Source organism: Acinonyx jubatus, chromosome B1 (assembly GCF_027475565.1).
Source record: "Acinonyx jubatus isolate Ajub_Pintada_27869175 chromosome B1, VMU_Ajub_asm_v1.0, whole genome shotgun sequence".
Lineage (NCBI taxonomy): Eukaryota > Metazoa > Chordata > Mammalia > Carnivora > Felidae > Acinonyx > Acinonyx jubatus.
This window is the reverse complement of record NC_069382.1, coordinates 168827048-169065011: the sequence shown is the minus strand read 5'-3', so window position 1 is coordinate 169065011 and position 237964 is coordinate 168827048. Positions and strand designations below refer to the sequence as shown.

The window sequence follows — 237964 nt, the reverse complement described above, 5'->3', positions numbered from 1 at the left end:
GGTTGTGAGTTCAAGCCTCAGGTTGGGCTCCATGCTGGGTATGAAACCTACTTAAAAATAAACACAAAAATGCATAAATAAATCAATTCCAGTAACATAGCTAATAAAGTCCTTTATGAATGGTTTCTGCTGATCTCTGCTAATTATTTCTTGCTGTTCCCCGCTATCTCTTAAAACCTGGATGTCCTGAACCACTTGCCACACTTTTTCATCTCTTGGCCTCCAATATGCTACTCCACCTACATGGGATAGCCTCCCTCCATCTTTCTCTCTTCCAGCTAACATCTCATCATTCTTCATTTTTTAGGACTTAACTCAGAGTTTTCAGGCACCTCTACTCCACCCTTTCACCTACACACATGAGTGCATGCACACGCACACATCACTCTGGATTATACCTCTCTCCTGTCTTCTATAAGATCTGTGAATATTGTAACATCTTCAATTTATTTGTTTTAAGTTTATTTATTTATTTTGAGAGAAAGAGAGCAGGGGAGGGGCAGGGGGGGGCGGGGGAGAGTCCCAAGCAGGCTCTGCACTGTCAGCACAGAGCTCGATGCAGGGCTTGATCTCACAAACAGTGAGACCGAAACCTGAGCTGAAATCAAGATTTGGCTGCCTAACTGACTGGGCCACCCAGGTGCCCCTATTTTTATTTTTTTAATTGAAGTAGAGCTGATATACAATGTTACTTTAGTTTCAGGTGTACAACATAGAGAATTGACAAGTTTATACATTATGCTATGCTCACCAGAAATGTAGCTACATGGGGCTGTTACACTGATTCTATTCCCTATGCTGTACTTTTATCCCTGTGACTTTTTCATACCGTAACTGAAAGCCCATATCTCCCATTCCTCTTCACTCATTTTCCTCTGACCCCAGCCCCTTTCCTCTGGCAGCCTCCAGTTTGTTCTCAGTATTTAAGGGACTATTTCTGCTTTTGGTTTGTTTATTCATTTATTTTGTGTTTTAGATTCCACTTAGAAGTGAAATAATATGGTATTCACCCTTCTCTGACTTCTTTCACTTAGCATAATACCCTCTACGTCCATCCATGTTTTCACAAATGGCAAGATCTCATCCTTTTTTATAGCTGAGTAATATGTTATTACATATATATATGCACATATTTGTGCATGTGTATGTATGTATATATATCACATCTTTGGCCATTCCCCTACTAATGGACACCTGGGATACATTCATATCTTGGCTCTTGTAAACAATGCTGCAGTAAACACAGGGGCACATGTATCTTTTTGAATTAGTGTTTTTGTTTTCTTTGGGTAAATATCCAGTAGCAGAATTACTGGATCATATGGTAGTTCTACTTGTAATTTTTTGAGGAATCTTCACACTGTTTTTCACAGTGGCTTTCACCAGGGTATATTCCCACCAACAGTGCATGAGGGTTCCTTTTTCTCCACTGTCTTGCCAACATCTTCGATTTTAAATACCAACCTCCAACAAAGTGATCCATAGGAGATACTCAATAAAGATTTGTGAAATGAATAAGTGAGTGATGAATTCTGGCCTCTACTATCTTAGTCTCAAAACACTTATCTGTAAAATAAAGGGCTGAACGAGATGATTTCTAAGGACACTCCCTGCTGTAGAATTCTGTCATTTGTATGAAGCATTATGAAGTAATGTTTTGAATACAGAATTCCTAGAGCACGTATGTCTGTCCCATTCACTTGGTACCTGGGAGATACTATTTTGTATTCTTACACATTTTATGGTTTTTATTGTTTCTTCTTGGCTAAACTGTAAACTCTTTTTGGAGGCAGGAACACATATATTCTCTCCCAGGACTTAATATGGGCCCTTTTATGAGTAAAATATTTTATAAATATTTGATAATTGTTCAGGAAAAATGAACCCCCTATTCTGATTCATTAAATCATGATAAATGTTTCATAAATTCATGACTTATTTTCATAAATATTTGAGAATTCTTTAAGCTTCAGTATTAAGTCATTGTCATTATAAAGGTTTCTTCATATTTTTCCTCATTCATTCTTTCAAAAAGGATGTTTTATTGTGGTAAAATATCCATACATAAAATTTGCCATTTAGCCATTTTTAGATTTATGCTTCAGTGGCATTAAGTGCATTTACATTGTTGTGCAACCAACACCATCCGTTTCCAGAACTCTCATCTTCCCAAACTGAAACTCTGTATTCATTAACTGATAGCTCCTCATTCATCCCCCTCCCCAGCCCTGGAAACTACCATTCTATTTTCTGTGTCTATATAAATTTGAATATTCCAGGTACTTGGTGGAAGTATAATTGTTATAATACTTGTCTTTTGTGTCTGGTTTATTTAATTCTGTCTTCAAAGTTCATCCGTGTTGTAGCACATGTTAGAATTTAATTCCTTTTTAAGGCTGAGTAATATATATATGTTTATTTATTTATATGTATATGTATATATATATTTATATGTATATGTATATGTACATATATACATATATGGCACATTTTGCTTATCCATTTATATGTTGATGGTTTGGATTGTTTCTACCTTGTGGATCCTATGAATAATGGTACCATGAATATGTGTGTACAAATACCTGTTAGAGTCCCTGCTTTCAATTCTTTGGAGTAAATACCCAGAAGTGGAATTGCTGGATCACCTGGGAATTGTATGTTTAATTTTTTGAGGAATTGCTATTCTGGCTTCCTCCACAGTATCTGCACCATTTTATACTCTGACCAACAATACTCAAAGGCTCCAATTTCTCTACATATTCTCCGATGCTTGTTATTTTCTGGTGTCTTTTTTTTTTTTTCCATAATACCCATCCTAATGGGTGCGGAGTTATATTCTTTTTATCTACATGTGTTCTGATTTAAGCAGCTTACTGCACTCACCCTGACAATTATCCAATTCCTTTGTTTTCTCATATGAAATCTGAAATAGTCTGGTGATAAATTGTTGGTCACTAGCAAACAAATACTCAGTATACATTTCAAAACTTAGGCTTTGTCAATAAATTCTTTTAATTAATAGACTCTTTCTTGAGAAATTATAGCTACAGAGTTCCTGTACACCCCTCCATTCCCTCTCCCAGCTCCAACTTCCCCTATTTTTAACATCTTGCATCAATGTGGTACACTTGCTACAATTGATAAGCCAATATCGATACATTATTAACTAAAGTTCATAGTGTATATTAGCATTTATTCTTTGTATTGTACATTCTATGGCTTTTGATAAATGGATCCACCATTACAGTATTCTACAGAATAATAGTTTCATTGCCCTAAAAACACCTTGTGGTTCACTTATTCATCTTCCCTCAACCCAGTCCCACTAATCTTCTTATAGCTTCCCTCTTACTGTCTCCAGATTGTCATATAGTTGGAATCATACAGCATGTAGCCATTTCAGATTGTCTTCTTTCGTTTAGTAATATGCATGTAAGCCTTCTCCATGTCTTTTCCTCACTTGATAGGTCACTTCTTTTTTATTGCTAAATAATATTTCATTGTATGGCTGTATCACATTTTTGTTTAGCTATTCACCTATTAAAGGACATGTTGGTTGCTTCCTAGTTCTGTCAATCATGAATAAAGGAGCTATAAACATTTATGTTCAGATTTTTGTAAGGACACAAGTTTTTAACTCATTTGGGGAAATACCACAGGTTGTAATTGCTAGACAGTGTGGTAAGAGTATGTTTTGTAAGAAACTTATAAGCAATTTTATAAGACACTTCCAACCTCTCTTCCAAAGTGTGTGTAACATTTTGCATTCCCACCAACAATAAATAAGAGTGCCTGTTGCTCACATCCTTACCAGCATTTGGTGTTGTCAGTGTTTTGGATTTTGACCGTTCTAATAGGTATGTAATAGTATATCATTGTTGTTTTAATTTGCAATTCCCTAATGATATATGATGTGGAGTATCTTTTCAAATGCTTCTATCCTCTTTGCTGAGGTGTTTGTTCAGATATGTTGCCTATTTTCTAATTGCTTTGTTGTTGTTGTTTTAATATTTTTTAATGTTTATTTATTTTTGAGAGAAAGGGAAACAGAGCATCAGTGGGGGAGAGGCTAAGAGAAAGGGAGACACAGAATACAAAACAGGCTCCAGGCCCTGAGTCCAACACTGGGCTCTAACTCACCAACTGCGAGATCATGACCTGAGCCAAAATTGGACGCTTAACTGACTGAGCCACCCAAACACCTCTGTTGTTGTTCTTGAGTTTTAAGAGTTCTTTGTACATTGTAGATACCAATCCTTTAGCTGATATGTATCTGTTTTGCAGATATTTTCTCCTAGTCTGTGGCTTGTTTTTTCATTCTCTTAATAGTCTTTTGCAAGGCACAATTTTTTTAATTAAGTCCAACTTACCATTTTTTTTTTCTTCTTTTTTTGGGTCGAGCTTTTGGTGTTGTATCTAAGACGTCATCCCCAAACCCAAGGTCTCCTAGATTTTCTTCTATGCTGTCTTCTGGAGTTTCATAGTTTTGCATTTTATGATCCACTATGAGCTTAGGTCTATGATTCACCTTAAGTTAATTTTTGTGTAGTGTATATAGTCTGTTCCATGTGAGTGTGAATTTTGAATGTGAATGTCCAATTGTTCCAGCACCATTTGTTGGAATGGCTATCTTTTCTCCATTGAATTGCCTTTGCTCCTTTGTCAAAGATCAATTGAGTATATTTATGCAGGTGCACTTCTGGGCTTTCTAGTCTGTTCTGTTGTTCTATGTGTCTGCTTTTTTGCCAATACCACACTGTCTTGACTATAGTAGCTTTAAAGTCTTGAGGTCAGGTAACTTCAGTCCTTAGATTATCAGTCCTTCAATACCATGTTGGCTTTTCTGGGTCTTTTGCCTTTCCATATAAAACTTAGAATCAAATTTCTCAATATCTAGAAAATAACTAGCTGAGATTTTTATTGGGATTACATTGAATCTATAGTCACATTACAGAGAACTCACATCCTGATAGTATTTAATTTTCCTGTCCATGTATATGGAATATTTCTCCATTTATTCAGATTTTCTTTGATGTCTTTCATCAGTTTTATAGTTTTCCTCATATAGATCTTGTACATATTTTGTTAGATTTATCTAAGTATGTAATTTTTTTGGTACTAATGTAAATAGTATTCTTTTTATTTTTGCATTTTCTTTTTTTAATTTTTTATGTGTATTTTTGAGAGGGAGAGAGACAGAGCGCAAGCAGGGGAGGGACAGAGAGAGAAGGAGATACAGAATCCGAAGCCGGCTCCAGGCTCTGAAATGTCAGCACAGAGCCCAATGCAGGGCTCAAACCCATGAACTGTGAGATTATGACCTGAGCCAAAGTCAGACATGTAACCAACTGAGCCTCCCGGGTGCCCCAGTAGTATTGTCTTTTTAATTTCAAATTCCAATTGTTCACTTCTGGTAAATAATAAAGCAATTGACTTTTAGATATTAACCTCTACTCAATTATAGAGAACAATCTGATGGTTACCAGAAGGGAGGTGAGTGAAGGGATGGGTTAAATAGGTGATAGGGATTAAGGAGTACACTTGTTGTGATGAACACAGAGTGATGTATGGAACTGTTGAATTACTACATTCTACACCTGAAACTAATATAACACTGTATGTTAACTAACTAGAATGAAAATAAAACTTCAAAAAACAAATAACATAAAGTTTAAATATATATATATTAAGTTTAAATATATATATATTAAGTTTAAATATACATATTAAGTTTAAATATATATTTATATATATTTATATATTTTATATTTATTTATATATTATATATAAATATATATTTATATATTTATTTTATATGTGTATATATATATATATATATATATATATATATATATAAACTTATATTCTGTGACCTTGCTATAGTTGCTTCCTATTTCCAGGATTGATTCTTTGGGATTTTCTATGTAGACAATAATCATCACTTATGAACAGAGACTTTTATTTTTTACTTCCTGATTTTTATACTTTTTCTCTCCACTTCTTGTCTTATTGCATTAGCTAGGACTCCTAGTATGATGTTGGATAGAAGTGTTGAGAGTAGACATCCTTGCCTTGTTCCTCATCTTTGCAGGAAAGTATAGTTTCTCATCAATAAACTTTTATATCTAATATTGACTAATTTTTCGTTTTATCCTTTTATGTTTTTTTAATTAAAAAGAAAAAATTAAGGGGCACCTGGTTGGCTCAGTTGGTAAAGCATGAGACTTTTTTTTTTTATGTTTTTATTTATTTTTGAGACAAAGAGAGACAGAGCATGAGCGGGGAAGGGGCAGAGAGAGATGGAGACACAGAATCTGAAGCAGGCTCCAGGCTCTGAGCTGTCAGCACAGAGCCTGACGTGGGGCTCGAACTCACAGACTGTGAGATCGTGACCTGAGCTGAAGTCGGACGCTGAACTGACTGAGCCACCCAGGCGCCCCAAGCATGAGACTTTTAATCTCAGAGTCATGAGTTCAAGCCCCACATTGGGCATAGAGCTTACTTTTTTTTTTAAATTTTTTAAATGTTTATTTATTTTTGAGAGAGAGAGAGCCAGAGCCAGAGCGTGAGCGGGGGTGGAGCAGAGAGAGAGGGACTCACAGGATTGGAAGCAGGTTCCAGGCTCTGAGCTGTCAGCACAGAGCCCAACATGGGGCTCAAACTCACAGACCACAAGATCATGACCTGAGCCAAAGTCTGACGCCCAACCGACTGAGCTACCCAGGCACCCCATCATAGAGCTTACTTTTAAAAAAACCATTGAATATACCTCAACATTTTAAAAGCCATATATGAAAAACCCACAACTAATATCATCCTCAGTAGGGAAAAGCTGAGAGCTTTTCCTCTATAGTCTGGAGCAAGACAGGGATGTCTACTCTCACCATTACTATTTAACATACTACTGGAAGTCTTAGCCTCAGAAATCAGACAACAAAAAGAAATAAAAGGTATCCAAATCAGCAAGAAAGAAGTCAAACGATTTGTAGCCAACATGATACTCTATGTAGAAAACCCAAAAGACTACACCAAAAAATTGGTAGAACTAATACATGAACTCATCAAAGTCACAGGATATAAAATCAACATACAGAAATTCTGTTGCATTTCTATACACCAATAATGAAGCAGCAGAAAAAGAAATCAAGGAATCGATCCCATTTGCAATTGCGCCAAAAACAATTAGATATCTAGGAACAAAACTAATCAAAGAGGTAAACAATCTGTACTCTGAAAACTATAGAACACTTATGGAAGAAATTGAAGAAGACACAAAGAAATGGAAAAGCATTCCATGCTCATGGATTGGAAGAACAAACATTGTTAAAATGTCTGTACTACCCAAAGCAATGTACATATTTAATGCAATCCCTATCAAAATACCAACAGCATTTTTCACAGAGTTAGAACAAACAATACTTAAATGTATACAGAACCACAAAAGACCCCAAATAGCCAAAGCAATCCTGAAAAATAAAAGCAAAACTGGAGACATCACAATTCCTGATGTCAAGCTATATTACAAAGCTGTAGTCATCAAGACAGTATGGTATAGGCACAAAAACAGACACATAGGTTAGTGGAACAGAATAGAAAACCCAGAAATGGGCCTGCAACTATATGGCCAACTAATCTTTGACAAAGTAGGAAAGAATATCCAGTGGAAAAAAGACAGTCTCTTTCACAAATGGTGCTGGGGAAACTGGACAGCAACATGCAGAAGAATTCACTGCACAGAGAAGGAAACAATCAACAAAACTAAAAGGCAGCCTATGGATGGGAGAAGATATTTGCAAATGACATATCTGTTAAAGGGTTAGTATCCAAAATCTATAAAGAATTCATCAAACTCAACACCCAAAATACAAATAATCTAGTTAAAAAATGGGAAGAATACATGAATAGACATTTTCCCAAAAAAGACATACAGATGGCTAACAGGCACACAAAAAAATGCTCAGGGAAATACAAATCAAAACCACAATGAAATACCACCTCACACCTGTCAGAATGGCTAAAATGAACAACACAGGAAGCAACAGATGTTGGCAAGGATGCAAAGGGGAACCCTCTTACACTGTTGGTGAGAATGCAAACTGGTGCAGCCACTCTGGAAAACACTATGGAGGGTCCTCAAAAAGTTAAAAATAGAATTACCCTATGACACAGCAATTTGCGTGACTAGGTATTTACCCAAAGAATACAAAAATACAGATTCAAAGGGGTACATGTACCCAGAAGTTTAAAGCAGCATTGTCAACAATAGCCAAACTATGGGAAAAGCCCAAATGTTCGTCAACTGATGAATGGATAAAGAAGATGTGGCATATATATACCATGAAATATTACTCAACCATCAAAAAGAATGAAACCCTGCTATTTGTGATGACATGGATGGAGCTAGAGTGTATTATGCTATGTGAAATAAGTCAGTCAGAGAAAGACAAATATCATATGACTTAAATACATATATGGAATTTAAGAAACAAAACAGATGAACATACAGGAAGGGTGGAAAAAGGAGAGAGAGAAGAGTGCAAACCATAAGAGACTCTTTTTTTTAAAGATTATTTATTTTGAGAGAGAATGCATGTGTGCACAAGCATAAATAATACTGCTATAAAATATTTGCATATACAGTATTTTATATATTTAGAATTAATTTATTATGATAAATTTCTGATGTTATTGAATTTAAAAGTATGAAAATATCTAAGGTTAATTATATATTAAAAAATTGTCTTGGGGTTGCCTGGGTGGCTCAGCGGGTTAAGCGTCCAACTTTTAGTTTTGGCTTAAGTCATTATCTCATGGTGTCTGGTAAGTTCGAACCCCATGTCAGGCTCCATGCTGACAGTGCAGAGCCTGTTTGGGATTCTCTCTCTCCCTCTCTCTGCCCCTCCCCCACTTGCGCTCTGTCTCTCTCAAAATAAATAAATAAACTTAAAAAAATTGTTTTCCATTAGTATTGTACAAATTCACATTCTAATCAGAAATCTTACAATCTGTAAGACAATGAGTCTTACAATCTCATTAACAGGGGGTTTCATCACTTAGTTTTATTTTTGCTAATTTAATAAGAGAAAATATTACGGAGTTCTGTTTTGTTTAAAGATTTTTTAGGGGCGCCTGGGTGGCTCAGTCGGTTAAGCGGCCGACTTCAGCTCGGGTCATGGTCTCGCGGTCCGTGAGTTCGAGCCCCACGTCAGGCTCTGTGCTCACAGCTCAGAGCTTGGAGCCTGTTTCAGATTCTGTGTCTCCCTCTCTCTGACCCTCCCCCATTCATGCTCTGTCTCTCTGTCTCAAAAATAAATAAACATTAAAAAAAGGTTTTTTTAAGATTTTTAAAAATTGTTTTTTAACTTAAAAAAACCCAACTTAACTGATTGAGCCATCCAGGCACCCTAAAGATTTTATTTTACTTTATTTTTTAATGTTTATTTATTTTTGAAGGAGGGGAGAGAGGGACCTTGGGGGAGGGACAGGGAGGGAGAGACAGGGGTTCCAAGCACTAACCTCGAGGTCATGACCTGAGCTGAAGTCAGATGCTTAACTGACTGAGCCACCCAGGTTCCCCTAAAGATTTTATTTTTAAGTAATCTCTACACCCAACAAGGGGGTTGAACCTATAATCCCGAGATCAAGAGTCTTATGCTCTTCCAACTGAGCCAGCCAGGCTCTCCTGGAGTTACTTTTATATGTGTTTTTAATTACTGGTTATTTAATTTGTTTTCATTAGCTACACAGTTGCATTTCCTCTTTTGCATATTTTTTATTCATGTTGTTTGGCCATTTATCTAATTTAGAGTGTTTTCCTTAATGATTTGCCTGAATTATTTATATAATAAAAAGTTGGCCATTTGCCTTCTAGATTTACTCTAATATTTCCAAGTTTGTTATTTGCCTTTCAATTTTTTTCATTTATTTTAATTATAGTTAAATTATTTCTATAAGTTCATATGTAAATATATAAATATCATTATATAAACTATATATTTATGTAATTTAACATTTACTTCCATTTTCTTCTAGATTTCTGTAGCTATATATTTTTTAATCAAATATATTTGTGAGGGTATAAATAACCACACTTAAAAATTTTATTTTTAGTAATTAGTTCACAATACCGACATAAATCATTATGCTGTACATATTAAACTAATACAATGTTCTATGTCAGTTGTATCTCAATAAATCTGGAAAAAATATTTTAGAAATAGTGAATTGATTCCATCAACTCCATTCATTCCATATACAATGATTAAGCATTTACTTAGATAAGTGATGATAAAAATTTAGATAAGAGATACTGTTACTGTCTGGGAGAGGAGACAAACCATCCCAGGATCATGTGATAAATGCAGTGATAGACATATGCATACTATACTACAGGCACGTTCATTCAAGTCTAGTGACTAATAGGCCCCAAATATTCTATTGGGACCAAACAGTTATGGTCCTTGTTTTTAAAAAAGAGAGACTGAGAGAGAAAGAGGTTATAGATAAATGTATTGTGTGATAAATGTCATAACAGAGAAAGTATGGGTCGCGATGGGAACACGGAACAAAGAGATACATCCATATCAAATCAAACTGTCTTATTTCCTCTCTGGCTGCCTGAGGATCAACCACCATCATGAGCAACATGGTAAATATCCAGACCAGGAAGTCCATGACCAACCGACTACTTTACCCTGAGAATGCAACAGTACCTAAGACAGAAATTCACGAAAAACCACCCAAAATGCACAAGACCAGATGACACCAGATACTATATTTGGATTTGGATCCAGAGCCTATTTTGGTGATGGCAAGACAACTGGCTTCAGCATGATTTATGATTTCTTGGATTACACTTCCAAAAATGAACCCAGGCAGACTTGCAAGACATGGCCTCAATGAGAAGAAACAGACGTCAAGGAAACAGTGAAAGGAACACAAGAATAGAATGAAGAAAGTCAGGCAGACTGCAAAGGCCAGTGTTGGTGCTGACAAAAGTGAGCTGGAGATCAGGCCCAGGAGTAAAGATTCTGCAGTGACTTTATCTGCAGTGATTGTGCAAGAGGACTTTTTTCACAAGAGGACTAATAAACTGTAAATTTTAAAAATTTAAATAAATAAATAAGTCAAAACAAACTGGGAAGCCAGAAAGACTTGCCAGAAAACGTGCTGCAGTTTTGAAGAACATGTCGACATCAGCTAGATGAAGGGGGAAACACATCCTATGCAGACAGCATGCGTACCAAGGCACAGGATATGAGGGCTTAACGTGTGTCCAACTTAGTAATATTATTTGTTATGGCTGAAGGGCAGGGTACTACATATAGTTAACTGAAGAGAAATGAAGTTTAAAATGTGGGCAGGAGCCAGAACATAGTGTCTATTATGCTAAATCTTAGCATCACTTTCTGAATAATCCTTCCTTTTCACAAAGAAATAAGAATAATGTTTATTGAGCACTTACTAAGTGTCAGTGTCTCTTCTAAGTGCTTTACATGTATTAACTCATTTAATTCTCACAATTATCCATGCAGTAGATACTAGTATTGTGCCTTTTTTTACATAACAAGAAACTGGGGTGCAGAAAGGTTACATAATTTGTTTCTAGTCACACAGCTATATTTAAACTCAGGCAGTCTGATTCCAGAGGCCAAACTGTTAACCACTCTTTCATTATTATGGGATATCTCAAATATTTAAAAGAATACATTTTTTAAAAAGTTTTATCTGGAGACTATAGATTCTGTACAGTATTTTCTTTCTATTTATTCCTATACCAGATTCATGTTATTTAAGTTATGCTTTTTTTTTAATGTTTTCATATGTAAAGGTAGTCTATGCCTTCACTATTTTCCTTTTCTTTTCTTTATTTGTAATTATTGCCTATTTATTCTTCAAGAAAACTTTCATATAATTTTGTTGAAGTAAAATTTGGGGTTTAGAGGATATTTGTCAAAAGTACATTTAAATTTATAAATTAGGTTGGAAAGTATTCAGTGTTTCCATCTAGAAAGAGCTATATATTTCTTCATTCGTTTTCTTTCAAATGTATTGATACATTTTTATAATTTTCTTAAAATAGGTAGCACTTGATAATGTTATTCTTCAATGTGTTATAATTTTGGTAGAAGTGTGATATTTTATTTTCTAGTTCCGCATTATAAGCTTATAGGAATGCTCCTTGTTTGTATTGCTTCCCCTGAAACGCGAAAAAATAAAATTACCACTCAAAAAATATAAAACTAGAAAAGGTATATATTTTTTTCAGTAATGTTCAAAACATTCAGAAAAGATTTGGGTCAATATGAAAGGCTACAAAGAGAATATGGCATTTTTATTCAGTGCTTATACATGTTTTCGTTACGCAAACTACGGTCAGTGATGTGTTTTCATATAATCTTTCCCATAGTAAGAGAGAATGAAATGTGTTGGGGAGCATAGGAGAGCCACCTCCCTCAAATTACGTTGCTCTCCGTGGCCTATCCTAAGTCTCACAGTTCAAGCTAATCATTGACAGAGGTTTACAATCACAAGCTTTTACTGAAGCGTTGATAAGACAGGCGAGCAGTTAGTGGCAAATGAAGTCCGGCTGTGCGGCTGGATCTCCAGGGAATGAATGGATTTTTCTTCAGCACCGATGAAAGAAACATACACTATCGGAAAACAATGTGCAACCGGGGACTGCAAAGATCTGCCATCCTGTCAGCATTTATTCTCCTGCGAGCTGTTACTGGATTCTCTGGAGACGGCAGAGCTGTGTGGTCTAAAAATCCTCATTTTAGCCCGGTAAATGAAAGTCAGCTGTTTCTCTATGACACTTTTCCTAAAAACTTTCTTTGGGGTGTTGGGACTGGAGCATTTCAAGTGGAAGGGAATTGGAAGACAGATGGAAAAGGACCCTCTATATGGGATCATTTCATCCAAACAAACCTTAAAAATGTCAACGGCACGGACAGCTCCAGTGACAGTTACATTTTTCTGGAAAAAGACTTATCAGCCCTGGATTTTATTGGAGTTTCTTTTTATCAATTTTCAATTTCCTGGCCAAGGCTTTTCCCCGATGGAATAGCAGCAGTTGCCAATGCGAAAGGTCTCCAGTATTACAATGCTCTTCTTGATGCTCTAGTACTTAGAAACATTCAACCGATAGTTACTTTGTATCATTGGGATTTGCCTTTGGCCCTACAAGAAAAATATGGGGGGTGGAAAAATGAAACGATAATAGATATTTTCAATGACTATGCCACCTACTGTTTCCAGACGTTTGGGGACCGTGTCAAATATTGGATTACAATTCATAATCCATATCTAGTTGCTTGGCATGGGTATGGGACAGGTCTGCATGCGCCTGGAGAGAAGGGAAACTTAGCAGCTGTCTACTCTGTGGGACACAACCTCATCAAGGTACTGTACGGCTGGCTTCATGTTATAGCTTCAGAATGTTAAGGAGCAAGAGTTAAAGAGAATCACTAAGAAATGTATCTCCTGTTTAAATAATTATTTTCATTAATATCAATTCAACTAATTTTAGCCTAACTCACAGTTCTATCCTCAAATTTCATATTTAAGGTCGTGTTTTATTTATTTAGGCTCTTAGTAATGGATTAAGCTGATTGTTTTCCCTAAATGTTGCCCTTTAAAAACGTTTTAACTCAAAATCTGCAAGTATACAGTGTGAGAATATGAGTTCACTTTCATTGTATGAAAAACCAGTACTTTAGAAATCTAAATGCTGAAACCTTTTCTGAAAATATGCAACCATTTCAGGATTCTTTTAAGGCATGACCATTTCCAATAAATATTTGTTGTTAGTATTGCTATTCTTAGTGATACCTAGCAATAATAAGCTAGATACAGGTTAGCTAACTGATACATATTAAATACAGGAATTGAGACAAATGTACTTCACAGTGGTTTTATCTGTGTTACAGAAAAGATGAGGTTAACTGTTCTAAGAGTTAAAATTAAACTAGTAATATAAAAACTGGGAAGACTATGCTCTACTCAGTATGTTTTAAAAGCTACAGTTAACATTGGGAAATCTGAAAATTACTAAAACAATGCTGAAAATGTAAGCAAAAAAATAGCAAATATTGGTTGGATGCTTACTCTGTACCACAGACCATATTAAGCATTCTGCATGCATTATCACATTTAATCCTTGTGATAACTTCATGAACAAGGTCCTATTAGTATTCCCATTTTAAAGATGAGGAAACTGAAGCTTAGTGGGATTAAATGAATTAATTTATAAATGACAACATAATTAAACATGAAATGTTTTCATTAAGAATGTTTTTAAAAGAGCAATCTTTCAGAGATTTTGAAGAGACTTCACCTCACATTGAGGCTAACATCTAGAATCAGGTTTAACTTTTTGAGTCAAATGGGTTCCTTGGGAAAAATAAATTACTCTGGACACCTACTACATTTAAAAATGAAAACAACTTTGTTAATAGTGTTTAATAATGTGCTAGGAGAAGTATTTTGATTTTTAACAATCAAATGTGAAATGTATAGAAGTAGAAAAATGTTTAGGAACATAAAATTACTCTGTGTCTAAATTTGCGCTTACAAAAATATCTGCCCACCCTTCTTATCTTTTTGAACTTTCTGCGCTATTATATATGTGTGTCATACTATAGTTCTGTTGCATCTGCCTTGGCAGTAAACTGATTGCATTATGATTTCAAGATCATTTACAAATCTTTGGTTAGGGTTGTATATAGAACATTACTGTGAGGCTATACTGTGATTTGGCAAATAAGACCTTAAAGGGGAGAAAACTTACAGCTATTAACTATGAAGATTATGCATATATAAGTTAGAAAAATATTCCTTTGATCTAGTTCTTTAAATTATTAAAATTTAAGCATTCATGTATACTATATGCTTGTGAAGATTAAGAAACATCAGATTGTACCAAAGTTTATAAAGTGGAAAAAGTTAAATTCGTCTCTCCCTCTCCACCTGGCAATCTAAACCTTGAGGAAGCTACTGTTGGTGGTTTCTTATATAGTCTTTTTAAAGTTTTCTACACAAATACATGCACACACATGATTATTTAACTTGTTTATAAAGAAAAATGTTCTCAGTTGTTGAAGTTTACGGTGTGCCTGGAAAATGTTAACAATTGGAATTTTCATGAAAAATCTGTTTTGGTGGTTAATTTAAGGCCTTAAAAACTGGCTATCTGATAAAAAATACACAGGAAAAGTTGTAACTAACAAACAGGCATTGCTTACCAACTTAGCATATAAAATGCTGTATTTTCAGATGTTTTTCATTTTCCCCTAATTTGAGACAAACTCTGCCTTAAACACAAAATCAGCACTCTCTGGTAGTGAAATAAATTTCATTGTTTTAAATTGAGGGATTACATTTTTTAATTATTGTGTTTTCCAAATAATTTCTTCTATCTCTTTAAAATTTCTAAATCACTGACTTAAATAAGGAGGGTAAAAGGTCCTTTGAAATCAGTCAGAAAGTGAAATATGCTTCATAACCCAGTGACATATAGCTCCAGAGAGAAATCTTGCAATGGTTTGGTAGCCTGAGGTGAACTCATTTTTTCCACTGTTCCTTCTCTGTTCTTCCTTTAACGTGAAAAAGATTAATTTGATATTTTATGTTGCAATGAAGTATTTCTTCCTTACTCTGAATACCCAGAAGTATTCCTGAGGATTAGTTTTTAGTCCAAGTTAACACATCTTACTGAGTTTTAAAAAAGCCTAATATGAAAGTAAATTCATGGGTGGTTATAGATCGTTTTATTTCCTACTCCTCAGACATTGAAAAGATTTCACTGTGGCTGTTGGGGTTTTCTAGTGCCAGAATAACCTTGGAAACTCCGTTTCAGTCTGCATTGTCCTGGTTTGGAGGGAACCTGAATGGCCTAGTCAGTCCTGAGACTGACCTGGAATTTAAATTCCAACTTCATTGCAGATTTGGTGATTACCTTAGAGTGAGCCTAAGCCTTGGGTAAAAATTTGTCGTTATCACACCTACTAATGGACGCTCCATTCTGAGTTTTGAACAATATTTGGAAAAGAAAGAGAGTACATCTTTTGACTGACCATCTCTAAGCATGGTAGTCATGGCTTTAAATATTATGTATAACTTCGGCAGCAACCTTGCCAGATACCTGTTATTATCCCTGTTTTACCACAGAGTGATTATTTCCAACATGCATCATGCTGCACCCCTGCATAAAATCTAGGAAGTGGCTCCCCAAAGCTTTTAGGATTAACGTCCTGATTTTCCACCAAGACATCCAACCCCTGGCCTGCATTCCCGCGTCCTTCCTGGCTACTCTCCCATCTCCATCACTAATGCCAACCCCTCCCACCCCATGCTCCACGATAATACACTAGGAGTGTTTTGATTGTACCTTACTAGTCCTCCCCATTCAGCCTTTACTAGCATTCTATCCAGTGAGAATGCCCTTTGTACTCTCTACTTTACCCATCTAATGTCCTTCAAGATTCAGTTTAGGCAGTCACCACCTCTAAGTTATTCTTGACCTGCTAAGGTTGTTGTCCCTTCTAAGGGCTCCCATAATAAGATGTGCTTGCTGCTACCGTAGCACTCATAGCATGTGGTGCTCTTCTGTCTCCCCAAGGAGCCTGAGAGCTCCTTGAAAGGAGAGGCTATTCTTTATTTGTCTTTGTGTTTCTAGCACCCAACACAGAATATTAGGATTAGGTACATGCGAGGTAGAAATGTTTTTTGAGTGAGTAGTTTAGGATTTCTTTCTTAAACCTTGTAATCAAAGAGCCAATGTCAAGTTCAAAACTCATATTTTGTTGCATTATTACTAATTCTTGAAATATTGCCTATGTTAATCCACTGGTATATCAGTCAAGACTTTTTGGTTGTGAGTGACAGAAACCTAATTCAAGTTGACTTAAGCAAAAATGAGCAATTTCCTGGCCCAGTAACCAAATCACAGGGATGAATGGATCCAGTAATGAGGACACTGTCAGAAGCCCTTTGTCTCGGATCTCTCACAACCTTCTCTTCTTGGGGTTCGGCATCATTCTCTCCTTTGTAGAGGAAAGATTTCTCTCTTTCAAGTTCAATTTTTAAAGTCCCAGAGACGGATCCCAGCCTGTGTGGCCTATTGCTCTCATCCCTCAGATCAGCAAAGCTTCAAGGTTTCACATTAGTAAAGATGGTTAAGGTGTCTGTTTTCTTCCTACTTTTAAGTCAATAAATATGCATAATAATTTAAATTTGTAGGTCCCTCTCCCCCTTAAAAGGGAACATCTAGAACTTCTGAGTAAACATGCCCAGAGGTTGGGGAAGATGACTTTGCTCATAAGATGGCAAGTCATTCAGTTTACCACTCCACAAAATAGCTTCCATGATAGTTTTGACTTCATTGCCTTAAATTTTTGTCTTTCATAGACATGTACTGTTTACGTAGTATCAGGATTTCTCAACCTCAGTGCTATTGACATTTGGGGCCAAATAATTCTTTTTGTGGTGGGCTTTCGTGTGCTTTGTAGAATGTTTAGCAGTATCCCTGGCCTCTACCCACTAGAGAGATGACAGTAGTACCCTTGTCCTCAGGGTTGTGACACCAAATTTGTCTCCAGACATTGTCAAATGTCCCCAACAAGTGGAAGGCAAAATTCTTCTCCTTTCCTTCTCCTGTAAACCTGTAATAGACAATTGGTTAAAAACATGAAGCAGAAAGAGCAAGGACATTGAAATATAATTAGTATGAGGGACATAAAATCGCTTCATGATTTTCACCAGAACTGTAAGTTGCACACATACACTCTATATTAATTTATGTCTAGTTTGGCTTTTCACACATTGAGAATAGAGACTCTCTCTACTAGCGTTGCATTACTTGCGAAATACTTGTAAAAACTGCCCCAGACCATTTCTCTTACATAGTTATTTACAAACAAAACATTAAATGTACTTTTTGAAAAGCAAAATTCAAGAATCCAAACAAACATTACGTAAACAACTTTTATCCACTTTTGATGCCACAACATCTTGTTTCACAAAGTTTGTTTTTTTGTGTATCACTTCATGTTGGCTTTTTTTTTTGCTTTTTTTTTGTTTGTTTGTTTGCATATCCAAGTGCCACATGTACTATTACTTACTAAAATGTTTTTCCTTAAAATGTTTATTTTGGAAGAAAAATTTATTCTTACTATACATGAGATAAGTATTTTCAAATGCCCTTCAAATAAATATGTAACATTGAAAACAAAAAACTTTCTTCTTTGTTACACCTAATGTCACCTCCCATACAAAAAGAGGTAGGTATACCAGACTTGGAAAATACCACTGTAATACATTTGGTCCTAAAACCAAACAGAGTGTGCCATTTAAAAATGTGACATAAAATGCTTTTTCTTGTGTAATTAAAATAATTTGAATAATGTATGATTATTAAATGGGAGAATGCCAAAATTTATGTTTATGTACATGAGCATCTTAAATATTCGTAATTTATTTTTGAATATTTTCAATTTATTTAAAATAAACTTTCTTTTTTTATGTTATTGCTTTAAGAAAAAGTTCCAATCAATACAGCTTTTATTGCATCTTTAAAATACTACAAATAAGTCTGAAAAATCATCTGACATCTTGCTATTTCTGTAGCTGGACAACTTAGATCTTATTCATCAGTCTGCTGAACTGTTCCTTTTTCAGAAACATAGATACTATCCCCAGATTTTCTGACATCCTTTTTTTTTAACTGTTGTGGCTTGCTGAATCAAAGCAGCTGAGTTTGATACAAGTTCAATGTAATTTCCTTCAAGAGTTAACTCAACTTTGGCCTTGAGATACAGAATTGAGATACTTTCCAACACAATTTTTAATAAAATAGGCTTATATAAAATAAAATGTATGTCAACACTTTTTTGTATATTACACAGAAATGATGAAATTATTTTTTAAATTCCTCAGGGGTTCAAGAGATTGCTTAATACTATGAAAGAGGCTTTCAGGACAAGAAATGTTGGGAAACTCTGCTCGAGGTCAAGGCCTCACCTACTTGTTTCTGAGCCTGGGATAAGATTTGATTTAGTCCCTATTTTTCTACCTCTTTGAGGAACATTGTCTTAGCATTTCTTGGCCATTGTTCCCTCAGAAAAGTTCATACAAGGCTGGGTATGCATTAGGTATCAATAAATAATTCAACTCATTATTTTCTATTTAAGGAAGATCTACCTTGTTCCAGAAAGGATTTTTTTTCCCCAGAAAGGATTTAAAATTGAAGTTGAATAAAAGTTGATTTCAGACACACAGACACACCACACACACACACACATACACGCACATGCATACACACACACCAATACGGATTCTGGCATAAACACATAGTCTTTTCAAAATATGCAAATCAATTATCTATGCTTGTTTCTATTAAAAATTTCACATCAAGGGAGCCTGGGTGGCTCAATTGGTTAAGTCTCCGACTCGGTTTGGGCTCAGGTCATGATCTCACAACTCGTGAGTTCGAGCCCCACATCAGGCTCTGTGCTGATAGTGTGGATACTACTTGGGATTCTCTGTCTCCATCTCTCTCCGCCCCTGCCCTGCTCTCTCTGTATCTCTCAAAAATAAATAAATGAACATCAAAAAAATTTTACATTAAAAACCCACCTTGAAACAAGCTGCAGAATATTGACAACACTTAAAGCTGAGTGATGTGCTCATGAGGGTTCACTATATTCTTCTATTTTTATATGTTATGAAAATTTCCACTATTAGTAAAGAGATTATTTTATATTTTAAAAGACAACAATTATCTTTATATAATACACTTCTTAACCAAAATTTAGTGTTAAAACTCAAAAAAACAGCTATGAAAGGCCACCATTCACACGATTAATAACTAAGCCTTCTTTCCAACAGAACACGGCAACTACTTTCTTGAACAAGAAAGCTGCAGTGTTTCACAGGCACATTTAAACAGATAAAAATGTCACTTTTTAAGCCTCTTCTGCCCAAATCCCCACCAATATCTTGAAGGCTAAGTGTGATATTTTGAAATGGAAATACTAGCAAGAGCCTTCTTTAGCTTATCTTGGTCAGATAGAAACAAAATCTCTAATGATCATCTGAAATGATTTTTTTCCATGAGAAAAATAAAGGAATGTTTAAAAACTCCCTTGTTAAAGTTGGGTTACAAGACAACAAAATACCAAAAGTAATTTTGGGGGCGCCTGGGTGGCTCAGTCCATTAAGCATCCAACTTCAGCTCAGGTCATGATCTCATAGCTCATGAGTTCGAGCCCCAACTCGGGCTCTGTGCTGACAGCTCGGAGCCTGGAGCCTGCTTCAGATTCTGTGTGTGTGTGTCTCTCTCTCTGCCCCTCCCCCACTCGCCCTCTATCTCTCTCTCTCTCTCTCAAAAGTAAATAAACATTAAAAAAAATTTTTTAATTAATTTTTGCTAAATCTATGGTTAAAAAACCAGCCCAAAGTTTTCTGTCAATGAAGGACAGAAAAAAAGGTTGAAAAGAAAAAAGCCTTGTTACTTGCTACCTTCCACCACTTTCCTGTCCCACACAAAATGAACAAAAAAAGGACACAGGAATGGGGGAAGAGGTTGGTCTTAATTCTTACAGTAAAGTGGAGAATTAAGACAATTATTGCAGATAAGTTTTTGACATTCTATCTTACTATTTTTTTTTAAGTTTATTTATTTATTTTGAGAGACAGGGAGAGAGAGAATCCCAAGCAGGCTTCACACTGTCAGCGCAGAGCCCAACATGGGGCTCAAATTCGCGAACCATGAGATCATGACCTGAGCTGAATTTGGATGTTTGACTGACTGAACCACCCAGGTGCCCCTCTATCATACTATTCTTTTTTTTTTTTTTAAGTTTGTTAATTTATTTTGAGAGAGAGTGAGGAGCAGAGTGACGGGGGGGGAGAGAGAGAGAGGGAGAGGGGGGGGGAGGGGGGGGGGAGAGAGAGAGAGAGAGAGAGGGAGAGAGAGAGAGAGAGAGAGAGAGAGAGAATCCCAAGCAGTCTCCACACTGTCAGCACAGAGTCCCATGTAGGGCTCAAACCCATGAACCATGAGATCATGACCTGAGCCAAAACCAAGAGTCAGATGTTTGACTGAGCCACCCAGGCACTGCTCTATCATACTATTCTTAATCATTATTATAAGAAGAATACCTCATACCTACCGTAGTGTCTGAAACTATACTAGGTACTTTTCATACATTGTCTCATTTGATTTGTACATCAACTCTGCCAGGTAGGTACTCTCATAGTCATTTTACAGTTGGTGACGCGGAAGCCCAGAGAAGTTTCTCTGAGGTTGTGTGTGATTTTTACTCCGTAATAATTGACAGAACCAAAATTCAAATCTTATCCATCTGAATCCAAGCTAACAAGGTTTAATGACATGAATCAGCTACCTGGCTTCAATGGAAAAGAACAATTTATAGTCTTAAAACCCATGGCAGTCACTTGCGTTGATGCTGACTCACAGATACTTAACTTCACTTTGCCTTTTTAAAGACCAGAACCATCCATCCACATATTTTATTTGTCCACAAAATCTATGAACAATTTATCCCTGACTCATACATTAACCATGAGGTTTTCCATGTGTTTCCATGATTTTAATGTTTTATTTGCTCAAAACTTTAGTGTCCCATTGAAGTAATGTTAAATCACATGTGTGTGCCCTTGGCAAAACCATTTGAAGTTTAATAAAAATTTTTTTTAATGTTTATTCATTTTTGAGAGAGACAGACAGAGAGACAGAGTACGAGCAGGGGAGGGGCAGAGAGGCAGACATACACAGAATCCCAAGCAGGCTCCAGGTTCTGAGCTGTCAGCACAGTCACGGGGCTCGAACTCATGAGCCGCGAGATCATGACCTGGGCCAAAGTTGGACACTTAACCGTTTGAGCCTCCCAGGCACCTCGTACAGTTTAATACATTTTAACACAATTATTCATTTAATTAGCTAATGCATAGTACCTATATGATAATCCCATTAGCGTCTAAGACACTTCTAACAAAATATAGGAAATAATGATCAAACAAGTTAAGATTGGCATTCTTACAGGCATTTCTAATCAAATTTGAATACAAAGATGAAAACTGCTTATACATAAGAATTGCCAAAGACAGCTTCTATACTCAAAATACCATTGTCAGGAGTCATGTAAAAAAACCTATTTGTAGAAGACAATTGGTATTCTAAAATCTTCAAGAGACTAATATTTACTTTTTCTTTTAAATGTTTATTTTTATTTTTGAGAGAAAAAGAGAGAGACAGAGTGTGAGCAGAGAGAGAGGGAGACACAGACTCCTAAGCAGGCTCCAGGCTGTCAACACAGAACCTGACGCGGGGCTCGAACTCACAGACCACAAGATCATGACCTGAGCCGAAGTTGGTCGCTTAACTGACTGAGCCACCCAGGCACCCCAATATTTACTTTCTCTAATCGTTCAGTAGAAAAAGTTATACTTCAGTGAATGATTAACAAGAGTTTAAGTAAATGTAATTATAAGTGTTCAGAGAATAACATTGTGATCATATTTAAACAGCTTGGTTTGATGTGAACACTCTCATACGTGGAAAAGGAAGCCAGAGATCAGAAAATACTGTAAGCGATCAAAAGGGTGCTGGATATGATGGAGAAAATGAACCGAGGAAAGCTTTGCATTAGTGTAAAAAATCTTACTGAGAAAACTGACAAGTCATTTAGTCTATGTTAAAAGAAAAGAGGGTCATTAAACAGACATTAGTGATTCTGTCGCTGAAAAGCAGTAGGAATGCTAAGAATAGATCAGAACTCCCAAACTTACTAACCAGTAAAGAGTGAATCACAGAAGTAATTAAAGTGGTTTCTGGGTGATCTGCCTGAAAATGTTTGGGGGAAGTCTTGAGGCTGGGGAAAACCAAATCTTTTAGTATTTTGGAGAGTATATTGATGGGTTCTTCATAGTGTCATATCTTGATTATGTGACTGAGTCTTAAAAAAAGGGGGGGCTGAGGTTTACTGCTCTCAGTTCTTCTTTCATATTAATCACATATATATTGTATGTCTTCTGCTCTTACCTTTGAATATCAACATTTATTATTATGGAGTAAAAAGGCATTATTTAATAGATAATAAAATCCAGAATAACTGAACTTTTTATAAGTTTCGGTTTTTCCCATGAGAGTTTTGGAACTTTGGAGAAACTAGAGTAATAGCTCAGAGCAATTAAATACACTGACAGAAACCATTTGTTTCAACCAGTTCTCTCGACTTTTTAAAATTAGAAATATTATGCATTTTTACTGCAAAACATTCAAACAATACAGAAAGACATAAGTCAAAGTCAAAAATGGAAAGTCTCCTCTTATACCCTAACCCCACACCCCAGAAGTAACAACTGCTAGCAGCTTGCTCATTACCCACATACTTTTCTAGGTGTATATAAACACATATGTAAAGTCACATTTTTTTCACAAAATTTGAATCATATTATTATGCTAAGTTTCAGTTATCATTTCTGATTAATTGAAATGCAAAAGTATACTGCTTTTTTTTTAATGTTTATATACTTTTGAGAGAGAGAGAGAGAGAGAGAGTACGAGTAGGGGAGGGATAGTGAGAGAGGGAGACACAGAACCTGAAGCAGGCTCTAGGCTCTGAGTCGTCAGCACAGAGCCAGATTCAGGGCTCAAACCCACTAACCGTGAGATCATGACCTGAGCCTAAGTTGGATGCCCAACCAACTATGCCACCCAGGCGCCCCAAAAGTATACTGCTTTTACCTACTTATTACAGTACTTCTCTTTCCTATTAGAAGTTATACTTCAGGGCACCTGGGTGGCTCAGTCCGTTGAACGTCTTAATTCTGCTCAGGTCATGATCTCACGGTTAGTGAGTTCAAGCCCCACATCAGGCTCACTGCTGTCAGCACAGAGCCCGCTTCAGATCCTCTGTCTTTCCCTCTCTGCCCCTCCCCTGCTTGCACTCTCTCAAAAATAAATAAAACATAAAAAAAAAAAAGAAGTTATACTTCATCTGAAGGCAGGAGTTATCTTGTTAATGTTTTTTCTAAATGCCCACCAAGGTGCCTTGTATTTGTTAAATAAGTATTTGTAGACTTGAATTTAAGCAATTAATCAATGTGAATGAATGGAGAGTGAAGAAAAAGATAAAATAGCCGTAGGTTAAAGGAAAAAGATAAAATGATTTATTGAAATTTGTTTTTGCTAACGTGTATGATTTCTCTAAGGGAAAAAAAATAAATAGAAGGTAATGCTAATGAATTCACTGTTTGATTAGGTACTGATATGGTGCCCCGGCTGGTGAGGCTGGATGAAGGTGTAATCAAAACCACGACTCCCAGTTTGCCTCTTTCCTTACAGTGTTACTGGCACCCAAAAACTGTCCCATGGGTTTCACAGTGTACTGGTCCTTGTTTTTGCGCCTTGTCTGTTACATACCCCTAGCATTGTCTCAGCCTGTTCAATCACCTTTGGGTCTAAGGCATAAAAGTATGCTTCAAAGGCATAGAATTTAATGCATGTAATGTCCTGGAAATGACAGTGACGGAGAAAGCTGAAAGACTCAGTTCCAATCCTAGCTTTGCCACTGAGACATTGGGCAAGTCACTTACATCTTGGGCTTCAGCATCTCATCTATATAGAAGATATTTGCAGATTGGATCAAGTGACCTATAAGGTCCATCCCCTACCTCTAGTTAGCAGGCAAGAGCCCAGAACTTGGAGAACCACAGTGTGGGCTTGACTTGGTTTCTGAAACTAGACAAGTCATTTAACCTCCCCATCCATTGGTCTCTTCGCCTCTAAAGTGGGAATGCTAATTGTACCTACCTTAATTCTCCTAAATAAAGATTAAATGAGATAGTACATGGGAAGCACTTAGAACAGTGCTCAGCATATCTGGCCCTGGATACATGTTGGTTCTTATTACTATTTACACTATTAATTTTCTATGGTTCTGTAATTTAATCACTGTTTGTTTGATCATGAAAATCACTAATCTTTAATGACCATTTAATTATGATTTGTTTGAAAATGGTGCTGCACTGAATGCTATACAACCACAGCATCCCTGCCCTCTTGGTCTAACATTCACAATGGTGTAAAGATCTCAATCCTCAATCAAGACGGTCAAGTGTAGAAGTGGTCCCTCAGGATTCATTTAGCTTCTGACACCAATGAGGACAATATCTAATGCCAACTTTGCTGGTTCTAGGAAAGGAGCCCAGGGAATTATACAGACGTGTTCTATGCTGGGCCAGGCACTTGGACAGCTACATGGTTTTCTGAAAACTCCAAATTTTTTCCATGACCTTTCTAGGTGATACTGAATTTCACATACATAGATATTTTCCTCTCTGCATGGAAGAGTGGGATACAATACCTTCATTCTATGACCGTTCAGTTCTTTTAATCAATTATAATCAAGTACAGCAGGAAGAAAATATAATTTTAAAACAGTATGTTGTGGTTCATGTCAGATAGTCCCCAAGTGCTTCTAAATTTAGAACTAGTCGGACATATAGAAAGCAGGATGGTTTAGTAAAGTGACCAGAAAGGCCTGGGTTCAAATCCTAGCTTCACCAATGTCCAGCCTCTGTGAACCTCAGTTTCTTCTCTAAAATGGCAAAAATTAAATCTGCCTTGTAGGGGCTGTACTATCGACAATGTGTGTCAGGTGACCAGCTGACTAGCTGACCCATACTGGGCATTCATTCAGCAAGTATTCTGTGTCAGGCTTTTCTCTGGGCATCTATAGGTACCACTGGAAACAAAATAGGTACAGTCTCTGCATTCAAGAGGCTTGGAGGCCAGGCATGGTTCTATATTATATGGGCCTGAAATGTACAATCTGGGGGACCCTCTGTAAGAAAAAAATTATGGACATGAAAGTTGGTACAAGAGTGAACATTTATTTGGAATGAGAAAAATATTACAACAGGTTACTGTGGGCTTGATTCAGATTCCTTTTTTTCCAAGGTCTCTTCAGGGAATTCATAAGGAATACTTACCTAGAAATGCTTCTAAATACAACCTGGCTTCCAACCCACCTAGCACATTCTATAGGGACCCATATAAGTGAGTGGCCCTAAAACTTCAGCTTCCTTTAGTTCATGGGAAATCTGCCTTTGTTGCAGGGCCCAAAAGGTCTTGTCTTATTTTTGTTATTGTAATAATTGTATTATTTGTAATTTCCAGAGTGTTTTCTATGTTGACTGTCTTTAAATCTTCATTCCTAAATCCTGAGGAAAGGCCTCAGGTCATCCACTCAGACCATTTTAGCTTCAATTATACTCTGAGATATGGTCCTTTTGCATGAAAAAATTACTAACAAGATCACGATTGTTAATGTAATAATAACAGGAAGCTTAAAATATCATTCCAACCTCTGCAGACTTGGCATGCAAATGTTCTCCTTGGGCAAGGAAATTGAACTTCAGTTAAGCATCAATTTACTAATATTGATTTCTTCTAAGGCCCCTTCTAATATCTGGGGAAACCCACAGATGCTTTGCTTAATTAATTATAAGGTTTATTCTAGACCTTTTTCCTTTTATGTTGCCAGGTTTAGATCCTGACTCAAACATTAGTTGAATTTAGTAATATTATCATTGAAATTAGAATTCTATAACAATATTAAAACCATTTTTTTGAAGGAACAAATATAGTAGAGTTTAGCTTTTACATGATTTCTACGGGGAAATCCTGAAACTATACAAACTGATAACGAACAAAGATTTGTCAGAATCATTTGAAAACATAACAATTGGAAAGAAAATAGGAAAATTCATTAAAACAAATTTTAATATTATCATTACTGAGCTATTCCAACTATAGAAAACATGAATTTGAACCATTAAAAATAGGATAGGTAAAAATTTTCTTTATGAAAGGTGGGAACTTTTGTTAATATTGAAATTCTCACCTAAGATTAATGAGGGATATCATTTCCCAGAGTTTCAAGATTCAAAAAAAAATTAAAGAAGTAGCAGTCACATAATAAACTTTAATGAAATAATAGTTACATATTTTTTTAGCAATGAACAGTAAAGTTTGCATATCTTAAACACCCAATAAATATTTGTGGAAAATGAATGAATGTTAAATAAGCTGGAAGGGCAGTAATTATAATTAGCAGAAAACCGGATGCTAACATAAAGAAGTGTTGAGTAGATGAAATAAATGAATCAATGAGTCAAACCGAAATTATTATCATTATTATTATTATTATTATTATTATTATTATTATTTTGATTTCAGGAATAGAATTTAGTGATTCATCACTTAACATACAACACCCAGTGCTCATCCCAACAAGTGCCCTCCTTAGTGCCCATCACCCATTTAGCCCAGTCCCCCCTCCCCTCCAGCAACCCTCAGTTTGTTCTCTACAGTTGAGAGTCTCTTCTGGTTTGCCTCCCCCTCTCTTTTTTTTTTTCTCCTTCCCCTATGTTCATCTGTTTTGTTTCTTAAATTCCACATATGAGTGAAATCGTATGGTATTTGTATTTCTCTGACTGACTTATTTTGCTGAGCATAATACCCTCTAGCTCCATCCAATCAAGCTGAAATTAATCCCAATCCAAATGGACAATGACTAAAACTCAATCAGCTGTAAAAAAATAAATGAGAACACACACGTCTAGCCATGAAACTCGAGAGGTAAGGGAGAGCTGGCTGCAGAACACTCTTCCTGCCCACGTAGACTTCCTACCATTGTTTTCCACAGCAAGTTAAAGTTATCTTCAGCTTCCTTTTTTAAAGTACAGTACTTCAAGGGCGCCTGGGTGGCTCAGTCGGTTGAGCGGCCGACTTCGCTCAGGTCACGATCTCACGGTCCGTGAGTTCGAGCCCCGCATCAGTCTCTGTGCTGACAGCTCAGAGCCTGGAGCCTGCTTCAGATTCTGTGTCTCCCTCTCTCTCTGGCCCTCCCCCCATTCATGCTCTGTCTCTCTCTCTCTCTCTCTCAAAAATAAATAAATGTTAAAAAAAAAATTTTTTTTAAATACTAAGTATTTAAAAATAAATAAATAAATAAAGTACAGTACTTCAAATTTACATTTGTGTAGTCTTCACAGAGTCTTCACATGTTTTACCTCATTCGGTCTTCACTACAATTGTCTAGCGTGTTTCATTTTAGCTTAGGATAACAGAGGGAGAGGGAAAACTGAGGCTATCGGAGGGAATGATTTACCCAATTGGCAGTAGGGCCAGTACTAGAGCCTAGGTCTCTTGCTTTCGGGACCTGGGTCCTTTCCCCTATGATACCATGTAGGTAAGTAGCAGTTTCCTGTCGCTCTTGATAACCATGTATCCCCAAATACAGCAATGTTTTGAAGGAGATGGTCAAAGAATACTCACACCAATGGACAAAATGTGTGAAGAGTAATTTGGAAATATGTAAAACAATTTTAAAAATAGGTAGCCCATTTGTGGGATTAATAGAAGGAAATAAATCAAGCACATTAAAAGCTATATGCCCAAAGTTAGTTATTGCAACGTTATTTATGACAGGAAAAAAAAATGAGAGGAAGGAAGGAAGGAAGGAAGGAAGGAAGGAAGGGAGGAATAAAGGAAGGGGGGGGAACCAAGCTAAATCCTATCAAAAGAGAGAGATGACTAAGTAAGCCATATTTCATCAAATTGGTGAATGGTTATGAAGATTAAAAAGATGGAAACTGTTCAAAGGGATATTAGCTGGGAAATATATTTGGGAAAGCTGGATGGGATCACAGAAATATGAAAACAGTTTGCTATGATTGTAGGGTTTTAAATAAATTTTAACAGTGTTTACTTAATACTTTATGAAATAGCTTTAACAATAAACAAGTTTATAGTTCACATGAAGATATTTCAACCAAAGTGTGACTAAAATCATGCACAGATTTGGAAATTTAGCTTTCGACAAATGATTGCGGGTTCCTGAAACACAGACACGGGTGATATGCTACGTTTGCTCATCTGTCTTCAGCCCGTACCCTCCACAGCCTTCCCTTCCACCAGCGTCCCGCCATGTCTTCCTGATCTCTGACCCCCGTCTTCATCTTGTTTCTGAAATTGTGTCGATATCTTATTTGCTTCCTATCGTTCATAGAACTTATCTGAATCTGCTCTTCTAGGGGCATCAAAGAAAGCTGTTATGTCAGACTAGAGGAGGGAACAGAAGAAGATATTTGGCCCCTGGCTGTCTCTCAGTGACATCAGGCCCTGATAGCTGGCTCAAAAGGAAAAAGCTGCTGACTTCCCCTTTAAGCCACTGAATCTGAAGAACAAAGGTTGAAGCTCCCTTAAATCAATCATTCCAAAGGTAGATGGCCTTGTACAAGATAGAGGGTAACCTTGGAAAATCGCACAAGGAGTGTTGTGCAAGGCTGCAGGGCCAGGCCGCACTCCTAAACCCCATTTCGGTTTTCCCAACAGACCTCCTTTATGAGGGCCAGACCAAAGGACATGCATGGATATCCCCATTTCATTAAGATTTATGTCAAACTCACTATGTTGGAGCAATACTTTTTACCTTGTTACTTGGCAAACAGGATCAAGTTATAACCATAAGTACCACACAAAGAACCTCCCCCACATTCTCCACATGAGAATGGAGAGGGTGTCTTCAGTCCTGAGCAAAGATAACCCTGGATACCTTGATAGCCTATGCAAATAGCAGCAAAGGTGAAAGAGACACTGGGGAATACGAAGGTCACCTTGGGGCATGACAACACGTGTGTGTGTGTGTGTGTGTGTGTGTGTATCTCCTGAAAACTTTCTTGGAAGGGAGTTGCCAATGTACATGTCTGTTGTCTTCTAAGCTGTTCTATTTCTCATTAAAATGCTGATACAACCAAGATTTTATCACAGCTTAGGTCATCTTTCATATAATCACTGAAATCTGCAACAGAACATCTCTATCTTAAAGAAATTCCCCTCTCCTTTTTTTGCTCCCATTAGGACTGTTTTAATGAATGTATACTGATTCCATCTCACTCTTCCTCTAGTGTCTGATAACATCATATTTGCAAGGCAGTTAGTTTATGACTTGGAATCTTACATGTTCAGGGCTTTACACTTTACACATCACAGGTGCACAACAGCCCTGAAGAGATGTACTGATGATCACTGTGGCTTTTGTGAATGAAACTACTGAGGATACCGAGGGATTAAGTGACAGATCAGAATAAAGCAAAGAATGCTTCCTTTCCACTCATGCATGATTGCTTTCATATCGAATCAGAAAAAAACAAAAAAAAGTCTTTTTCAAGTCTTTCTGTTGTGATTCCAGCCCCAGAAAATCCCAGAAAGAGTGAATAAGACCACTTTAGGTGAAGTCTGTCCCAGGCTCTCCTGTGATTCCTTCCAGGAACCTTCCAGGTTCCAGGTAGGGGAGAAGGCCACAGCCTGAATATTTCTTTAGGAGGAGAGCATTCTTAAGTATCCTTGGGAATGTCTGGGTGCTAAATGATTCCAGGATCTTCCAGTGAAAACTGACCAAGGACAGGTAGAATGGAGGTAATACTTCGAGGCAAATACTCCTTCAGAAAATCTTTTAAGGAATTATTTAAATTAGCTATTATTGCATAAAGCAAGGAGGCATCAGTTCTAGAATCCTTACCTCTTACGGTAACACCTATCTTTCCTCATCTTAACACAATTTATGGACCATTTTCAGTGTCCACAGGATCTATTAAGTTCGAACCATTGCTCATATTTGATTGTTTTTGGCTTATAAAAGGGCATTTCACATAATTCAACCCAATATAAAATACCTCTAATGAGTGAAAGAGAAGCTAAGGAATAAAATGGAAAGTAGATCTTGTGGGTTAAAAATAGTAAGGTTTTGTGCACTTGTTTTAGAAACACCCAAACAGAGGAGAAATTGAGACATCTGTGAAGAGACATCAGAAAGCAAGCAAATCAATTGCCCCGGGAAGAGGTGGCTGTCACACAGATAACAGACAATTCTAAGTCTAGCCAGGACATGAAGTGGCCTTGAGCATTAACTGGCCCGGAGTCCTTAATTGTAGTCCTTGACATTTGCTCCTGCTGATATAGCTCATGACTCTTTACCCAGCTTCTAATTACTTTTCCACTTAATGACCTATTTTATGCCATTTTACATGTTTTCTTTCATAAATTCAGTATTTTTAAAAAATTTATTTATTTATTTATTTATTTATTTATTTATTTATTTGTGTGTTTATGTATTTATTTATTTAATTTACAGCCAAGTTAGCATAGAGTGCAACAATGATTTCAGGGGTAGATTCCTTAATGCCCTTTACCCATTTAGCCCATCCCCCCTCCCACTACCCCCCCCCCCAGTAATCCTCTGTTTGTTCTCCATATTTAAGAGTCTCTTATGTTTTGTCCCCCTTCCTGTCTTTATATTATTTTTGCTTCCCTTCCCTTATAGTCATGTGTTCTGTGTCTTAAAGTCCTCATATGAGTGAAGTCATGTATTTGTCTTTCTCTGACTAATTTCACTTAGCATAACACACTCTAGTTCCATCCACGTTGTTGCAAATGGCAAGATTTCATTCTTTTTGATTGCCGAATAATAATCCATTGTATATATACCACATCTTCCTTATCCATTCATCCATCGATGGACATTTGGGCTCTTTCCATACTTTGGTTATTGTCGATAGTGCTGCTATAAACATCGGGGTGCATGTGTCCCTTCAAAACAGCACACCTGTATCCCTTGGATAAATACCTAGTAGTGCAATTGCTGGGTCATAGGGTAGTTCTATTTTTAATTTTCATAAATTCAATCTTATTTTCCCAATAATATTATTGGCTCCTGAGGGCACATTCCTGTGCCATACATTTCAGCCTTTCCAGGGGGGACAATCCAGGCATTAATTGCTAAGTAAGTACCTATTAAACAAGTGGAGGAGCACCTGGGTGGCTCAGTCAGTTGAGCATCTGACTCTTAATTTCTGATCAGGTCATGATCTCATGGTTTGTGAGTTCGAGCCCTGCGTTGGGCTCTCGGCTGACTGCGTGGAGCCTGCTTGGGATTCTCTCCCTCTCTCTCTCTGCCCCTCCACCAGCCCCCGACTCTCAAAATGAATAAATAAACTTAAAAAACAAAACAAAACCCAGCCTGGAAACCTATCATGAAGCTCTGTTATGAGAAAGCTCAACTGGAAATGTAAATTGGGGGAGAACCAATAGTAACAACATGCATCTCTGGGCTGTACCTCCCAGATGCTCTATTCAATGCTACATATTTAATATATACATCAGCACAACATCTAACAGCTTTACAAAGGGTATTATTAGTATTAGTATTGTTATTAACTTCATTTTACAGGTGAGGATACTAAGAGATTTCAGAAAGCTTAAGTGAATTACCTAAAGCCACACAGTAAGTACCTAAACTTCAAGCCCAAGATGGCTGAGCCCAAAGCCCACATTCTTTCCACTGGTTTCCTGTTTTGTATAGTACCTATCACTCTTTAACAGTAACAGTAATAATAATAACTGTTATGTTATATTAATAATATTTTATAAAAGAATAGTTATGAAATAAAACTGTTATATTAATAACGTTATAAAAATAATAGTAATAATAATAATGGCTTATGTAGATGTTACTCTGTGCCACGCACTCTTCTAAAGTCCTTTACATATATTATTTCATTCAATCCCAACAACAAACCTAGGAGATGGGCTCTATTATTATCCATTTACAGAATTTTGAGAGTGCATTATCTTGGACTTATAAGTTAGGGCTAAAAGCAGATTCTGTAGAACGATGAAAGATCACTTGTCTTTGTCTTTTTATGTAGAGGAAGAAACCCTACAATCCACATAATATCTCACCTGCACCCAGCCCCAAGAGGGCCCACGAAAGGAGTCAGGGAGAGGAGAAGAACGATGGAGCTTGGACCAGAGCTCTCTGCCTGCCCTTGGTAATCCTATAGGAGAGGCTGTAGGTTGGAAGCGCAGGAGAAGCAGACAGAGAATAGACTTTGAGATCATCAGGGTTCCCTGACAGCTTTCCCCTGCATCACCCTGTGCTGCACTAATTTGTCAATGAAAAGACCTTCTACCAGCCAAGTTACAATCCTTGTGAGTAAGGACAGTAAAAATTAATAATATTTTCTTCTTATTAGGCTCATTCTAAAGTTTGGCATAACTACAACGTAAATTTCCGCCCACATCAGAAAGGTTGGTTGTCAATCACATTGGGATCCCATTGGATTGAACCAAACAGATCAGAAGACATGATGGATATACTCAAGTGTCAACAATCCATGGTTTCAGTGCTCGGATGGTTTGCCAATCCTATCCATGGGGATGGAGACTACCCAGAGGTGATGAAAAAGAAGTTGCTCTCCATTCTACCCCTTTTCTCTGAAGCAGAGAAGAGTGAAGTGAGGGGCACAGCTGACTTCTTTGCCTTTTCCTTTGGACCCAACAATTTCAAGCCCCAGAACACCATGGCTAAAATGGGACAAAATGTGTCACTCAATTTAAGAGAAGTGCTGAACTGGATTAAACTGGAATATGGCAACCCCCGAATCTTGATTGCTGAGAATGGCTGGTTCACAGACAGTCATGTGAAAACAGAAGATACCACAGCCATCTACATGATGAAGAATTTCCTCAACCAGGTTCTTCAAGGTTGGTTGTACATTAGCTCAATTTTTAAAATTTTTGAATACTAATCCTTACAGGATACTTAAAGTCATCTTCCAACATATGATTATTGTTGTTGGGCTTCCCCATTGTCTAATGTTGATAGAATTTTTAAATGTTACTCTCATGTCCTTTTTGAATAAAATTTTGAGAACAAAATAGTTTTAGACTGTAGATACATCCTAAATTGGTAACAAGGTGCTGTATCATTCTTTGTAAAAGAAGGCATGCTATAAGAGATACATCCCAAAGTTTTTTGACAGTAGTAACTTGGTTTAAGATGTTGAAAGCTTTTCTTGAAACTGTGCTGTTTTTATTCTATTACATGACTAAATAGTAAAAAGGCCTGGAGACAAAGAATGAGCCATGAATGGCAAAGCTGAGTAATTTCTATGGCTCCTAGATAGTTCTCTGACCCCTAGTGACCCCTCATACCTTTTCCACTACTCAAGTAGTGACATCTACAGGTGACTATTGAAATAATGGAGCAGAAGATAAGCTCAAATTATGGTGGGTTTGTCCCCTTCAAAATTGGGCTCCATTTCACCCAAATACAAAGAAATTTTGGGGGCGCCTGGGTGGCTCAGTCAGTCAAGCATCTGACTTCAGCTCAGGTCATGATATCACAGCTCGTGGCTTCAAGCCCCACATCGGGCTCTGTATTGACAGTTCAGAGCCTGGAGCCTGCTTCAGATTCTGTGTCTCTGTCTCTCTGCCTCTCTCCCAGTCGCTCTCTGTTTTCTCTCTCAAAAATAAATAAACATTAAAAAAAAAAAAAAGAAATTCTTAGTGGATCTTTCTAAAAGTCTGTAGCTCTCTTTAGAAGTCATAAGCCTAAGGGTGCCTGGTTGGCTCAGTCAGTAGAGTGTGTGACTCTGGATCTCAGGGTCATAAGTTCCAGCGCCACGTTGGGGATAGAGTTAATAAACAAACAAACAAACAAGCAAGAAGTCACAAGCCCAGAGGAAAATCCCAGGTTCTGCAAGAGAGTCTTCAGGGAGGGTCCTCTGGGAGAGCAAGACCTCGTTTCCCCAACCTGTGGGAAGGAGCAGCATGGAACAGAGCCATGCCCAGTCACAGGAATGTGCATATGGGGACCACCAGAACAGAGGACTCTGCCTACAGGGCCTGAGCCAAATACCTACGGTCGAACAGAAGGGCTATACATTCCCTACATGTTAACATTCCATTTCCCCCGAGGACTGTATAACACCAAAGAGACTAGCACCAGGGCCTACCAAAATATATTTATCTCACTAGAATCTCTTGGCATGGATTTTCCACCTTTTAGGAAAAGAACGTCAGTGACAAAAACCCAACAATGCAGAAATGAAGGCTCTTAAGAAAAAAAAAGTTCATGATTGATTTGGGTATTTGTTGCTTTTATTGCTGCTGTTGATTTCCATATTTCATTTTTGCCCAATTCCTAGAAGTTATTGAATCAGTTTCTTTTAATTTTTTTTTTAATTTTTAAGGGTTTTATTTTTGAGTAATCTCTACACCCACCGTGGGGCTTGAACTCAACAACCCCAAGATCCAGCGTCGCACACTCCACTGACTGAGCCAGCCAGATGCTCCTGAATCAGAGTTTTTAAAGCTAGAAAGGTCCTGAGAGATCATCTTTTCCCATCTTTTTTTAACAAATGAGGAAACTGAGGTCAACAAACTTGCCCCAGAGCACCCTCACACCTCCTGCCCCTTGGCTGGTCAGTCCTTCTCTTACACCACTGTACTTGTTTTCTTCCTTAGATGCTCATTCACTTATGTTTATTCTCAAAGCTGATTTTTCAGTCCTTAAAGGGTAGCTACTTAGGAGATAGTTTCTCCACAAATGGGAACCAACCCAAGCTTGAAATGTGAAACTCTTGGTCACAAGCAGACATCTGCATTGGTCCCAAAGGGTTCTGGAAATTTCTATGCCTTCTGACACAGATTTGCATACTAAGTCTCAGGAATATTTTAAATTTGATTATTTCACTGTATCTTTCACTTGTTGTGGGTAGGGGGAGGACCATTCTGGATGAAAATAACTGCCACTTTTCCAGTATAAACATAAATTTTCTATTTTCTATAATGAGCCTTTAAATTAGGGGGAAAAGTTGGTTTCACAATATGCTCCTGGCAACATGTCCCCCAGCATACTGTTAGTGAATCATAACCGTGAACCAGAGTGAACATCTCTGCTTTTCTTTCCCTGTGCAGCAATAAGGTTTGATGAAATACGAGTGTTTGGCTACACTGCCTGGTCTCTCCTGGATGGCTTTGAATGGCAGGATGCTTACACCACTCGCCGAGGATTATTTTATGTGGATTTTAATAGTAAACAAAAAGAAAGAAGGCCCAAGTCTTCGGCACATTACTATAAACAGATCGTACAAGAAAATGGTTTTGCCTTAAAAGAGTCCACGCCAGATGTGCAGGGTCAGTTTCCCTGCGACTTTTCCTGGGGTGTCACTGAATCTGTCCTTAAGGTAAGCGGCTACTTACAAATTAACTATGAACTGGTGCAAACAGTACACAGTATTTTATTTCATTGACTCAGTGACAACTATCAGACAATATCAAATATGATTGCTTGGAGGTGACGGAGGGGAGTTGCGGAAAGAGGAAGGAAAATGAGGAGGATTGATGCTTACCGAGGGCCTCTCATGTGCCAGAACTTCTCCTTGGTGATGGAGATGAAAAGGCTGCCCTCAAGGAGTATACAGTCTAGAGGGAATTTACAGTTGCTTTTGAAGGAGGCATTGGTCAGTAGTGTCAAAGTTATAAGAAAAAGCTTTTTATAGATTTTGTTTGCCAAAAGCAAATTATTAGTGGCTCTTTATTCAAGTGGTTCCTGTTATCTGATAGATTTGAATAATTTGCCTTATGAGGTCTCTGTATCCCAGTGGAGCCTCTCATGTCTCATTCTTCACCTTCATCAGATTATTTGCTTAAATGCCACCTTCTCGGGGCGCCTGGGTGGCTCAGTCGGTTGAGCGGCCGACTTTGGCTCAGGTCATGATCTTGCGGTCCGTGAGTTCGAGCCCCGCGTCGGGCTCTGTGCTGACAGCTCAGAGCCTGGAACCTGTTTCAGATTCTGTGTCTCCCTCTCGCTGACCCTCCCTTGTTCATGCTCTGTCTCTCTCTGCCTCAAAAATAAAATAAAACGTAAAAAATAAAAAGATTAAAAAAAAATAAATAAATGCCACCTTCTCAATAAGGCTTTGCTCCACTCCAAAAAGTCACTATCTCCTCAATTCCCCTTCTTTTTCTTCTGTGAATCCTATTCATCACTAACATACCACTATGTACTTTACACATTTTTCTTTTTACCCCTAGCTTTATTGAGATACAATTGACATACAACATTGTGTAAGTGTAAGGTGTACAACATGTTGATTTGATACATTTATATATTGCAAAATGCTACCATAACAAAATTCCCATTTCTTTTTGTGGGGAGAACATTTAAGATCTATTCTCTTAGCAACTTTAAAGTATATATAATACAGTATCATTAGCTAAATCACTATGCTGTACATCAGATCCTCAGAACTTGTTAATATTATCACTGGAAGTTTGTATCCTTTGACCAGTATCTCTCCATTTATCCCACCCCCTAGCCCCTGGTAACTACTTTATGCATTTTTCTCATTTTTTAAATTTTTTTAGTTTATTTATTTATGTTTATTTTTGAGAGAGAAGGAGAGAGAGAGTGAACAAGGGAGGGAGGGCAGGAAGAGGGAAACAGAGAACCCGAATCAGGTTCTAGGCTCTGAGCTGTCAGCACAGAGCCAGATGCGGGGCTTGAACTCACAAACCGTGAGATCATGACCCAAGCTGAAGTCAGACACTTAACCGACTGAGCCACCAGGAGCCCCTAGTTTATTTATTTATTTTTTTTGAGAGAGAGTGTGCACAAGAGGCGGGAGGGCAGAGAGAGAGGATGAGAGAGAAAATCCCAAGCAAGCTCCAGGCTGTCAGCACAGAGCCTAATGAGGGGCTCGATCCCATGAACCATGAGATCATGACGTGATCGGAAATTGAGTCAGATGCTTAACTGACTGAGCCCCTATACATTTTTCTTATTTATCACGTCTTCCCCCTACTAGAATGCAAGCTTTCTCCACACAAGGGTGGAGATGTTTGAGGCTTTGCTGCCTGCTGTGTGCCTTACTAGGGCAGTGTCAGGTACACGGCCAGTGCTCAATGCAAGGTCAACTTTTAGAGCGAGATGAGACCTTAGAGACCGCCTATTCCAAATCCTTCATTTTACGGATTAAGAAAGTGAGACCCATCAGTTCATAACTGAGACCTAAGTGACTTGCCCAAGGTAACACAAATAGGCAGAACTATAACAGGCAACTCTCAAGCACCCATATTTGCAGTGCTCTTTTCAAAATAATAGCAACTATTTTTTAAACACTTATTATGTGCCAAGCATGTAGCTGTTGTATGTATGCACGTTCTCTCTATTAAATCTTAAAAACTCTAATTTTACAAGCAAGGAAACTGAGGCTTAGGGAGGTTAGTAACTCATTCAGGTTACAAAGATCTGTTTCATGACACCACGCTATAAGATTTCACAATACCACACTATGGCCTGTATTCTAGAAGCATATGGAAAGACAACAAGATGTACAAGGGATGGGACCAGACAAAATGGCTCAAACCATGAGTGAACAAAGTTCACAGGTCATGAATATCAACCCCTGTTGATACTTAAACATGACTTAGTAAATGCTCAGAGATACTAAAGGGGGGAAAGATATAGAGTAACTTAAATACAGGACTGACTCATCTTCCACTTGTGCCCCTATGGAGCCAACTACTTACCCAACTCCTATTTCCTACACACGGCAAAGGCACACCATCTTTTCCATACCATTTCAAATGGGTTTATATTTTCTATAATTCCATACCCGCAAAGAAAGATCCCAAGAGACAAGAGTTCCGGCCTGCGCGTGACCCAACCTGTAAGTTTCTGTTTCATCTGAAGACCCACCTATACCCCTGTGATTGACACTGTGAATGTCTACCCCACCTGGGGACCCTACTCCTACTCCTAGGAGCGAAAGTGAGTCACTTAGGTCAGGGGAAAGCAATTCTGGGATCAACTACGTCTGGGTTTCATGCTTACCCCTGGAGCCTGGTAGACATCGATCTTCCTTGAACTTGGACTAAGAATGAGGATAAATTGTTTGCCAAGGAAAATTAGGGTGCTTTTTGAAAAATCAGCCAGAGGATTATGAATATATGCCAAAAAAACCTAAATGTCCTCTATACGAAGACTGACAAAATGAAAGTAACATTTTAAAAATATTAGCATGCCTACCTACAAATATCCCTATCTTACTTTCCCCCTGCCTCTCAGCATTCTTTTCTCCTCCAACATATTTTTTTTAAGTTTCTTTATTTTGAGAGAGAGAGAGAAAGAGAGAGCACATATAGGCGTGGGGAGGGGCAGAGAGAGAATCCCAAGCAGGATCTGCACTGTCAGCCCAGAGCCCATGAACCATGAGACCATGACATGAGCTGAAACCGAGTTGGATGCTCAACTGACTGAGCTACCCAGGCACCTCCAATATTTTGTTCTGAAATATTTCAAACTAGTACAATAAACACCCATATTCCCTTCATCGAAATTGACCAATTGTTAACATTTTGCCACATTTGCTTTATGCTTTATAAAGTGTTTGTTTGATAAACAAAGTGAAAAGTTGCAGATGTCATTACAATTCACCCCAAAATATATCTATCCAAATGTGTCTCCTAAAAATAAGAACATTCTCCTATATTATTATATTATCATACCCATAAGATTTAATATTGATTCAATATCATCACATTCCATATTCAAATTATCTTAAATCTTCCAAAAATGTCCTTTTTGGTTTAAAAAATGTTTTTGGATCAAGAATACAAACAAGGATGTCATTCATCTTTAGCCTCCTTTAAATTCAGAATAATTCCCCCAAGTTCATGGTATTGACAGTTTTGAAGAGTCCAAACCAATTGATTGTAGAATGTCTCATGTTCTGGTTTTCTTTGTTTCTTTGTTGGATTCAATAAACTTCTGGAATGGTACTATGTAGATGAGGTTCAATATATATCACATCAGGAAGCACATGATGTCATTGTCTCATTATGAAAGATGTTAATGTGTGGAAGTAGTAGTTACCAGATTTCTTGATTAAGGTAGCATTTGCCAGATCTCTTAATTGAAAGGTAACTTTTCCATTTGTAATTAGAAAGTAATCCGCTGATGACACTTTGAGACTGTATACATATCCTGCTTCCTAACAATATGTCACTAATGGTCTTAATATTGATTCATAAACTTCACCTGAATTATTACCTTGTAGATTGCAAAATGGCAAATTTTTAATTATACTATTCCTTCAACATATATTGGGTAGTTCTCTTAACTTCAGTGCATTATAATTCATTACTGCCAATGTTTCATTAGTCATTTTGATGCTCAAATTATCTCATTCAAAGTAGCCAATAGGACTCCTTCAAACCGCTCCTGTGTCTTTTTGACATTTCCCTTTCAGTTTTTAAGCACATCCTTATTTTTCTGGCATTAGATGTACCAGCATCACCTCATTCTTTTCCTACCGCAGACTGGAAGAAGCCATTCTCCAAGGAGCCCAGGATCCTTTTAGTGGAGAACAGAATTTTAGAAACAAGCTCTTGGGAGCTAGGGTTGAAATCAGGGTTCACCATCTCAAATGAGATCCCTTAGCAGATTAATCACACCCACTTGCTAAAACTAATGCTTTTTGGAGATTTTTAAAAGACACATTTTCATTGGCTCTTGCCTTATTTCAGAGCAAGATTGCTCTTTGTAAACACCTTTTCAATATTGATGCTCTGAGGTTTCCAAACACTGAGACTGTCAATCTAAGCTAGAAGGATTGTACTCAAATAATTATATACACATTTAACTTCATGCTCACATGATCAATGTTCTCTCAGTTTAATGTTCTAGATAACTGGTTGACAGATGGTAAGTGGGCAGCGTTATGGTTTTGTAATTAGACTATGAAGGATGACACACAAGAAAACAATTAGAGGGAAAATATTTACCAAAGGTTAATTATCATTTTTTTTCTGGGTGCATTTAAACTCAGCTAAAGGAAGAAAAGGTATTTTAACACAAATACAGAACTTTCATTTTTTCCTATTAATTCTGAATTTGGAGATGTTTTTCTTAAGCCTTTTTATTTTTAATTTATACTCAAGGGCCTAGCAGGCAATTATTGCAACCATGGAAAACTAAACCCAAGTCATGACTACCTTAGGTTTATAGATTGCTTTAGAGTTGACAGAGTGCTCTGCCAGAGTCATTGGCTCATTACGGCACATCTGTGGGGTGGGTGACATTGCTCTGTCACTATCCAGAGTTGCCAAGCCCAAGTTTCAAAGAGGGAGAATGAGGACCGGCGTCCAGGACTATCTCCTTGGTGGAGGGGCAGGGTATGACACACAATCAGATCCAAGAGTCAATTTGGGAGTTTCTGGGGGATATTTTCCTGTTTTCCCCAGTCATAATCCAAGTATCTTGCATAAAGAGGGTATTCAGTATTCTCCTGTTGGATGAATAAATGCCGTGTTCTCACAGACACATGGGTAGGGACAACATAATGATGCATATGTGATATCACCTGGACTTTTCAAATATAAGGTGCTAGAAAATTGCATTCAGCAAATGCAAGGGCCATTCCCTATGCCATCCCACTAGCCTCTTGTAGGAACTATGGCTGGGTTAACCAGCCACCTTGACTCCAAGTGCCAAACTCAGTGAAATCCTCTACAACTGGAATTTTAACTTTGCCGTCAACTTATGGCAGAGTTTGGAAGGTCCATCTTTCATGATTCCTTTTAACTGAAGGTACCAACCCAAATTTCCCAATGCATTTGAACAGAATCATGAGAGACCCCTCTGTATAACTTGAGTTTTTAGGACAAGAAAGGAGTTTCTTAGTATTTTCTGAAAAACAACTTGTTATCCAAGCCAAGCCCTGGGTGTGTTTCTGTCCCTGTTTTCTGGTCTCCCTGGGAGATTTCAAGAGCTAGAAGAGAGGATGATCCATCCAGGCCTCTTCTATCACCAGGAGAACTAGAAGAACATTCAGATCGTTATGAAGAGGCTACATGCTTTGTTTATGTTCTTTGTTGTCAGTGAGAGGCAGAATAAGACCCCCCTTCTTCCTCTTAAACCATGTATGCTAAGAGCCTATCTGCCAGGGTGTGCCTTACTTCGATGTGCTTGTTTTCACAGCCCAAGGCAGTGGCTTCCTCCCCACAGTTCAGCGACCCTCACCTGTATGTGTGGAATGTGACAGGCAACAGACTGTTGCACCGTGTGGAAGGGGTGAGGCTGAAAACACGGCCAGCCCAATGCACAGATTTTGTCAGCATCAAAAGACAACTCGAGATGTTGGCAAGAATGAAGGTCACTCACTACAGGTTTGCTCTGGACTGGCCCTCAATCCTTCCCACCGGCAACCTGTCCGTGGTTAACCGACAAGCTCTGAGGTACTACAGGTGCGTGGTCAGTGAGGGGCTGAAGCTCAACATCTCCCCAATGGTCACGTTGTACTATCCGACTCACGCCCACCTGGGTCTCCCCACACCCCTGCTGCACAGCGGGGGATGGCTGAACCCATCCACAGTCCAGGCCTTCCAGGACTACGCCGGGCTGTGCTTCCAGGAGCTGGGGGACCTGGTGAGGCTCTGGATCACCATCAACGAGCCCAACAGGCTGAGTGACATCTACAGCCACACTAGTAACGACACCTACCGGGCAGCCCACAACCTGCTGATTGCCCACGCCCTGGTCTGGCACCTCTACGACCGGCGGTACAGGTCTGCGCAGCACGGGGCCGTGTCGCTGTCTCTGCACTCGGATTGGGCGGAACCCGCCAACCCCTACGCCGACTCGCACTGGCAGGCCGCCGAGCGCTTCCTGCAGTTCGAAATCGCCTGGTTCGCAGAACCCCTCTTCAAGACCGGGGACTACCCGTTGGCCATGAGGGAGTACATCGCCTTCAAGAACAGGCAGGGGCTCTCGCGCTCCGCGTTGCCTCGGTTCACGGAGGAGGAGAGGAGGCTGGTCAAGGGCGCCGCGGACTTCTACGCGCTGAACCACTTCACCACCTGGTTCGTGATGCACGCGCGCCAGAACGGCAGCCGCTACGACGCGGACAGGGACGTCCAGTTTCTGCAGGACATCACCTGCCTGAGCTCGCCCAGCCGCCTGGCTGTCCTGCCCTGGGGGGAGCGCAAGGTGCTGAGGTGGATCCAGAAGAACTATGGAGACGTGGATGTTTACATCACGGCCAATGGCATCGATGACCAGTCTCTGGAGAATGATGAACTCCGAAAATACTACTTAGAGAAGTACATTCAGGAGGCTTTGAAAGGTGAGGTGAGGGGCCATATCAGATACAGTGAAATAGGACATTACCAGCTAATGTGAACGAAACAATGAGGGGAGAAGGCGCATTAATGACAATGCCAGCTCATTAGGGAAAGTTTGGCAAGGATAGAAAAGCATTTTTTTAAAAATCAAAAACAATGACAACCCATAGGGGCGCCTGGGTGCCTCGGTTGGTTAAACGTCTGACTTTGGCTCAGGTCATGATCTCACTTTGGTGAGTTCGAGCCCCACATGCGGGACTCCCGAGGAACAGAGAGAGAATCTTAAGCAGACTCCATGCTCAAGCTTGCCACCACCCTGAGATCATGACCTCAGCAGAAATCCAGAGTCTGATGCTCTGGATCAGACAGCCACCCAGGCAGCCCTGTGGGCTTTTTTCTTTTCTTTTCTTTTTTTTTTAATACTAAAAAGTAGGTATCTTTGAATACAAATCTGTGTCTTCATTCCTAATTATCTCCCTAAGGACTGCCCACTATGGAATTATTGGGTCAAATGTTATAAAGGCATTTTCTATCTCCCCTCCCCTAGTAAGCTATTTTTTTAATTCTGTAAAAAATTTTCCTCAATTTTATCTATTTTGATAGGACCAAACAACAGTGTTTGAGAGTCTTTATCTCCTACTCTTTCCAGCATTTGCTACTATCATTTTTAAATATTAATTTTAAATATTCATAATAGATTTGTTGAAGCAGCAAAAAGATCCCAGAAATATGTTTACTGAGCACCGAATATGGGCAGAAACTGTTCTAGGCACCATATCAGCATTCACCAAAATAAAGACTACTGTCCTCATGAAGGCTGTATTTTTGTGGGATGAGAATCAGCAGATAAGATACAGAGTGTCAGAAGCAAATAGTTCTATGAGAAAACACAGCAGGGAAGAGGGAAGAGGGTGCCCAGGAGTGGGATTTAGGAGTGGTTACAATTCTAAAGCGTAGTTAGGGAAGTCTTCAAAGACCTGGAGGAACAAGGCAGCAAACCTGTGCAGTTATCTGTGAAGTGTTCCAGGTGAGAGAACAGCAAATGCAAAAATCCCAATGTGGGAGCATGCCTGGCCTGTTTGAGGTTCAGGAAGGTTGAAGAATGAGTAAGGGAGTAAAGCAATCAAAGATGAGGTCAAGGAAGTAGAAGAGGCATTAGTAAACCATCATTAAGAACTGCAGCTCTTACTGTGAGAGACAGGCTATTGAAGGTTTTAAATAGCAGGGGAACATGATCTAACTCACAGTCTTTAAAAAAACACTCTGGCTACTCTTTTTTACAGTGAATACACTATAAAGGAGCAACAACAGAATCAGGGAGGCTTGGAGTCTAAGTAAGAAATAATGGGGGGTTGGATTAGGTTATAGAGTAGAGATAGTGAGAAGTGGCTAGCTTCTGGACTGATTTTGAAGGTAAAGTCATCAGGCTTGGATGGAGAGTGTTAGAAGAGTGAAGAATGAAATCTGTTTTGGTTTGAGCAACTAAAGGGTGAGCGGCCATTTACCAGGTCAGGGAGACTGACAACAGGTTTTTGGAGAGTTGTTTGGTGTTGCACAGGTTAAAGTTTGAGACGTCTATTAATCAGTCAATTAGAGATGTCACATAGGCTAACTGGAGTCTCAGGTTCAGGTCTGGGGCTGAGATACAAACTTGTGAGTTAAGACCAAGAATGGGATTTAGAAACAGTAAGGCTGGATGGTATCACTAAGGGAGCAAGCGTAGAGGACTGAGCCCTGGGACACTTCAATATTCAGACGTCAGAGAGATGAGAAACCAATGAGTAGGGTGAGTAGGAGCCAGTGCTTTTCACTAGAGGGTGTGCAATCAAGGATATTTTTGCGTAAGATACTAAAAGTTACAGCATGTTTATATGGAAATGAACCAATAGTGAGGGGAAATGTGAGAGAAGAGGAGAACAGATGGAGAGATGTCCTTGAGTAAATCAGAGAATAAACTTAGTAGTGTATAAGAGTCAGCCTCTTCCAGGAGCATGGACAGACATCCACAGCAACAGAAGTATGGTAGTCGGTGGATAGATAGGATTGTGGGAGTTTGAAGAATTCTCCTGTATGTTTTTCAGTAAAATAGGAAGGAAGGTTATCCCTTCAAAGCCAGGACAGAGGTGCTATATGTTTGAGGAGGGAGAGGTGTTAAACAGCCAAGCAAGTGACTAGGGGAAACCAAGTATGGTTATTGGGCCGCACCAAGGACGTATTGGAGACCTGAAACCGGCCAAATAGGTAAGACTTTTGTGCTTATGATCAACTGAACAGTGTAAGTCCTTTTCCATCTTCATGGCTCCAATTCATAAATACACTTCTGTGCTCTGCTCCCAGTTCTTATATTATGGATCAAAGTTTTACTTTAAATGTTTAAAAACTTAATTACACATATTTTTAAAATTACACATATTTTCACTTTTACCAATCATGAAAGAATGTCAAAAAACCCTTTAAGGACAATCACTACTTTTTTATGGGTATGACTTTATTTCAATGGAAACTAAATTCTTACTTAGATACTTTATAGTCCATGTGATTAATGTTCATTTCTGATATTTTTCAGCACAACTGATTGATAAAGTCAAAATCAAAGGCTATTATGCATTCAAACTGACTGAAGAAAAATCTAAACCCAGATTTGGATTCTTCACATCTGAATTCAAAGCTAAATCCTCAGTTCAGCTTTACAACAAACTGATCAGCAACAGTGGCTTCCCTTCTGACATCACTAGTCCTAGATGCAGTCAGACTCCAAGAAACACAGAGTGCATTGTCTGCTTATTTCTTGTGCAAAAGAAACCACTGATATTCTTTGGTTGTTGCTTCTTCTCCACCCTGGTTCTACTTTTATCAATTACTATTTTTCATAAGCGGAAGAGAAAAAAAATTTGGAAAGCAAAGAACTTACAGCACATACCACTAAAGTAAGGACACAGAGAGGTCTTAGTGAAACTGATCCTATTTCTGTCTGTATGAAAAAAAGTTTAAAAAATTCACTCCAGTTCCGTATACTGGTAACTTACAGAATTACCTATATTGTAGAAAGACAATTTGAAATACTAGTGGTAACCAAGTGATGACAATCGAGGTCTCTGTTGTGTGGTTCAAATGAATTTTCCCTTAAGGTGTGGACATCAGTGAATTCAGTTCTTGGATCTGAAGGTAAAGGCTTTACCCAGACAGTAAGCTAGGATTATCTGATACACTGCTTCATGAAGTTTGATGAGCTGTTTTCTATCATTCTTCGTTAAATACCAATAGCTACATTTAACAAATTATATTGAAAAAAGTACAACTTTGGTTAGACTCCACAACAGAAAATTTAAAACTCTTAACACTGGATAATCAGTGATTATTCTGTCACTTCTAAGGAGGTGCTTTTCCCCTTTAGAAAACACGCAATAGGATTAGTGTTCATTTATCATCAGCTACAGCATAGACTGTTAAGCCCACTGATCCTAGTTTTCAATAGTAATAAAAGTTATCATTTATAAAATATAGGATTTTGTGGTCTCTCCTTGCACCAGATCCAAGTTTTAAAAAATAACTTCCATAATTCATCTCACGGAAAGGTCACAGGACTAAGATAAAGGACAGCTAGACTCACCTGCCTGCTCAACCTCACAACACTGCAAACTCCTTTAGACAAATTGACAGCATTTTCCTCGCTTGATTTTTGTGAAGCAACAAACGAGATCTTACATACTTGGGAAAGCTGAACATTCTAAAAAGATGTCAAGTTTTATTATCAAGTCATCAAAGGACCCTATTAGTCTGTAAGACTGGGTTCTCTCCTGAGCTCCACTGTTCTGATACCATGTGAATACAGGGACCTCTCAGAGATGTAGAATGCAGGTGTATTTTGACCTTGCACCTTGCAACTGTGCTTTTTGTGTACATGTTGATGGTCTGAAGGAGTTAAAACTTTTTTCATTGTACCTTTTGAAGCTGGGATTAAGTAACTTAAATCTGAACCAGGAGTTTGACTTTCTTAAAGTCCATGCTTAAGATTTGTTGTGTATGCTAAACTCGAAATGTAAACCCATTCATACCCATTCATTTCAATCACCACCCCATTACACATAGTAGCTAATCACTGTCCCCCGCTCTCCAGGAACCTGAGTCAAAGTGAAGTTTTTTTGTTCAAAAACCCTTGGTAGGAAAGCACCCTAAATTAAGGCAATTGTGATTGTTTTCCAGGTCCACCTATGTCAGAAGCCAAATTTTATATGTAACAGAGGTTCTAATTGAAAATAGCAGTGTTTCAAAGATAACTGTAATGAGAGAACACAATTGGTCAAATAAATGCACAAGTGATTGATGGGAAATAAATTTGCTTTTCGGCTGGCCAAATTCAAGCAGTAAATTTTTTTATTTTTCTTGATCCCTCTGCACCCACTCTTCCACCTTTGGCAATTTTTAGATTATGCTTTTTGTTTTCAAATAATTTTTTTAATTTCTTCTTTGAAAAGTAAGTGGACCTAAGGCTATCCACAATTACAACTGGTTGTTCTAATGTTCACTATGTGTAAAGAATGTCATTTAAAAGAATCACTTGGCTGGTTCCCCCTCCCCTTTGTGCCACATGGCTTCACTGACCCCACAGTTCCAGTGAATATTCTAATTATCAGTTGAACAACTTAGCAACTTTTAAACCTCTCTAAACATCCAACATCTTGAAAAAAGAACACACATTCAGTATTAGGAACAACAAAGATTTAAGAATTAAATTTAGGTTTTCCTTTCCTGGGGTCTACTTTGTGCTCTTTGATCCAAAAGTACCTTGAAGACTATTTGGCTCCATTGATCTTAGGGTTCATGAGTCAGGCTCTGTGCTCAGTGGGGAGCCTGCTTGGGATTCTCTCCTCTCCCATCTTGCTTGGGCCCTCTCTCTCTCAAAATAAACATTAAAAAGATACCTTGTATTTATAATCTTCACTACTTCAGGTCTTTACATTTACACCTTAAGTTAAAACTTGTGTCCTTTTGCATATTTGTTGCCTTGCCATACATAACCACCAACCCCTGCCCCCCCAGCCCCAGTCAAGTCCTTAAACCAATGCTTACAGCAGTCCTAACACCTAGGAATCATCTTACAAGTTTTTAAGCCACGATCATATAAGAATCCTTAGATAGGTATTTAATCTAAATCATGACCAATTATACTTTTCAGATTTATCCCAGACTCAAATATTTAAGAATTGTCAAGTTATCATTTGAAACTGCTGGTAGCTTTTGACAAGATCTTCAGAATTTAAGCCTGAGACTTGCTGGGGGGCAGGGGGAATCATCTTAAAATCTAATTAACTTGTGCTAAATTTTGTGCATGCTAGTAGTTTGTGTATTCAATGTGACAAACTGTCTCTGAAGTCTGGTTTATCTAGAAAATATTACAACATAACCATATTTAAAGATCCTCTGTAGATCTCTTTTGCTTTGTTGGTGGCAATGCAAGCTGGTGCAGCCACTCTGGAAAAGTATGGAGGTTCCTCAAAAAACTAAAAATAGAACTACCCTATGACCCAGCAATTGCACTACTAGGCATTTATCCACGGGATACAGATGTGCTGTTTCAAAGGGACACATGCACCCCCATGTTTATAGCAGCACTATCGACAATAGCCAAAGTATGGAAAGAGCCCAAATGTCCATCAATGGACGAATGGATAAAGATGTGGTGTATATATATACAATGGATTACTCAGCAATCAAAAAGAATGAAATCTTGCCATTTGCAACTACATGGATGGAACTGGAGGGTATCATGCTAAGTGAAATTAGAGAAACACAAAAATCATGACTTCACTCATATGAGGACTTTATGAGACAAAACAGATGAACATAAGGGAAGGGAAGCAAAAATAATATAAAAACAGGGAGGGGGAAAAAACAGAAGAGACTCATAAATATGGAAAACTGAGGGTTACTGGAAGGGTTGTGGGAAGGGGGATGGGCTAAATGGGTAAGGGGCATTAAGGAATCTACTCCTGAAATCATTGTTGCACTATATGCTAATTTGGATGTAAATTTTTAAAAATAAAAAAGATCCTCTGTAAAAAGGTGGTCAGTACATTTTGACTAATTGTTTAATTCTCAATGTAATTTATTTCAAATAAACAGTTTATGCTAACAGTCTGATCAATTTTAAGAACTACAGAATATGAATGGGTCTGGTGTATAATTGGGTTCTGCCTAACACTGCCCCTGCCCATCCTCCCAAACTGTGTGCATACTGGTGAACCTTCCTCAGAGTTTTGTTTTCTCATTATAAAATGTGGGCACCTAATCCTCAAAGTTGGGAAAGTAACACACAAGTCCTTTTATCTATTGTAGGCACAGAAGACATGGAAGCCCTCCTGGGGAGAGAACTAGACTTTCCTTTACCAACAAAACAACTTACTAAGTGAAAATCACTTCTTAGCTACAACCAGCCTCCAATTGTTCCCCTGGTCTCACCCCGATCTATCCACTTCACTTTGTGAGAAATCACACTTACTCCCATTGTGGCTACCACTGCCTATACAGACACTCTCAATATAAACACCTCCATCCCTCTAAAATACAGCCATTCGGAAACTTCTTCCTCAAACTTCAAAGTTTTAAGATCCTCAGTACCTTCCAAAACATTGCTTTCCAATCCCATTGGTATTACTGTGTCTGTAACTTTAATCTCCCTGGCAACCTAGATACCATGTACTTAGCAAATAGCAATCTGCCAGGCATTATTATTCCGGGTGCTTGGAATATCCCAGTGAGAAAAGATCCATCTTCACAAAGGTTACATTCTAACAGGAAAAAAAAGTGTACAATCCATAATAAATGCTATGAACAAAAACAAGTGAAGCAGAGGTATGTATGTTTAAGATGGAGATGAGGAGTGAGCACAACAGGGTCATCAAGGCAGGCTTCACTGAAAACACTGGATTATAAAAAAAATTTTTAATGTTTATTTTTTTAACGTTTATTTATTTTTGAGACAGAGAGAGACAAAGCATGAACCGGGGAGGGTCAGAGGGGGAGACACAGAATCTGGAACAGGTTCCAGGCTCTGAGCTGTCAGCACAGAGCCCAACGCGGGGCTTGAACTCACGGACCGCGAGATCATGACCTGAGCCGAAGTCGGCTGCTTAACCGACTAAGCCACCCAGGTGCCCCTAATGTTTATTTTTGAGAGAGAGACTGTGAGCTGGGGAAGGCAGAGAGAGAGAGAGAGACAGAGACAGAGAGGCAAAGAATCCAAAGAAGGCTCTAGGTTCTGAGCTGTCAGCACAGAACCCAATGTGGGGCTCTAAATCACAAACCATGAGATCATGACCTGAGCGAAGGTCGGACTCTTAACCAACTGAGCTACCCAGGTGCCCTGAAAACATTTTGACTATAGTCTTGAAGGCTAAGTTGTCACTCCAAAGGGAAAGAACTTCCAGGGGGGAAGACAACTTGAAAGTTTTAAGGCAGTGGTACTGAGAAACAGGAAGGTCAGTTCAGCCAGTGTATCAGGTTAAGAGGAAGTTGAATTTGAAAAAAGGATTCTGATTACTGCTGAAAAGATGAGAGGAGTAAAGCTCACCAGTTAAGACTATTATACTAACCTCCCCCAAAATGTACAGGGCTTTTTATTCTCTACATTATAAAAAATTTCAAACTTTATATAAGTAAACACAATGAATCCCCATTGTTCAGTTTTGACAAGTATCAATTTATAGGCATTCTGTTTCACTTCAAATCTCATCCAATGCCCTCCCCAACCCCACCTTAAGTATTTCAAAGCAAACTACAGTTTAACATTTCACTTACATTTCTTAACAACTTAGCACCGAACTAAAGATTAACTTAAAATAAAAAATCCAGTTGGCTCATTTAAAATCAAGATCTCGGGGCTCCTGGGTGGCTTAGTTGTTGGGCGGTCAACTTCAGCTCAGGTCAGGATTTCACAGCTCGAGTTGGAGCTCCGAATCGGGCTCTGTGCTGACAGCTCAGAGCCTGGAGCCTGCTTCGGATTCTGTGCCTCCCTCTCTCTGTCCCTCCCCCACTCCCATTCGGTCTCTCAAAAATAAAATAAAATCAAGATCTCAGTAGAGCGCCGAGATGGCTCAGTCGGTTGAGTGTCTGACTTCGGCTCAGGTCATGTCGTCACACTTTTGAATTCAAGCCGTGTCGGGCTGTATGGACAGCTCAGAGGCCATGGCCTGCTTAGAATTCTATGTCTCCCCTCTGCGCCTCCCCTGCTCGCGCTCTCAAAAATAAGCAAAACGTTGAATAAAATAAAGATCTCAGTATGACCCATACATTCCAAATGGTTGCTTTTTCTTAACGTCTCTTTAAACATTTTAAGTAATCTGTATACCCAGCATGAGGCTCAAAATCACAACCCCAAGATCAAGAGTTGCATGTTCTACCAACTCAGTCAGCCAGGTGCCCCTCTTAAAGTCCTTGAACATACCTTACTTTGAAGGCAGAGTCTACACTTTTCTGATGGATTTAATGTGTAGTTGGGAAGAGGAATCAAGGTTGAATGCTGTTATTTTGCCTGAGAAATCAGAAGGTTGGAGTTTCTATCAAATGAGATAGGGAAGACAACAGGAAGAGGCTGGGGGCAACCCTGCTAAATTAGTGTAATATGGTAACATATTTAAAGCATGACATAACATTAATTAGATTATGGAAGGGTTATCAGTTTCTAAAAACATCAAGGACTAGCATATGGGAGTAAATGGGTGAGGTAGGACAGAGAGTTAAGAGTGAGGATCTTGGACACAACCACCATATTTATCATGAACACAAAGTAACCTCACTAAGGTGTATCACTGTTCCATTCTTCAGCTGCTTTTTCACATGAAGTTACTGGTACAGATAAATGACTCAAGCACATTTACCTCACAATATTCAAATTTATGCCTCTGCAAAATTAGATACCTTCAGGACCCCTCCCCCCCGCCAAAAGTTCTACATCCAATGATGAACAAATGGTGTTGCCTGTTACTGGTACCGTTTTTCTTGCCTGAAATATCCTCACTAATCCTTCAAAAAACCAAATTCAAGCCAATTCTCCCATTAAATATTACTAGAAAAAACCCCCATCCTATTCCTTGTTACTGTTCTTAGCACACTACAATTACTTCTGAATGGTTTAATTGCCAAATAGTAGGAAAGGATTATCGGTTTAAGAAAAAGCCCAAATAGGGGTGGACAGGGTGGCTCAGTCGGTTAAGTGCCCGACTTTGGCTCAGGTCATGATCTCACAGCTCTGGAGTTCGAGCCCCATGTCAAGTTCTGTGCTGACAGCTCAGAGCCTGGAGCCTGCTTCAGATTCTGTGCCTCTGTCTGTCTGCCCCTCCCCCTGCTCACGCACTCTCTCAAAAATAAACATTAAAAAAAATTAAGAAGGAAAAAAAGAAAAAGCCCCAAATCAGTATAGTTTTATTGCATCCTTAAAGTATCACAAGTAAGTCTGAAAAATCATCCGGCCTCTTGCTGTCTCTGTAGCTGGACAACTGTAAAAAGAAATGAAAAAAATCTGTCGATTACCATCAATACCTTTGCCCAAACAAGTTCTACTCTAAATAATCTGAAACATTTAAAATTATGATTTACTAGTTCATAGTAAAAATGTATGTGAAAATTCTTATTCTGCCAAATTCACGGTGTTCCGGTAAACTTGTGTTGTCATTACAACTCCAGTTTCAGATTCTAGTAAATTAAGACCTCTAAACTAAAGCAGTAAGGAAACATAAACATAAGAACCTACCGTAGATTTTATTCATCAGCCTGCTGAACAGTTCCTTTTTCAGAAACATAGATACCATCCAAAAATTTCCTGATATCCTTGTTTTTAACTGTTGTGGCTTGCTGAATCAAAGCAGCTATTAACAGTAAGAAAGATAAAGACAATTACACCACCAGCCAGACCCATCGTAAACAAGTATTTTATCATATACTATACTTAAACCTATGTATCTTTGAGACAGCTTTTTATTCAACTTCTACAAATGAAAAAGCTCACCAACTGAACAGAATTATCATGTATTCAACTACAAGACTTAAACCAAATTCTGTAGGCATAATTAGGCATAGTAAAACATACAAACCTGAGTTTGATACAAGTTCAATGTCATTTCCTTCAAGAATTAACTCATCTTTCTGGGCTTGAGATACGGAACAAGCAACACCTGAAAGAGAAGGTGTTCACATATTGTCAACATGATATGAAATCTTTACAATATTTACTTTCAAAATATTTACAGTAGCAACTTATTCCATTTAAAATTCCAAACATCAAATCACACTTGAGATTCTGATTTATAGGACCTGACTTTTACCGAGGCAAAATCTGGTTTGTGTTCCTGCTTGAATGAACCTGTTCCAGAGTAGTTAGATTTTCAGTGATTTGGTCAAGGAGTAGAAGACGGTATGCACCTAGTGCAATTTAGCTGTGCAAAGCTGTGTTATCAAGTCTTAATTCTACTGTATATATTTTATCGCCAAGTTTATTTACTTAACAGTTCCCATTAAGTGTGTTGACCATGTAATGTTTTTGTAGACCCATTAAACTGGTATTTAGAATCCCTTCTTCCCACCCCAATGAAATCAAGAAGCATCAAGAAAGCACTAATTTTAAAATTTTCTAACATTGGGATGGCACTTGGCTGGCTCAGTCAGTAAAGTATGTTACTCTTGATCTCGGGGCTGCGGGTTCCAGCCCCATGTTTGGTGTAATTACTTCAAACTAAAATCTTTAATGTAAAAAAGAATTTTTTTAAACGCTTTTATGTTTACCATGTATCAAGCCAAAACTGTTCCACATGTATTTCAATTTTAACTCATTTAACCATGAGATGGTTCCAATTTTACAGATGAGTAAAATGAGCTGCATAGAGGCAGGTAATTTGCCCAAGGTTGACAAATTTAAACCTAGGCAGTGTATGCTATTAACCACTATTCAAACATTTTTTATTTTTAAATATTTCAGTTTGTAAAGACTGAACACAGCTACACATCCTGAAACTACTCTAATGCGTAAGCCTTTAGGAATCCCAATCAGTAGGAGTATGGTATCAAGCCTTAACTAACACCAAGAGTTATCACAAGCATAATCAAAATGGACAATTGAAATAAATCTGTATTTATAGCCAACCCCAAACACCAGTCTTCACAAGTAAAACAAAACATTTCTGAACCATATCTAAAAGTATGCACATACCTGGCCTCATCCGAACCCTGCGTATGTATTTCTCACCCAAGAAATTTCGGATTTCAACGAGAGAGCCATTCTCCTGAATAACAACGTTGATGGGGAAATGGGCATACACAGACCTCATCTTGTAACGGAAGCCCTGTTAGAACAAACTATTAGCAAAGCTGAGCAATTTGAAAGACAAGAAATCCAGTTTTTAAATTTTGTAGGATGCTTACATTACGCTAGAATTTAAAAATGCAACAATCCTCCCATAACACTCATTGTCATGATTTTGTAACAACAGTCACCTGTACCAAAGCCTTACAAACTGTATACATCAACATGTTTTCTCTCTTCAATGGACTGTAAAGCTCTTTAAGAAAGCATGTATTTACTGCTTCCTATACCCACAGTAAACAATGCCAGTTTTTTATTTTTTATTTACTTATTTTTTTAATGTTTTTATTTATTTTTGAAGGAGAGAAACAGAGCATGAGCGGGGGGAGGAGCAGAGAGAGGGAGACCCAGAATCCGAAGCAATCTGAGCTGTCAGCACAGAGCCCAACGCGGGGCTCGAACTCATGGAACCGCAACATCATGACCTGAGCCAAAGTTGGACGCTTAATCAACTGAGCCACCCAGACCCCCCAACAATGCCAGCTTTTTAAAATGAGAACCCCAAAGTCCTTCATCTTTGGCACTAGATTAATATTTACTGAGTTACTAAAGTATGCCAGATGACAACAAGGATTAAGACAGGCTCTCAAAGAACTTAGCCTGGTACCAAGAGGAAATACATGAAACATGACCCAATAAGGGGTGTGATGGAGTTGAAGGACAGGATGCCATTTAAAAGGGCTGAGTTTTAATGCAGAGAAAAGCATTTCAGCAAAGACATGAAATTTATCTTAAAGGCTGAGAGAGGGAGTTAGAAAGAGAATAGTGACATCAAATACACTTGTAGGAAGCTCAGAAATTAGATCCATCCACCTTTTTTCTATCCCTTCAAGGAATCCTGGTGGTTAAGAGGCATACCAAGAAAATCAAAGCCTACCTTACAGGATACATTTCCTACAAAACAACCACAATCTGAAGGTGTGACTTTTATTTGTGTGGGGAAAAAAAACACCATCAACCTACTTTAAGACCATCTGGTCTTCACCCACATTTATCACTTAATCCTAAAGACCTGCAGAAGCCTATTAAAAACTGCCAACATGGGGCACCTGGGTGGCTCAGGCATTGAGCCTCTTGACTCTTGATTCTGGCTCATGCCAGACCTCACACTTCGTGGGATCGAGCCTCTGTGCTGACTGCATGAAGCCTGCTTTGGATTCTTTCCCCTCCGTACTCACAGCACACTTGCTCTCTCAAAAGAAGTAATTTTTTTTTTCCAAAATCACCTTTCCCAAGTACCGCAATAAATTACATAGTAGATGCTCTGCAGCATTTATGCGGCATGCATAAAGTACAGCTGAGAAACTTCCCCTTCCAAAACAAAGCGGTCTGATCAATCTACTTACCAATGTAACACCCTTGATCATGTTCTGTACATGACTACAGATAGTACGGACAGTAGCCAGTTCTTTTCTATTTCCCCACCATTTGTCAACACGGAGCTGTAACAGAACAGAAACTTTAGAAGATTCTTTCCAGTAGTAAGTCGGCTTGAAGAAAAATCCATTTATTCACGAGATTCTAGTATTAGCCCTAATTAAAGCACCCACACAGAAAGCCCTCAATAATTTAACTTTTTTACCACTACGTATCGCAAAAATACGGATTTTCAATTTGCATCATACTTCATTCCTAGAAAGCTAAAATACCAGGCTCACAAGAGCTGCCTGGTTCCTAAAATTGCTACAAAATAATCACAAGGAAAATAAACCTAACTTGTAACAGTATTAAAACCTCGACGTTCATAATAACTATGAGAGTAGGTACTAGTATTGAGTTTTATAATCAGAATTTCCTTTCCCAACTTCACTAACGCAGTAACACTGCAACTAGCTACACTTGTGGACACCAAATCTTAAGCTAAAACATTGAACCTGCATTCCATAACTTACAGCAACCAAATTCGGTACTATTACACCACTACCTTCCAAACAAGCAATTGATGTGCAAAAAAAAAGCCTCACCCTCTTCTTTTTCTTTCCAAGAAGACTGAGTTCTACATTGATGTGATTGAAGTCCCTTCGCAGGGTTCCTCTGGGTCCCTTCACAATAACGGTACGTCCCTTGAGAGTGATGTCGACTAAGAAGAAAACAGGTTTGTGAGTCCCCCGAACAAGACACAAGGCAGGCAATAAAAGACGTTAAAAAAAATACAAACATCAGGTCTCATACCATTTTCCGGAATGTCGACAGTTTGATTGCTGAGAATGGTCTTCATTCTGAAACACAAACACCTGGGGTTATGAGGCCGGTTCAGGCCTGTTTGTGATCAAACTACCCAGCGCGGAGCTCCACTCCTACCTGAGACTGACAAGCTGAACCCCCGGAGAGGACACAGGAGGACCAACCAGGAGAGCAGCCCAATGCTGCGGCCTGGCCAGGAAAGAGCAGCTCCCAAACGGATATGACAAGCACAGGGGGCGAATTCCCGCTCAGAGCAACCCAAGGAGCCCTACTAAGGCGGCGCCATCCCGGCAAGGCTGAGGGGCGGGGGAAGGCCTCTGAGTCCAGTACAGGGCTCGAATCCCAGCGCCACCAGATCCATATGGCGCTCGTCGCGCGGGGAAACAACCAGCATAGAGGCTCCGAGCGCCAGATTCGCGCCCCTGGCTTTCCCAGAGCCGATGGCTTCAGATTCCCCAAACCCACAAAACTCGGATACATCCTCACCTCGCAGTAGATGCGGCAAAGAGAGAACGTCTTTCGTCATCACGTTCTTGTAGCCCGTAAGGGCTCTGCGTATGGCGTCATGAGAGCGCGACGCTACCAGGCTAAAGCAGCCAATCGCGGAGCAGGTCAAGTTCCCCCGGGTCAGTGGTAGCTCAGATTTTGTGTCATAAACCGAGCGACGGTTTGTCGATCTGTCTTTCCCGGGAATTAGTGATCCTTCGACTCTGCTAGAAAAAAAAAGAGGGATGTCTCTTCGCTGCTGGGGCGCCGCCTGCACCCTGGGGCCCCGGGTGAGCGGCAGGGCGAGCAGGATGCGACCCTGGGGTGGAGGGGCCCCCATCTCTTCAGAGCGCCCAATTATAAGGCCCGCACTTACTGAGCGTTTACTTTCAGCCGGGCGCTGTGCTAACATTTTTCCTGTAGTATTCCATTTAATTCTCCCGACACACCGTCAGGTTGAGTCTCTGGTACTGGTTTGTTTGTAGGTCTCTCTCGCAGGCGCTGAGGGCTTTCTTTCTGCTTAGCACAGTGATCTGTACCCTGTATTGGTTGGAGCATTATAGGAGCACTGCGATGAGCACCCCAAATTCCTACTTTGTGTTGGGCTCTTGTTAGTAAACACCAGGTCTGGGTGATGAGAACACAAGCCTATGCTCTAACTTTAGCGGGGGAGTGGTCGTGGAGTGAAGTAGCAATCTCACAGCACTCCAACAGCACTCATTTTAAATTGTTGAAGGTTGCATGTACTCGTGAATTTTAGTGTTTGGGCTATCTTGCACACGTTTGTGTTCAGATCTAGAAGTAAGTGTTTTGTTGTTGTTGTTGTTGTTGTTTTTTATGGTCAGCAAATGTATATTGAGTGACTACCGTGAATTAAAACGTTAGGTTCGGTTTCTCGCCTTTCAGTTCTCTGAAACCAACTAAACATTATCTCTACATTTTAACACCAATGCTTATCCAAAGCCCAAATAAGAGAGATTTCTTGCAAAGTTCCTTTTAAACGTCTTTAACGCAACTCAGGAGTAGAAAATTCAAAGCTGTGGCATCTCCAGTTATTGCAGTTTAAACTTTTGAAAGAGAATTTTAGCACTTAGGTGGGCTACTTGAAATAGTGACATATGTTAGCCAGTTCCAAAAGTTTCCAAATCTATTGTACATCTAGTAGTAAGCGGTTAGCTCTCATTGTCTTTCAGGTTTCATCTGTTCTCCTTGAGGCTTCTTTAATCCTAGATTTTAAGCTCCTACATAGCGCCTGTAAATTGTTTGACATAATTTCTGTATCAGTTGTCTGGCTTTACCCCTTCTTTTAGGTATTGAAATAGGTTAAAACTAAATTATTTCAAACCCCACTAAGTACATGTGATAATGAACTCTTTCTTTAGGTATTTGGAAGGTATTTATACAGTCCAATCAGAGCAGTAAGTTCCTTGCCAGAGGAAAAAAAGGAATTCTTACAGAATGGACCAAACCTTCAAGATTTTGTAACTGGTGATCTTGCAGACAAGAGCAAGTGGGATGAGTATAAAGGAAACTTAAAACGCCAGAAAGGAGAAAGGTAATTGAAATTCTGAGATAATTCCTTCATTGTGCATTATTTTCAGATATGACCAATCCTTAGATATAATTTTAATGACACTTGGTATATTTAACTAAAAATCATTAGAAAGAAGTGATAACAGACTGGAACAGGTAAATAAGTGAAATTGTTGGAATCCTTTTCTTTGTGTCCTTTGACAGTTTTTCTTCTGTCCTTCTAGGACTTAGCCATCTTAAACCACCATCTCCCATTTTGTATTCAGCATCAGATTTCTTCAGACAACAAACATTATCACCTTGCTACTAGTCGGTTTGACCTTGATAAATTTTTCATTGTTACTGGGTGTTGACCTAACTTGTTGCTTCTCCTATTCAACATACATATGACCTGTGAATACCTTGCTTTAATTTAAAATAATGGTAAGGGAATTTTGTACAGAGTGCAGATTGTTTTGGGACATACCTTACGCAACATCTTCTAGTTCACAAGTGGATATAAGTCTAAGGGAACCTCAGGATATGTAGTCTTCACTCCAAATTTTAGACTTTTTTCCATTTAATAACGATCATAAATTTGGAATGTAGAGCAGAAAGTACGCTTGTGGGATCTCTCCTTACTCTGAACAAATACTGAATTTTTTGTCAGTGTTATTCAGTGAGGAATGAGATGTTCAACAACTTCCTCATTTTTTATTAGGACGATTTGCCTTTGCAAAAGGTAGACATGAGCATAGTGCTCTGTTAGACAGTTATGAGTGTTTTCTGAAGCAGTTTGAGCAAGTCTAAATTTGATTCTATGTTCTTACTCTTCTGGCAGAAATTATAAGAATTAACCCAGGATTGTGGGGGCGGGGAACCTCTTCACCAAGAATTGTAATAAAGCAAAGTTAACTTCAAAGCTGTGTGATTATTTGGGAACATATTTGTTAACGGATAGTTATGTTTGGCTTTCCTCAGGTTAAGACTACCTCCATGGCTAAAGACTGAGATTCCCATGGGGAAAAATTACAATAAATTGAAAAATACATTGCGGAATTTGAATCTTCATACAGTAAGTTTCAGTGTTAAATGTCCCTCTTAAGTAAAAGTCATAATGTTTCTACATATGTGTAACTTAAAAATACGGAGCACCTGGGTGGTTCAGTCATTTAAGCATCCAACTTGGCTCAGGTCATGATCTCATGGTTTATGAGTTCGAGTCCTGCATCAGGCTCTGTGCTGACAGGTTGGAGCCTGGAGGTTGCCTTGAATTCTGTGTGTGTGTCTCTCTCTCTGCCCGTCCCTCACGCTGTGTCTCTCTCTCTCAAAAATAAATAGGGGCGCCTGGGTGGCTCAGTTGGCTAAGCGACCAACTTCGGCTCAGGTCATGATCTCACAATTTGTGAGTTGAAGCCCTGCATCAGGCTCTGGGCTGACTTCTTGGAGCCTGGAGCCTGCTTCAGATTCTTGTGTCTCCCTCTCTGACCATTCCCTGCTCTCTTTCTCTCTCTCTCTCTCTTTCTCGTTCTCTCTCTCTCAAAAATAAATAAAAACATTAAATACATACATACATACATACATAACAAAAACAGCAAAGAAAGTGAATAAAGATGTTTAGGGATGCATCATGATCGGTAATGGAAATACATATAAAAATCATTTTCCCTGCTTGGGGTGCCTGGGTGGCTCAGTTGGTTGAGCGTCTGACTTCAGCTCAGGTCATGATCTCACACTTCGTGGGTTTGAGCCCTACGTCGGGCTCTGTGCTGACAGATCACAGTCTGGAGCCTGCTTCAGATCCTGTGTCTCTCTTTCTGCCTCTCCCCTGGTCACACTCCTCCTTCTTTCAAGAATAAATAAACATTAAAAATTTTTCAAAAAACATAGCTCATAAAAATCATTTTCCCTGCAAAAGAGACAAAAAGTAATTGTATTTCTTAATTTCTCATTAATAGTACAAAAAAGATTTTTTTCCTTCAACCTAGGAAATTAGGTGTTTTTTTTTTGTTTTATACTACAAATTAAGTACATGCTTACTAGACAGAGTATAACATTAAATATGAGATGTCATATATGCAATTCCAAATGTTAACTATACCACTTTAATTTTTTAGCATATATCCAACCAGACCTTTTCTTTGCACATATAAAATGTATACATTTATATCATTTTTAATTTAAAAACGGGATCCTTATATATATATATATATATATATATACACACACACACATATATACACGTATATATGTATGTATACACGTACACATACAGTTTGTGAGTTTAACAGCATTTTTTAATAGTGAATTTCTTCATAAATACGTTGAAAAGAATAGACCGTTTAAAATGCTTGATCACTAATTTGTTCAATTGGTTAATATTTTCAGTTGATTGTATTCCATTCCCTTTTACTCACAGGTGTGTGAGGAAGCTCGCTGTCCCAACATTGGAGAGTGTTGGGGAGGTGGAGAATATGCCACAGCCACAGCCACAATCATGGTAAGAACACCTCAGACTATAAAGTTTTTGTCTGGAAACCGAAAGGAATATTTTATCTTTCTCCTAAAAATGTGCATGATGAATCTCTGACCAGATTTTGTGTTACGTGTGAATTTATGAAAAATATGAGGAAAAAAAACCTGACAGAATAATCTAGGCTGATATGCTCTCACCCTTCTCTGAATAAATCTATTATTGATTTTTCCGTGTATGTAATAACTAATCATATGGTGCTTTGAAATATCTCTTCTGTTAACTTTTGGAAATGTTATTCATGATTGCTTAACTTTTCCTCCCCTAAACAATAATAAGCATGTATTTTTGTCTCCCATGTCCCTTCAGTTGCCTGGGGGTACAACTGCTCTTGACTGGGCTAAATTGGACTGCAGGCAATACATTGAAGTCTCAGGGTTCAGGTCCGCTCCACAGAGCTTTATTCTCTTTAGACCAGCAGCTCTCCAAGACATATTCTTATCATGAAGCATGGAAGAGCACCAGAGGGCAAGCCAACCATCCATGCCCATTTGAGGCTTCTGCTTGGTCATGCCTGCTATTATTCTCTTGGCCAGAGTAAGTCACACATAGCCAAGCAGACAGCAATGGAGGCAGAGACATAAGCCCCGTGCCCAGTTGGAGGCCCTGCAGGTTACATCACAAAGGGTAAAATATATAATCTTAATATGGTAGAGTAAGAATTGGTATTAACTGTGTAACCTACCATATTTATCCAGAGGGGTTTGGAGGTTGAGATGCTAGGGTTAAATCTAAATTGTGTGCAACTGGAAGTTCATACTTACTGGGAATGTCTAAGTTGGACCGGCAGGAGGCTATTTATGTGAGGAACCAAGGCTTATGAAATAAAGTTGACCATGGAGCTTATTCAGGTTACAGTTTTTGAAGGAAGGAGTGATTTTGAACACTCCATTATGGAAATCTCTTGTTTCATCCCTTGCCTGGCTCCTTTCTCCGCTGACTCATGACTGGTTTCCGGAAAGAGGTCAGTGTTTCAATAAATCCGTTTGAGACGTTGGGACCACAGCTATGAGTCCCCTGTAAGAAAATTAAACCTAAAGAGAAGAGGATCTTTCTCTTCCAAATCTCAACCCATTACTGTGCAGCTTTGAAACTCCAGTGGCCCCAAAACATCCACAATGGCTGTATTTGGCATGTCAGAACATGGTAGTGACCTGTAGCAGCAGGAGCAGTGTCCTGAACAATAGCAGTACCCACAGGAAGCAGATTGTTAACTTTATGTGTTTTCTCTTTCATCTATTTAACAAGAAGGAGCTATGCCTTCCATTTAATTCCCACAGAGACCTGCATGTTGATATGTTAATTGAATGTTTTATTCCCTTTAAATAATTTTTATTAATATTAAATAAGTACAGGGGCATCTGGGTGGCTCAGTCATTTAACTGTCCTGACTTCAGCTCAGGTCATGATCTCACGGTTCGTGAGTTTGAGCCCCATGTCGAGCTCTCTACTGTTGCTGAGAGCTCAGAGCCTGCTTTGGATCCTCTGTCTCCCTCTCTCTCTGCCCCTCCCCCGCTCATGCTCTCTTGTGCCCTGTCTCTCAAAAAGTTTAAATAAGTACAAAAGAATCTTTATAGACTATATGTAAGTTACAAAGAATAACAATAGACAGCCTGATACCTCTAAAGAGTAGAGCATTAGCATTATGTTTGAACCCTACTGTACATCCTTTCCTGCTCCTGTCACCTTTTTAACTTTAATGCTATTTTTAATTCTGAGCTTATTCCCTTTTCTTTCCAGTTTTACTACATGTATTTGTATTCCTTAACTGTATTTTGTTTACATATTCCTTAACTGTATTTTGTTTACTTTGAATGTTTCAAGTTTCCTATAAGCAGTATTAAACTGTATTCATTTTTTGTAACTTGCTTTATTCTCTCAACATATGTTCTTCAGGGTCATCCTTCTATTTGATTTAAATTGTAACATCTCTGTTCTAGTTGATGGGTGATACGTGTACAAGAGGTTGCAGATTCTGTTCTGTTAAGACTGCAAGAAATCCAGGTCCGCTTGATGCCAATGAGCCCTACAATACTGCAAAGGCAATTGCAGAGTGGGGTCTGGATTATGTTGTCCTGACGTCTGTGGATCGAGATGGTTAGTGTGTCATCATTGGCTCTTCCAGAAATTGGCTCTTACTAAGTTGTGACATCATCTTGAGCAGTGGACTCTTTTGTTTCTAGATATGCCTGATGGAGGAGCTGAGCATTTTGCAAAGACTGTATCATACTTAAAGGAAAGGTACTTGTTTTTGCATTTGCTTTTGTAAACTTAATTTTTTTTAAGTTTATTAATTTGAGACAAAGAGAACGTGCATGTGTACATGCACAGGTGAGGGGCAGAGAGCAAGGGAGAGAGAGAATCCCAAGCAGGCTCCTCGCTGTCAGTGCAGAGTCTGATGCAGGGCTTGAACCCATGAATCGTGAGGTCATGACCTGAGCCAAAGTCAAGAGTCGGACGCTTAACTGACTGAGCTACCCAGCCACCCCAAACTTTGAGTAATTCTTTTTAACTTTCTTTCTTTTTTTTTTTTAAGTCTATTTATTTATTTATTTGGAGGGGGGCGGAGAGACAGAGAGAGAATGAGAATCGGTGGGGGAGGGGCAGAGAAAGAGGGGGACAGAGAATCCGAAATGGGCTTTGCACTGACAGCAGAGAGCCCAATGTGGGCTCAGGCTCACGAACCATGAGATCACGACCTGAGCTGAAGTCAGACACTTAACTGACCAAGCCACCCAGATGCTCCTTGAGTAATTTTTTTTTAATTTATTTTTATTTAAAAAAATTTTTTTGAAGTTTTTATTTATCTTTGAGAGACAGAGACAGAGCACAAGTGGGGGAGGGACAGAGAGAGAGAGGGAGACACAGAATCTGAAACAGGCTCCAGGGTCTGAGCTGACAGCACAGATCCCGACACGGGGCTTAAACCCATGAACCACGAGATCATGACCTGAGCTGAAGTCAGACACTTAACTGACTGAGCCACCCAGGTGCCCCGAGTAATTTTTTTAAAAAGCATAAAACTGCAGTCTTCCCAACACTAATTTTGAATAAATCATCATCTAGAAGTATATGGATGAGATAAACTCCAGCATTGTTAAAATGTGCAAGCATACAGATTTTATCCATGTTTATATGCCCTGGGAAATTTACCCATAATCTACATTTTTATTAATATTTTAATCCCATCTATTTAAAAAGATTTAAAAAAGGAGTTATGTTGGGGCACCTGGGTGTTTGTTTCATTTGGTCTGATGCTTGATTTTGGCTCAGGTCATGATCTCGTGGTTTGTAGGATCAAGCCCCACATCCATGCTGACAGCACCAAGCCTGCTTGGAATTCTCTCTCCCTCTCTCTCTGCCCCTCCCCGCTCATACTTCCTGTCTCTCTCCCAAAATAAATAAATAAATAAACATTAAAAAAAAAACCTTAAAAAAAAAAGGAGTTATGCTTACTTCCTACAGCTTAGTGCGAGTTGAGTACCTAGCATTTAGTAAATGTTTCTTCAGTGATTTCCCCTGTGTTTTCTGGTTTTTTTTAATAGTTTACTTTAAAAAATTCTGTTTGCAACCCACTAAATTGATTTCACAAACTACTAATGGGTCTCAACTTTACAATTAAAAATAAAAACAGTAAGTTATAGGCTGTGTTCTTTCAACATCACTTATATGCATGAGAGGGCCTTTCCACATCTGTTCTCTCAGGAAATAGCTCCAGAAACTGCCACTGGGTTTGTGAAAAAATTTATCAGCTGTCCTAGTCATTTCTACTGCTGTCAAAGGGAACAGCACTATGACCTAGTTCATATTTTAATGCTTGAATGCATAGATAGAGTCAGAATGTAAATAGATTAATGTTTAACTTGTATTTCATTTAAGCAAAGCTCATGCATGACTCAGCAATTCAGAAAATAGTTTTTAAAACTCACAGCACTTGTGAAATATTTGCCTAGAGGAAGAGAGGATGGCACTATCTGATGAATTTTTAAAGAAATCAAAATTAAAGCAATCAAATGATATTTGCATTCATGTAAGAAAGGTCCCAATTTACTTTCCAAAAAATAAAAAGATATTATATATTTAATGTTTTAATATTTATATTTTAATTCCTTTAAGCAACTTTATTTTCTTAATACCTGTTCAATAAAGTATGTCTGTTAATCTCAAAATTTATTCTGAACATTTTCCTGCAGTTGTGTTTTAACCACTATGTACATAATATTTGATGTTCAGGGTGTTTTTTCCTATAACAGTTTATTTATGAACATTTGTATGTTCATGCTTTCCTTGGCAAGATTCTAAAGATTACACTGTTGAACGAAACTGATCCTGAATGAGTACTGGTAATTTCTGTTTTAAGCAATAGATGTCAGTTTTTTCCCTCAGTTTGATACTTATTTTTTTTTTCCCTATAGGAATCCAAAAATTCTTGTGGAATGTCTCACCCCTGATTTCCGAGGAGATCTTAAAGCAATAGAAAAAGTTGCTTTGTCGGGATTAGATGTGTATGCTCATAACGTAGAGACAGTTCCAGAATTGCAGAGGTGATTACATGTACAGAGTAACGTTGGCAAACTTAGGGGCCAGAATCTGCTATATTTTCTCTTTTTTCAGGAGAGAACTTTGTATTGGACTTTTACGAAGTGAGCTGTCTTTCTTTTCTTAACAAAAGCAACATATATCTATCACAGGAAAATCAGAAAATATAGCCAACAAAAACAGCATAAACATCACCCATGTTATTTCTACCCAGTAATATTGATTACTATAACCTATACGTATGGGCATATATTTATATGCATGTATGTATGTTTTGGTGCACACATAATGGGCATCTTTTTGATTTAAAATAGTATCATATTGGGGTGCCTGGGTGGCTCAGTCGGTTAAGCTTCCGACTTCAGCTCAGGTCATGATCTCGCAGTTCATGGGGTCGAGCCCCGCATCAGGCTCTGTGCTGACAGCTCAGAGCCTGGAGCCTGCTTCGGATTCTGTGTCTCCCTCTCTCTGCCCCTTCCCTGCTCATGCTCTGTCTCCCTCCCTCTGTCTCTCAAAAATGAATAAATGTTAAAAAAAAAATTTTTTTTTAATAGTATCATATTGCCAGTGCTGATTTTTTTTCAAAAAATAGTTTTCAAAAAGAAAAAAATTATATAAAAGCAAATTACTTTGTAATTCTAAAAAAAAAAGACTTTAAAATACTTTTGGCACTAATATATGCAATAAAGGATACAAAAGAAATACTCAGATGTATTATCATTCAGAAGTAGTTTAAATCTCTTTTAAAAAGTGGGTACTATTCTTTCTACTAATGTTAGCAGATAGAAGTATTTACAGATTGTTATCCCACATTAATGACCATATTCATATTTCAGAATGATGAAAATTATTTTAACCTTCAGGCAAGATTAATATGTTTAATTTTAGTAAAGTATTTGGCAGTGATCTTATTAGCTTCTACACATCATATGTATCAAAGAACTTGAAAAAAGTATGGTGGACAACCAGCATTTCCACTACAGCATAAATAAATGTTAGGGAGCATAACTTAAATTCACTGGAGAAATGCTTTCAAAAGTAATTATGTTTGGTATTGTCAGTTTTGTGGTTATTTTTAAATCCACAAATTGGTTTCCTTTCTTCCCTGTGTATTGGTCCCTGATGAAAAATGACTACAGCAAGTCAGTTACACACAAAAAAAGTGCATTAGAATTCAAGTGAATGCTGGATTAATATCAGCAACTCTCTGTCCTTTTGGCCTTGTCGCCATTTAAAGCATGGTTTGGCTGCTGTTGAAGTCTAGCACACAGCCTGTTCCAACCCTGTCATTTCTCATGATACCACCACAAGTGGGTGCCAGTTTCCCTGGTTTCACTTAAGAAACATTATCCTTGCCAGTGAAAATTCCAGAATCATGCCTTTTTTTACCTAAGAGATGTCAATGTCGTGTACTCACCAGCAGAGGGCAGCTTGGGCTTTAGGAAAGAAACGAACTTAAAAGTTTTCAGACCTGAAATGTGGGTTCAGGTTAAATAGCTTTTCCTTTGTTCAGTTCAGAGATTTTCTTACTTTCACTCATTTCCCCTCTCTCTCGACTTACCCTCCCTTACAGTCACTCATTTTCAGCTTCAAATTCTGGTTTCTCAATGAGTAATTCCTAAACTGAATTACTTCCATTCTAGTTTTCTCTGCCACAGGTTTGAAAGGCCTTAAAAGTAGATAGAGCTAGGGGGCCTAATGAAACCTGATACTCATTACAAAAGTAACAGCTAGATATTTGTGCACAAATGGTAGTATGGAACCATATGATTTAACATAATGTTCAGAATGTACTTTTCTGGTCTTTTAGATAGCTTGCGTAACTATGTACTTAGTTGAGCTTGTGGTTATTCTTGCTAACAACAGCCCTGCTGTTTTCAAGGAAAGTTCGTGATCCCCGGGCCAATTTCAACCAGTCTCTGCGCGTACTGCAACATGCCAAGGAGGTTCGGCCTGATGTGATTTCTAAAACCTCCATAATGTTGGGTTTAGGCGAAAATGATGAGCAAGTATACGCAACAATGAAAGGTAAAGAAGTTGGAAAATGAAAACTCTTTTTCATTTAATTTGAGTAATAGCAGGAACCGTATTTTGAAGGCCCTCTTATGCCTCCTCCATAGTCTCAGTGAAAGTGCCAGTAAGAACAAAGTACAGGATATGATTATAAACAGCAGCATGAAAAGGAAAGGAAGTATGTTTCTTAGAACCTTATGGAATGATATGCAGAAAGCTCAGGATATGAAATTTATATCCCATTTTATTCCCTACTCTTTCATCAAGTGAAATATGATTTTATCCACTTTCTTGTTTAATCATTGAATAGTTCTTAAGAGCCAGACAGCTACTAGGAGCTCTGACAGGCAGTGACAATTCAAAGATGAATAAAATGAAGCCAGGTCTTTGAGGAAGAGCTTGTTGGTAACATTGTCACATAACATCATGTGCTTTGGACTCTGCTGATTCTTAGTTTTATTAGCCCATTTGCTTTGTGATTCTTGGGCTTCCAACTAGAATGGAAGTAATTCAGTTTAGGAATTACTCATTAACCAGAATTTGAAGCTGAAAATGAGTGACTGTAAGGGAGGGTAAATTGTAAGAAAAAAAAACCCTCTTATTTACATGAGGATCCTTTGCCTACTTGCAGTTATGTATCGATTCTAAAGGTAACAAATCCAAATAGTAATTAAAAGCTTCTCTTTGGGGCACCTGGGTGGTTCAGTTGGTTAAGCATCACTTCGGCTCAGGTCATGATCTCACGGTTCGTGGGTTCAAGCCCCGCCTCGGGCTCTGTGCTGACAGCAAGCTCAAAGCCTGGAGCCTGCTCCGGATTCTGTGTCTCCCTCTCTCTCTTCCCCTCCCTCCCTCTCTCAAAAATAAACATTAAAAAAAATTTTTTTAGAAAAAAATTTTTTAAAAACTTCTCTTTACTAGAGTAAAACTATAGTTTTACTAGAAAGATTTCAATATGTAAGTGGTTAAATCACATCCCCTAGAGCACATCTTGCATATTTGGTAAAACTTAATACAGTGCATCTGGTCTGTAATATGTGCCTTCAGGACTTTCATATACTGTTCCCTTCATCTCTTCTAACAGACTCCTGCTCAAAACACCCTTCACCCATATTTTAGCATTTATTCAGTGGTATTCGAGTTATTTGTCCTTTCTGTTAGCCCCTCATGATTGTCTTAATCATTTCTGTGTTTTCAGTCCTTTCATATTCCGTGGCACTTTTGAATGGATAGATCTAGTCTTACTCCCCAATATCAGGATTATAGGCCAGCATAAAGTTCACACTGTTCCAAAGTCAAATTATGCTCAGGGAAATTATGCTTACATCTACAGTTTTAGCACCATAAAAACATCTGCTAATGGGGCACCTGGCTGGCTCAGTCGATGGAGCATGGTTATGAGTTTGAGCCCTATGTGGGGCCCAAAAAAATCTTGGGGCACCTGGCTGGCTCAGTAGAGCATGTGACTCGATGTTGGGGTTGTAAGTTCGACTCCCATTTTGAGCATAGAAACTATTTAAAAATAAGATATATATATATTTTAATTTTTAAAAGGGCCTGGCTGGTTCAGGGTTGTGAGTTTGAGCTCGCATTGGGTGTAAAGGTTACTAGAAAAATAAACTAAATAAATAATAAAATTTTTTAGAAAAATAAGTCTTTTTAAAAAATCTGCTAATGTAACGTGTGCCCTTTTTCTGTAGCACTTCGTGAAGCAGATGTGGACTGTTTGACTTTAGGACAATATATGCAGCCAACAAAGCGCCACCTGAAGGTATCATTATCTTGAATTGCCAGATGTTCGCTGGTAATTTGAATTAAATCTTTGCTGTCCATAGGTACAGTTAAGAAGCTGCTAGCTTTTTAGTGTAATGTTCCATGTATATTTCCAAGTCCCAGTTTCCATGTTATTGTCTGCATAAAGCCAGCAGATACACTGGCACTTTTTTGCTGCCCTCAAATTGTACAACTTAAATGAATGTACAGAAAAAGAATTTAGTTGTTGGGATATTGCATTCATCCACACATGGGATTTGTTTTTAGAGTTACATGAGAGCCAGAGGAGAAATAAGAAAGAAAAGTCAGTCTTCCTCTTTCTGCATTGGACATTCATTCATTCAAGAAAGTTTTATCAGGTAGTGACTGTGTGCCAGACGCAGTGCTAAGCAGAAGATACAAGACAAGTAAGGCAGTCTGGTCCTCAAGAATCTTCTAGGGGTGATTAATTCTTGCTTATACCTGTTAGGGAAGGAGTAATACAGATACAGAATCTCTATAGATAATCTCATTTTTTTAGCCTCCGGAATAGTTAATGTAATACAGAGTTGATGTTTCCGCTCCTCTCTAATGAAGTCCTGATAGAATGGCCAAGGAACCAGTAGACAGGTAGTCTGTGAGGAAGGTGAGGAGGAAAGCCTCTGGGCAACTGGATACATTATGAAGTGAAAGCCATCCTGAATGCGTGGGCATAGATTTTCTATAGAATCAAAATGATTTAGGGAAATTCTAATCTATTAGAATTAATGCTTTCAATGTAGGTTGAAGAATACATTACTCCTGAAAAGTTCAAATACTGGGAAAAAGTAGGAAATGAACTTGGATTTCATTATACTGCAAGTGGCCCTCTGGTGCGTTCTTCATATAAAGCAGGTAAGTTACACCACAGGGGATGTTTTTATTTAGACCATAACTTTCATGTTAAAATTATAATAGCTGTGGTTATCTTTTGTAGGAAAAATCATTTTTTTCTGGAACATCCTTGGGAACTTTGCTCCATAGGGGTCCTATTAAGGAAAATTTTCTCTTAAGCTTGGTTTTTTCCTTAAGTAAAGAATCCCCTGCCCCTTTATGACTTGGCTACTGTGAATGAAAGCAGAAGTAATCGGCTTACTCTTTGTGTGGATTTCAATAGTAGATTATTCAGAAATGACAGATACCAGTCAAGTACATAACATGGTTTTCTGAAAAATGTATATTCATGTGACAGTGATGCCAGCTGCATCTCCAAACTCCTAATTTCAGATCAATTTAAATCCTAAAAAGTGTCTGTTTGACTGCATTGCTGCTCATCGCGTTATATCTTTGTGTTTTTCCTCCCAGAGGCAGCAGGAAAAAAATTTGTGAGATTATTTTCCATGTAGAAATCTTCAGTGTGTTTACTAGCTACAGTACAGTTCTTCATCTTTGTAATGCAGCTCTTATTTTGATCAGCAGCTTGAGCTGACTTACGAAAATAAATGCCATTTCTAAGAGATGAAAAGTCTATGAGAACGTATCTGAAGCCCGAATTTAATCCAAAAAATGTTTATAAAGTTTTCCCGTCAGTTGGACTTAACAATTACACTTTCTTGAAGAATAAACAGTTATTTTTTGGATAGGTCTAAACTACATTATTACTGTAAATGATCTTTTAGATGGTTGTGTTACATATTGGGTTTAAATCATAGATATATTTAAGTTAGGCATAAATTCTATTGGTAAAAACTAATGTTCAAGCATTAGTGATATTCAGTGTGTTCCTATAAAGAGATTCAAGACATTTAATGAACAACAGCTTATCCTACATATAAAACCCAAGAATTTGATTCAACACTGACTGACAAGATGTGGGGACTTTGGGAGCAAATAAACTAATTCTTCAAGAAGAATTCTGCTGACAGGCTGAAATATGTAAAGGATAGAACTAACATCAGCTTCTAGAGTAGTTAAAGTAAAATTATTTGAGAGAAGTTTTTATTTTATTTTGTAAGGAAAATTTCTGGCATTAGTGAATTGTGAACTTTTTAATGCTTTTAAAGTGATCAGTAAAAGTTTGAATTCTGCTGTGTAGAGCATCAGACTCAGATGATGGGCTTGGGTCTGATAATGTTGGTTCCCCTCCTGCCACATTTAGGTAAGGTATGGAGGAGCGTGGATAACTCTCCATTACATGGCTGGGTTATGAACCTTGGGATTCCTGGTAATTGTGTACAGATATGGTCACTGCAGTTGTATATTAAGATGACAAAGCGAAGTTCATCAGACTCCTCATAAAATCAGGCCTGCAGTGCTGGGCTCTGACAATAAGCACTGAGCTGCGCTATAACAGTCATAGACTAAATGGAACCCTAATGACCTGAAAAGGGAATGTGCCCCCTCTAAGCAGCTAACTTAATGCACAGGCACAACTGAGGGGGTGGAGAGAAAGCCTATTATAAATGAAGAGCTCTTGCTTCCCTGGAGGGAAATAAGCTAAAGGGATTCCATCAGATGAGTCTGCTCAACTGCATGGAGATCCATTTTAGAAACATCAGATCCAGGCTAATAATGTAGCAGAATTGCTCTCTGAAATGAATTGTGCCAACAGCAATACTTTGTCAGTGATGAGGAATAGATCGTGCACATAAAGTGGAATAGAGCTTCTAAAGCAGACCCATAGGTACAGTAGGGTCACCCTTTATAATAGTAGGGTACTAGAATAATAGAGACTGTAGTGCTAAAAAAATTTTTGTAAGCATTGGGGGTAGAGTTTACTTAAAAACTCTACAGAAAAAAAAAATGGTAAAGGTGATGGGACACCTGCCTGGCTCAGTTGATAGAGCATGTGACTCTTGATCTTGGGGTCGTGAGTTCAAGCCCCCACGTTGGGTATAGAGCTTACATTAATTAATTAATTAATTAATTAAAGAATAAAAGGAAAACACTGAAGTGTAATTTTGAAATTTAATATTAATGTATTTTCATTTTTCCCAAATAGGTGAATTTTTCCTGAAAAATCTAGTGGCTAAAAGAAAAAAGCCCTCTAAAACATAACAAGACTTTCAAGACCACAGGAATTTTTAATACCTGATTCCATTTGGTAATAGAAGTGGTACCAGAATGCCTGGACTTCAGTGGACATACCTCAGTCTCTTTGTCTTAAGAAACATGTCAATAGCTGTGCATATTTAATTAATTCACTTGTCTTTTTGCATGTCTTGTCCTATTAAACAATCGCTTGCTGTGATGTAATCATGAAACATCTTTTAAGGGTTACTATTACCAGTATAATTAAAAAATACATTAAAAACTTCTGGAAAAGGGGTGCCTGGGTAGTTCAGTCGGTTGAGCATCCAACTTCAGCTCAGGTGATGATCTTGCAGTTCATGAGTTTGAGCCCCACGTCAGGCTCTGTGCTGTCAGCCCAGAGCCTGCTTCAGATCCTGTCCCTCTCTCTCTCTCTGTCCCTCCACCATTCGTGCTTGCTCACTCTCTCACTCTCTTTCTAAAAAATAAATAAAACGTTAAAAAAAACTTTCAGAGAAGCTTTTAAGCCTGTTCCCTGTACATCGTGACTGCATTTCATTTCTGAAAAATGACATAGTGTGATGAAATGGTGAGTACAGGTTGAGACTACGATCTGTTTACAGTTGGCATGTGTCCTTTACAGAATTCTGCAGCATCACTGCAATAATTTAGAAAGGCTTAAGAGTTTGAATGTTGATTCTTTACATTGGTATGACTGCTTCAGACCTGCAAAATAGTTTTACGTTTAATTGCTTGTTTAGGACTTCTTTGTTTTTGTTTTTTTTTTTAATTTTTTTTAACATACATTTATTTTTGAGACAGAGAGCATGAACAGGGGAGGGTCAGAGAAAGAGGGAGACACAGAATCTGAAACAGGCTCCAGGCTCTGAGCTGTCAGCACAGAGCCTGATGCGGGGCTCGAACCCACGGACCGTGAGATCATGACCTGAGCTGAAGTCGGGCACTTAACCGACTGAGCCACCCAGGTGCCCCTGTTTAGGACTTCTTTGAAACCAAGATCATGGTGTTATCAAAGACAGGGAAATAGAACCTAAGAAAAAGAATATTAACCCTCATTTTGCAGTAGTTTGCTACATCTACATGCACTATCCCATTTGTTCCTTTTATTTTTCACACCACTCTGGTTGTATATGATGGTAATGACATGAAGGATTTTCTTTCCTGGGTACCAAAACTCAACCTCATCTTTTTTTGTTTTTAAAGTTTGTTTATTTAAGTAATCTCTACACCCAGTGTGGGGCTCGAACTCATGACCCAGAGATCAAGAGTCACATGCTCCACTGACTGAGCCAGCCAGGCACCCTCAACTTCATCTTTTGACCTTAAATCTTGTTTTTCTACTACATTCTTTTTTTTTTTAAGTATTTATTTATTTATTTATTTATTTATTTATTTATTTATTTATTTTCGAGAGAGAGAAAGAACAAGCAGGGGAGGAGCAGGGAGAGAGAGGGAGACACAGAATCCCAAGCAGTCTCCAGGCTCTGAGCTGTCAGCACAGAGCCTGATGCAGGGCTCGAACTCACAAATGGTGAGATCATGACCTGAGCTGAGGTTGGATGCTTAACTGACTGAGCCAACCAGGTGCCCCTACTACATTCTTGCAAAGGAGTTCTTAGATGGGTATATTGTGAAATATGTAAGGTAGAAGACTAATTCTGAGTTTTTAAATAGGTGAATTGTTTATAAAAGGAATGCATAACTTTGAAAATTAGTTACATTTTAATTTAACTCACGGAAGCCATATATACTTTGGCTTAGTTTCTTTATAGATCCTAATAAATTTTGCTGTGTAAAATTAACCCAACTTTAAGCATCTCAGGCAACCAGCATCCTTAAAATCTGCTATTTCACAGGAAACCTGGATTACTTTTAAGACCCTGATTCTATGATGTAATCCGGATGTTTCCTAATTTTGCACAATATAGGTGAATGATAGTAAAACATTCTAGCAGAAGAATAATTTTGTCAAATGAAATTATCATAGGATTCAATATAAAATAACTAAAATAGTGTTTTATTAGTACATATGTATGTTACAGTTCCAGATTTGGAACTATGTATAAAAACAGCAAATGATATAATGAAGCTATTTTGATACAAATGTGGGATTGGGGCTTATGGATGACATTTGCAGGTTTTTGGCAGCCTCAGCAGCACAGTAGTCAAGAAAAACCCGACAAACAGCAAAATAATAGTGAATTACAAAAAATTGTAAGGGGCACCTGGGTGGTTCAGTCAGTTAAGCATCCAACTCTTGGTTTCAGCTCAGTTCATGATCTCAAGGTTCATGGGTTTGAGCCCCACATTGAGCTCTGCACTGACAGTGTGGAGCCTGCTTGGAATTCTGTCTCTCTCCCTGTCTCACTCCCCTGCCTCTGCTCTTGTTCTCATTCTCTCTCTCTCTCTCTCTCTCTCTCTCTCTCTCTCAGAATAAAAAAAAAATTTTTTTTTTTAAGTTAAAACACCTACCCTTGGCAATCTCAGGATACCCTCCAGTTAAACTTAAACCCAAAACTTGAAAGAGTAGCAGGAAATGTTTGTTTCAAAGTGGAATCACAAATAGTAGCTTCTGGGGTTGTTGTTTCTTCACTCTTATTGCATAACCGACCATTCTACCATGACTAGAACATGTGACCTAATACCTGGATCTTGCTGGACATTTGAGTGTGGTTAATGTGTGTAGAGATATACTGCCTTGCACAACTGCACAAGAATGGACAGGCTTGAATCTTAAAAGGCCAGGGCAGAGCTTTGACCTTCCTAAACAATGATGCATTAATCGCATTTATATGCACAGACATGACAGGAGGTCTGTATAAAAATTTTCGATTGAGCAGCACAAAATGCATCAGTGGTCTCCAAATGTTAAAATTTAGTACATGCCCATTTCAGCATATCTGATCTTTTTCTTTGTGTAGCACAAATGGCATTTTTCAGAAAATGAAAGTGATAAATGCGCATGGTTTTTAAGATACCAACCAGTACAAGTGTCCTAGCCCCTTTTCCAGCCACTGAATCAGCCAACCCCCAAACCCACTTCCTGTTTGGTGAGGTAATAAATGCATTAAACCAGTTTGAATAGGAGTTTCTCTTACTTGAAAGCATCTAACCTCAGAGGTTTTATCAATATTATTACATTCAGAAACGTGAGCACCAGTGGCCTTAGGCAGAAAAATGGGAATAACATCACAAATGTTATATATAAGAATATATATAACTTCTATTCTTATATATATATAAGAATATAAGTTGAGCAAAATAGCAGGAGCAGCCGTGAGAGCGGTGTGAGCACATGCCCTTCATGTCCCTGAGGATCCAGCCCACACACTTTAACATACATTTGTGTTAATAAAAATACCATTTTAATCTATTTTACATTGGGCTTCAATGAAAATTTCCTTTGACAATGATTCTCTTGCTAAGATTTTGGCCACTGCGTTGTAACTTCCAAGAGTTCTCTGATGATTCCTTTCTTTTTCCTTTTTCAAAATAGCATCCTGTTCTTGTTTCCTAGCTGCAATTTCTTCTATTTTCCTCTCTGTGGATAGTCTTTTGACATTGTGGTTCACCACATTGAGCACTGTCTCTATTTCCTTTGTTTTAGTCTCTACTTTTTTTTTTTTTTAATGTTTATTATTTATGAGAGAAAGAGTGAGGGAGGGGCAGAGAGAGAGAGGAAAGAGAATCCCAAGCAGCCTCCACACTGTCAGCACAGAGCCCAAAGTAAGTCTCAAATCCACGAACCATGAGATCATGACCTGAGCCGAAATCAAGAGCTGGATGCTTAACCGACTGAGCCACCCAGGCATTCCTTTGCCCTTTGTCTTGAAGGCTGTCCTCAAATGTCTGCTGATCGTTGGCTGTACATGCATACTGAGTGATGAGCCAGTCTAAAGCTGATGGTGGGGCCACCTGGGTGGTTCAGTCGGTTAAGTGCCCAGACTCCTGGTCTTGGCTCAGGTCATGATCTCATGGATCCTGAGTTCGAGACCCACATCAAGATCTGCACTGATGGTGTGGGGCCTGCTTGGGATTCACTCTCTGCCCCTCCTTCACTCTCTCTCTCACTCTCTCTCAAAATAAATAAACTTAAAAAAAAATTAAAGCCGATGGGAAGCAGGAGTCGGGGGAGTCATCTAACTGATGGAGCTTCACTGTAGTGTTTGGGGGGTGAGCTGGATTTCTTAGTGACAGACTCCCAAATGTTAGGATTATTTCTCTAAAGCCATCTAAGCTTTAAAAAGATAGTAATAATCCTCAAATCTCCTCCTTGAGGGTTATAAACCTGACTGCTGACCTTCTCAGAACCAGGTGAGAAAAAGCAAGCAGGACAGGGGAGTGCAGGTTTTTATTTAGTTCCCTTGTTTCCAGTCTGGCATCTCACTGACACCCTCCCTAAGTCTGAAATTTTCTGATTCTATTCTTCCTAAAAATAAACTTCTACTATCCTGAGAGTGAGGGGTGGGGAAGGTAGTTTCTTCTCATGAGGTAAGACAGAGACTGGGTGCACCTAACTTCCTTATATGTACCATCTTCCATAGAAGTCCTCTGTTTTCAGCCCCACACTGCAACCCCAATTTTTGTGATATCCGGTGCTTCCAATTCTTGAGATCTAAGGAGATAATTACACCAAGAAACAGTCTTTTATATGGGCATTGAAGTTTCTGCTTGCTCTTTTTAAGTTACTTAGTGTCCCCTTGCTTTCTACCTTCTAAGAGTTGGTTCACGTCTCTTATCCATCCATGCCTCCTTTCCCACTCTCTTTGTCTTTGTCTATATCTTTCTCATTCCTTTACTGCCATTTTAGTAAGTAAGCTCAAGTAAGGGCTCATTCTCTCATTTCAGGAGAGAATGAAAATAGTACATATGTTTAATTCAATCCAGGTACCTGGAAGTCCAGTCTTTTTTTTTTTTTTTAGGCTTATTTTATTTTATTTTATTATTTTATTTTTTGAGAGAGGGTGCAAGTCAGCAAGAGGCAGAGAGAGAGAATCCCACAAGGGGCAGAGAGAGAGAGGGAGAAAGAGACAGAAAGAAAATCCCACGGAGCTCGAAGCAGGGCTGGAGCTCACAAACCTGGGCCGAAGTCAGATGCTTAACGACTGAGCCACCCAGATGCCCTGAGATAGTCTTTTGACTTGATGGCTTTACCTTACGGCAAAGGTGGTGTTGGACTTAAAACATAGAAGGAAGGCTTAGTTCTGGTGCAGGACGATACTCATTGCTCTAGTTCTCCCCAACACTTTAATCATTTTCTTTACAGAAGAATCCTGTCCCTAACCCCTCCTGGTTGTTTTAGGGGGCTTGTTTTTGACCCTGGGACTGAGAGATGTCATCACATGGGGATAAATGCCAGGCTGCCTTTCATTCTGCTTATAGAGGGAAGACTGGACGAGAAGGTTGACTGTTGAAGTTAAAGACCTTCAGTTAAGCCCCAGGTGTGTGTTCCTCTTTTTCTTATATCCTTTTGGGCAGAGCTTCTGCTGTTCTGCTGCATAGACCCACTCCTCTGCCAGTACTCCAGGAAGCAGCCCTTCTCTGTCAGTACACATCCATCTACTCAGTGCTTTCCAGAAATTTCTTTAAATCTCTTGACCACGGATGGCCCCTTCCTATTCCCTTTGTTGTATTGGATTATGCCTTTAACCCCTCTTGCTATAATAGGGTCCTAAGAAGGGAGAGGATGTGTGTGCTCAGTGTACCATGCTGACGGAGAGCTCTGCTTTTTGTCTTTTTAATAATGGTTTTGTTGGGGCACCTGGGTGGCTTAGTCGGTTAAACATCCGAGGATATTATCCTAAGTGAAATAGTCCAGTCATAAAAAGACAAATGTGGGGTGCCTGGGTGGCTCAGTTGGTTAAGAGACAGACTCTTTTTTTAAGTGTTATTTCTTTTTAAGAGAGAGAGTGCGAGCAGGGGCAGGGCAGAGACAGAGGGAGACACAGATTCTGAAGTAGGCTCCAGGTTCTGAGCTGTCAGCACAGAGCCCGACGTGGGGCTCAAACCCATCAACTGTGGGATCATAACCTGAGCTGAAGTCTGATGAATAAGCTCATTTTCACTTCAGGATCTTAAGAGTAAGGAATCATTTTATGTTCAATCACTCTGGTGTTTGTCTCTTTCTGGAGTTTTGGTTTTTTCACTCTTATCTGCAAACATTTTCTTAAAGAGCTGGATAGCAAATATTTTAGGCTATTCAGGCCAAGGGGCAAAATTGGGGACTTACATAACCATTTCAAATATAATCATATTGGGGCGCCCGGGTGATTCAGTTGGTTAAGTGTCTGACTTTGGCTCAGGTCACGATCTCTTAGTTTGTGAGTTTGAGCCTCACATCAGGCTGTCTGCTGTCAGCATGGACCCCACTTCAGATTTTCTGCCTCTCTTTCTTTCTGCCCCTTCCCTGCTTGTGTTCTCTCTCTCTCTCTCTCTCTCTCTCTCTCTCAAAACATTAAAAAAATCTTTTTAAATATAATCATGGAGGGGCACCTCGCTGGCTCAGTCAGAAGAGCAAGCAAGTCTTGAGCTCAGGGTTGTGAGTTTGAGCCCCGCATTAGGTGTAGAGATTACTTAAAAATAAAATCTTAAATAAAAAAAATATATATATAATCATATAAAATTATAAAAACCATTCTTAGCTTATTTATAGGTGGCTGGCCAGATTTGGCCCATGAGCTTTGATTTGCAGGCACCAGATCTATTTGCTAAATTCCCTCCCGTTCTTACATCATTTGAAAGAATGATGTAATGTCCTTTTCTCAAAAAATAAGGAGCAATATTTTTCTTTTTTTTTTTAACTTTTTAAATATTTATTTATTTTGAAGAGAGAGAGACAGAGGCAGAGCATGAGCAAGGGAGGGGCAGAGAGAGAGACACAGAATCCGAAACAGGCTCCAGGCTCCAAGCTGTCAGCACAGAGCCTGACGTGAGGCTCAAACTCACGAACCACGAGATCATAACCTGAGCGGAAGTCAGACAGCCAACTGACTGAGCCACCCAGGCGCCCCAGGAGTAATATTTTTATAATGTCAGACTGTCGTGACTCATTTGTTACTTGTACTATGACAGAAAATACACTCACACAATTGTTGATACAGAATATTTTATTTATATGTTTGCTATCTGTACAGATGTCTCTCATCTTTGTATTTGTTTCTGTATTCTAACTGAACCTCAAAATTCCTAAAGGATGAGGCTTGTATCTGTTTAACTTGATTTGTATACTCTCAGCAGAGCAGAGCATCAGATGGACATCTGGCATATTTCAATAATGATAAAGCATAAGACAAAATCAAAGTCAATAAGACACGTAATAAAAAAGCACATGGAAACATACAAAAATTCTTACTTTAGAATAATGCTATACGTAATTTGTAAAATCTACTTTTTTAAGTTCATACATGAGATTATATTGATTTTCTTATTTAAAGAAAAAGGGGAACTTCAATGAGTTATAGAACTAAAAATGCAAAATGAAGGTAACAAATATTTTTGGCTCTTGAACTAAAAAAATAATGATCAGTGAGAAAAAAAGAGACATGAAGAAGAATAAACTAGACCAATACTGATATTTTCTTCATGTTAAAAAAAAAATTGCCTTTTAGTCTTATTTGGATTGATTGGAAATGAGCAGTGATGACATTCTTGGGCTAAAAAACCAACAACGCAGCTCGTTCAAACAAAAGGAGCAAAGGAACATTACCCAAACCAAACTTATAGGGTCACTTGTAACATGGAAGCATAGGAAAAATGTTCTAAGCACATCCAAAAAAGAAACAAAAGGGAAGAAAGAAAGAAAGAAAGAAAGAAAGAAAGAAAGAAAGAAAGAAAGAAAAAGGAGAGGAAAGGAGAAAGGAAGAAAGGAAGGAAGAAAAGAAAAGAAAAAAGCACAAGGCCCCATTCTATCCACTGAATTTTCCCTGTCTGTTCAGAGAGACAAGAAATGGCTTGGGAAACACCTTACCCAATTAAGCTAGAAACCTCTAAGTCTCCAGGACACTTTCTGAAAGGTTAACAGGTTTAGCCCAGTGTTTAGGACAGCAATTTCATGGTTTAAAATATATATATTTAATAACAAGTAAATAAACCAATGATCAGAAAAACTGAAGAGTGTACATGTGATATTGAAGTGCTGCCTATGGACATTTTATAAAGTAAAAAGTGTTTTAGGTTTAATCTGTATTTTACAAAGATCGACACCATTAAAACCAACATGATTATTTACCACTCATCCAATCACTGAGGTAACAAAATTACAAAAATATGTAAAAAATATTCTAGATTCATAATACCAGATATGCTAATTCCCATATAGCTAGTATAAATTTGATTAAAAAAATAGTTTTGTTTCCTTAAAAACACTTGGTTCATTTACCATTTAATATCAGATAGATATCTGCTATCCTAAAGTACCAAAAAATTTACAAATAAAAATGGCAATGACTATACTCTGGGTTTCTTGTTCGGTGGATCCTGAAGGCTAAACTTTGGAATTTCCCCCGAAGGCGCATATGGAATTCTCTTTGAAGACACCTTTTTTCCAATTGTTTCAATCTAGGGGGGAAAAGAAAGATTTTAGAAAGAAAACCTATTTTTTCCTTTTAAAATCAAAAGAGGGTCTCAAGTTTTCTGGGTAGCTATGAAGGATTTTTGGTTCCTTCTGTATTTTTCATGTTTCTAGAGTCAATCTACACTCCACTCTCCAAATTTACAGCTAGACACTCTTACTCTTGCCATTCCCAACACCAGACCCCCTCAGACTGAGGACAGACTCACATGCCACCACTGTGTCAGCAACATGAATGAAAGCAACTAACAGACAAGATTCCAGTGCAATCAAATTCTCTCTCAAACTCTATTCTCACATCTGTTCCCTTATTCTAAAAAATTTACATCAGCTTGAGGGACCTGGGTGGTTCAGTCAGTTGAGCAGCTGACTTTGGCTCAGGTCATGATCTCACGGTTTGTGAGTTTGGGCCCCGCATTGGGCCCTGTTCGTGCCCTGTCTCTCTCTGTCTCTCAAAACTAAATAAACGTTAAAAAAGAATTGTTTTTTTTTTTTTTTTTAATTTACATCAGCTGTAATAGCATAGATTTCAGGAGTTCAGGCTTCAGAGTCTAAAAGGCCCCAGCTGGATTCCTGATTGCTAATTGTTGTGTCAACTAAGCTCTCTAGATCTTTCTTCCTCATTTGTAAACAGTGTTACTACCACTTACTTCAACAGGTTGTGTTATGGATTAAATTAGATAAAGTGCCCAGTGCAGTGGCCAGCATACAAGTCAGCCTTCAATAAATAAGTGGTAGTCTATTTTTATTTTGCATATTACATTTTAAACTTTTCCTCATATATCTAAAATCACTAATCTTATCTTTAAAGACACTGCTTCTTTAACAATCATAAATTTAGCTCTTCTCTATAGCAAAAATATACTATACAATTTTCACAAATGTCTTTTGAATTAAAAATTAAGAGCACCTGAGTGGCTCAGTCAGTTAAGCGTCCGACTCTTGATTTTGGCTCAGGTCAAGATCTCATGGTTTGTGAGTTCGAGCCCTCCGTTGGGCTCTGTGCTGACAGTGTAGAGCCTGCTTGGGATTCTCCTCTCCCTCTCTATCTGCCTCTCCTCTGCTCATGCTCTCTCTTTCTCAAAATAAAGTAAAAAAAACTTTTTAAAATTAACTATATAATTCTGACTCAAAGGGTTTTTGCTTTGTATTAATCATTTTAGTGACTTACAAATTCCCTTTATTTAGTGATTCCATTCCTCATTTTTTCCATACATTTTTTAAAAATCTGTACTCAGAAAAGTTAACTTTTATAAGAATCCAAGCTTATATTACCTATCTTCTCCCTTAAATGAGTAACACAAGAATGCAAGAAAATGTGTTTATGCCTTGGAAGTAATCTTTAAAAAATAACATTGCTTCAGTTTAAGTCATGACTGGGAAAAGCAGTCATGCTGTTACTCACTAAGGAGGGGTGCAGTAGAAGAATCCCCAAGGTCCCTGATGGAATGTTAACAGACAAGGACGTCATCTGATTCTTGCTGCAAGTGAATCTCTCACGAATGAGAAATGAGCACTGAATTCTCTAAGAAGGATCTTTAACAAGTCGGTGACAGGTTAAGAGAACCAGATCCAATATTCTGAACAGCAGATAAAGCCTTCTGGGTACCTTTCCAAGAATGCTGGTGCCGAGCAAATGCACAAGAGCCAGCTCTCAACACTCCCCCCTCCCTGCTCTGCCCAGGGACTATGAGACTATGCTGACTACAATCTCCTGGCGTAATTCTTCACCCTCCCAACCTCCCCTCAAGCCTCCCACCCCCACGTACACACTGCTCCGAGGAAATGGAAAGTACCTCCTTCTTATTAATACTCTTGGGACCCTTGGTAAAATTGAAATAGATGCAACATAAAGGTACTGTTCAGGTTTCTGTCAGCTCTCTAAACACTCCATTTAGGTAGCAAACTTTGAATTAAAAAAGGGCCAGTCCCACTAAAGCTCCCATACTTCTCGCTCAGACCTCTCAGGCGCTAGAACAGTGCTGAGCACTCAAAAGGTATAGGATCCTATGCAATATGTGACAACTACACTGCATTTTGCAGTTTTCAAAACATTCAGATAGGAATAAGTGGCCTGGCCCCTGAGGGTGTCAGTGTGGTGCAGATAGTTCATCAGAGCAGCGTGGGTGGCTCTGGGAAGAAAAAAAAATTCTTTTAAATTGTATATTTTCTTACTTGATCTTTATATGAAGTAAGACAAGGTACATTCTATCCCTATGTAATAGATAACTACTGACTCCTAGATACCATGTAAGGAAGACCAATACTGAATGATCTTGAGATTACAAATTAAGGAGGGAGTGGAGTAATTACACAAATCGCATAGAGATTTTCCAGAGAACTGACATGTTGCCCCCATGTTATGTTATTGCTAAAGAAGGGAATATTAAAATTCTAAAACTCAAACCCACTAAAAAGCAAATGACCAAACAAACAAAACAAAACTGGTACAGGATCATAATTAATTACCTGGAAGCCAATGGTTTGTAGTTCGTTGTGGAGCCCATCCAAGACACGTCGTCCATCAAAGATAAAGGCTGGCTTCAGCATTTTTTTATGAATGCGTTCATAATCCAATTCCTATAAAGACAGAAATGAAACAATTAGAACATATACATGAACACATACTCAACCCCTACTGATACCAGAATACTTCTAAAATTTTCTTTCATAGTACTTGTCACCTCACCTTAAACATGTCCCACTCAGTGCAAATAACCACAGCATGGGCACCATCACATGCTTCATATGGATCCTTGGAAATGGTCACGAGCCGGGACACTGTAACAACAGCAACAAAAAATTGGCAATAAGAAGGGAATTATTTGAAATTACGCATTTTGGGGCGCCTGGGTGGCGCAGTCGGTTAAGCATCCAACTTCAGCCAGGTCACGATCTCGCGGTCCGTGAGTTCGAGCCCCGCGTCGGGCTCTGGGCTGATGGCTCAGAGCCTGGAGCCTGTTTCGGATTCTGTGTCTCCCTCTCTCTCTGCGCCTCCCCCGTTCATGCTCTGTCCCCAAAATAAATAAATGTTGAAAAATAAAAAATAAAAAAATTTAAAAAAATGAAATTACGCATTTTAATACTAGGGTTACTAGGAAGGTCTGACAGAAGTGAAATAGTCTGGTTGAAGTGAGAATGAGAGTAATGGGGGGAGGGGGTGCCTGGAGCACCTGAACCTTACCCTAGAAGCATCTCCTTGGAACATCTGGGGCTTCTTAGGGTATGTTGGAAAAATCATCAGACCAACCCACAGCCAATAAAATCAAAGTTGATAGAACAATGTCTAAGAGTTTAATTTTAGAGAAATGAGGCAGAAAATAAGGCCTACCAATGATAAAAATAGAACAACCATGGAAGCAGCACAAATGTCCATCAACAGATGAATAGATAAGAAAGCTGTACCATACACACACACGCACACACACACACATATATATACACATACACACATACATATGCATACAACAGAATATTATTCAGCCATCAAAAAGAATGAAATCTTGCCATTTGCAATGACATGGATGGAGCTAGGGAGTACAATCCTAAGTCAGTCAGTCAGAGAAAGACAAATACCATATGACTTCACTCATATGTGTAATTTAAGAAACCAAACAAATAAACAAAGGAAAAAAAGGGAGAGAGAGAGAAAGACAAACTAAGAAACAGTCTTAACTATAGAGAACAAACCAGAGGGTCAGGTGGGGGGAATGGGTGAAATAGATAAAGGGGATTTAGACTGCACTTTATCACAAAGAGCACTGAGTAATGTATGGAATTGTTGAATCACTATATTGTACATATGAAACTAATATAACATTGTATGTTAACCATACTGGAATTTTTTTTAAGTTTATTTATTTATTTTGAGAGAGAGAGAGAGAGAGAGAGCGCCGGGGGGAGGGGCAAAGAAACAGGGAGAGAGAGAATCCCAAGCAGGCTCTGTACTGTCAGCACGGAGCCTGATGCAAGGCTTGATCCCATGAACTGTTGAGGCCATGACCTGAATCAAAATCAAGAGTTGGATGCCTAACTGAGCCACCCAGGCACCCCTAAAAAATTTTTTTTAATGCAGCATTTCATTAAGAAACAAAAACAGAACCACCAAAGGTTTCTAGAGAACAAACAAGTTTTAGGCCCATATTCAGTGATTCATAAGACTCAAAGCCTTACCTTGGTCATCCTCTGAAACTCCTGGGTGAGAAAGATCCACAACTATTTGTTCCCTTGGTACTTTTGGATCATATATATGGAGATGTGCACCTTCATCCATCAAATATTTGCTGATATATATGCTAGAAGATTCTCTAAAGGAAAAAACATCAGTATTGCTAGGGAGTATAATGAAACAAAATGGCATATATTCTAATACCTAAGGAGTTTGTAGAGGGAAAATTCTATTTCTTGTGAGGATACAGATGTTCACTTTACTTTTATTCTTTATACTATATATATGTACATATATTTCACACACACACATCCACTATCAAAAATCAAAATAAGATGAGCAGTTAGTACTCTCAAAGGGGTTGAAATATTTTTAAGAACTGGTACCTCGTATCACCGGTGTCCTTTTTGAATGCAAATCCCAAAATAGCTATCTTCTTATCAGTTACTGTATTAAACAGACTGTCTATAATCCGGGAAGCAAATCTCCTTCTCTGGTAGTCATTCATATCTATGACCTGAAATTACATGTACAATTATACAACGTATACATGTACAATTAGTGCAGTTAAAAGAGGTGAAGCCTATGCCACACATTGCTCACAGTTTTATAGTACTATTGTATGAATACCAGCCTCATAAAGTAACAGGAGGCAAAGATTAAACAACCTCTTCAGTATCTATTAAAAATTAAAAAAAAAAAAAAAAAAGAATTACCATCCCACACTTAAAGTCATCCTGAAAATTTTCACTTGGCTTCCATGCACCAACCTCAGATGGGATGGATGTAAAGATGAGGAACACAGTTAAGTTTCAACCCCACTTGAGATCCAGCTATAATAGCTGAAAAAAGGCACAGAGAAAACAGAGTTCTCCTTTGCCAACTTCTCCAAACCCTATGGAAGCAAGGCTGTAAGCAATCAAATCCCAAAGCCCCACCCCCACCCTTGCCATATACGCTTACCCCTCACCGAAACTGAGTGGAAGTAGAAAGTGAGCAGAAAACAGTTGAACAATGCAGAGTTATAGCTGCCTCTTGATAAAGCATAGCACTCCTAACCCTTGGCTAAGTTTTTAACTAAATATTGTAAGAATAAAAGTCTCTGCTCGCCTAACCCTTTACTCTCCTAAGAGTCTATAAACAGACTTCAGGAGCACCTGGGTGGCTCAGTGGGTTGAGTGTCTGACTTTGGTTCATGTCATGATCTCACGGTTCATGGGTTCGAGCCCCATACGGGCTCTCTGCATCAGCACAGAGCCCACTTTGGATTTTTGTCTCCCTCTCTCTCTGCCCCTCCCCCGCTCACACTCGCTCTCTCCATCTCTCAAAAAAAAAAAAATAATAATAAACATTTTAAAAAAAGTAAAAATAAATAAATAAACAAGACTTCCTATTGGTGGCCAGTATATAAGGAAAGAGACTAGTTTTTATGTGTGTTTTTTTTTTTTTAAGGCACTGAATTTTTAGGGGCTGTCTCAAAACCCGAGAGCTCGTGAAATGAGCCCAGAGTGTTGGAAAATCAAGACTTTATCTGCATTTTGCCATGATGGACAGGAAGCTAAAGTCATCATGCTGGACTGAATGAAACAAACTTTTACATTGTACATTTTCCTTAAAAATGTACATTTCCTTATACTGTCACCCACTGCTGAAATCTAAAAAACTACAAAGTTGCAGAAAAAATATTTGGGAAAGATATGTATACCGGCTGGTATCTTGGACATATTACTTAACGTCTCTAAGCCTCAGTTTCCTCACCTAGAAATGGGGAATATTAGTGATGAGGACGAAATGAAATATGCAAAGTACCTAAGAAAGTGCCTGGCACAGGGAAAGCACTCAATTAATGTGAACTCTATTTTCAGTTTGGGAAGGGTCTTTAATTTTAGCTCTGTGAATCTCAAAGGGACAAAACAAATATCAACACACACAAACCACCTTGAAAGCATTACAATACAGGTTCTTCCTTTGTTATGATTGTCTGCCTTTTAGGATAGAGAAGAGTTGTAATTAATAGTTCTTGCTTTACCCTGAGAGCAAATGTGTTATAAAACTAGAAGACAGATAGTTTATCAGAAATTTCCATCAGAGTTGATTAGCAAAAAAGACAAAAACAAAGAAGCCCAATAAGTAAACCTAAAATAAAGAAACTGAATATAATGTTTGAGTTCCTGGAATAAATAAATTCTGTCAAAAACATCTCACAAAGGGTGACATGTTTTAATCATGAGTTAAGCAAAAGTTGTGACTAGAAAGATTAATACCTGCTGCCAATACCGAGCTACTTCAGGCAAATTCAGAGCCTCACAGAGATAAACCAAATTCAGAACATCTTTCTGAAAGCAGCTTCCACCAAAACCTGAAGAAAAAAGTGACAGTATTTTTAAGAACCACAACTGAATCATGTGACAAATCTGTCACACTAAATCAGAGGGCCTAAGCTAGAATTTTTTTTTTCTTTAAGTAAACTCCACCCCACACATGGGGCTCAAACTCACAACCCCGAGATCAAGAGTTGCATGCTCTATTGTATTAGAGTTGCATGCTCTACTATGCCAGTCAGGTGACCCTATGCTAGGATTTCTAATAATAAAATTTAGATGTTGGAAAGTTATTGGGTTTAAATAATGTGTGAAATTTGCAAGCAACTAATCAACTCTAAAATGATTTCTAGATAATCTTCTAGTAAATGTTTTATTATGGCTACATTTTCTATTTTATTCCTTATTCATCTGGTATCACTGCCCCACCTCTCTTAGTTTAGCACTTAGTTTGGCACAGGGCTGGTAAAGTTTTATGGGACAAATTGTAAATATTTTAGCCTTTGTGGGCCACATAATTTCTGGCACAAATATTCAACTCTGCCTTTGTAGCTCAAAAGCAGTCATAGACAATATGTAATAAAATTGGCATGGCTGTGTTCCAACAAAACTTTATTTATAAAACAAGCTGGGGACCAATTTTAGCCTGAAGACAATAGTTTGCCCACCCTGTTCTAATACAATTCAATATACAGTAAGGATTGGCATGTGCTTTGGAGTCCAAAACACCTAGCCACTCACTAGTTGTGTGACTTACAGCAAGTTGTGAAAATTTCCCTGATCCCTAACCATCTCTATAAAGGACATACCAGCACCTTCTTAACAGGCTATAAGGATTAATAAATGAGATATATAAAGTACTAGTTCAGAACTTGTTGCATAATAGACCTTCAATAAATAGTAGCTATTTTTTTTTTAAATGGTAGCTTAAAGAAAATACTAAAAAGATAGAAAAGGGCAGGGAAACCAGAATTGAGAAATGGCATTAGGCCCCAGAAACACACGAAGGGCTGCCTATGGCCCAATCTATAAAACTCTATTTACCCTTAGATCAACCATGTTAACTTATATCCAAAAACACAACCAATTCTCATTATCTACTAGTTACATTCTACAAAATTGCCACAAATGTGGAATTAATGAATACTAAAGCATTGTTTCTAGGCGAAATAAAGAGTTAGGTTCCTGTGAGCTTATGGTCACATTTCACCAACAAATTGATACATAATCATTTTACTTTTATTAAAAATTTATTTTATTTTATTATACTTAGACTTTTTAGTGTTTTTATTTTTTTTATTTTCAATTTTAATTCCAGCATAGTATATATACAGTGTTATGTTAGTTTCAGGTCTACAATATAGTGATTCAACAATTCTACACATTACTCAGTGTTCATCATGATAAGTGTAGTCTTAATCCCCTTCATCTATTTCACCCCATCCACTTCCCCTCTGGCAGCCATAAGTATGTTCTCTATAGTTAAGAGTCTGTTTCTTGGTTTGTCTCTTTTCTCTTTTGTTTATTTCTTAAATTCCACATATGAGTGAAATCTTATGGTATTTATCTTTCCTTAACTGACTTATTTCACTTAGCATAATACTCTCTAGATTCATTCATGTTGTTGCAAATAGCAAGAGTTCATTCTTTTCTATGGCTGAGTAATATTCCACTGTGTATATGTATATATATGTGTGTGTGTGTGTATATATATATGTGTGTGTGTGTATGTGTGTGTGTGTGTATGTATATAATATACACACACACATACACACACACACATATATATATATATGTATATGTCCATTGATAGATGAATGGATAAGGAAGATGTGGTGTGTATATGTATATATACACATATATATATGGGTTGCCGCCATATCTTGCCTAGTGTAAATAATGCTGCAATAAACATAGGGGTCGATATATCTTTTTGAATTAGTGTTTTTGTATTCTTTGGGTAAATACCCAGTAGTGGAATTACTGGATTGCATGATAATTCTATTTTTAATTTTTGAGGAATCTCCATATATTGTTTTCCACACTGGCTGCAATAGTTTTTATTCCCCCCAACAGTGCACGAGTGTTCCTTTTCCTCTGTATCATTGCCAACATTTGTTGTTTCTTGTATTTTTTAGTTTAGCTAATCTGACAGGTGTGAGGTGATATGTCATTATGGTTTCGATTTGCATTTCTCTGATGATGAGTGATACGGGGCATCTTTTCATGTGTCTGTTTGCCATCTGTATGTCTTCTTTGGAGAAATGTCTGCTCATGTCTTCTGCCTCCCCCTTTTAAGTAAGTTCTATACCCAAAATGGGGCTCAAACTCATTACCCTGAGATCAAGAGTTGCATGCTCTACCAACTGAGCCAGCCCAGTGTCCCTGTTCTTGCCCTTATGAGTTTAAAGACACTTTATTTAATATATATTATTGATTCATTAACATTAAATTCATAGCCAACAGCACTATAACTCATGTCTGAATAAAGCTTATCTAACCACACGTATTTTCTCTGTGAGGTACATCAGAGTCTCTTGGCACTTCAAAACACTAGGCAGCACTTTGCAATATGCCTGAGGGCCATTTAGAAAAGTGAAACCACCAATAAAAAGCACAAAAATGTAAAAAATGTGACACTAAATAGACCACAAAAAAAGCACTTGTTTACAGAATGGGAGCTGAAACAAGAGCATTGCCTTATGCAACTTCAGCTGGAAATGTCTGTGTTGGGTGACTCAAATTTTTTGCTGCTGTGTTGTGTCTGCAAATGACCGTGAAAGCACTAGGGGCACTGATTTTGGGATTAAAAATAAATTTTAGCAAATAGGATAATTCAGAAATACAGAACTGGCAACTAATAAGGACCGACTTACTTCACCCAGGCCACATTTCCAAAAGTATATTAGTAGGCAAAGTAAATGATAGGAAATTTGTTTCCTGTTTGCTTCAGTAAGATATTGAGTTATTTCCTATGTGGTCTCTGGAACTTACTCTTCCTAAATGTTCGAACTGAATACCAATTAATGCTCCTAAAACAGTGAACTCTGTTTATCCTCCTAATCAATCAGTAATTATTAAACAAGTTAAATTATTGCTGCACTTGGGAAGTTCCAGATAGGTTGAAGATGTCACATGTATAACAGAATCATTATTTTGAGGGCATCAAGTTAAACGAAGATTTCTTTGGGGCGCCTGGGTGGCTCAGTTGGTTAAACGTCCAACTTCGGCTCAGATCACGATCTCACAGTTTGTGAGTCTGAGTCCCTCCTTGGGCTCTGTACTGTCAGCGCACAGCCTGCTTCTGATCCTCTGTCTCCCTCTCTCTCTACCCATCCCCACATTCTCTCTCTCTCTCTCTCTCAAAAATAAATAAATATTAAAAAAAAAAAAGACTTCCTTAAAGTTAGAGACCCAGCTAAATGAATCTATTTTATGTACAGAAAATTTTCAATTTACCAACACTGGCTTTCAGAAACTTATTTCCAATTCTCTGGTCCATTCCAATGGCTGTTGCCACCTCTTCTACATCAGCCCCTGTTGCTTCACAGAGGGCACTTATAGAGTTAATACTGCTGATCCTCTGGGCAAGAAAAGCATTTGCTGCCTTCGGGGGGGAAAAAAAGGAAAAGTACAACGAGTTAAAATGGCAATTTTAAATGTCTGGATTATATTTCACTGAGTTGATACAAATTACTGAGGGAGATATAAAAGTTACTGATGGCCTCAATTTGAGGAGGCTATGAATGGGTTGGTAAAGGAAAATGTTTTAAATTCGAGAAGAAAGATGATTAAGAACGGGAGTAAAAAAGGGAAAGAGTGATTTTTAAGACTACAGTTTTAATGAACCCTTCATTTTATGTTATATTTTATTAAAATTTAGCACTTTCCAAAATATTTTATACCCCAATATTTGATTTCCCTTGTGAAAATTATTTCATAATGGACAAGAATATTGTCTTCAAAAGCATACCTTTTATTTAATATTAAGAAAGTACCTGTGTGGCTTATTAGGCTTAAGAGAAATAAGTCCTTGGCTTTAAATTAAATGGAGAGTTGAATGCTCTATACCAACCAGTTTGGAAAGTTCTGAAGACCAAGTATTAGTGGTGAGGATCTTTTCTCTGGGAACCCAGTGCTCATACACAGCACACAGTGCCTGCACAGCTCTCTGGCCCTCTGGCGTTTCATCCCCTCCAATCAGTACTCTGTCTGGGTTCTTCAGGTCCTTGATGGCTGTTCCTTCCGCCAAGAACTCAGGGTTGGACAGTACCTAGAATCCCAATGCAAAACAAAGTTGTAAGCCTAGAATTAACCATGGGCAACTATAAGCAGCAATATTTACATAGTATCAGGTTCTAACGCTTCCTTTTTTTATACCTGTAAATTCAAGTTGGGTTTTGTGTTTGCATCAAATATTCGACGAATACTTTCTGCTGCCCTCACTGGAACTGTGCTTTTCTCAGTCACAATTTTGTACCCATGTGAGTTTTGCACAATGCGTCTGGCACAAGCCTCAATATACTTCAGATCTGCCGCACGGCCTTTCCCCATTCCATAGGTTTTGGTTGGAGTGTTCACCTGATGAAAGCATATGGGATTAAGAACAAAGTATCTGTGAGATATTCACTGATTTCAAGATAAACCCTGAATCATCAATCAACTAGTTAAATGCGAAGTTAACTATCATCATTAGCTTTAATTTAACCCTCTATTAATTCCATAGAAATAATACATTTTATAAACATAATCACCAGACAGAACAGCCTGAAGCATCAACTCATTCAATAAATTTTTGTTGAGAAGCTACTATATAGTGACAGATATCAGGGAAGGCAGGTTGCAAGCTAAGCTCTGGAGATATAAAGATGAATGAGACTGTTCTTGTCATAAAGGAGTTCCCAGTCTGAAATGAAATATAAGTTTTCTTTCCTCTCTTTATTGTATGTAATAAATTATTATCCTGGTCTTTATTTTATTTTATTTTATTTTATTTTATTTTATTTTATTTTATTTTTTAATGCTTTGTTTTAAATTTATTTTTGAGAGAGAGAGAGAGAGAAAGAGCACGCAAGTTGGGGAGGGGCAGAGACAGAGGGAGACAGAGGATCTCAAGCAGGCTCTGCGCTGCCCAGCAGAGAGCCTGATTGTGGGGCTTGAACTCACAAACTATGAGATCATGACCAGAGCTGAAGTCAGATGCCCAACCGACTGAGCCACTAGAAACCACTATTATCCTGGTCTTTGTTTTTTAATTTAAAAAATTTTATTATTTATTTTTATAATTTACATCCAAGTTAGTTAACATATAGTTTACTAATGATTTCAGGAATAGAATTTAGTGATTCATCATGTACATACAATACCCAGTTCTTATCCCAACAAATATCCTCCTCAATGTCCCTTGCCCGTTTAGCCCATCTCCCCCGCAACAACCTTCCAGCAACCCTCAGTTTGTTCTCTGTATTTAAGTCTCTTATGTTTTGTTCCCCTCCCTGTTTTTATATTATTTTTGCTTCCCTTCCCTTATGTTCATCTGTTTTGTATCTTAAATTCCACATATGAGTGAAGTCATATGATATTTGTCTTTCTCTGACTCCTTTCACATAGCATAATACACTCTAGTTCCATCCACATAGTTGCAAATGACAAGATTTCATTCTTTTTTATTGCTGAGTAATATTCCATTGTATATATATACCACATCTTCTTTATCCATTCATCCATCGATAGACATTTGGGCTCCTTCCATACTTTGGCTATTGTTGATAGTGCTGCTATAAACATTGGGGTGCATATGCCCCTTTGAAACAGCACTCCTGTATCCTTTGTATAAATACCGAATAGTGCAATTGCTGGGTCACAGGGTAGTTCTATTTTTAGTTTTTTGAGGAACCTCCATACTGTTTTCCAGAGTGGCTGTACCAGTTTGCATTCACACCAGCAGTGCAAAAGGGTTCCTCTCTCTCTGCATCCTTGCCAACATCTGTTGTTGCCTGTTAATTTTAGCCATTCTGACAGGTGTGAGGTGGTAGTATCTCACCGTGGTTTTAATATGTATTTCCCTGATGATGAGTAATTTTGAAAATTTTTTCATGTGCCTGTTAGCCGTCTGAATGTCTTCTTTGGAAAAGTGCCTATTCATGTCTTTTGCCCATTTCTTCACTGGATTATTTGTTTTTTGGGTGTTGAGTTTGATAAGTTCTTTATAGATTTTGGATACCATTTTCCTAGTCTTTTAAACCAAATTTTATTTTTAATTAAAAAAAATTTTTAAGTTTATTCATTCATTTTCACAGAGAGAGAGCACAAGCAGGGGAGTGGCAGAAGGAGAGAGAGATTCCCAAGCAGGCCCCACGTTGCCAGCATAGAGCCTGACTTGCGGCAGAAGCCACGAACTGCAAGATCATGATCTGAACTGAAATCAAGAATTGGTTGCTCAACCAACTAAGCCACCCAGGTGCCCCAAAACCAAATTTTAAGTTCCTTTTCTATCCTCCTTGTTTATAAACCTATATCCATAGCTTTTTACAAATATTTGCAATATCATTCACAAATGTTTTCTTGGCTCATTAAAGCTAGACATTATCTAGCATCTTTAGGATTTCCAATACTATGTAAATAAAGTCTATCAAATAGAAAGAAAAATAAACCATGTGACTGGAGTCTAGGCATTTACTTTTGACTTAGCTATACCATGTAACCTTAGAGACATGTGGCTGCCTTTGCTTCAATTACCTCATTGGAAAATGAAGATACTATGCTCTCTCTAAAATCTAGCAAGTGGGTTTTTATAATACTTTGGTAAAAATCAAAGCACTCTGAAAAGGCTAAAATTCTATATAGGCATAGTTTTTGAACCAGCAGTAAGTATACCAATTCTTTTCTCTTGACAAGCTTATAACCTAATGGGAGACTAAATAAAGGAAGCAAGCCAAAACAAATAAAAAGTTGAAAGTTGCGTGGAGGTGTGAAAAGCAGGAGAACGAAAGTTGTTTATATGCATGGAATGACTTAGGAAAAGCCTGAGACGTGGAAGTCAGGGTGCACCAGAGTACGGAAGAGCCAAGACAGCTAACAGGATAAGATGGAACATGCTAAAGATGAGAGAAGATCAAACAGCTTTCCCTGGCAAGGTGCTCTGGAGATGACAACTGAAAACTGATTCATATCAAACTATTCCTACCTGGACTCTGTCTAAAAATAACGTGGGGTAGGAGGCAAAGGAGAGAAGTAGCAAACAAAACAAGATCAGCCATGGTAACTGCTGACAATGGGCAAAGGGTAAATAGGGGTTCATAATATTATTGTCTTCATCTTTTGTATAAATTTGATATTTTCTACAATGAAAAGTATACAACAAATAAATTTTTAAAAGCTGATCCAGAGAATGATGGGAACTCAATGTGAGTTATACAGTAATAAATTACCATAACAGGTATATACAGTAACAGCTTGCAAAGATTCAGGACAGCTCAGGCTAGATCTGCAGAGGCAAGTATAAATTAGCTATCTGGCCAGACTACCCCCTGGATTCTATTGCTTGAGAATATTCTTTCTGAATATTTTTTACAGAAAATTCCCCTACTCTCACTCGAGGCTCTAGTTATCCTAAAGTTGGAATAACATAACTTCTTTTTTAAAAAGATTTTTTTAATGTTTATTTATTTGAGAGAGAGGGAGGGAGGGAGCAGGGGAGGGGAAGAGAGAGGGGGAGACACAGAATCTGAAGCAGGACCCAGGCTCTGAGCTGTCAGCACAGAGCCCAACACAGGGCTCAAACTCACTAACCATGAGATCATGACTTGAGCTGAAGTCGGATACTTAACTGACTAGCCACCCAGGTGCCCCAAGGATAACTTCTTAATTTTATCCAAGTACCTAGCTACTCCAAAATCTTTTCTCATTTTCTTTTTTTTTTTTTTTCAACGTTTATTTATTTTTGGGACAGAGAGACAGAGCATGAACGGGGGAGGGGCAGAGAGAGAGGGAGACACAGAATCTGAAACAGGCTCCAGGCTCTGAGCCATCAGCACAGAGCCCGACGCGGGGCTCGAACTCACGGACTGTGAGATCGTGACCTGGCTGAAGTCGGACGCTTAACCGACTGCGCCACCCAGGCGCTCCTCTTTTCTCATTTTCTATGTCTCTACCCTAACCTTCTGTAAGCTTAAGTAGTAGATAGGTAGGCAAGTCACAAAAGGTGACACCAATTTCTCTGAAGTAATTAATGCCAAAAGAGAGATTTAATTCATAACAGTTTTACCACAGGCTTCATTACTACTTTCTTCTGGAGTTAACATATATTAATAGTATTTCTTTTGTCTCATCAGTCAGAAAACTCTTAATTCAACAACTTATAATCATTAACAATATGCATAATCAATTCAACAACATCTACCCTCTATGGACCCCATGATATTTCTTTCCCTTAGTTCATGGAGCTCAGTCAAAGCTTACAACACTGTAAGCTTTCCCTTTTTTCTCTAAGGCCCTAAAGGTCTTGAGTCATATAACACCCTAGCTCAGCCACAAATTGGTGATTACTATACCATCAGCCACAGAATATTTGAGTAAAGGCTACCAGGACAGCAAGAAGTAAAATACTTGGTTCAAATATTACATTACCAGAGTTTACTCCTAAGCATTGATTCTATTTTTTTCATTACAAAGGTACAACAGGCTAGTCGTATCATGAGCTAAGATACCTGTGGACTAGCCTGTAACCTAACCAACCCAAGCCAAATTCCAAAAAGTTAATTAAAAATGACTTCTGGTAGGGTGCATGGCTGGCTCAATTGGTAGAGCATGCAACTCCTGATCTCAGGGTTGTTAAGTTTAAGCCCCACACTGGGTATAGAGATTACTTAAAAATAAAATCTTAGTGGGACCTGGGTGGCTCAGTCGGTTAAGCATCCAACTCTTGATTTTGGCTCATGTCAAGATCTTACTGTTCGTGAATCAAGCCCTGCACTAATTGGACTCTGCACTGATTAGCATGGAGCCTGACTGGGATTCTTTCTCCTCTCTCTGCCCCTCCCTAGCACACACTTGTGTGCTCTTTTTCGTTTTCAAAATAAATAAATATAAACTTAAATGCACACATTCTCTCTCTCTTTAAAATAAAAAAAGAATAATAAAATGACTTCTGGAACAATTATAAGTCATCTAGAAAGGAGAGTCCCATAAGTTTGCACACACACTTTACCTGGTTCTCTTTACCTCACCTCTACCAAGCAGTGGTTCAAACAAGAAATGATGACACACATACACTATTACCACATGGGCTCATACGTTACCAACACTTCCTAACTCTAGATCCCAGACTAGAACTTTCTCCAATTATTTGTTCAGTGATTGGAAGTGATGCATTTGACCAGATGATTATGGGGTATGGTGAAGTGTTGGACAAAATGACAACCTAAATTCAACTGGACTCTATACTAAGCAATGATGTGGATTAATACCAATGGATTACTATTAAAACACAATAAAACTTCTATGTAGACAATAATGCATTAAAACTCACATAGCAAGGGGCGTCTGGGTGGCTCAGTCGGTTCAGTGTCCCACTTTGGCTCAGGTTATGATCTCATGGCTTGTGGGGTTTCAGCCCACGTTGGGCTCTGTGCAGACAGCTCAGAGCCTGGAGCCTGCTTCAGATTCTGTGTGTGTCTCTCTCTCTGCCCCTTCCCCACTCACACTCTGTTTCTCTCTCTCTCTCTCCAAAATAAATAAACATTAAAAAGAAATTTTTAAAAAACCTCACACAGCAAAAGAAAATACTTACAGAAATAAATACAAGATCAGCTTCTTTAATGGCATCATCAATATCGGTAGAAAAAAATAGATTTTTTCCTCGGCAGGATTCTACCACTTCTTTTAGTCCTGGCTAAAAAGAAAAAAGAAGGAGTTGTACACACAGTTTACCAGTCATATGAGATAACCTAAGTGTATAGAATTACATTACAACACAGATTTGAACTGCACCGGTCTGCTTATATGTGAATTTTTTTTCAATGAATATAGTACCATATTGTCAATGTATTTCCTCTCATGATTTTTTAAAATATTTATTTATTTATTTTGAGAGAGAGAGTGAGCAGGGGAGGCACGGAGAGAAAGACAGAGAATCCCAAGCAGGCTCCACATTTGTCAGTGCAGAGCCCAACACAGGGACTGAACACAGGAACCATGAGATCATGACATGAAATCAGGTCATGCTGAGCCCAAGAGTCAGACATTTAACCGAATGAGCCACCCACGTGCCCCTTTTATGGTTTTCTTAATAACACTTTCTTTTCTGTAGTTTACTTTAAGAATGCAGTATACAAAATAGGGTCAACGCCCCACACCCCCACAGGGTCAACTGTACATCTTTATAGGGGCTTGCACTACTAAAACTCTTCTGATTTTGGTTCACCTTCGATGAACTACTCTTCATTGCTTCCCTATGGCATTTTCTTCTCCACCTACCATCAAACATTAGCATTTTCCTGGGTTCTGTCCTTGACTAATGCTCTGTTCTCTCTACAGACTCTTCTTGGGAGAGTTCAATTACTCTGATTTCAACTACTACCTGTACATTCCTAACTTTACACTTCCAGCCCTGAATCATTTGCCTAAACTTCGGATACATATCCAACTGCCTCCTGAACATCTCTACTTGGATTTCCCAAAGCCTCTATAACTAAGTAGGACAAAACAGAACTTGCCATTTTATCTCCCACTATCCTCCACAACATCCTGCATTCTTGAACTCAATTAGTAGCACAATCATGCACCTGTCATCCAAATTGGAAACCTGGATATTATTCTTGATTCCTTCCTCTCCTTCACCTTTCTTTAAGAAAGTATTTTTAAGGCTTATTTATTTGGGGGGGGGCAGAGAGAGAGAGAGAGAGAGAAGGAGAGAATCCCAAGCAGGCTCCATGCCAACCCCATAAACCGTGAGATCATGATCTGAGCTGAAATCAAGAGTCAGACCTTAACCAACTGAGCCACCCACGTGTCCCCTTCATCCTTCTTTTATGATCAACAATCAAGTCCTATCATTTTTCCTTCTAAATATTTCTCTAATTAGTTAGTCTCAGAGTAGATGGAGTGATGGCAGAACAACTCTCAAGGAGACTGGGTACTCAAAGGGACATATTAAATGCTATAATTACATATTGTAGTATTTCTCTATCAGTGACCATGAGTTAAACATTAGTCACAACTAGAGACTTCTGACCTGAAAACATAGTATTTACAATGAAAAATCAATGCCACAGATTTTTATAATTATCCTTGAAAACAAGTATTTATTTGGTCATTGGTTTTTAAATGCATTATAGGATACAGATTTACAACAGCAAGGTGATTACAAAGGTGTTCAAGGCTGCTCTGGACATAAAAGTATTCTTTTGCCTTGTCCAAGGCAGGTAAGTATAAAGTTACAACTAGTAACAACAAATATAAGCTACTCAATAAAGCAATTCAGAGAGCATTGTGAATTCCAGTTAAACCCGCCATTTGTTTTTTCTTCTTTTATAATTCTTCCTGTTTGACATTTCACGTAACATTTCACATCTCCAATATGGCCAAAAAAATGTATAGGAATACATAATTTTACAACATAAAATAAAGAAATAAAAACAGAACAAAGGCCTAATATATCTTTGAAAATGGAAAATTGGGTCACACAATTCATTCCCCAAGTTGTTGCTTTTTTTTAAACACAACTTCTAGAAATCACCTTTATTTTCTGATTTATAAATTCCTTAAGTGAGCATCTTTTAACTGATGTCTAAGAAAGCCTGAAGTCATTCACCTGCTAAGAGGAAAATCATTCTACTTGCTGAGACAATTCCTTCTAGAATTTTAAAGTAGTAGCAGTGTCATGTTTTTAACCTCCAAAACCAGTGGATTTCGGAAAAAGATTTCATTTCTTTTGTAGGCTACACTAAATAGCACAGAACTAAAATAGCTGCTTATGGTATCATCTAATTTTCTGGAATAGACATATTAAAATGACATAAAAAAAGGCACCTGGGTAGCTCAGTTGGTTAAGCGTCTGATTCTTGGTTTCAGCTCAGGTCATGATCTCACAGTTTGTGAGATCGAGCCCGGTGTGGGGCTCTGCACTGACAGCACGGAGCCTGCTTAGGAATCTCTCTCTCCCTCTCTGTCTATCCCTCCCCCACGCACATGCGTGCTCTCTTTCTCTCAAAATAAATAAATGGATTTTTTAGAAAATGACATAAAAATAAAACTTAAGCCAATACAATTATGAGATTTCAAGGTTTTGAGAACTCAGACATTGCCTCTAATGAGTTTCTAATGAGCACCTCTAGCTAGACTTTCAAATCCTTTATATTCTTTTTAAAGAGATTTAAAGAAGAAAAACTTTATCTACAAAATAAAAGCACAAAAATAATAAATGCTTGTTACTTTGTTTATAAAAGGTTATTGAGAAAAAACAAGTATGATATGGAAAAGAAATAATTTTAGATCTTAACTCTCTCAATCTAACTATATATCCCAACTGGATTCAGTGTCAATGTACAACATACTTTTTTTTTTTTTTTAAGAAGGCTTATGCTCAACATGGGGCTCGAACTCCTGACCTCAAGATGAGAAGTCAGATGCTCTACCAACTGAGCCAGTCAAGTGCCCCTATTTTAAATTTCAAGCACTGAAGTCTTAGGAAGAAGAGTTTCAGATTTCAATTAATATAAATAGTAACATCTACAATAAGAATCTGGCCATGAAATATGCCTGGCCAGCTGATTTTTTTGTTTTCTCCAAGAAAAATGTCAAATTCCAATACATTATAGATAGCTTATATTTTTTCTAATTCAGGATACCTTTTTTTTTTGTTTTTAAATAAAATTTGTATTGAAGTAAAACAAAATACATAAAAATGCATATATATTAGTATAGAAAAGTATATAGCTCAATTTTCACAACTGAACACACTTGTGTAACCATTATTTATAATGAGAATTATAACATTAACTGTAAATCAGAACCTGCAGTATGCCTGTGCCCTCTTCTAGTCACTACCACTGCTCAAATTATAATCATGCTGAATTCTATAATCAGAGATTAATTTGCTTATATTTAAATTTTGTGCAAATGAAATTATACAGTATGTACTACTCTGTGTCTGGCAACACAACACTTTGGGAGAAGTTAACCATATCCTTTCTTAAATTTTTAAAAGTTTATTTATTTTGAGAGAGAGGGAGAGAGCATGTGTGAGTGAGACAGGGTCAGAGAGAGATGGGAGAGAGAATCCCAAGCAGGCTCTGCACTGGCAGCACAGAGCCCAGTGCAGGGCTCGATCTCACAAACCGGGAGACAACGACCCAAGCCAAAACCAAGAGTCGGATGCTTAACTGACTGGGCCACCCAGGTACCTCAAACCATATTCCTGCATGTAGGAGTAGTTTCATTGATTTTCAGTGCAGTATAGTATTTTATTGCAGGATTATGCTATAATTTGTGTATCCATTCCAACACTGATTAACATTTAGGCTGCTTCCCATTTGGGGCTATTATGAATAGCACTGTTAATATCTGTCTTTTGGCCACACATATGTACGCATTTCTATTGGATATACACCAACAAGTGGATTTGCTGGGTCAGACTCTGCATATTTTCAGCTTTAGTAAATACTGCCAAGCAGTTTTGAAAGTGGCTATACCAGTCTACATTCTGACCAGCAATGTATAAACGTCCAATTGCTCTAAATCCTTGTTGACTCTTAGTATTGTCAGTAGTAGTAATTTTAGCCATTCTGACGGGCGCCCTTTGTTTCTGAAAACTAGAGTACGCTGCTGGCAGAACTGATTACTGAATGATTGGGTACAAATATGGGTTTCAAATGATTTGCGGCCCTTTTATGGTTATCAGAATTCTAAAACTCTTATGTTTCCAAAATGTTTTTTAAAATTCTCCAAAGCCAAATATAGTAGTAATGTCATAACAGGGAAAGAAATGCTACAGCACTAAAGTATTTATAGAACTATTATGGGTAGTTCATTTGGTAGAAAAAGAAAGGGTAAAGTACAAACAGAAGGCACAATTCAGAGGTTTGCTTTTTTGTTCTAAGTGTGATTCCGATAGGATTAAATCCATGATGTTGGGTAGCTACTATTCTGTGGGTGCTTTTTCATGGATTTCTATATTTCATATGCCTATAAACCTGGTTGAGACTTCCCTTCCAAAGGACTAATACATTTAAAGACTATGGTTGATTACAATCTTACAAATAACAAAGTTTTCCTGAAGGAAAAAAGGAGAATATATTAATGTTGGGAAGAAAATGCTACCATCAAATTCTCAAATGCTTCTCTGCTGGGTTTCAAAAGCATAATATTCATGAACTCATTTTACAGTGAAATTTTAAAAAATGGGATCCACATAGCTTAATAAAATAGAAGCATATTTTCCTAACTATACACTATCTAAATTCACAGAAGTTTTGAAATTTCAATTAAACAAATTTGTGATACTAGGTACTAGATATAAAAGACATCATTTATCCACCCACGGTTTACCTAAGTACAATAACGCCCAAATATAATAGACTTACATGAATTAATATTATAAACATCCACAGTTCTACCATTTTAATTTTATAGAATACCCTTTTAAAATTTTACTATTTACAATATGGTAACCATATTAACAGACAAAATGAGAAAAAAGACGAGAGAAAAAAATTACCCACATTCTCATTGCACTAATACAACCATTATTAATATTCTAATATATTTCCTCCCATTTTCCCTGGGCATACTTGACATAACTATAATTGTAATGTCCATAACACTGTGGACCTAGATTTCTCACTTAGTTTCTTATCAGCTGTAGTCATAGATTTCTACATTAATAGTAATTTATTTAACAAAAACAGTAAGAAAACAAAGAACATAAGAACAAAGAGTTGTTTAGTATGGTTTTACCTCATAAATAGGGAGAGTAGGAGAGTTCCATGCATTGATTCTTGATTCATTGACATCAACAACCGTTACTCTGATTTCAGGGCACATATGAGCAATGACACTACATGTAGGTCCTCCAACATAGCCCGCACCAATGCAACAAATCTTCTTAATTTCAAACATGATTGAACTAGAAGGAAAGCGGTAAGACTATTCTATTGAAAACAGAAAATTTAAAGAAATCACACTGCACATTTATCACACTTTATAAAAACTGTCAAGGTTACAAATATCTGGAAATATTTCCTGCATTCACACTCATTAAGCATTATTAAAACAGTGATAATACGTAACCTTCCAGTTGGATGACCTAGTTCATTCTCGGCTGCATTAGCACCAAACATGGAAAAAAACATAACTGATATTACTGAAGTGCCACAAAAGTTATAATGATCTAATAATTAGAAATTCAAGACGCAAAACAAAACCTTACTTAGACCTCTACTACACCAGGGGAACTTTGATTGCTGAGGGAAAATTCAAGGGTAAACACACCAATGCAATTCTCGCTTAAATAAATGCTGGTTTACAAAGGTCAGCCTTATGGCAGGTTTAGACTAACATGACAGATATTAAGAAACATGACAGATAATAAGATTAGTCTGAAAGTCCAGAATTGGTTTCTGTGGTCATATTCCCTATATATTTTGGCTTCAGCAGTTTATTTTTAGGTATTTGACAATGATCTTAAACTCCATTTCAACTTTAATCAGAAACTATGAGATGGTTAAAGGAAAGTAATTCTGTAGTTACCAAAGCTGTTACACAGACTTTGATGGGTTTTCAAAAGCCATTTAGGTGAATTGATTCACACTAATCAAAATGACAAAGGTACTGATTTACATATAAGAATGTCAGTTAATTCATTATAAAGAGAACAAGAACTGTCAAACTGATCAGATTCTTAGAATTTTAGTCCTTGCCAAGACCTCTGGCATCATCTAATCTAACCCATTCACCGATTCCAAGGAGAAGGAAAATGGTAATCAGAGAACTTAAGAATTTGTTAGTATACTCCTGCATGGATCAGAGAAGGTACTATGGAAGGCTGATCTCATTATAATGATGGGCAAGTACAACCCTATCGTGAAAAAAGACACAAACTACATAATTAAGATGATCCAATTTTCTTCAATCTAAATCTATAATCAAACAATGTTTTAATTGCTGGTTTTCTGGGTAGATTTCCTTACTGGAAGAGAATAAGCTGAACAACCAATACAAGTATCCTGAATGTTTATAGCAGCACTTTCAACAATAGCCAAATTATGGAAAAAGCCTAAATGTCCCTCAACTGATGAATGGATAAAGAAATTGTGGTTTATATATACAACGGAATACTACTTGGCAATGAGAATGAATGAAATATGGCCTTTTGTAGCAACATGAATGGAACTGGAGAGTGTTATGCTAAGTGAAATAAGGCATACAGAGAAAGACAAATACCATATGTTTTCACTCTTATGTGGATCCTGAGAAACTTAACAGAAGACCCTGGGGGAGGCTAAGGGAAGGAAAAAAAAAAAGGTGAGAGAGGGAGGGAGCCAAACCAGAAGAGACTCTTAAAAACTGAGAATAAACTGAGGGTTGATGGGAGGTGGGAGGGAGGGGAAAGTGGGTGATGGTCATTGAGGAGGGCACCTGTTGGGATGAGCACTGGGTGTTGTACGGAAACCAATTTGACCATAAATTTCATATATATATAAAAAAAAACACAAACAAAGCTGAGCTTTGCAAATTGCCAAAATATTAACATAAAAAAAGAAACAATCTCGTTTATAAATCAATCTTCAGGGGCCATGTTTAGAAGATATCAACTCAGAGTCTATCTCTAATGACCTTTAAAAAACTTTATTTTTTAAAAAATGTTTATTTTGAGAGACAGAGTGCATGAAGGCATGAGCAGAAGAGGGTCAGAGAGAGAGAATGCTAAGCAGGCTGCACACCTAGCCTGGAGCTGGACGTGGGGCTCAGTCTATGAGATCACGAACTGAGCCAAAATCAAGAGTCGGACTCTTAACCAACTGAGCCACTTAAGTGGCCCTAAAAAACTTTAAAAAGAACAGAAATTTGGTAAAACAGTAAATATGAGCAAAACTTGGAATCTATTGATTCTACAAAAGAAAGCAATATTCTTAGTGATACACATACAAAAAACATTTTTAATTTTTTTTGCTTTGAATAGGTAATAAATACATATGGTTCAAATTAAATCTGTATAACAAGGTATATAGTAAGAAGCCTCATATCTACCTCATTCCTATCTACTTTGCTACCCACTACTTTGCTTCTACCAGCAACCCTTTTATTAGTTATTTGTGTCTCCTTCCAGTATTTCTTATACAGTACAAGTGAATACAAATATATATTCTAATAATCCCTTCTTAGGGCACCTGGGTGGCTCAGTCAGTTGAGAGTCTGACTTCGGCTCAGGTCATGATCTCATGGTTCGGGACACAGAATCTGAAGTAGGCTCCAGGCTCTCAGCACAGAGCCTGATGCAGGGCTCAAACCTACGAACGGTGAGATAATGACACAAGCCAAAGGGATGCCCAACCGACTGAGCCACCCAGGTGCCCCACATTTATTCATTATTTTTTAAGTAGGATCCATGCCCAACGTGGGTCTTGAACTCATGACCCTGAGATCAAGAGTCACATACTCTCCCAACTGAGCGAGCCAGGTGCCCCTGGTAGATTCTCTCTTTTATAACCTAAATAAATGAGAGGGGGGTGGTACCTCGGTGGCTCAGTCGTTAAGTGTCTGACTCTTTATTTCAGCTCAGGTCATGACCTCATAGTTTGTGAGTTTGAGCCCTGATTTGGGCTCTGTGCTGACAGTGCAGAGGCTGCTTGGGATTCTCTCTCCCTCTCTCCCTGCCCCTCCCTCCCTCACTCACTCTGTCCCTCTTTCACAAATAAATAAACTGCTACCATACTATGTATACTGGTTTTTTAAAAAATAATCTAAATAAATGCGTTAAGAGTTCCCTACTATCACCTGTGAAGTCACACAAACATGATATTCCTATTAAACTTCCATGGTTCCAAAACTCACCCCAAGAAAAATACTAAGCCTGACAAAATTTACTTCTGGCAACCATCCATCTTTCATTTCTTCACCCTTCTACTCTTCAGTTCTGCCTTTTACTACTCTCCAGGCCTCAAGTGCCCTGTACACAAGGAGACAGAGAAATTGCTAGGAGGAAAAGACTACACTGGGACTGCCAAGTGGCTAAAGGTCAGGGGAATGTTCTGAAAAGCTCTCACCTGTGGGACAGCTGAGCCTGGAACAGGCTTACCAAAGATGTGTCTCTGGCATTCACTGCCACTGTCTGTACCCCTATAGTAGAAACAGCTTGGCATCCAGTTTCGGAAATATTGCTTCAACTTGCTTCAGGCCTAGTCCCTTGTTCTCCTTCATGAAAAATTCATATTCCCAATATAAGGGTCTACCGTGTGGGCACAGCAGAGAATCTGGCCACAGACACAGGTCCTGACATTCAAGAATTTAACAATTTATTTAGGGAAAAATTCAATTGAAAAACATTTATTAAACACCTTTCTATGTTACAGCCACTATTGTTCTATGTACTGTGGATACACTAATGAACAGGACAGGTACAGTTCCTACTCTTACATAGTTATATTCTATAAAACAAAACAATGGCAGTTGTGATAATTCCATATAAAGGCAATAAACAGGTAGGCGAGAGACAGAGACACTATCTATGGGGAAAGAACTACTTTAGATAGGGTAAGTTAAAGAAGGACTTGAGAAGATGACTTTTTTTTTAAGGTTTATTTGTTTTTGAGAGACAGCATGTGCAACTGGAGGAGGGGTGGGGTGGGGACAGAGGATCTGAAGTGGGCTTTGTGCCGACCCCTATATAGGCCTCAAACCCAGGAACGGTGAGATCATGACCTCAGCTGAAGTCAGATGCTCAACCAACTGAGCCACCCAACTGCCCTTTTTAAATTTTTTTTTATTAATTTTTTAATGTGAGAAGGTGACTCTTAAGCTGACTTAAAAGATGAAAAGGAGTTAATAGCACCCAAGTAACATATGAGGCAGTATAATCAATTAAATGACAAAATGAATGCTAAAGTCCAAAGCAGGGGGGGCGCGCGGGGGAGAATCAAAATAAGAAGGTATCTACATCAGGGAAATGTAGAATCTAAGCTTGGCCTAAAGAGTAAGTAGGATATAGTGGGCACCAGGATGGCTCAGTCATTAAGTATCTGACTCTTTATTTTGGCTCAGGTCATGATCTCACAGTTTGTGAGTTCAAGCCCTGATCTGGCCTCTGTGCTGACAGTGGAGTTAGTTGGCTTGGGTTTCTGTCTCCCTCTCTCTCTACGCCTACTCACACTCATGTGTGTGGGGGGGGTGGGGGAGGGTGTGTGTGTGTGTGTCTGTGTGTGTGCGCGTGTCCTCTCTCTCTCTCTCTCTCAAAAATGGATAAACATTTAAAAAACATTAAAAAAAAAAAAAGGGTACTCTCTCAAAAATGGATAAACATTTAAAAAACATTAAAAAAAAAAAAAAAAGAGAGGGGTACCTGGGTGGCTCAGTCAGTTGGGCATCTGGCTCTTGATTTCATGATCTCATGATCTTGATTTCATGATCTCATGGTTCATGAGTTCCAGCCCCACATCAGGCTCTGTGCTGATAGTGTGGAGCCTGCTTGGGATTCTCTCTCCCTCTCTCTGTCCCTCCCCTGCTTCCTCTCTCTCTCAACATAAATAAATAAAAACTTAAAAAAAAAAAAGAGTAAGTAGAATATAGAAAGAAATGGGACGTGGGGGAGGGCATTCCAGATAAAAAAAAAAAGGAATAAATAAAGACTCATATACAGAAAGGAGTCCAGAGAAGTGAGATCTGCCTAGCTGGATAAAAATATGGGTATTAAGAAGTGGTAAGAGGTAATAACTGTCTCTTTAATTTTATTTATTTTTTATTATTTATTTTAGAGAGAGAAGCACGCACTGAGCAGGGTAGGGGCAGATAGGGAGGGAGACAGAGGATCCCAAGTGGGCTCTGTGCTGACAGCAAAGAGCCAGATGGATGGCTCGAACTCATGAACCGTGAGATCACAACCTGAGCCAAAGTCAGATGCTTAACTGACTGAGCCATCCAGGCTCCCTAGTTTTTTTTATCTTTAAGTAATCTCTACATCCAACGTGGGGCTTGAATTTACAACCCTGAGATCAAGAGTTGCGTGCTCTACCAACTAAGACAGCCAGGTCCCCAGAGGTAATAACTGTCTCGTAGGGTAGAAATGAATTGAAAGTAGGTCTCGAGTGCCCCTTTCAGGGAAGCATGTCCATGACATTAAGGAGACTATAATTTAACAAGTTAAAGTAACATAGTTGAAAGTAGCCATGACAATCAATGGCATTAGTGCAGCTAAAATCTAATAAATTCCACTGAAGGAAAATAAAAAGGAGGATCAGCCTGTAGCCTGGAAAGAGGGAGTTAAGAACAAGAATGACGCGGTGTTTATTTCAACACTGTCTAGAGAAGAATGACACAGAATCTGGAAGTCATAAGTGTTCTGGTTGCACAGAGGTGGGGCAAGAATAGGCTTTCCCAATGCCTGGATGGAATGTTCTCCTTAGATTCTTTGCTCTGATTCCACTCTCTCTTATGAATTCAGATTCCCAGGATAACACTAGCAAGGGATGACCCAGATTTGGGACATAAGAATTCCAGGCACTGTAATAAAATTTCCCTACTCTAATACCAAAGTTTCATTCTGGTGTATCCATTAGTCTTTTATGAGTTTAATCATTGTAAGTTAACATCTAAAGCCTCATTAACTCTGGGTCCATGGAGGAAAAAATAAATCTACCTTCCAGATATGCAAGGCAGAAGATCAAGTTCTGAACTGTGATGAACCTAAAGAACTATCACACTGTAACTCCCTTACTGAACAGCTAGCCAGCCTCTCTAATCACAACCGGTATATCTAGAATACACAAAAAGAATTTCAAAGTATTTTTGGACCAGAGGATGTTATGGGGTTACCATTTAATCCCATAGCCAACAGGTTATTAGGGCATCCTATGCCCTCAATCTCAACCAGAACAGGCTCTGTTAACATTATTATATAAACATAGATTGAATGTCTACATGATGCAACTCTTGGGTTCAAGGAGCTCACAGTTTAATAACACGCTCCTAGGCTAACAGTTCCTATCTGCTGCTGTTACCTCAGCACTTAGAACAGTAGGCTCTCAATAAATACTAACTGAATGAATGAGTAGCTCTCCATGAGAGCCTGTTTGAGATGAAGACTGCTGGCTGAATAGCTTTAGCTCAGATGGCTAATCATTGTATCTTTGCTGAAATTGTCCAGAATTCTATCATCCTCTTTTTTATGTAGAATTTCATGCCTTTCCAGAGTTACTTCTTATCCACCTTGATTGCCAGGCTGTATTCACCATGCCTTACATACAGCAGCTGGGGTAAACTATTGATGGACCTATATTATAGAACTACATGTGTTTTGGGTTACCCTGCATTGCTATTTCATATGAAGCATGGCTTGTAGATGACAATGGGGAAATTACTAAAGAAGCTAGATGTAGAATCTGTGCAAGTCTCCATTAATGGTCACTTGAAAGTTTTAATAAAATCTTCAATAAACTTTATTATGGAGCTTGATACAGTGTTAGTGATATACTGTGGCTGACACGGATGTCTTCTGATTCCATATTCCATTTCTACTTTTGTGTACTTTCTGACCTTCTATTGTGCTGTCAGGGAAATGGGAATGTTTGCTTACTGAATGTATCAATTTGAAATGAGCTTTCACCTCTGTATTTTGGGAAAATCTCAACAAACTAGGCTGTTCCAAAACTACTCTTCACCTAAAATTTTATAAATTCAGATCAATACTTCAACCTAGAAGATGTGGCTAACAAATATCGAAGGTCCTATTACAATCTACGCTGAATATAATCGCTTCAGTATACCCTGCATAATTATCCAGTAGCTAAGGCAATGGACGTTATAGTTGGATACATCAACTTCACACACACACACACACACACACACACACACACACACACACACACAATCAACCTTAGTCATTTCCAAAAATTAAGTACTAACAGATGCCTGACCCAAGAAAAATATTTCTTCAGTGAGAAAGGCAATGTTAACATTGTATCTAAAGGGCATCATATAAAGCTATGAAAGTAATAAGAGGGAAGATAAAGTATGCTCATTAGTTACAGATTTTATGTCCCAGAAAGGAGTACAGCAATGGGAGAAGAAAGGCGATCCTTTCAATCAGGATTGTCTACCACTTACCTTAAACTAGATGCTGGGTACTAACAAGCACATCTCAGAACAGACAGTAAGCTCTTTCATTTCCAGAACCTCCCTGAAGAAACAGACCAGACTACTGTTCTCCATTTCTTAGGGGGTTTGAAGAAACTCAAAGACTCACTGTGTCTTTGAGGGCAGTCAATGGACAGCTACTCCTCTGTATATCCGTGAAAAGCTCCCTAGCAGTGAATCCCTCCTTTCTATATACCAGAATATTCAAGCCTAGTCAGCTATCTTCCTATATATAAGAAGTATGATTTTTCAAGGTCTCACACAAACATGATCTCCTGAAGCACCCAAGGAGGCCTTCCCCGACATGAAATAAAGCAACTATACGGTGTGGCTGCCAACAATGGATTCCAGGACAGCCCATGCAGATGTCACGATAGAATGTCTATCGTGGAATAGATAGGATTTCGCCCTCAAAAGGGCTTTCTAGCTTCGTTTTCATTGTAGTTTCTTAAGGCTAGTGACAGAAGGAAAGCAAGCAGCTCCCCAGGTGAACAGACTAAACACAAACAAAAGACTATGACTCTGAGATCAAAATGGGGTCCCTAACCAGAGGACGACTTCCTTAGGTGGACGTTTGGCTTTCTGGGGAAATCTCATTTGTTTCAAGCCAGAAAGTGAGAAAAAGCAGAAAGAGAAGCGGCTGGAAGACTCGCGAGTCTAGAATAAAAAGCTCAAGCTATTCCATCCTCAGGGCAGAGGACCAAAAGGCGATTCCCACCCTGAGCCCAAAGGAGACCAGGGTCGTTGAGACTGGGGAGCCCTGGACCGAGCGCACAGCGCGACCGAGAGCAGCGCGCACTCCCCCGCCCCGCTCCCTGCACATCCCGCCGGGACCCGGGACTTTCCCGACGGGGCGGCGGGGCGAGCCCGGGCAAGGCGCTTACCCACTTCCAGACACCAAGCGCAGCGGCCCCTCCTATCCCGACGGCTCGGACAGCTCCTCGCTACCCGCCGCGCTGCAGCAGCTTCTTCACTCTCGCTCTGCTCCGCCTGACCTCCCCTCACTGCACGCCCCTCCCTCAGGCTGCCAAGCACTGCACCCAGAGTCCCGGGCCGAACCCGTATTTAAAAGCTTCTGCCCGAGAAGGCGGAGGCTTCATTCCCCCGCAGTCAGGCCCTCCCGGACTCTGCACTCCACCGCATCCCTGCTCCTCCTCCCGCCACACTAGGCCCCGGGGCCCGCCCCTATTTCCTGCGGGCCCCAGGGGCGGGGAGACGGGGAGGAGCTAGCCATAGCTAGGAGGGGAGGCTCCGCCCCCAGCCGAACCTGGGCGAATCCGCTCGGGCCAGCTCAGCTGTCCCGCCCCTACCGCGAGCGGCACTGGGCGGAGCTGCGTGCGCGTCAAGGCCGCTGAGGCCCGTGGGCTGCGGCTCCAGGTATCGCCACGCCGGGCGCTAGTGTGCCAGGCCCCCCTTCGTTTTCTGTGTCCTCGTCCCCGCTGACGGCCGGCGCTGAGGTGGCGCCGCGTGGGCGCCACGTCGGACATAATCTAGGGTTGCGGGGGTACTGAGCCAGCCGGCTGCGGCGCGGGGGGACCGGAAGGTCCCGGCCCCTTTCCGGTCTCAGCAGCAGCCCGAACGGGTGGCCTAGTGTTTCGGCCCCCGAGATTTTGCGGGTCCCACTGAGCCGGGGCTTACTCCCCTCCCACGTACTCCGGGCCAGAGGCCCCAGGTTTAGTCAGATCTCTTGGGCTAGGATGCTGAGTCCTGTCATGACTGGACTAGTTAGTGCCTCCGCCTGATCCCTGGGAGGAAAAGCATAACACCCACGCCCTCCCAGCCATATTTTCCAGAGATACTCCTGCCAAATTCGGGATTTGGGATGTCTGTGCATGATACGTAGCAGATAATTTGCAACATGCAAGTTCCGTGCTATCAGGAAGACTAAAATTAATGTATGGAGACTTCCCGTTTTTAATGAGGTTAGTTCTGTTCTCTTTCTCCCTTACAGAATCATCTTAAACCTCAAATCTAAGAAGAAAAGAAGTCATGACTTTTCTTGTGTGTTCCTCACATAATTTTTGTACTCGAAGTCAAAGACGATTATTAAATACAGCGTCATAAGGAATGTGTTTAGAAGTTTATAAAGGGACATTAAAATACCTGATAGATGATGAGGGGTTTTTGTAAGTTTTTTAAAAGTTTTATTCTTTTTTTTTTTTTATGTTTATTTATTTTTGAGAGAGAGAGAAACACAGAGTGTGAGCTGGGGGGAGGGACTGAGAGAGAGGGAGACACAGAATCCAAGCAGGTTCCAGGCTCTGAGCTGTCAGCACAGAGCTCCATGCTGGGCTCAGACTCCTGAACCCAGAGATCATGACCTGAGCTGAAGTCCCACAGTTAACTGACTGAGCCACCCAGGTGCCCCTTTTAAGTTTTATTTCTAATCTCCATACTCAACATGGCGCTCCAACTCCTGACAGGCAGCAAGAGTCACATGCTCCTCCAACTGAGCCAGCTAGGAACCCTGGGATGATGGTTTTCTTGACAGGATCATGACAATCTTAAGCAAGCTTATGAAGGGGCTGAGTCTAGGTGGCTCAGTCGGTTAAGTATCTGACTTCATCTCACGGTTCGTGGGTTGAGCCCCAGGTTGGGCTCTGTATTGACAACTCAGAGCCTGGAGCCTGCTTCAGATTCTGTGTCTCCCTCTCTCTCTGCCTCTGCCCTGCTTGCACTATCTCTCTGTCTCTCAAAATGAATAAATGTTAGAGGCGCCTGGGTGGCTCAGTGGGTTGAGTGTCCGACCTCGGCTCAGGTCATGACCTTGCAGTTTGTAGGTTCCAGCCCTGCATTAGGCTCTGTGCTGACAGCTCGGAGCTTGGGGCCTGCTTCCATTCTGGGTCTCCCTCTCTCTCTGCCCCTCCCCCGTTTGTGCTCTGTCTCTGCCTCTCAAAAATAAAGACACATAATAAAAAAATCAGCGTTAAAAAATTGAAAAAAAAAAGAAAGCTCATGGATACTGCTTAAACAGTTTGCTATAGATTGTAGAAAGTATGATAAGATATGTAGGTGTTGTATATTCTATGCAATATTCTATATTGTATGGATTCATTTATCCAACAAATATCTAGTGCCTATTGTGTGTTAGACATTATCCTGGAGACCAAAGATGCAAAATGGATTAAGACCCAATTCCTTTTTCCAAAGCTCACAGGCTAGTAGAAGAGATAAGTGAATAAGTAATTGCAATATATGTGACAAATACTGTACTATAATAGAGTTATCTTTTTGAACTTGGCATATAAATAGATTTAAATTTCCTTTTAGAGGGGCATCTGGGTGGCTCAGTCAGTACCTGACTTGATTTCTGCTCAGGTCATGACCTCAACAGTTGATGAAATCCAGCCCACCTAGGGCTCTGAGCTGAGTGTAGACCCTGCTTGGGATTCTCTCTCTCCCTCTCTCTCTGCTCCTCCCCCACTTGCATGCTCCTTCTCTCTCTCTCAAAATAAATAAATATTTAAAAAATAAATAAAAATAAAGTTCCCACTGCAGTTAGTTTTGTGATAAAAACTACTTTTATATTATTTCTTCCCTTTGTTTTGAATTAATCATTTTTCTACCTAGTATTCACTTTACATTCTTTGTTAGTATTTTGATAATAATCATAATCTTTGAAACAGTACAATCTCAGAAATTAAATCAGAATATCAATACTAGCTGGGGCGGCCTGGGTGGCTCAGTCAGCTAAACATCCAACTTCAGCTCAGGTCATGATCTCACAGTTCGTGAGTTCCAACCCCATGTCAGGATCTGTGCTGACAGTTCACAGCCTGGAGCCTGCTTTGGATTCTGTGTTTCCCTCTCTGTGCCCCTCCCCAACTCGTGCTCTCTCTCTCTCTCTCTCTCAAAAATAAATAAGCATTTTTTTTAATTAAAAAAAAAAAGATTTAGAAATAGCATGTCCAGGGTAGTAGCCATGGACATTCAGAGAAATAAAGATACTCAAGAGATGATCAGGGAATAAAAACAACAAGACTTTGGTAATATTCTCCACCCCACCCCCTTCCCCCACACCAAAAGTGACACTATCCTGGTGTCTGACAATATATTTTAGTTCTGCCTTACACAGATACATTTAAGGGAATCAATTTCCAGCTCTTCAGCTTCCACAGGTACCCTTTCCCAAAATGAATATGCCTAAGAATAATAGTCCATTTTACAAAAGAAAGGCTTACCTTTACCCAAGTGAAACCTTGTTAGGATCCGTTACCCTGGGGTGAAATTCTCCTGAGTGCCAAAGGAATAAACTGGATTCTTGTTTTGGGGCAGCCCCCTAAAGTGATTAATCAAGACACCTCAAATCTGTCTTTCTTCATTTTATACTTATTTTTGCTGAGGCTGAAGTCCAGTTAGAAACAGGACATGTTGGCCTATGTTAGGGTCTTCTGAATTCCAAACAGAAGATACCATAAAATTAGTGACCTTGATTCTTTTGAAAGCAACTTGACTATTTTGCAGGACTACTAAAATTAAAAAAAAAATTTTTTTAACGTTTATTTATTATTGAGAGACAGACAGACACAGAGCATGAGCAGGGGAGGGGCCGAGACATAGACACAGAATCTGAAGCAGACTCCAGGCTCTGAGCTGTCAACACAGAGCCTGACGTGGGGCTGGAACTCAAAAACCACAAGATCATGACCTGAACCAAAGTCAGACTCTTAACCAACTGAGCCACCCAGGCACCCCAGGACTACTAAAATTTTTAAGAGGTATTGAATAAAATAGAAATGGAGAAACTTTACAGTATTTATTCAGTTAAATAAATATTTATTTAACTTAGTTATATCAAATCTTTTTTTTAATCTAATTTTTTAAAAAATTTACATCCAGGGGCGCCTGGGTGGCTCAGTCGGTTAAGCGTCCGACTTCGGCTCAGATCACGATCTCACAGTTCGTGAGTTCGAGCCCCACGTCAGGCTCTGTGCTGACAGCTCAGAGCCTGGAGCCTGCTTCACACTCTGTGTCTGCCTCTCTCTCTGCCCCTTCCCTGCTCATGCTGTGTCTCTCTCTGTCTCAAAAAATAAAATAAACATTTAAAAAAATAAAAAATTTATTTCCAAATTACTTAGCATATAGTGCAACAATGATTTCAGGAGTAGATTCCTTAGTGCCCCTTACCCATTTGGCCCATCCCCCCTCCCCCACCCCCTCCAGTAACCCTCTGTTTGTTCTCCATATTTATGAGTCTCTTCTGTTTTGTCTCCCTCCCTGTTTTTATATTATTTTTGTTTCCCTTCCCTTATGTTCATCTGTTTTGTCTCTTAAAGTCCTCATATGAGTGAAGTCATATGATTTTTGTCTTTCTCTGACTAATTTCACTTAGCATAATTCCCTCTAGTTCCATCCACATAGTTGTAAATGGCAAGATTTCATTCTTTTTGATTGCCGAGTAATACTCCATTGTATATATGTATACCACATGTTCTTTATCCATTCATCCATCGATGTACATTTGGGCTCTTTCCATACTTTGGCTATTGTTGATAGTGCTGCTATAAACATGGGGGTGCATGTGTCCTTTCAAAACAGCACACTTGTATCCCTTGGATAAATACCTAGTAGTGCAATTGCTGGGTCGTCGGGTAGTTCTGTTTTTAGTTGTTGTTGTTGTTGTTGTTGTTTTTTTGAGGACCCTCCATACTGTTTTCCAGAGTGGCTGCACCAGCTTGCATTCCCATAGTTATATCAAATCTTAAGATAGTTTTCCACTTATAGTCTTCATTTTGTATGATGTTTAATACTTTTTATTAACAAAATGGAACTCACACCTAGGAACATATTAAGTGTCAACTTAAAATGTGTGAGGCATTGACTGAAGTCAGAGCCATTCTCCAAAATTTCCAAGCTGTTTAATCACACAGATGCTGGCACTCTGGACAGCACCTAGGACTGTAGTTCTTTTAATGCTTTGGAGCTATCCAGTTTTATGTACAAGTCTTGCAAAACCTTTTGTAGTTTATGCATTGTGATCTTGCTGTCACTAGAGTCTTTACCCAAAAATTGAGTAAGACAAATGGAGGCAATTTTGAATGTGGAGTAGAGATTCCACTTGGTTTGGTCACTGACGGAGCCAAGTAAGTTCAGGTGAAAAGGTACAAGTCAAGGCTTAGATTCCCTATTTTAGCCAAATAGAGAAAAAGAATTAAATGACACCAACAATATGGTTAGTTGAGCAAGTGGATTGAAATGAGAGAGACATATATGAACCTTTGTTAAGGGAGAACATTAAGATTGCTTTGCATCACACTTTTTTTTTTCTGTTTGCATTGCACTTCTAAAAGAAAAATGTGCAAGACAATACATAGTTTTTCAAAATTCTTTTAGGAATATACAAGCAATAAAGTTTGAAATTACTAGGTCTAGGGGAGCCTGGGTAGCTCAGTCGGTTGAGTGTCCACCTCTTGATTTTGGCTCAGGTCATGATCCCAGGGTCGTGGGCTCAAGCCCTGTGTCAGGGCTCTGTGCTATGAGCATGGAGCCTGCTTAAGATTCTCTTTCTCCCTCTGCCCCACTCCCCTGCTCATACTCTCTCAAAAAAAAATTTTTTTTAATTAAAAAAAATTTAACAAATACCAAAAAATTACTGCTCTAAGATAAACCAATGGGAGTGGTTGGCTGCAGTTGTGTGGAAAACAAGATGGCTGGAGGAGGAGAGGTCAAAGGACTGAGTATTGGAAAGATTGTCTACTTGGATATTGACACCACTGAGAACGATGATAGGAGAAGTGCTGAAAAGTCAGGCAGAAAGTCCAGTGCTAAAATCATAGATCTAGGGATCTACGACTTTGGAAAACAGGGTATCCTATGGAATGCTCTGCCAGTATGAGCTTTTAAAGAGTTGAAGAGTTTTGGTGAGGAGAGAGGGATAGGCGGGCAGCCAAAATGGGAAACTGGGAAGAACCTCACTCTACCTCGACATACTTTGGTTAGAGGGTCTGGAAAAGACAACAGCTCCCATTAGAGAGGGCAATGGGAGAGTCAGTGCCCTTAAGTAGATGCCAAGTTTGGTGAAGGGAGTGTTCAGACAAAAGGGTGAAGGTATGGGGCTTTTGCCTATGATGGCCTCTCAGTTTAGGATGTTTGAGGCATATGTAAGGGTATAAGATTGAATCAGGTAAGGGGGATGGTGGAGTGATGACCTGGGAGTCTTGGACTTATAGTGGATGCTGATAGAAACAGGGGTATAGGATGTGTTTAGATTACTCATGATAGTCTGTAAGGCCAATTATCATAGTGAAGCCATGAGTGTAGGGAGAGTATAGGAATGCAGGATTAAGGAAGCCTTGGCAAAAACATGTAGATCTCAATGGGTTTTCCTTTCAGACATGATGATAGCACTGCTGAGGCCAAGAAAGAGGTGACATCACTGGGGAAGTGGAGAGGGCTCTGTGGGTATCTCTTCACAACTCTGCAGGTAATCATATTTTCCATCTGAATAAAACAATAAAAACATCTCCTTCTCATCCAACTCCTATCCCACTCAAATTACTGCCCGTTTCTCTGCTCCCATTCATTGTAAAACTCCTCCAAAGAGGAGTTGTACTTCTTCTCTCTTTCTGCACCCCAGTTCTTTCCTTAACTACTCCAGCTGGGCTTTCGTCCCCATCATTCCACCAAAACATCTTTATCAAGTTCACCAGTGAGTCCTTTCTGCTGAAATGTTGAATTATCCATCCCCATGATTTGACTAATCGGTAGAATTTGCTGTCACTGAGCCTCTCAAATGGTTTCCTTTCACTGGATGCTCCTTCTCAGTTTGTTGGTTCCTCTTTCTCAACCAGAGTTCTAAATATTGCAGTCCTGGGATTTCTTCTCTTCTGTCTTTACTGTTCTAAGTAATTTTATCCAGTGCCAAAGATTCAAATATTATCTATATTCTGTTGCCTTTTAATTTATATCTCTCTTTGTGATGGAACTTTACTTAGCTCTATAAATCTATCCAACTACGTACTCAAAAGCTCCATTTGACACCTTAAAATCATCATAGCCAACACATAAGTATTGTTTTTCCTCTGTGGCAATGACTGCCAGCTGACTCCAATAGCCACACTTATTTAGTAATAGAATCTCCAAATTTGCTGGGCAGATATGTTCCAGGATAAAGACTACACCTAGCCTCCTTTGGGTATGGTCATGTGACTAAGTTTTGGCCAAGGGAATGTGAATGGAAGGGATAATGTACAACTTCCAGGACAAACCTTAGAGTCAACAGGTAGGCCCCTCCTTGTTTCCTTCCCTTCTGGCTGAAGCACTGACCCAGTGGGGATTGTGGTGAACTATCTTCAACAATGCAGAGGACGACGTTGGGTGGACAACACAATTTGAGAAACACTGCTCTAGGGATCAGTGGAGCAACAAGATGAGAGTCTGAATTATGAATACCTAAAGCAAGCATTTCAGCCCTACACTGCTTATGTATTTTTTTGATGTTTATTTATTTATTTTTGACAGAGAGCACACATGGAGGAGGGGCAGAGAGAGAGAGAGAGAGAGACAGAATCCAAAGCAGGCTCCAGGCTCTGAGCTGTCAGCACAGAGCCTGACGCAGGGCTCAAACTCATGAACCGTGAGATCATGACCTGAGCCGAAGTCAGACACTTAACCGACTGAGCCACCCACGTGCCCCCCTTTATTTATTTATTTATTTATTTATTTAATTTTATTTTTAACATTTATTTATTTTTGTGAGAGAGAAGACAGAGACAAAGCACAAGTGGGGGAGGGAATATTTACCCTATTAACAGTGGTAATCTAAGTCCTTGCAAAGTAATAATCCCACTTTCTTTTCCTTCCTTCCTTCCTCCCTCCCCGCCCCTCTCTTTCTTTTTAAGAGCCTTCACATGGACTGAACAGGCTTCTGTTAGGGCCATCCATGAAGTATAACATCTCCCTTCCTCATCCCCACAAGAAATAATTGAGAAGATAAAGGCATTGTTTTTACGCATCGGGAAAAACTGTGAAATACCACTAGTAAAAATAAACTACTGCAGGAGAATTTAAGGTTTCAGTTAATTCCATGCCAATATGTAGAAATCAATTAGAAAGAAATGATTGTTTGCTTTTGTTTCTGTTTTGTTTTTCATCTCTAGAACTAAACATAAGGTAGCCTTTTTTTTTTTTTTTTTTTTTTTTTTTTTTTTTTTTTGAGAAGGAGACAGCATGAGCAGCAGGGGAAGGGTAGAGAGAATCTTAAGCAGTCTCCACAGCATGGAGCCAAATGGGGTGCTTGATCCCATGACTATGAGATCATAACCTAAGCCAAAATCAAGAGTGGGACACTTAACCAACTTAACCACCCACGAGCTTTAAAGTTTAGCATTCTTTACACCAGCAGTTCTTACCCTTAGCTGCTACTGGATTCACCTGTAGATGTTTAGGTCAAAGCCCTAACAGAATCTCTGAGGTATAGGGCCAAAGCATCAGGTTTTTGTTTTTGTTTTTTTTTTTTTAATGTTTATTTTTGAGAGAGAGAGAGAGAGAAACAGAATCCGAAGCAGGCTCCAAGGCTCTGAGCTGTCACCACAGAGCCCAACGCAGGGCTTGAACCCACAAACCGTGAGACCATGACCTGGGCCGAAGCCGGATGCTCAACAGACCAAGCCACTCAGGCACCCCCAAAGCATCAGGTTTTTAAAGATCTCAATGTGCAGGCAAAGTTGAGAACCACAGTCTAATAGTGTGCTCTTTAGCTTTCATTGCAATGGATTTATTAATCTATTAGTCAAAATGTATTTGCTTTCCAGTTTCCATCCAAGGATTTTAAAATCTTGATTGGAAACTGTGATATTCTATTTAATGTTTTAATCTTCAATGTTTTTCTTTTGCCATGTCTGACCTAAAGGTTCCATTGTCCATTCTTAGTAGAGTGAATTCTTTCCAATGGAAATTCAGTGTTAATGCCCCAAATTTCCAGTTTCCTTACAACTTAGGTTTTGAAAAGGGAGAGTGTGAATGTGTATGTGTGTGTGTGTACATGTATGTATGTATGTATATTGGGACGATGAGAGCCTTTATGTAACAATATTTATTTAGGACTTTACAAAGCATTTTCACAAACATTTCATTTGCTCTTCACTTCAGTTGTCTGTAAAGTGGTAGGTATCATATTTGATAAATAAATGAGGAAAGTGGTGCTCTGAATTAAGTGGGCTCCCCAAGGTTCACATAACTTGTTTCCTTAGTCAAGGTATATAGGCTGCTCAAAATACCAGTAGTCATTTAGTTATCAAAAACTAACATTCACACAGTTTCATGAGAAGGGAACATGTAACATATTGAATGTAGAAGTAGAAATAAAAAGCCAGCTCTCTTTTAAGCTAGCTATCAAAGAATTTTGCAAAAATGTAAAACAGTGCCACTCTTCTCACTAAATTTTCATTTTGGAAAATGGTTATTTTTTCATAAAAACCTTTTTATTAATATGTATTGGGTTTATTATTTTAAAATACTTAATACTTTTAAATGTTCTGTTATAATTTTGGACACAGTATATATATTGATAGATATAATGCATAATATAAACAAAAGTTCTTTGGGGCTCCCAAGCCAGAAAGTTTGGGAATCACTACTATAAGCTATATGCTATCTTTGAATTGTGAGAAGAACTGAATGAATTGTTTACCTTAGCATTAAGCCAAGCTCACACAAAGCTACTTGAGTACTTTTTCCCCAAGGCTAAAACACTATTGGCAATACTAAATATTTTTATTGCATGAGACAATCACTACAATTAAAATAGAAGTTTGAGAATTGGACAAAAATTACAGAATGATAAAAAACAGCTTTCTTCAACAAAAACACCCTTTTAATATCTTTGATACTTTCATAGATTAGCATCAGAATTTATTACAAGATTATTATGATTATTTTTATTACAAGGATATTACTACAATTATTCAACCTTAACTGTTGCTAGTTTATACCTATTTGACTCTGATTTCTTAAATATTGCAACACAATGAAAAGAATACTTTTGGTGTTGTAGAGAGAAAATTACTACCCCTTCAATGGAGAAAATATAATTTTCAATTATACTTTATTTAGCCCAATACTTCCTTAAGCCTTGTATTTTCTGACTGAACTTTGGCTAACAGAATCATGCTTGAAGCCTGAGAACATCAGCTTTCAGTAGGCTGTTGCTGGTGAAACTCTCTGGGAAATAGGATGTTGACAGAGGTATAATGTAAAACAAAATAGAGTAAAATGTAATTTTAAAGAAAAGGTTGTTAGATTAAAATTGAAGGCTAAGCAAATTTGCAAAGATATAAATCCTTTTTTAATATTTATTTCAGAGAGAGAAGGAGAGGGAGAGGAAGGGACAGAGAGAATCCCAAGCTGACTCCGCACTGTCAGTGCAGAGCCAGACATGGGGCTTGAACCCATGAACCATGAGATCATGACCTGAGCCAAAATCAAGAATTGGACACTTAACTGACACCCACAAGGACGTAAATCTTAATCCATGTGTTGGTAGTGTAGGCTCTGGTGTCAGATTTGTATTTGTTCTATATGTTGTAACCACAAAATTTTACTTGCTGTATTAATTGTTAAGGAATCACCTTTAAAACATCCAGACTTCCGAAGTTTAATGTTTCTATACTAATTAGTTGTCAGGGAGAGCTGCATTCAGGCCAGGGTCTGTAATGCCTTTTGAATGTACAGTGCCTCTTCCTTTGGCACTGAATTAATGAGTAACTATATAACAGATTCATTTAAAAACAACATAGGAGACTTATTCTATAATGCTGAACTTGCTATGTAGTATTTGTGCTCTTTAATTTTGCTCAGTTCTTCACAAACAATGCAATTCAAATTCATTAATCATCAAGACATAATATGTGTGTCTGAGTTATGAGAATATAGGAACCAGATTTTTAAGAGGTAAGACCTCTGGTATTGCAGGGATTGTAAATATTTTTTTCTCATTCCCAAATTTCCTAGAAACAAGAAGAGTTTTGTATAAGGGAATATTCCTTTTTGATATGAAAGTTGCCTTATTCTTAAAATTACACATATTATTCTTTACCCGTACATATTCCCTGCTTCCCAGACATCTTCCACCTCCCTTTCAATAGACGTCTTAATTTGGCATCTGATGATTTAAAATGGTTTCCGTAATCTAATTTTGAATAACACCCATTTTAAAGCAGAAACAGTTTAACAATTAACAAATATAAACGCTTGTTGAAATGTTTACTGAACCAACATAGTCCATTTGTTTGAGAAAAGACATGCAAAGTTAAGTTTCCCATGGGAAAAGATCACCTTGATAACTCCAGTTTTTAAAAATCTGAGCGTGATAGATAATCATAGTTGGTGTTTATGGAACTTTTTGGTGGGGAGAAAAACCAACTCTATAAACTGAGATTTGGAGCTGAGTAAACTATCAGATGAAATGGCAGGAAGAAAAAACTTATTAGAATTCCACTTTCTAAGAGGAAAACTAATACTGCAGAACCATTTAATGAAAACTTATCATTACAGGGGTTCAGATATCTACTGACATATGTATGACAAACTTGAGATTGAAATCATTAACTGCCTTCAGGAAATTATGTATTTCACAAATTTTGCTGTTTTAAAGAACACTTAAATATCACAAAGACACTGATACCATAACCATGCCCAGAGCAATTGTAAAATTGCTTAAAAAATTGTAAAATTGTCTAAAAAATTTTTTAACAATCTTTATTAACATGGGGGATTAACAATCTTTAGTTATCTGGATGCATTCCAGGTCACAGGACAAAAGCAAATTCTTACTTTGGCATGTGTTCAGTACAGTTACATGTCTAGCTCCTTTTAGGTAACATCTGTCTGCTCAAATAATTAATACTATTAGATATTATTCCCTCAAAGCAAATGTCTATTAACCCTGTATCCTAGAAGAAATTTAAAAAACAGTAACTAAAGAAATGTAATTGTAATCTAATTTCCTAAAGATTTCTCAGAATCCCTACTTCTGAATACTGGCCCTACTGCTATTATAGAAATGTTTTCCTTGAAAATTCCATTTCTCTATGGAATGTCTTTAGTTAGGAGTAAAAAGTCTTACAAAGAAATTGTTTAATAAAGAATGTTAACATTTTACTAAGCAAAAGATGTTTGCTTCAATTCCCACAAAAGCCAAACAGAAAACAATGCATTAGTAACGTTTTCTATTTATTCATTAATAAAAAGTGCATAGTACAAGCCCTTTATCCCAGTCCAAGTACTCAGTAAAAGATTCCAATAAACCCTGGATGGCACAGACATGATTTGTTTGGCATGATTTAAACATTTAAAAACAGCAATTAATATTTAGTACATCACATGACCACTTTTGCTTTTAACAAAGCAATCATCAGACATGGTAACAAATACATATGATTTTTCATTTAGAAATATTATGTTAAGACTAAACCTACTATTGCAACAACAAAAATTTAACCCATTATGTGTAAACGCTTCATTTCTCCTTCAAGTTGCTATTTTGTGTTGTAAGCTGATGCGCTGGTCCAATTTTAGCACATGTTTATTTAGAGTGACAGACTTTAATTCAGAGTGACAAATTTCCAAGGTTTCTTTGAAAATATAAAAATTCAGTAATTCTATAAATACTACCACATCACATACCACACAATGACACTAAAAGTAACCATGGAATAGCTGAACCTAACAGTTACTTTGGAAAATCTCTGCAAGTTTAAAATATGACTTGCTGGCTATGGGATAGTGCTTGGATAGATACATGATAAAATCTTTTACTATACACAGTTCCAATGTTAACTTTTTCCATATGGAAAGAAAACATTACTTTGCATAAGGTACATCAAATCACTCTTAAATAAAATTAACTTAATGTTAGTTGTGGAATATTTAAGAGCCAAAAATTAAAATGTGAAGCTTTAGCTTTCTTTTTTCCAGATTATTTAAAAATGATTGTAGCCACAGTTCAGGTGAATGTTTACAAGCCAAGTAATGACTAAGAGTGTGCTCAATAAGAAGGCCACATGTAGAAGTTTAAGAATTAAATAGAATAATATAAATTACTAGTTAGGTTAACAGGAATACTTTATATGCAGTAGTACATGGTCTTTCTCAGGAATACGGAGAAATTTTATAAGCAAAAAAACCAAAACTACTTCTCTAGGAGCTTTGTTGCTAATTAAATAGATGGTCCATATAGAAAAGGTTAATATTCTAGATGTACTATCAATTAAGTGTACATAACAGAAATGAAGAACCAGGAATAAGAATCTAGATTTGCAGGTCTCTAGCTATCACTACACATTCTGTTTCCAGGTCTAGGCCAGTTGGCTTCAACCAAAGCCAATTCTCAATTATTTGTGAGCCACAGATTCAGTAAATACATCAGTATCTCTGCCAAAGATTGGCTTTCTAGCAGCTTAGAGAAAAGACTGTTAGGATATATGTGTAAGCCTTCAAAGTCTAGGGGGCAAGGGCAGAAAAAGGAATGCTTACAGAGATTTAGCTCCATCCTATGCCATTCCTGCCCTTTCTGCATTAAATACTCTAACAGCTATAAAGCTGGGAAGGTTTCCAGGCCCAGCAAGAGGAAGAACTTTAAACCTCTGGTGCTCAATTATCTAAGATTTGACTTACCTGTGTTATGATACCCTTCGATTAGCATAAAGTAATTGAGTAGGTTATATTATGTCAAGAAATTAAGCACAAAGCCAAGATGCACAAAAGGAATGCAAGCAGTCAATATTGGATTATATAATGAATGAAGCCCTTAAAATGTTTATGGCCTAAAATGTAATCATAATAAAGGGGGGAAAATACCCTATGAGCATCACACAATTGTATCAGAGACTCTATTAAACAGTACAATGATATAGAGAAGTTTATTAATTCATACAAGTAATTTCTCAGATCAATACAGTGAAAAGCTAGACTCATCTGGGGGAAAAATCCTTACATTGATAGCAAAATATCTTCTAGCCCCCATAAACCATCTGTAATCACTTGCTAAGAAAAAATTCCATAACCACATGGGTCATGCAGACTTCGTTTTTATGCCATTTGTATTTTCTTTCAAACTGAGCAAAACAATGCAACCTTTTACTTTTCATACATTTCAAAATTTTACTTATATTAATACTCCTCCTCTCCCCAATCCATCCTATTACTAAACAAGAATGAGATAAGGGGTGAGAAAAAGATCCTTGATTGCTTTTTCATTTTCCTCCTTCTCCCTTGGAGTAAACTAAGAATTCATCAAATATATTTTAAAGTAAGAAGGATAATAAAAGATTCAATTTTTTCCTCACAGAAAAAAGACTAAATAAGTAAAGAGCATTCAAATATCAGTAACCAAATAGGTCCCCAATACAGCTTTAAGATAGTTCCATTTAACAGGGAAGTGTTAGAACAGAAAAGAAGGTTCCTGAGAGGCACCCATTTAACAAATAAATTATAGCTTAAATTATTACTGTATAGAATATACTTGGCAAAGGCAGAAAGAATTAACTTTTTTCCTCCTTTCACAAACCTTGTAAGGCTATAATGGACTGTAAATCATCCACCATATTTAAATCATGTTTAAAGTTCTCCTAATATTAGACATTTTTACGGGAATAAAAAACTTAGTAAACAACTATTTCATTTCTTCTCCCTTCCTTTTCTAGCCACATAAGCCAGTTGTAGTGGATGACACAGAACTGTAAAATATTCCAAAGGCTGCCACAGTCCCAAGAACTAGAGATAACTGCCACCCGCAAATCAAGGTAAATGTAAATACAGTGTGGTTCTTAATTTTTTTTCATACAATCTCAGACAACCCCAAGTAACTTTATAAATAACTAATGAAAAAAAAAGAAGCAATTTTAAAACCTATCAAAACTATTTAAAATATTTAAATGCAGAGATCTCAAATTTCCTTCAATCAGGCCAGAAATCATCACAAAAATTATGATCACAGTTACAAACAGAATGAGTGGAATGTTTAAGTGTAGGATAACCAAAAAAGCCCATGTAACTTTTTTTTAATATAATCATTTACTCAAATATGCTGTAAAAAGGAATGGTGATAACACAGGAAGCAAAAATAAGCTTGCAAGTGAAATTTCTAGAGGCTCATGAAAACAATACCATCCCATATTGCAGATGCAAAAGGAAAAACAGTTCTAATGGGGTTAAGAGTACTCTGGTCATCTTCGTTCATTTGGTCGTGCAAGGTGTTAACTATTTTCACTTCCCATATCACAAAGTTAGTCCACAGGAGGGGCTGGTGGATCTTGTCCCTGGCATTAGAAAGACAGAAATTATGGAATTTACTTCTTAAATCCCAGTGCAACTAATCTAACACATATAGTAAGTGTTGAGCAGCATGCCCACCACCCTCCAATCCCTAATCATATACTTATTTGAACTTTTTATATGTTTCTGCACAAGGGAACACTAGATTAACACTGTAATTCACCAATGTTTGTTTCATTCCTCCCTGTAGCACAGAAGAAAGGAAAATTGTGTAACAGTAGTATGATATGGAGGAAACTGCTCTCGCTGACAGCTCCAGAAGTGATATTTAAACCAATAAAGGTAGCATCATCCCTCTTGCTAAGATGACTGAGCTCAGTACAACCAAAGAGAAGCTAGAGATTTTTGTTTCTCACTACAGAATGTCAATGAGGAAGCATGTGACTCCAGATGCTGTTGGCAGGCATCCTATGACCACAAAGGGAGCTCACTTTGGAAGGAAGCTGATGGTCTGAGGAAAGAAAGTAGGGCTTCGATGATACTGTTAAACAACCTAAAACACTGATCCTACAACCTTTCTGGATTTTCTAATGTGTAAACCAATAAAGCCACTTGTTTAAACCAGGCCAAGCTGATTTTTGTTACTTGCAAGAGAAAGTATTTGAACTGTAAAGGAAAGATCAAAGCTTTAGAAACCTTCAAGAAGATTCCATTTATTTACTGTGACGTGCTATAGGAGGCCCCAGTTGAGGGTGGTCAATTTTTCAAATAAGGTCAAAATGTGAACTATAGCCTAAAATTAGTCAATATGTTTTCTTGCTTATTCTTAAGGCAGTGGGCCTACTCTTCTAAGAACTGCTGGCCTACAATGAAATAAGATTTAGTGACTATTATCTTAGATTTCTGTCAGTTTTGATGGCTTCTAAACCAGCTTATTAAGTTGAACTTCTTTAGCTCCAAAAGTTGAGGAAGTTGGTCTTTGATATGAAAGTAGTAAAACTATGCATAGAAAGTAAGAAAAAAGGCTGAGGAGAAAGCACCTTATCAAGACAACATACAAGCTGTTTTATGGATACCTTCCTCTCCATGAAAACCAAAAAATAAATTTAAGGCCCTTTATATCGTGCTAATGATGCTTTCTTTCTTAAAATCAGCATGGCTGGGGCACCTGGGTGGCTCAGTCGATTAGGCGTCCGACTTCGGCTCAGGTCATGATCTCGCGGTCTGTGAGTTCAAGCCCCGCGTCAGGCTCTGTGCTGACTGCTCAGAGCCTGGAGCCTGTTTCAGATTCTGTGTCTCCCTCTCTCTGACCCTCCCCCGTTCATGCTCTGTCTCTCTCTGTCTCAAAAATAAATAAACGTTAAAAAAAAAAATAAAAAAAAAAAAATCAGCATGACTACATAACTAAATGTTCTATTAAAAAAAAAAAAAGCACTGATTATCATTTGCTTTCTCCTATGTAAGAAATTAGTTTAACTAAACTTCTAATAATAACAACACAGATTGTGGAAAAGAAGAAATTATTTTAGCAATTCCATATGGTGAAGGTTGGAGAAGGGAATTAGTGGGATAATTTGGTGTTCAACAATGAATTCATCATGGAAATATTTTTCAAGAGATAACATCCAAGTCAAATAGAAAAGAAAAAATATAAATGCTGGTTCTCCAAACAATTAAAAGGAATCCTTCAGTGGAGTTTCTTCTATTCAAGATAGCACAAAACACTCCCTGTTGGGTCACTTTATTTATGCTATTTTTTACCTAGGTTCTATAAATGGTAGTAATCATGATTATCAAGATTTATCAACATGAATGATCCTATCTCTCCTTTGCCAGCATTTGATCTATTATGATGCAGAACTGGATGAGTTTTTAAGAGAAACTGGATGGGAAAACAAAAGGAAAACAGGATTTAGCCAGATAGGCTCAGGGTCTCTACTGAATTTAATAGCTAGGACAGAAGGGGAAAAAGTGAAGTAGAGGGAAAAATATGAACTATAGCTATTAAGAGAATTTACAGAGCGGGAACCATGAGAAGCAAGGGATCAACTGTGAGGAACTGGGGAGTGAAAAACTGAGATTTGAGAAGTACTGCTGTGGATTATTATGAACTGGATCATTTTCTATGTTGAGAAAGACTGGAATGTGAGTAAAGATTGGAATTCATTCTACAACTCTTTTTGGGCTACTGGTCTGTGTTTCTCTCTATATGTAACTCCATCAAGATTAAGCCTTTTGGGGTTGCAAGATTTACAAGAACTACATAGGAAGAACTTATTCCATGAGTTAAATCTTCCTTTTGCTAATTCAGATATTTCAGTCAAAACAAACTCCTCCCATTCCCAGGCCACACCCACCCCTACCCAAATGAATTTCTAATCCACAACACTTACATTATGAGGACTGGTTGGCTTTCCAGTAAGATTGGATCCTCTTAGATTAGGAGGTCTCAGTAGAAACAAAATCACTGCAATAACCATCCAGGCCATCAAGATCATGGTAATACTGATGCCATTATCACCAGAAGGTCCTGGCACTAAAGACAAACAACAAATATATTTGCAACAAAAAATGTAGCATGGTTATAATATTGTTAGATAATTTAAGAATAAATTCTAATGTTCAAGTGCCATTTTCAAAAATTGTATTACACATTTGAAAATATACAATGAAAAATTGTATACACATTTTAAGAAATACAATTATGAAATATTACATCTTGAATTTTCCTTTCTTCTTGTGAGAAAATCTAAATGGTAAATGGTACAAAATAGTCATAAGACAAAACCTATTAAATGAGGATTTTAATATATAGTGGTTCTTAATATTTTGGTGTGACAGAATCCTTTGAGAATTTTAGAAAAATTAAGGACTCTTTCCACTCTAAGAATCCATGTATACACACTCAATTTTGCATATGATTTGGGAAGGTTCATGAACCCACAAAGCCACCCATCCCCAGATATACTGAGATCTACAAAACCCAGGTTAAAACCACCTGATGTACAGTAAAGACACTCTACCTCAGGACAGGAAAATTCTGAATTTTAATTACAAAAGCAGCATGAAAAAATAACAGAGCTTAAGGAAAAGGAACCATGTGAATTGTATAATATATAAATTAAAGATCCCTTGAATGATATTCTCAAAGAGATAGTAATTTGGCCTTCTTTTTTAACAAAAAGAAGTTGGATTCAGATACAGATATTCTAAAATCTATCCATTTATCAGGAGAAAGAAGTCAGGGCTGTGTGTGTCAGTAATAGTTTCTCCCAGCTCCTCAGGCAGCCATGTCTTATTAATTCATTATTACAAGTACCTAACACAGTGCTGGCCCATGGTATGAGCCTAACAAATTTCTACTAAATAAAACAGACTTATAATTGACGTATATTAGAGAACTCAGTTGTCATAAATGAAAATTACAGAAGACAGATTTCTTTTTTTTAAGTTATTTATTTATTTATTTATTGAGAGAGAGAGAGAGAGAGAGAGAGAGAGAGCGAGCGCGCGAAGAAGGGGCAGAGAGAGGGGGAGAGGATCCACATTGTCAGCACAGAGTCTGATGTAGGGCTTGAATTCACGAACCGTGAGATCATGGCCTGACCTGAAATTGAATTAGACACGTAATCAACTGAGCCACCCAGGAGCCCCTATTTTAAGAGATAGAGAACGAGAGTGTAAGCAAGGAAGGGACAGAGAGAGAGGGAGAAAGAATACCAAGCAGGCTCCGCACTGTCAGCACAGAGCCCTACACGGGGCTCTATCTCATGAACCATGATATCATAACGAGCCGAAATCAAAACTCAGAGTGTGTTAAGGGACTGAAGCCACCCAGGCACCACATGAGAGGGTTGTTGTTGTTGTTGTTGTTGTTGTTAAAGCAAATACCATTGGGACACTTGGGTACTCAGTTAAGTGTCTGAGTCTTGGTTTCAGTTCAGGTCATGATCTCACAGTTCATGAGTTCAAGCCCTGCATCAGGATCTGTGCTGAAAGTATGGAGTCTGCTTGGGATTCTCCCTTTCTCTCTGCCTCTCTCTCTTAAAATAAATATTAAAGAAAAGCAAATACTATTATTTTTATTGCTAAATAATAGCTAAAATTTGAATCGTTACTTTGAATCAGGCATCTCTGTTAATCCTTTTAACAATCTTATTTTATGGTAAGTACTACCATATTTTCATTTTATTGATGAAGAAACTGGGGAAAAGGGGGGTTAAATCCTAATGTCATACAGTTGGTATGTGGCAAAGCTGGGATTTTAATACAGCTGGTGTCATTCCAGAGGCTGTACTCTTAACCAACCTCTTTGCCATGTCAGAATCTCTGACAATACCACAGAGTGAGACAGAACCTGAAAATTATTAGTCCTGTGAGTAGTAAAATTAGAAAACACAGATTTAAAAAGGATTTTTGATGAATAAGCTTGTAAGTAGAGGTTAGGTAAAATTAGATTATTTAAAGTTAAAGAAAGATAACTGTGACTTCTACACATTATCACTTCTTATGGTGCCCCTGTCTCAGAAATAAAATGCCAGATTAATGGTATAGACCAGAAGTGAAACCCCAATGTCAATTCTTATGTATTATTCAATTTGGAAAGTGGGTCTCTTCCTTTCATTTTATTTTATTTTATTTAAAATTTTTTTAACATTTATTTATTTTTGAGACAGAGAGAGACAGAGCATGAACGGGGGAGGGTCAGAGAGAGGGAGACATAGAGTCTGAAACAGGCTCCAGGCTCTGAGCTGTCAGCACAGAGCCCGACGCGGGGCTCGAACTCACGGACCACGAGATCATGACCCTAGCCGAAGTCGGCCGCTTAACCAACTGAGCCACACAGGCGCCCCTCTTCCTTTCATTTTATAAGTAATCTCTACATCCAGCGTGAGGCTCGAACTCACAACCCTGAGATCAAGAATTGAATGCTCCAACAACTAAGCCAGCCAGGCACCCCAGGTCTCTTATTTTTTGATACTCTTTGCACATAAAATATTCTTCACGGGGTTGAACCTTGGATCACTAATTTACTAATTCATGTCTTTGTAGACATGAAAATGCCTACTCTCACAGTCATGTTATGGTTCTCAGTTTCCTGTAACTGTCTCCTAGCTTGGTTCTTATTCCTGTCTTTCTTTTCTGCATATTGCTGCCAGAAAAGTCTGCTTAGAACACTGCTCGTAACAGATCTGCTGACCAACCCAGTGACTTACTCTCTGACTACTGCTTCAACTCTGAACTCTTTAGCCTGGCCTTTCCTCATAGGATTTGGCCCTACTCATCATATTAACTCTAAATATTTCTCACATAAAGCATCCTCTTGTTCTAGTCAACCACAGTATCTTCTTCCTTCTTTAGCCAGTGGTAGTCTGGTCTGTCTATGCTTAAGAATAGCCTGTGATGACAGCAATACCACAGATTCTACGGCTCTACCTCACACCATCTAATTCAGGAGCAGCTCAGGGATGGGGTCAGGAACCAACAATATTTTAAAAACTTCCCAAATGAATATGATGCAACAGTTCAATGCTAGTTTGGCTGAAAGAATTTGACAATTTTACAAACTCAGTCCTGGGGTACTCATGATTTTTTCCCTGTCTAGCATGTGCTTACAAATAACCACCATTTATTCACCTACATCACTCTCTTCTATAAAAATCTCCATTTTTGGGGTACCTGGGTGGCTCACTCAGTTGAGCGTCCAACTTCAGCTCAGGTCATGATCTCACGGTTTGTGGGTTCAAGACCCACATCTGGCTCGCTACTGTCAGTGCAAAGCCCGCTTTGGATCCTCTGTCCCCCTCTCTCTTTGCCCCACCTCTGCTTGCACTCTCTCAAAAGTGAATAAACATTTTGTTCTCACTTTTGAGAGAGAGAGCATGAGCAGGGGAGCGGTAGAGAGAGAGCTAGACACAGAATCCAAAGCAGGCTCCAAGCTCTGAGCTGTCAGCACAGAGCCTGATGTGGTGCTTGAACCCATGAACTGTGAGATCATGACCTGAGCCGAAGTGGAACATTTAACCAACTAAGCCACCAAGGCGTCCCAAAAATGAATAAACATTTTTTTAAAAATCTCCATTTTCTCAGTCCTCTCCTTCCTTTCTTCCCTGGACTAGTGTAGCATTCCTAGTTTGAAGGAATGGCTTCCTATTTGTTCTAATTAGGACATTAACTTTTCAAGAACTGAGACCATTTTATAGCTGTTTGACTGCATTACTTCTTAGCTATATAATCTCTGTGCCTCAATTTCTTCACCTGTGAAATGGAAATATTACTATCATCCCAGAGAGTAGTTGTGAGGATTGAAATGATCAGTACATAAGGAGCAGTTAGTACAGTGACTGGTACACAGAAGGTATTTAATACCAGTATCGAATACCCCAGGAGGTATTCATTACCAGTATTATGCACACAGAAAAGTCTGAGTGCAGATATATCCTGGCGTGAATAACTAGGCTGGATAAGATGCTGAAGTGGGAATGGAAAAGGGTCAAATACAAATAGTACTAGGATGGGAGAAGCAAAACACGTGGTGACTGACTGGACTGACAGTAGAAGGGGGAAGAAAAGAAGTTAAAGATGCCTCTAAAGTCTGTGAAGGGTAGTAATGTGCAGTAAAATTTCTCTACTTAAAAGGCTAAAAAAAAAAAAAAAGGTTAAATGGATATCATTTTCCTAACCTTCAAAGTTTGATAAGTTCATTTCTCTTATTCTCCAATAACTCAAGGCCTCTCTCAGAATAAAGAATAATAGCTAAATCAATTAAAGTTGAACCTCTTGGGGTGCCTGGGTAGCTCAGTTGGTTAAGCATCCAACTCCTGATTTTGGCTCAGGTTATGATTTCATGGTTCTTAAGACTGAGCCAGAGCCTGCTTAGGATTCTCTCTCTCTCTCTCTCTCTCTCTCTCTCAAAATAAATAGACTTTAAAAAAAAAGTTGAACTTCTTGACCATAGTCAGTGTTTTTCTATTTATACTAGCCCCATAAAATTAAGATGGCTCTAGAATGTATTTTCACATAGGTATACTGTGCAAGATTAGTTTTTTTTTAAAAACCTAGAAAAAAATAGAAACAAACCTAAATGCCTGCCAAGAGTGTCTGATTAGTAAATTAGGGGAACATCTGCACAATGTAATACCATGAAGCTGTAAAAAAAATGTTTAGGGAAGTTTCCATGAGATATGCTATTTTTTTTTTTTTTGACTGAAAAAAAAAAAAAAAGGTGAGAAACTGTGTACCAAGAAAGGAAGTAAATAATATACAGTTTGCTTGTACATGAATAGATTCTGGAAAGATACATAAAAAGCTAATAATACCTGAGACAGCACCTGAGTAGATGAGAAAATGTAAGGAGGAAGATAACTTTTCAGTGTTTATTAATTAAGTCCTTGATTTGTGAACTATATATAAAAAAATAAATTGAATTAAACAAAAAAAGTTCAGGATTGGAGAGCCTGGGTAGTATCTGGACTGAGTTGGACTTCTTGAAATATTCAGAAACAGACATGAATAGAATCACTGATGGCATTCTGTGATTATTTGTAGTCCCTTATGACAAGATTCGCTTTTTCATAAAGTCTCCAAACAGGTATGCTACTCAAACTCCCTCATACTACATGTAGCTGATACAAACAAATATAACAGGCAGCTATTTTTTTTAATTTATTTTTATTTTACTTTTTTAAGTTCGCTCCATGCCCAATGTGAGGCTTGAACTCACAGCCTTGAGATTAACAGTTGCAAGCTCTACTGACTGAGCCAGCTAGGTGCGCCTAATTTTAAGTTTTATTTTCATTTAAGTAACCTCTATACCCAACATGGGGCTTGAAATCACTACCTCAGGATCAAGAGTTGTATGCTCTTCCAACCGAGCCAGCCAGGCACCCCAAGGAACAGAGATTTTAAAGTCAGTATAGAGAAGTGAACAGGCACTGGTCCCCGGGGTTTTTACTGTGATAACTTTTTGACACATACAAATATTAAGGGGCACAATCACATGGGAGATATAAAATCTGTTTCCTCACTGCCTGGAAATGATTTGCCTTAAGAGAGTAAATACATTTTGCTGTATCGTCTGGAAAGATGTCAAATCAAAAAATGTAAAAGGACTCTGTGCATCAAAATACAGCATTCTGCTTTGCTTAACGTTTAAGTCTTTAGTTATAAGCAAATGTATTACAAATAGCTTGTCAAATGGAATATTCACAGTGAAGCTATTAACTTACCTGGACACCAGGAAGATGAAGGAGTAGAGAGGGATGCTCTAAGAGCTGGTAGATCCCAAGGGATTATTTCTACAAACTTACATAGGCTTCCAGTGGAAAAGCAGAAATAGAACAACAGTGAAAGTGGTGCATTAGCACCAGGAGGCTTTAACTCTGCAGTTTTGGGGCTGTATGGAGTAATTACATTATCCTCACAGTATAGCTACCTGTTTTCAAGTTGATTTACTCCAGAATTAAGTTAGTGATAGAGCTGGTTTCCACACAACACTTTATCTGAAAGGCAGTCTTTCAGAAGAGTGAGCAGACTTGCTCCCTACTGCTCTAGAGAGCAAAACTATGGGTGGACACCACAATGAAGTGGGAGTTTAGCTCAATATAAAGAATCATGCACTATTTGGTGATCCATACTTACTATTGTAATGTCCTCTTAATAAATTGATCCTTTTGTCATTTTGAAAAAAAAAAAAAAAAAAAGAATCATGTACCAACTGAATCTGCTAATACACTGCAGCTAAATTCTGCTCCCACACAAAGTAATGAGCTCAGATTCAATTAAATCACCTCAAATGCATGCAACAAACCATGGCAAGCACAATGAGTATTGTGATATAATAAGAAATATAGGGGCATCTGGGTGGCATCGTTGGCTAAGCGTCCTGACTCTTGATTTCGGCTCAGGCTGTGATCTAACGGTTGTGATACTGAGCCCTGCATCGGGCTCCATGCTGGGTGTGGAGCCTGCTTAAATTCTCTCTCCCCCTCTCCCTCTGCCATTCCCCCTCACCTGCATGTGTGCACACATACATGTGCGCGCGCTCTCTCTCAAAAAAGAAAAAAGCAAAACAAAACAAAAAAGGAAAAAAAAGGAAAAGAAAAAAATGTATATTTGGTCTTCATTCCAGTTCCTAGCACAGAAATCCTAAAACTCTTGGAATTTCCTGAGAGATAGGAAAGAAATGTCATTTTGTAATTAATAATAAACGTTTCAACCAAACTTGAGTTTATGCTAATGAAGTGACTTTGGGGGGCCTCTGTAGGCTTCAGGATGGGGTCTGGTTGCCAGAGTTTGACCATATAATTAGAGAGCTGGAACTTTCAGCTCCACTACCTAACCTCCAGGCAGGAAAGTGGCTGGAGATCAACTTACTCACCAATGGCCAATGATTTTATCATTCCTGCCCAGAGAATAGAATCTCCATAAAAACTCTAAACAAAGGGGTTCAGAGAGCTTCCTGATTGGTGAATACATCGAGGTGCTGGGAAAGTGGCACACTCAGAGAAAACAGGGAAACTCTGCACCCTTCCACCACATATCTTGCCCTGTGCACCCTTTCTATTTGGCTGTTCTTGAGTTGTACCCTTTATAATACACTGGTAATGTAAATAAACTGTTTTCCTGAGTTCTGTGAGCCATTCTAGCAAATTACTGAACCTGAGTAGGGGACAGTAGGAACTCCAGATTAAAATATATTTTATGAAAACAGCATAAATTCACTGGAGAAAATTTAGAATACAAAGAAAAGTAATTCTAACACCTACAGGAAACTGCACAAACCATTTAAAAACATGACTTTCAGAAAGGATTTCCACCAAACACTAAAAGAACCAGGGAAGAAAAACTGGCCAATATAACTAAATTAATATTTAAGCTCTAGAGTTTTGTCTTTATGTTTAGATTAAAGAAATGACATTTCATTCAAAGAAGTAAGAGTATATTTGGTTTACAGGTGGGGTGGGGCTCTAGGATCACAGATACCACAAATGTAATAAATACTTGTTTTTCCATAAGAAGTTCAATAAGATTATTTTCAACTAGAAGAACAGGTTTTAGCTTTACCTGCTGGAGGAAAATTTTGAGCTGCTTATCAGAAAGCACACTGCAGATTAATGAATGCTACTGAAAAAGCAACATAAAGAAATCTGGAGTGGGGGAAACACCACACATCACCCCAACAACCTAACACAACATCTACACATTACCATTACCTTCTTGTCCAGAAGCATATAATTACTACCCTGATGCACCAATGGAAAATGTTCTGACAAAATTTCTACTTTGGGCTAAGCACTGTAATAGCTCCTATTTCTCTAAGCTGTTATATTTACAGAATTTAATGGGACACCCAGTTCACATAATAGTAACAATAATTAATAATGTAATAACAAGTGCCTTTAAAATAGTACCTTACTATGTTTTTTAGCTTCATTACAAAATAAAGTGGAGCTCAGCTTCGGGATGGTATGTATAAGCACAGAGCCTATTAATAAATGCAATTTAGTAACATGTCAAAAATCTTAAAATGTACATAAAATGTAGCAAGGGAAGTTAGAATGTTGAGATTTAGAATGGGATCAAACTTGGGGCACCTGGGTGGCTCAGTCAGTTAAGTATCCGACTCTCGATTTTGGCTCAGGACATGATCTCACAGTTTGTGGGATTGAGTCCGGCTCCTTGCAGACTTAGGATTCTCTCTCCCTCTCTCTCTGCCCTTCCTCTGCTTGCACACTCCCTCTCTCTCCCAAAATAACTAAATAAACTTAAAAAAAAAGTTTAAAAAAAGAGAATGGAATCAAACTTAAGTTATTGACTTAAAACAGATGGCTATTAGTTGTTATATGTAAACCCCCAAACAAAAACTTACAGTAAACACACAAAAGATAAAAAAATATAAGCATAACACTAGAGAAAGTCATCAAACCAGAAAGGAAGACAGCAAGAAAAGAACAGAAAGGAACTACAAAAACAGCCAGAAAACAATGAACGCTATGGCAACAAGCATATGCCTATCATTAATTACTTAAACTGTATTTTTTTTTTCTTTTTTAAGAGGGAGGGCACACGTGAGAGGGCAGAGAGAGATGGAGAGAGAGAAGAGGGGCTTACCGAAAGCAGGGCTTGAGCTCACCCGAAGAGGGACTCAAACTCACGAACTGTGAGATCATGACCTGAGCTAAAGTCAGATGCTTAATGACTGAACCAGCCAGGAGTCCAGTACTTTAACTGTAAATGAACTAAATTCTAATCAAAAGACAGAGTGGTGGGGCACCTGGCTGGCTCAGTCGGTAGAGCATATGACTCTTGATCTCAGGGTTGTGAGTTCAAACACCACGTTGGGCATAGAGCTTATTTAAAAAAAAAAAAAAAAAAAAAAAAAGACATAGAGTGGCTGAATGGATTAAAAAAACAAGACCCAGGGTGCCTGGATGGCTCAGTTAAGTGTCCTACTTCGGCTCAGGTCATGATCCCGTGGCTGAGCCCTGTGTCTGGCTCTGTGCTGACAGCTCAGAGCTGGAGACTGCTTCAGATTCTGTCTCCCTCTGTCTCTACCCCTCTCCCCGCCCCCTCTCAAAATAAAAATAAAACACCAAGAACAAAACCAAACCAAAAAACAAGACCCATGTATATGCTGCCTATAAGAGACTCACTTTAGATGTAATGACATACAGAGACTGAAAGTAAAGGCATGGTAAAAGATATTCCATGCAATAGAAACCAAAAGAGGGTGCCTAGGTGGTTCAGTCAGTTAAGTGTCTGACTTAGGCTCAGGTCATGATCTTGTGGTGCATGGGTTCAAGCCCCGCATTAGAGGGGTCTGGAGCCTGCTTCAGGTTCTGTGTCCCCCTGCCACCCTGCCCCCGCTCTCTCTGCCCCTCCCCCACTTGTGCTCACTCTCTTTCTCAAAAATAAAGAAATAAATGTTTAAAAAAAAAAAAGAGGGGTGCCTGGCTGGCTCAGTCAGTTAAGCATCCAACTTTGGCTCAGGTCATGATCTCACGGTTCGTGGGTTTGAGCCCCATGTCAGGCTCTGTGCTGACACCTCACAGCCTGGAGCCTGCTTCAAGTTCCGTGTCTCCCTCTCTCTCTCTCTGCCCCTTACCTGCTCATGCTCTCTGTCTCTCTCTGAAAAATGAATAAACATTAAAAAAAAAAAGAAACCAAAAGAAAGCTGGGGTAGCTAATACATATATCCAACAAAATCAATTTTATTTATTTATTTTTGAATGTTTTTTATTTATTTAGAGAGAGAGAGAGCATGAGCAGGGAAGGGACAGAGAGATAGATGAGAGAGAGAATCCCAAGCAGGTTCCACACTGTCAGCACAGAGACTGATGAGGGGCTTGCTCCCATGAACTATGAGATCATGACCTGAGCCGAAATCAAGAGTTGGACACTGAACTGACTGAGCCACCCAGGTGCCCAGACAAAATCAATTTTAAAACAAAGACTACATAATAAGAGACAAATAAGGGCATTACATAATGATGAAGGGGTCAATCCAGTAAAAGGATACAATAGTTGTAAATATTTATAGGAGCACCAAAATATATAAAGCAAATATTAACAGACCTCAATGGAGAAATAGACAGCAATACAATAATAGCAGGGAACTTTAATACCTCACTTATGCCAATGGATAGATCATCCAGACAGAAAATCAATAGGGAAACATCAGCCTTAAATGACATGTCAGATCAGATGGACTTAACTGTATATATAGAACATTCCCTCCAAAAGCAACAGAATATACATTCTTCTCAAGTGCACAGAAAACATTCTCTAGAATAGATCATATGTTGACCACAAGTAAGTCTTAATAAATTTAAGAGGACTGAAATCATATCAAGCATCTTTTCCAACCACAGCAATATAAAACTAGGCTCCACACTGAACATGGGGCTTGAACTCAGAACCCTGTGATTAAGAGTTGCATGCTCTACCAACTGAACAAGCCAGGCACCCCAGAAAAATTTTATACAATCAAAAATATCCTGAAACAAACAAAAATTCAATTATAACACTAAAATTTTGGGGATGCAGCAAAAGCAGTTCATTTACTATTATTATTTTTATGTTTTATTTATTTTTTAGAGTGAGACAGTGTGAGTGGGGGAGGGGCAGAGAAAGAGAGGGACACAGAATCCAAAACAGGCTCCAGACTCTGAGCTGTTAGTACAGAGCCTAACATGGGGCTCAAGCTCACAGACCATGAGATCATGACCTGAGCCAAAGTTGGATGCTTAACTGACTGAGCAACCCAGGCACACCACAAGCAAAAGCAGTTCTAAGAGAGAAGTTCACAGTGATAAATGCCTACCTCAAGCAATAAGAAAAGTCTCAAACGATCTAACTTTATACCTCAAAAAGTAGAAAAAAAACAGAATAGAGCCCATAGTTAGTAGATGTAAGGGAATAACAAAGATTAGAGTAGAAATCAATGATAAAGAAATTAAAAAGATACTAGAGAAGACTGATAAAACTAAGAGCTAATTCTCTGAAAAGATAAACAAAATTGATAAACCTTTAGTCAGAGTAACCAAAAAAAGAGAGAAAGGACTCAACTAAAATCAGATATGAAAGAGATGTTACAACTGATACTATAAAAATATAAAGGATCATAACATTAGTATGAATAATCATACACCAACAAACTGGACAACCTAGAAGAAATGAATAACCTCCTAGAAACATACAGCCTACCAAGACTGCATCATGATAAAACAGAAAATCTGAGCAGACTGATTACTAGTAAGGAGACTGAATCAGTAATCAAAACCCTCCCAACAAACAAAAGTCCAGGACCAAACAGCTTCACTGGTGAATTCTACCAAACATTTAAAAAAGAATTAACACTAATCCTTTTCAAACTCATCCAAAAACAGAAGAGGAGGTAATTCTACTAAACTCATTTTATGAAGCCAACATTACCCTAGTACCAAAACCAACAAGGATACCACAAGAAAAAAAGGTACAGGCTAATGTCCCTTATTCACACAGATGTAAAAATCCTCAAAACATTAGCAAATAGAATTCAACAATACTTTAAAAAGATCATACATCATGATCAAGTGGGATTTACTCTAAGGATCACAAATCAGTCAATGTGATATATATTACATTAACAAAATTAAGGATAAAAGTCATATGATCATCTCAATAGATGCAGGAAATGCATTAGACAAAATTAAACATCCATTTATTACAAAAACTCTCAACAAGGTGAAAATGTACCTCAACATAATAAAGCCCAAAGCTAACACCATATTTAACTGTGAAACCGAAAAACTTTTCCTCTAAAACCAGGAACACAACAAGGATGTTCACTCTGGCCACTTTTATCCAACACAGTATTAGAAATCCTAGCCAGAGCAATTAGGCAAGAAAAAGAAATAAAAGGCAACCAAATTTAAAATGAAGTAAAAGTGTCACTATTAGCTGATGACATTATGTATAGAAAACCCTAAAGACTCCATCAAAAAGATGTTAGAATAAACAAATTCACTAATATTGCAACATATAAAATCAACACAAAAACCTGTTGTGTTTCTATACACTAATAACAAGCTAGCAAAAAGAGAAATTAAGAACACAGTCCCATTTATAATTGCATCAAAAAACACCTAGGAATAAATTTAACCAAGGAGGTGAAAGAGCTGTGTGTTGAAATGAAAGAAATCGAAGACACAAATAAAAAGATACTCCATGCCCACACACTGGAATAATTGTTAAAATGTCCATACTACTCAAAGCAATTACATATTCAATTCAATTCCTATCAAAATTCCAAAGGCATATTTCACAGAAATATAACAAACAATCCTAAACTTTGTATAGAACCACAAAAGACCCCAAAGCAATCTTGAGAAAAGAAAAAAGTTGAAGGCATCACAATCCCTGATTTCAAATTCTATTACAAAGCTAAAGTATTTGGGGTGACTTCAGCTCAGGTCATAATCTCATGGTTTGTGATTTGAGCCCCACGTTGGGGCTCTGACAGCTCAGAGCCTGGAGCCTGCTTCAGATTCTGTGTCTCCCTCCCTCTCTCTGCTTGCACTCTGTTTCCCTCTCTCTCAAAAATAAACATTAAAAAAAATTTTTTTTAAGTTATCAGAAGATCTGAATAGACATTTTCCCAAAGAAGACACAGATGGCAAACAGGTTAAAGTCACCTAACATCAGGACCCTGCAAACAAAACCACAATGAGATATCATCTCATACCTGTTAGAAAGCCTATTACCAAAAAGGTAAGAAATAACTAGTGTTGGTGAGGATGTAGAGAAAAAAGAACCCTGTGCACTGTTGATCAGAATGTAAATTGGTATAGCCACTATGGAAGACAGTATGTAGGTTCTTCAAAAAGTTTAAACAAGAACTACCATTATATGACCCAGCAACTCCACCTCTGGGTTTTCCCCAAAGAAAACAAAAACATTAATTCAAAAAGATATATGCACCCCCATGTTCAATGCAGCACTATTTACAATAGCCAAGGTATGGAAACAATCTAATTGTCCATCCACAATGAATGGTAAAGAACTTATGGTGTATATATATATATACACACACAATAGGATATTATTTAGCCATAAGAAACAATGAAATCTTGCCATTTGTGACAACATGGATGGAAGTGAAATAAGGGAAACAGAGAAAGATGAATACTGTATTATCTCACTTATATGTAAAATCTAACAAAACAAAATAAGCTCATAGACACAAAGATCCAATTGGTGGTTGTCAGAGGTGGGGGCTGACAAGTGGGAGAAATGGGTGAAGTAGAGGGAAAAGGTAAAAAACAGAGGCACATGGGTGGCTGATCCAGTTGAGGGTCTGACTCTTGATTTCAGCTCAGGTCAGGATCCCAGGGTCATGGGATCAAGCCCTCTGTTGGGCTCTGTGCTGACAGTGCGGAGCCTGCTTGAGATTCATTCCCTCCCTCCCTCCCTCCGTGTCTCTCTGTGTCTGTCTCTGTCTCTCTCTCTCTCTCTCCCCCCTTCAACCCCCTCCCAAACTTGCAAGCTCTCTCTGTAAAATGAAAAATAAAATTTTAAGGTAAAAAATAATTTAATTAAAAATATGCATATAAAGGATATCTGTTCAACTATTATTTATAATAGCAAAAAATACATCAGCAGGCTAAGATTCCAATAAAAGGAAATCACTTAAACACTGATGTATTCCCAAAATGTATTATTATTTAGTCAGTAACTATTTTTAAGATAAATATACACTAATATGTTTATAATACAGTGGTGAAAAACAATACACACAAAGTGATCCCATTTTCACAAATGTATCTGAAATTAATTGTGTCAGGTTTCACCTTCCTATTAATGTCATACTTCCATTCTTACAGTCAAATCATTATGGCTAAGACAGAACTGGCTTGAATGTTAGGTATTAGAACCCCTCAAGTTATTTGTGTCTGTAAAAAAGGTGCTTCACCTAATAGCCACCAAGTCTATCAGCTATATTCACAATGCAGGATCCATCTTTCTCTTCTGATTCTCACTTTACCATCACCACTGCCCATAAAGCCATATTGAGAAACTTCCCAACTGCCTTTGCTCCCTAGAGAATGCTAATGTCAGAGCCAAAGCCCCAAAGCCTCCACACCCTGGGAAAGAATGGGCTCCTCTCTCCATTCAAAAGTTCCCAAAGCTGCCAATGGATGCAAAAAAGACATGGTACAGAAAGGGTGAGGGGTTTGCACTAGCAGCCTTGCTGTTCCAGTGTGACCAGCCAGAAGTGCACGTTACACATATATTTGCCAAGAAAAAGGTCTGAAAGGTTTTATAGCAAGTTGTCAATAATGGTTATCTTTTAGTATTCTGCAAGTTTTTCCTTATCTATGATTTAAAAATTTTCTTCAATGAAAATTTGTTTTTGAGGAAGAAAAAAATGTTTAAGTCAAAAAATGAAATATTTAAGTAGGAAATACATTACTGAGAACCATTTCCTTGAACAACAAACCATAAATACAATTTCCAACATTCACAGTCATCTGTCCTCTAATTCTGCCCCAATGCAAGGCTCTTCCTGTGCCATCGTTACTTACATTCTTGAAGACATTCTGTGTCTGTGCAGTAGGACTGGGACTGCCTCAACTACAATGAATAAGAAGAAAGGAAAGTTAGCCATTGGATTTAACCAAAAGTGGTTAATCTTTATTAGAAAGATCTTTTTTTTTTTTTTATTTTTAAACAAATGCTACCGCAGTAGATATATTGTACCTTCAGAATCAGATACAAACATAGACTACACTAAGGAGCAGTCGAGCTTTGGGGGATTTTTTCTAGTCAAAATAATTTTCAAATACACTGTGATCTAGCACAATTCACCCATTTATATTAAGGAATTAAAAAAAAAAAAATCACCTGTGACCTACCTAAACTGCTTCACATTATTAAACTTCCCAAAGAAGAACGCTAAACTGTAGAGGAAGACTACTAGAAAGAGAGTAAACTTTGTTAATGAGATTTTTTTCTCATGGAAAATTCGAAGCAGAGAAAAAAAAAAGATTCTATTTGTAGAAAATGCATCTTTGAAAGGGAAGAACAAATACTTTCCCTTTTTTGCTTAGATCTGCATAAACCATGGCTATAAGGAACTAATAAAAATGGATACCACAGGGGTTGGGGGTGGAATGGAGGAGTAGACTCTGACAGAGATGAAAACTAAAGTTTTCAATATTTATCTTTTTACACAATTTTGGGACCATGTGATTATTATTTTTAAAAAGAAAATTTAAAAGAAAAAACTATCAATAAATATACATCATCCTTTTATGAATGTCCACCCTATGCTGAGAAATTTTATGATGTTTAGAAATGACATGATAAATCTTAAAATAGAGATGGCCATATAGTAAAAGAGAATGAGGAGCATGCAACTTTTTAATTCAGCCTTGTTACTTTATAATGACACCCTCTCTCCATTAAAGTAGTAACTCATGACTTGCAATTGCTTGGGAAAACAACAGAGCAGGTGTGCTTAGCTGGTTAAGTATGAGAGCTCTGCAGAAAAGACCTGGATTTAAAGTCTGGATCTGCAAACTTCTAGAGTTTCAAAGACCTTGGTCAAGGTCTTTAACACTTCTAAACTTTAGTTTCCTCACCTGGTAAAATGAGGATAATATTACCTATATTTGAGTACTAGTGAGGATTAAAATAGATAATGCAAATGAACTGTAGTAAGAAACCAAGGAACGTTAGCTATTATTACTACTGTGCCATACCAATTAGGACCTCATCTAAACAATTATTGGAATTAACAACTAAACAAATCGTTTTATAAACTGTTCTCTAAGACGATCAGGCGTGCTTTGGTATATACCTCTAAAAGTAGTCCTACTTGAATTAAAATGGGAAGACAGATCTTAACCCTAAATAAGAAAGGGATCTATCAAAAACCTCTTTAAAAATTATACATTCTATGGCTATTATCAAAAATACAAAAGCAACAAGTGTTGGTGAGGATGTTGACAAAAGGGAACTCTTGGGCATTATTGGTAGGAATGTAAATTGGTGCAGCCACTATGGAAAACAGTATGAAAGTTCCTCAAAAAATTAAAAATAGAATCACCATATGATTCAGCAATTACACTTCTGGGTATTTATCCATAGAAAATGAAAACACTTATTTGAAAATATATGCACCGCCCCCCCCCCCCATTTCACTGCAGCCTTATTTACAATAGCCAAGACATGGAAGCAATCTAGATGCCCAGGAATGGATGAATGGATAAGGACAATGTTGCAAATATATATACAATGAAATATTATTCAGCCACTAAAAAAATGAAATCTTGCCATTTGCAACAACAGGGATGGACCCAGAGGGAATTGTGCTAAGTGAAAGAAGTCACAAAGAAAAAGAGAAAGGGGCACCTGGGTGGCTCAGTTAGTTAAGCAGTTAAGTGTCTGACTCTTGATTTCGGCTCAGATAGTGATCTTATGGTTCACGAAATCGAGCCCCTGCTGACAGGGCTCTGTGCTGACAGTGTGGAGCCTGCTTGGGATTCTCTCTCTCCCTCTTTCTCTCTGCCCTCCTCACCCCCCACCACCTGCATGCACGCACGCGCACTCTCTCTCTCTCAAAATAAATAAACTTTAAAAAAAAAGAAAAAGAAAAATAGCGTATGATCTCACTTATATGCGGAATCTAAAAACAAAAAACAAGCAGAGCTCATAGATATAGAGAACACATTCAATTCACTTTGCCCAGATCCATCAGAAGAATCACTACCTGAGGCAGCTCTAGCCTGATGAAATGTATTTTTTAAGTAATAAGACTGGAACGTTAAAATGATTCCTTGATCCACAGGGCTGCAGAATAGATGTTGTAGCAGGCATGAAAACAACATTCATCACCATCACAGCTCTTGAGTGACCAGGTCCACCGTCAATGAGCAGTAATATTTTGAAAGGAATCTTCTTTCCTGAGCAATAGGTCCTAGTGGTGGGTTTAAAATATTCAGTAAACCATGTTGCAGACGTGATGTCATGGAAGCTTTGTTGTTCCAACAGACACCAGCAGAATAGATTTAGCATAATTCTTAAGAGTCCTAGGATTTGGGGAACAGTAAATGAGCATGAGCACTGGCTGCAACTTAAAGTCAGTCCCTGCATTAGCCTCGAATAAGACAGTCAACGTGTCCCTTGAAGCCAGGCATTGACTTCTCTGGCTAAGAAAGTCCTAAATGGTATCTTCTTCCAATAGAAGGCTGTTTCATCTACACTGAAAATCTACTGTTCAGTGTAGTTACCTTAATGAACTATCTCAGCTAGATCTTCTGGGTAACTTGCTGCAGCATCCAAATCAGCACTTGCCACTTCACCTTGCACTTTGTTATAGAAATAACCTCTTTCCTTAAAACTCATGAATCAACCTCTTGTTAGCTTCAAACCTTTCTTCTGTAGCTTCCTCACCTCTCTCAGCCTTCATGGAATTGAAGAGAGTTAGGATCTTCTTGCTCTGGATTAGGCTTTTGCTTAAGGGAAGGTGGTAGCTGGTTTGGTCTTCTATCCAGACCACTCAAACTTTTTCCATTATCAGCAGTAAGGCTGTTTTGCTTTCTTATCATTCATGTGTTCACTGGAGTAGAACTTTTAATTTTCTTTCAAGAATTTTTCCTTTGCATTCACAGCTTGCCTAACTGGCCCAAGAGACCTAGCTTTCAGTCTATCTTGGTTTTTGACATGCCTTTCTCACTGAGCTTAATCATTAATAGTTTTTGATTTAAAGTAAGAGATGTGGGACTCTTCCTTTCACTTGAACACTTAAGAGACCATCACAGGGCTATTATTGACCCAATTTTAATGCTTTTATGTCTCAGGGAATAAGGAGTACTGAGGACAGGGAGAGAGATGGGGGGGGGGGGGGGGGCGGGGCGGGATAGATAGCCAGCCAGTGGAACAGTCAGAACACATACAACATTTATGGATTAAGTTCGCCATACTATATGGATGAAGTTCATGGTACCCCCAAACCAATTACAACAGTAATATCAAAGACCACTCATCACAGATCACCATAATAAATAATAATGATAAAGCTTGAAATATTGCAAGAATTGCCAAAATGTGACACAGAGACATGAAGCAAGCAAATGCTGATAGAAAAATGGTACTGGTAAGACTTCGATCAATGCAGGGTTGCTACAAACCCTCAATTTGTAGAAAATGCAGTATGTATGAAGTGCAAGAAAGTGCAATAAAATGAGGTATGCTTGCAGTTTTACTGAAACACAGCCACACGCATTCATTTATATATTGTCTACGGCTGCTTTCACTACAACAGCTGAGGTTATAATTATAGAGTCATCGAGCCTAAAATATTTACTATTGTGCTCTTAAATCATTGAACTTACTAGGAAACACACATGGAATAAGAGAAAAAACAAATATTTCTCTGTAGCCATATAAGAATGTTCATTTAGAGGGCAGCTGGGTGGCTCAGTAGGTTAAGCATCCAACTTTTGATTTCAGTTCAGGTCAAGATCTCACGGTTTGTGAGACTGAGTCCCATGTCAGGCTCTGTGCTGACAGGACAGAGCCTGCTTAGGATTCTCTCTCTCTTCCTCTCTCTGTCTCTGCCCCTCCCCCACACTCTTTCTCAAAAATAAACAAACATGTTTTTAAAATGTTCATGTAGAAATGTGAGATGCTCATGAATTACATCTATATAATAATAATAATGCAACAATCATTTGTTCACTTATTCATTCAATATACTTATTAAATGCCTACTATGTGCCAAGTACAGATCTAGGTACTGAGGATATAGTATGAAAAAGACAAAGTTTCTACTTTTATGGATCATACAGTCTTGTGGGGGGAAATCAGACGATTAACAAATATATTATGGGGCGCCTGGGTGGCTCAGTCGGTTAAGCATCCGACTTCATCTCAGGTCATGATCTCACAGTTGGTGGCTTCGAGCCCCATGTCAGGCTCTGCACTGACAGCTCAGAGCCTGGAGCCTGCTTCAAATTCTGTGTCTCCCTCTCTCTCTGCCCCTCCCCCAATTGCACTCTGTCTCTCTCTCAAAAATAAATAAACGTTAAAAAAATTAAAAATATATATATTATAAAAAATTTCAGAGAGCCATGCAGAGAACAAAAACAGGATGGCATTATATCTAAATCAGGCAGAGAGAGGCAATAACACTTAAGGGGCTATCTACGGGACAGTAAAGATCAAGGGATTGAGCATTCCAGGCAGAATAAACAACTAGGAAAGGGCCTTAGGTGAACAGGCTCCTGTGAGATAGTGATGAAGAACCACAAAGTCACTTGCGGCTGGGGCATAAGAGCCATGTTACTTAGCTGTTGTATTTAACCCCAGGACCAAATGCTCTCTCTGTATGCTCAAATCATCACAGTATGCTACTGATGTCATTTGTCTGACTGCCTTCAATTCTGAGACATAGCAATATATAACAGATACCCATATGGTTTATCATTGTGGAATTGGGAGTACTTTCTCATTTTATAATATTTGGGACATATTTAAATAAAAATTATATTACTTTTAAAATTGTATTACTTTAAAAAGTGACTTATTATAACTTAAATAATTTATTATAATCACAAACACTGGAAACTTGTATGTGGTAGGTACTGTAGTAAGAACTTTAACTTGTTATTTAATTCTCAACCAAGAGCTGGGGACAGGTTCTATTATTGCTACTTTACTGATGGATGAAACTTGAGTTTGGGAGAGGTTAGCTAACTTGATTATCCAGTACTAACTCCAAAATCTAAATCCTTAACACAATTCCATTCTACTTTACAATGTACAAAATTTTGTATCATAATTTTATAGTTAACAACATATCATTACATTCTCTCAAGCACAATTCTGAATTGTTACAAAATACTCCCATGAGTTGATGTACTGTATAATTGAACTGAAGCAAAATCTCACTAAAGTGAAAATAACCATATGTGTAGTTATTAAGTAGCTCTAAGACCAACATAGCCAATGTTTTCCTTCTACACTGAAAGAGATCTCTCTTGGGATACCTGGCTGGCTTAATTGATGAGCATGTGTCTCTTGATCCTGAGTTAGAACCCCACCTTGGGCACAGAGATCACTTGAGAGAGAGAGAGAGAGAGAGAGAGAGAGAGAGAGAGAGAGAGGGAGGGAGGGAGGGAGGGAGGGAGGGGCACCAGGGTGGGTCAGTCAGTTAAGCATCCGACTTCAGCTCAGGTCATGATCTTATGGTTCATGGGTTCGAGCCCCACGTAGGGCTTTGTGCTGACATCTGGAGCCTGCTTCAGATTCTGTGCCTCCCTCTCTTCCTGCTCCTTTCCCACTCATGCTCTCTCTTTCTCTCTCTCAAAAATAAACAAACATTAAGAAGAGAGAGAGAGAGAGCTCTTCCTTTAAGTGCCAGGGGAAGAAAGAGTAGGCTTCCCTTTGGGACTATGATAAAAAATGGTAATGTACAATTTGTCCTGCTATATAAGTTTCTAGAAAATTAACTAATTCACATATAATTGGTAAAAAGAGAAATTATGTCAGTTTAATGTGGAAGCTGTGTTGGTTCATAATAAGTGTTTTTTTCTAGGTAAGGGCAGCCAGAAGAGTGGGAGTCAAATGATTTTCAACAGGAAATGATAAATCCTTTGGCTCATGCTAAGCAGAGAGGAGCTCTTTCAGCTTTAAGAAAATTAAAACTGAGTGCCTACGGGCATGTGCATGCACTGCCCCCCCCCCCGCCCCTCCCCTCCCCTCAACCAAGAATGAGAAGAATTTATTCATTGGAAGCCTGGCTGAGTGCAGCACTTCAACTCTAGTCCAAGCTGCAGTGAATATTTGGGACATTCCACCAAGAGCTGTGGTTGGACTCTGCTCTTCTGGCAGGTCTTCTTTGAGTTCCTGGCTACATTCTTCACGTTCACAAACAGGCAATGCTGCAGGCTCTGAATAATGAGGTGCCAAAGTATCATGATCAGGACTACGTGTTTTTTCCAAACCAGTGTTTTGGAATATATTTTCAGTATTCAGATTCAAACACTTATGATGAGTAAATTACAGTCTTTAAAGAATTAAGGGCACCTGGGTGGCCCCAGTTGGTTAAGCATCTGGCTCTTGGTTTCGGATCAAGTCATGATCTCACAGTGGTGAGATCAAGACCCAAGTCGGGCTCCATGCTGACAGCATGCAGCCTATTTGGGATTCTCTCTCTCCTCTCTTCTCTGCGCCTTCCGTGTTCATGTACAGGCACACACTTTCTTTCTCTTTCTTCCTCAAAATAAATAAATACACACTTTAAAAAAGCCATGCATTTAAATACAAGAGAATCTCACTGTTTTGATGGAACTGTTTAAACAAAGGCCTAATTTACATCTTAGTTTTCTCTTGACTTATTTGGAGGATACAGTGGTACTATTGATGCTAATTTTGGCTATTCCAATAGGAAACTATTTGTGAAAACAAATATAATTAGAAGAAAACCAAGGATAATATGTGAAGGAAACAAATGACAGGATCTACAGGATGGAGTCATAAACTTCAAATATTTTCTGTATTACGGTGGAGGCAAGGGGAAGAACCACATGTGGACTATCTATAGCCAACAATTGTTGTCCAGGTAAATTTCATGTTAACACTGTTCCTGGGATCCCAGAAAATAACTAAAAGTAGATTTAAATCTCTCCATCTAACCAGGATGGTCATGGAAAATTTTTTGAAGTTAGCCTGCTTCAAAATCACAGAGACAGCATAACATGAGTATAATCAATATGTTTACTCATTAGGGAAAAAGGCAGAAAACACAGATTTAAAAAGACTGAAAGAATAAAAGAGACCTGGCCAAGAGATTTCACATTAGGGAAATTGATGAATATAAAATAGTCTGTTATGATACCCAGGAAGCCTAACAGAAACCCTTGGCTGTCAGAGGTCTCTGGGAAAAATGTAGATCAAAGAGACAATTCTTTTTTTTTTTTTAATCCCCCTTTTTTAAAAATTTAAAAAAAATTTACATCCAAATTAGCAGACAGTGCAACAATGATTTCAGGAGTAGATTCCTTAGTGCCCCTTACCCATTTAGCCCGTCTGCCCTCCAGTAACCCTCAGTTTCTTCTCCATATTTATGAGTCTCTTCTGTTTTGTCCCCCTCCCTGTTTTTATATTATTTTTGTTTCCCTTCCCTTATGTTCATCTATTTTGTCTCTTAAAGTCCTCATATGAGTGAAGTCATATGATTTTTGTCTTTCTGACTAATTTTGCTTAGCATAATACCCTCCAGTTCCATCCACATAGTTGCAAATGGCAAGATTTCATTCTTTTTGATTGCCAAGTAATACTATACCACATCTTCTCAAAGAGACAATTCTAATGACAAAAGCAGATAAATGGATCTTTTTGAGAAAACTTACTTTGGAGAAATTCACTGAAAAGAATTATAAAGAAAAGAAAGTCTCTCTCTGGAGTTACCAAAATGTACCTACTATAGACTGAATGTGTCCCAACTTCACTTGTTGAAGCCCTAAATCCCCAATGTGATGGTTTTTGGAAGCGGGGCCTTTGGGAGGTAAATAGATTTAAACGAGGTCATAAGGGGAAAGCCCCCACGATGGGATTAGTGCCTTTATATTAAGAAGAGACTAGAGTCCTTATTCCCTCTGTACCATGTTGAAGATACAGCAAGAAGGCAGCTGTCCGCAAACCAAGTAGAAAACCATCACCAGACACCAAGTCTACCTGTACTTGATCTTGGACTTTCCAGACTCCAGAATTGGGAGAAATAAATGTTTGATGTTTAAGCCACCTATCCATGGTATTTTGCTTTAGCCACCCGAGTTAAGACAATACCTGAACTAGAACTTACTGCTATTTTTTTTATGTCTGCTCAAGAACCTCACATATATTGGAAGTCATGTTCTTTCCCATGGACAGTAGCTGCCTGTGTACTGGTAAACAGAACAGTGGTTAAAAAGAGAAGCTTTAAAATCAGAGGTATATGGGTTCAAATTCTTTATCTGTTACTTTCCATAAAGTTTCAAACTATAAAAGACATATATATGACCTATTAATGTTATTGGGTCATTCGGTTGACCAGATACCAAGGTGCATCTTGTCCCAGATGCACCCAGAGTTGGAGACCCAAGACCAGAATGGGGAGATAGAGTTTACTGAGTAGATAAGTATACTATATTTTCAAGAGAGAAAGTGGGCCACTGCCAGAGCAAGAGTGGCAATGGCCCCAAGACTTTCTAACTGCATCCTTTTAAGTTTGCTTTTTCTATATGTAATTTTGGCTTTGATTGACAGCTGATGGTTACATAACAGTTTGGCTTCTGTGCATGCACGCAGCCATGATGCATTCTGTTATTTATGCATTGTCTATTTATGAGTTTCTAATGAGTTTTTGCTGTGATCTTAAGGCAGCTTGCACCTTTTGTGTTCATCCTCAGCTCTTGGAAGTTCCCTTGTGGCTTTTGAGCCAGCTCTGTGGCTAGGCCTTTCTTGTTCTGTTAGCCCTGGAGTGGCTCTGAAGGTGTGGCTGTTAACCCTGGGTGGGGTGGCTCAGAGTGTATGGCCAGCATCTGCTTTATCCCACCTTGTTCATGCCTAACTAACTGCTTAACATTATGAACTTTAAGGCATTATGAGGATTAAATGATATAATTAAACATATAAAAAATTAAACATGTATATAAAAATCCCAGTTCATGGTCTACAGGATAACGTTTTTAGATCACAGCAATTTGCAGGAAAGTGGGAAAAAGTCATTTTAATATTAAACAGGGCTGACTGTGTAAATAAGCATGCTCAAATTTATCACTATTATTTTTTTTTAAATGAAATTCTAAAACCAACAACAAAAAGTACTTTCAAAGTAATGACTAAACGGTTGGGTCAATGTCCTCTAACACAGCTCATGGTCGTAAGGTTCACTTGAAAGTCTCTGAGCAGTGAGATTCCTGTGGCTTTCCTCAAAACAAAAATAGAGAAAAATATTCATTTCTTTGACAAATATTTAAGGAGTGATTTTTTGTTAAAGTTTATTTATTTTGAGAGAGATAGAGCATAAGGAAGGGGCAGAAAGAGAGGGAGAGAGAGAATCTCAAGCAGGCTCCCCACTGTCAGCAAAGAGCTGGATGTGGGGCTCGAACTCAAGAATCATGAGATCATGACCTGAGCCAAAACCAAGAGTCAGACACTTAACCGACTGAGCGACCAGGCATCCCAGGAGTAATTTTCATGTGCATTTTGTCAAACTAAGGTTTTCAGATTTTAAGAGACTATTTTTTTCCCTAAACTGCTCAGAGGAATTATATGTATATTATTTGCAACAACTAAACTCCTTGCCAGTTTGAGAGCAAGATATTGAAAAAAGAGGATGAAAAAAAAAAACAGGTGTTCCCATTTTAAAGTATTCTCACAAATCATCAGTGTTAGGTCAGGTGTTCCAATATGCAGCTTGGGAAATAAAGTCATAAAACAGCAAGTATATATTATGGATCCAAAGATGTAGTAGGGAGCCTAACACATAAAATAACAATATAAGGGTGCCTGGGTGGCTCAGCTGGTTGAGCATCAACTTCAGCTAAGGCCAGGATCTCATGGTTGGTATGTTTGAGCCCTCTGCCTTGGGCTCACCGATGTCAACACAGAGCCTGTGTCAGATCCTCTGTCCCGCTCTCTCTGCCCCTCCCCTGCTCACATTCTCTCTCTCAAAAATGAATAAACATTTATTAAGAAAGAAAAGAGAGGCACCTGGGTGGCTCAATCAGTTAAATGTCTGATTTCAGCTCAGGTCATGATCTCATGGGTTCGTGGGTTTGAGCCCTACATCTGACTTGGTGCTGACAGCTCAGAGCCTGGAGTCTGCTTCTGATTCTAGGTCTCCCTTTCTCTAACCCTGTCCCACTTGTGCACTCTCTCTTTCTCAAAAATAAATAAACATTAAAAAAAATTTTAATTAAAAAATAAAATAAGAAAGAAACATAAACATAAAGCCCTATTAAAAGAACAAACAAAAAATCCAAAACACAACATTTCCTACGTTCTAATGGAGCTCAGTAGCTCAGGAATGTTCTAGTAGTTCTTAGAGCAGTGACCAAAATCGACAACATCCCACCATATGATGATAACTATTTGTTAGCATTCTGGTTACTATATTCCAGACATTGATATTTGTAAAATAGTTGATCCCTGAACAACACAGTGGTAGGGACATTGACCCCCCTTGCATAGTCAAAAATCCATATATAAGTTTTGACTACAGGAGACTACTGTAGACCGAAAGCCTTATTGATAACATAAAGAGTTGATTAACACACTTTGTATATCTTTTCATGTAAGCAAATGTCTCAGTTTACTTTTCTAAAACAATACTACAGACAGGGTAGCTTATAAACAGCAGCACAAGACAAGAAATAACAAGCATTAGTGAAGATGTGGAGAAAAGGAAACCCTTGTGCACTATTGGTGGGAATGGAAATTGGTGCAGCCACTATGGAAAAAAGTATAAGGTTTCTCAAAAAAAAAAAAAAAAAAAAAAAAATTAAGACCAGAATTACCAGTACATGATCCAGCAATTCCACTTTTGGGTATTTATCTGAAGAAAATGAAAACACTAATTTGAAAAGATATATGCACACCCATGTGCACTGCAGCATTATTTTCAGTAGCCAAGATATGAAAACAACCTAAGTGTCCACTGATGGATGAATGGATAAAGATGATGGTGTGTGTGTGTGTGTGTGTGTGTGTGTGTGTGTGTGTGTATACAGAGACATAAAAAGAATGAAATCTTGCCATTTGTGGCAATCCAGATGGACCTTGAGGACATAAGCTAAGTGAAGTAAGTCAGAGAAAGACAATAATCTGCCTTATACATTTAATTTAAAACAACAAACCAAGCTAATGAATACAGAGAATAGATAGGTGGTTACCAAAGATGGGTGGTAGAGGGTGGGCAAAATGGGTGAAGGAGGTCAAAAGGTACAAAATTCTAGTTATAAAATAAGCCATGGGGATGTAATGTAAAACATGGTGACTATAGTTAACAACACTATATTGCAGATTTGAAAGTTGCTAAGAGGGTAGATCCTAAAATTCCTCATCACAAGATGAAAAATTTCTTTGTAACTATGTATGATGTTGGATGTTAACTAGACTTACTGTGGTGATCATTTAGTAATATGTAAGTATCAAATCATTTTGTTGTATACCTGAAATTAATATAATGTCAAATATACCTCAATTGAAAAAAAAAAGGATGGAATATATTTCCTCTCCTCTTGAACCTAAGCAGGCTTGTGATTGCTATAATCAAAGGGCTGTATGCAATTTCTTAGGCCAGGTCATAAAAAGTATCCAGCTGCTGGGGTGCCTGGCTGGCTCAGGCCGTAGAGCATGTGACTCTTGATCTTGGGGTTGTTGAGTTAGAGACCCATGTTGGGTGTAGAGATTACTTAAGGAAATTAAAAAAAAAAAAAAAGTATCCAGCTGCTGGCTGGTTCTTCCCCTTCCCTATCCTCCCTTGAGATGGATACTTAACCTTGGAAGCAAGCCACCACCACACTGTGAGGAAGCCAAGCATCCATATGAAAAGGTCATATGTAGGCTGGGAGTACTAGGTAGGGTTTCAGTCTACCAGTATCAGCTGCCAGACAATGAGTGAGTGAGCCTCCAGATGCTTCCTGCTCCCAGCCTCTGAGTCTTACAGCTAAGAACCCAGACATTGTGCAACACACATGTCACCTCCACTATGCTCTGTATGAACTCGAGACACAGAGTTTGTCATCTTAATAAAAGGTTTTATACCACTAAATTTTTGAGTAATTTGTTATGCGGTCATACAACTGGAATAATATAAAACAAATGTTAACAGCTTATATTCAGTAAAGAAGCAATGAAGCATTGGAAAATATAGGGAGATTTTTATTTTCTCTTTTGACAGTATACTGCTTGAATTGTGTGCCATAAGGACATGCAACCATTATTTTATCTTTTTTTATTATTATTTTCAATATTTATTCATTTTGAGAGACAGAATGCAAGCAGGGGAGGGGGGCAGAGAGAAAGGGAGAGGCAGGATCCAAAGCAGGCTCCAGGCTCCGAGCTGTCAGCACAGAACCCGACCTGGGACTTGAACCCACAGACCATGAGATCATGACCTGAGCTGAAGTCGGATGCTTAGCCAACTGAGTCACCCAGGCACTCCCATATAACCTCATTTCCTAATTGGTAAACTGAATTATACCTCTAACCACAGAAGGACTAACTAGTCTTCCAGTGCCTGGATGATATTGATAAAAAATATTAAGATTTGAAAGTAAGAAATTGACTAAAATTTCCTTTATTAACTAAAATAAAACCCAGAAGTTAATCAGATGATTAAAAAAGGCTTTGTACCACATGGAAGATGCTAAATACTATTATTAAATTGGGGAGATATACTTCCCTACTTTTACTTTTTTTTTAATGTCTGATTATTTTTTGAAAGAATATATTCATGTATTATTTCAATAAGTGTTTTACAAAAATTAAAATTAAAATTAAAATAAATAGAGGCGCCTGGGTGGCTCAGTTGGTTAAGCGTCATACTCTTGATTTTGGCTTGGGTCATTATCTCATGACTCATGAGATCAAGTCCCATGTTGAGCTGACAGTGCGGAGCCTACTTGGATTCTCTCTCCCGCTCTCTCTCTGCCCCTCTTTCACACTTATGCATGCTCTCTCAAAAATAAATAAATAAACATTAAAATTTTTAAGTAAATAGAAAAAGATACTAGCAGTAGATATATTTGCTAGGTAGACAGGTTTCTCAAGAAATTTTTCAGGCACACACATTTTTCTTCCAGGAAAAAAACCAATCAATCTTAATGTAACTTATTTAAGTACAGTGAACATTAGCCACAATTTACAGGGCCTTCAGGCCTATAATGAGGACTCTGACCAAAGATCTCCCAGATCACATGCTTACAATACTCTAATACAAATACAACTTTAAGTAAATTAAAATTTTAGAGGTTTCAGTTACACTGTTTAGATGTGAAATACAAAGCTCAACAAACCAAAAAAGGGATTATCTTATTTCAAATCTTAGGTTACAACAGAGAGCAGGAAAAACACAAAACATGATCCAAGTTCACATTACTAAATCTATCTGTTCTCTCTTTCTGGAACTCCTATCATTAATAGAAGAAATTTTATGCCAAGAGACAGCCAGTCAAGGAGAACAGAGAAAGAAGGAGGTATCAAGGGAGCAGAATAGGGTGAAACCAGAATAATTCTACAAATGGCTTCAATGGGAATGGAAAAAGCCCCCTGCAGGCTGTTTTTATTGTTGTAAGGAAATATTAGTCATTAAAAAAAAAAAAACAAACACAACTAAATACAGTTGTTGTAAGGAAATGCCCTTTTTTTTTTTTAAAGAATACTAACTCCACAAGGGCACACACAAAAAAATACCACACAACTTTAAAAAATGACCGATTTATAATGAGATTACAATTTTGTGCTGGCATCTTTCTACACATGTAGTAGTATTCTACCATATCAAGAAAAATCCATTACTTATCACTAAGCATGTTTCCATATTAAATCAAGTAATGCAACATAGCATAACTTGATGAAAAGAACTGATTTTAAATGAAAGAAACTCACTGTATATATATTTTTATCCACTTCTTTAAAAGAAGTCTTACCAACCAGTATTTAATGAGTAAAGCATTAATTATGAAAGAAATAGATTGTAATGTCAGAAAATGCCTCCTTTTATTAATGTTTCTGAACATTGTGGAGACAAATAGAGACATAAACACACTTAGCAAAGTACAACTGTGTTATGAACCTGTGTGTAACTCAATGATGTAATTAAGTCACCAGAAGTACACCTGCCAAGTGAATAAGCAAAGCTTTGTCATGAGCACCCCAAAATGGGCACTCTTTGTACTGCAGTCTTATCAACCTTAAACGTAAATGCAGCTTATAATGTATTATTTAAAACACTCCTATAATACAACCGGAGATATAATCATTTGCTTTTAAAGTCCACACTATAGACAGACAATAAAATGAATGAAAATCAGATTTATATTCTTTATACTGGTACAGCCTAAGAGTTAAACAATCAAAATTTACATAAGCACTGATGAGGCAACAGTAAAAAAAGCACTGAATTGTTGTTGTAGCCATTTTGCCTTAGGAGACATACAAGTTTTTTCTATTTTTATATATTTTTTATATGCTGATGAGAAAAAAATCTACCAATTTAGAAATCAAAGAATTAAGAACAAAAGAAAGTCTTATTAGGATTACTGAAGAGCTAGGGGCACCTGGGTGGCTCATTTGGTTCAGCGTCCCACTCTTGATTTTGGCTCAGGTCATGATCTCACAATTCATGAGATCAAGCCCCACGTGGGGCTCTGTGCTGACAGTACGAGCCTGCTTGGGATTCTCTCCCTCTCTGCCCCTTCTCCACCTGCTCGCGCGTGCTCTCTCTCTCTCTCAAAATAAATAAACATTTTTTGAAAAGAATTATGGGAAAGCTAAACATAATATCTTTTCTTTTCAAATCATATAATAGTATACTCAAAAATTTTCTTCTTCAGTGAAAAAAGTCTGTACTACATATTGTGTATAATTTTACTGCTTCTAACGCCTTTGAAGTAGCTTACAAAGTTTTATCTTTTTAAAGTTTTACTTAAGTAATCTCTGTACCCAACGAGGGGCTTGAACTCACAACCCCAAGATCAAGAGTTGTATGCAGAGGTTTTTTTCTTTAAATTTTTTTTAATGTTTATTTAATTTTGAGACAGAGAGAGGCAGAGCATGAGCGGGGGAGGGGCAGAGAGAGAGGGAGACACAGAATCCAAAGCAGGCTTCAGGTTCTGAGCTGTCAGCACAAAGCCCAATGAGGGGCTCGAACTCATGAACTGCAATATCATGAACTGAGCCGAAGTTGGATGCTTAACTAACTGAGCCAGCCAGGTGCTTTCCGAGTTTTATTTTTAAGGCTATTTGATTAGGTAGTACATTCACAGTTTTAAACTGTACAAATACAGTGAAGAGTCTCTCCTTCATTGCTTTCTTCTATCCTCCTAATGTTCCCTTGATCACAAATATAGTGTTTTTAAATTTTTTTTTTCAACGTTTATTTATTTTTGGGACAGAGAGAGACAGAGCATGAACGGGGGAGGAGCAGAGAGAGAGGGAGACACAGAATCGGAAACAGGCTCCAGGCTCTGAGGCATCAGCCCAGAGCCTGACGCGGGGCTCGAACTCCCAGACCGCGAGATCCTGACCTGGCTGAAGTCGGATGCTTAACCGACTGCGCCACCCAGGCGCCCCACAAATATAGTGTTTTTAAAGGTGCTTGAAGGAGACCAACTGGCAGCAGCAGAACAGAACAGGGCACTAAAGAAATAGTACAAGGCAAGGGCACCTGGGTGGCTCAGTTGGTCAAGTGACTGACTCTTGGTTTCCGCTCAGGTCATAATCTCACAGTTAGTGGGTTCAAGCCCCACATTGGGCTCCGCACTGGCAGTGCAAGACCTGCTTGGGAGTCTCTCTCTCTCTCTCTCTCTCTCTCTCCCTCTCTGCTCCTCCCCTGCTTGCGCCCTCTCTTTCTCAAAATAAATAAACTTAAAAATTTTATTAAAAAAAAAGAAAACAAAAGAAACAGCACAGGGCCTAGAGCTAAACTGCCAGAGTTGAATGTGCCTCTGCCACTCTCTGTTCAGCTCTGACACCTGGAAAGAGTGACTTAACTTCTCTGTACCTCAGTTTCCTCATTTGTAAAAGGAAAACTTACATCATGGGCTTAAGCTAGTACCTAGACTAACTTGAAACTCCTCAATATAACCATTATTATGAGCTCCAGTATACCCCTTGGAAACCATTCCTATGTATTTACAAACATATACTGACCTACACACACACACATCCCCCACATGTTCTCACACTCCAACCCCACAAAGGCATCTCTATGGCTTTCACTATCTTTTCTCAGATACTTCTAAAGAATGTTTCTTCTTGTATTTATAATAGTTTTTGTGTTCTCCGTTGTTCAAGACATAAAGGTCCATATTTTTTTGATGAATTCTATCTTTTGTCAATATTATTTCCATGTTCCACTTAATTGTTTTGGCTTTGAATTATATTGTGTCTAAGATCAAGAGTACTGCATTCTTTTGAGATAGCTTTTTCCTCACTCCTTTATCACATACCTACTATATATATATATATACATATATATATTTTTTTTTTTTTTTGAGAGAGAGAGAGAGAGAGAGAGAGACTGGGTGGGGGGAGAGAGGGGCAAATGGAGGGAGGGAGGGAAAGAGAGAGAGCGAGAAAGAATCTCAAGGAGCCTCCATGCTGAGTGTGGAGCCCAACTTGGGGCTCAATCCAATGATCCTAGGATCATGACCTGAGCCAAAATCAAGAGTCAGACACTCAACTGACTGAGCCACACAGACACCCTAGTAACTGTCTTCCTTGTAAATAGCATTTCAAGACTCCAATCTAACTCTTTTAACAGGGGATGAGAACCCACTCACACATAACATTTTACTTGTGCTTTCTATGAACTACGCTTCTCTTCTTTCTTCTTGCCTACCTTCATAAGCTTATTTGGGTTTCCTCTTTTTTTTAATGTTTATTTATTTTGAGAGAGTGCATGCACACGAGTGGGGGAAGGGCAGAGAGAGAGGGAATGAGAAGGAATATCAAGGAGGCTCCACGCTGTCAGAGTAGAGCCCGACACAGAACTCGAACCCACGAACCTGTGAGATCATGACCTGAGCTGAAGTCCAGAGTAGGCCTCTTAACCATCTGAGCCACCCAGGCTCCCCTCCTTTTTTTTTTTTTAAACTCTACTTCTCCTCCCATCATATGTTCTCCAATGTGTCAGTATCAGGGCATCGTGGATATCTGAGAGGCAGATCTTCGATTGTTGTGACTGGCTTACATCCCACATGACTTTCAAATGTCCTGCCACCTATTCACATAAGTGAAAAATCTGAGCCTTTAATCTAAGTCCATTAAAAAAATAACAGCAAGATATTTTTTGGTTAGCTGACACTAAATTACCAAGGAATTTAACTGGAATTCAGCATTTAAATCAAAGGAATATTATACTTAGTTTTGTTTATAACTTTACAAAGAATTGTTCACCATTTCAGAAAATCATGTTGCTGGTGATATTTAAGACCAGGACAACATACTTATATGAAGCTGCACTTATAGCCATAACTTGCACAATGATTTTTCATATTAGACACATCTAATTATTTCATCTTGTCTTTGAATGTAGCTAGCTATGCCCAACCACACTGTGGTCCTCTTATTTTCTTCAACTGCTTTCTTGTTTTCCTCTTTATAGTTATTAAAGGATCAGGATGGTGACAGCGTATACAAACAGCTTTCCTTATCAAGGAAGGATGCAGGCAGGCTAGAGAACCTCTTAATGCTCAAAGTAGGGAAAGCTTCATTCTAAGGCTTTATATATAGCACATTTCATTTCTGAACCATTTCCTCTTTTATATCCACTAAAGGTCTGGGGTTACTCTGGCTTCTCTCTTGATCCTTAACATCCAACTAGAAGCCCTCCCCATGAATATTTTCTACTTTTCTTAGAAAGCAGTAACCTGGTTTTAGCCGGTAGCAAAGGCCTCAACCAGTCACCTTACATTCCATGGAGGAAAAAGATACACAACATATCCAGCTACCTAATAGACTCACACCTTGTCTTTTTACTCCTAACTGGAAGGTTTTTGCTTTTTGTTGTTTTAATTTTTATTAGTTATTCATGTATACAATTCAGAGTTAAATAAACACTTTTGCCAGTCTGTTCCGAAAAAAAGCAGTTCCTCATTTCTGCATACCTATTTCTCCTCCCATAGAGGAACGACTTTCACCTTTTAGCTGATTATTTTAGTATTTACCTCCATGTCTTTATAAATATGCGTTATTGCTACTTCTTGATTTTTCAGTTTTAAGCAATACCCATTGATTCACCAGTATAGAATAAGAAGACCTAGTTCTCTCTTTTCTGAACCCAACACACATGTACACTCTTCCCATCTGCTAGTAATTAAATCATAAATTGGTTTAGCTCAATAGTTTTAACATTATTATGACTATGTAAATGCTCTTCACATTTGAACCATGTAGTAAATTATAATTACTTTTTCTTTTCTGTACTATTTTCTGTATTTCCTTAAAGTTAAATGTTCTTTTTTCCCCCCATTTACTTGGTTTTCTAGGACTTTTGGCAACTTGTTTTCAGCTTTTTAGATCACAAAATGTCTCGACTCACTAGGTGTTCTATCAATTCATCCTCCTGAAAAAGTCTCTGCTAGAGCTGTGTGACACCCTCTCAATGAAACCAGCTGTCTTGTATCCACAAACCTGACGCACAGCTATCACCTTGGGATTTCCATTCACCATTATCCTGGAAGTTACTTTTGCTTCTTGCATGTGCTAGACCTCTCACTTTCTACACTCAAATCTTAGTCTCCCTCCTTGGTTTATGTCTTCATTTTGGTGAAAAATAGTTCATTCTTTAGCACCTTTCTAAGTAATGGTACATGAGATAGGATTTTTGAAGATTCTCTCCTATTTGATTGACACTTTGGTTGAATACAGAATGCTGGATTTGTAATAATTTCCTTTCAGAACTTAAAGTCTTTGTGCCAATGCCTTCCAGTTTCGCTATAGAAAAGTCTAAAGTCTTTACACTATCGATCATTTGTGTGTGACCTGTAAGAGGCCAGAACTGTTAGACAAAATGAGCAAAAGGGAAGAGTGGGGTGGAGAAGGGACAGATCATGTAGGGCTATGTAAATTTTTTTTCACTTTAAGTGTCATGCAGGAGTTCGAGGGAAGGAGAACATTATCTGTTTTATCGAAAATAGATCACTTCAGCTGCTGTAGTGAAAACTAAACTTGCAGAAAGTGGGGCATGGCAAGGAGGTGGAAGCAAGGAGACTCATAAAGAGGCTAATTTAATAATCCAGGCAAAAGCTGATGTAGACTAGAACAGGATGCTGCAAGGAAAGTGTGAGAAATGTCTGGATTCTAGATATATTTTTAAGGTTGAGTCAAAAGGATTTGTTTCTGCATTAGCTATGAGGCTGAAAGAGTAAAAACTGACACAAAAGGTATTGCCTGAGCAACCAGAATAATGGAGTGAATAGAAGAGACAAGGAAGTTTAAGCCTGGGGGCAAGAAAAGAAGTCTGGTAATGCACATATCATGTGTAAGATGTCTACTAGTTATCTAAATGGAGATGCTGCATCAACACTTGGACATACGAAAGTCTAGAATTCAGGAGCAAGCAGCTTCTTGGCTGCCCTAGCTCTGCAGCACGACTTTGGCTCCCTCTTGTTTTGGCACTTACCCTCCCTTTGATCGTATTCATTTTCCATGCTAGGTTCTCCTAGTCCGTGCTAGTGTGAGCCACGTACTACTATCCTTTTAATAGGTCTTTTTCTGCTTAACTCAGTCAGAACTTCTATAACCTATAATAAAGAACCTTAACTGATATCATTACTAAATTAGGAAAAGAATTTAGTTTTAAATTGTGAATGAACAGAACTTTATTAAAATGGAAAGGAAACAATGGTAAAATCTTAACTGCTCCTAAGCTGAAAATATCCCTTGGCAAAGCCCACCTATTTCCACAGAATAGGCAAAACTAAACTGCAGTCCAGTACACAATTAATAATCTAACCATAAATAATCATTAAAATCTCTAAGTGTTCCCAGGTTTTTACTTGCTATTAGCACCTTAAATTCTCAGAATTCGATAATACTCTAACCTACAAGAAAATCCAATTTGGTTATACGAAGTAAAAAGTAACAAAAATTCCAAATTAGAACCTAAAATTAATAAGATGCTACTCTATTGCAAAGATGAGTTCAATGTCTACTTTTAGAAAGATGAGGGTAATAAACCTCTGCTCTGTCATCACCAATATATACCCATGAGTTTTCTGAACAGGCAGACATCTAAATTCTGGTAGTTACAACTAATACAAAAAAATTATACCATCAGATAAACTGCTTTTAAATATAGACTGGGGGGTTAGACTTCCACAGAGTAGTTAAGATAAAGGTACTAAAAACAGGTCCTCTGAAGTGTAAGAGTAGAAGATAACGAAAGCATGAGAGGTATAAAAGCCTAGTACAGTATGAAAGAGTGCTGACAATGTTTAAATGAAAAAAAAAAGATTCTTTTTGTTAAATAACCCTTTTCCTGAGTATATCATAGAAGATACAGAAAACTATAAAAAAAAAAAACCCCTCTCACCTTATATTCTACAATCCAGAGATAAACACTGTTAACACTGACATATTTTCTTCAAGGCTTTTTTTCCTATGCACATGTATGTATACGGTGTGTGTGGGTACAGAAAAGCAAGATGATGCTAAATGTCATTTCTAGATGTTGCCTTTATTCATTTCACATGTGAATTTCCCTTCTGTTATGATATAATCTTCAAAGACATTCTTTTAAGCCTCTGTATAAGATTCCATCATATGAGCAAACCATGATATAACCACTACTGGCAGACATTTAGGTTGTTTATAACTTTCACTACTAGAAATAATGCTATAGTAAACAGTATTACACATTTCTGAATTTAGAGAACTTAGAGACCTCATGGCTGAACTTCTGAAGTTAGAGACATTATTTCTGAATTTCTGACGTTAGAGACGTTGTTTCAAAAGATACTCTTTCAGTTTAGAAAGTACTTAATATCGATAAGGTAGGTATGGCCCCAAAATGCTGCTTGAATTGGAGTTTAAATAAAAGAAGAAATAAAAACTATAAAGCACAATTCAAATCAAACAAATGTCTATCAAGCCTAATTAGCAAGTTTCCTCATTGAAATCAAGTGAGTTTCTCCTCCCTTCTGGAATCTTCAATACTGCTATCAGCAATTTATACACTAGCAGATCACCCATCCAGGATCACCCATCAGTAATTTACATCATGTGAAAATATCCAGCATAGACTAAAAAATGTACACTGTACACTTTTAAAGGTTTGTAAAATCTAAAACCTATTTTCACATAAAGTACTTCACACTAGGATTGCTATCAATAATGTCCCATCAGGTATGAATGTGCTCATTAAAAACAAAACAAAACAAAGCTAAACATGAGTTTTCCTGACAACCTACTGAAGAGAAAAAAAAATGTACTGGGGATCATAAAGAGTAGGGCTTAGTTTTAGTCATCTCTAAAAAAAAAAGCAGCAGAGCTAAGAGAAAAAAGCATAATAGATACTATGTTAAAAATAAAAAGATGACACTAAGAAAAAAAGAGGTAGTAACTCTTATTAAAAACTCATCTCCTGGGGCGCCTGGGTGGCTCAGTCGGTTAAGCAGCCGACTTCGGCTCAGGTCATGATCTCGCGGTCCGCGAGTTCGAGCCCCGCGTCAGGCTCTGTGCTGACTGCTCAGAGCCTGGAGCCTGTTTCAGATTCTGTGTCTCCCTCTCTCTGACCCTCCCCTGTTCATGCTCTCTCTCTGTCTCAAAAATAAACGTTAAAAAAAAAAATTAAAAAAAAAAAAAAAAAGAAAAACTGATCTCCTGGGAAAATTTACCAGTTAAATTACAAGTCTATTTTTTGTGCCTAGCATCACATTTGAAAAAAAAAATTTTGCCTTATCCTGAAATTTAGACATAAAAGCTATCAGCTATTTAACATCACAAATCAGAGAAAATATTTTAAATATTCTCTCCTTAGACTCATCTATTTTTACAACAAGTTGTCAGAGATATAACATTCCTATTTTATTTCTATAACCACAAGTCTTATTAATTTTAGAAGTTCTTATTTTATTGATTTCCCTGTAAGAAATTTTTTAGGATCATAAGTCCTAGCATATGTTGACTCTAAAAGGAGTATCATTCACAAGAAACACACTTCTGATCACTACATACAGACACTGAGTCAGCGGAAAACCTGCTTATTAACCACCAACAACTCAAATATTTGAGCAAATGTTTGTTCCTGCCTTTATTACCTGGTCTATGATAATATACCTGTTTACAAGAGCTTTCTAGAACAACAAAATGTTATGTCTAACATAATAATAATACAATATACTTATTGTTAATAGTCAAATTTCTTCTTTTGTACATAAAAAAGGTATAAAGTCCTGTATTTAATACATAAAGACTCCTGTATTTAAGATTATAAGACTAGGAGAGTCTTAAAAACTTTACAAATTCAAATCTCACAACAATCAATTCAATGAGACTATCTAAAGCATGTTGTTCAGAAACCTGCCTCTGTCAAATAATTGATTTGGACTTGGAAATGCTTTATATAGAAATTTTTATTGTCATGCCATTTATTGGAGTAGGATTTGAACCATGTCACAATAGGAACTATAACTTCATAGCAGTTTATCAGGTAAACAGCTCCATATAGCTGAAGACTATATATTTGTTAATATAGAACAGAAAAGGCTACACATAAATGTGTCATCTTCCCGTGATGGTGATTTCACCAAAAGAAATCTACCATAAATAAAAGGTAGCAATCTGTTTTTTGTTTTTTTTGTTTTGTTTTGTTTTTATCTCTAATAGAAGAATTGCTGGCAAGCACTTTAACCACTATGACTTAAACCATTGTGGAATTTCAATTATGAAATAATTTTAGTGACCATCAGATGAAAATTCTCCAATAACCAACATTCCCCCCCGCCCCCCACCCCCCAAAAAACAGGACAGAAGGGATACAGTTCAATTCTGAATAGGACCATCCCATTCATCTCACCAGATTGATCAGCCTTCTCATCGCATGTTCATGAGAGCAAACGCATTCACAGGGATCGAATCCACCTTCTGCCATGATTTCCCAGTTTGATTTAACTTGACTGTTTAAATCTAGGAGGAAGGAAAAAATGTTGTAAGACTACTGTTCAGTTATTCTTTCCCTTAAGCTATGAAAAATTCTTAATATAACAGGTCTCTTAACTAATAGTTCTCTTAAACTAAGGATAGTTCATATTTATTATAAACTATGTAATTTATGAATCCACACAAATGGTTGCCTACCTGTTCTGCCATCAGACTAATTTCCTACAAATGTGAATGTCTTCTGATGTTCTATACTGGGCCCTCCTGTGAAACAGATGATGCTAGAGTCCTACTCTGCTTAATAATTTAATTCTTTGTTAGCTATAGTACTACTATAGAATAAATGTTTGTGCCCCTGCTAAAATTCATATTGTTAAAAAGGAGACAGCAGAAGTGAAATAAATCAGTCAGAGAAGATATCATATGTTTTCACTCATAATTGGGATTTGAGAAACTTAACAGAAGACCATGGTGGGGAAGGGAAGGAAAAAAAAGTTACAAACAGAGAGGAAGGCAAACCATAAGAGACTCAAATACAGAGAACAAACTGAGTGAGGGTTGATGGGGTAAATGAGCGATGGGCATTGAGGGCACTTGCTGGGATGAACACTTGGTGTTGTATGTGAGTGATGAATCGCAGGAATCTACTCCTGAAGCCAAGAGCACACTGTATATTAGCTAACCTGACAATAAATTATATAAAAATAAATAAAAATTAAAAAAAATAAAAAGGAGATACCAGGCAACAAAATGGAGTCACTTGTGCTAAACTCCATGTCAGCAAGCCAAGTCCTAATAACCTATCTAATCGCAGTTTCAACCTCCCCCTACCCCGTCAAGAATGGTAACCTTTAGCCAGTCAACATGGAATTATCTCACTAGTCAGCACTAGTGAGATAATCCATCCACAAACCCCTTCCATTCCCTGTAGGAAGGTGACCTTGCCTAAAACAATGCATTCTTTGCTAATAATTTCCCTTCTCCACCCCCTTTCTGCCTTTAAAAACCTTTCCTTTTATACAGCTTGGTGGAGTTCCTTGCTATTTGTTACATGGGACACTGCTCAACTCATGAATTGTTGAATAAAGCCAAATCTTTACATTTACTCAGTTTAATTTTTGTTACTTAAAGAATTTGGTGAAGGCAGCAGGACTAAAGGAGACTTCTGACATCTTTGGGGACAACAAGAAACATAGGTGTGGTACCCCATGAAATATTCGAGTTTACTTTCTTTCTAGCCATTTCTGAGGGCCATCACGGAGTTCTTGTCAGTTCTGAGCTCCGTACTCTTTGCTGAGCTCTTAAGCTAACTGGCTTTCCAGTCCGGTCAGCTTGAGCTGGCACACAGTTCCATCTGAAACCTGAGTCCCTACCTCTTGGCTCAGTCCACAATGTTTGGAATACCCTTCCAGTTCTAGTCTATAGTCTCCACTTACTGGGATTTGGTGGTTTAGTCTTTTCCCCAGTTCCAATCCACAGTCCCCATTTTACTGGAGTCTGCTGGTTTAATCCATGCTAGGAATCAGTGATGGTACGTAAAGCCTTCTCTTGGCCAGTCTGCAGTAACATGTTATGGTTGCTGCTGCTATGTTAGGGTGCACATGTTTGTCTTATTTTGTATAGATAAGAGCTATAACTAACAGGAATCACATAAAAAAAAAAGCCACAAAAATTGGTGGTGGGCACTGGCACAATACTTCAGAGCTGTTAGTGTATTCATTACCTAACTCAAAGACTCTGACATCAAGTTGGTCACAGAACAGGTTAGGCTGACTCTAGGTCACCTGCCAAACTCAAGAAAACTTCTGTGCAATGATGTATACCGTACAATTCCCAACCCAGAGGCACATCCCTTTTAGGTATTAGCTCAGCTCTGAGAAACCTAAACTTGGCTTATGGGATCCTTAAACTCTAAACAGTCAAGCATATTTCCTTCCGGCACCTGTGCTTATTTTATGCCTAAGAACTATGGTCCAGAAGACACAAATATTAATAGAAGTGGCAAAATTTTGTGAAGATTTTTTGTGTCCTGAGAACTTGGCTTGGTAACCATCAGATTGGCAGCCCCAAAATATGGCCAGACATAAATGTGGGTTACACCCCATTTGTGACTAGATATGGCTGCACAGAAAAGGCGAGTTAAATTCTAATTGTGGCTAGGGTCCTACCAAACTGCTACCAGTCGTCAGAGGAATTACAACCTAGAATTACAATGGCCATTATGAGAAATGTTCCAATTAGATAAGAGCATTTAACAAGTGCCCTTAAAAGCAAGGGCTTCCAAATCAAACAGAATGGGATACTATTTTAATTGGTATGCAGGAGACTCCAAAAGGCTTCAAAATTCCAAACTAGCTTCATTAAAAGATTTGTTATAAAAGGCTAGTGAAAAATTAAAGATGTAAAAAGTACTTAAAAGCAAAAAAACTGATATAACTCTTACTGTTTTCCTCTATCCTCCTTTATTTGAATATTCATTCTAGTACTCCTCTGAGTTGCCTTTATGGACCATAAACAAAAGTCTGCCAAGTTAATGACCTTTCAGTCATTCCCATACCTGACCTCAAAGGAGGGCTCCTCTCAAATGGGACTCTAAGAGATTTTCTGGCAAAATGCTACATTATTCTCTTAAATAGCCAAAGAAAAACTAACATTAAAAATAAAAAATCTTGCCAAATTCTGGTAAAAAACGGAACTACAGATGGGATCCTGGAAAAACTGGAAGAAGCTGGCTAAGGATGAACATTCTTATTAGAGTCAGCACTCTGAGATCTGTCTGTAGTACCCAGTAAAGAAAGGAAAATAAGTTACCTTTTGCACTTTCGTTGGGAATCCCTCCCATATATCCAAGGGGGAGTTCCTCAATATGGCAAGAAATGTTTGCTGTTTGTCCTAGATGAAAACTGACAAGACACCTAAAAGAATTTTTAAGTAGCTCTGTGACTGGAAATAGGCTAGATTGAAAGCTGACATACAGAGCCTGTTAAGAATGTTTTTTTAGGCCTCCTCCCCTAAGCTAAAATAAAATTAGGTACCCAGAAGGAAAGGAAAAATCTTTTAAAGTCTTTGTAAAAGTCTTTACTAAAAAAAAAAAAAAAAAAAAAAAAAAAAAAGTGTAATTAGATGGGTGGATCAACCTATGATGTCACTCGAATTGCAACCTCATTCTTTGAGGAATTGAAAGCAATTGTCTACATCTTACATATCTTAGCAAAATTAGAGATGCAGCTCTAGAGGCAATTCAATGTTCACCTATTCCTTTTACTAATTCTAAAACCTCCTTGTTTAGCTCCTATATGTTTATTTATCTCTTATTTACCAAAGTCCTCAGGGGAACCTGAATTCTTCTCCTATGCCTTTAAGGTGTAAATATAGGGGCGCCTGGGTGGCTCAGTAGGTTAAGCATCCGACTTCCGGTCAGGTCATAATCTCAAGGTTTGTGGGCTCAAGTCCTGAATCAGGCTCTGTGCTGACAGCTTGGAACCTGGAGCCTGTCTTGGATTTTATGTCTCCCTCTCTCTCTGCCCTTCCCCCACTCATACTCTATCTCTCTCAAAAACAAACATTAAAAATTCTTTTTCAAAGATGTAAATGTACATACATTTTTAAATAAGAACTGTCTGTTTAAAGACAGTTTTTATTTTTATTTTACTTTGAGAGAGAGACCATGTGGGCAAGTAGGGAAGAGGGAGAGGGAAAGAGAGAATCCCAAGCAGGTTCTGCACTGTTAGCACAAAGCCCCCAATGTAGAGCTTACTTTAAAAAACAAAAACAAAAACAAAAACAAAAACAAAACACAGGGATGCCTGGGTGACTCAGTTGGTTAAGCGTTGGACTCAATTTCAGCTTAGGGCATGATCCCATGGTTGGTGGGTTTGAGCCCAGCATCAGGCTCTGTGCTGACAATGCAGAACATGCTTGGGATTCTCTCCCTCTCTGCCCCTCGCCTGTTAGAGCTCTCTCTCTCAAAAATAAAAACATTAAAAAATTAAAAAAACAAAAACAAAAAACAGCTCTGTTTAACTGGCTTAAAAATAAGTGCTTATGGGGGCGCCTGGGTGGCTCAGTCAGTTAAGTGTCCGACTCGGTTTCAGCTCAGGTCACGATCTCACAGCTTTGTGGGTTCAAGCCCCACATTGGGCTCAGTGCTGGCAATACAGAGCCTGCTTGGGATTCTCTCTCTCCCTCTCTAGCTGCCCTTCCCCCACTCGTGCTGTCTCTGTCTCTCTCAAAATAAATAAATAAAATAAACAAAAAAAATTTTAAAAAGTGCTTATGAAGTACTTGTAAATCTCAGAAATATAATAGAAGTGAACCCAAGTGTTTTTCAAGTTCACATGATCTAGGTCAATTTTCAGTATAAAAGCTAGTTAAAGTGTGTTGGTTTAATTTAAAGCAGACATGTCCTTAGAGTTATCAGGCTAAATACAAACTTTTACTCTGCCTGAGTTTACTAGTCAAATAAGTTCATTTTATCTCTCACAAAATTTGTCAGCTAAAAAAACATCTTGGGGCAATGGCTGGTCTTGTCTAAGGTCTAATGGCTTTTGTGGGTAATCTAAACATAATGGTTAAAAACAATCAAATAGATGTTAAATAGAATAAAAAGTTTTAGGTAAATTTTAGTTTCTCCCAAATCTTTTGGTAACCTGAAACCTTAAAATTTTATTAAGTTAGATGATAATTTAAGTTAAATTCATTAAATATCCAGATCATTTCCAAATAAGATAAAATACTGAAACACTAATTACTGAACATAGGTTTATCAATTTTTTGGTTTCATTTTACAGAGGAACTAAAGATATTTGGGGAAAGCATGTTTCTAGAAATTATAAAAGTACTTATTTAAAAAAAATTTTTTTAGAGAGAGGGAACGTGCACACACACACACATGTGTGCCCAAGTGAGGGAAGGGCAAGGGGCAAAGGAGCAACAGAATTTCAAGCAGGCTCTGCACCCAGTGCAGAGCCCAATGCTGGGTTTGATCTCACAACCATGAGATCATCACCTGAGCCAAAATGAAGAGTCAGACACTTAACCGACTGAACCACTCAGACACCCCTAAAAAGTATTTAAAGTCTGCCAAGCCACAGGATGTTAATGCAAATGACAGTTCACAACTGTTTACTTTTTTATTTTCACTAGAAACTAAGATTTCTAAAGGTTAAAAACTTTAATATGTGTAATTAAGCTGTAAGAAATAATAAGGGAAACCTCTCCATATTCAAGGAAAGTCGGATGTGTGTTTTCAGTTAAAAGTGGACTGGATCCTGAATTCCAGGTTCCCTCAAATATTTGGCTATGACACATCAAGCTAATGTTCCCAGTTTTCTCCCACTCTTCTGATTTGGAATCATTAAAGAATAAAGACTGTCCTTAAATCTCCTTGAAAGGTCCTCCTCACTACCCAGATGATAGGGACATGAACCTTAGATACACATTTCAAAGCTGACAAACTGCACCTGACATCTGGTCCTGCACAAACACTGGGGACCTCTACATCAAATTGACTAGGAAGATTAGCTAACAGCAAGATGCTTCCTCCCAAGACACTGGATCAAGACTTTAACTAAACATGAATACTAAATACTTTAAGCATGAAACCCTTTCTTCTTCACTTTCTTTTCTTTACTCTGGCACTGGCCTGGAAAGATAATACTACCACCTCCCAGGCCACTGCTAAGGCCAGTGAAATTTAGAACTTTTTATTTCAGGCTAGGAGAAAACCTAACTGACCCCTGACTATGACGAGCAAACACAATTCTTGTGAATGAATCTATTAACAATACTGCCTGAACAGGAATGGTTTGTGCCCTCACAGGGTTTGTCTTTGTCTGCAGTGGTTATCATTCTCCTTGGGCCTATAAATGCTTAGACAGTTGGTGCAGATTCAGGCAAGGCCTCTTTGGTTACCAAAGTGTGCTCCTTTTGGTCAACTCTTCTGAGTTTACATTGTCAAGTTAGAAAAGACCTACCAGGAGGCTTTCAGGATTCAAGATTCACTATCTTTGGCAGGGCCCTACTTCCATGGTTAGGAGTAAATGTAAATGAGGCTATGATTAGAAACTTTTCCTTAACTCTTGAAAGTACTGTAAAATCTACAATAGCTATCCAACAAAAACCCTTAGACTGTCTGGCCACAGTTGTTTTTGATAACAGAATAGCCCTTGTTCATCTTTTAGCTGAGCAAGGAGGTATCCGTGCTATGGCCACTACTACCTGCTACACCTGGATTAACATTTCTGAGAAAGTGGAAACTTCAGTTACATAAGATCACTGAGCAAACCACTTGGCTTAAAAAGATGAGCTCCTGGGGGCGCCTGGGTGGCGCAGTCGGTTAAGCGTCCGACTTCAGCCAGGTCACGATCTCACGGTCCGTGAGTTCGAGCCCCGCGTCAGGCTCTGGGCTGATGGCTCAGAGCCTGGAGCCTGTTTCCGATTCTGTGTCTCCCTCTCTCTCTGCCCCTCCCCCGTTCATGCTCTGTCTCTCTCTGTCCCAAAAATAAATAAACGTTGAAAAAAAAAAAAAGAAAGATGAGCTCCTTGGAATGCCTGGGTAGCTCAATCGGTTGAGTGTCCAACTCTTGATTTCAGCTCAGGTCATAGTGAGTTCGAGCCCCACATTGGCTCTCTGCTGTCAGTGCAGAGCCTGCTTCAGATCCTCTGCCCCTGCTCTCTGCCCCTCCCCCGCTTATTCTCTCTCTCTCTCTCTCTCTCTCTCTCAAAAATAAATAAAACATTTAAAAAATTATTTTTAAAAATTTAAAAAAGGGAACCTCCTTCAACAGGGTCTTTCTTTGACTTGACTTACTTGATTTTCATTGGTTTTGGTCTTGGGGATCATAGCTCTGAAGTGCACTCCAAACTTTGGGAAATTATCTTCTAATAATCATAATAATCTCTCTGCCACATTGTATTCTCTCAAAAGTACATGCATGTTCCTAGCTACTAGCTACCATGCAAATAATCTCCCTAAGATGAGAATATCAGAAAAGGAACAAAGAGAATGACTGACTTAAAAACTGTTAACCTGGAGGGTGCCTGTCTGGCTCAGTTGATAGGATGACTCTTGATCTCGAGATTATGAGTTCAAGTGTCACATTGGGTGTAGAGATTACTTAAAAATAAATTCTTTAAAAAACAAAACTGTGAGCCTGAAGTTGTGGCCTATTACAGAGACTAAGCAGAAAAGAAAAAAAGGTAACAACCTATGAATACCCCAAATAAAAATCGTACAAAATCAGTGAGAACTTCAGAGCTGAGAGTGGAACTAATGTCTTAAATTGTGATCACATCTCTCAGTTAAGCTGAGAGTCTCATCAAAAGGGGTGAATTGTTAAAAAGGAGACAGCAAGTCAAAATGGAGTCCCTTGTGCTAAATTCCGTATCAGGAAACCAACACTTAATATACAACCTGACTGAAGTTTTGACCCCCCAGGAATGCAACTTTTAACCAGTCAACATAGAATTTCCTAGTCAGCACTAGTAAGATAATCTTCCTGATAGACCCTTCCATTCCCCTTAGGAGGCTGACCTTGCCTAAAACAATGCATTCTTTGCTAATAATTTCCTTTTCTACCCCCTTTCTATCTTTAAGAACCTTTCTTTTTCTAAAGCTCAGCAGAGCTCCTTTCTATTTGCTAAACAGGATGCTGCCCAATTCATGAATTGTTGGATAAAGCTAATTTTATCTTCAAATTTACTCAATTGAGTTTTTGTTATTTAACAATATGTTGAGGCCTTAATAGCCAATTTGATGGTATTTGGAGACAGGACCTTTGGGAGTAATTAGGTCATGAGAGTGGATCTTTATGAATGGATTTAGTGTCTCTAAGAAGAGACGTGAGAATGATCTCTCTCTGTATATCATGTGAAGAACACATAAACCAGGGAGAGGGGGTGCCTGGGTGGTTAAGCAGGTTGAGCATCAGACTCTTGATTTTGGCTCAGGTCATGATCCCAGGGTCATAGAATCAAGCCCCACATCAGGCTCCTCGCTGAGTATGGAGCCTGCTTGGGACTCTCTCTCTCTCCCCCCCCCACCCCATCTCCCCTGCTCGCTCGCTCTCTCTCACAAATAAAAAAAAATAAATAAAGTAAAAAATAAAATAAAAATAAATTTTTTAAGATGAGTCCAAAAAAAAAAAAAAAAAGGAAGAGGGCCCTCACCAAACTCTGAATCTGCCTGCACCTTAATCATGCACCTACCAGACTCCAGAACTATGACAAATAAATGTTTGTTGTCTAAGCCACTCATTCTCTGGTATTTTGCTGTAACAGCCCAAACTAACAAAGAGAATTTTGCAGCCTCTATCCTACCAAGAAAGCTCTCTGAAGGAAAAAAAAATATGTTATCTAAAATGATACCAATGTGGCAGGCGGGGGGGAGAAGGGTGCATGAAGTAACTGGACAAAAGCAAGGAAATAACTAGGAAGATTTGAAAAATAACAGTAACAAGTGAGAGGCCAAGATGGCTAACTAATATTTAAAAGAATTTTTTTTAATGTATATTTTTGAGAGAGAGAGAGGGAGGGAGAGAGAGAGAGGGAGACACAGGATCTGAAGCAGGCTCCAGGCTCTGAGCTGTCAACATAGAGCCTAACATGGGGCTCAAACTCACAAACCATGAGATCATGACCTGAGCCGAAGTCAGACACTTAATTGAATGAGCCACCCAGGTGCTCCATGGCCAACTAATATTTAAGATTTAAGATCAACGGAACAATTCATAAATTAACTAAAGGGAACTTCAATCAAAAAACATTTAGTACCTATATTAGGCATTAGAAATATAAAAATGAGGGGGGTGGCTGGGTGGTTCAGTTGGTTGAGCGTCAGACTCTTGATTTTGGCTCAGGTCGTAATTTCATGGTTCATGAGTTCAAGCCCCCTGTCAAGCTCTGTGCGTTGACAGTGTGGAGCCTGCTTGGGATTCTCTCTCTGCCACTCCCCCTCTCTCTCAAAATAAATAAACTTAAAAAAAAAAAGAAATATAAAAATGAGCAAAATCTGATACAGTTCTTCCCTAACAGTGTTCACATTCTAATATCAAGACAGATAATTACCTAAATATTTTTAAAATTATAAATACAAACTTGTAAATGCTATAAAAGATAAATGGACCAAGGGGTACTGAGATGGCTCAGTTGGTTAAGTGTCCAACTCTTGATTTCAGCTCAGGTCATGATCTCATGGTTTCATGAGTTCAAGCCCCACGTTGGACTCTGTACTGATGGTGCAGAGCCTGCTTGGGATCTTCCCTCTCTCTCTGCCCCTCTCCCACTCTCACTCATGCTCTCTCAAAATAAATAAACTTAAAAAAAAAAAAGATAAATGGACCAAAAGACTGAAAACACAAACCACAAAATGAGAGAAACTATTTGCCTATCACATATCTGATAAGAGTTTAATATCCAGAATATATGAAGAATCCCTCTAACACAAGAAAAAACCCCACAATTTTTACATGGGCAAAAGACTTGAATAGACATTTCTCTAAAGATATATAAATGACCCATAAGCATATGAAAAAATGTTCAATGCCATTAATCATTAGGGAAATATAAATCAAAATCATGAGATACCACTTCACACCTATTAGGATGACTATCATAAAAAGATAAGGGGCGCCTCAGTGGCTCAGTCGGTTGTGTCACACTCTTGATTTTGGCTCACAGTTCCTGAGTTTGAGCCCCACATGGGGCCCCGGGCTCACAACACGGAGCCTGCTTGAAATCCTCTCTTTCCCTCTATCTCTGCCCCTCCCCTACTAATGCCCACGTGCTCTTTCTCAAAAAATAATAAACAAAAAAAAAAAGTCATGTGAAGAAATTAGAAAGAACCCTTTTGTATTGCCCATGGGAACATAAAATGGTATGGCCTTTCTAGAAAAGTTTGGTGGTTCCTCAAAAAGTTAAACATAGAATTATCAATGGCCCACCAATTCCACTTCTAGGTATATACCCTAAAGATTTGAAAATGGACTCAAACAGATAGTTGTATATTAAATATGCATCACAGCATTATTCATGATAGCCAAAAAGTGGAAACAACCCACAAGTCCATCAACTGATAAATGGACAAACAAAATGTGGTATATGCACACAATGAAATAATATTCAGCCATAAAAAAGAATGGAGTTCTGATATACCATGAAACATTATGCTAAGTGAAATAAGTCAGACACAAAAGGACAAATATTGTAGGATTCTACTTACATGAAATATCTAGAATAAGAAAATTCATACAGAAAGTAGAATGGTAATTTCAAGGGGCTGGGGAAGAAGGGATTGGAGAGTCATTGCTTAACAAGTACAGAGTTTCTGTTTGGGATGATAGAAAAGTTTTGGCAATACATAGTGGTGATAATTGTACAACACTGTGAGGGTAATTAATGCAACTGAACTATAAACTTGAAAGAATGGTTAAAATGGCAAAAGTTGTTATATTTGTTTTACTAAAATTTAAAAAAGAAAAAAACATTCTAGTTGTCCAGGACTAGAGTGAGGGCTTGAGGAGAAATGAGGACTGACTGCTAAATGGTACTGGCCTTCTTCTGGGGTAAAGATAATGTTCTAAAATTGATTATGGTGATGGTCACATAACTTCATGAATATACTAAAAGCCACTGCATTTTACTTACACTTTAACTGTTGCATTGTACGGTGTGTGAATTATGTCTCAATAAAGTTGTTATTCAAAACAAAAAAAAAGGGGCACCTAAATGGTGCCTAGACAGCACATACAGGTTCTAAACTTATCTAATCAGGGAAGAATTTATCAAGAAGCTAACTTTAGGGGGCGCTTGGGTGGCTCAGTTGGTTAAGCGTCCGACCCCTGGTTTAGGCTCAGATCATGATCTCAGGGTTTAAGAGTTCGAGCCCCACATACAGAGCCTGTTTGGGATTCTCCCTCCCTCGCTCCTCTCTCTGACCCTCCCGTGCACGCTCTCTCTCTCAAAATAAATAAATTTTTAAAAAAAGTTAACTTTGAGTTTAAAATGGAAGAATGCACTGGAATACAATAGGGAAAGAAAGAAGGTGTGAGGACAGAGGTCCAGAAGGCATTCCAGACACAGAGGGAAAAGCTGGGTAAAGACCCTGGAGTAAGAGTATGACATAGTGGAAGAACTCAAAGAAAGCCACAATGTGCTGGCATCCAGAGAGCAAGAGTAGCCTGAAATGAGACCAGAGAGGTCAAGAGATGGGCCACACACAGTGCTTTAGGCCATGGTCAAGATCAAGTCTTCATCCAAATAGCAATGTGAAGCCCATAAAAGGTTTTATGCTGGTATGTTTCGAAAAGATCATCTCAGCTGCATTACGGAAAACAGGAGGGAAGCTAATCAATATAGGAAGCCTAGTCAAAATGCTCTTTGAATAGGTCAGAGATAATGGTGTCCTTTCTAGAATTATCTAGGTTTGATGACAGCATATTAAGTTATTGGAGGGAAGACAAATTATTCCATAAGTGATGTAAGGCACAGCTGGCTCCCTACCCTCATTCCTTACACTAAAACAAATTCTAGACGCGTTAGTGATTTGACTTTTTAAAATAAGGCCACACATAGAAACAATCAACTAGAGCAATGGATTAGAATAGAATGCCCACATTGGGGCACCTGGGTGGCTCAGTTGGTTAAGCATCCAACTTCAGCTCAGGTCATGATCTCACGGTTCTTGGGTTCAAGCCCTGCATCAGGCTCTGTGCTGCCGGCTCAGAGCCTAGAGCTTGCTTCGAATTCTGTCTCCCTCTCTCTTTGCTCCTCTCCTGCTTGCACGCACGTGCACACTCTCTCTCAAAAATAAACATTAAAAAAAAAAAAAAGAATGCCCACAAACTGACCCATGATTTTTGAGGGGGATTTATAAAGGTACCACTTTCAACAATCAACTATTAATAAGTGCTAAGATAACTTTTTTTTTTAATTTTAGTATGATGCATACATAAAAGAGTGGAAAAATATACATCCAACTTAAAAAGTGATTAGCTGTAGGGAAAAGAATATAATTTTAAGGACAGACTTTCATTTTGTCAATTTTTAAACATTTCTTACAATGAATGTATACCCATATATTAAGACTTTCAAAATATAGAAAAAGTTTAACTTTTAAAAGTCACAAATTTTTAACTACAAGAAGACAAGTGGGATATATGCAGAACATAAATCCGAGAAACTATAAAGGAATAATACTTTTGTGACAGCCAAAAATTATAAAAATTTCTATCAACCAAAAATATACTATAAAATAAAAAGACAAAGAACTTGGAAAAACACTTGCAACACATATTAGGTTAATTTCCTTAATTTACAGGAAACTCTGAAAAGTCAATGCAGAAATGGCAACCTAACAAAAAAATGAGCAAAGGTCACATTCACAGGAAAATACAGAGGCAATGAACAAAAAACAAAAGAGGTACAAATCAAAGTATCACTTTCATCTATCAGAAGATTGGTAAAAATTAATTTATCTAGTTAACTTGGATATCCATATCCAAATAAACACGCAATGTTGTTGTATAAGGATGTTCATTGTTTATAAGAGCAAAAAATGATAAAGCAAAGTGTATATCCTTCATCCCTGTGGTTCTGATTAAATAAATGATAGTATGAGTACACAAAACCCTACACACCTGTTGAAAAGAATGTGGCGGATTTCTTTAGAATGATTTGGGGAAATATCCAAGATAGATTGAGGTGAAATCAAGTTGCACAACAATCAGGGCAAACCTACTTCCCATCTAGTATCTTCTTAGATCTGTTTGCCTGGGCTAAGCAGGAGTTGGGGGTTGGAAGGGGAAGAAGAGTTGCCAACCACCTAAGCTGGAGAGCCTAACTCTCCAGAAGGTAGGAAATACCAAATACAAACTCTGACTACCTCACAGGTTTGTCTGACCCCAACTTTAAAAAAAAGGGGCACCTGGGTGGCTCAGCTGGTTAAGTGGCCAACTTTGGCCTCAGGTCATGATCTCACGGTTCGTGGATTCAAGCCCCGCATCGGGCTCTGGGCTGACAGCTCAGAACCTGGAGCCTGCTTTGGATTCTGTGTCTCCCTCTCTCTCTCTGCCCCTCCCCTACTCATACTGTCTCTCAAAAATAAATAAACATTAAAAAATATTAAAAAAAAAAGATTAGCCTTCATGTCAGAGAACAGACTATACATATCTAACACAGAAAACCTGAAAGTAAATATATCCTACCCTTACAGATAAAATTCACCCTTAAAAGCCGGTTTCTCACCTCTTTGCAAATTGTCCATAGGGATAAAAGGGCTCAGACTGTACTGGTGTAGACATAAGCAAATACTGGTCCATTTATAATACTGGTCCTTCCTTCCTATCTGTGCCTCCCCAGGCCAATAAAATGCCATTTGAAATTAAAAGATACTATAAGTTTTTAAATATGAAATTCAAATACTAAAATGCCTAATACCTACTGAGTTCTGCAGCCTCTGAACACTGAAATGCTAACAAATTGTCTTTTATAAAGGGAGACCTGTTCCTATCATCATCCATAAAAATTGTAAAACACAGCTAGTTTCAAGTCTCCTTTTAATTCATTTGATTGGCAAAATTAGATTCCACCAGTATCACCATCACCTCCACCTGCAAAAAGTCCACAGCTTCTTGAGGGCAGGAACCTATTTTAGTCATCACTCTGTCTCCAAACAACTCCTTTGCTGCTTAAGCCACAGCCATTAATAAATATTTGTTGAATTTCTGAAGTTTATTTTCTCTGTATCTATATGCCAGGAGCATGTAAATCACCTAGAATTTTAAAGTATATGTCAGTATTAACTAGTTCCAGTAAAATGAGAAAACGCACTTATAAACAGGACATTCTTCAATAGCGCTATGCTTCTGTGGAACTTTCCTCACATAAACTTTAGCTGTTTTAAGTACTATTCAGTTTTCAGTTAGTAGTTTCCACTTAAAATTATTTGTTTTTTGAAAACAGAATGGAAACAGTTCTCTTTTGGCTAGGACCTCAGAACAAGCATCAGTGCACACAAGCAGCTAAGCACTAGAGCAAAAAAACTTAACCAATCCTACCTCACATTTAAATCTCATGTGTCCAGGGACGCTGGGTGGCTCAGTCAGTCAAGCATCTGACCTCAACTCAGGTCCGTGGGTTTAAGCCCTGCATTAGGCTCTGTGCTAACAGCTCGAAGCCTGGAGCTGGCTTCAGGTTCTGTGTCTCCCTCTCTCTCTGCCCCTCCTCCACTCACACTCTGTCTCTTTCTCTCTCTCTCTCAGAAAAATAAACATTAAAATATAATAGTAATAAAATAAATCTCATGTGTCCAGAGACATTAAGAAGTTGCTCTATCAGGGGCACCTGCGTGGCCCAGTCGGTTAAGCGGCTCTCAAAATAAACATACATTAAAAAAAAAAAAAAAGCAACCTATAAACTGTCGGTTAATTTATGCCCACAGTCAGATTGCTATCGCAAGTATTAACTGTAAAAGGAAGATTCTAATATATAAAATGCTTATTATTAAAAATTTCAAAATATGAAAAAGTAGAATTGTGTAGGAACTCTCCAGAATCTGTCACCCAACTTCAGTAGTTATCAACCAATGGCCTGTTTCATTTCATCTATTTTATCTATGCCCATGTGTAATTCCTCCCCTCCTCCCCTGGATTATTTTGAATTTTTTCAGTGTATTGTTCATATTTTCATGACTTTGACATTTTATGACCAATTGCAATAAAGCTGGTTGTTTGTAAGAGTCAAGCTCATGATTTTGGTATTCTTTAGCACTGTTCTCACATTAGGATATATATTGAGGAGGTGAACAACTCTGAAACAAGGACACCAAAAGAATTGTTTTAATACCCTTAGGTATTTGTAAAATACCTTTCTGTACCTTGACATAAATTCTAGGTATTTGTAAAACACCCTGAAATAAATTCTAACATACCAAGATTCTGATTCAGTAACCCAGTTCTGTCTTGCCCACAATAGAGCAACTTTTTTAAAGTTTATTTTTATTTATTTTGAGAGTGAGACAGAGAGCAAGTAGGGGAGGAGCAGAGAGATAGGGAGAGAGAATCCCAAGCAGGCTCTGCAATGTCAGAGCAGGGCCCACATGAGGCTTAATACTACAAACCGTGAGTTCATAACCTGAGCTGTAATCAAGAGTCAGATGCCTAACCGACTGAGTCACCAGGAGCCCCTAAAGGTTGCTTTTTACGCCTTAAAAGGGCAAAACAAATGCACACATCTAAAGCTCTCAAACTATCCTCTCTTAAACAACTCCTACCATAGAAAAGAAGTGAAATAATACACTCTGAATGTTGGGAGGGCAAATGCTCTGATCCGGGTCATTTCCTCCTTCCACTGCAAATAACAAACCTTTCCCAGTAGAGTTCAGCTGCAATATGTCAGTTGAGTCATCCTGTTTCTATATGCTGAGGGAATTTTCCAGTGCTGTTAACCGGTTTATAATCTGCTATTAGAACCTTAAACACTCCAGCTCATGCTGGGTGGGTTTAATTTACCTTATTTCACCTCTGGGGAGTCAAATTTAATTGCCAGCTTATAACTCTGGAAAAGGTAAAAAAGTAGATATTGTAGTTTCACTACACTAATTCTCTAGAATTATGCCATGGAATTACATGCTTATACACAGGATTGATTCCTTGGGAAATAAACTTCTTAAAAGTGGTTCCTAATGAGGCTAAACACTCTTAGTAGCAAATCACAGAACAGCAAAGTTATTAGTGTTAGATTTTTAGCAGATCACCTGGTATCAGTAATATCCCCAGAAGTACACAGAGTAAAATGAAAAATGTCAACTTTCCCATTCCTCCCCAACTCTCCTCCTTTCCCCAGAGGTACCACAGTTAACAGTCCAGTGTGAATACTTGCAGGTCTTTTCACATGTATTTACACCCTTATAAATATGTATATACATATATCATTTTGGTAGATCTTATAGATCACCTCACACATGTTCTGCAATTTACGTTTTTGTAGCATAAAAAGCCTTCACACCTTTCATTACATAAAACTCTACTTCATACTTTTTAATGGCTACATAAGACTCCAAAAACATGAACATACAATTTTAGCATTCCTTTAGTAGAGATTAGTTAGGGACTTTCCAATTTTTTTTTTAATGTTTATTTATTTTTGAGAGTGCGTGCAAATGGGGGCCAGAGAGAGGGGGACAGAGCATCCAAAGTGGGCTCTGCACTGATAGCAGCAAGCCCAATGTGGGGACTGAACTCACGAATGGTGAAATCATGACCTGAGCCGAAGTTGGGAAGCTCAACCAACTGAGCCACCCAGATGCCCCCCAATGTTTAAGTAATCTCTACCCCCAATGTGGGACTCAAACGCATGACCCTGAGATCAGGAGTCACATGCTCAATGGACTGGGCCAGCCAGGCACTCCATGGACTAATTTTTTTGTTAATATTGCAACAAACATCTTTATGCCCATATTTTTGTGGGGCTGAATACAAAACAAATTAAATCTCTGGGTCTAAGGACATTTACAAAAAGCCTTTGCAAATTTTAATTCTATCAACAGCACACAGCACATGTTACTAATTGTATAACATAGTAATTATATACAGTGTTATTATCACTGATAGTACAATAACATGGATATGCTCAACTATATATGGATATACTAAAAAAAATGTCAGGCCCCCAAAATATATATCATTGTTTTTAATTTCCTAATTCCAATAAAGCTGCATATCTTTTCATATTGGCATTTATATTTCTTCTTCAAACATTTTGTCTTATTGATTTTAGCAGTTTATATTATTGAATATTTATCAACTGCCATATCAGAGTAAGATTGAGAACTTTTTATAGGTTATTCGCTTCTCTTCCTTCTAGGTGGCTCCAGAGCCAGATTCATAAGTTTCTATTTTTACATATTTTTCTTTTTAATTTTTTTAATGTTTATTTTTCAGAGAGAGAGACAGAGTGCTAGTGGGGGAGGGGCAGAGAGAGAGAGAGGGAGACACAAAATCCGAAGCAGGCTTCAGGCTCCAAGCTGTCAACACAGAGCTCCATGAGGGGGTTCAAACTCCTGAACCTGGAGATCACGACCTGAGATGAAGGCGCCCTATATATTTTTCTATTTAAACATTTATCGGGGCGCCTGGGTGGCTTGGTCGGTTAAGCGTCGGACTTCGGCTCAGGTCATGATCTCATGGTCCGTGAGTTCGAGCCCCGCGTCGGGCTCTGTGCTGATGGCTCAGAGCCTGGAGCCTGTTTCAGACAGGCTCTCCCCTCCCTTGTTCATGCTCTCTCTGTCTCAAAAATAAATAAACATTAAAAAAAATTTTTTTAAACATTTATCTATTTCTCAGACTATTAGCTAAAGAGTTAATACACTTACAAACCATAAAAAACAGATCTAAAATCCTAAGACAGCAATGGAAAATAACATCCAGGAACACCTGGGTGGTTCATTTGCCTAAGCTTTCTACTGATTTTGGCTAGGTTATGATCTCATGAATCATGGGGTCAAGCCCTGCATCAGGCTCCATGCTGACACTGCAAAGCCTGCTTGGGATTCTCTCTCCCTCTCTGATCCTCCCCTACCCTCTCTCTTAAAATAAACTTTAAAAAAAAAAGAAGAAGAAAAGAACATCCAATGACCATATGAAATAATATTTGTAAGTATTTACATTTTCTTTAAATGTTTTAACTAACACCTTGACATGCTGACATGTTACATGACATTGTTACAAGAGTAACAACGAACCCTAGATTTTCTTTTGATAATTTTACTTAAATTTACTTAAATTTTGATAATTTTATTTAAATTACTTAAATTTTCTTTTATTTTGGAGCTATTTTTTGTTGCCATAGAGGTCAAGGATTCACGTGAAAAAAAAAATGTCTTCCAAGCCATTAAAGATTTTGGGAAGAAAGCATTTCTATGTTAGTATGCATATGTGAGTTTTCATTTTCTGTAAGTGGTTCCTCTTACAGAAGAAAATATTTGGTTTGGTGAGATCCTTTTAAGACACTATTATATTCTAAATTCTTTTAAGAGAGAGTATTTTACAAATACCTGGGAGTAACAAAAATTCCCAAATGTAGCAAAATGTTAACATAGGTTTCAAGGTGATAAAAGTCGCTTTCAAATGGGTTAGCAATTTTTATAATACATTGCAAAATAGTAAATATTTTAAAAGTACTTTTAACACAAAATGCTTGGAAGATTCACTCATGAATTTTTAAAGGATATAATCCAATCATATCCTAGATTAACCTATAATAGTTCTCACATTAATTTGGAATGGAATTACCATTACATGAACTTTACCTATAAATGGCCTTAAATTGTTTACTTCTTAACCAATGGATAGCAAATTTCCTACCAATAGGTAAAATGTAAGAGAAACAAGAGAAAAAATTTTTAAATACAACAAGACTAAGAAAGAGGATATGGTCATGAAAACTGAATAAAAGACAAAACCCTGAAGATCATTAAAATTAAGGGCTAGGGGCGCCTGGGTGGCTCAGTGGATTAAGTGTCTGACTTCAGCTCAGGTCATGATCTCATGGCTCATGAGTCTGAGCCCCACATAGCCTGCTTCAGATTCTGTCTCCCTCCCTGCCCCTCCTCTGCTCACACTCTGTCTCTCTCTCTCTCTCAAAAATAAACATATATAAATATTAACAGCTAGTAAGCAAAATGGTAAATAAATCTCTTACATCTCTAAAAGACAAAGAGTTAAAATAGCCAAGAGAGGCTCTAAAAATTTTTTGAAATAGGTAAAGCCAAAGGGAAAAGATAATTCCCATAAGAGTCATAGTTAATTAACAAACATAAAAAAAAAAAGTCACCCTGGGGCACCTGGCTGGCTCGGTGGTAGAGCCTGAGACTCTTGATCTTGAATTTGAACCCCAAATTGAGAGGTAATTTACTTTAAAAAAAACCTCAGGGCGCCTGGGTGGCTCAGTCGGTTAAGCGGCCCACTTTGGCTCAGGTCATGATCTCGTGGTCTGCGAGTTCGAGCCCCGCGTCGGGCTCTGTGCTGACAGCTCAGAGCCTGGAGCCTGTTTCAGATTCTGTGTCTCCCTCTCTCTGACCCTCCCCCATTCATGCTCTGTCTCTCTCTGTCTCAAAAATAAACAAACATTAAAAAAAATTAAAAAAAAAACCTCACCTTAACTATGTCATCAAATACCTGCAAATCAATGTAAACTTTTGCCTGAAAACAAAACACAGAAAGTTCAATGAAAGTTTACTCATATACTGCTAAGTCCTACAGCTAATAGCTACAACACTTTGGAAAAGTAATTTGGCAATATGTATCAAAACTGCAGGGGTACCTGGCTGGCTCAGTCCATAGAGCATGCTTCTTGATCTTGGGGCCGTGAATTCAGGCCCCATGTTGGGTGTAGAGTTACTCAAAAAAAAAAAAAAAAAAAAAAAAAAAAGAAAGAAAGAAAGAAAGAAAAAAAAACCTCTAAAAATGTTCTTGTCACTGACATGTGTTTTATCTGTGATTTATTTTTAAATACTCCAACAGAGTGGGGAAAGCAGAACGATGGAAAGGACTAAATCTTCCGTACAGAATTCCAAATACTGTAAGTAGATTTAACCCCTCGAAGAGGTAAAGCTTAACTCTCCTCTGACCTTGAGTGTGGACTTGACTTAGTGACTTACTTATAAAGAGTAGAATATAGAAAGCAAAGGTGACTTTATAGTGGAGAAACCTAGCAAATACTACCTTAACCAAAAGATCGAGGTATATATCATGAGTGATAAATCATGCTGATATTATGTACTCTTTATTAATATGTGATGAGAAGGGCAGTTCATGTCTGTGGTATTCTTCCCCCCAAACACTAAGTCTAATCATGAGAAAAAATCATCAAACCCAAACTGAGGAATTCTACAAACACCTAATCAATACTCCTTCAAAACTGTCAAGGACATCAAAAATAAGGAAAGAACACAAAACTTATCACGGATCAGAGAAGACAAAGCAGACTAATACTACTTCCAGGTGATCCTAGGAAAGTCCTTACAAATGATAAAAAGAAATAGATTACTGACATTTTACTTATCTTAAATTAGTAATATTGGGTAATATACTATTAATTCCACAATTATCCATTGCTCTCCAGAAACTTTTTGGGATCACCCTCCCTATAATTCTATCAAGAGGCTAATAAATTAATTTTTACTTGAAGTAGAGTACTGTATACTAGGCCTTTCGATGTTTCAATCCCTTTACATTTTATGACTTAGCATCTCTGGCCTCTGCTGTCCCTGCTTCACTGAGGTCTCAACATAAACTTAACATGACTTAGCATACCACAAACTTTCCTTTTAAAATAAATTCCCTCTGGTATCCACATAAAAACATAACAAAATGTCAGCTTATCCTTTATACATCTCGGATCCATTCCTTAAAATAGGGCTCCAGCCTGGCTCAGTCAGTGGAGCATGTAACCCTTAATCTTAGGGTCATGAGTTCAAGCCCCACATTGGGTTTATCGCTTAACTTACAAAAAAGGCGGAAGAGGAGGAAGAGTAGGAGGAGGAGGGGAAAACAATCAGTTCTAACAATCCAGAATTACTACAACTTGATTTTTCCTTTATTTTTCTCAAGGCTGAATTATAAAAATACGTACCCTTATTTAAACTCCCTACTTTTTTGCCAATCTCTAGTTGTTTCTCTTCTTCAATAAAGGTTAGTTCCCTACCCTGCTTCCAAGAGCAATATTACTAAAAATTCATTTCCGTCATAAGAAATGAGTCAGAAATCCAGTATGCGCAATGTGAAATTCTTGTGGTTAAAGAAAAAAAAAAGTATGTAGAATTACTATATGTCCAGAATTTAAACCCAGGGAAGAATTATGCTACGTTAAAATGACTGTACTGGTTCTGTTAAGGAGATCAGATGATGTTTTTTTCTTCTTCTTTTCCTAAGTTTCCATACTACATTTTACTGCTTGAATCAAATTATATATTTACATAAGTGTATGTTAATTTGTATATACATATAAATATTCATATACACATTAAACAAATGATTCTACCCAAAATACTAAAGGTTGTTGCCAAAACTCCCACACATTAATAACTTAAACATGAATTTTTATCTATAGAGAGAGGTTTGCAAATAGTCTAAAACCTTAAGAATTTAGTATTTAAAAGTAATTACATAATTGGTTGCCTCTGGAAAGGGTGGCTAGGGGACAGAAGTAGTAACAACACTTCTGAACTATTCAAAAAAATATTAACTTTTTAAAAGAATAACCTTACTGGAAGTTTCTTGTTCTTCCCACTGCCAGAACCATTAGCTCTAGGAACAAATAAATGAATCTCAATTTTCTCTTGAACTGAATATACTAAATTTTCTTAACCCTCTGACCCTCTGTCATCGCTGAATTTGTTGGCTAGACTTAATATATAATAAAAGGGCTTCTAAACTTTATAAGTAAATGTATTACAAAATGAAACAAATCATATCAACGAGAAATGACTAAGTATATACATGGATACTTGTAAAATCAGTCTTTGCCCTAAATCTGAGATAATCATTCTTTGCAAACTCAGTTTTCCAAAGTTTATCTTTCCCTAAAAAATATGTACACTTATCATGATGAGTGAGCACTGAGTAATGTACACAATTACTGAATCACTGTATTGTACACCTGAAACTAATATAACACCGTATGTTTACTATACTGGAATTAAAATTAAAAACTTAATAAAAAAAGTTGACCTTTCCCTGCTCCTACTCATTCTCTGGTAGAAACTTTAAAAAGAGAAATCAAAATGTTGAAATAACAGTATAAATACCACAAACTATCAATGTTTATATAATGCTTTGTCAAACTGAATTTAAAATGAAGGCAGGGGCACCTGGGTGGCTCAGTCAGCTAAGCATCCAACTCTTGATTTCAGCTCAGGTCATGATGTCACGGTTCCTGAGTTTGAGCCCCAACTCAGGTTCTGCGCTGACAGCATGGAGCCTGCTTGGGATTCTCTCTCTCCCTCCCTCTCTGCCCCTACCCTGCTCGTGTTCTCTCCCTCTCTCAAAATAAATAAACTTTAACAAAAAATGTTTTAAAAAAATACACAGGGGCACCTGGATGGCTCAGTAGGTTGAGCATCCAACTTCAGCTCAGGTCATGATCTCACCGTTCCTGAGTTCAAGCCCTGCATTGGGCTCTTTGCTGACAGCTCAGAGCCTGAAGCCTGTTTCAGATTCTGTGTCTCCCTCTCTGTCTCTGCCCCCTCCCTGGCTCATGCTCTGTCTTTCTCTCTCAAAACTAAATAAACATTAAAAAAAATTTGGGGGGGGGGGGCCTGTGTGGCTCAGTCGGTTGAGCATCTGACTTTGGCTCAAGGTCATGATCTCACAGCTCTGTGAGTTCGAGCCCCGCATCGGGCTCTGTGCTGATAGCTCAGAGCCTGGAGTCTGTTTCAGATTCTGTGTCTCCCTCTCTCTCTGCCCCTAACCCACTCACATTCTGTCTCTGTCTCTCTCAAAAATAAATAAACATTCAAAAAAAATTTTTTTTATATACAGACAAAAAAGAAAAAAAGGAAAAAGACAAGGACTGGACTAGTTTTGTTTTCACAGGGCAAATCCAGAATCAAAGATATCTTGGATGCACATCATAGGTGGGATGACAAGCAGAAAAACAAAGGTGGAGGAAGGAGAGGGATAAAGATAATACAACAACCTAGTAAATAAGTAAACCTAGGAAATAAGAAATAAATTCTTTTTATAGAATTTTCTGAACATACCAACCACAAAATGTATTTATCTATACATCAAAGCTTAAATCACAAATGAATGAAGGAATCAGTATTTTAATAAATGGTCTTAGGAAAACCTTGCTAACAGTTAAGAAGGAAAAAACCCATCAGTAATTCTAGAAGGCAATTTAGGTGAATATTTATTTGACCATTGTGGAAGAACTACCACACACAATGGAAAATACCAACAAATTTACAACATAATACCGTGTACATTAAAAAAAAAAAAAACCCAAATAAAATAAAAAGAGCAAAAGAATTGGGGTTAAACCACATTCAACTAATATGGCTCACAAAGGCATCTTAATAACAGAGCATATGCAAACAGATTCTTAAATAAATTGTAGAATGCATTTGAGATTACAAATTATAATAATTTTTATGGCAATATGGATCCAGAAGTTAAAAAAGGTTCGTGGCCTCTGAATAACTCAGTTTCTATTTTTAAAAATCTGAAACACAAAGAATTATGTACAAAGATGGTTCTCATAACAGTGAAAAACTAGAACAATCTAAATGGGTAAAAGGGAATGGTTAAATTATGATACATTCTATGAAGTATTAGGCAGCCAAATGTTTTTCTTTCATAATGACATGGGGAAATGATCACAATATTAAAGTATATCAAATAGTATATAAAAATAAGCATAGCACATGCACATGGTTAAAAAAGCACAAGAAAACACAAACTCAAAAAAGTTGAAAGCACGCATACCAAAAACTTCAACCTTGGGTATCTCTAGGTGACAGGATTTTACCTTTCCCTTTATACGTTTTATTTTTTTTAACTTTTGAAAAAAGTTTATTCACTTATTTTTGAGAGAGAGAACGAGTGAGCACAAGTGGGGGGAGGGGCATAAAGAGAGGGACACAGAATCCAAAGCAGGCTCCAGGTTCTGAGCTGTCTGAGCCACCCAGGTATCCCTACACATTTTATTTTTGAAGTATCATATAATGATCATACATGAACTCTTATAATAAGGAAAAAATTTCTGGATACTGCAGCTAAACCCAGGAAAACTAACTCAGATTTACCAGTAAATAAATGGCAAAAAGTAAATAAACAAAACATTAAGATATGGCAGGGATATGGTTAAGAGATTTAGGAGGCATCAATTAATTAAATGCAATGTACAGACCTTGTTTGAATCCTGATTCAAACATTATAAAAGGACATTTATGCAAGAACAAGGAACTCTGAATACTGACTGGATCAAATAACATTTAGGAATTACTAATTTTTTTTTTTAACATGTCAATTACACATCTAAAAAGAGTCCTTATCTCTGAGAGATCCTACTAGGTATTTTCAGTTACCGAGATATAATGCCTGGAAACTAGTTGAAAATAATCCTGCAAGGGGGAAGAATACACAAAATAAAACAGCCATGAGTTAAATAATTGTTGAAGCCAGTTGATGGGTACACAGGAACTCATTATACTATTTTACCTTTTAGTACCAAAAATTTCAAACATACTTAAGGTTTTTTTTTTTAATTTTTTTTCAACGTTTTTTTATTTATTTTTGGGACAGAGAGAGACAGAGCATGAACGGGGGAGGGGCAGAGAGAGAGGGAGACACAGGATCGGAAACAGGCTCCAGGCTCCGAGCCATCAGCCCAGAGCCCGACGCGGGGCTCGAACTCACGGACCGCGAGATCGTGACCTGGCTGAAGTCGGACGCTTAACCGACTGCGCCACCCAGGCGCCCCATTTACTACAGTTTTAAAGAAAAAACACACTTCAGTTTCCCTCCATGCAAACATAGGGCTCTTCTTGAGAAAGCAGGGATAACCAAGGCTGTTTCAAGAAGGATGAAAATAATCTTTCTACTGTGATTTTAAGAAAGTGATTTATGATGAAATCAACTTTTCAAACAGCCAATCGAATCTTTACAGTGATCAAGAATGGTATCAAAATTCTTTCCCTTCAAAAAAATAAAAATAAACACCCACAGCAAGAGCACAATGCAAAGTAACAATTTAGAATGCATGCAATTTGTTTTTTAAGACAGAAAATAGAAATGATGGTCAATGAAATGGGGAACTCAGAATAAGTATTCTATGCATTTTTTTCTAAAAAGCATCTATTCTACTGATGAAGACTTGAAAGTTATAAAACCAAGAAAGTAAACCAAATGCCAGAAACTGCTAGAACTGCTTCCAGGACATTCAGGGAGACTATACTTGAGTTTGCTTTCCACTCTTATTCTTTTTTTTTTTTTTTCAACGTTTATTTATTTTTTTGGGGGGACAGAGAGAGACAGAGCATGAACGGAGAAGGGGCAGAGAGAGAGGGAGACACAGAATCGGAAACAGGCTCCAGGTTCTGAGCCATCAGCCCAGAGCCCGACGCGGGGCTCGAACTCACGGACCGCGAGATCGTGACCTGGCTGAAGTCGGACGCTTAACCGACTGCGCCACCCAGGCGCCCCTCCACTCTTATTCTTAACCTTATTCCCAATTATATCATATAGGGAATTACTCACCTCTAAAAATAATTTCCTTCTAGAAACACCTTTCTGACCCCAAGTTTTTATGCAGAGGTTTTTATTCCATAGTAAATTAGACAACTGACAAACAAAAGAGAAGAGATATCCCAAAACTTTGGCCATCTTTCATATTAAACATGGAGAACAAAATATTTGTCTATCAATTCGAGTAAAATATCATTATCATGCTATATACTAATATACTACAATTAAGCGGTTGGGATTAATTTTATCAGATGATCCAACATCTCAGTGTAATAAGGTGTCCAAATTCACTCATACACAACACATATTCACTTGCTCTATTCTTTTATCAGAAATGGATCTTAAGCAAACATAGCCATACCTGTAGTTTATATTTGCCTGTAGCTTAACTAACTACTTTCACATGCTATCAACACCCCTTCTGACAAAGTCAAAGCAGGAAAATTATCCCTGTTTTTAAATGAAGAAAATAGGAGGCACCAAGGTGGCTTAATTGGTTAAGCATCTGACTCTTGATTCGGCTCAGGTCGTGATCTCACAGTTGTGAGATCAAGCCCCACATTCAGCTCTGTGCTGAGCATGGAGCCTGCTTAAGATTCTCTCCCCCTCTGCCTCTGACCCTTTCCCACTCATGCATGCCCGCACTCACTCTCTCTAAAAAATAACATAACATAACATAACATAACATAACATAACATAACATAACATAACATATAAATGAGAAAAATAGGTTCAGGGAAGCTAGCAATTTGACCATGATCACACATCTAGTATGAGATGAACTCTGGACAGGAAGTGACAATGTAAATTCCTGACCAGGGCTCATTCCACATCTTTCTGATATGACCAATCATGCTAGTGACATTTCTTTCAATCTTACAAAGACAACTTCAGAGCAGTACAGAAATTAGATGACTATCAACTGACTTCCTATTATTTCTTATCAATGACTTACTTTTCTCTTAAACTACATTTGCATCTCTGATGGGAAGTAGACAAGAAAAGGATACAGACACAAGTTCAAATTAGTCAATCATTTGCTAAAAACTGTGCTAAAGCTATGTCTGGGAGAAGTTAAAGACATTTTATGTTTTTAATTTAAATGTTGAGGAGCACCTGGGTGGCTCAGCTGGTTAAGCGTCTGACTCTTGATTTTGGCTCAGGTCATGATCTCACAGTTCCTGAGATCAAGCCCCACATCAGGCTTTGTGCTGGCAGTGCAGAGCCTACTTAGAATTCTCTCTCTGCCCCTCCCCTGCTCATGTGAGCTCTCTCTCTCTAAATAAACTTCAAAAAAATAAAATAAAATAAAATAATTTAAATGTTGAAATTAAATCCCATTATATACCCCAAATATTACAATCTCTGTGCTTTGGAGTTGAGACTCCCTGAATTCTATCACAACAAATTTTAAAACTCAAATTACTAGCCAAGCAATTATAATTACAAATTCCCTATAATATTCCCTATACTGATCCAATAGGATGACCCTATATTGTTCCACCTAGAATGAGCTATTTGTAAGAGAAAGTACAATAAGAACCATCTCTGAAATTCTTACAAAATATTTTTACAGGATTACAAAAAGCTTCAAGGCACTCTTTCAGAAAGAGCATACTATTCAAAAGGAAGAGATCAAAGCAGGCTAGAAAGAATAACAACAAAATACTTATTTTCCACAGAGTGTAATGGGAATGTATACAAGAAACAAGATGAGTGTTACCAATAGGTCTGTGCAAGATATCACTGTATAGGTAGGGTATACATTACCTACATGTATGAGGATGACAAGCGTTCATTTACTCATAATTCAACAAATCACAACTTCACAAGTGTTACTATTAAAACTTCGGGGATGCAGCAGTTCTCACCTATTCATTTAAATAGAGAAGAACTGAGGTCTGGAGAGCCTCAGTGACTTACCCAGTGTCACAAAGCAGAGGTGTGATTCAAACCCGTCTTTTCTCACTTCTCCTTTCCTCTGAAGTATATATCTAACAAGGCTTCAGGGGACTAAGTAACTGGCAGAAGAGTTCAGAGGAGGATATAAAAGAAATAAAAGGCATCCCTTACCTCTAAGAGCTGCAATCAATTATTAATTATAATTAACTCATATAATAATAATTACATACCAGTGTATAATTAACAGCCAAAATAAATGTCACAGACAAATGACCTCTCAGGAGAAAGCTCAAAATCAAAGAATTATTTCTCTCCTCAACTAACCTTCCACCCATCGCTTCTAAAAGCTTAACTCTTCAAGGACATCAAGAATTTCTTCAGCTCCTTAATTCCTCCATCTCTCTGCAGGATTCTATAAAAGGTCCACCCCAGGGCTGCCACCACTATTCTAGAAACTCTCAGTTAATGTACTCGATTTCCCTATGTCTTAGACACTACCTTCTCTTTCCCCAGTGACCTTTTTCTTCCTTTACCTGTATTTGATTGTATTCTAGGAATCACCTTAGGCTAAAACATCATGGGATAGCAGAATACATCTTAGATAAACAATTCAAGTTATAGCAGTGCTGAGAAAAGGATAAATTAGCTTCTCTTTGACTTCACTTTCTCTATCTATAAAACAAGAGCAATAACTGAAACTATTCTTTTTAAAGGGTTGTTTCGAAGATCAAGCAAGAATGTGTAAGAGTGCTTTATAAGCTGTAAAATGCTCTGGGCCAATTCAAGTCTTAAGCCCTTATGTTTTAAATTTATCTTGAACTCTCAGCCTGAGATCTCTGTATACTGCTTTGGCAGGTTTGTATTCCCCTGGGGCTCAGCTATCGCTCTTCTGCATAAAAGATACAAAGCAGAAAGAAGTCTTCTGTTCTGAATCTTGGTCCCTCACCTATGAATTTCCTGACCTTCCCTGGATGTTCCTTACTTTTGTACAGTCCCAAAGATTCTCTCTCAGTCTTTTATTTATTTATTTATTGTGAATGGTCTGTAAAATTTATTGTGAATGGTCAAATAAAGGAAAACTTTTCAAATGAACCATCTTTGTATCCAATATCATAACCAAATTTTTCATATTCTAAAAATGTTTTCTAAAATTTACACAAGAATACTTATTAGACATGTTCTGAATTTAAAAATTTTTTTAAGTTTTTAATTTACTTTTTAAAGTAATCTCTATACCCAACATGAGGCTTGAAATCAAGACCCCAAAATCTAGAGTCGCATGCTCTTCCAACTGAGCCAGCCAGGCGTCCCCTGAATAAAAAACTTTTAAACTAAGGAAAAAAGTCTGTTTTTCCTAAGTTACAAACAGAAAAATTCAACAGAAGATGATATAAAAATTCCATACTGTGTAATACCAAATCATAGTGGATACAGGTTACTTATGTTAAGAAAGCAATTTTCAACAGCTCTTGTTACAAAATACAGTACTAGTGTGTTCTGAAATTGTGAAGTACATCACAAGTAATATTACAAGTTTGTGAATAATTTACATCATTCAAAGGGAGTGGAATCAAGACTTTTTCTCTCATTCATTTGCTTGCTTATATGATTTCTTGAACAGAAAGAAATATGGTTACTGCTCTCCCAATTCATGTAATCCCTCTCATCCATGCTACAACCTAGATAACACATTTATAGACAGATGCACATAAATGCCACTCGTGATGATAGGAAAAATGCTTAGACCCAATGTGATAAAGAAACCAATATTGTTAAAAAAGAAATTTGAATAAACACCACAGATTTTTTTTTGTCTTCAAAATTTTAAGCAAGTCAGTTTCTTTTATATTACCTTTGCTAAGAGTAACAAAGCAACAAAATACATACTATGTAAAAAAATTAACTTGTGTTTTAAAAAGTATATAGTAATATAAAACAAGCTAGCAGCCAGAACACCTCTAAGTCTGTTGCATATACCAGGAAGATGCTTACTGCTTTCCTATCTTGATTTGAAACATCTTTATTTTAAGCTGTTAAATTCTGAAAACACTGCACATGTAGTACTTATCAATGAGTGCAGTCAAGCAAAAACCAGCTTCATTTTGTATTTTTAAAAAGCTGAGACTCACATCTGTGCCACGACCTAAATTTAAAATAGGAAATGAAAATTCAGTAGGAAAATAAGCTATGAGAAGGTAACTTTCTCCAAAACAAGAGCACTGAGGTTTAAAATGTTATTAACAAAATAGAAACCCTATTACACATCTAAAAATTAGGTTTTAGTTTAGAAGAAAGATTTTAATTTTTCAAAGGAGTTGATTTTTTTACATTTATTTTTTAATTTTTTAAAATGAGAGCATGAGCAGGAGCGGGGGGAGAGACAGAAGAGAGGAGAACAGAATATCTGAAACGGGCTCTGTGCTAACAGCAGCAAGCCTGATGCAGGGCTCAAACTCACAAACTGTTAAGATCACGACCTGAGCGGATGTTGGATGCTCAACCAACTGAGCCAGCCAGGTGCCCCAGGACTTGACTTGATTTTTTTTTAAACAATACACATTTATAGTTTCAAAATTCAAATAACAAGAAGTTTTTTCTTTTTTAAAGTAAAGTTAAAAGTACTTTTCTCCCCTCTGAGGTAATCTCTATTAAAAACTTTCATGTAGGGGCGCCTGGGTGGCTCAGTCGGTTAAGCAGCCGACTTCGGCTCAGGTCATGATCTCGCAGTCCGTGAGTTCGAGCCCCGCGTCGGGCTCTGTGCTGACAGCTCAGAGCCTGGAGCCTCTTTCAGATTCTGTGTCTCCCTCTCTCTGACCCTCCCCTGTTCATGCTCTGTCTCTCCCTGTCTCAAAAATAAATAAAACGTTAAAAAAAAAAAAAAACTCTCATGTAAATTTTCTAGGCATCACAAATACATGTATACTGTATATACTTGTCAAATTACAATTAAAATCACTACATTTCAAATCATTAAAAAGTCTTAAATATAACTTAAAAAAAGAATTAGACTGGTTGCTCTAATCATTGAAAGCTTAGGTTAACTTTTAAAGCCATGGTTCATCACAGTATCATTTATAATGGTGAAACTGGCAACTACACCCATGTCCAACATTAAATGAAAACTCCAAGTAATCAAGCTTATTCAAAATATCTTCTAAAATATAGCCAGTTAAGGGGTGCCTGGCTGGCTCAATCAGAAGAGTGAGCGACTCTTGATCTTTGGATCTTGAGTTTGAGCCTCAGGTTGGGTGCAGAGATTACTAAAAAGAGAAAGAAAGATTTTAAAAAAATAAAAAGTAAAAAAAAAAAAAAAATGTAGCCAGTTAAAAATAAAAAAGTTTCTAGAAATCAAGAAAGTAGAAAGTTTCTAAGGCCATGGTAAAAAGCTCATTAAGTTAAAACAAAAACAAAAACAAAACCCCACAAACTAAACTAAGTACAAGCTTATGTGGGTATTACATCTTATTTACACCAAAGATGAAGTTTATTTTTTATTTAAAAAAATTTTTTTAAGTTTATTTATTTATTTTGGGGGGAGGGTGGGGCAGAGAGAGAGTAGAGAGAGAATCCCAAGTAGGCTGTGCGCTGTCAGTACAGAGTGCAACACGGGGCTCGATCCTATGGATCTCACGATGGTGACCTGAGCTGAAATCAAGAGTCAGATGCTCAACCGACTGAGCCACCCAGACGTCCCCCAAAGATTCATTTTAAATAAATAAATAAAAGACTGGAAGAAAATGCCATGTACAGAGATAACTTCTGAATGAGAAGATTACAGATTTTGTTGTGTTGGGCTTCATATACTACCGTCTTGCAGCTTTTCATAACAAGCATCTCTTATGTTAAAAAAAAAACCAAAACACAGGGGCTATTAGAAATCCATCTTCAATTCATGAAAGGAGTTCTACTAGCATATTCTGACAGCTGTAAAAAGTAGGTTTACTTACTATAACTTCTATGATCATGGAAGATCAGTCAATACTGCTGCCATATAAAGTCCATGAGCTTTGGGTCAGGGGAAAATTGGGTTTGAATCCCAACAGTACCAGTGGCTTTACCCTGGGCAACTGACCTAACTAGTCAGAGCCTGTTTGCTGCAGTGTAAATTAGGAATAACAGTATCTGACTTGGAGGACTGATGTGACAAGTAAATGGGAAGTGTGTGAAGGAATTCAAGGGGCTGGCAAATATAGCCATAAAAGGTAAATGCCACTATTATTGATATTCAGGCAGGTAACCACTGTTTAATTTCAGACTCAAATAATTTTCAGCCCTTTTTCAAAATGGCTTTTAAAGTGCCCAAACTGCTCTTTATCCAAATGGAGGATGTGCTGATATGTGCCCAACTACAGAAACAACCATTCATATGGTTAGTACTTATTATGTGGGCCAAAACACGAATGTGCACATAAACACGTACCAAAAGAATACCTTTACTTATAAGCCTGTAGCATGTATCAGTTAATCATCTAAGAAGTTTTATGGTCATAAAAAGTCCTTATAGAAGCCAAAATATAACAAAGAACAGTTGGGAGTGCTTCACTTTCTGCAAAATCTTTATATTTCATATACCAATATATCACTATTTATTAATTTGGACAATTTAGGGTCTTGTATTGAGGTTTTGTTCTAAGTCCTATTAAATTATATGGGAAAAGATCACAAATAATTCCTTTTAGCAATGTACCATTTTTTACAAACACAGATTAAAGTTATTATTTTTCTTCTTTTATTTGTTACATCAACATGCCTACTGATTGTCTAACTGGTCCTCCCTGACCTCATGGGTCTTCCGATCAAATAGGCCAGATAGCCACAGACAATTAAATACAGAAAGTGAAGTGATGGGATCAGAAACACTGCTATTTACAGAAGCCTGAGGTGGGTGAGGACAGAGCTCTGGTAAAGGTCTTGTGTGACCTGAGCCTCCAAAGATAAACACAGTTAGCTAGGCTTAAAGACTAGGAAGAAACTAAAGACAACCAGTATTTTTCTAGATTAAGTTCCCCCACCTCAAAAAAAATCAACACACCAATCAAATTTAACATTTTTTTAGCTCATTTGGAAAAAGGGGTCTTGCAGTGAAAAATCTATTCAGTTTACAATGATCCAATGATAGTCCAAATAGTTAATCACTCACATCAATGGAGAAAATACAGAAAGAATTCAAATGACTACATAAGCAGGCAGAAAGTGGTAGGTTTTTGGTGTGTGGAAGACAAGGTAATGCACAGGAAGGAGAAAACTTTAAATACTTAAAATGTACTTTAAGCCTGGTAGGCTCTCAATACAACAAAGCAAGAAGACCTAGGAGTTTTTACAGAGGTCCTCTCCCTCTGCAACTTTGCCTGTGTAACTTCAGCAAAAAGACCAACAAACCAATGGACTTCATTAAGGATTGGATTGGAAATGATAGAATACACTATCTTGCCCTTAACAAAAACATGGTCTATCAAAACCAAAGTACTGTGTACAATTCTAAACACTAGTTCAGAGGCAGTAGGGTACAGTGATTAACAGATATGTTCAAGTCCAACTTTCTGCCACTTACCATGTCACAGTTCCTTCATGTGTAAAATGGAAGTAGGAATACCTACGTCAGAGTTGTTCTACATCTACAGTTAACTGAAAAACCTGTAATTTTTTAGCATAGTACTTAACACGTAAGAGTTCCCCAAAATGGTAGCTATCATTATTACTACAAAGCAAGAAGTAATCTCCCAGAGAAAAGCCATTAAAATATTAAGAAACATTCTCAAACTTTGATATGCATTAAAATCACCTCAAGGGCTTGTTGAAAATGCAGATTCCTGGAACCCATTCCTCCCAGGGATTAATTCTACAGTTCTAAAGTAGAATGTAACCATGCTCTGGCCCAAACATCAAGAATTACTGAAGTAAGAGAATCAAGGCACTGTCCTATTAAAAAAAGAAAAAAAAAAAAAAGACTCAAAACTAGGATTCTTCTATATAATGGGCTTATCTAAACTGACAGTATCTTCAAGAGGAATACAGACATGTTCAGCAAGTTCATTCATTCAACTAACATTCATTAAGTACCTACTAGGCAGAGAATAGGAAAACATCCCCAGGATCCCAATTTTCACAGTTTAACTTCTAGCATAGGAACCAGAATATTAAAAAAATAGGGAAATTCCAGATAGTGCAAAATGTTATGAATAAAAGAAAATGGAGAGAGAACTGGGGAGAAATTTCCTCAAAGAAACATCTGAAACCTGAATGACATGATGGAATCAGCCATAGCAAGATCTGGGAGAATACTGAAGCCACAGGGTACAGCAAGCTCAAATGTCCTAAGGCAGGAACAAGCCTAGCAAGTTCCCAGCTTGTCCTAGTGGGTCTAGAACACAGGAACAGACATGGTCAGGCCCTAGGGTACTAATCTAGGCAGAGGGATACAAGGGGAGTTAAGGGAAGGAGGCTGTTCCAGAACACGTCGTTTGTATTGTATTCTGAATGTGATGAAAGGCTCTCCAAAAACAAGGCAACATAATTTACACTTTAAAGGATCTCTGGGCTGTGGTAAGGGGAATTACCATAAAAAGCCAAAGTGGAGGCAGGGAGGTCAGGAGGTTACTACAGTAGGCCAGATATGGTGAAAGGTGACAAAGGTAGAGGCGGTAGCGATGGGTAGTAATGGCCAAATTTAGAATATAAACACTCCAATTAAGGTAAGTCAAAGAAAAAAGAACTAAGTCACAAACTAAGTAGTAAGCATCTGGGACTAATTACCCAAGAGATACAGAATAAAAATAGACTTAAAGGTTCTAGGTAAGTTCACAACTAACAGATGTAAACAGGTTATTAGTATACTTAGGATACTTCCTAGACAGTACTTATCTTTTGAAGCTGAGGTGAAGGGAACATTTCCTTCTCTTTTGGCACCACCAAGAAGGCACTGGGGTAAACGGGCATACATCCAAGACTCTTCAGTGTGATTCATAAAGTCAAATCTTTCAGGACCTCACTAACGGAGGCCTGGACAGCTGGTCAGCATTTGGAGCACAGTGTAGCTATGGAACAGAACTAAAGCTTTACCTGAATCAAATCACTAAATTAGTAAAACTCTTTTAAACTACCTGTTATCAACTTAGGCTATTTTGTGCCTGCTCTCCCAAGGGTTAAACAAGAAAACCTTCCACGGCTACACAATGCATATTAACTTCTTCGTATTATCATAAAAGTTTGGGAGGAAAGGTTTGGCAAATATACAGTGAATATACCCTAAAAGATAGGTTCCAAAAGTCCGTATCTATTAAAATATAAATTTTGTTACTCCAAAGTACTACTATGAGAAAAAGCAAGGTTACAGAAAAGCATATGCAGTTATGATACCATTTTTGAATAAAATGTCTAACTGCAAAAAAGAAGTCTGGAAGGATATAAACCACTAACATTTTGGTCATCTCTGGATGGCAGGATTATCAATGACTTATTTTCTTGTTTATTAATTGTAATAATTCTCCAATTATTACAAATTATTGCATATAAGCAAAAATATTCAGTTACAGGTTACATAAAAGGTAAAAAAAAAAAAGAACTTCAAAAAAACAATTTCATTTTTCTAAATCAGCAGGATTCCAACTGTGGTATTAAGAAAAAAAGATCTCAATTGCACATATAGGAGAAAGAAATTCGTTAAGAAGTGATCCATGTTATACCACCCAAGGATACACCCTTCAAGGGAGGAGCCTAAATTCCTAAGTACTCTTTCTGGATTTCATAAGGGGCAATCAATTAGCACATACGTGTTTTCTCCTTTCTTGCCATTTACCAAAGAAACACCTCAATTAATCAGTTTTCTGGGGACCAAACAACAACAAAATCTTCTTTTTTTAAACACCAACTGAGGGCAAAAAGGAGGTTTGGTCCTCTTGTCTCTGTGCTGTCGAGGGGCGCAGAGGGTGGCAGGGTTTGAAGCAGCCTACACTAGAAGAATCTGCGTGGCCGGCCACCTGAAGTCAAAGAGAACACAAGCTTTCTGCAACCTCCACTGAATAGGGTCTAAAGACTAAAACACCTGAAAGGTCTTCCACCGTCCTTACACCTCAAGTTATCGTGCATGTAGAGCTGGCAACGGTTTACAACAATAACACACAAAAACTGGAAGGTCTCTTCAACAAACACAGATATTACGTGCGTGAGGCTCATCTGGCTCTCCATGCAAAACCAAGACATTCTAATAAGGCCGAATCTTCGATTCGGCAAACTAGGACAAGTGAAAACATCCTATCGACTTTCTACAGCTAACAAACATCATCTTGGCTAAAATCCTAACACACACAGAAACAGCCACTTTGGAAAACTTTGGCTTTAAACGGCAACACTGGACTTCAGGTACTCCGGTAACCAGTTTATCGCACATTATCTATCTTTATAAAGGGTACTACCTCTTTACTGTCAGCTCCAGTTCTACTAACTGAACAAACAGAAAAAAGGAATACTTTAAACTCCCACCACAATAAGAGCTAAAAAAGCTCCCGCTTTCTGGATGGCAGCTTTCCTGGCTCATCAATCACAACAAAGGACGCATTCTAATGACTTCATCAAACCTAGAGAAATAGAGGTAAATGACAGAGTGTAGGTTTCAGGGTTTGTGGGTTTTTCCTTTCAGCTACGATTCTCTTCTTTTTACTCCATTATACGCCTCCACCCGAGCTGACGGTCTTGCCCTAAAAATAAAACCACCCGTGGCTACCGTCCACTTTCCTGCCAAGCCCCGACTCTGGTTTTCTGCAGAGAGAGCCAAATTGCAGGTTCTCTGCCTCGCTCTTCGCCGGGGGGCGCGGACTCGGCAGCAGCGGGCTTCTCCCGGTGCAGAGTCACCAGCCCGGCCGAAGAACCACCAAGCCTGAGAAGCCAGCCCCGCTCTGCCGCAGCCGCCGCAGTTCCCCAGAGCCTGAGGAACCCCCAAGAAAAACAGGGTGACGGGAGGGTGGGCCGGCAAACGGCGGTGGTAGAGGGGGAGACACTCACCCGCCCAGACAACAACCGACGGGGCGGGGAGGATGGGGGCCGGGACCCAGGCTCGGCAGAAAAACCGCCTGAAGCTTCCGGAACGCTGCGGCTGCTCGGGACGTCGCGGCCGCTGCTGCTCCTGGCCGCTGACTTCCTCCCCTCCTCTGTTTTGATTCGACTGACCACGTCACTCTAAGCCACGAGACCCGGATCTGCCGGCTCCCGCGGGCGGCGGCGCAACAGATTGCAGCGACTCGAGACGCCAGCAGCCCGCCTGCGGAGCATGCGCGCACCCCGCGCCTGCCCAGTGCGTTGGAGGAGGCGGGGCGGGCGCGAGCGACACGCTATTCGTGGGGGCGCACGGCGCGGGGGTTGCAGTTCCGGTTGGGAGGGGTGGGGCCGAGCGCTGTGAAGTGAGGAGGGCGAGGCCCCGGTTTGTTTAACTGACCAGCGTAGCCTCTGTTTTGTGTTTGGTGGACAACGTCCTTTGCTGTGCGTTTCCCTTTGTCTGAGCTGGTGGCTTTCTCTGACCCGAGTCCTTAGAATTGCGAGGGTAGAAGTAGAGGTGGGCTCAAGTTCACGGGTGCTGAGAAAGGGTACCTCTGTAGAGATTTTTATTTTTTTTATCACTCAGGCCCGAGTGAAAATTAGGAGATGAGTATTTAGTCTGATGCACAAAAGTATGTCAGATGTAGCAGTTATTGATCTTCTTTACCCTCCCCTAATGTTTTTGCACCCGGAAAGCTGTCTAAAATTAAGCTTAGAAAAAGAGAATATGTCAGCATCGATGACTTGCGGGTCGGGAGACAGTGAACAGGGAGGGGGTAAGCATTGTTGGGTGGCACCCCTAAGCTTTAATTGCAGGAATGCTATTAGGGGAGTAAGAACCCTAGTTATTTTTGGACCAAGTTGGTGCTTCCTGCTCTCCCATTCTGGCCTTAGTCTACCAGCTAAACCTTTGGGGCCCCGGAAATTTCCCAATTTGGCAAAACTTACAGCTACTCTATTGTTTCTTAGGCCCAGGAATTAACAAACTTTAATTAGAACAGGACCAGTGGCAAGTAAAAGTGTAAGTTCCAAACAAAGATTTCACAAAGGCAGATCCTCTCTGCCTATCCTCCAGAAGCGTGAAAACTCCTAAGAAACTGTCTTCCTTACCCTGATTTAGTGACCTTAACGAATTTCTACCCAGCTACTTAGTAAATCATTTCAACTGATTGAGTCACCTTTAGCAAATTAGTAATATAATCTGAAAGATATTTTTCATGTGTAAATCTTTACACAGCTAAAGATTTCTAAATAATTTAAGGTTTCTGGTAAAAAAAAAGTGTTTACTAGTTAATTAACAGATTACAAGTAAATAGAAGTCAAACTTCTTGGCCCTTAATCTGACATCTTGAACTCTACTCAAATTTAGAGAGCTTGAGGTGGAATCTAAGGCCCTAATGAAGTTCATGTTGCTATAGCAAAGGATCTTGAATTTGTGGAACTTTAATTTGTGGAACAAAGTCTTTGGGCGCCTGGGTGGCTCAGTTGGTTAAGGTTGAACATCGATTTTGTCTCAGGTCATGATCTCACTGCTTATGGGTTGGAGCCCTGCATGGGGCTCTGTGCTGACAGCTTGGAGCCTGGAACCTGCTTCAGGTTCTGTGTCTCCCTCACTCTCTGCCCCTCCCCTGCTCTCTCTCTCTCTCTCAAATATAAATAAACATTTAAAAAAAAAGAAAGTCTTATATGCTTGAGTGCACTCCTGTGCACAGATGTGTTTGCAAACACAGCTGTGTTTAAAACAACAGTATGTCACAACTAGAATCATATGGGTTGTTGCAAAATTATCAATATTTGCTTTAATAAAGTAAACTACAGGAAAAATCAAGATGTTAGGATCCTTGGTAGGTAGCTTCCAAGGTAAACTCCAATGATTCTCACCTCTGTAAATGTAGTCCGCCTCCAGCACTTTTGATTCGGGACTAAGCTGATCCATAGAATACAGCTGAAGGCATGTGACTTCTGAGGCTAGGTCATAAAGGCACTGATTGCAGCTTTCCACCTCATTCTTTTGGTTTGTGTGCCATAGGGGAAGCTAGTCTACACACCACTCCACTCAAGCACCTCTATGAAGGGAACATGTGAAGAGGAACAAAAGCCTCCATCGACAACCACACCAACTTACCAGCCATGTGAGTGAGCTACTTTGGGCTGATCTTGTAACGCTAGTCAAGCATTGGATGACTGCATCCTTCTCCAGCATCTGTTTGTAATCTCATGAGATAGAAAGGGCCAGCTTTACCCACAGTGATTTGGGATCTTATATGGTTGTTTGCCCAATCATAAAGTTGAACCTTTCTAAACTTTAAACAATAGGAAAAAAAGTGCATGTGTAATTCTATATGTAATTTGAAGAATAACATAGAATCCTAACACAGTACATGGAACATAGTAGATACTGAATAAATATTTGTTGAATGGCCCATAAAAGACATACCCCTTGGAAAATACTGGAAATAAATATTGATAAGGGAGTAACACCATAATATATGAAGGACTCATACAAATTAATAAGGAAGATATTACTGGTCTCCAATACTTGTGTAGGTGTAGAGTATGAACTGATGGCTTACACACAAATGGAGATACAAACAACTAATATTTGAAAATCTTCAATCTCATCAAAAATGCAAATTAAAGTAAGCTTTCCTTTTTTAACTACTACCTTATGAGACTTTTTCTTTTAAGGTTTTTTATGTCTCAGTAATCTCTACACCCGACGTGGGACTTGAACTCACAACAACCCTAAGATCAAGAGTCACATGCTCCACCGACCAAGCCAGTTAGGCATCCCTGGAGATATTTTTAAATAGGAGTATCTAATATTTGTACTATTAATACTACTAGTAGAAACTTAAGTTGGCAGTTAGCTTTTCGGAAATCAATTTGGCGATATATATGAAGTTCTAAAAAAAATTGGCTCAATTTCACTATTAAGAACTTAAGTAATTTAAAAGTAAGATTATGAAGATATTAATTACATTTATATGATGGAAATAACCTATGTGAACAATGGTAATGGAAAGTATAACCTTGTTACATTGTGTGTTACGATCTAAGAAACTTGAGGATAGAAATAATTTAAAAAGAAAGATTTTAAGAAAGTTAATCACATTTTGTATGATGGAGAAAAAAAATCTAAAAATAATCTAAACATGGAATGGAATGGATGAATATGTTAAATTATATGTTCGGGATTGACAAACTTGAAAATTTCTTCCCTTTCTGAACCAGACCCTAGTTTGATTCTTGATCTAGAAGAAGAAAGTGTTTGTAAATAATACATGCTTTATATATTCATAAAAGCATTCTGGAAGATATTCCTAAAACTACTGACACTGATTACTGGGGACAGGGAAGGAGGGTGGAGAGGAGGAAGTGATGAGAGACTTCCTTATGACTTTTTACCCTTTTGTATGGTTTGAATTTTTACATAGCCATATATTATTTTTGCAATGAAAAACATTACTAATTTTTTTCACTTTTTTTTTTTTTGTGGTTGTATTAGTCTGCACAGGCTGCCATAGCAGAATACCACAAACTAAATGGCTCAAACGACAGAAATTTATTTTCTCAAAGTTCTGGTGGTAGGAAATCCAAGATCAAGGTGCCCACAGGTTTGGTTTTTGGCGAGACCTCTCTTCCTGACTTACAAACGGCCACCACCTGACTGTCCTCACATGGCCTTTCTTCTGTGCATAGGCCCTCCTGATATCTCTTCTTCTTATAAGGACGCTAATGCTATTGAATTAGGGCTCACCCTTATGACCTCATTTACCTTTAATTACTTCCTTATAGGCCCTATCTCCAAATATAGTCACACTGGGTGTTAGCGCTTCAACACATGAATCTGAGGAGACCTAATTTAATCCATAAAGAGTGGTTACACATATATAGCATGAAATTTACTATTTTAACCACTTTTGATTATACAGTTCTATGGCATTAAATACATTCATGTTGTGTGTGCAACAGTCACCAACATCAATCTCCAGAACTTTTTCATCTTTCCCAATTAAAACTCTGCCTGTTAACACTAATTCCCCATTCCCCCTTCTCCCAGTCCCTGGCAACCACCATTCCACTTTCTATCTCTGTAAATTTGACTACTCTTGGCACTTCATATAAATGAATCATACAGGGTTGTTCCTGGCTGGCTCAGTCAGAAGAACATGTGACTCTTGATCTCAGGGTTGTGAGTTCGAGCCCCATGTAAGGTGTAGAGATTACTTACATAAAACTTAAAATAAATGAATCATAAATGAATAAATGAATCATCACTTAAAATAAATGAAAATGTCCTTTTGTGACTGACTTCTTTCAGTTAGCATAATTAAGGTCATCCATGTTGTAGCATATAGCAGAATTTCCTCCCTTTTTAAGGCTGAATAATAATATTTCATCATATGTATATACCACATTTTGTTTATTCATTCATCCATTGATAAAAACTTGGGTTGCTTCTGGGGCATCTGGGTGGCTCACTGAGTTGAGTGTCTGACTCTTAATTTTGGTCTCAGGCTCATGGGATCAGGCCCCACGTCAGAGTCTGTGCTGAGTGTGGAACATGCTTGGGATTCTCTCTCTCTCTCTCTCTCTCTCTCTCTCTCTCTCTCTCTCTCTCTTTCCCCCCTCCCCAAATGTCTCTCTCCCTTGCTTGTGCTTTCTCTCTCTCTCTCCCTAAAGAGACAAAGCAACAGCAACGACAACAACAAAACTTGGGTTGCTTCCACCTTTTGGCTTATTGTGAAACTGCTATGAACATGGAAGTACAAATATCTATTCAAGTCACCGCTTTCAATTCTTTTAGACATATACCCAGAAGCGAAATTGCTGGAGCATATGGTTATTCTATATTTAATATTTTGAGGAGCCATCATACTGTTTTCCACAGTAGCTACACACTTTTACATTCCTACCAGCAGTGCATAAGGGTTCGTTTCTCCACATCCTCACCAACACTTGTCAGTTTCTTTTTTTTTTCCATATCAGCCATCCTAATGGGTGTGAGGTGGTGTATCATTATGGTTTTGATTTGCATTACCCTGACAGTGATGTTGAAAATCTTTTCATGTGCTTATTGGCAATTTGTATATATCTTCTTTAGAGAAATGTCTATTCAAGTAGTTTGCCCAATTTTTAACTGGGTGGTTCTTTTTTTGTTTTTGAGTTGTAGGAGTTGTTTATATATTCAGGATATTAATCCCATATTAGATATATAATTTGCAAATATTTTCTTTCATACCATGGGTTGCCTTTTCACTCTATTGACAGTGTCCTTTACACAAAAGTTTTAAATTTTGATAAAGTCCAATTTATCAATTTTTTTTCTTTGAAATGCCTGTGTTTTTGGTGTCATATCCAAGAAATCATTGCCAAATCCAATGTCATGAAGTTTTTCCCCAGTTTTCTTCTCTTTTTTTAAAATATTTGTTTTTGGGGCACCTGGGTGGCTCAGTTGGTTAAGCGACCGACTTTGGCTCAGGTCATGGTCTTGCGATCCATGAGTTCGAGCCCCGTGTCGGGCTCTGTGCTGACAGCTCAGAGCCTGGAGCCTGTTTCAGATTCTGTGTCTCTCTCTCTCTGACCCTCCCCCATTCATGCTCTGTCTCTCTCTGTCTCAAAAATAAACGTTAAAAAAAATAAAAAATAAATAAAATATTTGTTTTTGAGAGAGAGCACACAAGCAAGGGAGGTGCAGAGAGAGAGGGAGACAGAGAATCAAAGCAGGCTCGAGGCTCTGAGCTGTCAGCACAGAGCCTGATGCAGAGCATGAACTCCTAAACCATGAGATCATGACCTGAGCCAATATCAGATGCTTAACTAACCGAGCCACCCAGGTGCCTCTACCTGGTTTTCTTCTAAGAGTTATATAAATAGTTTTAGCTACTCAATTTAAATCTTTGATCAATTTTCAGCTGATGTTTCTATATAGTGTAAGATAAGGTTCTACTTCATTCCTCTGTATTTGGATATCTATTTTTCTGAGCACCATTTGTTGATGAGATTGTTCTTTCCCCATTGAATGATCTGGATACTCTTGTCAAAAATCATCTGACCATATACGTGAATGTTTATTTCTGGGATAGAATACTATCACGTGTGTGTGTGTGTATCTGTTTTTATGCCAGTACCACACTGTTTTGGTTACAATTACTATGGCTCTAGAGTAGGTTTTGAAATCCAGAAATGTGAGACCTTCAACTTTTTTCTTCTTATTTTTTTTAAAGTTTATTTATTTTTGACACAGAGAGAGAGAGAGAGACAGAGAATGAATGGGGGAGGGGCAGACAGAGGGAGACACAGAATCTGAAACAGGCTCCAGGCTCTGAGCTGTCAGCACAGAGCCTGATGCAGGGCTCAAACCCACAGACCACGAGATCATGACCTGACCCAAAGTTGGACACTCAACCAACTGAGCCACCCAGGTGCCCCTTCTTCTTATTTTAAGATTGTTTTGACTATTCAGGGTCCCTTGAGATTCCATATGAATTTTAGGCACGATTTTTCTATTTCTGAAAAAAATGTCATTGAGATTTTGACATGGAGTGTGTTGATATGTAGATCACTTTAGATAGTACTGACATCTTAATAATATAAAATCTTCCAATCCATGAACATGGGATAGATGTATTTTCATTTATTTTTTTCTTTAATTTCTTTCAGCAATGTTTTCTAGTTTTCAGTGTATTAGTTTTTCACTTCCTTAATTAAGTTTATTCCTAAACATTTTTGATGCTATTATAAATGGAATTGTTTTCTTAATTTTTCTTTCCAGTTGTTCATTGTTAGTATATAGGAATGCAACTGATTTTTGAGTGGTGATTTTGTATCCTGCAACTTTGCTGAATTTATTAGTTCTAACAGGTTTTTTGTGGAATCTTCAGGGTTTTCTACATATAAGATTATATCATCTACAAACAGAGATAATTTTACTTCCTTTCCAATTTGGATGCCTTTTATTTACTTTTCTAGCCTAACAGCTTTGGCTAGGACTTCCAGTACAGTGTTGAAGTCATTAATTAATTTTTTAAGTTTATTTATTTATTTTGAGAGAGAGAGAGAGAGAGCATGAGTGAGGTAGGGGCAGAGAGAGAGGGAGAGAGAGAATCTTAAGCAGGCTCCACACTGTCAGTGCAGAGCCTGACATAGGACTTGATGTCTCGAACTGTGAGATTGTGACCTGAGCCAAAATCAAGAGTCAGATGCTTAACCAACTGAGCCACCTGGGTGCCCCTCTTTAATGAATTTTTAATTATGACTGCCATACAGCATATGGGAAAATGCTTAGGAACCTATTTATTGTTAAAGGGGAAAATGACACAACATGCACATTATAATTACACCTGGGTAAAGAATATTAATACTAAAAAAGGGAATATTAAAAAGTAAAGACGGTTGTGTTAGGAAATGAGATCATTCCTGATCATATCACGTTTGAGATTTTAAAAATATATCAGCAGTTGAACTACAGTCTGAACTAAGCATATTAAGAATTATCGTGTTTTGGGGTGCCTGGGTGGCTAAGTCAGTTAAGCATCTGACCCTTGACTACAGCTCAGGTCATGATCTCATGATTTATGGGTTTGAGCCCTGCGTCTGCTTGGGATTCTCTCTCTCCTTGCCCCTCCCCTCCTTGTGCTCTCTCTCTCTCTCTCAAAATAAATAAACACTAAAAAAAGATTTACTATGTTTTTTAATATTAGTATTCTGAGAGTATTGGGCTTTGTTCTTAAGATTAATCCATTCATTCCAGTGTTTGAGACTGAGGTTTTATCTCAGATGTAAAGGTTTTGAATCTATTAAAACAGTTTACAAACTGTTAAAATGCCTTAGATAACTTGAAGTTCAGAGAGGTTTATATTTTTATGTTTTAGCAATTTGTATGAAATATTTAATAAAGATCTCTACTCTTTACCATATTTGCTTCTGATGTTTTACAGTTGCTTTTTAGTAACTATAATTTTTAATGGGCAGAAATTAAATTTTTAAAATTTAGTAAAATATTTCCTAGTTTCCTTTAAGGTTTTTTTTCTTCTAAGCCTAGGTTATATTCAGTTCAGCAGATGTTTGTTGAATAAATACCTACTGTGTGTTGGTCAGTAGGGGCACATTTATGAATATGAAAATCATGTGGCCTACAAAGAAAATACAGATCCAAACATTTAATGAATATTTATTTATAATTTCTTCTAAATTCTCAATTATTTTTTATATGTAAACTCTTAATTTACTTGGGATTTATTTTGGTCAACAATGCTTCTACAGTTTTTTGGAAGTTAATGAGGCACTGCAAATTCACATTAGAGCTGTTTTATTACTCAAGTGTAAAACCTTAATGTTAGCCAGTTGAAGACGGTTTTATACAACTTAAATTCAAGAGAATTAGATCTTGAGAAAGTCTATTCACTTTTATAGTCATCAGAATAAATCAAATTACTCATATTTTGAAGAGTTTGCTGTTTCATTACTATCATGCTATTTCCTCAGATAGAGAACATGAGTTGTATCTTCGTAATTTAAAACTGCAAAGGGAGGAGTGCCTGGATGGCTCAGTCAGTTAAGCGTCTGACTCTTGATTTCGGCTCAGATTGTGGGATCAAGCCCCCCACCTTGGACCCTGTGTGGGGCATGGAGCCTGCTTAAGATTCTCTCTCTCCCTCTGCCCCTCCCCTGCTTGTGTGCACACATGCTCTCTTGCTCTCTCTCTCTCTCAAAAAAGAAAAAAACTGCAAAGAGAATCAAACAAGATTTTGTATGTTCATTTTTTTCTATATAATAATTAATAGTAATCTATTTGCTAATTTTTTAGAAAGTAATAAAATTAACATAAAATTTCTAGAATGGTTTTTCAAATTTTTGTGTAATAGATATGGAAGAAGGGGATCTGATGAAGGAAAAATCAAAGTTTCTTGAGTAGAAATTTGAAAAAGAAAGGCATTTAGGGTGAAGAAAATTAAAGGTAAACTATTTGTCCTCTAACGTTGCAGATAATGTTTAAGTAAGTGTGGATAATGTTTAATAAGTGTGGAGAAGCAGTGTGATAGCTTCAGTATGGTTGCCCTTTGCCCTTTTACATTTCTTCCTTTAAAAAAAAATGGGTTTTTATTTTGAGGGACATACAGAGAGAGAGAGAGAGAGAGAAAGAGAGCAAGTGGGAGAGAGACAGAGAAGGGGTGGGGGATAGAATCCCCTCACATTTCTTCCTTTTAGAAGATATTGCTTAGGGGCATCTGGCTGGCTTAGTTGGTAGAGCATGCAATTCTCAATCTTGGGGTTGCGGATTCAAGTCACACACTGGGTGTAGAGATTCCTTAAAAATAAAATCTTAAAAAAATAAAAGATATTACTTATTTCATTCTCTGGAACACATTAAACATATACACATAAATAAAACTAGAGGAGAATCTGTGTGGTTCAGTCGGCTGAGCATTTGACTCCTGATTTTGGCTCAGATCATGATTTCATGATTTGTGAGATCAAGCTTCATGTCAGGCTCCAAACTATCAGCCTGGAGCCTGCTTGGGATTTTTCTCTCTCCCTCTCCTCTCTCTCTCAAAATAAAAAATTTAAAAAAAGCAAACTAAAAATTATTGAGTTCTGACAGTTATTTAGCTATGTCTGTTTTTATTCCCCAATCTCCACCTAACTGGAGTTAAATATTTCAGTCACAAAAGTATTTCAGCCTCTTTAAATTGTAAAAGATAGCATCTTCTGCTAATGGGATATTCTTTCTCCTAATGTGTTATGTAGAATTATAAATCTTGAAGGGACCCCAACCATTACAGGAGGATTGTAAGTGCCTCTTTCTATTCCTGGCTATTATCTCTTTGTCTAACTAAATCCACAGACTTTTAGCTTCAGCCATATTCCAAAATGCCACACTAGCAAAGATTATAAAAATTATAAAGAGAAAGAAACAGAATCAGGGAAGAGTCAAGAAGTGCAGGAATTCCACTGGGCCCCTTCCATGGCCACCTATTTAACTTTCCCTTGCTAGTGAAAATCAACATTATACTATGCACTTTAAATTTTAAAATGTACTCTTCTTATATGTAACAAAGATAAAGGTAGACATGCAGATGGTACAAAAATCCTGAAGTGCATTCCAAATGAAATTGTGCTTTTTAAGAACCTAAATGTCAAATTAATAGGAGATTAAAATAGGTGAAAAGATGTTCCTTTCCTGAACTAGGCTTTAGTCTAGGATCAGCTATGACTAGAAATCCTGTGGCTCTGGGAAGGAGGCTGTGTGCCTTGAGAAGGAAAGATCATAGGAAAGTAAACTGGGATATCAGGGATGGTCTGGAATGTTCATGGTCTCAATCCCATAGGATTATGGGTCAGCAACATCCTGGGCATTTAATTAAATGACATAATATATATTAAAATGCCCTGTAAATAGTAATGAACCAGAGAATTAAAAAAAACAACCAATTCTGAATGATTTGTAATATTAGTCTTATACACGTATTTGCAAGTCTCTACCACAAATGTTGCACTTCTGCTTTAATTGTATGAAACAGAATTTAGAAGGAATCCAACTCAATTCATTGTCTGTGTCAGGGATTATTTCATTTTAGGTGAAATAGGGTCCTGTTTTTGAGCCCACAGCTAAGAATACATGGTACTAAAGACTACCCTCCCCTGGGACACCTGGCTGGTCAGTGGAGCATGGGACTCTTGATCATAAGGTCATGAATTCAAGCCCCACATTGGGTGTAGAGATCACTTAAAAAAAAAAAAAAAAGATTACCCTCCCACATCCCATTCTGTGTTTGAGGAAGCATCAGCTTTTGGAGTCTATCCCTCCCCCACTGGGTCTAGTGAGAGGTACTAGTTGAGAAAATTCGCACTACCACCACCATTTCCCCCTCTCTCACATAAGAGAAGACAGAAACAATAAAAGTTGTATTTTGGAGGGAATACAGTATTCTAAAGAGAGGGTATTATCTCTCCTTACATTGTGAGGGAGGGTAGAGAATTTCCTCCTTCCTCAAGACCAGGAAGGGAGTTACCAAAAGAATCATTCAAAAAGTAAGAGTGTTTGAACCCTCTGAACATGCTTCAATACATGCTTCAATAAGTTGAGAATCAGTGATTGCCTCTGGTCTAAAACTTGCTAAGCCAGTCACCTGATACTGCTAGGGAATAGAAGAAGAGACATGAGGGGCACCTGAGTGGTTCAGTTGGTTGAGCATCTGACTCTTGGTATCGGCTCAGGTCGTGATCTCACGGTTGTGAGATGGGCCCCACATTGGAATAGAGCCTGCTTGGGATTCTCTCACTCCCTCTCTCTCTGCCCCGCACCTACTTGCACTCTCTCTCAAAATAAATAAGCAAATAAACATTAAAAAAAAAAGGAAAAAGATACATGAGAGGGGTGCCTGGCTGGCTCAGTCAGTAGAACATGCATGTCTTGATCTCAAGGTCATGAGTTCAAGTCCCACATAGGGCATAGAGTTTACTTAAAAATAAATACTAAATACAATTTTTAAAATTTAAAAAAAGACATGAGAAAGTGGGTAAAGCTGAGAGAAGGGAGTGTCAGCTGAGTAATGGGGCAGTGTGTATTTCTACTGTTCAGAATGGCAAGTTTCTCAAGAGTCAAGTTTTACCACATGGTATAGCAGGGCCCTAGACAACTGCCCCATCACCACACCTGTACAAATGCACATGCAATGCATACCCACACAGGCTATGTATTATCTCCAGCTCAAGCAATCTAAAGAAATTCAATTCCAAATTCTGAGGAGAGAAAAACCAATTAGCCCAGCATAATCTACTCCTGGTCCAATTGGCTAGGGACTGAAGAGCAATATTATGTGTGAGCAAACTCTTGGAGCAGGAGGCATGGGCAAGCTCACTTAAAGAAAAGGAGGGGTGCCTGGGTGGCTCAGTTCATTAAGCGTCCAATTCTTGATTTTGACTCAGGTCATGATCTCACAGTTTGTGGGATTGAGCCTCAAGTCTGTCTCTGCACTGACAGTATGGAGCCTGCCTAGAATTCTTTCTCTCTCTCTGTCTCTTTCTGCCCCTCCCCCAGGCTCCCTTTCTCCCTCTCAAAAATAAACTTAGGGCGCCTGGGTGGCTCAGTCGGTTGGGCATCTGACTCCAGCTCAGGTCATGAAGTTGCTTCCGTGAGTTCGAGCCCCACGTCAGGCTCTGTGCTGACAGCTCAGAGCCTGGAGCTTGCTTTGGATTCTGTGTCCCCTCTGTCTCTCTACCCCTCCCCTGCTTGTTCTTAAAAAAAAAAAAAAAACCTTTTCAAAAAAAAAATAAACTTAAAAACAAAAAAGAACTGGATAGGTGGAAGTTAAGTGAGAGACATTACAGCATAGTTATCTGCAACCAATATTTTGATGATAACACCAAAGTAGGGAAACTGACCCATTGTAAGAGAAGACATGTTCCATTTCCTGACCAAATCTTCCATTTTGAGGTAAAAATCTCAGGAAAAATGTCATTGTCCTATGATATTGAATGATGTTTAATATAAAATTTAATTGCCATTATGACATGACTATAGTTGGCAGAAGTGGTTATATATTTTATCTCCCATTAAATTATTTACGGAATATCCTTAAAAACAAACAAACAAACAAAAAAACTCAAGAACAAAATGAGAAAGTACTCATTTGGAGTAACTGTAATTTTAGTTAATCATTATGTACCTAACTTCTAGGCAAAATGTTTTTTTGGCCCAGAAGATGGTTCCGAATATACGAGTAGTCCTCACTATCAACAATAACAAATCCCTATCAAGCACTTATAGAAGGTCAAGTCCTTATGCTGAGACTTGAATTGCATCATGGTTCAGTTCAAATAAACTGAGTGCCTCCTGAAAGCAAATCACTGTGTGGAGTGCTGGTGCTGGGATAACTGGGAATCCATATTAAAAACCTAGGTAGGGAGCGTGAAGGACTCCACGAATTCCGTTTGGAGGCATCTTTGAGCTCGCCGAGTAAGCATCATGAGCAAAGCTCACCCTCCCGAGTTGAAAAAATTTATGGACAAGAAATTATCATTGAAATTAAATGGTGGCAGACATGTCCAAGGAATATTGCGGGGGTTCGATCCCTTTATGAATCTTGTAATAGATGAATGTGTGGAGATGGCAACCAGTGGGCAACAGAACAATATTGGAATGGTGGTAATTCGAGGAAAAAGTATCATCATGTTAGAAGCCTTGGAACGAGTATAAACAATGGGTGTGTTCACCAGAAGAAACCAACTGCTTCCACGTGTCCCCTTCATAGCACCAGTTTTACTACAATATAAAAATCAGGTCATGCATTTTCATATTGAACTTTTTTGTTAAATAAACTTTTTTAATAGTCAAAAAATGCTTTCTCAGACATTCCAAACATGGAAAATTGAATGTTAGCTTTTACTCTAGTTTTTTCTAACACAAACTGTTCCTGGTTGAGACTGATTTATTCCAAAGCTTATATGCATAAATATTGAAGAATCTGATTAAATGTGAAGAAGCATGGCTAGGATGGCCTTTTTTCATCTTTTAATGGAAAGATAAAGAAGCTGAAAACCTGAGCAGATTTCTTCTGAAACATTAACTGTAATTTTCAAAACTCTTGTAGTAGTTTTGATGTACTCTTGACTTTTCCAAGTACATCTATATTCCAAGTATACTGCAATTGAAGTAAAACACAGGAAGTAACGATATAGTTGTTTATTTTGAACATAAACAGGGAAGATTTTTTGAATACAAGAATAGAATAGAACTCTAGAGAAAAACAAAAAAAAAATAAAAATTAAAAAAAAAAAAAACCTAGGTGGGGCGCTTGGGTGGCTCAGTCAGTTGAGCATCCAATTTTGGCTCATGATCTCCCGGTTTGTGGATTTGAGACTCACATCGGGCTCTGTGCTGACAGCTCAGAGCTTGGAACCTGCTTAGGATTCTGTGTCTCCTTCTCTCTCTGCCCTTCCCCCACTTGCTTTCTATCTCTCTCTCTCAAAAATAAATAAATGTTAAAAAAAAATCTAAGTATACAATTTGAATTTTTACATATGTGAACACTCACATAACTGCCACCCAGAGCAAGATATAAAATATTTCCAAAAGACTCTCTCATTCCTCTTTCCACTCAGTACTTGGAAGAAGGCCTTTAAAAAGAAAATTACAGTCAAATGAATCCCTGGGGAATGTAAAAAAAAAAAAAAAATAGGGAAAGGAGAGCACAGTTAGCTAGTCTGAGGCTAAGAAGTGGCCTGAGGCTTAACAGCAGAAGAGCTTGCTTCTATAATAACTTAAAAATGTTTTAATAGAAAAATTGCTATCCACGAAGTTTATTGTAAGTGGTTTAAAATTTTAAGGGTCAGGGTTGCCTGGGTGGCTCAGTCAGTTAAGTATCCAACTTCAGCTCGGGTCATGATCTCGAGGCTTGTGAGTTCGAGCCCCACATCAGGTTCCCTGCTGTTAGCACAGAGCCTGCTTCAGATCTTGTCTCCCTCTCTCTCTGCCCCTCCCCCACTTGCTTGCTCTCTCTCAAAAATAAATAAACATTGTATGGAAACCAATTTGACAATAAATTTCATATATTAAAAAAATAAACATTTTTAAAAAATATTAAGGTCGGCTAAGTAATTTCATAATTTCTAATTCATTTTTCAAGTCCAAATAAATCTGAAACATTAAAGCTAATTAAGATTTTTTTAAAGATTTCATGCATCTTGGGGTGCCTGGGTGGCTCAGTCGGTTGGGCGACCGACTTTGGCTCAGGTCATGATCTCACAGCTCGTGAGTTCGAGCCCCACGTCGGGCTCTGTGCTGACAGCTCAGAGCCTGGAGCCTGCGTCGGATTCTGTGTCTCCTCCTCTCTCTGCCCCTCCCATGCTCATGTTCTGTCTCACTGTCTCTCAATAATAAATAAACATTAAAAAATTTCTTAATAAAAAAATAGATTTCAGGCATCTTTAAAAAGACAAAATGATGGTACATGGTAGAAAGATGACATATCTCTAATTTCCACCTATTCTATTCAGACTAAATCTTATTGCTCAGATTTCCCCTCCCCACCCATTGCACATTAAAAAAATCTGTAGACCACTGAAAAGGCTTAGAAGCAATAACCAACTCAATGTCAATGAGCACCCCAAACACCTAGATTATGGTCTCTGAAAATCATTTCCCACTAACAGGAACCAGGGTTCCTTGCAAGTTTGGAACAGGAAAAGTGCAAGATGAGCAGGAACATCTTATTACACCAAAGTTATCAAAAATCATACTAAAAGAACTTAGGAGTGGGGCACCAAGGTGGCTCAATCAGTTGAGTGTCAAACTCTTGACTTGGCTCAAGTCATGATCCTAGTGGTGTAGAATTGGTCCCACAGTCAAGCTCTGTGCTGAGCGTGGAGCCTGCCTAAGATTCTATCTCTCCCTCTGCTCCTCTCCCTGGCTCACTTGCTCTCGAAGGAAAGAAAGAAAGAAAGAAAGAAAGAAAGAAAGAAAGAAAGAAAGAAAGAAAGAAAGAAAATGTAGGAAGGAAGAAAAAGGTAGGAAGGAAGGAGGGATGGAAGGAAGGAAGAAAGGAAGGAAGGAAGGAAGAAAAACTTAGGATCCAACTTGACCACTGACCCACAGATTTGTCATTTTTTGATCAATTTGAGATCAAAAAGCTAAATAATTTGGATTACAACATATCAAATGTATTAAAGTTCATATGCTCCTAATAATAAATAATAAATAATAATAAATAATAAATAAATAATAAATAAATAATAAATAAATAATAATAAAAAGTTTTTAACTTCTTTGGTTGCCTTTGAAAAATGCCAGGGAACTAGCCCATCATGAAAATATTAAATAATTAGAAAGAATCAAGCATTTATCCTATTTTTACCAAATTAACTATACCTTGGAATAAATCACTGGTAAAAGAAAGATTATCTCTATAGAGAAAATTTCAGCTAAAAAATTTCAGCTAAAAAAATAAAAAAGAAATGATAGTGTTAGAATATTACCCTTTTGCAACCTCCAGTGAAATAATGGATATAGGCAGTGATTATCAATGGTTGTTAACACCCTTACATAAAAAGCTGATAGAATGCTGAAGCTGACCAGAGCACCTGGATGGCTCAGTCAGTTAATTTTCTGACCCTTGATTTCGGCTCAGGTCATGATCTCACAGGTCATGATTTCGAGCCCTGCATCAGGCTCTGTGCTGACAGTGCAGAGCCTGCTTGGGTTTCTCTGTGTTCCTCCTTCTGCCCTTCCTCTGTTCATGCACATGCTCTTTCTCTCTCTGAAAAATAAATAAATAAACATTAAAAAAAAAAGAATACTTAAACTGACCATCTAATTAATTAACCTGAACCACTGATTAATCTTAATATCACAAAAAGAGAAATAGCCAGACATTTGTGCCTCTTGTTGAGATATAATAGGAACACACATCACTACCTCAGGTATTTTGGGGGAAAAAAAAACCTAACCTGAATCAGATCAAATATAATAATACCACAAGGATATAAACAGCAAAATCTAAAATATACAAAACTCTATAGGACAAACTATCATGTTTCTTAAAAAAAAGATGAAAAAGACCTATATATAAAAAGAGACTTAAGAGACAACAAGCTAATTTAATATGTAAACCTTATTTGGATGTTGACTTGAATAAACCAACTGCTAAAAAATTTGGGGGAAAGTTGGAAAAAAATAACACTAACTGGGTATTTAATAATATCAAAGAAATATTGATATTTTTTAAGACATGACAATAGTTTTGTGGTTTTTGTTAAACTTTAAGATATTTTTATATTTTAAAGATGCACAGTGATGATTTATAGATGAAATGATAAGAGGTTTAGGATTTGACTGAAAAACTTCTGGTAGTAGGGGTAGTGAATGTGGCCATGTGCTATATTGTTGAAGCCAATATACTCTTGTATATTAATTTGAAATTTTTAGTACAAAAAAAAAGTTTTTCAGAATTCTTTGAGCACAAAAAGCCTTTGTAAAAAAATTCCATGGAACCAATCACAGTTTATACACTTTATTTGAATCCTTATTTGAACAAACTGTCAAAAATTATAAGACAATGGGAAATTCTGAACACTAACTGGATTTTTTATGATATTAAGAAATTTATATTAATATTTTCTGTACGGTAGGCTACTGTGGCTATGTTAAAAATAGAGTTCTTTGAGGTGCCTGGCTGGCTCAGTCAGTGGAGCATGTGACTCTTGATCTCGGGGTTGTAAGTTTGAGGTCCATGTTGGGTGTAGAGATCACTTAAAAATAAAATCTTAAAAAAATAGAGCTCTTTTAGAGACACATAATAAAACATTATAGACGAAGTATGATGTCTGGAATTTGCAAAATAATCAGGAGGAGGAAAATGGATGGTAGTATAGGTGAAAAAAAAGAGCATTATCAGTACAGATTAACCATGTATTGATAGTTTTTGAAACTAAGTCATTGTTATTGTTTATTATATTTTCCCCTTTACTTTTGTAAAAATTGATCCATAACTTGTATTTCCTCAAAAATGTATTTATTTTTGGGTGTTTTTCATAGCAATGCGTGATATTTTTAAATTTATGTAACTTTGCTTTTCGCTCTTCTGTGAAGAGTTCATTATTGATCATCCTAACAAGCAAGAGTTCAATATACTGCATTACGTCTAAAGATCAGTGTCTAAATCAGAAGTTTGAGAAGTTCCCAACAGTCTTTCAGGAGGTACATGTTGCAACAGTGCATTTCTGATTCTTTGTTTATATAAAGTTTTTTTATTTATTTTGAGAGAGAGAGAGAGAGAGAGAGAGAGAGAGAGAGAGAAAATATGCAAGTGGGGGAGTGGCAGAGAGATAGAGGGAGAGAGAGAGAATCCCAAGCAGGTTCTGCACTGTCAACACAGAGCCCATGAACCGTAAGATCGTGACCTGAGCCAAAGACGGACACTTAACTGAGTCACCCAGGCGCCCTGTATTTCTGATTCTCTATCTATTATTCTTTCCATGTACCTATTAAACTTACATTATCAATAGCTAGTGGTTGCCAGAGCCACTTCACACTTTCTCCTTCCCATTGAGAATCAATTGTGCCTATCTCTTCTCAGCTTCAAGTTCAGTGATGTCACACTAGTAGCTTGAAGTTGGCATAGTAGGAATATTTACACCATGGACATTGGCAAATGCTGCAAATCAAGGGCTACTCCCACCCCCTCCAGCCAGTTGTTTACTATCACAACACTGCCCAAATGCCTTTTTTGCCATATGAAATACATGTTTATTAGGCATTCATGGTGCTAGTCACACAAAGGTGCCCACCTGAAGGAGGTTTGATATACTAACCAAATTTTACGAAAGTATACAATACATTAATGTATAAAGTGCACAATTTATACTTTTTAGTATATTCATAGATTTGTGCAATCAGTACTACTATCTACTTTCAGAACATTTTAATCACTCCAACAAGAAACCACATAAGCATTAAGAATCACTTTCCATGCACCTCCTTCTTCCTGCCCCAGGAAACCACTACTATACTTTCTGTTTCTGTGGATTTGCCTATTCTGGCCTAGCAGTGGAATTGCTGGGGCAATTTTAGGCTAACCTTAGGCTCAGCATTTTGAATAACTATCAAACTGTCTTCCAACATGACTATACCATTTTACAATCCTACCAGCAATGTATGAGAGTTCCATGCATTCCACATACATTCTACATTCCTGTACCATAATTCTACCAACTTGTTATTGTCTTTTGTTTTTTAGCCACCTATTGGATATGAAGCCGTATCTCAATGTGATTTTGACTTGCATTTCCCTAATGACTAATTATGTGGGACATCTTTGCATGTACTTATGGGTCATTTGCATGTCTTCCTTGGAGAAATGTCTATTCATATCTTTCACCCATTTTTTTAAAGTTCATTTTATTTATTTATTTTGAGACAGAGAGAGAGCAGGAGAGGGGCAGAGAGAGAGCAAGTCCCAAACAGGCTCCATGCTGTTATTGCAGAACCTGATATGGGGCTCGAACTCATGAACCTCTAGATCATGATCTGAGCTGAAATCAAGAGTCAGAAGCTTAACCGACTGAGCCACTCAGTGGGCAGGCACTCCTCTTTTACACATTTTTTTAAATCAGTGGGGACTGAGCCACTCCCAGGCAGGCACTCCTCTTTTACACATTTTTTTAAAATCAAATTGTCTTTTTATTGTTAATTTGTAAGCATTTTTTGTATATTTCATATACAACTCCCTTATCAGATATATGATTTGTAAATATTTTCTTCTATTCAGAGGGTTATCCATTCACTTTCTTGATAGTGTCCTTGGAAGCAACACTTCTTTGTCCTTTGAAGTGAAACGCTTCAAAGTTTTAATTTGATAAAGTCCAGTTTATGTATTTTTACTTTTGTCACTTGTGTTTTGGTCATACCTAAGAAACTATGTCATGAAGATTTACCCCTGTGTTTTCTTCTGTGTGTTTTATTGCTTTAGCTCTTAGGATATGATCCATTTTGAATTAATTTTTATATATTATGAGTTAGGGGTCCAATTTCATTCATTTGCATGCAGAGACGCAGTTGTCCCAGTACCTTTTTTTTGAAAAGACTATTTTCTCCCATCTTTTTGATAGATTCAACCTCTGATTGGGAAATGTGTCTATGCAAAACTCATGAATCACTTAATTTCTAAACTCAGTATCATCATACTTGTTTAATGTCCACCAGAGCTACCTGTCATCTCATGACCTGAATATGAATAGTCATAGGTTAATCTGCTCTGGCATCTGAGAGATATCCAGGAAGTAAGCTATATTTATTTTTTTAAAAATCATGTATCCTAGGGGCACCTGGGTAACTCAGTCGGTTAAGTGTCCGACTCTTGGTTTTGGCTCAGATCATCATCTCACAGTCTCATGAGTTTGAGCCTCATGTCAGGCTCTGTGCTGACAGTGCGGAGCTTGCTTGGGATTTGCTCTCTCTCCCTCTCTCTCTGCCCCTCCCCCTCTCACACTATCTCTGTCTCTCTCAAAATAAATAAGCTTTTTCAAAAATCATTTTTCTGAATACAGTAATATTTCATATTATTCTTTACAGATAAAAAATGCAACACTTTTCAATATTATTTAGTCCTATATTTTCTTGTATAAACATACCATTTTTTAAACTGCAAAGATATTGGTAGAACCTTTTACTTATATCCAGTGATGATTCATTAGAGCTAAGGCATGGATTCTCCACCTAGCTTCAAAGTTTACTTTTTAAACAAAATTTACATAAGCTAACAGAAAACATTTGTGGTGGATTTTTACTGTGTTAACTTAGTTAAGCAAGAACTCATTTCCAGAAATTTTCTTCCTTACATATTTACATGTTAGCCTGGACCACAAGAGACATTTTGGGTGAGATTTGGAAGACAAAGGTGAAAAAGCAGCCATCTTAAAAAAAAAATATTGAGACATAATTCACTCTCCATATAACCATATAACTCACCCATTATCATCTTCTTTTTACACTCAAAGGATTAGTACAGGTACTACCTACCGTTGTAGTTCACACCCATGGTCTCTGATTTGTTGGCTCACGGTGGAGGTGTGATGCAGCAGCTGGGTCCAAAGCAACTTTGTCTCCTGCTGGATCTCCTCCTTTATTTTTTTTTATTAAAAAAAATTCTTAATGTTTATTTGCTATTGAGAGACAGAGAGAGAGGCAGAGCATGAGCATGGGAGGGGCAGAGAGACAGGAGAAGACACAGAATCTGAAGCAGGCTCCAGGCTCTGAGCTGTCAGCACAGGGCCCAACGCGGGGTTTGAACTCACAAACTGTGAGATCATGACCTGAGCTGAAGTCAGACGCTTAACTGACTGAGCCACCCGGGGGGCCCCAAGTATCTCTTCCTTTAGCTTCTCTAACTCTGACTCCTGGGTCAGCTGCGCATTTAGCTTCATAACTTAACTAGCTTCTGTTGCTAGTTAATGCATCACTGAAGTTAGAGCCTTAGAGGTGGTAAGGGACCTAAGCAGATTCCAGCTTGTCCTCAGGGGTTCCAGTTTATCTTTGCCCCTCCCCACTTCATTTTTTCCATCTGGATTTCCTGCCATGCTGGCTTCAGGCCCAGCACCAGACACAGAAGTAGAAGCCATCTAGAAACTACTTAACCAGTTTTCACAGTTGTGTAAAGTCAAATTCTATAACAAATCCTGTATCATTTCCAGTAGTACTGTTTCTCTGATCAAGTCTTGTTACACCATTACACACTGACAATCTTTGAGAATCCTTCCTGTCAGTAAGACATCTAAGTGTGTAATAAATGAAGAGTCAATTAGCCTATGCAACCTTCACCGCTAATTAAAAAATGTTTGTCTGGAGGGTATTTTATCCAATCATTTTTTTGTATGAGCTCATGTTTCTTATAATACTCAGCTCAAGCTAATCACTTGGATCTTCCCTCATGTTCTGTTTTAGTATATCAGATGAACACCAAGACTGGATAAAATGGCCTGGAAGTAAAAAATAAACTTTTAGGTCTACTGAATATGGGAGTACAATGTACAATACTAGTTAGGCTTGCTAATCAGCCTCTGAGAGTGATAGAATTAATTTAAGGGATATGGAATGCTACTATAAAAGGTATAAAAATTAAAATACGGTTAAAATTTAGAATGTGTGATTTTTAAAATGTATGTTGTAGAACTATTTTTTTACATTAATGTATAATTGGCATAGATAAAAATTTTAATAGAAATTTCTATCCCTACCAGGTAAAATTTTAAAAGGAATATGAGTAAACATTAAAAAAATATTTTTTTAAAAAAGTGGGGGGCTCAATCAATTAAATGCCTGACTTCGGCTCAGGTCAGGATCTTGCGGTTCATGAGTCCAAGCCCCGCATCAGGCTCTCTACTGACAGCTCAGAGCCTGGAGCCTGCTTCAGATTCTGTGTCTCCCTCTCTCTCTGCCTCTCCCCAGCTCATGCTCTGTCTCTGTCTCTCTCAAAAATGAATAAACATTAAAAAATATTTTAAAAACTAAATTAAAAAAAAGGAATAATATATTAATTGTCTCTTTGACCAGCACTAATTGGAGATGGAAAGTGAGAATCTTTAGAGCTACTTAAGCCAGGCCTTGCCTACTGCTATTGCAGAACTGGGTCCCTCATTTCAACCGATTGATTATTCAAGGATATCAGGCAGTCAAGCTGGTTCACTGGTAGCAGTTCCAGAATATAAGATCATGGAAAGCAGTGGCCCACCAGTGTCCAGTAAACGGCAAAATGCTTGTGAAAGAAGAGAGGAACAAGTGGGTCCAGGGGGCTAATTTATATGTGGTATTCCTGTCAGTGGTAGATTTGGATACAGAAAGAAGTCCTGCTCTTTGAGTGTATACTGACTCTTGGGCTATTACCAGCAGATTCACAATTTGGTCTAGTAAGTGGGACAGAAATGGTTGGATGATAAAAGGAGTACCACTCTTTGAAAATTTTTATGTAAGTTCCAAAGACAAACAAAAGTGAAACATGTTGCTGCTCACCAAAGAAACTTTATGCAAATCAACGTGGGTCAATGAAATGAGTTGACATTAGGGAACTCAAGCCATGTAGCAATGGACCAAATGATAAAATGTACCAGTGGCCTTCACTGAAACTCAGATTGTTAATAACAGTTCTGTTTACAATTAGCCTTTGGAAGTATTCCCAGGGGAGAAGGTCCAGTGCATAGCTGGCAAGTAAATAATATTGACCCTTTATCTATTGCTCCAGGGAACTTAGCTGGATATTGACAGAACTTGATACATATTCTGGATTTGGTTTTGCATGCCTAGTGACTGAGGCTGCTGTTTTTAAAACTACCAAAAAGTTGGGGTGCCTGGGTGGCTCAGTCGGTTAAACATCTGACTTTGGCTCAGGTCATGATCTCATGGTTCATGGGTTCCAGCGCATCTGTGCTGACAGCTCAGAGTCTGGAGCCTGCTTTGGATTCTATGTCTCCTTTTCTCTCTGCCCCTCCCCTGCTCATTCTCTGTCACTCTTTCAGAAATAAATGAATGGGGTGGGAGGGAGAGAAGGGTGGGAGATGGACACTGAGGAGGGCACCTGTTGGGATGAGCACTGGGTGTTGTATGGAAACCAACTTGACAATAAATTTCATATTATAAATAAATAAATGAATAAATAAATAAATAAAATATTAAAAATAAAATAAAATAATGAATAAATAAATTTATTAATTAATTAAAATAAAATAAACATTAAAAAAACTACCAAAAAGCTAGAACAAGAATATTGTATCAGTTTGGCCCTCTTAGTTACATTTCTTCAGATCAAAGTACTCACTTCTTTGCCCACATGGTACAACAATGGGCAAAGAAACACCACATTCAATGGACTGGGCTTATCATATTCCTTTTTCCCCTTAAGGAGTAGATTAATAGGCAATTATAACTAGACTAAACACAACAACTACTTTAAAAGATGCAGGGAAGACAATGGATTGAAGGATTTGTTTACAAACCTCTAACTTGTGTTTTGCATCTTAACATGAGGGAGACTGAAGTTGGGTCTCTATTAGACAAATTGTTATGCTTTTACAGTGGAAGTAGGGAAAAGAGAGTGGGGGATAATAGAGAAACAAAGACAAACTTTCCATAGTTTATGACGATTTTCTTTTTTAATGCTGTCTTAGTCTGTTTGGGCTGTTATAACAAAAAACATACACTGAGTGGCTTATGTACAACAGAAATTATTTTTCATAGTTCTAGAGGCTCGAAGTCAGAGATCACAGTGTCAGCATGCTTGAATTCTAATGAGGGCCCTCTTCCAGTTTGCAAACTACTGATTTCTCATTGCATCCTCACAAGGCACAGAGCAGATAGCAATAATCTCCCTCATGATTTTTATACAGGCACTAATCCCATTTATGAGGAAGGAGCCCTCATCTAATCCTAATCACTTCCCTAAGGCCCCACCTCCCAGTACCATCACATTGAAGGGAGGGCTTTTTGTTTTCATTTTCGTTTTTAAGTAGGTTCCATGCCCAGTGTGGAACCCAATGCGGGACTCAAACTCACAACTCTGATATCAAGACCAGAGGCTTAACCGACTGAGCCACCCAGGTGCCCCAGGGGAGGGTTTTGAAATAAATTTGGGGGGTGGGGATGGACACAAACAATCAGTCCATAACATATGAACTGGGCTGCTCATCCCTGGACTGGATATAAAATTAAGGGCTCCCAAGGCCGATAATCTAAAACAAGATAATGTCTACCAATTTAAACCTAATGCAAGAATTTCAATGAGATTGATGGGATAGAGTATCCCTTCCCCCACGTTGGAAGATAAGACTAACTCTGCAAATGTTTTGTTGCCTAGGAGACAGGATAGCCCCATTTTCTCTACTTAGTCTGATCCCCTACACTTGGAACGGCCTGAAAGGCAAATCCAAACATGTCTCATCTTGTTATCAGATACATGGACTAACCTACTGGCTGGGACAGAGAGAATTTTAGGAAGAAAGGTTTGGATTAAAATTAATGATTAATGAAAGAAAAGTAAAATTATTGCTGAGGGGAAAGGAGCCAATAAATGCCTTTTACAAAACAGGGCGAAATCTAACAATTCTAGTGAGGCTTAGAGAGAATGATATTCTGTCTTAGCTGAAGGACCCTGCCAAAACCTTCTCTCTTTTGAAGAGCCAGGAAATGAGCTGAAGAGAAAAAAACAAACAGACAACCTTCCAAGAGTGGTCTACTTTCTCAAAATGAATGAATAAAGTTGAGAGTTCTAACTATGACTATATTAAAAAATACTAATGTGGCTATATCTTTGGTTTTTGTTTCACAGGACATTATTCCTACAGAAGAAAATTGGACTAAGAAGAGGTAGACATGATTAATGATAGATTGATTATGGTTATTAATGTTTCAGCAGATGTATACTTTAAAGTTCAGATAGTTCTTGGGAATGCAAGCTGGTGCAGCCACTCTGGAAAACATTATGGAGGTTCCTCAAAAAACTAAAAATAGAACTACCCTACAACCCAGCAATTGCACTACTAGGCATTTATCCACGGGATACAGGTGTGCTGTTTCAAAGGGACACATGCACCCCCATGTTTATAGCAGCACTATCGACAATAGCCAAAGTATGGAAAGAGCCCAAATGTCCCTCGATGGATGAATGGATAAAGAAGATGTGGTATATATATACAATGGAGTATTACTCGGCAATCAAAAAGAATGAAATCTTGCCATTTGCAACTACGTGGATAGAACTGGAGGGTATTAGGCTAAGTGAAATTAGTCAGTCAGAGAAAGACAAAAATCATATGAGGACTTTAAGAGACAAAACAGATGAACATAAGGGAAGGGAAACAAAAATAATATAAAAACAGGGAGGGGGACAAAACAGAAGAGACTCATAAATATGGAGAACAAACTGAGGGTTACTGGAGGGTTTGTGAGAGGGGGGATGGGCTAAATAGGTAAGGGGCACTAAGGAATCTACTCCTGAAATCATTGTTGCACTATATGGTAACTAATTTGGATGTAAATTTTAAAAAATAAAATAAAAAAATAAAGTTCAGATAGTTCTGGATTAGGGAAGCAGAAGAATTATAAAGTCAGCATAAAAATTTATGCTGGTATTATTTAGTGGTTTAGTTTCTGCTTGAATTCCTATCATCTCCTTACTAATTATTGCAAATGTCTAGAATCTATGTATGACTTTCAATTCTAAGGCAAATTAATTTCTATAAAAATAAGGATAATTGCTTTGTTGTAAAAAGGTCTTGACCACAGATTAGGGTGGTGGACTGTACTCCAACAGTTGATTCCAACAGGGCAGAAATGAGCCTGAACTGTTTTGCTAAAGTTCCTGCATGGCACTGACCCCCTGGTCAAGGCATGAAACACATTGATTAATAGTGTTGTTTTGTAACCATGGGTCTGAGGAGTTTTGGTATATTTGTGATTTGTACCACTTTGTCAACAAGGGATTACTAACATCAGTGAGACCAGTGCTTTATAGCTGGTCTCAGCTCTGCTATTGAGACTGGTTATTTAGCAGGAATACATCTACATGACCAGTAAAATGCAATAAACTCCACCTAAGATTCCATTTTGGACCTTTTGCTTCCATGATATTCTGTGTACACATCTATGTTTCCTGATCTGAGAGAGAAACCTCATCTGGTCTCAACCCTTATGGAGGGCAAACAAAGCAGCCTACCCTGGCCTCTCTGGACCCCGACATTGAAGGAAACTTTGCTGTGATGCAATCCTTATTTTAATGCCATCGACACATTCTTTTTTTAAAATAGGCTGTAAATTTGTAAGGATCATCATTTTGAAACTTGTGAGTCTTCTTAAGCAATAAAACACTGTTTAACTATTACTGTTAGTGCATGTATAGATATTACACATTAACTAAAAGTATTCTTAAAAACTATACTTTTTTTTTTTTTTAGAGAGAGACAGTGAGAGAGAGTGCACAAGCAGGAGAAAGAGACAATCTTATTTTTTTTAACGTTTATTTATTTTTGAGACAGAAAGAGACAGAGCATGAATGGGGGAGGGTCAGAGAGAAGGAGACAGAATCGGAAACAGGCTCCAGGCTCCGAGCTGTCAGCACAGAGCCCGACACGGGGCTCGAACTCACAGACTGCGAGATCATGACCTGAGCCGAAGTTGGCCGCTTAACCAACTGAGCCACCCAGGTGCCCCAAAAGAGAGAATCTTAAACAGGCTTCATGCTCAGCCTAGAGCCAACTCAGGGCTCAGCCTCACAATGGTGAGATCATGACCTGAGCAAAACCAAGAGTCAGCCACTCAACCGACTGAGCCTTCCAGGAGTTCCCCAAAAGATATTCTAAGAAAATCAGGGCATGCATTTAGGGTATCATCAGGGGTAAGAAATGAGAGATGCCTAGCTGGCATTGGTTAAGTGTCTGATTCTTGATTTTGGCTCAGGTCATGGTCTCACCATTAGTAGAGTGGGTTCAAGCCCTGAAGCTAGTTCCGTGCTCCTGTACATGCTCTCTCTCTCCCTCCCTTTCTCTCTCTCTCAAAATAAATAGATGAACTTAAAAAATAAAATAAAATAAAAGATAAGAAAGGAAATAAAGGATGACAAAAAGATGTAATATTACCTAATTTAGGGGAAACATAATAAGCAGAATATTTTGACTGCAGAACCCTGCTACTTAAGAGGGGGTCAAAACTATTCCAGTTCCAATTAGAACCATCCTCAAAACAGCTGTTTATTTGAAATTAAAATGCTTGACTAAACTTCCAACTACTATTATATCATACTGTGGTTGGCCAAGAGTATGATCAGAGTCCAGAAAATGATTTTATGGTATTTAAACATCTAATCCTGGAGTTTCCCCTAACTCCAAGCTAAAGGCACCATGGTTAATGTCTAAAATGAGACAATGGGGAAATTTAAGAGGTATTAATGAATAAATTGGTATGTTCAGTGAAATATTTTGTAGCATCCCACATGAATTGAAATGGGATGAATTTGGAAACCCTCCCATGAAAAATTTTCAGTTCTTAAATATAAGTTGTCTAGGACTAGGGCAAAAGTTTTGAGTGAACATAAGATCAGGTTAGATCCAGCAGATAAGAATGAAAAGGAGATAGCTTTTGACAATATTTTGAAAGCACAGTGGTAAAGCAAAGAAATCTTACCCTCAAATTATTGAAACCAATGTATTTGTATCTGAACCAGGGACAAAATCTAGGACACAGTTTTCCCAAACAGAATGATCTATATGGGTGGAGGCCTGCTTTTCCTACTGGAAGACTGACCCTACTTTCAAACATAATTTAGGACCTGATATCATTTTCAACAATTAAATCATAGGACTACTGAGTAATATAAGACAGACACTGTGGTTGTTTAATGACTGAATAAACACGACACAGAAAAAGAACACACAGTCCTTGGCTTTGATAAATAGTTCCCCACCCAAATACTGGAAATCACATAAGTGGCAACTGCCATTAAATTATGAATGACTCTGTACACCAATTACTTATAAGCAGAGTCGATAGATCATCAGGGACAGTCTAAAATAAAACCTGATGGTCATTAGCCAGCAATAGTTGAGTATTTTTGATGTGCCAGCTCTTGTGCTGTGTGTTAGGTATAATATGTAATTCACAATAATGCAATAGCTAACATTATTATTATTACCTTTTCACAGATGAGGAAACTGAGAACCATAAAGTCACTCCAGCCTTCTGACTTCAGACCGTAGTTTAATGAACTGTGCAGAGGGACTAGTAGCAGCAATGGAGGAAGATTATCTGAAAAGCAAAAAGCAGCTCACTAGACTTTAATCACCAAAAGTGATTACTTCAAATGAAGGATTCATACTATCCCTTCTTCTATACATTATGCATAATGTCTATAAATCACAACATCAGTTAAATTTCTACTTTAAAATTTTTTTTTCAACTTTTTTTAGATTTATTTTTGGGACAGAGAGAGACAGAGCATGAACGGGGGAGGGGCAGAGGGAGAGGGAGACACAGAATCGGAAACAGGCTCCAGGCTCCGAGCCATCAGCCCAGAGCCTGACGCGGGGCTCGAACTCACGGACCGCGAGATCGTGACCTGGCTGAAGTCGGACGCTTAACCGACTGCGCCACCCAGGCGCCCCTAAATTTCTACTTTTATAATAAAGTATTTTCTTTTATTCTTCACTCATTCATTCTCTTCTTCTTCTTCTTCTTCTTCTTCTTCTTCTTCTTCTTCAACATCATCATCATCCAGTGTTAACTGTAAATTGTTCATTGCACTAATATACTAAATCTTAATAAAATAATCAACCAATCAAAAAGTCCTTACCTTCTATTTCCTAGTATGCTGAGGATTTTAACAAATGCCCACTTCCCTTCAGTAAAGCAAAACAATCCCTGCCTACACAAATTTTGACAAGATGCTGCACAATACAAAATAATGCAAAATAAAAATGTGTAAAACAGAGACTGAGAGCTAAGAGGGGATTCTTTGATTTTCTTTCTTGTATCCAAAAGGTACACATTTAAACTCATATTCTGAGAGGAAAAAAGTAACAAGAGAACCACTAAACTGACATCATGTAAGGCAGACTTTTTCAAATGCAACAGACAGGCATCTAATACTTTTAACTGAGATTTTACATTTTAACTGTTTTTGTTATATTAATAGTAAATATGCTTCAAGCAACATTTCTGAAGTCATCAGTGTACTCAGGAGATGCTTTTAGTGGTTTTCCTAGGAAAAAATAGTTTTTAGTTTTTTTTAAAAAATGTCTTATTATTTATTTTTGAGAGAGAGAGAGAGAGAGAGAGAGAGAGAGAGAGAGAGAGAAACTGAACGTGAATGGGGGAGGGACACAGAGAGGGAGACACAGAATCTGAAGCAGACTCCAGGCTCTATGCTGTCAGCACAGAGCCCGTTGCGGTGCTGGAACCCATGAACCGCGAGATCATGACCTGAGCCAAAGTCGGACGCTTAACCAACTGAGCCACCCAGGCACCCCCTAAGAATAGTTTCTAGTTTAAAAATATTTTTGTTGGGGTGCCTGGGTGGCTCAGTTGTTTAAGTATCTGACTCTTGATGTCAGTTCACATAGTGATCTCACAGGTTGTGAGATGGATCCCTGCCTCGAGCTCTGTGCTGACAGCCTGGAGCCTCCTTGGGATTCTCTCTCTCCCTTTCTCTCTGCCCCTTCGTGCTCATACTTGCGCTCTCTCTCTCTCAAAAAAAAAAAAAAAATAAGTTTTTTTGTTAAATGCGACACCAACACTTAAATATAATTAAGATCCATAGTTCTTCAAGTGTTCTTGCTTTTGGTTACACTTTTCCGTATACATTCATACAATGTGCTTTATTAGCCAAATATCCTACCATAATCAATCAGCAGGTAATTACTGAGCATTTGACATTTATAAGACTCTGATGGACACTGTGAAAGAGAAAGGGAATAGATGACAGGGCATTTGCCTATGAAGAACTACGCTGAGTGAGAGACTAAGAAAAACAAATGAAGAAGGAACTTTTAAAATATTCATCCCATGGCTATGGAGAAGCTGTTACTACCCTGGTTCCACAAATACCTGCCCCTCTGGCCACCCCTCACTTTCTTTTGCTGGTTCCCATCACTCAGCATTGATCTTTTAACATAACTCTTCCTCAATGTTCTCTTGTTCTTCTCACTATACACGGTCACCCTAAATGATTGCAATTCTTCCGTCTTCAAATTAACATCAATGCAAATAACTCCCAAATCTGTATCTCCTTGTGCTGTGGAATCGCATTTCCAAGTGCCTGTTGGATTCACTCCAATGGACTTTGTGGTTATCTCCTCTACATGCATCATACCCCAGGTCCAGAGGTAGGCTTCATTGGGCTAAGAATCTTATCCAACCCTTTTGCTAGTTATTGATTTAAAAGAGCACAAAGCATTCTTTTTGGTCTCAGGGAATGATTTAGTGCTGGGCATGAAATTTAATCTAGGCATTGACAGGTGAAGAAACAGAGCCACATGTAGAGATGGACTCTTTTTTCCCCAACTAGTGTAAGGCAGGAAATGTTTTTTTCTCCTATATAGGTTCTTTGGCTAGTCTAATAATGAAATTGACATTAGACAGATGAGCAGGAGAAAAATTTAATTCATACTTACAGGAGTTCACAAAAATATCAGACTCAAAGAAGTGACCAAAGCAGGCAGGTTTTATACCTTTTATTTTATTTTTATTTTGTAATGTTTTTATGAGAGAGAGAGAGACAGAGTGTGAGTGGGCGAGGGGCAGAGAGAGAGGGAGACACACATCCCGAAGTAGGATCCAGGCTCCGAGCTGTCAGCACAGAGCCTGACTTGGGGCTAGAACTCACGAGCTGTGAGATCATGACCTGAGCCAAAGACAGACTCTTAACTGAGCCACCCAGGAGCCCCTATCTTACATATTTTTTAATGTTTATTTTATTTTTGAGAGAGAGAGAGAGAGAGAGAGCGCATAAGCCAGGGAGGGGCAGACAGGGCAGGGGACAGTGGATCCAAAGCAAGCTCCACGCTGACAGCAGCGACCCTGATGTGGGGCTCAAACCCACGAGCTGCAAGATCATGACCAGGGCCAAAATCAGATGCTCAACTGATGGAACTACCCAAGCACCCCATTTTTTATACCTTTTAGACAGAGACAATAAATTTGTGAAGAATTGAAAAGACAAAGAAGTGTGGGCTCAGAGTAGCAAATTCATGAAGAAATAACTAGGTTTGTTTCTATAAACTTCTTGGCCCAGAATGTCTTATCTCTGGCAATAAGAATCGCTTTCTACCCTCCAAATGCAAGGAGAGTATGCTTCACATGGGGAATTGTTTTCCATCTTTAGAGGGACAGAGGATCAGAGTCTCTTTCTTACACTGGTTGTTTCTTAAGTAACTTTAATTCAAAATAATCAAGATGCCAAAGTGGTGTATTTGGGGGCAGCGTGCCCCAAACCCTATCAAGTCTTGTGCAAGTATGAGGCCAGAAAATTTGCAGCAATCTTAAAAACCAGCCTAAGTAAGAGACTGATACAAGGAAGAGAACAGAGGCGAAAGAAGGGAAATGGAACTGGAGATACTTTAGGTCAACCCTGAAGCCCATCCCACCTCTGGATTTCTGATTTGGGAACCAAATGTTGTCCTTATTATTCCAGCCTATTTGAGTAAAGTTTTATGCTGCTTGCAGCCAAAATAATTCTAATTGACATATTCATCTAAATAGGTCCCTTACTGGCACCACATTCCAAGATATCTAGAACTGAATTCATCAAATTTTCTCCCAAACCTACTCCTCATTTTGTATTTCCACTGTTGCTTAATGGACTCATCATGGACATGATCACTTAAGCTAGAAATCAGTTATTTGGGATTTCTCTCTCTTTCACAACCATATTGTTCTGTAGTTTCTGCCTCCACAGTCTATCTCACCTCAGCTCCTTCTTTTCATCCCTTATTGTCATCTCCCATGGCCATCACCTGTGACCTACAATATTGTAATACTTCCTAACTGGAGTTTCCCAAGTTTTATCTTTCCTCTTCTTTCAATTCATTCAACACATTTCTTTCTGCCGGTAACTTTTAAAGTAGAGATAGAGTGGGGAAAACATTTTAAAAAAAAAATTGATGTCATAACTTTGCAGAAATTCCAATGGATTTCCATTACCTATAACAGCATTTTCTAAAATGTGTTCCACAGAACAATAGTCCTGGGGAAATATCAAAGAAAGGGTTTTGTGATCAAATACATTTAGGAATTTCATCTATGGGAGCCAAATTCTGAGATAGCTCTCAGTGATCCTTCCTGTCTCTGGGTACTTATTTCCTTCTGTGGTGCCCTCCCACACTGTATCAGGGTTGGTTTATGTGAACACTAGAATATGGTAGAAGTGATGGTATGTCACTCCAAGGTTAGGTCATAAAGTCTAATCTCTCCGTTGGTCTTTCTTGGATCATTCATCATGGGGAAGCTAGTTGCCATTTCATGCAAAGAGGTCCATGTGGCAAAAAACCAAGGCCTTAAATTAACAGCTAGAATCTACTTGATGGGATTATACTCTTTTTCTACTGGAGTGTTTAAAAGAACAATGGTGGAAGAGCCCTTTCCTCCTTACCAATGCAGATTAAGACAACAGACTCTGGTGAAATAAAGAAATAATTATTTACAAAGGAAACTATAATATACAAGAGGCAAGAGTTAACATATCATCTAACTTGAGCTTCCCTTTGCATTCCAGAAGGGAAAGCACCCGAAGACTTCATTTGGATAGAGACTTCATGGGGCCCTTCCCTTCATTCCTAAAAGAACAGTCCAGCCTCTTACCCCTGCCTCTTCAAGATAGTCCTACAACCCCATACTATCCTTGGGAGAAAACCTGTTCCTGCTCCTTCCATAGGAAAAGATTTCTTCCCCTGGAACTTTCTCCCTCCATCTGCCTCAGTCTGCCTATTATTTCAAAAAGGGACTGTAAGAGTAGAAAGAAGTCAGCACAAGTCACTATAAAAAGGCTGATAATATTGCATATCACTACTTACCTGCTTCTGTTAGGCAAGAATTTTTCACCAGTGGGGTACCCAGTCTTATTGACTCTGGTCTCAAGTAATTTTCTGAACTTCAACTAGGTGAGCAGCAACACTGCCAGTCCCTTATTTATAAGGGTCATTTATAAGGTAAGTATGTCTCCGAAGGACTTGCATTAATGGTTTTTCCTGAAGATATCAAAGTCTAAATTCATACCGAAGAAAGAATGTGTCCTCTATTATCAAGACTCCCCATTGTGTTGGTTGCCTGGGTGGCTCAGTGGTTAAGTATATGACTTTGGCTCAGGTCATGATCTCCCAGTTCTTGAGTTCGAGTCCCATGTCAGGTGAGTTTGAGGCCTGAATTGGGTGAGCACAAGCCCTGCTTTGGATGAGCCCCACTTCCCTCTCTCTCTCTCTCTCTTTCACTCCCCCTTCTGGGATTCTCTTTCTCTCTTCCCTCGCTCAGTTGAGCCCTCTCTCTCTCAAAAATTAAGATATAAAACATGATTCTCTGAGAGTTCATAGTTTGATATAAGATTGATTATTGAGAAATTGTTTGGCCAGGTGTTCTAACCCTGCAGGCTAAACCTCAATTTGCTAAATGAGCCTCTTTGATTTCCTAGTCCTCAAAGCACAATTAATAAAATTTCCTCAGAGTCTTGAGCCATGATTTCCTGGGCTCTTAAGCATACAATATCTGATTTAGAAAAATATGTGATCTTTAATTCCTGTTTCCCTCCCTAAATCAATTTCAAAGATAGACTAATAGAAGTCAACCTCAAGATCCTCTTTAAAACTAGTTCAAATCCTAAGCAGCCAGCTCTATGCCATCTCCTCCTGGTTTTCCTTTAATTGCCAAGAATTAAAAGGTTCAGAAGGCTTTTTTTTTTCCAGAGAAAGAGAGAGAAAAAGAAAACAAAATTGACAACAACAATTGACTCTCAGCTATTGTGGAACCTAAAGTCCCAAGATTTTAAGAAAAAGAAGGCTCTAGGGGCACCTGGCTGGCTCAGGAGAGCTCGGTAGAGCACGTGAATCAGGTTGTGAGTTTGAGCCCCATGTTGGATGCAGAGCTTACTTTAAAAAAAAGAGCATCTAACCAAATAGTCCAGGCCAGTCTAGTTCTCCATCATTCAGATTCCCTTCAATTCCTTAGTAAGTCTCAACCAAGTGTTCAGACATAATCATCTAGTGAGGCATAAGCAGGACATTTGTCTACCCCCCTTCTACCAACGTACTGTCGAACAGTATTTGCACTTCCATGGTAACTCCAGCCCTGCCCCCCTTGTCCTCCCTCATTATGGATTTGATGCATTTCCAGTTTCTTTCTTGTAAGGTACAGTTGAGAGAAATAGGATGGCTGAGATTGGAAAGAAGAGCCAGGGCAGACCTACAGAGCCACTGATTAATTAGAATTAGAATTTTTCAAAGTAACATGATGGAGAGCCATGACATGGAAAATAGTTCCCATATATTATGTTGTACAAAAGAAACTTGCTTTGACCTCATTTTCTTCTCATTATCCCTTTGTTTCCTTTATCGCTTTTTGCAGGTTTTTGTTTCTGTCTTCTTTTTATTGGATTTGCATTTTTCATTGTGCCCTTTATCTTGGTAGTTCTCCTTCCCACCACCACCCTTTTTTTACACTGCTTGGTACACCGTAGAAATGTATATTTCTAAATTTGTTATACTGCACTTTTTGTTCTTGAATAGATACTGGGGAAGAGGAGTTCAGGATATGAGAAATTTGTGTTATGTTCATTTTCTGCCTCAGTAGAGAAATAGCGCCTTCTAGTGTTTGCAGTAACGTTTTGTATTTGCACCATTTCCATTCTGAAAAGTAAACCAATGCTTTTCCTTTTTTATTTCTCCTATTTATTAAATATATTGATAATATTATCATTTTTATTTTAGGGGCTTAAAATTCAGTATCATAAAACATTTATTTAAAGAGATGATGATATCCAACTAAGTAAAAGGATTAGAAAAAATGTATTTTACATAGTGCATTCCCCATTTAGCCGCCAGCAGTCACCAACGGGTGAGGAAACAAGTCACAAAATATGATTCGTGATACTGCCAAGCCACAAATAAAGAACTGCAAAAATTCGATGCTTGAGGGCCCCGTGAACAGGAAATGTTACAGAGAGGTTATTCAAACTTTCTCTTACTCAAGGCAACCCTTTCAGGAGTGATTTGATTGACATGTCTTCCTTGGTTCTGCTGCTCCTAAGTCACCTCTATTTCTCCTAGAACTGGCCATATTCTTTGGGAGAAGAGCTGTGCTCTCAGAGAAACAGATATATACCTTAAAAGATTT

The 237964-nt window shown here is 38.1% G+C and overlaps 6 protein-coding genes and 1 long non-coding RNA gene across 10 annotated transcripts; 4 read left to right on the top strand and 3 right to left on the bottom strand.

Moving 5' to 3' along the window:
* The first annotated feature begins 12563 nt into the window (after positions 1-12563).
* Positions 12564-49201, top strand: KLB (klotho beta). Its single transcript, XM_015083288.3, is given in 6 exon segments — positions 12564-12623; positions 12625-13404; positions 33127-33637; positions 35855-36123; positions 41922-43065; positions 45630-49201. Coding segments are annotated over 6 exon segments (3114 nt in total). The 5' UTR covers positions 12564-12578; the 3' UTR covers positions 45995-49201.
* A 3265-nt stretch (positions 49202-52466) lies between these two features.
* Positions 52467-57194, bottom strand: RPL9 (ribosomal protein L9). The gene is made up of 8 exons (XM_015083287.3): positions 57087-57194; positions 56589-56635; positions 56381-56496; positions 55763-55858; positions 54264-54396; positions 53152-53232; positions 52812-52926; positions 52467-52557 (listed from the first exon to the last, which is right to left on the bottom strand). Exons 2-7 carry the CDS (start codon positions 56632-56634, stop codon positions 52820-52822), a joined length of 579 nt encoding a protein of 192 aa, XP_014938773.2. The 5' UTR covers position 56635; positions 57087-57194; the 3' UTR covers positions 52467-52557; positions 52812-52819.
* Positions 57195-57224: 30 nt separating this feature from the next.
* Positions 57225-72661, top strand: LIAS (lipoic acid synthetase). 3 transcript variants are annotated; one of them, XM_015083284.3, is made up of 11 exons: positions 57225-57376; positions 58469-58641; positions 59580-59673; positions 61018-61098; positions 63072-63228; positions 63315-63372; positions 65547-65675; positions 67553-67698; positions 69381-69451; positions 70215-70326; positions 72413-72661. In XM_015083284.3, exons 1-11 carry the CDS (start codon positions 57332-57334, stop codon positions 72466-72468), a joined length of 1122 nt encoding a protein of 373 aa, XP_014938770.1. In that variant the 5' UTR covers positions 57225-57331; the 3' UTR covers positions 72469-72661. The 3 variants fall into 3 exon arrangements, 2 of the variants coding, with proteins under 2 accessions (XP_014938770.1, XP_026911346.1); XM_027055545.2 differs by lacking the exons at positions 59580-59673; positions 63072-63228; positions 63315-63372; XR_003418820.2 differs by lacking the exons at positions 63072-63228; positions 63315-63372; positions 69381-69451; positions 70215-70326; positions 72413-72661 and having other exon boundaries at positions 67553-67691.
* Positions 72662-79550: 6889 nt separating this feature from the next.
* On the bottom strand, positions 79551-111033 carry UGDH (UDP-glucose 6-dehydrogenase). Its single transcript, XM_027055560.2, has 12 exons — positions 110749-111033; positions 102476-102644; positions 97311-97412; positions 91901-92101; positions 91596-91793; positions 90980-91127; positions 87464-87558; positions 85586-85716; positions 85205-85338; positions 83721-83812; positions 83501-83611; positions 79551-81018 (listed from the first exon to the last, which is right to left on the bottom strand). Exons 2-12 carry the CDS (start codon positions 102635-102637, stop codon positions 80908-80910), a joined length of 1485 nt encoding a protein of 494 aa, XP_026911361.1. The 5' UTR covers positions 102638-102644; positions 110749-111033; the 3' UTR covers positions 79551-80907.
* Positions 111034-123013: 11980 nt separating this feature from the next.
* SMIM14 (small integral membrane protein 14) lies at positions 123014-202838 on the bottom strand. 2 transcript variants are annotated; one of them, XM_027055569.2, is made up of 5 exons: positions 202582-202838; positions 166356-166465; positions 143143-143191; positions 128470-128612; positions 123014-126120 (listed from the first exon to the last, which is right to left on the bottom strand). In XM_027055569.2, the coding sequence occupies exons 2-5, from the start codon at positions 166428-166430 to the stop codon at positions 126088-126090; spliced, it is 300 nt and encodes a 99-aa protein (XP_026911370.1). In that variant the 5' UTR covers positions 166431-166465; positions 202582-202838; the 3' UTR covers positions 123014-126087. The 2 variants fall into 2 exon arrangements, with proteins under 2 accessions (XP_026911370.1, XP_053073425.1); XM_053217450.1 differs by lacking the exon at positions 202582-202838 and adding an exon at positions 193606-193682.
* Positions 202839-202912: 74 nt separating this feature from the next.
* LOC106985070 (uncharacterized) lies at positions 202913-231039 on the top strand. The gene is made up of 4 exons (XR_003418832.2): positions 202913-203055; positions 204641-204743; positions 227427-227494; positions 230794-231039. It is a non-coding gene; the product is annotated as an uncharacterized LOC106985070 (long non-coding RNA).
* LOC106985069 (small nuclear ribonucleoprotein G-like) lies at positions 215496-215957 on the top strand. The gene has a single exon (XM_053217451.1). It carries the CDS (start codon positions 215585-215587, stop codon positions 215813-215815), a length of 231 nt encoding a protein of 76 aa, XP_053073426.1. The 5' UTR covers positions 215496-215584; the 3' UTR covers positions 215816-215957.
* Positions 231040-237964: the final 6925 nt, after the last annotated feature.

Excerpts from the sequence above, each read along its gene's own strand:
- RPL9 (XM_015083287.3), bottom strand. The coding sequence starts at position 56,634 with ATGAAGACCATTCTCAGCAATCAAACTGTCGACATTCCGGAAAATG. Across the intron at positions 55,859-56,380 it reads TTGGAAAGAAAAAGAAGAGG|CTCCGTGTTGACAAATGGTG; the intron begins GTGAGGCTTTTT and ends GTTCTGTTACAG. Across the intron at positions 54,397-55,762 it reads TGATCAAGGGTGTTACATTG|GGCTTCCGTTACAAGATGAG; the intron begins GTAAGTAGATTG and ends TTGTTCTAACAG.
- LIAS (XM_015083284.3), top strand. The coding sequence starts at position 57,332 with ATGTCTCTTCGCTGCTGGGGCGCCGCCTGCACCCTGGGGCCCCGG. Across the intron at positions 57,377-58,468 it reads CCTGCACCCTGGGGCCCCGG|GTATTTGGAAGGTATTTATA; the intron begins GTGAGCGGCAGG and ends CTCTTTCTTTAG. Across the intron at positions 63,229-63,314 it reads GACGTCTGTGGATCGAGATG|ATATGCCTGATGGAGGAGCT; the intron begins GTTAGTGTGTCA and ends TTTTGTTTCTAG.
- UGDH (XM_027055560.2), bottom strand. The coding sequence starts at position 102,637 with ATGTTTGAAATTAAGAAGATTTGTTGCATTGGTGCGGGCTATGTTGGA. Across the intron at positions 92,102-97,310 it reads CTGATCTTGTATTTATTTCT|GTGAACACTCCAACCAAAAC; the intron begins GTAAGTATTTTC and ends TGCTTTCATCAG. Across the intron at positions 91,128-91,595 it reads CTTCAGAACTTTCCAAACTG|GCAGCAAATGCTTTTCTTGC; the intron begins GTTGGTATAGAG and ends TCCCCCCCGAAG.
- SMIM14 (XM_027055569.2), bottom strand. The coding sequence starts at position 166,430 with ATGGCAGAAGGTGGATTCGATCCCTGTGAATGCGTTTGCTCTCATGAA. Across the intron at positions 128,613-143,142 it reads CACAGAATGTCTTCAAGAAT|TGCCAGGACCTTCTGGTGAT; the intron begins GTAAGTAACGAT and ends GTTTGTCTTTAG. Across the intron at positions 126,121-128,469 it reads AGCCAACCAGTCCTCATAAT|GGACAAGATCCACCAGCCCC; the intron begins GTAAGTGTTGTG and ends TTCTAATGCCAG.
- LOC106985069 (XM_053217451.1), top strand. The coding sequence starts at position 215,585 with ATGAGCAAAGCTCACCCTCCCGAGTTGAAAAAATTTATGGACAAGAAA.